The sequence below is a fragment of the Sinohyriopsis cumingii genome, chromosome 6 (assembly GCF_028554795.1).
Source record: "Sinohyriopsis cumingii isolate HCF-2022 chromosome 6, ASM2855479v2, whole genome shotgun sequence".
Classification (NCBI taxonomy): Eukaryota; Metazoa; Mollusca; class Bivalvia; order Unionida; family Unionidae; genus Sinohyriopsis; species Sinohyriopsis cumingii.
Genome location: NC_142966.1, coordinates 93,800,686 through 94,089,043, shown reverse-complemented (window position 1 = coordinate 94,089,043; position 288,358 = coordinate 93,800,686). Strand labels below are relative to the sequence as shown.

General features: G+C 35.4%; 1 protein-coding gene across 2 annotated transcripts; it reads right to left on the bottom strand.

Annotated features, from left to right (window-relative positions):
* Positions 1-46,677: 46,677 nt before the first annotated feature.
* LOC149797465 (DNA repair protein RAD50.L-like) lies at positions 46,678-287,370 on the bottom strand. Of its 2 annotated transcripts, XM_089962273.1 has the most exons (41): positions 287,238-287,370; positions 283,536-283,694; positions 279,159-279,245; positions 268,959-269,060; positions 263,625-263,729; positions 260,058-260,131; positions 257,045-257,150; positions 249,350-249,418; positions 248,186-248,275; positions 245,553-245,613; positions 237,847-237,924; positions 236,534-236,610; positions 224,765-224,866; positions 220,035-220,104; positions 213,292-213,392; positions 206,027-206,131; positions 201,736-201,837; positions 188,111-188,223; positions 186,831-186,929; positions 184,209-184,295; positions 179,746-179,838; positions 172,063-172,097; positions 165,099-165,189; positions 152,740-152,875; positions 144,748-144,849; positions 140,677-140,772; positions 134,883-135,024; positions 130,936-130,993; positions 127,978-128,176; positions 100,937-100,966; positions 99,538-99,618; positions 98,838-98,896; positions 90,702-90,849; positions 81,811-81,984; positions 75,416-75,541; positions 72,926-72,978; positions 70,662-70,747; positions 64,969-65,123; positions 56,698-56,831; positions 50,970-51,098; positions 46,678-50,716 (listed from the first exon to the last, which is right to left on the bottom strand). In XM_089962273.1, exons 2-41 carry the CDS (start codon positions 283,662-283,664, stop codon positions 50,332-50,334), a joined length of 4,269 nt encoding a protein of 1,422 aa, XP_089818399.1. In that variant the 5' UTR covers positions 283,665-283,694; positions 287,238-287,370; the 3' UTR covers positions 46,678-50,331. The 2 variants fall into 2 exon arrangements, 1 of the variants encoding a protein (XP_089818399.1); XR_016421828.1 differs by lacking the exons at positions 46,678-50,716; positions 64,969-65,123.
* Between the last annotated feature and the right edge of the window lie 988 nt (positions 287,371-288,358).

The window sequence follows — 288,358 nt, the reverse complement described above, 5'->3', positions numbered from 1 at the left end:
TTTGAAAAAAGGAGTGGTGGTTGCAGGACACACGGTACTGATTGTATGGAAAAATGGGAACCAGCTTGGTAATGGGTGATAGAGTATATATTGGTTTAGCTGGTTATGATATGCTGATAATGAAAGATAGAATTTAGTAAAAAGAATCTTTTGAGAGCTTATCCTAGTTGTAACTGAACAAAACAGAGATGTTGTTTTATTGATGGAATGTAAGTCCTTTAACAGTCTTGGGTTTGGAACACTAATTGCTGAAATTAGCCCTGGGCTCTTTGGTGCGAAATTGAAAGCACATATTTCAAACACGTAAGTCCAGAAAATGCCAAGGCTCATAGCTTATTCTCTAAACAGAAGCCGTCATCCGTGACGCATCTATACTGACAGATGTATATATTTGACTATGAGTACTCAGAAATTTAAAGTTATTTAATTTTTAATATCATGGGTGTTTTCATAAGTTTAATATGGGAACTGAATTAGTACAGCGAGTCCTCCAAGTATTTGAAAAGCCCACTATATAAAGGGAAATAACTGTAACATTAGTAAAGCGCAAGGCCTTTAAGATTTGTTCATCTTGATCGTATCTATGTTTTAATCAATTTCCGCTGGTTCGGAGTGAAATATTTCAACCCAATACTCGATACCGAAAGTGTTGCTGCTGGAAGAATATAAGAGGAAATAAGATTGGATCAAGCACGGGGATTTTATGTACCTGTGATTTACATTAAGTAAAGGGAAATAATCTCGACACTTGAAATGAGCTTAAGCCTAGTCCATCTGTGTAATAACGGATGATATTGCAATTTAGGTGGGAGTTCCGTAAATAGATCACAAAATACCACATAGCCAGAGTCGGACTACTGCAGGGGGTGGGGAGGAGGAAGGGGAGGGGAGGGGCTATTAAAATATTGATCTACATATAAACTGTCCTTTGTGTATCGTTATTATAACTATATTCTGCTAAGCTTATGACGGTTGAGACCTTTCCATCTATCTATCTTATGTTACTTGTTTAGGCTCGAATAAACAGTAACAAAAAAGAGTGAAAACAATAAGCTTTGTAAAATTTAACAAAACTCACTTTTGGATAAATTAATTGTCAAACTCGTAGGGATACACACCTTTTTTCGTCAGCAGGTCAGTATTGTTTGGACAGTATGGAGGAATAATTGCAATGGCAGTAGCTGGTACAGGAAAGTAACATTTCCATTGGTTAGAATGTTACCACATGATCAAAATGAGCAGCAGAGGGGCTGTACAGACCGAAACTTTTTGCACAATAAACCCCTCCAGGAAACTATTCCTCGATAGAGGGCTTATTTCGACGAAATAAACCCTTCTATTCAGAATACAGGACAAAAAAAAATGTCCCCCGAAAACTCGAAGAGTTTCCAGGGACAAACTCGTTGAGTTTGCACTGACAACTTGGGTTACTTCAATAAATCTGAAACAGTTTCCGTGGCGGGGTCGTTATTGAAAAATCCATGGGTCGGGTCCATCCCCTCTGCTGCTCTGGGAAATGAGTTTCCAAGGAAAAACATTTTTATGTTGCAAATAGTGTATCAAGTCCAATACGGTATCTTGTTCTGGGATCGTGTAAATTTATTGTCACAAATCCGTGAGGTTTTCTTTGAGCATGACTGAAGAAATTTTTAAATTTATTTAAATCCATATCGCCACCACACCAGGTTTGATGAATATTTCTCAGTGTATGTGTATCAACTCCATTGAATATCGCAAGAAGATTACAATTATCCCTGATTACTTTAGGAATTTGTGTATAACGCTGAGTAACATAAATCACATCAGTGTTTTTGTGACGTCCCCGGGAAAATATTCTTGCGGGATTTTTTTGCTTGTCCAACATAACATCATCATACACTACTAGGTTGTTAATTGATTCATCAAGATCCTCGACGCTGGGGGCTTCTTCGATATCAGTGATAAATTCAACAACATCCTCACCGTCTTTACTCAGCGCGCTTGCACTCTCATTAAAATCTTTTATAACGTTATAGCATCGTTGATCATCTACAGATGGAGCTATCAAATACAGTTTATCCCATTTCATCCACTTCATTATCAAGTTCAGCAACAGCTGTGTTTTACCTGAACCGGATGGCCCAATTATAATCGCGCGGATAGAGTTTGGTAGCACTGAATTATGCTTAACTGGCTCTTTCTTTTTTGTCGCAGAAAAATCTGTAATTTCCATTTGTATATAAAGAATAATAATTATGGATCTATATTGTGTGAAGTGTAAGGCACGAACCCCTACGAATGATCTAACAACCATTACAACAAAAAATAACAGACAAGCACTTTCTGGTAAGTGTACGCGATGTGGCACAAAAAAATTTAGATTTCAAAAAAAAAGCGAGAATTTAGCGGAGGTGACATTGCAGCCAAACTTGGAAAGCTCCCCGGAACTCCCTGGGCAAAGTATCCCGGAGAAAAACATCTCCCAGGATACAATTACTGCGGTCCAGGGACCCGACTAGATATCAGACTTGATGAACAATCTAAACCAAAACCGGGAGAGTATCCGATAAACGCTATCGACGCAGCGTGTCACATACATGATGTTGCTTATCGAAGTAAAGATCTACAAGACAGGCATATCGCGGATGTGAAATTAATTCATGCACTAAGCGCCATAAAAAATAAATCATTTAAGGAGTCACTCGCTAATTGGTTAGTAAGATCAGCGATGAAATCTAAATTAGTATTAGGCGCTGGATAATTAAATAAAAATGCAAGCGATTTATTATTCCCCAATCGGATACTGGAGAGGTAACTCAGCAATTAATAAACTCGCCAACGCGGCATCAGTAACACGCGAGGTTGCCAAAAATTGGCTATCAAAACAAGCAATATGGCAAATCTACTTACCACCACCTCGACAAATCAACTTTGCACATTTTGATGTTAGTGTGCCCAATGAAGTTCATCAGGCTGACATACTATTCCTGCCTCATGATACTGTCCGTAGAAAAATATACAAATACGCGCTAACAGTAGTTGATGTTGCCAGTAGATACAAAGAAGCAGAACCGTTAGCGACTAAAACAGCGTCCGAAGTCGCCTCTGCGTTTAAACGAATTTATCAACGAGGACCTCTAAACTGGCCACGATTATTACAAGTTGATCCTGGCAAGGAATTTCAGGGCGCGGTGTCATCACTGACAAAGCAGCATAACGTTACCATACGACGAGGACATACTGAAATTCATCGGGATCAGGCAATTGTTGAGCGATTTAATAGAACACTCGCTGAGAGATTATTCGGATACCAGTACACGAGGGAATTCATTTACGATACGAGATCTCGTGAATGGGTTGCAAGACTGCCAAACGTGATAGCCGCACTGAATAATGAAATTACCAGAACAACAAACATGAGACCTGTAAATGCAATCACAAAAAAATATATACCCCGCGTCAGTGAACGCGGACAACAGCAACAAAATGTTTCAACGCAGCCAGGGACGCTAGCGTCCCCACTGCTGGGTAATGTCACCGTTAGGTATTTATACGAACCAGGCGAACTAGAAGGAGGAAAAAAAAGAGCAACCGATCCCACATGGAGTGTTACTACACATAAGATATCCAGCATAACCAGATCAACTGGGAGAAACGCAATCTACAGATTAGATTCGACTGCTCCTCAACGCGGATTTAAACGCGAGCAACTTCATGTGATTCCCGAGGATACACAATTACCACCCCGATCACTAAAGTGATCCGCACTGAAGTGATTCAATCATTTAAATAACTGCAGCAACACCTCTGCGTCGGTTACACTCAAGACAGGTCAACATCACATTTTCACGTGTATGACCGCGACTGCTATCTATTCTATCTACGGTGAATTGCCTTGGGTCGTTTTTCGAATACTGCCACAGCAATAAACAATTACAACTCGCACAGTGATTATTCTGCTGTTGTTGTAATTGTATTACAAATTCAACATCCAAACTTTGTTTGGGATCAAACTCTCTACCATTTTTTTTGTCGCTCTGTTTGTAACCGGCTAATTTCTTTCTTATTGTGTCATCAGCGATTGAGCTGTCGTTGACAACATCATCTAATACAATTCTTCGTAACTGACCTATCCTTCTTACTCTTGACACGGCTAAATAAACTAAATTTGACCACTCGATGCGATCATCAACAATCCAAACTGTTGTATCTGAAATAGTTAGTCCCTGCGAACTGTGGATGGTCATAGCGTATCCTAGCGTCCACGGGGATTTGCTCATTTTCAGTGCCTGTTCAACAGCATCAACATCAACTGTGACAATATCATTTAATACTAAATTCTGTTTCTCCGGACCCGACGCAGTCAGGCGCCCTGGAATATCAACATCAATATTCTGCAATCGCGTATCAGCTGGTCTATAACACAACGGCACTGGCAACATGGGAAATTTCTTCTGATGTAACTGAAATAACCGCTGCTGAAGTGTGTCCCTGACTATCTTTCTACTTGCCACAATTAAATCACCTGGTTTCCACGTTTCCCAAAAGTCGCTCAGCGAAGTCTCTGGAATTATTTCACGCATTATCTCACACTGGACTTTATTGGTTTGTAGCCTGATCAGTGCCTTAAACTCTTTCAGCGTTTCATCGAGTGCTCTAACATCGTTAGTTATTTCCTCATAATAATCTACAAAAGTTTTCAGCCACTCGTGTGGAGATTCACCTGTAAATGGGGGTGGTTGACCATGATCGCCGCACATCACCACTGCGGTATTTTTCTTTAGCAGCCAATCCAGAAACTGTTTTAATGTATCCAACGGCACAGTGTCTATCTCATCCCAGATGATTTTCTCGGGAATATATTTCGTTCCCATTCGTTCAGGTGTCCACGTGCCGCCGCTGTATTTGAAAAAACTGTGATACGTGCACGCGTTAACATCCCGTTGTCTCATCTCCCTGGCAAGTCTGTGTGTGGGTGTTAGCACAATCATGTCAGAGTTTCTAAATAATTCAATCGCTCGAGTTGTTTTACCAGAACCACCAGGACCGTTCAGATAAACTGTTTTGTGTCTTGTAACAGGATCGTGCACCGGCGGCAACAACGAAGTTGCCCCCGACGAAACCATCGAAGATATTTCTGCGCTGCGATACTCATCCTCGATTTCAACATCAGCCGATTTACAATATCCGTGTAACATTTCATTCTTTATTCTCCACGAGCCCCACGATGGATCATCCGATATAACATTATCCAACAGCGCTGAGTGTTTTTTATCAATATAAAATGAATCCGTTGCAACTCTCACTGCGGCAACAGGGAATCTATTGATCATCGACAACAAATTTATGGATACATAAGCCAGCATCGAAGATCTCAAATGTATGTACTGAGATGATTCTCCGTCAATATAACTAAAAACAGTCCCTAGTTTTTCCCCGTTTGACAGAAACACATCTTTGCGGTTACAGAACATGTTGTTCGTGGCTGCATCAGCGACAATAAGATCCAATTCAGTCTTGTCCATGATTAATCGACTGTGATGTTGTTTATGATCATACGCTCCACCTTGAGTGAATTTCCCTATTATTCTTCGTCCTAGATCTTTTGCTGTGCTTTCATCATTTCTGAGTTTGCTTTTAAGTACTTCAGGAGCTTTCTTGATGATAGCGTCGATAGAAGTTTCTGGATATTCTCGTGACCAATCTTCGATGACTTCTTCTAACGTAACCGGCGTTGGAGTTGGCAACCAAACTTCGGTTTGACGACAATAACATATAATCGCTTCGCTGACCGTCAGCGACAACAGTATTCGACTGTCAAGCATGTATCGCAATAACACTATCGGTGCCCATCGCTTCTCAACGAAATGTCTGCCAAACCAAACATAACACACAGGATGTAAATCCTTAGCGAATTTAAACGACGACACACAAGCAAATCCGGTCAAGTCAAAATCGGGTAAAACACCGTTGACAGCTACTCTTGTCATGGTATTGCCAGCGTGGCCAAACCGTTTAAAATATTCGCTGCATTCTCCACGCCCAAGGAAACTTCCTGGATAACACGCCGTCATGTCCACGGATATCATACCGCGGTGATCATACTGAGTATTCCACAAACCGCCGTGTCCGTATTCGACACAGCTCTGCTGGATATCAGCAAGAAAACTTTTCGGAGTTGGTCTCCATGAATTTCGTTCCCGGGCTACATGCGCGACAACACCCGGGACAGTAAAACAGTGTGTCAGTAACGTATCAGTGTTGCCAGCATGATATTTTTCTGCGAGTTTTTTCATTTCCTGCTGTAACGCCATTGTTCTGTATATTTCCCCGTTGGGTCTCACAAACTGATCATATTCTCCATCTTCGCTACTTCTGAATAACCACACAGACACTGGATCGGTTTTACTTATCTGATAAATAAAATCAAACATGCTCCCAGAATTGCTTTGCAATTCCGGATAATACTTCACAACACGGTCTTGCGGAAATATCCTAACCGAGTCAGTCCAGGCGTGACTGTTATGATCGATAATAGTTATTGGTGTTCCACGGGAATTGTATTTACACTCATACAATACCTCACCGGTTAACGATGAAACCGTTATAGGAAATTTTAGTAATCGCTCTAGCTCAGCAACATCATTTATTGACGCTCCTTTATCCGCTACTCGTGTCGCCCACGCTGTTATTTTAGTTTGTCTTAGCGGTGTTAGGCCGTTTCCTCGCATTGCATTTTTAAAATGTTCCATTACTCGCTCAGCTACACAATTCAACACCGACACCTTCATCGGTTTGAGTTTATCAACGCGTGGTTTCTTCATCGGATAAATTCCATAAACAACTGCGGTCACAGGATACGCTCTGGCATAATATGGTATATCAATCCCAACAAGTACTCCCGGTTTTGAGTCTTTACTTAACAGAACGGTTTTTCCACGAACGCCTCTGGCATCAAGAACAGGGTCTAGTTTGTCTCTGATAATCCACGTTCCCTCGCCGACTCCAACAATAAATTTTATCTGTACGAAATATCTTCTATCGTCGAGATACCCAATTATGTTACGCGCGATTGTATCGTTCATGGTAGCATCAATGATACGGTCACGAGAAATGCTTTGCATTTCCCGAGAAACGCTCGCGTTTCCGAGGATAATTTTATACGAAGACCACGTGTGTGCGGCACCATCACGACGAAACTCTTCTTTGGCATTCTTGATAACACCAGTTACCTCTGCTAACTCTCTTCGTCGTGGATCAGCGGTTAACCGGTCAAGATCGAATCTAGAACCTGATATGGGTTTTATTCTGGATAGTCTTTCAAAACCCATTATTATAATTAAGACAAATATTTAAATAGACAAATATATTATATGATGAACCAATGCAAGTGGATCAAACTAAATTCATCAGCGCCGTGTAGCAAACCCTGCAGAGGCGAATACTGTGGACAAGATGCTCAACAGGTCCGCGGTGGGAGTCTAGGACCGATACCGTGTATCAGATGCGGCATTGGAGTACGAGGAAAAACGCAATTATGTTCAGCGTGTGGTGGAAAACGCTATCGAGAACTAAAACGGTATTATGATAAAAAAAATCCAGACTGTGATAACGCTCTCAAATGCGAGCGTGATTACATAAATAAGTTTTCAGACAAATTATGAATTAGACAATGATTTGCTTATAGTATAATGAATCAAGAATTCGTCCGACATCCAACTATTCCAAATTATGAGGCAAACCGAGATGGCATAGTGAGAAACTACAGGCTGAGGAAACAAGTTGGTACAGTTGATAATGCTGGTTATTTTAGATTTACTGTTAGGAAAGGGAGGTATTTATGTCATCGTTTCGTCTATGAGGTTTTTAACGGAGAGATCCCTAAAGGCCTTGTCATTGATCATATTAACGGGAACAGACTTGATAACAGTATTGAAAACCTTCAAGCGATCACTCAGAGCAAGAATACCATACGAGGAAGAGTTAAATGTAAAACAGCTATAAGAAGAGCAGTGAAATCTGTGAATGTTGAGACTCGTGAAGAAATAATATTTCAATCAATGAGCGCAGCCGGTAGGTATTTCGGTATTTGTCCACCTTCTGTACAGCATGTCGCAGATGGGATCTACAAAACAGCATTTTCAAAGAAGCTCAAACAGAAGATTTCATTCTGTTATATAACTCTTATCGTTGACACAAACGACGATAACTCCTCCGAGAGTGTGTAACGCTTTGCAGAGTTGTCGTTGCTGGTCAGAGGATTTGCTCCCCCTAAGAAAGCCACCTTGATAAAATATTTTATCGAGTTCATAACATGTAATCATTTATTTACCGTAGAATATATATTTTTTTACAAACAATATCCTCGTTTTACTGAATATATCCGACTGTTTTGCTCTTCTGTGCTTGTTATATGACCGCGCTTAAGAAAACATACAATTAAAATATTTTAAACAAGTCCCGCCCACTGCTAGAGCGAATTTCCAACTCGCAAGTAACAGTTGGGTTATATACGAAATCGCTCCCTAAGACCTTTGGGTCGATCGAAAGTCAGCACGCGCAAGCAAAACCATAAATTTAATCCGCCAATGGCGGGTGTCTTTTGTGCACCATCCAATGGTCGATTCAATGGATGGTTTTGCTCTGCTGCTGACCGTAGAAAATGACCCACCTGTGTATGTTTGTGTCGTCATAGGATAAGGTCTTAGGATAAGTTAGGATAAGATTACATGTTCATTGTGCCTTTACTTGCTGTCATACTCGAATCAGAGGTTAAAGGTTGTCTGTTCTGTACCGTCTCTTAGGATAAGATTACATGTTCATTGTACCTTTGCTTGCTGTGATACTCGAATCAGAGGTAAAGGTTGTCTGTTCTGTACCGTCTCTTAGGATAAGATTACATGTTCATTGTACCTTTGCTTGCTGTGATACTCGAATCAGAGGTAAAGGTTGTTTGTGTTGTCAAATAAATGTTTGCCGGGCCTGCTAGAGAACTCGATCCTAGAAGCCAGGGCTGTCTCGTCTTGTAAATAAATGTGCCTCTGAGTCACTTGGCAGTCAGAGGGGTCCGTCCTTAGGATAAGTTACGTGTTATATGTTTGTCCTTGTCAATTCACTAAACACGTCTTCTTGAGCCTATAGAACGTTATTTGACGATCTAGAGGCTCTTGCAGGGGATAAAGTGTTTCGTGTTACATGTTGTATTGTCATGTCGGAAGCAGTCCTCGTGGGGTTCTAGAACGTTATTTGACGATCTAGGCCCTTGCAGGGGATAAATGTTTCCGACTGTCTCGTTTTGTTTTGGAAAGCTAGCGTTTCTCATGCAAAGTGTTTCTATTAAAAATATAAAAATATATAATAATATGAATCACGAAAATATAAATACCATACTTGTTGAAATTAAAGAATTACAACAGCGAGGTTTTAATATTTTACTAGACACTGAAACAATTATGTCAGATTTTGAATCCTTGAATGAGCTATCACGCTTGGGGAAGAACAATCTCCCTGCTCGTTATAGGTTCATTAAGGGTTTGCAAGATCGTGTTTACAGATCACTTGCCGGGATAACTGAAAATCAGGTATCTGAATTTATTCCACTGTGCCGTGCAGTTGAGAAGATTCGTCTTGGATTGTCACAAGAGTATGAGACTCGAAAATTAATTAGCACCAGGGTGAGACGGTTAAAAGGTTATATAAAGAATCTAGACACGGAAATGCCTTGCATTTCTGACAAAAATACTAGTGTTTCTGACTACGAGGCCGACAAGGAAGTATAAACCGCATAGCGTGTGACTCACAGCACAAAGTGAAAGTAGAACCTGAGAACGCTAGCGCCCCCCCCCCGCTTGGAGTGTAAAGCACATTTCCACGGGTAAAAAAAAAAGTGTATTATTTTTTTTGCCCTTGGAAACTCAAAGAGTTTCTCAAGTGAAGGGCGCTTTCAGATTTTCAGGATTTGCTTAAGCGTTTCAACATCAATACAGGAATGAGAATAGTTCATAATCTGTTCTCGTTGACACCAAACTATGATCATATGATTTTGCTGTAGCTCTGTTAATTGTGACGGAGTTAACAAGAAGTCTTCGTCACCATACACGTCAATAACTATTTTAACGGGGAAATACTGTTCTGGGAATGTCTGTATTTGAAATGCGGTTTTTATTGCCTCGTAAAGAATTTGCTTATCATGAATATGAACTCGTGCATGAATGTACTCGGGTTGATACATTATACACAACCGTTTTTTTTTAAATGCGTGCTAGCACTTTCAACGATAACTTATGCTGGTTTTGATAGGGTATTTGCACGATAAAATGACGAAAATGGATCAGTGCAGAAAAAAAAACTATTATAAATATTATGGATCCCTTGACTTAGGACTTCACCAGTAAGTTTATACTAACAGTCTCGTCACGCAGGTCCAACAAATTCCCCCTCTGGTCGGTGAGTTTGAAATTTATCGTTGACAACCACGGGTTATGACACCGTAGATAGACCGGATTGATTGGTTCTTGCACAATCAGAAAACCAGGGGGGTCTCTTGGTGTGAACGTATACAGGATAAACCCCTGTTGTGCCGTCGTAGTATCTGATGCGCTGTAACTGCCATCGATGACGTCACATACAAGATTGACCGCAATAACATCTGTGATATTTACGATCCCGGGTGAGATGTGTCTGCCATCGGATGCTGTACTGTTGTCGTGCTTGAGAATAACAGGTTGTGGTTTTATTCGTTCGTACGCGGCAAGAATATCTTCGAAAGATTGATCGATGAGATCAGAGACTGATTTTCTCAGCTCGGGCACGTTATATCCAGGAAATTTAAAATCTGAAATATCATTCACTTGAATAGCATATTTAATTGCAAAATCTGCTCTGGCTATCTGTCTATAATTATCATCGATATAGTCTTTAAGATCCAGTAAAGCCTGAATTATTCTTAGATTTATAGTTTCCATGGCCGATGCGAGTTTGTTTAGTTTTTCTATGGTTGTGATAATATTATCACGCGGACTTGTTAAATCAGAAATATAATCTTGGAAATATACTCGCAGGAGTTGTAGCTGTTGTTTATGTACTAGATTGATCGGAATAAATAATTCAGATTCTATATCATCTAGACGGTAAACACGGAGCTCCTGCCCCCCCTTAACACGTGGAGCTTCTATACTCCAAGTATCGGGCATTAAAGTACTTTTTCTTGCTAGTAATTGATCTGCAAGGAGTAAATAATAATTGTACTCGAGGTCGTGTAGTGCTTCTTTATAGGTCATAAAATCCGATTTTTCAGGTTTTGGTGGACGAGGTTTAACCTCGGGGGCCTTTGGCCATCCTAATAATGTTCGGATTGAGCTGTTATAAATATCCACGGCGTATCCTGGCGTTGAGATTTCAATGACCGCAGACAGCGTTGGTTCATGAGCTGTTATAGATATTTTGGCTTCCTTGCCGGTGATTCGTTTTATTTGGCGTTGTATCTCATTATTGATTTCTTCGATCTGATAACTCCCAGTGGGAAGTGTAATTGTATTCCAGTCAAGTTCACCCTGTTCGCCGGAGTCGGCTTTGCTTTTCCCGAACACGAATGAATTATTTGGCTGCAGACCACCAAATGATGCCGACCTAACATTGGGCCAGCTGTGATACACACTGAGCTTTGCTAACGCGATTTCACTCACTGGAATTGGAGTTCGAAAATTAATACCGAATTCTGGTGTCGTCGAGGACACTGAGATCATTGTGGTCCTTACCGGTGTTGTGTTTGTGACTATTTGTTGAAGCAGTTCTATTGACATTATTTATTTGTTTAGTTTTCAAATAGTCATTGTACGCATCTGACATTAGTTTGAATTCAGAATCTGATATCGTAGCGTCGCTACTTTGCACGTCTAACGATGATGATATCAGCGATGATAATTTCTGATATGCGGTCGTGGCTGTATTTAATTTTGTCGTGTAATCGTGTAATTTTGTGTTAGCACATGATGATATTTTTTTTGCTATGATGCCGAAAACTCCAGCTGTTGTTGTGGCCGCGGAAACACAGATCGTGGCGGCGACTGCTGCAGTTACCGGAGTGACCGCTGATAGTATTGCTCCGGCAGATGCAACAACGGCAGATACTGAATAAACCATAATATCCAGCACTGTTATGCGGCGCTTGTATTTTTTTACTTTTTGACTAGTTACTTCGATGACAGTTTTTAACTCAGATTGCCACTCACGGACTTGATTGTATCGATATTGTTGAGCATCTGGCGTCGTTGACATTATTCAATTACGCGGTAACCAATTGAGGCGTTGCAGCGACGAATTCCAAACAAAACCAGTAAGATGTTGCTGTTAAACTATCGTCCTCGGCTTCAAGCATAAATGTTTCCTCGGTTCCGCTGTTTAGTATTACAGTGCAAACCCCGGAATACTTATCGGTGGAATGTCTCCAAGGATATGTTGTGAAGATTTCAAATTTAGCGGCTGAAAACACAGACAACCTGTAAACACCGGTGGCTGTTGCTGTATATTTGATAGTGTTATTTTGTCGTGACCATGTTGCGAATCCCGATGATACCGTGAATACGATGTTGGTGATATGCCCCGGAGTAACTCCAGTGGGAACTTTAATCAAACTGGTTTTGTTAACGATATCAGGAATACCCGATACGATATCCTGCTGTGTTTGTTTGATCGTGTTAATGTCGGTCTTTACATCAGCGAGTTTTACATCGACGACTGGAGGAGTCCCAAAGAACTTATCCACGACCTCATCAGTTTTTACGAAGTTTCTTCGAAATCTTGTAAACGCGCCCACGTGAACATCATGCTCTGCACGCAGCGTATTTAGTTTACCGTTGACGATGTCCACGTATTGTTTGTTTGACGCATCCTGGTCGGATTCGGGATTCGCTAACGCGGTTATTTTGTTGCCGCTCATGCTGAGTTCGCCTGTCATCGTGTCACCGGCTTTTTTCACACATTTATCAACACCTTTATCAATACTGTCTTTGATGCTTGCGATTGATATATTCGAGTCCTTGATCCGGCCGCCATCACTAAATGCAACGAAGTTATCCTTGGTAGCTCCAAGAACTCTGCGAATTATATCATTCCACTTAATGTTGCTCGTTCTTAGTTTTCCTTGCCTGTCTTGGAAAATAGCAACTTCATCTGGGTCAACTCCAGCTATATTCAAAAGATTATCGACTTCATCTTTGGTCGCATATTTTGAGAGATCAGCATCTGTGCTTGGTTTACCTCCTCGTGTGAAAGGTCTTCCGTAAATATCCACCATTATTCTTATTGCTGTTTTTCAAATGCTAGCATTTCTCGATGCGGTATATTCATACACTACTTTATGAGGAGGAGTTGCTGGATTTCTTGAGATTGCATCAAGAACATTTAAAACCTCCCTCCCACAAATGGGCGGATCAATTAATGTTTGTGTTGGTAACGTCGACTGCCACACTGGAACATTAGAAAATCTGCTGACATACTTGAGAAACTCAACTGGCGGTGCTAAACCGTACGAATCAAAATAGATAATTCCACGTGGATCGATCGCGTAAGCAACCCAGTGAGTTCCCGGACCATCTTTGTTGTCGAGATTGATAATGCCAGTTTCTGGATTATTCGGTCGTTGCGGTAATTGATCTCGCATAAATACGCCTCTGAAATGTTTTACACGCAATTTTTTAACAGCATCGAGTAAATCAAAATTGCTCAACGGCGTTAGAATTTTTTTGGATACCATGATGGTGGAGTTCCTGGTAGTCTTAGACCGCGTCCCTTTTTTTTCTTGTATCCTTTTCCCGTTGCCTTTTTTAGTGCCATTCCAGCTGCAGTTCCAACTGCACCGAGTGCTGCGGCTTTTGCTACGGCTGGTGCTGCCGCGGCAATCAACGCCGGTATTGCTGCGAGAAGAGGAAATATTCCACCGGTTTTAGTCATGTCCTTGATAGCTGCAGCAGAGAAATCAAGTCGGACACCGGTTTTTGCTGTTAGTGCCTTATTAAAATGTTTAAGCTGAGTATTAGTCAACGACAATTTGTTTGGACCACCAGTAATCTGATCTCGTTTTAGTGTTATTGATGTCCCGCACGTGCTTGCGTTCTTTGATTGCAATTTCTTCGTTTGACCGGAAGTCAAGGTGACATTAACATGACTGTATGACATTATATCCTAAGTTTGATTTTAATTGCGTTACATATTCTCGATTGGAGCGTCGATGACCCTCATTCGTCCGCCAACACCTTCAAGCAGCATTGCTTTATCGGAGAGTATGACAGCAATCGCTCTGTAACCACCAGCAGGAACACCTACACGAGCTCGGAAATGTAGGTCGACAACAGATTGTTTAACCAGATCAAGATGTTCCAGCGAAAAGTAATAAATCGGATATAAACTCATAAAGTCTCGCTGTGATATTTGCAGGCCAGTGTCTACATTAAGGTCGCGCCCCATAAATGACATCAGACGATGATACGCGCGTGCGACACGATGATGTTCGAAATCTATTAATATATCCTCAGATGGCTCCTGATGCCCATTTATTCTCAACGAAACTTCAGAAACTCCAAGTGTATCAAATACCATTGGATTTCTTTCCTGGCTATCTGTTCTAGCACGGTATTGAAATGCAATGAAAATATGTCGTGGTGCTGATACTCCTTGTTGCGATGATATATGCCATGTAAACAACCCACCATTATCACCCTGAATAACGTCTGTGGTTGTTGTTTTCCAGGATAGCAGTGATTTACCGCCCGTGTCCATGAAAGACAACAGTCGTTGTTCTTCGGTGATTGACGGAGACAACACTGGCATCCACAACCACAGTTTAGTTAGTATTACCTGACCAGGGGCAACAGCAGCATCTCGCCAGATAGCGTCATTATCATCAGGTTTTCGCACAAGTACAACTGTGTGTTTGGCACCGAATATGACCTTGTGGACATCTCTGCAGAATCCAAAGATGTGAGACAATGGAATCACACCTGAGAACTCTTCATCTCCACTTAACATCGATCTACGTGTTGCAAAACCCAAATTAAAATTTTCGTTCATCGATGCAACTGCGTCACCGGCATTATTCATTGTTACATTCCTGTTCTCGGGGCTGTCGGTTATATCCTTTGCAAACATCATTGATGGTCCGGCTGATCTGGTGTAATCATCCGAGTATCTCGCCAACCCGAGAATTGTTGTGGCAACGTCGACGTTATCATGAATTGTTTCAATTTCTTTTCCATCTATCATGTAAATAGCGGATTTAAATAACGCCATGATGCCGTTGTTAACAAATCCAACTCGGTCGCCGATTCCGTAGTTAGTGTTATCATTCTTTAAAAGCCTACCTTCAACTTCGATGAAGGCCTCAGCGGGCAAGAAGTATCTACTTGTATCCTGGACCTGTAGTTCAATTCTTCCGCGTTGGTTAGGATCACGTGCTTCATAAGAATAATATTGAAAATCACGTACAGAATCATCTTTAAGTACTGGTTTGGACATATCAAACGCGTCATTGGATTTTCGTGCAAACATTATTATTATTTGTGATGATCTAATTAAAATGTTATCGTCACCGGAAACCACTACCAGCTATCAAATTAGCAGTTACACTATCTTGCAACGCTTTGGAGGTAATTCCTGCTGTTGCGATCTCAGCTAATTTCTGATTTACGGCCTTATTTACTACGCTACTAACATTTGCCGGCATAGCTTCAGTGGATGGTAGTTTTACTGGCACCAACCTCTCGACTGGGCTTTTTTTTCGTATCAGCTGTGCTAGTCGATCCTTGATTGATTGAAATGCTTTCCCGGCAAGACTACCAACAGTGCCAATGGCTTTATCCTTGACAACATCAGCGGCTTTCATCGCGAATTGTTTTGCTAACGGTCCAGCTTTCGGAGCGATTCTTGTGACTAAATCCCTAACAACATCACCGACTCCATCTCCGTAAACAACCTCGTATACTGGTAATCGTGAGTTTACTACTCTGACACTTCTTGGTCTGCGAAAAGAATCGTGTAGTATCATTTTATTTAATTATTGTTTATCTAACTGAATTTGCTAGCAAATTTAATTATTAGTCGCTGTGGTAACCGTCTGCGAGTTCATCAATGAGCCCCCGGTAGATGCTGATATCCATGATGCCACGCTGAAATAGTCTCTGACAGATATCTGCGGCTTCATTTATAATTTCCGGAGAATTGTTTCCGGCACGTCTTCCTCCGATGAGAACTTCCAACCGTGATACATCATCGATGATATTATTAGGGCAGGCAATAAAACCGGATCCTAAACCCTCCCCTGTTGATGGTACAATTCTTGGGGATAAAATGTCTTGAGGCAAACTTTCAGAAGATGTTGTTAAGCAAATTATCGGCGACCTAGTTTGTTTGAATTTTTGGCCCCGCGGACTTCCTTCAGATGCAGCCTCGTATTCACTTAACGGAGTTAGGTCAGGATCTATTGCTCTTCGCCGTGAAGGATATTGTTGTCGTTCTGTGTGTTGCAACGGTGATTTTTCTTCTTGAGGTTGCGATGGTGGAATTTCAAGTTTACGTATAGCATCTACAAGTCTATCGTATTTTGTATTGTCCCTGCTGATTTGTTTTTTATTTTCACGTATACGATACGAATATTTGATAAAATTATCATCTGTCATAGAACCGTGTTCTGGGTTTAAAGACACATCTCTTCTAATCAATCCTAACAGTATTGTCTCAGGTAATTTCTCTTCTGGTACATTTTTAAGAAGTTCAATATAATCCGGCGTAAATCTTTTGGCGGGGTCAGTAATTCTCCCTGTTACTCGCTTACCAGCAGGTACTGACACAACAACTTCATCGGGTGGAGGCGGGGGTTTAAGTCCAGCTGAAATATCCTGTAAAATTTTCCTTTGCTCTATTAAAGCCTCTTTGGTAACAGCTGCGGATTTTTCAGTAGCTTTGGTCACGGGTTTAAATAATTCCTCCGTAGTCTCTGCAAAGCCTTCCCGTGCTTGCTGTCTTAGTTGTAATTTTTGTCTGACACTATCACGGACAGGAAGAAATTTCTGAATTGCTTCGAGACGTTCTCGAGCTAATCTAGTCGTATGTGCTTCTCCAATATTTGCCATTATTTATTTGTCAATGATTTAATTCCGCTAACATAAAAATGTTTTTCCTTGGAAACTCATTTCCCAGAGCAGCAGAGGGGATGGACCCGACCCATGGATTTTTCAATAACGACCCCGCCACGGAAACTGTTTCAGATTTATTGAAGTAACCCAAGTTGTCAGTGCAAACTCAACGAGTTTGTCCCTGGAAACTCTTCGAGTTTTCGGGGGACATTTTTTTTTGTCCTGTATTCTGAATAGAAGGGTTTATTTCGTCGAAATAAGCCCTCTATCGAGGAATAGTTTCCTGGAGGGGTTTATTGTGCAAAAAGTTTCGGTCTGTACAGCCCCTCTGCTGCTAAATGAATTGCGTTCATTTCTGTATGAACTGTAAGGAGAACTAGGTTTCCACTTCTATAAATAGAGTCACGTGTACAGCTTAAGATGAACACTGCCAGTGAAGGCAGACAATGAAGTAAGCATTAAAGGAAAACAACATTCTTACATTTTTTAATTAAAATAATTGAATAAATTTGGCTTCCATTGGTTGAAGGACTGGTATTATGATGACCTTATTACGATCAAGCAGGACAATCTCAAGTGCTATATATAGCTACGTAACAGAAAAAACCCAAACATGTATTACTACGCTCAATTAAGATTTCTATTTCTTTTAATGATGCAGACAAAATAACATAACGAATGTATGAAATTTCAATTATAAGAGTTTAACGTTGTTTTTTTCTGAGTTTATCGTGGTATAAACTGTCAGTTGCTGACTCACACAGCTTACATAACGCCCTTCGGGCGTTATTTGCTGTGTGAATCGGCAACTGCCAGTTTATACCACGATAAACTCAAAAAAAAAAAAAAAACAACGTTAAAGTCTTACGTGATTTTGAAGTTCTCCGCCGTTCGAATGTTTGCTAACTTGTCCAAGGAAGAATTCATAATCTTTATCGTACCGATAACCGTTAAACTGCAATTGTCCTAGCCTGAACATCATGCATTTTTCCATATTGTTGGGAATCACGTTAACTGGTGGGTCTGATGCCATGGCCACTGCTTGCATTATTAAGTGGCTGTCATACCGACCTAAGTTATGAAGCACCACATGGAGTTTTGTTTTGTTGGGGGTAAATTCCTTGTGTGTGGCCTATCTGTCAATGATGTGAAAGTGATCACGAACTTTTGAAACAGGCTTTCAGTTTCATCGGTGGATAAACGTTTTGTCACCAGACGGGTTTTGCTCTTTGTCAGTGAAAGCTTTTTTTCACAAATCTAGCAGTGACTGGCTGAGGAAAACTCAGGAATGTTATCATCCGTCATAATTATACCTGCTGGTGAGTAGAGCTTGCTGAATCAGTTTTGTTGTAACAGATGTAGTCATCAACGAGAGCTATGTTTACGTCATTGCTTTGTTACAGACGCTAATTCAAATAAATGAACATTACAAGAGTGTATTAGATCAGGCAAGACAAATCTTTACTACACTCAGATTATAAGATCAGGACAAGACATGTATTTACTACACTCAGATTATAAGACCAGGACAAGACAAATCTTTACTAAACTCAGATTATAAAATCAGGGCAAGACAAGTGTTTACTACACTGAAGTTATAAGATCAGGACAAGACAAATATTTACTACACTCAGATTATAAGTTCAGGACAAGACAGATCTTTACTAAACTCAGATTATGAGACCAGGACAAGACAAGTATTTACTACACTCAGATTATAAGATCAGAACAAGACAAGTATTTACTACACTCAGATTATAAGATCAGGACAGGACAAGTATTTACTACACTCAGATTATAAGATCAGGCAAGACAAATGTTTACTACAATCAGATTATAAGACCAGGACAAGACAAGTCTTTACTATACTCAGATTATAAGACCAGGACAAGACAAGTCTTTACTACACTCCGATTATAAGACCAGGACAAGACAAGTCTTTACTACACTCAGATTATAAGACCAGGACAAGACAAATCTTTATTAAACTCAGATTATAAGATCAGGGCAAGACAAGTATTTACTACAATCAGATTTTAAGATCAGGACAAGACAAGTAGTTACTACACTGAAGTTATAAGATCAGGACATGACAGGTATTTACTATACTGAAGTTATACAATCAGGACAAGACAAATGTTTACTACACTCAGATCATGAGACCAGGACAAGACAAGTCTTTACTATACTCAGATTATAAGATCAGGACAAGACAAATCCTTACTATGCTCAGATTATAAGATTATGACAAGACAAGTATTTACTACACTCAGATTATAAGATCAGGGCAAGACAAGTATTTACTACACTCAGATTATAAGACCAGGACAAGACAAGTCTTTACTACACTCAGATTATAAGATCAAGGCAAGACAAGTATTTACTACACTCATAATATAAGATCAGGACAGGACAATTATTTACTACACTCAGATTATAAGAGATCAGGCAAGACAAATTTTTACTACACTCAGATTATAAGATCAGGCAAGACAAAGTTTTACTACACTCAGATTATAAGATCAGGGCAAGACATGTATTTACTACACTCAGATTATAAGACCAGGACAAGACAAATTTTTACTTCACTCAGATTATAAGATCAGGACAAGACAAGTCTTTACTACACTTAGATTATAAGATCAGGACAAGACAAGTCTTTACTAAACTCAAATTATATCATAAGGACAAGAAAAGACTTTACTTCATTCTCATTATAAAATCAAATGGAAAATGTCCTCCTTCTATTCACAGACGTATAGTTCATTTCATAATGACATGAATGAATGGATGTTACTTTTGAATGGGGGTTTCATTCAGTTTTCATATTGGACAAACCAATAAAACGGTTGTCTTCTTAGCGGGGGAGATTACTCGAGCACGGTTAGATAACTTGCACATGGGTCAGATAACTCAAAAACAATAAAGTAAGTCCTTATTTTATTGAATCCACTCAGTCTGGTGTTGGTTTGTTATCGTGAGTTTTTTTTTGAACACATTGATATGCATAGAAAAACATAATTAAAAGTTGATTTTTTAACAATTTTCAAGTGATTTAATAACAGTCCATTTCAAGATCTTTTCGGTAAATCAATTCTTTTGTCACCAGCTTAGGATCAACATTTGTTATACTTTTTTAAAGTAATAACTATTGATTTTTAAAAAGAAAGTTTAAGACGTTGCAGAGTGTGATTTTTCTTTACTAATTACTCGATGGACCGACGGAGTAGTTTTATAAGTTTGATCATTCGAGTGAAACCTCGGAAATTTCTGGGGTTAATTCCGTTACTAGCCTTTAGGGAAACCGCCAAGAAATAATTATTCTCACTCCTTCATGATGATTTTTTTTCTTCTTGACCGCAATACCCACTTTTCCTAATTTATTAATATGCGCCCATGATATAATTGTCAAGCCACTCTTTCACATGTACGTTTATGACTATGTTGAAATGTGTATGTTTATGACTATGCTGAAATGTGTATGTTTATGACTATGTTGAAATATGTATGTTTATGACTATGTTGAAATGTGTATGTTTATGACTATGCTGAAATGTGTATGTTTATGACTATGCTGAAATGTGTATGTTTATGACTATGCTGAAATGTGTATGTTTATGACTATGCTGAAATGTATATGTTTATGACTATGTTGAAATGTATATGTTTATGACTATATAGAAGTGTGTGTGTTCATGACCATGTTGAAATGTGTGCTTTTATGACTGTTGAAATGTATATATTTATGACTGTGTTTAAATGTGTGTCATTATGAATGTGTTGAAATGTGTATGTTTATGGCTGTGTTGAAATGTGTATGTTTATGACTGACCTTTTCGAGTATTAACACAGACACATTTAATATATTCAAGCGACCAATGCCAGATCATTCCTGTATGCAGTTCTAATACTGAATGTAAGTTTAGTTTTAAAAACTATCTGAAATATATCTTCATTTTAACTGAATTAAACTTCAAGCCGCCTTTTTCAGGATCCAAGCCATAACACATTATTACAAGAAGAACAGGGAAAGTGATAACCGGCACTAAAAATGAGTTCCTGCTCTATTATGTACCTGAAAAACGACGTTCTGAAGCCACTTCAGACCATGGTGGAAGGAGGCATCAATGAGTCAGAGATACAGTGGATTATCACAGTACCCGTCATATTGGACGACAAGGCCAAACAGTTCATGAGAGAGGCTGGAATACTTGCAAGCTATTGTTAATGTCGATTGGAAAAATATGTATCAAATTTTATTGTTAAGTGAGAGAAACTGGAGCTTACTTAAATCAGACGAAGTTCTGAAATATATATATATATATATATATATATATATATATATATATATATATATATATATATATATCGTCCGAGACGAAATCGTTCTGAAGCTCAATCCAAAAACAATTATGTCGAAGAAAAACTTTAATCTATCTCCCGACATGCGTAATCTATTGGCTTTAACTTCCATCAAATAAAGAAGATTTATTTTGTTATCAATCACATTTGGGGCGAGATTACAAAAGATCTTGACAAAGCCAACATATCATAATCTGATATGTATATTACGTCCAAATCCAAGGGTGACCGGGGTAAAATTAAAACTGTATCTAGTTTATCAGAGTCTGAGTCGAATCCAAGCCGGGAGGACCCGACTCTGATCCCTATACCACTTGACCGTCCTAATAACACAGACACTCAAATTGTTAAAGGTACGTTAAAATCACACACACACACACACACACACACACCTGATAATCAAGCCGTAATGAACACTGCTCTCAACAATAAACTGAGAATCCCTAAAGATGGAGAGAGCAGAATGAAGCTACTGGGTTCCAGCTTTAATTCCTGCCAAGACCAACACAGGTTTGCTGCAGAGGTGTATCTCGAGTCAATATATTTAACTTCCATAACCTCTGTACAAAATAATCTTTCGTGCGTTCATCTTCTGTTAAACTCCCACCAGTCATATCACAGAGGGCTGGTACATGCTAAATGTTGACGACAAAATCCACATCCTAAAGGAAACAATGCATATCAAGTGACAAAAGTTTTTCAAATTGCTCTTATGATCCATTCTGACCAAATTGAAGTTACAGGTCCCTAAACGTAAGAATTGTGCGCATTTTACTTGCCCCAACAAAGTTACGCTCCCCTACAATTTGTCGGTACGTAGAGATTAGATATACGAATTTTAAGACACTTTCCTTCATTGATCTGAATACAGTGATTGATGCAAAGGTAAATTTCTACTTATCATTCACTCGAATCAACTCTTAAAATATTGTTCCTTGGAAAATATAACATATGTGTTGGCTAACTTCGGAGTGAAGAGCGCTTTTTTGTTGTTGTTGCGTGTTGCACACATAACTCAGGGCCCGACATTTATTACTTACATTTTTATAGCAATTAAATAAAACCAAATTAGGTCGACTCATTATTTACTTTATTTTTTAAAACTCGAAATAGTATGTATTACCATCATTTTATATTATCTAGTAACTTTCCCATATCACTGTACGGAACTTTGTCGGGGCAGGTACAATTTGCACAAATATTACTGCTCAGGCACTGTTACTATAACGCAGAAATATCAATGAAGGTTTTATGAGTAGACAAATATATCGGGAGTAAAATGGACCACACATTATGGCTAAGTGACTTCTTGTATATAGCAGTCTAAGATCGAGGATCAGGTGTCAGAACGGATCATATGAGTAATCTGAGGAACTTTTGTCACTTGATATAATATTTTCCCCTCAGGTTATTGCTTTCTTTCAACATTTATCTCGTGTCAGCCGCATGTGATTCAAATCAATGGACGACAAAACTCCAAACAACGCTTCACCATTCCAATCTACTACTTGCCAGCGCATCATGAAAACTACAGCTTTTTCCATCACAGGTTCACGCGAAAAGATGATTTTCATATCAAGAATTTATTGCCTTAAGTAGCGAAGAGCTATGGAATAGGATCGCAAATTTTCTCAGTATATCCAGGGTTCTCTCCCTTACATGTATTACTTCATAGACATAAGTGTACTAAATATTCACAGTCCTAATATTTATATGCAAAACAGAAAACGTGATTCGTCTCATCACGCGCGGCTAGTCTGCGTCCTCCTCCCCTGTCAATAAACATGCCTGGGAGATATAAAGTTTAATAAAAGAATTAAACTATACAGACCCAACTGGATGCACCACAACAATTGGAAAGAAGCTCTGTGCATGAACATTTCTTATTCCCTTCTTACACTTTGAGTGACACGAGTTTGACTTGAACCATCAACTGTCACAAGAATACACCGAGCGAGGTTTAGATGAGGGAAGATACGAAGGCCAGTTATGAAACGACATTTACAATGTATATATGTATGTTGAATGATTGTGGTTTTGTAATGAGAGACGAAAAGACCTGTTTCTACAAACACGTGTTTTATCCATAGCATACAGATTACAACTGACTTGACTTGCTTGCCTGATCTACATCTAGCACCCTATCTTTCAGCCTTATCTCAAATCTCTAACAATACTGATTCCGCAGTGGGGAAGTCTATATTACCATATAGTACTGCTTCTAGAACACTATATTATGGTAAATGAAATCGGTCCCATTCCAGCTTATGCATTAATGACATCACTGAATTGAGACATTATTCCACACCTAGCTCAGTTCACTATACACATTTGTTTGTACATGTTACAAACAAAGATTACAATATTCGTTTAACATAAGGGCTGTAAAATTGTTCTGTTCACTAAAATGTAAGTCTATGTTGACGTCATCGAAGAATGAAGTTATGATATTCACAAGACAAATCTTGAATGTTTAGTGTTCACAAAACATGAAAATATGACTACAGAAAATATCACTTTTATCAAAGGATATGTAACATCACATCATTCCTATAACGAACATGACTACAACGTTCTGCAATGGATATGAAGAGTCCCTATTTGACCATAATACGGTATATACAAGGGATGGTCCCATACATTTTATTCCTTTCCGGTCTGTCGAACGACCCGTAGGGAACTTTACGTTCGCCCAGACAAAGGTTGAATCCTAAACTGTGGCCCCTCAGACGTACAGCCGGGACAACACCACAAACTACTATAACCAGAGTCATCTCAACAGACACACGAGTGAACAGAGTAATACATGAACCATAAATTATATTGTGTTTTTGTAACAAATACCACGATACATGCTATGTATCCTGGTTTAATATTAATACTGGTCTCCATTAAGAACGATTGTATGTAACTGGATATAAAGTTCCTACATAAAGCAATCTGCAACAAGAATAATCATACAGGATTATAAAAGCGAGAACTCTAATGATTGTTTACTAGATACAACACACATTATTCAACCCAACTTGGCAGTTCAGATAAAATTACTAATCTTTCCGGAAACAAGCTATATAAAATCTGATAGCATTGTATGACACTGTTGAAAAACTCAGAAAAAATATTTGCTTTATGTATCAAATACAGATGATTACAAAAATAAAACAAGAACGTACATAATTAGTATATACCTCTACAGCTGAAAGATTGAAAAAGTGAACAAGACAGCTTCCAAAAAGAATATCTATGCAATGTAAGTACACAAAAATATTCACACTCTCTCTACATGTACCATTCGGAAGCCACAGACTGAAAACATGAAAAAAGCGAGTTTCTGCAGCCGGCACTTTGCAGATATGGCAGTAATTCCGTAACCAAATGAGTGCGGTAAAACTATGTCGCACTCCTTTGTCAGCACTAAAACATACAGCATGGGTAATATGGTACAAGACCAAAACTATATTTACCTTAAAGGACACACGGCACTAATTATACGGAAGAACTGTGAACCAGTCTAGAAATGCATGAAGAAATAATAGAGTATTGACGACTTTGGTGGACAACGTCTTTGAACACTTTCAAAAAGAGAATACAGACGACTTTCTATCTTTTATGCGAACTTTCGAGGTAAAGAAACGAAAGGTCAGTCCGAAAAGGAACACGGATGCTATCATTCGTCTACCAGCTTCACTGACTGAGACATACGAAAAAGAGACTGATAAAAATTGAATGGTCTAAGCTATGCAGGCAGCATAACTCTTTATAATTGGTATGGTGAACTTGACGTCGACTTTCATTTAATTGTAGATACAGAAGACTCGAACTGCAAATCACTCGAGGAGCTGAATATCCCAGAGCATTTTGAACTTGATTTATTGTTTCATTGGTTGAAGAGGAAGTATTCGATCGCTTTAAAAATGAGAATACAATGAACTTAGTATATTTTCTAGTTTCGATTCACAGAAAAAGCGTCTGTATCCCGAGGATACAATGGAGATCACCATCAGCCCGACACAATCGTGTGATGAAACTTTTCAAACCATAACTGGAAAAAGTCTTCTATCCGAGCTGACATCTTCAAGAAAAAAAGGAAACATTTTGTTGAATAAAGACAGGCTAAGGGTTTCCTCAGGGGTTCTGAGAAGTTTATTCAAAGATTCAACTCAGAATGTGGTTGAATATGTCAAAAATGTGATTGAAAAGTTGGGCATTTTAGGTGTGGATACTTTGCTGATGGTCGGTGATTACTCTGAGAGTGAGATGTTGCAACATGCGATTAGAGAAAGATTTTCTTATTTAAAGGTTACGATTCCAGAAGAGGCGGGACGTGCTGTGGTGAAAGGTGCTGTCATATTCGGTCACAATATGTCCATCATCACCCAAAGAATAAGCAGGTACACTTACGGCATCGAAATATACTCCCGTTTCATCGAGGGTGTTTATCCAATTTTAAAAAGAACTATGACTGATGGGGTTGATTATTGTGAACACCTATTTGACAGTCATGTTCGAGTTGGGGAGGTTATTTCCTTAAACAAAAAGAGGACTGAAAGAGAGTATGTCGTGAGTAGGGTAGACGAGGACAAATTAACTCTTACTGTACACATTTCGACAGAGAATTCGCCTGTGTACATCACGGACAAGGCATTTCGACCGCTCAGGGAGCTAATAGTACCCATCTCAGATACAAACGATTTGTTGTTGGATTAGTATTCGGTGGAACAGAGCTGCAGGTGCATGCAAAGGAAAAGTGAACGGGAAATATGGTACATGCAAATTTAATTTTCTCGAATAACATTTCGCATTGTTAATAAAAACTCCATGGCTATTTTCTCCAAAATAAGTAATCCATTACAACTTCTGATTTCGCACATCATTTGAAACGTCGTCTTTAATGAGAAGGGTGCTGTAGCAGAAAGGGTAAACAGACCACTTGCAGGAAGGTCCATTTTTGAAAAATAAAGCTGTCTAGGAAAAATGAAGACCCCCCCCTCCCCGGTAAATAACGTCAAACCGAAGCCTCTAACAAAAACCGAAAGTTTCTCTAATTGGGTTAGTTTATTTTCTTACTCTATCTTTGTCGTTGGTGTTTTTCAAAATTTATGTTTTGTTTAAGCACCGTGACACTTATTTGTGGTCGCACCCTCTCTGCTGGTGTATTGTGAGTAATTAAATCATCATTATATCAGTCTCTCAACCAAATAGTTTATCAAGACCTCGAGGATCATGTAAATGCATTGTTATAAATCCGTGTGGAGTAGATTGTGCTTTTGACAACAATTTCTAAATCGAATCATGTCAATATCCCTTGAACACCACGTGTGACAAATATTTCAGAGTATGTGTATCGACTCCATTAAACACAACTAAAATATTGCAGTTATCTCTGATCACTTTAGGCATTTGTGTATATCGCTGAGTAATATAAATCACGTCTGTGTTTGTTATGCCTGCCTCGAGAAAATATCCGAGCTGGATTTGATTGTATGTCCAGCATTACATCATTGTGTACTACGAGATTATTAATAAATCCATCGAGGTCATCTACAGATTGGGCTTCATCGATATCGGTGATAAAATTAACAGTATCAGTAGCATCCTCGTCCAACAATTTTGCATTTTCATTAAAATCTTTAAGCAACTCTTAGCATCTCTGATCATCAACTGAAGGAGTTACTAAACACAACTTATCCCATTTGAGCCATCTCATTATCAGATTAAGTAATAATTATGTCTTACCAGACCCAGATGGCTCTATGATAATTGCTCTGATCGAATTTGGTAGTGCTGGGTGATGCTTGACTGGCTCTTGCTTTCGTGTCGCTGAGAAATCAATGACATCCATGTTATACACATATAATAAATAATATGGATTTATATTGTGCTCGGTGTAGAGTATCCATCCCCACAAGTGGATTAACAACAATAATAACAAAAAATAAAAAGTATGCTCTTACAGGCAAGTGTGTGAAATATGTTACAAATAAATATAAATTTATTTCGTCTCGTATGAAGATAGGTGGTGATATCGCTGCTTCATTACGAAAATTACCAGGAGCTTCATGAGCTAGATATCCAGGAGAAAAACACCTTCCAGGATATAATTATTGTGGTCCTAGAACCAGGCTTGATATCCGACTTGACGAGAGAGATCAACCAAGACCTGGAGAGTATCCAATAAATGATATTGATCAAGCATGTCACGTTCATGATGTAGCTTATAAAAGTAAAGATTTACAACGACATATAGCAGATGTGAAGTTGATTCACTCGTTAAATTCCATAAAAAAATCTTTCAGAGAATCATTAGCTAATTGTTTGATAAGATCTGCGATGAAAGGTAAATTAGTATTAGATGCCGGTAATTAATCAACCGATTATTAAAATGATGGAATCTATTTATTATAGCCCGAGAGGATATTGGAGGGGTAGATCAGCGATTAGTAAACTTGCTGATGCAGCAAATGTTGCACGTTCTGTTGCTACAGAATGGTTAGCGCGACAGGAAATATGGCAAATAAACTACCACAACCTAAACAAATTCAGTATGCACATTTTGGTGTCAGCGCTCCCAATGAAGTTCATCAAGCAGATATTTTGTTTCTATCACACGCTACTATTAAAATTGGTAGAACCACTATTAACTCAAACTGCAGCTGAAGTTGTATCTGCTTTAGAACGAATTTATCAACGAGGACCCTTGCGATGGCCACAAGTCCTACAGGTTGATCCTGGCAAAGAATTTCTTGGTGCAGTATCATTTCTGATGAAAAAACATAATGTCAAAATTAGATGATGACATACCGCAATTCATCGCGATCAGGCAATTGTTGAACGATTTAATCGAACACTTGGTGAGCGTTATTTGGATATCAGTATGCGAAGGAAATAATTCAGAAAGATATGAGATCTCGCGAATGGGTTGCAAGATTACCAAGTGTGATATCTGCGTTAAATACTGAAATTACTCATGCAATTTCTATGAAACCCATCAATGCAATTACAGAAAGAAAAAAAAACCAAACATACTAATACAACGACATGACATTTCAAAACAACCATTATTAGGTAACGTGACTGTAAGATATCTATAGGAACCCGGTGAACTTGAAGGTGGTAAAAAAACAGCCACTGATCCTTTTTGGAGTATTACTACACATACAATTTCCAGCGTGGTAAGATCTACGGGTAGACCCGCAATCTACAGATTAGATTCAACTTTTCCTCAACGTGGATTTGTACATGAACAATTATAAGTAATTCCTGAAGACACACAATTACCACCTCATTCACTTTTGTAAACTACGACGTCTATTACATTCAAGACAGGTCAGCATCACATTTTCGCGTGTATGACCAAAATTACTATTAATTCTGTCAACTGTAAACTGTCTTGGATTATTATTTGAATACTGCCGCAACATTACAGTGTTACAGATTGCACAATGCTTATGTTGCTATTGTTTCAGCGTCATGATAAATTCAACGTCGAGATTAAAATCACGTTTATTTGTTTTGTAACACTGTTTATAATTAAAAAAATTTCTTACTAACTCATTATCAATAGCTTCGTTATTGCCGTCTTCCTGAGGTGTACAATTTATGACAACCCTCTGCAAACTGAGATATTCTTCTGACTCGTGACACTGCGAGATAATCTAAGTTTAACAATTCGATACGATCATCGATGATCCAGATATTTGTATCAGATATGGTTAATCCTTTTGAAGAATGAATTGTCATTGCGTATCCTACCGTCTATATTTAACGCGCTCGCAACAACACTGACAGGAACTAAAACAATGTAATTTAATACAAGATTTTGTTTCTCTGACGATTCTGGTATATCAACTTCAATATTTTATCGTCGCGTATCTGCTGGTAGATAACACAATGGTACAGGTAGATTTGAATTTTTTCTTTATGTAATATCAATAGTTGCTGTTGAAGTGTGTCACGAACTTACTACTTGCAACTATCAAATCAGCTGGTCTCCATAAATTCCAGAAATTGTTTATAGGAGTTTCTGAAATTAGCTCACGCATTATTTCACGCTGAACTTCATTCAGTTGTAGTCTGATTAATTTCTTAAACTCTCTTAAATCTGGATCAAGTGCTCTATGATCATCAGCTATTTCTTCACAATAATCCACAAGTTTTTTCAGACATTTATGTGGAGACAATCCAACAAAAGGTGGTTGTTGACCATGATCGCCACACATCACAGCAGTAATTTTTGTCAATATCCAAACAAGAAATATTTTTAATATTTCTAATGAAAAGGTGCATATTTCATTCCAAACATTACGTTGACTTAGAAATGTATTTATTTTCGTTGTATCAGCAATTATTAAATCGAGTTCAGCATCGTCTATAAATAATATTGTACAATGTCGTTTATGATCATATGATTCTCCTTGGGTGAATTTTCCGATTATTTTTCTGGCAAGATCTTTTGCGATTTTATTCTCAAAATCAGTCATATCAGGATTTTCATCATCAGAATATTTTTTTTGCTGTGGTAACCAAACTTGTTTCTGCGAACTAACTATATGATATAATTGCTTCACTTTCAATCACCGATATTAATATTTTTACATCAAGCATATATGATAATAATACTGTTGGCGCCCACATTTTTTCTGAAAAGTGTTTACCAAGCCAGGCATAACAAATCTAATGAAGATCTTCTGCAAACTGAAATGACTCGATACAAGCGAATCCAGTCAGATCAAAATCTGGTAAGAGTCCATTTATCGATAATCTGGTCATCTCGTGTGTTGGATGTCCAAATCTTTAAAACATTTCGAAGAATCTCCCATTCCAAGTAAACTTCCGGGATAACATGCATCCATATCAACCGAGATGATATCCTTATAATCGTATCTTGTATTCCATAATCCACCGTGTCCATATTTGATACAACTGGATATTAGCAAAATGAGACGCGACTGTTGGAATCGTAAAACAATTACTGAGCAACTTTTTTCATGCATGACATCGACATGGGTGTATTTGACGCAATATCTTTCATTTCTTCGCGGTGAGTTTCTGTGCGATAAATATCTCCATTAGGTCGTACACACTGATCATAGGTTCCATAATCAGAACTCTGAGATAATCATACTGATACAGGATCGTTCTTACCTATTTCGTTAATAAAATCAAATATATCTCCTTGGTAAAATTTAACAATTCGATTTCGTGGAAATATTGTTATAGCATTAGTCCACTCATGCGTATCATGATCAATAATTTCAATCGATTTATATTTCGATTCGTATAAAATCTATCATGTTATTGTTCTTACTATTATTAGGAATTTTATTTTCTTTCCTAATTCAGCAACACCATTTATTGTAGCGTCTTTATCGTTGAGTGATTCAGCCCTTTTGTTTCTTTGTTCCACGTCGTAGAAATATTAATTTATTTCCACGCATCGCGTTTGTAAAATGTCCCAGTATTCGTGCGGCTACATAATTCATTTGCGAAAATTTCACCGGGTTTAGATCATGGACGCTGGGTTTATCATTCAACGGATATATTGCATAAATAACAGCGATCACAGGATACAATCTCTCATAATACGGTTTGTTAATACCAGTCAACATTCCTGGTTTGGAATTTTTACTGAATACGGCGATTTTTTCATTTTGAAGGACAGGGTCACGTTTGTCACTGATATTCCAAGTATCGTATACTTCCTAAATAAACTTTACTCTGAAAAAATATCTTTGTCGAGATAATTAATAATCGTCGCCGTTCGTTTGTCGTTCATTGTAGCATCGATGACTTCGTTATTGCGTATGATTCTAACTGTTGACCACACATGAGATGCCCCATTGTCGCAAATTCTTTCTTGACGTCACGAATGCTTTCAATCAGAATTTCCGTTGGATCAACCAGAGCTCGTCTTCGTGGTTCAGGGGTTCTTCTATCAATATCGAGTCTATATTCAGAAGGTTTAATCTTAATCGTGGTTAATATCTCACTCATCCACATTATAATTAAGACAAATATATATTTAAATTGAAATATTATATATTTAATGATTCAAACAAAGAATAAATGCTAATGGCTTATGATAGGTTCGACAACTCCCTGTAACAAAGCAAGCGTAAATGAATTATGTAGACTTCACTTAAAAAGTGTACGTAGAGGGAGTTTAGGACTCATCCGTGTTTGAAATGTGGTGTTGGGGTTAACAGAAAAATGCAGTTGTGTGTGCAATGTGGTGGTAAAAAATACAGAGAGCTGAAAAGATATTATTATAAGAAAACAACATAATGACAAGGTCATTAAAAGCGCAGAAGATTATCTCGCCAGGTTTTCAAAATGATCATTCAGACAAATAATATTGTTATATGTAATGGAGCAAAAAGAATTTGCAAAACATCCTATCATCAAGAATTATGAGACAACTCGTGATGGTGTAATCAGGAACTGTTGACTAAAACATACAGTTGGTAATGTCATTAATACTGGTTATCTCATGTTCAATACTAATGAGAATAAACATTATTTCAGTCATAAATTTATTTACGAGTGTTTTACCGAATTAATCGAGAAGGGTTTTGTGATCGTTCATATTAATGTCCAAAAAAACTCGATAATTCCTTGGGTAATTTACGACCCATTACACAAAGTCAGAATAGAAAATTTGGAAAAACTGGTAAACATTCAATAATTGCAGTTATTATTAAGTCTGTAAATACAGAAACTGGCGAAGAAATATTTCAACCAATAAATGAACCTGGAAAATATTTTGATATTAACTAACGTTCGGTATAATATGTCGGAGGTAATATTACCAGATCGGCTTTTTCGAAGAAATATAAACAAAAAATAACTTTTCAGTATTGTTGAATGGAGATAGTTATGTCAAGCTAAGCTCTCTCTGGTAGAGTAATTAAGTAGTTATCTCGTTTGTTACTGCCTAAATGATCACATTATTTTTGTCATCGTAAATAATTATATGTAAATATGCAATAATTTAACCATCTGTGTGATAATCAGCATCAGTGAAGTAATACAATTTTGGAATAGTTCAAATTAGGAAAGGATATTTACATCAACTAATTTCGTCTCTTTTGACGAAATCAATTGCCCGCTTTGTAATACAGTAGTTAATTTAGATCTCTCTGTTATAGAGAAATACATGTATTTTAAACCTGACTTAGTCAGAGGCAATATATGATTATTTTACATGATGTTCTCTGGAAAATAAATGCACGCTGTAGTTATTATAATGATGACATGTAGGAATCCAGTATAAGTAACTTCATAATAATTTCTAAAACCTATATGTAAAGTTGGAATGTAGCGCAGTGCTAGCGTGTTGGTTTTTCATACTCGAGGTCCGGCGTTCCAATCCCGTGATTGAGAACTGTCGACGGTGGCAATATTTCTCAAGTTTTCATTAAAAAGTGGGGGTCTACCCCAAGCTTGAATTTTAACAGAAAAAATACACCCTCCCTACCATGTTACCACGTGGTGGGTGCTCTTTTGCAGTCTCCCAGGGTTGATTATTGGGTGTGTGTGCAGAAATCTGTTGAACGTCGAGAGATGCCTCTGTATATGAATTGTGCTGTCCTTAGAATCAAGTTAATTATGTTAATGTCGTAATGTCCTTAGAAGTTAGATTGTATATAGTGCTGTAAATAGCTTAATACAATGATGTAAATATGCTACTATATGTATTGTGCTGTCCTTAGAATTAAGACTGTATTTACGCTGTAAATAGCTTAATACAATGATGTAAATAAGCTACTATATGTATTGTGCCATCCTTAGAATTAAGATTGTATATATGCTGTAAATAGCTTAACAGAAGCATGTAAATAAGCTACTACATGTATTGTGCCATCCTTAGAATTCAGATGGTATATATGCTGTAAATAGCTTAATACAATACATATGTAAATATTTTTTTTAAAATATAGATTGTATTATATAACGAACTTTGACAATATTAATGTTATTATTTCTGCAATTAATAAATTAAAACATGACAGTATAGAAATTCAACATGTAGCTGAAAAAATTGTTAGCGATTTTGAATCATAACAATCAGGAAAATTCGAGGATAGATATACAGTACCAGCAGAATATAGATTCATTAAGCTCATCCAGCAGTCTATGTTCCAATCTGGTCAAAGATACAGAAGTTACAAATTTCATATCTCTCTCATGCGTGATTGAAAAAAAGTAGATCAGAATTAGTTCATGAATACGAAAGAAAAAAAGATTATTAACACACACGTGAGGCAGTTGAGAAAGATTATATCTGATTGTGAAAGTGAAAGTGCTGTCATTATTGTAGTATTGTATGATATTATTTAATGGCACTTCAGATTACTGTACACAATCCAATGCCATGCTCAGTCAGTTTACTGGCATTAAATATAATTGCAGCTCTGTTTGTTTACTAGTACAAAATCCAATGACAGCTCATTTTACTGGTACAAAATCCAATGACGGTTCAGTTTACTGGCACAAAATCCAATGGCATCAATATATTCGTTTTGGTTTGGTAGAGTCCATCTTCTTATTTGTGTGAATTGCTAATGATTTCATTTTCAAAAGAGTCAGTCTCTTCATAAACGTTTGGTCTAAGATGAAAAAATGTTTCAGTTTTATTTGTTAAGAAGTTATTTAAGTCCTTTTGATCTATTCATCCCTTGTCCCTGACAGGTTTCTTTACAAGTGTAACTCATCAGAGGGAATAGTTCAGGTTGATTCATTTGTTTAATTTATCACATTGTTAGGTTAGTGAGAGGATTATGTACCCCTTTGTTGCTGGTTTCGCTGATGACATAAAATATTTCTATTTGTATCCAAAACCTGGCTACAAGACAATGGTTTGTTTCAGAACCTGGATGCTAACACTATAAGTCGCAACAACAATTGTCATATGACCTTACCAGTAGCATTATCTGCATCAGCAGTGACACTGGCGACAATAGTTAAAGAATAGTAATGAAAGTGGTCACGGACAGGGGGTGACTAAACCAGCCCATCAGATGGGAAGGAACCACATCCATATTCAATCAGTCATGTTCTCTTTACCAGATATATAATTTATAAGACACCATCTAAACTATACCAGACATGCAGGTTATATGATACCTTCTAAACTATACCAGACATGCAGTTTATATGATACCTTCTACACTGTACCAGACATGCAGTTTATGATACCTTCTACACTGTACCAGACATGCAGTTCATATGATACCTTCTACACTGTACCAGACATGCAGTTTATGATACCTTCTACACTGTACCAGACATGCAGTTTATATGATACCTTCTACACTATACCAGACATGCAGTTTATGATACCTTCTACACTGTACCCAACATGCAGTTTATATGATACCTTCTACACTGTACCCAACATGCAGTTTATATGATACCTTCTACACTATACCAGACATGCAGTTTATATGATACCTTCTACACTATACCAGACATACAATTTACAATACGGTATGTCTTATTTAGTTTATGATGTTTACAATGTATCTAATTTTGAAAGTAAAGATAAATTTAAACGTGATGAGAAATGTTAACAAATAAGATATGTCATATTCATAATGGATGTCAGATTCACACCATTTCCATTAAGGTCCCACTAGATGTCATAGGAAGTCTTCTGGTGAAGCACAATGTCAATATGGGTAGCCATGATGGTGACATAGTGATCAGATTTTCAAGATTGTCAATGTGGTAGCCATAATGGAGGTCAGATTGGCATCATTTTCCTCTTGGACCAATAAGACATCATAAGAAGTCTTTCAGTGAAAACCCCATGCTGATATGACCAGTAGTTTAGAAGAAGTAGTGATCACAAGATAGCACTCTGGTGGTCATACTGGATGTCTAAGTAGCATTATTTTCATTTAGAAGTAGCAAGACATCATAAAGAGTCTTACATTAAAAACTCAATCTTGATACCACCTTCCATTCAGGAGGAGTAGCAATAACAAGATTCTCAAGATGGCCACTGTAGCAGCCATACTGGATGTGAGCAGCACCAGTTTTATTTGAGACCAGCTGGACATTATTAGAAGTCTTCGGGTGAAAACCCCAAGTCAATATAGCTTTTTGTTCATAAAGAGTAGCAATAAAACGTACATGCCAAGTTTTCTGGGACCAAATCAGGGAGATCAGTGTTCACAATCAGGGAGGTTGGGTCTAAATCAGGGAGAATAGCATAATGACCATTTCTGTCATCAAGTAAAGTGTGAAAGTGCACATCATACCAAAACTAAGTAACTTAACTGCAATGAATAATAGTTACTCAACTTTATTAATTTTCGTATACGTTATTTTCATTATGCTTCACATTACTCAAAATTTATATATTGATGAGTCAATCAACTTAGATGTGTAAATAAATGCAGCAGCAAATGTTGCATGCCATGACTTGATTGGTTGTTGGGTCACTGACAACTTCATTTATGGATTTTGATAGTTGTAAGCAGTTTACTTAATGTTGTTTTAGCTTAAAATACTTATGCTTAGCAAATGTTGTTTTAGCTGGAAATACCATTGCTTGGCAGATGTTTTAGCTGGAAATACCCATGTTCAGGAGATCTGTAATTTCCAGAAGATTTTGTTGGCAAATTGGTAGATAAAAGATTGGGGCTGAAATCAAAAGACTAGAGGATAATCCAGGAGACTTGGCAAGTAAGGTAATGATTTCAAGATTACTACAATAGCCATATTGGACCTAAGATTGAGACCATTTTCATTTAGGACCAAACAGACAACAAGAGAATCTTTTAATAAGAATACCTTGTTAATATGACCATCCATTAAGAAGGAGTAGTGATAAGATTTTCAAGATGGCAACATTGCTGGCCATATTAGACATCTAATTAGCACCAATTTCATTTAGGACTAGATTTCGAAAGAAGTCTTCTGGTGAAAACTCCATGTTGATATGATTTTCTGTTCAGGAAATGAAACAACAACAAAATTATCAAGATGGCCATTATAGCTGCCATAATGGACATCACATGGGTACCATTTTCATTTATGACCAACTCAGACATCATAAAAATTATAGCAAAAACCCCATGTTGAAATGACCATACATGAAGAGTATCTAAAACAAAATTTTCAAGATGGTGACTGTGTTGGCCATACTGGATGTCTGAGCAGCACCATTCTCATTTAGGACCAACTAGACCATGGAAAGAATAACACTCCTATAAGCTCTTCTAGTTTATAACCAGTAGAGCTAAAAGGCATTCCAAACTCTCAATGCCATTAGTCTATTTGTTATGTCTAAGTAAAGTCGGGTAAGAAATATCAGGTTGTAAGAAGTTCAGTTAATCATATGCAAGCTCACCTCATGTGTTGATTTTGTCAATAATAAAATACATTCTATATTCTGATGATATAAACCTATTTACCAAGATTTAAAAAAAAATATGATTAGGAACAAAGCTGACAAAGTGTTGACAAACTCAGCCAATAGGATTTAAAATCATCTTATAAATATCATCTTGCTCATAAATGTAACTCATCCAAGACCTTCAAGCCTATCTACAAAGTTTGATCAAAACTGAATCAGAACATTCTGCAGATTATCGATAAGCTCAATCAGATACAAGACTGCCTCATTAGTAAGCAAGGATCTCACCCTTTATTTAAATTGTCCAACATCTTGATGATATAAGCAGATATTCTGATCTCATTATTATGTGTCAATCTCACTTTAATTTATCTGAGATCTTAATGATACAAGCAAATATTATAAGTTTGGTACAGACTGGATCAGAAATATGAACTCCATAATGGTAACAAGCAACTGCTGGCAGATCATGGTGAATGGATAATGCATGATGAATGCAGGGCTATACCATTTCCTCACTTGGTCTTATGACGAGGTGAGCTATCTGTAATTATTCAAAAACTGCCAAGCAGTATGAAAGTTAAAAACCATTTTAGGGATACAAGATGCAGAATGGGTAAATATCTTTTAAAACATTTAGTCACCAACGGCAAAAAGTAAGAAACTTTTCAGTAAAAACTTTTATACAGGATGCTCCTCAATAGCAAATGTTAAAAAACGAGAGGAGTAGAAAGTCAGTTATGTCATCTGGAAGATGATTCTCTGATACACTATCTCTGGGAATAGTACATATTTTGACAATTTGGAATTAAATTATTACTCACATATACATTAAGCTGATACCAAGATTATTTTCTCCAAATCTCAATAGTTTTAGAACAGGTCGATTTACCTGGTTATTCTTATAATTTGTCATTTATTGTTAATGAAAAAAATACTATCTACATTTGTTGCAAATGGACACAAAACTAATCTCACATGCCATACTTTAAATTAATGTTAAAAGCAAGATGGAGCATCAAAAAACCTTCAAGAAGACAAATTAAACATATATGATATAATAATGTTGTCACTAAAGCAACTGTTATAATTAACTATTGAAAAAGTTAATTATACACACCAATAATAAAGTCAACCTGTCTTGATTAACCAATGGAATAAAATAACTGCACAAAGCAAACTGCTGACAACCAGCTATGGTAACCTTGCTGATTCACCTTAACTGATCAAAAGTGCATATCTGACTCGACTAGATGAACTAATATTATTTTGTTGGCCAATTTTCTAGAGGAACTAATAATATTTTGTTGACCAATTTTCTAGAGGAACTAATATTATTGTTGTTGGCCAATTTTCTAGAGGAACTAATATTATTTTGTTGGCCAATTTTCTAGAGGACCAAATATTATTTTGTTGCCCAATTATCTAGAGGAACTAATATTATTTTGTTGCCCAATTTTCTAGAGGAACTAATATTTTGTTAGCCAATTTTCTAGAGGAACTAATATTTTGTTGGTCAATTTTCTAGAGGAACTAATATGTTGTTGACCAATTTTCTAGAGCAACTAATATTTTGTTGGCTAATTTTCTATAGGAACTATTATTATTTTGTTGACCAGTTTTCTAGAGGAAATAATATTTTGTTGGCCAATTTTCTAGTGGAACTAATATTATTTTGCTGTCCAATTTTCTAGAGGAACTAATATTATTTTGTTGGCCAATTTTCTAGAGGAACTAATATTTTGTTGGCCAATTTTCTAGGGGAACTAATATTATTTTATTGGCCAATTTTCTAGAGGAACTAATATTATTTTGTTGACCAATTTTCTAGAGGAACTAATATTATTGTTGTTGGCCAATTTTCTAGAGGAACTAATATTATTTTGTTGGCCAATTTTCTAGAGGAAATAATATTATTTTGTCGGCCAATTTTCTAGAGGAACTAATATTTTGTTGGCCAATTTTCTGGAGGAACTAATATTATTGTTGTTGACCAATTTTCTAGAGGAACTAATATTTTGTTGGTCAATTTTCTAGAGGAACTAATATGCTGTTGACCAATTTTCTAGAACAACTAATATTTTGTTCGCCAATTTTCTATAGGAACTAATATTATTTTGTTGACCAATTTTCTAGAGGAAATAATATTTTGTTGGCCAATTTTCTAGTGGAACTAATATTATTTTGTTGGCCAATTTTCTAGAGGAACTAATATTATTTTGTTGGCCAATTATCTAGAGGAACTAATATTATTTTGTTGGCCAATTTTCTAGAGGAACTAATATTTTGTTGGCCAATTTTCTATAGGAACTAATATTATTTTGTTGACCAATTTTCTATTGGAACTAATATTTTGTTGGTCAATTTTCTAGAGGAACTAATATGTTGTTGACCAATTTTCTAGAACAACTAATATTTTGTTGGTCAATTTTCTATAGGAACTAATATTATTTTGCTGACCAATTTTCTAGAGGAAATAATATTTTGTTGGCCAATTTTCTAGTGGAACTAATATTATTTTGTTGGCCAATTTTCTAGAGGAACTAATATTATTTTGTTGGCCAATTTTCTAGAGGAACTAATATTTTGTTGGCCAATTTTCTAAAGGAACTAATATTATTTTGTTGACCAATTTTCATGAGGAACTAATATTGTTTTGTTGGCCAGTCTGAGTACCACAATGATGATGGTGACAAATATGATGATGACAAAAACATCAATAACAATACAATGACTAAACAAAATATTGGGTAAAAAATGACTTGGTTGTATTGAATGAAATATAGATACATGTATTATTTCTGGTTAAAAATGGGCTAAGGGTGCTAGTGTGTGTGAGAGCTTATTTAAAAAAAACCCATAAACTATTAGGTTCATGTCTCCAATTATTTTTAGGTTATGATCCATTTTCAACAAACAATGGGTTGTTTTATCTTACTATTTGTTGAATCTAAATATTCTTAAAAGATAACAAAGAAACTTACACTTTAGAACAGGGGTATCAAGCATGTGGCCCATGGACAACATGCAGCCTGCCAAGCTGTATCCTGTGGCCCACAAATTAATTGGCATCACAAGGTGTCATGAGAGATAGCAAAGGTGGTGTGGCCCTTGGGCCATCGACAATGGCCTCATGCGGCCCTAAGGGTGGTTTGAGTTTGAGATCCCTGCTTTAGAAACAATATTTGTCCTTGTAAAACCAAATTTTTCTAGTAAATACTTTAGGAGAACTACAATTACCTTGCAAATTCAGCACTCCCTGATTAAAACTTTTTAGCTGAAAAGCTAAATGTTATCTGCCCACCAAGGTGGCAATTACATAGAATAATCTTCACTTGATACTGAGATTGGCACCAAATCCTGTAAATTCTTTAATATTCTACTGGAGTGGAAGGCATGCTCCCTATATGGATGTAACTGCAGGGAGGCTGCACGAGTATTAGTGCTGCACAGTATTACCGGCACAGCTGATTACCATGGTATTTTTTCCAGGTGGTAGATATCATAGTGCTTTTTCAACAAACTACACTTTGGTAGTTTCCATCAGCAAGGAATTTAAAGAAATTCCCGATTAATCTTGGTACAACTTTAATGGTATTCATGACAAAATCGTTTAAGAAATGAATCTTTTTCTTTTGTTACAAAACAGTTGTATATGTCACACATTAATGGTAAGAAAATTCTATTCATGATCTTTTTTTTATCTTTGTGACCTTTCATGTATACTGAGATGGTACAGTAATACATATTTGGGAGAAATCCAACTTTCAGAAAAAAAATTGGATTAAGAAACAAAAAAAAAATTATGATAAAAAACACAACAAAGGACAAGAAACACGTCTTTTTTTAGTATATATGAATGTGTTAAGTAAATGTATTCCTTTGTAAGACTGCAAATCATTCTTTGATTACCATGAATGCACTTGTTTTCTAAATGTAATTTCTCAAGTCCACTACATTTTATTTTTCTTGTTCATTGAGTATGCATGTTTGATGTGGAGGAAAGTACATGCTCTTACCCTGGAGAGACCAATATACAAGGTATCAATGATAAGTTAAGTGTATTTATTTTTATCATCTAAGGTCAATAATGTCCATATTCTGAGCTTAACAGAAACAAGGTTAAATGAAAATCATGCAAATGACTTGTTGTTAATTGATGGTTATGGTACACCAATCAGATGTGATAGAGGTTCAGGGGGTGGAGTTTATCGGTTGAAAGGAGAAATGATCTGGAATCAGATGAACTGAAGGAATATGGATGCAAGTAAATCAATCAAATACAAAGCCATTCCATGTGGGCTTTGTTTATAGGTCCCCTTCAGCAAAGGTTGAAGGAAATGAGCATTTTGAAAAGCAACTAGATAAAGTGTTTGATGACCAAACTTAAGTACCAGAATAGATTTTCGGTGACTTCAACTGAGATGTTAGGAATAATCAGATTAACAAACTGATTTTTGTTTAATAGAAACTTTTGACCAAACCCAATTAGTGGACAAACTAACATGAGACACTGACTACTAAAAAACTTGAATAGATCACATCTATCCAAATAAAGAAGTGTGACAAAAATACGTATTCCAAGTATAGGTCACAGAAATTACTTCTCCATTTTCCTAACCAGAAAATGATGCTTAAAAGCAGTTGCAAAATCCCAAACTCAGAAAACCATACCATATAGATCATTTAAGCATATGGTGAAGGCTAATTTTTTGGAAGATCTCTGTAATGTTCCTTGAAGTATAGTATGTGTGTGTGGGTAACTGTGTACATGTACTAAGAATGTAAATATGCATTTAATAGAGGGCCACAAGGAGGATTATTTCCATGCAACTAATTGTGTCACCCTCTTTAAAAAAAGTCATTATTATTATTATTGTTGTTACTATCTCTGGTCCCCTAAGGTGTGTGAGACAGCTTCTAGATAACCCGATTGGAAAATAGACTCCATACTGTCAGGGAGCAAATTCAAAAGTGAAAACATTTTTCTCCTGCAACTTCAGCAGAAGTCGTGAAGCTTTGTCCTTATGAAGCTGTTGAACAACCCAGGAAGGTGACCTTTTGCACCATGGCTACAGGCCCACCATATAAAGTTGAGTCCGTTAGGATGAAAAGTCTCTGAGACAAAAGCTGGAGAAGTGCACTTGGACCTCCATTCCACAGCACTGATAATAACAGAAGTTTCACTCATATGCAATGTTTGTGGTGACTGTCCTAATTTCATTAGCCAAGATGTAAAGCAAATTTACTAGTGTGAGGTTTTTCCAATATGTGGAACAAATAAGCCACTTTTAATATCCAGGATGACAGTGTGTTGGTTATTTGTTCTTCTGTGAGGAATAAGAAGAGAGGTGATCTCCCTCAACACAATGGCTTGCTCTTCATTAAGGACCATTTCAGACCTCACACTGAGTCCTGTAGATGACCTTCAGATAAAATTTCCAGATTAGTCTGGAATTTATTACCAAAGTCTGATTACCTGTGAACCTAGCCTGTTCTTCACAAAGAGGGTCATCAAGAGTTATACTGACCAATCTTGTGAGAGCTGCATATAGATAGCTCTACTAACAGAACATGTAATCACTGATTCTGACTGCTGTTTGCCAATACAGTGAAGAGGCAGGTCTTATATGAGAGGTGAACCAATGAAGCTCTTGCGAGCAGTTCAAATGGTGTCTTGTTCAGCCAGGTTGGTATCCATGATTGACTACTCTTGAGGAATGCAGCTGGATGTGTGCCATCAAAAATAGAAGACTGGATAAGTCTTGATTTGTTCAATATTCTCTCTTCAATGATAACAAAGTTTGCCAGTGATCTTGGAATGGTAGGTTTTAATTGTGATTGGTGCAAATGGTTTCTTGTTGAAGAGTCATAGGAAGTTAGCTATTGAAGTATAGATGCCGGCAGTAGTATAGTGTTCTTATTTACACCACTGAGAATATATTCCACTGCCTTCATATACCTTTAAGATGAATGTGCCATTTCACTCGAGAGATTCTCAACCATTTATTGTGAGAAATGTTTGTTCCCGTGGTATAAAGTGTTCTTGTGTGCAAAAATGCGAGAATATATTCCATTGTCTTCGTACGCTTTTATGGTGGAGGGCCATCTTGCTTGAGTGATTTCTCCACTACTGGTTGCAAAAACCGTTTGTTCCAGGGGGGTGTATTTTAATAGGATCCAGATATGCAGGTTCAGGAACTCTGGGCTGGGATGAAATGCCTGTCATTGTGGTCACATGAGGGAATATCACAATTCCTGGCAATTATAATACAAGACTGATGAGGTCATTGATCCAAGATTTTCCACTTGAGTGATTATGAGACACTCTGATTATTTTGTTTCCTGTATCACCTTTGGAACCTGAGGTGTTGGAAGGGAAGTGTATACATCTGGCTGTTCCAATCAATAGATCGAATACCAACTGACCAGGCCTCTGGATCCAGGACTGGTGAGACAAAAGTTGGAATTTTGGCATTCCACCATGCTGTCAATAGGTCAACCATAGGTCAATCCCATTGGGCACCAAATGAGTGAAAACTGATGGATGAAGAGATCATTCCATTTATATTAGATGATTCTTGTGGGACAACTAGTCCGTCAATACATTAACCAGCCTAGGATATGTTGAACTTGGATGTGAATATTTGTTGAAGACACCACTTTAGAAAATTCCAAATAAGAAAAGAAAGGTCTGTGGACTTGGTTCCTCCTTGCTCTTTGAGATAAGTCACCAGAGTGAGAGAATGAGAACTCCATACATTCCAATCTAGATTCTTCAGCTACCAATGAAAAGCATTCAGAACAGTTTTTATCTTGAGAATTTTGATATGTAAACAATGATCCTGAGGGGGGCCGCACCCCAGTGGTATTCCATAATAAAAGGAGACTTGTCCCACCCTCGTCCTCTGTGTTCACACCCATACAGATCATGATTGCCAGAGGTTGTACTTGCAGAAGTATCCTCAAATCGAGTCCAGTGCAGTTTCCCCACCTTCAAGATAGAAACCTCATATTGTTTTGATTAAAAAGTTGGTCCCATGTTCAAAGGTTTCGCTTCCATTTGAACCACAGAATCATTGTGATGGGAGCCGAAGTATGTGATCTATGACTAAGACATCCACCGAAGCATTGAGTGAATCCAGCAGGCAAAGGAATTCTATATCAGGTGGATTTTTCCATATATGCAAGGAATCCAACAATGTACTAATTCCAGGAGACATAATCTGTTTACATGAATGTTGAGTTCCAGGCCAAGGATACCAAGCTCTCCAAATGGTACGAGGTTGGAGAGTCATTGCTGACAAGAAGACTGTGAATGAGAAGGAGAGCAACAAGTGATGTCTCGCTTGCCTGCCACTTTGCAGACTGTAGCTCTTGTAGGCAAATCACAGGAATTTCCTGGAAGCCATGTGATTGGGTATGTGAAGTCATGCCTCTTACAAGTCCACAAAGATTACATAGTCTCCATAATGGATAGTATTGTTCCATTCCATTGTGAACAAAAGATTATAAAAGAGCTGACTGAATGTACTTTGGTTGACAACCAAGTGAAGAATGTCCTGTTTGTAGCTGACGGAGACTTGGGCAAAGAGGTGTGCTGAATGTGATACTGACTCCCCTGTAAACCATTTGTCAGGTCCATATGTTGTCATGGTAAATCATCCCCATTCAGCAGTGGAAGATTGGAGACCTCCCCCTACCAGGATCTGTAACAAGAGGGGCATGAAGGTGATGCCAACTGAGATAGAGAGGGTCTTGTGGAGATAAATGCTGGCAAAAATGACTGCCCTCCCTTTGCCTCTTGTCCACTTTAGTTCAGGAGAACTTTAAATTTGGGAATTACTTCTCAACAGCCTGTGCTCCAGGTATGTCCCTGTGATCTTGTGTTGACTCTCATGCAAATTCCTCCTTTGAATCAACTTCTGGGTATCCAGATGGATGCCTGGTGTGTGGGGACTGTAAAACTGAAGACCACAACTTGAGGGAAGGCATCTACATGAAAAAGCATCCATAGATGTTTTGGATTTTATAATGAACAATGCAAGCAGCCCAAAATGTCAGTAACTCTGTCATATTCTGGAAGCAATTGAAAGTAGATTCTTTAATAGTCAATGATCAGCTGATATTGGAATTGTGGACCAGCAAGGTGTTGAAGAGGAATGAGTAGGACAGATGGGGCAGAGAACTTCTGCAGTCCAGGCCTATAAAGCTGAGTCTTCAAGCATCATAATAAGATCTAATAATGCCAAGGGAACTTAAGGGCCAGTTTTTGTCATCCTTGGATAAAAGTAGTGAAGCCGATGTCTCTTGTGCTACCTGCGAAGTAGTTGGAGAAGAATGCTGAGGATGGCAGCTGACTATACTTGCAGCATGTCATGAGTTATATCCCATTACTTCCATGCTGTTGCTAAGTATGGGTAGCAAATGCTTGAGGACAAGTAAAGAGACATCTCTTAGAAAATGAGACACCAAGATGAACATCATATGCCAGAAGTGTCTAGTGGCAATATGGGAGTTAGACTGATCCACGAGAGTGCCTGTATAAACTGGATATAATCCATAGGAAGTGTCTAGAGGAGCTATGTGGTTTAGAGTGAATCATTAAAATGTCTGTAAAAAACTTAAGTAGTCCATAGGAAGTTTCAAGAGGCACTATGCTGGTTACTCATCCACTACAGTGACCGTATAAATTAGATGTCATCCGCAGGAAGTGCCAAGCAGCACTATGCAGGTTAGACTGGTCCATCAGAGTGCCTTATAAACTGGACATTGCCTGCAGGAAGTGCTTAGTAGCACTATGTGGGTTAAACAGGTTTATAACTGGGTTCATGAGCTGGGTTCTACAGAGGCACTAAAGTGGGCACTGCACGAAGGAAATACCTAGCAGCACTATGTGAATCATGGAACTTGACAAAGTTCATTCTTCTAGTGGCTGATACTGTATGATTGATTGTGGTCACAGACCATTGTAATCAGAGGTATGTAGTCTGGTCAAGATGGAATAGGGCCATCTTGGGTAACCCATGTATAGAAAACTTACCTGTAGGTATCTGACCTTGGCAGTAATATAAGAAAGTTTTCTATAGTACACATCATATCTGTACATAACAAATTGCAGTGAAGTGTCATACTGGCACATGCTAAGTGCATGCTACAATATCCATTGTAAGACAATGTTACCAGCAGGAAAGGCCCAAAGACATTCCATACAGGTAAAATCATTAAAGCATTATGTCTATAACTATGGCATCGATGCTAAGACTAGATAATGTACAGAACTTACCTTTATGTATCCAGATATAGTGGAAATTATACAGCAATATTAAACTAGTTTTCCATATCACACACCGGACGTCTGCTTATTAATACACTTATACCAATGTGATGGGATGCCATCGCGACAAGTGCAGCTATGTACCAAGGGCAACTAAGTGTGTGAAGACAGCAAAGTGATAATAGTGAAAGTCAGAAACTTTGTTGCAAATAAAACAAAGAACTGAAAAAAGTTAGAAATTTATAGATAGAGTATACTTCCCTTATCTAGGAGGGCAGGATTTTTTTGAGGGAGTAGTATTCTCTCCTAAGGTATTATGATTGGGTAATGTTTTTGAAGAAGAAACATGCATGCCAGCCACTAAAGAAAGTTATCAAAATAACTATATGGCAATGTAATCTCATCAAATTAGGTACATACAGTCTATCCAGCAATACTTGTGAAAAAGGAGGGATAAAATGGGGCTAAATGTTTTCAAAAAAGAGGCAAAAATGAGGGGAAATGGGTAAAACAGGGATATTTCATGAAATTTTTATTACTGAAAAAATTAAACTTTTACCTGACTTACCTTCACAAACATGAACAAAGGCATTAGTTATACAAAAAATAAAGTTTTAAAAAGCTATCACTTACACAGGCACTGTGTATATGCATATATAGATATTACCACTAATCCCAAATGAACATCAAAATTCTACTTGCATAGTCAGCTATCAGTCTTCCATTCTCCTCATCAATTTCATTTTTTTGCTATCTGCACAACGCTTCTACTCATTTCTGCAGGTTTGATTTTGCTCCACAAGACCACTGGCAACAGTGATTTCCTGTTCATGTTCTTTACAGCAGAATTTAATCTTTCACTGCAAACAAATGGGAAGCCTTCTTCTTGAAAGGTTCCTTCCCTTTTTTCATTTCTTTTTCTGATAGCTTTTTGTTCTTTTCTAGTTCTTTTTCATGGCCATTCTCAAGCTGCTATATTTGATTGTGTTTCTTCAGGAGTTCTGACTCAACATTTTCCTTCTCTACATGACTTATGTACTGTGTAATTTCCTTCTCAGCACTACGTAAGCTCTGAGTCAATGGAAGATGGTAATGTCTTCCATGTACATCATCTCTGGTAAGTCTTAGTCTATTTATAGACTCTTCTACAAAGAGTGTTTGTCTTCTGTCTATATCTTTCTATTTGTTGACAAACTGCTTTCAATTTCTGTATTTCCATGAACCAAATTGCAGCTGATTTGGCAACTTTCTCAAGATGAGAATAATTCAGCATTCCTGTCAAACTTCTGATCAACAACACATTCTGATAACAGTCAACTCTCTTAAGCTCTCCATTATCATCTTGTATCCATTTTTCTGGGATCTTTTCACCGATTACAAGAGACACATAATATTTGCTGGTAATTGGAAAGCTTTCTGCCTCTCCATGCATTTAGATCACATCTCGTGACATAAGCAATGTCCCATGTGAACAATGGATTTATCAATAAGTAAGCACAGACCAAGGTATAATGGGTCCTCATGTAGGAACTTCTTCATTTCTTATACTAATACTTTTGGACATGAAGATTCCAGTGTTAATAATGCTTTGTGACACTATACACTAACCTCTATAGCTTTTAGATCCAAACTATTTTCTGGCTTAAGGGCATTCACAATCAGAAGCTCTTTCCCATCCAAATTACCAATGACAGCAATCTTGATGAACTAAAGCCTAAAATTCTTCAGCATCTTGCATACATCCTCATAAAGCACATAAATCAAAGATTCTGGTTATTGAAAGAAAGCCAAAATTTTCACAAAGTGTGGCCCCACCCTGGTCAGAAGTACATATGCACATGATTTCCAGATTTTTCAAACTTTCACATATTCTTTTGTACCTTTTATTCTTCATCTATAGGTTTTCACATTTGTCTTCCCTTGCACTTGCCAGTAAATCTTTAAGAAATCTATATCAGAACTGGATAAAGAACATGGTTTATCATCTTCAAAATTCAATCTCAGAGTATTCATGAAATCTACCTCCAAAATGCCTCAACCTCCAAATTCAATCTCAGAGTATTCATGAAATCTACCTCCAAAATGCCTCACTATTTAAATCCAATCTCAGAGTAGTCATGAAATCTACCTCCAAAATGCCTCACCCTCCAAATTCAATTTCAGATTATTCATGAAATCTACCTCTAAAATGCCTCACCTACCAAATTCAATCTCAGTCAGAGTATTCGTGAGATCTACCTCCAAAATGCCTCAATCTCCAAATCCAATCTCAGATTAGTCATGAAATCTACCTCCAAAATGCCTAACCCTCCAATTTCAATCTCAGAGTATTCATGAAATCTACCTCCAAAATGCCTCCCTCTCCAAATCCAATCTTAGAGTATTCACAAACTTTTCACTATAACTAGTGTGTAACTTGCACTAGTGAAAAAGATTTAAAGCTAACTGTTCTGCTTATTCTCCAAAAGTGCTAAGACCTTATCAGAATACAATGTGAACAACATGCAGTGTACAACAGACTGTACCAAGACCTTATCAGAATGCAATGTGAACAACATGCAGTGTACAAGGAATAAACTGTACCAACCCTGGAAAACTCAGATCTTTTAAATGGGTTATAACAAAGACACAAACTGTCTTTTTAACATCAGTGCTCTCACTTCCAAATTAAATACACTGTGATGGAGGTAGTTGGTATTCCTCTAATGTCATGCATCCAGTGTATGTCCTACATCACCTTTATTTGCATCACCAAATATCACAGAAATGATTTGCAATTTCCCCCATTTTATTTGAACAGATTCATATCAGAGTATCATACTGCTTCTTCCTGCACATTTGCTGTTTGAACAAACTTTCCATTGTAAACATTCTTCAATAACACAGATGTCTTCTTTATTTTACTTTCTCATTTAGCTTACACATATTTTTGTATCTAAGGGCAACAGAGTCTGCATTAGTAGCCTTTATAAACATTTATCACATATTTTCGTATCTAAGGGCAACAGAGTCTGCATTAGTAGCCTTTATAAACATTTATCACATATTTTCGTATCTAAGGGCAACAGAGTCTGCATTAGTAGCCTTTATAAACATTTATCACATATTTTCGTATCTAAGGGCAACAGAGTCTGCATTAGTAGCCTTTATAAACATTTATTGATTCCAGTTTCTTGAGGATATGACTACCTGATGGTGATAATCATTTACAGCAAGACTGTTTTGAATTATTTTCTTTCAATTTAAAGACAACTACCATTACCAGAATCTGTGGAAATCCTGACAGCCGAACATGCAGACAAATGTTTATGTAATGGAAGAGAACTTACAGTCAACTGGATTAGATCTGTCAGCATCTTAATTTCTCTTTTTAAATATATCAAAATATTCTATATCACACTGGATGGAATGCCATAGTGAATATCAACACTTCCTGACCCTGCATACCATATGTAAAGAATTTTTTTCACATGATTTAGTAAGGCATTTTAGTAATACTGGTTATTTAATGTCTCACTTGTTTATATACTTTGGGTTAATCAACATAAAAAATGTATCATTATGTAAATGAATGTTTAAATTTAAATATTTCATGGACAACCTGTAACAATATCCTTGCTGGTATATACTGGAACATAAGGGAACATCTCAAAATAATTTACTCTCTGACTGTGACACAAATATACTTATGAATGAGCTTTTCACTGATGCTTGCCTGGAAGTTGCCAAAAAGCCACAGCCAAATGCAAGGGAAACTTAAAAAAGAAACACAAACCATTCTTGTTAGTGAAACACCTGTAATCATGTATGAAAGACATATGAAAAAATGTTAAAAGAGATCTTGAGTGTACATTGTTTTGTGAAAAAGTGCCTAGATCCAAGAAAGCACCATATATACTTGCTCATAAGTCGAGTCTAATTGCAGAGACCCATATCTGCTGTCACTTAATGCACAGGCAGATCTGGTTTTATGCAGTGTGTTAGTAGTAATCAGTAAAACATACAATATTGACCCAGATCAGGCAGGGGATTATGCAAAAGCAAATCAGGGTCTCTGTTGTTTGCAAAATTAAAACCATTTATACATAGTAATCAAAGCAGATAACTCATTAAAACAAAAAAAGAATTTTGTGTATACTTGAGTCAAATTTACAAGTATTGTACACAATGCATAAGTACCATTTTCTTGTCTTTGAACGACATATTTTAATTTGTATATTTCATTAATCTATCACTATGACATCATCTGTCATCTGAGTGCCTCTTGTCTGTGAGTCTGTCATTCTCTGTGTGCCTCTCATCTGTGTATCTGACATTCTTTGTGTGCCTTGCATCTGTGTTGTGTCTGACAGTCTCTGTATGCCTTGCATCTGTGTTGTGACTGTCATCCTCTGTGTGCCTCTCATCGGTGTATCTGACATTCTTTGTATGCCTTGCATCTCTGTTGTGTCTGACATTCTCTGTGTGCCTTGCATCTGTGTTCTGTCTGACATTCTTTGTGTGACTCTCACCTGTGTGTCTGTCGTTCTCTGTGTGCCTCTCATTTGTGTATCTGTCATGCTCTGTGATTCCTCACACACTTTGGATCTTATTAGCTGGGAATAACCACTGAAAAAAATACAAATGCTTATAAATGTATATCTACTTTCTTCATAAAAGTATGGAAGCTCTTGATGTGGAGACATTAACAGATTATAGGTTGTCACTTTCAAATTGCATGATCTTAAAATTCAACCAACACAAAACTTCAACATTTGCCCTCCTTCACTTTATGAAGAACCAATTTTCTAAAAAAATTTAAGTTAAGATGGCTTCAAATAAGTAAGCAGTTGAAAGAAATTGCCAATAGCAAAATACTTACTCTTGGTTTTTGCTAACTTTGTAGACTTCATCTACAAAATCTGACCTTCCTAACATGTCCACAAAGTCTTCATTATGGCTGATGACCAGAAGCTGGAAGTTTCTTTGATGAGACCGATTCCTTATGATGCTGTAATAGAACAAACACAAGAAAAATAATCCCCTTAATTGTTTCTCTCTCTCTCTCATATATATGCATACACATAGAATATATAGTATAAAGAGAAGGTCAAAGCTAAATTATATATACTAACTGCAGTACAACACTGAAAATGGCCATATTTAAAACTTTAATGCAACCATCAAGGTGGCAAAGAATCCAATCCATCAATGCCATACCTTTGTCCCACCTGTCCTTCACAAGTGAGAAAACTGAGTGCAAGATTGAGGTTAAATGTTTCTAGCAATACAGGTGAATATTCTTTCGATGAATATGTACAGTAATAAGAGCATCACACTCTCTCTCTCTCCCTCAAACTTTAAATGTTATGTCTAACATACTTAATACCTATTCAAAATCAAAACAATGAAGTCAAAGTTGGAGATACAGCATTTAACTGTAATATCCAACATACTTAGTACCTGTTCAAAACAATGAAGTCATAGTTGGTGATACAGCATTTAACTGTAAAATCCAACATACTTAGTACCTGTTCATAGTTGGTGATATGGCATGCCAAAAGAAAGGAAAGAAACAGACTGTTAACTTTCAGAACTATTGAAACAAGCAGTAAAATCCTTTTAAAGAAGTTACTGATCCACTCTGAAAGTAGCTGTGTCAGGCCACTGGGCAGGGAGCAATCTAAAATGCTGAATATGACCCTGGGGAAAAGCAGCATTCTTCATCCCTACCCAGTTCGAAGAATATCAAAAACATATGTACTACCAATATACTGTGAAATTGCCAAGTTTTGCAAATGAACATAAAATGTGCACTTGCACACATTTTTTAAATCACATTTTATGGCAGGTGATTCTCTACATTTTATCTTGTTATATTTTACATGACTGAACACGTTTGTAAAAATTTATCAATTATTTAAGTTTAGTTTCTAACCTGTATGGGGATATTATGTGGACTGAAAGTATCTTAAATATTAAAAAAGCAACAAGAGTCCTGGTTGAAAAGAATTTTCAGGACTTTCAGGAATTCAGAAGCCATTTTTTCCTTTTAACTGCTGAGTGTTGAATCCATCCCATATTCTTCAGTGATAACAAGATTTTCAAATTTGCTGCTGTTGTGAATACATTGGACTTCAGACTGGCATCATTTTCATTTAGGACCAAGTAGACAACTTTAAAAGTCTTTTGGTGTCAATATGACTATTTAGAGGGAGCAGTGGCAGAAAGATTTTCAAGACAACAACCATGGCCACTATATTGGATTTATGATTGGCACAATTCAGGAGAAACAAGGCATCATAAGAAGTCTATTGGTGAAAGTTATGTTGACAGAATTATTCTTCTAGGAGGAGTAGAGATAAACACTATTGTCAAAATGGCCACAATGATGTCATATTGAGAGTCAGTTTGCATCATTTTCATTTAGGACTAACTAGACACCATAAGAACTCATCTTATTAAACCCCATATCACAATGACTTTCATTTTAAGATCTGAAGTGAATACAAGAAATTTAAGAGGACCACCATTTTGGCCATATTGGCTGTCAGATCAGCAACATTTTAATTTAGGACCAAGATGACATGATAACAACTCTTCAGGTAAAAATCCCCATGCTGATATGACTTTCCATTTTGTGGAGTAACAATATCAAAAATTTCATCATGGCTGTCATGGTGGCCATAATTGATTATCAGATTATCAAATTTTTTCCATTTAGGACCAACTAGATATAATAGGAAGCATTTTGTTGAAAGCACAATGTCTATATGACCAATCATGGAGAAGTAGCAATAAGGGTTTCAAGATGGATTCTGTCAGCCATGCATATTGGAACCATTTTAATCTAAGGCCAACTAGACATTATAAGAAGCTTTTTAAGTGAAAACCCCTTTCTGATATAACCATCCACTCAGGAGGAGTAACAAGATTTTCAAGCTAGTCGCTGTAGCGGCCAGATCAGCACCATTTTCATTCAGGACCAACAAGACATCACAAGAAGTCTTTCAGTGAAACCTCATTTTGATAAGGCCATCCACTCAGGAGGAGTAACAAGATTTTCAAGATGACCACGTGGGTGGCCATATTTGATGACCAAGTGGCACCATTTCCATTTAGGACAATTAGACCAAGTTGATCAGGAAGAGTAGGAATAATAAATTTGTGCTAATGAACAGATGAACAACAGATAACAGACCATCTGGTCTATGAACAGTAGATCCTACACACACCCCACCAAGATGATCCTTTCTGAGAATTTAACCAAATCCATTAGTGTGGCAGACAGACTTTCTTAATGTACAGTATATCCAATAATAGTGCTCCTGAATATTTACCATCACTATTCCAGTACAGGCTACCTGGTAATACTCCCCACCTGTGTTCAATGTCTACCAAACAGTATAAAATTCCCAAACCAAATAAGTAATTATTCAAAAAAAGTTTCTAAAACTCTGGAACTTTGCCCTGGAATAATATTCCTGTCAAGATTAGAAATGTCCACTATATTTCCTTCTTCCAAACCCAATATATCCTGTGGCTTCAGAGATGCAGTTAAAATAAATAAATTCCTTTTGTATGTGGGCCTCAAGATAGATTAGTTCTTCAGCTAATTGTGTAACCCTCTTTAAATAAAGTCATTATTATTATTATTATTATTTCAGCTACCAACTAATGGTACATAGTTTCCAAAGTTGCACATCTGTATTTGTTTACACTCTCTAGTCTGATGATGACAGATTACTTTTCAACCATCTGTTTTCTTTACTGATTGTAATTTTCCCCATCTTTTTTAGTTTTATAATTTTCATTTGAAAAATGAAGTATACTTATTTCCTATGCTGCTGACACAATGTATATTTGATTGTGGATTTGCAGATGGTCCTTTTCTAGTGTACTCCATGGTCCTATAACAGACCCAAAATACAGGCCCAACTTTTGTTCAAGTTAACTAAATACAATCTTCTTAAATGTACCTTGGCACTGATCTTACTCTATTGGTAATATTTTTATTTCAGTATGGATGCACATGTGTGTATGTGTATGTGTGAAGAAATATACATCAGCAAACACACTGTGAGCACCCCATTTACCTGTCAAGTCTTAAAATTGAATTGAACAGAATATGTTATATCCTTTTGTTATGCTTTATTTGTAAACAACATCTAATGATCTTCCTACATCATCCTTTCTGTGACAAAATGATAATGTTTAGCATACCTAAACAACAAAATGCTAATTAATATAGATGCCTCTCATGTTTCCTTTTTTCCCAAACCTACAGGTGCCTCTGCAAAAACACTGAGCGTGCATACAAGGAAAGTTATAACTTAAAAAGCATAAAATAAGAAAGATTGGAATGAATAATGTTGTTTAAAGCACTAAATTGCTGTTTCTTTCTGAGTTTGAGTACAATGGGTAGGAAAATGGATGCAACAGAAAATGCACTATTTCTTTATGTACTGTGGAGACTTAGGTAGAGACAGTGCAACATCACCAAAATGCCAGTGTTACATAGCCAGAAAACCTTGTGAAATTTTTAATATTTACATACCAGTGCAACTTTGTTCCATGATCACATTTGGAACACAAGTTTGTTCATAAAAGATACACATTCTATTAAAAATTTTCATGGAGCAATCCTCTATTCATTATTAATCACTAGTCTGAAGTGGCCTAATGTAGCATTTATTCCGCAATTCCCAGCACCAACCCAAGGTTCTTTTTTGTAGGAAACTGAAATCTATAAATATAAGGGCATCTTATATAATACACTGAAAGAACGAGTCACGAAATTTAACAATATTTATTTTCTTATAAACTTGGGGGCAGCAAATGCCCTTATTCAATACAGTATTTGTATTCTCACACTCCTTAATAAGAGGGACAATTTTGTTTCAAAATGTGGAATATTCATGCCATACTTGTATCCTACCTCCTTCAACTGTTACAAATCAAATGAAAATGTGTAACAGTATATAAATTATTTCATTGCTGATCTCACTGTTTTTATAATGTTGACTCGATACATACTCTAATCACGATTTTCTGCTGTTTTCTATCAATTTTATTTGTACAATTTGTGCTTTGATCCTAAAGGTTCTAGTTTGTTGCTGTAAATCTTAAATGTAAACTGCTGACCTTGATTCAAAAAGAACTCCTACATTCTCTACAGTGATTGAATTGTGTTGCTTGTTTCAAAATGGACTCTTTCCATCTTTAATGTGACTGAATTGTGTTGTTTCAAAAAGCACTCTTCCAGTCTCTACAGTAATTCAATTGTTTTGCTTGTTTCAAAAAGCACTCTTACATTCTCTACAGTGACTCAATTGTGTTGCTTGTTCCAAAACTGCACCCTTTTCATTTTTAATGTGACTGAATTGTGTCGTTTCAAAATGCACTCCTCCCGACTTTATGGTGACTGAATTGTGTTGCTGGTTTTAAAATGCACTCTTCCAGTCTTGATGTGACTGAATTGTGTTATTTCAAATGCACTCTTCCATTCTTGATGGTGACTGAATTGTGTTGGTTGTTTCAAGATGCACTCTTCCAGTCGTTATGGTGTGGTGGCTTTTTTCAAAATGCAATCATTACCTTTACAGTGACTGAATTGTGTTGCTTGTTTCAAAATGCACACTTCCCATCTTTAATGTGACTGAATAGTGTAGTTTCAAAATGTACTCTTCTCGACTTGAAGTGACTGAACTGCATTGCTTGCTTCAAAATGCACTCTTCCAGTCTTATGGTGATTAAATTGTTTTGCTTGTTTCAAAATGCACTCTTCCAAGTGTTACAACTCTAGGTCTTAAAATATGTAACAGAAAGGAAGTGAAACCAACAATTATAAAAGACACTAACAGTATTGTGAATTAACTTCCAGATAATCCTAAATGTCCTATCACAAGTCCAAAAGTACAGAATGTTCCAAATGAATTCCAACAGTCTTCATTGTCCTGATGTACCAATAAATTACCTTTGAATAAATTCATAATAATTCCAAAGTAAGGTGATAATTCCAAGTCAATAATCACAATGTAATTCCAATGAATGATTTAAATATATAATTCTTCTAGAATTGTATCTGAACACAACTGTTAATTCTGATCAAAAAGGATTTACTGACCAAAGACAGGAAAGAGTTATTTGTTTGTCAAGTCCCCCTATATATACAAATTTTATTTGACCTAGATGTGAGTCATTTCTAATTGAATATCCTATTGAATTGTAAACAAGTTTAGCCCTTGAACTCAAATTTTTGTAAACAATCACAGATGAAAATTAAACACACAACACAGATATACTAAGCGCAGTCTTTACAGTGAGTGAATTGTGTTGCCTGCTGCAAAATGCACTTTTCTGGTCTTTATGGTAACTGAATTACATTTATGTTGCTTGCTTCAAGAGTTAGAGCATTTATATAGTATGGGGTATAAATCAAACAGAATTTAAATACTGCAGACACAACTAAAACTCACATCTTCTTTAAACTTTGTCAACACACTTCATAAAAACATTAAAATAATTATAATTACATGCTTATCACACAGATGTTCACCTTGTGTGAGAAGGACACAACCCGCACGATTTAAACAGATTAAAGAACTTACTCAACCAAGGCAGATGCTAAGCTTTCAGTGTTCTCGTGATCCAGATTTGCTGTGGGTTCATCTAGAGCCAGGATGCCACAATTCAGACAAAATGTTTCCGCCAGGGCCAGTCGGATTATCAAAGATGCCAACACCTGAAACAGTGCATGTAACAAGTCATCAAAAAATAAAAGTTTACGTTCTTTTTTATTATACTGATTTTGTATTTGTTCAGACATTGTTCTTAAAATCTACTTCAGATTGTCCACCCCAAGAAGCCCAAGTTTACTGGCTTTGAAGAATCTTGAACTCACAGCCAATATAAGAAGCCTGATTTTACTGGCTTTGAAGAATCTTGAACTCACAGCCAAAATAAGAAGCCCAATTTTATGGGCTTCGAAGAATTTTGAACTCACAGCCAAAATAAGAAGCCCAATTTTACGGGCTTTGAAGAATCTTGAACTCACAGCCAATATAAGAAGCCCGATTTTACTGGCTTTGAAGAATCTTGAACTCACAGCCAATATAAGAAGCCTGATTTTACTGGCTTTGAAGAATTTTGAACTCACAGCCAAAATAAGAAGCCCAATTTTACTGGCTTTGAAGAATCTTAAACTCACAGCCAAAATAAGAAGCCCAATTTTACGGGCTTTGAAGAATTTTGAACTCACAGCCAATATAAGAAGCACAGTTTACATATCTGTAACTTCCTAAGCTACTATTTACCCAACACACACAAACCATTTACAGATTAATTTAAATATATTAAAATCATATACAAAAACTTCAATAAAATTTATCATAGGGTAGCTCAGTATCACACAAGTTATGAGCAACAACATACATTATGGACTGTCAGTACTGACTTAGCTCAAGGAAGTATGGGGGCATAACTCTAGAATACCCTTGCTGTAACTGGCCCAAGTGTGGAGTCAATCCCCAAAACAATATAGGATCCCATGTAAGGATATTGCAGAATGCCCCTCAAAAGACAATTTGAGAATAAATACATGCAACAAAGCTCTATGCACTTGGTCGATTGAAAAAGGAGAATGCATCATTATATGATAAAGACCAGAATCACATGTACATGAAGAAGATGAAACAAGTTAGCTCAGCAATAACATATGGGTCTATAAGTAACTATACCTTGCCACATATAAAAAAGAAAAAACATTGTCATCAGTGCATACAAGAATATGAACTAACCACTAAATTCCTCTGGCCACTGCATTTTATGTAAGTTGTATAGTCTCCAATAAAAATACTTGTCCATCTTTCCTGAATGCTATGTCACAGAACCGAATCAAGTGTCTGTTGTGTCCCATGAACATGAATTATCCAAAGCTAAGGAATGCAAAATATCCTAGGGTGCAAGCCACTCTCATTAAACTGTACAACCCAAACTTTCCATTCTGAAGAGTAACATGTATTGTTTCAAGAATGTAGGTCATGGTGACCTTTTTTGTTGCAAGAGTGTGGTAATAACACAGATATGTATACTTATCTAATTTGATAATTCTAGCAGTACTTGAAAAACAAACTTAAAATCCAAGTTAGAGAAGGCTCAAATTAGTCACAGTGATCTAATTTTGAGATCAGGGTGTAGTACTCATCAAGATTCATCCCCACACCATGTTTCGTCTATGTAAAATAGTATGCATACAATATGCAAAAAACCTGTATGATCATGAGCTAAATGCAAAAACACAATCTAAACCAGTAAAATGTGAAATGTAGGTCACAGTGACCTTCTGTTCTTCTAAGGGTGTGGTACTATTCCATACAGTGTTGAAAAAGCCTGAGCTAAACACAAAACCATAACCAAGAATTATGTACAATTAACTTCTGAAACCCTCTCCAAACTGTTGCCTAGGAACAAGGAAGAAAAAATGGTTCAGATGCAGTCTCGCTGTACATAATGTACATGCTGAGATGCAGTGTGGCTGGACATAATGTATATGCTGAGATGCAGTCTGGCTATACATAATGTATATGCTGAGATGCAGTGTGGCTGTACATAATGTACATGCTGAGATGCAGTGTGGCTGTACATAATGTATATGCTGAGATGCAGTGTGGCTGTACATAATAATGTATATGCTGAGATGCAGTCTGGCTATACATAATGTATATGCTGAGATGCAGTGTGGCTGTACATAATGTACATGCTGAGATGCAGTGTGGCTGTACATAATGTATATGCTGCGATGCAGTGTGGCTGTACATAATAATGTATATGCTGAGATGCAGTCTGGCTGTACATAATGTATATGCTGAGATGCAGTGTGGCTGTACATAATGTACATGCTGAGATGCAGTGTGGCTGTAGATAATAATGTATATGCTGAGATGCATTTAGGCTGTACATAATGTATATGCTGAGATGCAGTGTGGCTGTACATAATGTACATGCTGAGATGCAGTGTGGCTGTACATAATGTACATGCTGAGATGCAGTGTGGCTGTAGATAATGTATATGCTGAGATGCAGTGGCTGTACATGTATATGCTGAGATGCAATGGCTGTACATGATGTATTTGCTGAGATGCAGTGTGGCTGTACATAATGTATATGCTGAGATGCAATCTGGCTGTAGATAATGTATATGCTGAGATGCAGTGTGGCTGTACATAATGTACATGCTGAGATGCAATCTGGCTGTAGATAATGTATATGCTGAGATGCAGTTTGGCTGTACATAATGTATATGCTGAGATGCAGTGTGGCTGTACATAATGTATATGCTGAGATGCAGTCTGGCTGTACATAATGTACATGCTGAGATGCAGTCTGGCTGTACATAATGTATATATTGAGATGCAGTGTGGCTGTACATAATGTATATATTGAGATGCAGTGTGACTGTACATAATGTATATATTGAGATGCAGTGTGGCTGTACATAATGTATATATTGAGATGCAGTGTGGCTGTACATAATGTATATATTGAGATGCAGTTTGGCTGTACATAATGTATATATTGAGATGCAGTGTGGCTGTACATAATGTATATGCTGAGATGCAGTGTGGCTGTACATAATGTACATGCTGAGATGCAATCTGGCTGTAGATAATGTATATGCTGAGATGCAGTTTGGCTGTACATAATGTATATGCTGAGATGCAGTGTGGCTGTACATAATGTACATGCTGAGATGCAGTCTGGCTGTACATAATGTATATGCTGAGATGCAGTCTGGCTGTACATAATGTACATGCTGAGATGCAGTGTGACTGTACATAATGTATATATTGAGATGCAGTGTGACTGTACATAATGTACATGCTGAGATGCAGTGTGGCTGTACATAATGTATATATTGAGATGCAGTGTGACTGTACATAATGTATATATTGAGATGCAGTGTGACTGTACATAATGTACATGCTGAGATGCAGTCTGGCTGTACATAATGTATATATTGAGATGCAGTGTGACTGTACATAATGTATATATTGAGATGCAGTGTGACTGTACATAATGTATATATTGAGATGCAGTGTGACTGTACATAATGTATATGCTGAGATGCAGTGTGGCTGTACATAATGTATATATTGAGATGCAGTGTGACTGTACATAATGTACATGCTGAGATGCAGTGTGACTGTACATAATGTACATGCTGATGCTGTGATTATTACAATAGGTTTCCTCTACTTTGCAGGTGTACTAAAGAATAAATGTGTGACAGAATCACCAAGGGCCTGCTTAAATGCTAAAAGTTATCAAACATAAGGAATCTAAAGGGTTACACACAAGCCAAATCTAATAATGTAGCTGCATTTGAAAGAAGAGACTGGATATGACCTTACTGGAACTGGCAGAATCAATCCTATTTACAATGCCATCCTATGCCAAAGCCTTGAGACTGAACTCAATAAACATTTTATTTTGTGTTTAGGTTTTAATATTACTTTCTACTGAACACAGAGGATATCTATGTTGTCTTAGCAGATTAAAGGAAATATTTTACGAGTTGAATTAGAAATATTGTACATGTATTGTCATGAATGCCAAAGCCACAAGTTGTTGTTGTGATGAGTTTAGTGCTATTTTTAGCACATGATGGGTTATACTTGACTGCCAGTATATTTGGTGGAGAAAGAATCTGAGGAAAGCCAAGGAAGAATCAACAACCCACTGGAAGCTACTGGTGAGTTTTTTCACATATCCACATTGGTCAAGCCAGAGACTCAAACCCATGTGGACAAAGGTGAGATGTAAATGATCTGTAAAGATGACAGCCTTAGCCACTCAGGATGCCATGAGTAACAAAATGTTTCCACTTCACAAGTGAAATATTTTCTTTTATTATATGCTTATTTTTTCTCCATTAACTTTACATTGTCAGAATCCTGCAGCATTTTTCCATACAACATGGCTTCATACTGCACAACGCGTGTCTAAAAATAGTATGTATTAGGAATTACTTTGCAAACAAACAATGTACACTCATATAGTACATATTTAGCTTTTAATTTATTAGATTTGCTTGTGGATGAACTTAACAAGGTGTTTCATCCAGTTAAAGTAGATATGATAAATGTAACAATGCAGAGGAGTTCACTGAGTCACAAATGAATCTTTCAAACAAGCAAATGAATGAACATAATATTCGCAATGTCAACAACAAACATGAGAGATGCAGTAATTGAAATTACCATTCTGACCATTTAAACTGTTATTTAGGAGAAATATTCATAACTTTTTGCAAATAGAATGGTTCAGACTTTAACCAGTGCTCTCTAGGGTCTATAACAATAACACAGAAATGCATACTGAGGCCAAAGGCAACTGCATATCTATCAGAGACATACCATTTTACAAGCATGTCAAAATGCTAATTCGATAAAATAATGCAGATGAAGGTGTTGGTATGAAAAAAGGATCATCAGAGCCATTAAAAGCCAAGATGATGATAAAGTAATATTTCCACTGGCTAAATGGATTGTTACACAACAAAATTCCCCATTGAACAATTTTGATACAATGTTAGGCTAGCAATGGAAGTGTTATGAGTCTTTTCTCTTAAAATAAGTAACAGAAAAGAATATGAAAATTAAACTCATGCAAGAACTAATCAATATAAAACTTTGCACAAAATTTAAATTTGGTTGAAATCCACTAATTCTAGGTAAAGTTATGCTGAGTAAAACAAAATGTAAAAGACTGAAAAAATCAGGGACCATAACTCTTCCAAGTCATGATGCAGAAAGCTTGAAATTGAACTCATCTAAGGTCTACATATTAAGTTGCATAACAAATTTAATCGAAATTCAATAATCCTTGTCAAAGCTATACTGTGGACATTAAAGTTTATCCAGACAAGGAATTAATGATCATAACTTCTCTAAATGATGCCATGAAATGCAGGAAATCAAATCTGTTCAAGGTCAATAAAGCCACATACCAAAAGTAGCTAAAATCCAACAATGATTGGCATGTTGTGGAGAACAGTCAAAGAAGAATGGTCAATACAGGGCCATATATCAAAATGATGACCTGGAAAACCTGAAATAAAACTACTTTAAGGGTTCATAAATTTAGCTATAATCCAACGATCCATAGTAAAAAGTTATTCTGCTGAAACTAAAGTGAGGCCAAGGTAAATTATCTAAATAATATTGTGGATATTGGACATCAAACTCAATCAAGATCTCGTGCAAAAGAAAGCTCCCAGCCAAATCTGACTGAAATCCAGCAATCATTTTCAAAGTTAGGCTGTGGATTCAGGAGGACAGGCAATCAGAGGCCATAACTCCTCTAACTGATCACAAAGTCAAAATTTACTGAGGTTTGACAATATAATGCTACAGACCAAATATTGTTAAAAATTCATCTATTTCTGGAAATTTTGCAGAAACACCACCTTGTTGGGTAAATGAACTGATAGACAACTTAATTACACTTTGGATCAACATTTTCAGTTGCATATTTTCTTCTTCGATTCTTCAGTTTCTATTGATACGAGATTATGTCTCAATAGGGGATGAACAATTGTAAAAAATCTGACCAAGTAATCTGTAATAACCTTTTGGCTAAAGCTTCTAATTTTCTTGACCTCTGATCTGATGAGGTCATTCTAGAATACATGAACCTGCAACACTGAATTTGAGTAATGGTCACTGTAAAAAGGTGTGGACAACATGCATATTTAATACAACCTTCCAATTCTAAACCACATATTGTTTACATTCTGTAGGTGATTTTCTAAGTACTTTTTCCTTTTCATATATTTTGTGAAATTTAATACAAAAATATTTCAAAGAAGATAAATTGTGACAAAAATATTATGAAATTTACCAAAAATGTGTCACTTTCAGTTCGGGATTTGCTGCTGCTTTAGAGTCAGTAATTATTTTTCCATGATTAACTGACTTCCTCTCAAACTAAATATTTATAAAAATAATTTTTTCTTTTAAAAAACTATACTACAGAATTTCACCCAACAACAATTCTACTCCATTGGTTTTAGAACTAAATATTAATTGACATCAATATAACATACTATCTCAAAAATATATAAAACCTAATTAACATGCATTTCTGTTAAAGTCATATGGTGATGTTTTAATTGATCAGGTCCCCAAATATGTCTTGGAGGATGAAAATAAAAGGTTAGTTCTTGTTGCAAGTATATTTTTTTCCTAATGAAGGCCTAGATTTCAAATACTGTATATTTCCTAATTAACATCCCCACTGACTGTATATTCCCTAATTAACACATCCACTCTAATTCATGCCCCCTACCCTTTTTTAAGAACAGAAAATTTAATATTTACCAAACATTGTTGCCTTCTGTAATACACAAGTGCAACAGAAGAATTATGTAGTCTACAGTGATAATTTTAACATAGTCTCATTTTCATGTAACTTTTGCAATTTTCACATAGTACAACTGCAGGACATTACTGATGCCTGTTAGAAACCTTACACAGTAGTACTTTGTATATTCGATGTAAATTTTAATTTTAAAAAATGCAGTGTAAGATCTATGCTTTTCAATATGCAGATTCTTGATTACAACAAAATTGTGTAGCAGTTTTATAAGTCAATCATTCTGTTACAACGTATATATCAATTTATAAAGTACTATTCACAAACAAACATTGTAGTTTTAAACATGATGTAATAGCTGTGAGGCAAGTTCTATCGTACCTGAACCAGTTGCTGCATGGAAAAATGCGATGATTGATTGATCATTTTAATGGCAGAAAGACCCCCAATTGTAGGTGTGGTAATTATAAGAATACATCAAAAGAACAACTTTAGCTTTCTTTATTGTGCTCTATGCAATTGCTGGATGGCAAGTTTAAAGACTTATGAGTCCTACTTCAACTACCTGCTGAGTGGAAAAATATGTTGATCAATTGATCTTTTTAACTGTGCTGATATTTACAATGACTGAATTCAGTGGCAGAAAGACCCTCAAATGTACATGTCGTTATTATAAGAGTACATCAAAAGAACAACTTTAGCTTTCATTATTGTACTATAATAAATGCCCCCTAGATGAAAAATGTAACACCCTCAGATTAAGGAATATAGAGTATCTTGTTCCCAAATTCATGTGCTGACATACCAAGATAAAAACTGTATGGTGTGATGGACTGATGTGATGTCTGTAGTATAGACCCTTGGGCAATCCTTTCCTTACAGGGTTTTGATAAGTTCAGTAGATAAATGTTCACACCTTCTTCTCTTGTGTTTTGTGGCAATAAAGTGTTTATACAGTGGAAAAACAAAATGATTGTTTATTGAAGATAAAATATGAAAACTAGACCTGGTCGACTTGAATTGTACTTTATTAAGGAGTTTATCTGGCACTTTAATAGATAAACAAATCAAAGACAATTATAATGATAACTGAGAGCTCCTAAGACCAATGTCCAGTTTCTCAGAGTAAGTGCCAATGAAAACCTTTGGCATATTGGACATATATGACAAATACAGGGATTTCAGGATATCTGATGTGAGTGTGTGTGTGTGTGTGTGTGTGAAAAGTATGGAGATAAGCTACTTCTGAAAAAAATCTGGTTTGAGTTTTTGAAGTCAATGGAAATCATAAAAAATAATACAGATCTTTTGAAACTTGGAAATTAAAAAAGAATCAGACAGGCAGAATTGTATCCATATACAGGCTGATAAATCTGCCTAGGAATTTCAACATATTGAGGAGAAACACTGTTAAAGAGTGACTTGTATAGCTTATTGTGTGCTGAAAAATGGCGTTAAACCCCACAACAACAACAACAACAAAGAGTGACAATATCTGTACTGACCTTCTGTCCAGCACTGCATCTTCCCCTCATGTCCAGTTTGGTATCTCTTTTCACCATCACCACCCTGTATTTGTATGTTTTACGAGGATTCGCAGAAGTATTCAACCTATTATCCTCATTATCCACATCGGAACAAATTTCAATTGTTTCAATATCTAGAAAGAATGATTTATAACGCAGATGAAATTATGCAACAGAACGAAAAAAGTCTTAACTACTGGGCAACCAGATCTAGTATTTCATATCAATCAACTGGCAACCATTAATGGACAACCAGATCTAGTATTTCATGTCAATCAACTGGCAACCATTAATGGGCAACCAGATCTAGTATTTCATATCAATCAACTGGCAAACATTAATGGGCAACCAGATCTAGTATTTCATGTCAATCAACTGGCAACCATTATTGGGCAACCATATGTAGTATTTCATGTCAATCAACTGGCAAACATTAATGGGCAACCAGATCTAGTATTTCATGTCAATCAACTGGCAACCATTAATGGGCAACCATATCTAGTATTTCATGTCAATCAACTGGCAAACATTAATGGGCAAACCGACCTAGTATTTCATATCAATCAACTGGCAAACATTAATGGGCAACCAGATCTAGTATTTCATATCAATGAACTTGCAAACATTAATGGGCAACCAGATCTAGTATTTCATGTCAATCAACTGGCAAACAATAATGAGCAACCATATCTAGTATTTCATATCAATCAGCTGGCAAACATTAATGGGCAACCAGATCTAGTATTTCATGTCAATCAACTGGCAAACATTAATGGGCAACCAGATCTAGCATTTCATGTCAATCAACTGGCAAACATTAATGGGCAACCAGATCTAGCATTTCATGTCAATCAACTGGCAAACATTAATGGGCAACCAGATCTAGTATTTCATATCAACTGGCAAATTTTAATGGGCAACCAGATCTAGTATTTCATATCAATCAACTGACAACCATTAACAGACAACCAGATCTAGTATTTCATATCAATCAACTGGCAAACAATAATGAGCAACCTGATCTAGCTAGAGAGAGAGAAGGAAAAGACATATGGAAACATCAAATGATTACCAGCAATGATTAGGAAAGTTGTTGTTGTTGTGGGGTTTAACGCCATTTTTCAGCACACGATAGGCTACACATGGCGGCCAGTATTAGTGGTGGAGGAAGAACCTGGAAAATCCAGGAAAGAACACCGACCCACGAGAAGCTACTGGCAAGCTTTCTCACAGACAGAGGTGAGATGGCAGTGATCCGTAACGGAGAGCTGATTAGGAAAGACTGGAAGCACCAGATAATGCTGTCATGCAAGCAATCCAAGTTCGATCAGTCACTCAGTCATACGATGAAATTTGTTCTATCAGTAACAGAATAGCTAAATGTGTTTTCATCTGTATATCAGTTAAATCCTAATGACCATGCATGTATTTTTGTCTGCGTATCTCAGTCAAAACTAATAATGACCATGCATGTGCTTTGATCTTTATATCTGAAGTCAAAACCTAACGACCATGCCTTGCATGTGATTTTGCTGTATATCTGTCAGAACCAATTGACTATGCATGGGTTTTTGTCTGTATATCTCTGTCAAAACTTAATGACCATGCATGTGCTTTGATCTTTATATCTGAAGTCAAAACCTAACGACCATGCCTTGCATGTGATTTTGCTGTATATCTCTGTCAGAACCAATTGACTATGCATGGGTTTTTGTCTGTATATCTCAGTCAAAACTTAATGACCATGCATGTGCTTCGATCTTTATATCTGAAGTCAAAACCTAATGACCATGCCTTGCATGTGATTTTGCTGTATATCTGTCAGAACCAATTGACTATGCATGGGTTTTTGCATGTATATCTCAGTCAAAAGCTAATGAACATGTATGAACTTACATGTGTAGATCTCATCAAAACCACATGACCATGCCTGTGTTTTTGTCTGCATACCGTATTTACCGTATATGTTGGGACAACATAAATTAATTTTAAAAGTAATTTTTTTTGTACTGTATGTTCTGGGACACATCGTTTTTTTTTTTTTAGTTGTAAGTTGTGGGACACCTTTAAAATGATTCAAAAATTACATGTCGGAATATGCACTCCAACTGAAATTTTATTTATAAAAAAAAACTGTGTACTGGAGATAAAACTCTTTAATCCACTGCAGCAGCATCTCATCAACACAACCCTTCTCCTGCACATGTACAATCTATTCTTTTGGTACATGAATATTTTTTTTAACTTTCTCATACCATGAAAAATTGTTAGAAGCAATACGCCACCTGAAGCGGAAACTGCAAGGACAAAAGTCAGATTTTTTTCAAATCTGCACTAGTCTTGCTAATTCTCACACTTTTGATGCCTATCTTATCGTCAGTTCATCCAGGAATGCAATCAAAGTACACTGGAGTTTCATCCATGTTAATGATCATATTGTCAGCAAAATGATCTGTTCCTCTTCTGGCCTTCATGAATTCATCACGTGATTTTATCTTCTCCAAATCTAATGGATGATGCTGGGTCATCAATATTCGTGCACGAAGCACTATATTGTGTAACTTTAAAAACTATTCAATTATTTCACTTGATTTTCAAAATTTTTGTAAATACTGGTGAAAAGGAACCGAAGTTAGCTTCCATATCTCGGCCATCTTTGTATATTCAAAGTTTAAAAAAAAAAAAATTGGCACACTTAAAAGAATTCTTAGTTGGCTTCCAAGGTCAGCTTGCTTTGCAATAAAATAACCTTTGTATTGATATCCTGTAAAAAATTTCCGCTTCCATGTCCAAAGTCGACTTCTGAGGTTGGCTTGCTTTGTAATAAAAATAACCTTTGTCTTTGATGTCCTGTCGGTAAGTTCAAAGAAGAAGTTTACTACTGGCTGCCAGTTGTGTTTATTTACCACCTGGGCTTTTATGTGCTTGGCATCTGTAGTAATAATTAATACAAAGGTGTACTGATGTCTGCAGGTAAATAGTAATGATATTTTTGTAAATTGTGCTGGCGAAAAGCTTGTCACTTGCATTCAAATGAATGTGTTTTCAAATGGTGATTTTTATTTGCAAGATACTGTCATACAGTGGACCTGGATATAAATTAATCTTGGCTATTTTGCACTTAACACCGTGTCATGCATGAATGGCAGATGTCTTTAATATATTGGTTGATTATTTCCCTCTTGTTTGCAAAATCGTTTGCTTTCGTTTCTGGCCTTCACGAATTCATCACATGATTTTATTTTCTCCAAATATTCTGGGTGACGCTGGGTCATCGACATCTGCACAAAGCACTCTATTGTGTCACTTTAAAATTTGTTCCATTTTTCAATTTATTTTCAAAATTCCCGTGAATACGGTTGAAAAAGAACCCAAGTTTGCTTGCATATCTTGGCCGTCTTGGTATATTCAAAAAAAAAAAGGTGGCTCAATTCACAGAATCCTTAGTCAGCTTCTGATGTCTGCTTGCTTTGCAATAAATTAACCTTTGTATTGATATCCTTTACAAAAAAAAGTAACCAAAGTTGGCTTCTGAGATCGGCTTGCTTTGTGATAAAAAATAACCTTTTGTCTTTGATGTCCTGTCGGTAGGTTCAAAGAAGGAGTTAACTGTTTGCCATCAGTCATGTTTATTCACCACCAGGGCTTCTTTGTGCTTGGCATCTGTGGTTACAATTAATACAAAGTATCATTGATGTCTGCGGGTAAATAGTAAGGATAATTTTGTAACCCAAGCTGGTGAAAAGATTGTCACTTGTACTCAAGTGAATGTGTTTTCAAATGATGATTTTTATTTGCGAGATACTGTCATACAGTAGACCCGGATATAATTCAATCTTGGTTATTTTGCACCCAACACTGTGTCATGCATGAAAAGCGTCTTCAAGATACTGGTTGACTATTTCCCTCTTGTTTGTGATTTTGTTGGCTCCAGTTTTCAGCTCCTTTGAGCACAACCACACACAACTGTTTCTCAATGTTCATGTCAATGAACAACGTGGTGTTTGGTATCGGACACAATTGATACACGCTACATTATGGAAGCCTATGCTACTTATATGGATTTCATGGATATATTTTATTCTTTAATGCTCATGTTGAAAAAAGGAATAAATGATAACAACGCAAGGTTAGTTTCTTTCTTTTTATTATCAATTAAGTGTTTCATTTATCTATTTTATTGCAACGTGCAGTGGGTGGGGAAGCACAAAAGCAATACAAATTTATTTCATTTCTTAAGTCTTGGGACATATGACTAAAGTGAGAAAAAAATGTTTCACCATAAGTTCTGGGACAGGAAAAAAAATAATTATTTTATCATATCCCAGCATATATGGTAAATACGGTATCTCCAGTGAAAACCTAATGACCATACCCTGCATATGTTTTTGTGGTAAGCTGCAGTCTCAGTAATTAGTACGTATTCGGAAGACTAATAAAACAAAAAATACATAAGCTGTAGATTAATAAAAGAAAAGACAACAACAAAAAACAGGACCATTTAAAAACTTTGAAGAAAAATAGAATCTCTCAGAAAATGATTCCACTCACAAATATTACTTTGCCAGACCTCTAAGATCAATGATCTTAATTTGTTAACAAATGCTCATGCCATGCTTGGCCTCTGCAGGGCAACTGGCAAAAGTTTCACTTTAATTTGCCATGCTTGGCCTCTGCAGGGCAACTGGAAAAAGTTTCACTTTAATTTGCCATGCTTGGCCTCTGCAGGGTAACTGGCAAAAGTTTCACTTTAATTCTCAAAATTTTTCCACTAACTGAGATTTTACATGATCTTGCTTAAGATACTTCTGACAATACCAATATTTTTATCAAAGATATAGATAATGGAAATGTTGTTGCTGTGGATTTAATGCCATTTCAACACATTAAAGACTATATGTGGAGAAGAACCCAGGAAAACCCCCAGTAATAAGCAATGACCTACAGGTAGCTACTGGCAGCATTTTCACAAACCAACACTGGCCAAGCCCAAGAAAGATACAAAATCATTTTATAGTTTTAATAGGAGGAGTTGTGGTGGAAGGGGAGGAAAAAGAGTTGTGGATGAATTAAACAAGCAATAAGAGAGATATTGAAAAAATCATAATCTGAGAAAGAAATTTTTAGAATTTTAGCAAAACTGGGTCTTGGTAAAAGTTCTTCTGTGATGCAGTTAGACTTGGGTGTCCTTGCTGTTGTTACCATACACATATATAATCATTTGAAAGTCCAACTGCAAACAAAAACATAGACCCTGTCACTGCATAATGTGGCACCAGATTAGGGTCTATATTATTTGTTCATATGATTACTCCTAACATTAAGCATAGATTTATATCAGCCAGTGCAAAATATGTTGATAGATCTGGGTCTGTGCAGTCTGCAATTGGACTTGACTTGTGACTACCTTCTTTACTCATGCTATTTTCATGGGCAGCAACTTTCATGTTTTTTTACATTAAACAAAAATCACATTTCATGGGTGAATAAATCTATGTATTAGAGAATTCAGAAATTCAAGAGCAGTATTTTTTCAAGATAATTTTTCATTGGTTCTCTCAATCTATGATTGTGACAAAAAAAAACATTCTTGGAAACTGATGTCCCTGTGAATTAATAATGAATTCAAAATTTGACATCCATACTACATAACCATGATGACAAATACATACCATTTCCTCTGTATGTATTTCTCCAAAGGTCTCTGATAATATTATTAATTTCCTCCATTTTCAACTTGTGGTATTTCATTATTGCACTAAAAAGAGAAGATTAACAAATAAATTTTAAATAAAATCTCCATTTAAATGGACTTTCAAATGGAATATTATGTCTGTGAGGAAACAGTAAGATTTTGTTCATTTTTATGGCTGTGATATTAATTTTTTCACTGGCTAAGGGTTATGTAAGATTTATGTCAGTTGACTGAAGGCTTTGTGAGACCCACAGTGGATGGTCGGCAATGTATTTATTCAGTAATTAGATGGCTGAGTCAGCTAGTTGCTTCAAAGGGATTAAACCCTTTGTGTCACTATGATGGCCATGTGAAAAGCGGTTCGTGTGGCAAGCTGTAAACATCAAACTTGGTGTACCAGCCACCCGGAATCAGAGAAATTAAAAAAATCTATCAGTAGGAGGAGCTAATGTCTCAGACAGACAAGGGGCAATGAAACATCTAGCCAGTACCTGGGTGAAATTAATCAGTGGTTCCTGAACTTTACAAAGGAGAGGAGGATATAAAAATTATAAAAAGAATTCTAAGGGAAAAGACCACTCCAAGCAAGAGACTCAAAAAAAGGGAAAGAGGAATTGAACTGGGAAAGAAATAGGAAGCTTCTACAGGAAGCTCCCAGGGTACATGTAGAGACGGCATTAAACTCTTAAGGAGGAAGTAGGAGAATAGTACAAGGAGTAGCGGAATACATGGGGTAGTACAGGAAGAGGCAGGAAGGAAGTAGAAGGGAGAAAGGGGAATGGATACAGATGAGTACAAGAGACTACTCACTGAAAGGAGACTCTCTCACAATAAGACATTAATTTTCATATGATGCAATAAGAAGGCATTTGTTAATGATCAAATTAATGTATTTATGAGTGCAGCATAATTGAAATATTTACATCCGGAAATTGCTTGTATAGTTTATTTATTATTAATATTGATTAAATTGTCATATATTTCACTTTGAGTTTTTCATGTATTTAGGTTGTCGGCATTGCAGACTTGGGGCTCGTGAGCCAATTAAAATTTAGTTGTCTACCTTTCTACTGTATTAGTCCTAATACTGTAGAGGGGTTGTGACAATGATGATCCTGTAAGATTCTTAATACAGTGTAGTACAGGAGGATCACTTGATGAATTTGGTATGATATCACAGACCGCACATTTCTACTATGTTAGGTAATGAAATTACTTCACTATTTATTGTATAAAGGCCCCTATGTGTTCTTTCCACAACAAAGTCAATACACATAATAGCAATTAGCTGAATAAAAATTTATCTAAAGCTTATATTAGTTTTAATGGAGGAAGATTCTATTAGATTTCTCAATTGCCGGCATTCATGGCAGACCGGATAGAAATGTTAGATGGACCAGATCTGGCCCATTGGCTGTATTTTGCCTACCCCTAAACAGAAATGTTAGATGGATCAGATCTGGCCCATTGGCTGTATTGTGCCTACCCCTGGGGAGAAATGTTAGATGGACCAGATCTGGCCCATTGGCTGTATTGTACCTACCCCTGGGGAGAAATGTTAGATGGACCAGATCTGGCCCATTGGCTGTATTTTGCCTACCCTGAATAGAAATGTTAGATGGACCAGATCTGGCCCATTGGCTGTATTTTGCCTACCCCTAAACAGAAATGTTAGATGGACCAGATCTGGCCCATTGGTTGTATTGTGCCTACCCCTGGGGAGAAATGTTAGATGGACCAGATCTGCCCCATTGGCTGTATTTTGCCTACCCTGAATAGAAATGTTAGATGGACCAGATCTGGCCCATTGGCTGTATTTTGCCTACCCCTGGGGAGAAATGTTAGATGGACCAGATCTGGCCCATTGGCTGTATTTTGCCTACCCCTGGATAGAAATGTTAGATGGACCAGATCTGGTCCATTGGCTGTATTGTGCTTACCCCTGGGGAGAAATGTTAGATGGACCAGATCTGGCCCATTGGCTGCATTTTGCCTACCTTAGGTGATGATCCAAGTATTTTCCTCAATGTGAAATAATATGCAAGAATTTTTAATTAATTTATCACCTCAATCTCCACATTAATGTTCTTGTGAACAATGCTTTTATTTTCACCTACTAAACCTCACTCACATCATTTAAAATCATTTTAAAATTTTAAATATCAAACAATTTTTAAGTATCATGCCTTCTTGCTTTTGTGAAATTCAAATATTTACATCACACAGAATGAGATAACTTACATATCAAGGGCATCAAAATACTTCTTTAAGTCCTTGCTGACCATCTCTGTTGTCTGGGAAAATAGATGAAAACTCTGACACAAGATTTAAGGATATCAAATTACTGGATTTGTTCAAGGCTAAGAAATACTGTATATTAGGGTAATTTTCTAATTGTTTATTGAGCAACATTTGTAGCTGGATCAAAGAATGGAAAAAAAATCAACCTGGCTACAATTTTGAAATTTAATGTTTTTGATGACTGCTGTGAATAAGCCATCCAAACATAATTGCAAAATATAAAAAAAATATCAAGACTAGCAATATGTCTATCTGGTGTTTAATAGTCCTCTATTTCTGGTGTTTAATAGTCCTCTATGTCTGGTGTTTATCAGTCCTCAAAGTATTATATTTAATAGTCCTCTGTGTTTGGTGTGTAATACTCCTTTGTATCTAGTGTTTAATAGTCCTCTTCGGTGCATAATAGTCCACTATGTATGGTACTTAACAGTCCTCTTTGGTGTTTAATAGTCCTTGATGTCAGGTGTTTATTAGTCCTTTGTCTGGTGTTGAATAGTCATATTTGGTGATTAATAGTTCTCTTTGTGTGGTCTTAAATAGTCCTCTACATCTGGTGTCTAATACTCCTCTATGCAGGCACTTAACACACTTAACCTAATGTGAAGAAACCATTCATTTCTTATTAACATGACCATGACCTTTAGACCCCTGAATCTGAAGGTTTCTTTGTGACCCTAAGTGCAAGCAATCCACAAAGTTTCAAGGAACTTACTCTAAAACATAGTTATTCTGCAAAACCCATTTTTCCTATAATGGCCATGACTTATGATTTAAAGTCAATATGTCCTTTCCATACCTCAGTTGCCCTCCACAAACTATGGCCAAAGTCATAAGCTCCTCCTTACAGAAATATATAAAAGTTACAGTGAAATTGTCAGATAATTGGAAAATTACAAATGAAAGAAATGTTCCTGCATATAGTATGTACCATCATTCATCGAGAAATGTTCCTGTGTATAGCATGTACCATCATTCATTGAGAAACGTTCCTACATATAGCATGTACCATCATTCATCGAGAAATGTTCCTGCATATAGTATGTACCATCATTCATCGAGAAATGTTCCTGCATATAGTATGTACCATTATTTATTGAGAAATGTTCCTGCGTATAGCATGTACCATCATTGATTGAGAAATGTTCCTGCATATAGTATGTACCATCATTCATTGAGAAATGTTCCTGCATATAGCATGTACCATCATTCATTCAGAAATGTCCCCACATATAATATGTACCATCATTCATTGAAAAATGTTCCCACATAAAGTATGTACCATCATTCATTGAGAAATGTTCCTACATATAATATGTACCATCACTGAGAAATGTTCCTGCATATAGGATGTACCATCATTCATTGAGAAATGTTCCTGCATAAAGCATGTACCATCATTCATTGAGAAATGTTCCTGCATATAGTATGTACCAACATTCACTGAGAAATGTTCCTGCACATAGTATGTACCAACATTCACTGAGAAATGTTCCTGCATATAGCATGTACCATCATTCATCGAGAAATGTTCCTGCATATAGCATATACCAACATTCACTGAGAAATGTTCCTGCACATAGTATGTACCAACATTCACTGAGAAATGTTCCTGCATATAGCATGTACCATCATTCATCGAGAAATATTCCTGCATATAGCATGTACCATCATTCATCGAGAAATGTTCCTGCATATAGCATGTACCATCATTCATCGAGAAATGTTCCTGCACATAGTATGTACCAACATTCACTGAGAAATGTTCCTGCATATAGTATGTACCATCATTCATTGAGAAATGTCCCTGCATATAGCATGTACCATCATTCATCGAGAAATGTCCCTGCATATAGCATGCACCATCATTCATCGAGAAATGTTCCTGCATATAGTATGTACCATCATTCACTGAGAAATGTTCCTGCATATAGTATGTACCATCATTCATTGAGAAGTGTTCCTGCATATAGTATGTACCATCATTGAGAAAAGTCCCCACGTATAGTATGTACCATCATTCATTGAGAAATGTTCCTACATATAGTATGTACCATCATTCATCGAGAAATGTTCCTGCATATAGTATGTACCATCACTGATTGAGAAATGTTCCTGCATAGAGCATGTACCATTATTCATCGAGAAATGTTCCTGCACAAATTATGTATCAACATTCACTGAGAAATGTTCCTGCATATATAAGTATGTACCATCATTAATTGAGAAATGTTCCTGAATATAGTATGTACCATCATTTATTGATCTAAGGCCTCATGGTTTATGGCAGTGACAGTCTACAGAGTATTTTTTTAAAAACTCACACTTGTTCATGTAAAACTTTAACACTGAGTGTTTCATTCATTTATTGTTAATGTTGTTAAAAAAAAAGAGACCATGTGGAAATGGAAATCTGCAAGTCATCAAACTCACCCTTAAATCTATCATCATGTCCCTATAATTCTCTTCAGCATTAGCATACATGTCTAATTGAAGATCCTTCTTCAATTTACAAATTTCATCTGTAAAGCCCATCTGTCGACCCTTGGCCACATTCATCTACAACAAATTTTTTTTTATGAATCACAGTGCAACTTTATCCTGCTTAATTCTTTATATAAACATCAATGACTACCCTACTGATGCAGTTGTCTGTTAATTTTTTGGCATATGCAAGAAAGTGTCCATAGTTTGTGTAAATACACTATCTATCCATAAAAATCATAATAAAATTATGTGCTTTATATGTTCATACAAAAAATTATAATACTTTAACCTATTATCATTTAAAGATTTTTAAAAAGAATGACCAAATGTTACAGAGATACAGTACACATAGAGTTTTTATCACATATATGCTGAAGCAGCTAAATAGATTGCATGAATAATCAGCATCTTCATTAACTGACCCTCTATGGCCATTTGAGTGCAGACCGTCTTAGTTACAAATAAAGGTCTGCATATATTGTTGACCTTTGATGAACTCATTGCCAATGTGGGTATGTGAGAAAGCTTGCCAGTAGCTTCTCGAGGGTCGGTGGTTCTTTCCGGGGATTTCCCGGGTTCTTCCTCCACCATTAATACTGGCCGCATGTATAGCCTATCGTGTGCTGAAAAATGATGTTAAACCCTATAACAACAACAACAACAACCTCATTGCCAGGGCTGTTTCATTTCGATTGTTACACATTACTGAACAGTGCAGTTGTGGAAACAAAAGACATAGTCATTCCCATCAATGCAAGCCACTGGTACTAACTTGATACACTCCTTTTATCATCTGTGGATGCCTGTGTAGAGATTTCACTTACCATGAATATACATAAACCTGAATAACTAATGACTGCAAGCACAAATAGACGTTTTTTGCCACTGTAGCCCATCATGACCTTTCACACTGTCTGAATGTGCCAATCAGTGTTTCTCTCCCAAGCACTGTCAATGAGATCTATAAAGTCAGATGATTTCATTGATGTATAGAAGCCCCATACGTAATGCTGTTGTCAATGTATTTGTGTTCATGTGTACTCATGGAAAATGAGGAAATCTTGACACAGGCTGCCACAGGTGATAAAAAGCATAGCAGATTATTGCCCATGGCTAGTGACAATGAATCATTTATAGAAATTTTGACAATTCCCCAAACCCAACTATAGATAATTCACCTTGTAACCTTGACCTTGGATCATTTGATCCATAATTGCCAAAGATGCCCAACAAATACTGGCAGAGCTAATGAATGAAGGTATGGGGGGGTTTCATGGTGATGAATGAAGGTATAGGGTTTCATGGTATTTCAGTATAATAATGAACGTATAGGGTTTCATGGTCTTTCAGTATAATAATGAACGTATAGGGTTTCATGGTATTTCAGTATAATAATGAAGGTATAGGGTTTCGTGGTATTTCAGTATAATAATGAACATATAGGGTTTCATGTATTTCATTATAATAATGAACGTATAGGGTTTCATGGTATTTCAGTATAATAATGAAGGTATAGGGTTTCATGGTATTTCAGTATAATAATAAACATATTGGATTTCATGGTATTTCAGTATAATAATGAAGGTATAGGGTTTAATGGTCTTTCAGTATAATAATGAAGGTACATTTAATAATGACTTTATTTAAAGAGGGTGAACTAATTAGTTGCATGGAAGTAATCCTCCTTGTGGCCCACTATTATATGCATACATATTTACATAAAGAGTAAATGAACACACACACACACACACACACACACACACACACACACACACACAGAAAAAATGATAATAAGCTACATTTATATATGGACACAATAAACTGAAAATTTGAATGATCTAAGTACATTATGTATATACAGTACAAATGTACTAAGACAAGAAAGTGGAAGGTTAATGAATTTATACTTTAAGTTGTAATGTCTTGTTGCTAGTTTTGTGGTATTTCTTCATTAATTTTAACTAAATAACAAAATAACAGTGTATTCTATAAGTACTTTGCTACTTGCCTTTGTGAGATTATATTAGGTATAGTAGAGCCAGAAAAATACCATTTTCAGACTTGTATTTTTTTATTGGCATGATTGGTACATAAATTAGTGGCAGTCTTCCTACCATCAGCATGGCTTAAGGTGACATGGACCACTGCTTGGATATCTTTTCACAAGGACAACATATAGCTCTTTGTTTACTGCTTGGCCTTACCTATATGTACAGTCTGAATGGCTCTTTGTTTACTGCTTGGCCTTACCCATATGTACAGTGTGAATAGCTCTTTCTTTACTGCTTGGCCTTACCCATATGCACAGTGTGAATAGCTCTTTCTTTACTGCTTAGCCTTACCCATATGTCCAGTGTGAATAGATCCTTCTTTACTGCTTGGCCTTACCCATATGTAAAGTGTGAATAGCTCTTTGTTTACTGCCTGGCCTTACCCATATGTACAGTGTGAATAGCTCTTTCTTTACTGCTTGGCCTTACCCATATGCACAGTGTGAATAGCTCTTTCTTCACTGCTTAGCCTTACCCATATGTCCAGTGTGAATAGCTCTTTGTTTACTGATTGGCCTTACCTTTATGTACAGTGTGAATAGCTCAATGTTTACTGATTGGCCTTACCATTATTATATAGTGTGAATAGCTCATTGTTTATTGCTTGGCCTTACCCATATGTACAGTGTGAATAGCTCTTTGTTTACTGCCTGGCTTTACCCATATGTTGAGTGTAAATAGCTCTTTGTTTATTTCTTGGCCTTATCCATATGTACAGTGTAAATAGCTCTTTGTTTATTTCTTGGCCTCACCCATATGTCCAGTGTGAATAGCTCTTTGTTTACCACTTGGCCTTACCCATATGTACAGTGTGAATAGCTCAATGTTTACTGCTTGGCCTTACCTTTATGTACAGTGTGAATAGCTTGTTGTTTATTGCTTGGCCTTACCCATATGTACAGTGTGAATAGCTCTTTGTTTACTGTTTGGTCTTACCCATATGTAGAGTGTAAATAGCTCTTTGTTTATTTCTTGGCCTTACCCATATGTCCAGTGTGAATAGCTCTTTGTTTATTGCTTGTCCTTACCCATATGTACAGTGTGAATAGCTCTTTGTTTACTGTTTGGCCTTACCCATATATAGAGTGTAAATAGCTCTTTGTTTATTTCTTGGCCTTACCCATATATCCAGTGTGAATAACTCTTTGTTTATTTCTTGGCCTTACCCATATGTACAGTGTGAATAGCTCTTTGTTTACTGCTTGGCCTTACCTTTATGTATAGTGTGAATAGCTCGATGTTTACTGTTTGGCCTTACCCATATGTACAGTATAAATAGCCCTTTGTTTATTTCTTGGCCTTACTCATATGTACGGGGTGAATAGCTCTTTGTTTATTGTTTGGCCTTACCCATACATACAGTGTAAATAGCTCTTTGTTTATTTCTTGGCCTTACCCAGTGTGAATAGTTCTTATGGCAGTAATGGTTTTGATAATATAATTCCCAATGTAAAGCATCTGACAGACATTTTGATATTACCTTTAATTTTAATTACCCACTCAACATAGCATATATACATTTGCATTAGGAAGGGATTACAATCTGAATACTAATGAGTACATAAGTGAGCCAACCAACAGTCTTACTGAATACATGACCCAACATGGATATAAAAAGACAGGAATATTGGTTTTCCAACCTTTTTATGCATCTTTTTTTTCCTTTATATTATATTATGTCAGTAAATTAACGTTTAGGAATGAAATGTATTTGTTTCAAAATATGAACACTTTTTAATGACTAATGCATGTTCTGAAGTGTTTTCCCAGTATGTTTTGGAGCCAACCTCTAATTTAAGCACTTTTCAAGGTAACCATCAAAATACAAGCACTTTTAAAGATAGTGTGAACCCTGGGAAAAAAACTCTTTATTATGCTGCTGTATTTTTATATCATTTGTCTTTATCTGAAGATGTTTTGAAATGGCAAAAGTTTAAAGTGCATCTTTTAAGATATTTTATTGCCATCAAAACTACATGTATAATCATTGCAATAAAACATAAATAACAAAATACTGATGATAGGAATATAGAAATAAATATGACAAATTTTGCAGCTTATTCCATACAATACCAAAACAGAGATTTTTTCATTCCTATTTCAAATATTCCTTGAAGAATTTCATACTTAACATAGTCTTCCATTACATTATTTAGGATGCATATGATATCACATTTTTTTTATATCTTTGACTTTGCATACTCAGAACTCCATCATGTGCGTTACCTATTATTGAAATACAAACCATTCCAGCATATGAACCAGCATTAGATAAATTTGATATTTTCATGATCTTTTCTGTGATTTATACTGAAGTTCTTGTTTAAATCTCAATTTTTTGGGATATTAATTAATGAACATTTGCTACAACTGTCAAAAGCAGTGGTGAGCCAGTTGATGATATTCTAACAAGCATGTGAGGTGGCAAGAAATATGGCACATGAATCAACATAAATGAAGTTAGGATGGTAAATAATAATGTTTTGACCAGTAACCATTTCATGTGGCTAAGAATAAAATTTACTTGGGTATTTTTTACACATACAGTATTTTTAAAGGACAAGTAATCTGAAATTCTGCTGCTAAATAAAGCTGTAATCCAGCTACCAAAGGAGGAATTACTTGTCTTTTTTAATCAATGCTAAATTCCAGATGGAATCCTGCTACCAAAGGTGGAATTACTTGTTTTTTTAATCAATGCTAAATTCCAGATGGAACCCTGCTACCAAAGGTGGAATTACTTTTTTTTTAATCAATGCTAAATTCCAACTGGAATCCTGCTACCAAAGGTGGAATTACTTGGTTTTTTTTTAATCAATGCTACATTCCAGCTGGAATCCTGCTAACATTGTTGAATTACTGGTTTTTATAAATACTAAACTCCATGGTGGAATTACTGATCTATTACAATGCTAAATTCCAACTGGATATCAATGACAGATTGTGCCTATTCTATCTCTTCTGACCTGCAGGGGGACTGAGATCTCATGCAGTCTGATTACTTTGTAGACACTTGTTTTTATCACCTTGACTACTGTGACTTTGACCTTCAACCTCCTGACCTGCAAATCCCATACCTGCCTTATTCTTAGACAATGCTGAGGGTTTTTTGAGGTCACAAAGGGGGGGGGGGTGCACATGACCCCAAAAAGTGACATCATCCAATGGAGAAAAAAATATCTTTTCATATAATCCCATAGAAAATGATTGGAGCTTCAAGTGTGAATAAAAGAAAATAACTTGTCTGTTTTCTTTAAAGCATTTAAAACACTTTTCATGGGAGAAGGGGGAGGGGCCATAATATTTTCAAGTTTAACTGGAGCTTTACAGGTAACAAAGCAGTAATAAACACCTCTATCCAGTAAGGGTGTTAATGCTTTATCAACACAAATCAACTGTGCAAACACAAATGCATGCTTATTATTGATTTTCAATCAATCTATTTGGTGGCTATAACCATTTTTAAATGCATGGCTCAATTAACCTTTGTTCTTTTTAAGATAAATTGGGTTGTTCAACTTTGTGAACATCAGCTATACAAATTAGCACAATGGGATCACTCACATCATCCATCAAAGAATTTAACACATCACCCTAGCTATTGTCAACTAATTAAGTAATACATGAAATGGTGACCATTTATACCTGACCTCTTTTCTTTTTAATTGCCTATATGACAATTAGCTTTATAAACAGCCAAACAGATGGTTTCACATGAGGTCTAAAGAGGGCTGTTTACCATTTATACATGCTACATATACTGATGAGGTGTCTTCTTTTTGTCCCCCCCCACCAACCCGACCCAAAATTACTGAAAATCATGTTTTTTTTAAGCATGACTGTGTCAGAGGGTATGGGAATAAAAACTGTGTTATAAGTGTGACACATCATGTTATGGCAGACATGAAATCTTTATGGATACCAAAATACAATCATCATTCAAACAATTTAACTGTTGCCTTTCTCTTCCAAACTATTGCCCACCGTGATCCTGACTTTTTAACTTTTCCTACTTTCAGTCTCTGGGGATGTTCCTTCCCCTCTGTTGCCACTTATCCAAGAAAGCATCTGGGATATAAAACTGCTCTATGAAACAAAACAAAACAAACATTTGAAACTTTTACCACAAGTTGACACCATAATGGTGGATGAGCAGGCAGACTTGTGACTGCCATGTTTCAACTGATAAAATTTATTGCAGGTGCAAGATAAAAATTACCTTAGCAAAATCATTGTTATGTTTTTGTCACCTAAGGTCATATTTCAACATTTTAAGCTTCTTTGACTTACCTTTTCATGCAAGTCTGATGTCTGTTTCACAAGTCTGCCTCGTTCCATTTCCAGCCTGGGTTTGTCAAGATCAGAAGATTTTTCATTTAGTTTCTTGATCTGGTCATTCACGACCTTTATCTCATGGTTTTTTCTATGCAGACTGAAGTTTCTCTGAAGATCCTGCTCTCTCGCCTGACAAATATCACAAATTTTACCTTAGTCAAGTCATTATGCTTTAACCACACACTAACTGCAAAATAATTGCTATCCAAAATCAGAAGTGTAAAAAATGTGTCAGTGATATTTCTATACCCTCCATCTGTATGACAATGACCACATCTCCTCCAATTCCCCAGGCTGGAATTTCACTTCACTGTGTAGTTATGTTGCCACTGTGGCAATCATCTGCAAGTTGTGTGTCATTTTTGCATCCTTCCCCTAAGGTCATTTCAAAGGAATCCAAGGTCAATAATAATTATAATGCCATTTTGAATATTTTCTTAAAAAAATTTATTATCATTGCACATACATCTGATGAAGTTGCATTATGACCCCTAGTTCATGGTCAGTGGTGTAGCTGAGAACTCCTGGACCGTGTGTTATTGCAGACAGAATAATGTCATAAATCATGTACATCTTTTCCACATCTGTAGCAAATTATATATATATATATATATATATATATATATATATATATATATATATATATATATATATATATATATATATATATATATATATATATATATATGGACATGTCAGACAGTGAGACTTTAGTTATTCTAGCAGTGCTAATTCAACATTGTTTAAATACAGTTACATGCTTTGTGCTACTGCTTTTCAATCCAGTATATAGTTTCAAAACAGTATGTTTGCATACAGAAGAGATGTATAAATATTTTTTATTAAACTCAGAAACCAACACTTGTATTTGCTATGGATGTTAAAGAATTCTGACTACATTACATGATAATCTTCTTGTACCACTAATTTTTACTCAAGAAGTCATCAAAACAATAGTTAAATTTCTAGTTTAGTGTCAACTATTTGCTGAATATAACATACAAATTAAACAGCCATATTCTGTGGACTCAGAGGCCAGCATTCCAATATACTGAAATTAAACAACCATATTCTGTAGACTCAGAGACCTCCATTCCAATACACTGAAATTAAACAACCATATACGCTTTGTGGATCTCATTGAAAGAGCACATACAATTCTCTGAAAACTCCATCCAGATCATCAGGAACGGCATTTGGGGGTGGCAAGTGGGGCAACTGCCCCAGGCCCCGCTCTTGAAGGGGCCCTGTGCTTCAGGCCTAAGGTCGTCCTTATGAGTTTGTCAAGCTATATTCTCCGGTAAATTGGAAACGCTGATACAGGCCGCACGTATTGCACGCAAAGTTATGAAGTCAACTTTGTCAACTTTGTAATGCAATTAACAGGTGGCAGCACAGATGCAGACAGATGCAGCCATTTTCTCAACACCACTAGTGGGCAACGGCTGTCCAATAACTTGGATCTCAGTTTTTCACTCTGGCCTCGCGCAGTCATGGTCAGCCCTAAGCCTCGTGTATTCTTAACGCCGGCTCTGCAGATCATCGCTGTAAGATTCTGTAAGATTCTCAGGCACATTATTCCTGTATTGATTATTCACTCTTTCCATATTATGAGTTCTAAATTCTCTAAGTTCTTTCTAAAATGACAGAGTCTTTCCATTTATATTTTTCGCTTGTCCTTGACTTCCTTCCAGTTTATGTGTTTGACTGTCTTTGTCAACTTTTATCTAGAAATGTCAGCACTTTTTCACACAGTATTCACGTTTATAAAGGAAGACATCAGAATTCTTGGAACAACTGTATTCCATAATTTCTCATTCATCTTAACGTCAGAGCCAAGTTCTCAAGGTGACTATGAAGACAAGTTTCCTGGCTTTCTGGACTTCAACATCAGCAGTATTTTAATGTAAGATCACAAAACATTAAAAGAATCTTTTGATTGAAAACCCCATGCTGATATGCTTTTCATTGATATAACCAGCCATCTAGGACAAGTATCCATAATAACATATTCAAGATGGCAATGGTGATGGTCATAATGACATCATTTTCATTTATTACCAGCCAGACATCATAATAAGACTCTTAGTTAAAGTCCCAAATAAGACCATCCATTGAGGAGTAGTGACAAGATCTTCAAGATGGCCACAGTGGTGTCCATATTGGATAAGTAAGTGGTATCATTTTAATTTATGACCAACTAGACATGATACTAATATTCAGTGAAAACCCCATGTTAGTATGGCTTTTTGCTCAGGTGGAATAATAATAAGATTCTCAGCATGGCTTCTGTAGTGGCCATACTGGATGTCAGATTTGAACCATTTTTATTTAGAACCAACCAGACATCATAAGAAGTCTTCTGATGAAAACCTCATGTCAAGATAATTTTCCTTTCAGGAGTAGCAATAATAATATTTTCAAGATGGCCACAATAGCAGCCATACTGGTTGTCCACACTGCACCATTTTCCTTTTGGGACCAACTAGGCCAAGGGATGAATGTGTGCATCATTTCATGGCAACCCTTTATGACAAAAGCATGGATAAAGTTGTGGAAAATATTGATATTTTATACTGAAAAGTAATATAAAATTTATGTAAAAAAACTGAAGAACTAACACCTTTACTTTACTTAATTATGTACACTTGAACAATAACATGCTCAAACATACTAACCATCTCTTCAGTCACGTTGCCTCTATCTTCTCAAACACCTACTTCCACACCAGAGAGATAACTGAACTCATTCTCTTATGGCCACTAATGCCAATGTGTAATTGATTTTCAATGTTAAATATAAAAGAGAAGTACAGGTGGTAGGAGGAATTTGGAAAAAGTAGTGAGAAATAGGGAGTCTGACAGAAACATAAGAAAACGTTGGAAAAGTATGGAAAACCAGGGTCACTGGAAAGACATCATTATAACTAAAGTAATGAATACCAGGGACACTGGAAAGACATCATTATAACTAAAGTAATGAATACCAGGGACACTGGAAAGACATCATTATATTTAAAGTAATGAATACCTCTTGGCCATCTTGGCATCCGTCCGTCTACGGGAGACGATGGCGTAGCTCCAAAGTAAGCTTTTGTCTATCCTTCTTTCTAGCTCTCTTTTCAGCTTGTTTTACTCTTCTCTCTTCCTCTGCATTTTGAACTCCCTGCCTGACAGCTAGGCGCCAGCTGGAATGGTTGTTTGCACAGCTCTCCCAGTCATTGACATTGATGTTTGCCATCTTCATATCCTTCTTGCAAACATCTTTGTAGCGCAGATGTGGTCGTCCAGTTGGTCGTGCACCTTCTGCTAACTCCCCATATAATAGGTCCTTGGGAATGCGACCTGGGTCCATTCTTTTGACATGGCCAAGCCAGCGAAGGCGCCTCTCGCTGAGAATGAAGAACATGCTGTTCATGTTGGCGCATTCTAGAACCTCTGTGTTGGGTACTTTGTCCTGCCACTGGATGTGCAGCATGCGCCGCAGACATCTCAGGTGGAAGCTGCTGAGTTTCCTCTCGTGTCTTGCATAGGTGGTCCATGTTTCGCTGCTGTAGAGAAGTGAGCTGAGCACACAGGCTTGGTAGACACGCAGTTTGGTCTTCTCTGTTAGGTTGGGGTTGTTCCAGACTCTCTGGTTAAGTCTGGCCATCACTGCTGCTGCCTTGGCAATCCTGCCGTTCACCTCAGAATCAATGGAGAGTGAGCTGGAGATGTTAGACCTGAGGTATGTGAAGTTCTCAACAACTTCCAAGTTGTACCCATCGATGGTGACAGAGGGAAGGGAATCTGCGTTCTGCGCCATCATGTTCATTTTCTTCAAACTGATGGTCAGTCCAAATTCCTTACAAGCATGGGAGAGGCGGCATACCAGCTGCTGAAGTCCATCTTCCGTGTGTGATGTCAAGGCTGCATCATCAGCGAAGAGCAATTCACGGATGAGTACCTCTGTGACTTTAGTCTTAGCACGGAGACGGGCGATGTTGAACAGCTTGCCGTCAGCTCTGGTATGGATGTACACTTCCTCGCTGCAGTCCTTGAATGCGTACTGGAGAAGCATGGAGAAGAAGATGGCAAAGAGCGTCGGCGCAAGGACACATCCTTGTTTGACTCCACTGATGACTGGGAATGCTTCAGATTTGCGCCATTGAAGCACACTGTGCTGTGCATGTTCTCGTGGAACGACATGATGACAGCAAGCAGACGTGGGGGGCAGCCAATCTTCTGCAGGAGTCTGAAGAGTCCACTCCGACTAACCAGGTCAAACGCCTTCGTCAGGTCTATGAAGGCAATGTAGAGGGGCATCTGCTACTCGCGACATGTCTCCTGCAGCTGACGTAGTGAGAAGATCATGTCTACAGTTGACCTGCCGGCTCGAAATCCACACTGGGACTCTGGGTAGACGCGGAAGGCTAGGATCTGCAAGCGCGCCAAGGCAACATGGGCGAAAGCCTTTCCAATGATGCTGAGGAGGGAGATGCCCTGATAATTTTTGCAGTCGCTACAGTCTCCTTTGTTTTTGTACAAAGTGACGATGTTGGCGTCACGCATCATCAGGTACTGAGAGAATCCTTGCCCTCCAGCTGTCAACATCCTTAGGCCCGGTCAACATCTTCAGCATGTACGCCCCAACCCTCTGCTCCAACTACGAGGAGAAAGACAGGTTTTATGAGGCTCTGGATCAGGCAATATCCAGTATCCCCAACAATGAAAGCCTTTACTTACTAGGAGACTTCAATGCTAGAGTGGGAGCTGACCATGAGGCCTGGTCCACCTGTCTTGGGGCAAGATCAACGAGAATGGTCAGCGACTGCTGGAGATGTGCTGCTCCCACAGCCTATGTGTGACCAACACTTTCTTCAAATGCAAGGAGATCCACCAGGTGTCGTGGAGACACCCACGTTCAAGCCACTGGCACCAGCTAGACCTCGTCATCACCAGGCGTGCAGAAGTGGCCAGTGTCCTCCTCACTAGCAGCTACCACAGTGCCGATTGTGACACGGACCATTCCCTTGTGGCCAGCAAGGTGCGAATATTACCCAAGAAGCTGCACCACGCCAAGAAGAAGGGTCACCCACGCATCAACACCTGCTGTGCAAGCAACCCAGAGAAAACACAGCAGTTCATCAGCAAACTGAAGGAAGCCCTCACCAAAGTGACACGTGATGACACCATTGACTCCAAGTGGTCCCATATCCGTGACTCTGTGTACAATTCAGCCATCACAGCTTACGGGAAGAGGGAGCGAAAGAATGTCGACTGGTATGAGGCAAACTGGGAGGAGATGGAGCCCGTGACTGAAGCAAAGAGGAAAGCCCTCCTGGCATACAAGGCTGCACCTAGCCGCAGAACACTACAAGCCCTCAGGATTGCAAGGAACAATGCCCAGAAGACTGCCCACCGCTGTGCCAACACCTACTGGCTGAACCTTTGCAACAGTATACAGACAGCTGCTGACACCGTGGATACAAGAGGAATGTATGAGGGTATCAAAAAGGCGACAGGCCCCCCCAGCTACAAGACCGCCCTCCTCAAGTCCAAGATGGGCGAAGTCATCACAGACCAGGGGAAACAACTACAGCGATGGGTTGAGCACTATCTCGAGCTATATGCAACCCAAAACAATGTCACTGGAACTGCCCTGGATGCCATTCCAGACCTGCCTGTCATGGAGGAGCTAGACACACAGCCCACCCTGGAAGAGCTCGGGAAAGCCATCGATTGCCTTGCCTGTGGGAAGGCTCCTGGAAGCGACGGCATCCCGCCTGAAGTTCTCAAGAGCGGAAAACCAGCACTGCTCCAGCCCCTACACACACTCCTCTGCCTTTGCTGGGAACAGGGATACATCCCACAATGAATACCAGGGACACTGGAAAGACATCATTATAATTAAAGTAATGAATACCAGGGACACTGGAAAGACATCATTATAACTAAAGTAATGAATACCAGGGACACTGGAAAGACATCATTATAACTAAAGTAATGAATACCAGGGACACTGGAAAGACATCATTATAACTAAAGTAATGAATACCAGGGACACTGGAAAGACATCATTATAACTAATGTAATGAATACCAGGGACACTGGAAAGACATCATTATAACTAAAGTAATGAATACCAGGGACACTGGAAAGACATCATTATAACTAAAGTAATGAATACCAGGGACACTGGAAAGACATCATTATAACTAAAGTAATGAATACCAGGGACACTGGAAAGACATCATTATAAATAAAGTAATGAATACCAAGGACACTGGAAAGACATCATTATAACTAAAGTAATGAATACCAGTACCTCTATCTTGAACAACTTGTGTGCAACATGCTGAAATTTGTATCCATTTCACTGGAATGGCTGAGTTATATAATGCTTTTAATGTTAATGCACAGTTCAGCCACAAATTATTGATGTCTCTTAAGGACTTGATAATACTTAGGCTTAACTCAGCCTTCTTCTTGACATGATTGTCGGCATGGTGATGAAAACTCATCCTTTGGTTACTTTTCTTGAAAATTACTGTAAACTAAAAATTCAATAAAAGAAAGAAGTTGAAAATATGATAATAAAAATACGTTAATAAAAAAAAATAAAATCTTTAAATTTATTTTCCAATAAAGCTAATCTGATACAATTTAAATCCAAAATGCAAACTAAAGAAAAACCCAAAAATGAAAGCACCAGTTGTAAATAATTATAAACAACTACAACTGTAACTAATAGGTGAATACAAAAATTTTGCAATAATTTCAAACTTTAGTCCAGGGGTATCAAACATGCAGCCCCGAGTTATTTCCTTCAGCCTGCAACACCACCCAGACTTTTTATAACATAATTAATAATGCAAAATGTTTCTTCACTGTCAGCCAGTTTTATAAAAACTTGATTTGTTACATCATTTGCTTCTTGTTCCCTACATTTCAACTGGCTACCTTTCATATGAGCTTATTTCATTGCATAAAAAGGTTTCAGTAATGCGGCCCATGGGCAAATGCACTAGTCCTCATGTGGCCATCGTGATGATTTGAGTTTGAGACCCCGCTTTAGTGCATGCTTCACTGAAATATTCAGCAGTTTTGGAAAATAGATACTGAAATCTATAAAAATGGCATAAAATTAATAGATCTAAAATTTTCATGGTATTTTTCCAAAATTCATTCCACAGCATTGGAATATTTTCAGTTATCAAAGTTTTGGGAATAAATATCATCTTAAAATACGACATTTCAGAATGAATAGTATATTTAGCAATTTAATATCAGTTATGAAGAAAAAAGTACACTCGTGGAGTAACAATCGGTATGTCCCAAAACAATTATGTAAAATGAAGATGAATTCATATATGTAGTTAGCTTGCAACAGACAAAAAGATCTGAGTTAATACAATACTTTTTTCTGTAGAAATTTCTTCCTATGCTGTTGATCTAATGTATTATACAACAACTATTTCAAGATCTCTTTATGATTTGTATCTTCATGCAGGCCTCATGGCATGTCAGCATAATTGGTCCAATACTGAAAGGCCTTAAATGCCAGGATGCCTTTTGTCAAAGTTGGTTACTTCAGTTAAGCAGATTTAATGGAGATGTCATGGAAAGGTTTTTGACTGTACAAAAAGTATAAGAGATTTCTGCCTGAATGCCATCTGTCAGATTTGATCAAATTCTGTCAAGCAGTTTTTGATAATGAAGTTGATTTTTTGGAGAAAAAAATTGGAAACGGTAGTTATATTTCATGCTGGATTACCATCATTTGTACAATGTTTAACACAATTATTGCCTGGAAATTTTCTGTCAAATTTGTGCAAATTCAATTGCATCACTTTTTATCCATAAACCAGATGTCAAAATGCTCTTGGCTATCACTATGAAATATTTTACTGGAATTCTGTGTTTGCAAGAAACATATTTCTGTGCTTCCACATCATGACCTTCACTGAAAATTCTGAATATCCTGGGTAGGTCCCTGAGGGTAAGGACTGCTTCAGTGGCAAATGTGAATTGTCTTTTCACGCTTAGGAAGTATGTACATGGCATGATTACACAGGGAGGAGTGGATCTTCATAGATTTCCAGCTACGACCCAGGGCTACTTATTCTGAGGAGTAAGAATGGACGACATGGCCAAGGTCATGTTGCATTTATATACTTGTCCTTTCATGTCCAGTGTAATAAATACAAGTTAGGAATATTAATAATCTTAAGTTATGTCGATGAAGTCAATCCCATTTGCATGTATAAAATTCTCTCTTCATGCCCAGTATTTATGTATGTATGTACTTATTCTGAGGAGTAAGAATGGACAACAGGGCCAAGGTCATGTTGCATTTATATACTTGTCCTTTCATGTCCAGTGTAATAAATACAAGATAGGAATATTAATAATCTTAAGTTATGTCGATGAAGTCAATCCCATCTGCATGTATAAAATTCTCCCTTCATGCCCAGTATATATGGTAATAAGGTGGGAATCTCAACAGTTTCTATGTTATGACCTAGGGCCTAAGTGTTTGCAGGTAGGGAAAGATATCAAGACATTTGCCAGGCATTCAGGTTTGACACTTGTTGACACTTGAGTGTCTGATCACAGACATGGAAGACATACATCTTAGGAGTTATTTGAACTTTATGTAAAATTACCTCTATCACCTTAGTCCACCCCCAGGAATGGGATCACATTTCCAGAGGGGGGATAAATATATTATCATTGCATTCTGTGTAAAATATCAACTTTTGTGATGTGTCTTTGGTCAAGGAACATTACTCTTGTGCTTCAGCACGATATAACATTCATGCGCTGCAGTGTCGTAAAACATGAAACAAAACCTAACTTTCTTACCTGTCGTGATGTTAAATCCTTGCGTAGCTTATCAAGACCTGTTGCAGTGTCTTTCCTTTCCTCACTAGTTCTCAGCAACTTTTCCTGAATCTCTTCTACACTTGCACATCTCTGCTTAAGCATGCCTGCCTTCCCAGACTGGCTGTAGCTGTTATCATAAAGTTTCTACATAAGTCTGCATCAGAATGAAAACAAAATCTGTCTGCAAATCCCCATCCACCCAAACAGTAGCAGACAGCAGAGGGGAAGAACTCTGGAAGGAACTGATACAGTTATATGCATGTGTTCATACTACATGTATGAACATTTTTCTATGTATAGACTTTAAATAAAGGGAAGTGGATAAAATCATGTTACTGTATGTACATAGAAGGTAAATAGTACGTCTTCTGCTTCCAATATTTACAATGCTGAATCAAGCAAAGGAGAAGAATGACAACTACAGATTTGCTTGTCTTGTAGATTTAACAAGTAGTGTGATTTCTAGGATCATGTGTGCAAAGGGATATAACTCTAAACTCTCAACATTAAGGTAACACTGGTCAACAGTGAAATCATTACTGACTTGAAAAGGCCCTAATCTGTAGTATTTTGGTGTGCCGAACACGAATATAACTGTGAAAAATTTGTATTGGCTCTCGTTTTGAAGATATTCATATACCTCATTTTCTATGTTTCACTGTGTAAATTTCTCCAGTAGGACTGCAGCAACATCCGGAATAATGATGTAACATTGCATAATACCATCATGCTCACATCATCCACAGTTGATTGCATCATTTTCTGATGCAATGCAATACTAATGCCATGCGGCTGCTGAAGTAAGTTGACGTCAGCAGTGTACTATACATGTGTAGGCCTATTATACTAATGCCAGGCGGCTGCTGAAGCTGACGTAAGCAGTGTACTATATAAAGCCCAATCAGATAGGTTCAGCATTTAAAATATTTTAGACGTTGTGCGAGACAGTTCAAGCTACTGTTACATAAAACTTATTATTTTATCCATTTACGTACAATAAAGAACAGTAATGCCTCGAAAGTGTGTTAATACCGCGGACAATTTTTGCTATATTTGTGGGGAAGTGACATTTGCCAACCAGAAGAAAAGTATCAATTCTCAAGTGAAGAAGGCATATCATCTTTACTTCGGATGCAAGGTTGGTGACCAAGACAAGCCTTGGGCTCCGCATATATGCTGTGCTACATGTACAACACAGCTTTCACAGTGGTTGAATTGCAAAAGGTCATCAATGCCGTTTGCAGTCCCAATGGTGTGGAGAGAGTCAAGCAACCACCTAAATGACTGTTACTTCTGCTTGGTTCCTCCTCTTTCCGGCGGAATAACGAAGCGAAAGAAGTCGAGAATAGTCTACCCAAACATTCCGTCTGCATTGAGACCAGTTCCACATGGTGAGGGACTTCCTATTCCAGAACCTCCAGCAGAATATTCTCTTGATTCATCTGACGAAGACAAAGGTGAGTCGACCTGTTCTTCTCCTGGTCCATCAGCATGCAGTGATCCAGATTTTCACTGTGGTGCATCATCAACCCCACACAGAATAACACAGGAAGAACTAAATGACCTGATTCGTGATTTGGACTTATCAAAGAACAAGGCAGAATTGCTAGGATCAAGACTCCAACAATGGAATCTTCTAGAAGAAGATGTCACAATTACTGCATATCGAAAGCGCCACCAGCAATTGGAGCCTTTCTTCAGAAAGGAAAGTAATCTGATATTCTGTTCCGATATTGAGGGCCTCATGAATGCTTTAAAAATCACTCATGACCCACAAGAATGGAGACTATTTGTGGACTCTTCGAAACTGAGTCTCAAGGCTGTGCTTTTGCACAATGGAAACATTCTTCCATCTATTCCAGTAGCGTATGCTGTCCACATGAAAGAGACATACGATAACTTAAGGCAGCTACTGAATTCCATTGAGTATAACAAGTACAGCTGGCACCTCTGTGGTGATTTGAAGGTAGTTGCCCTTTTAATGGGACTGCAGCAAGGATATACAAAATACATGTGTTTCTTATGCGAGTGGGATAGCCGAGCAAGGGAAATGCACTACATGAGGAAGGAATTGACTCACAGGCAGAATGTAGCCATTGGAGAGAAGAATATCCAACACCCAGCTCTGGTTGAGGCTCAGAAAATCTTGCTACCACCCCTTCGCATCAAACTAGGTTTGATGAAGAACTTCGTGAAAGCCATTGACCGGACTTTGCCAGCATTCCGATACCTGCATGAAAAATTCCCTCGACTCAGCGAAGCAAAGATTAAAGAGGGAGTTTTTGTGGGTCCTCAGATTCGAGAGCTTTTCAAAGATGACCGGTTCAACAACTTGCTGGAAGGTGACGCGAAACAAGCATGGAATGCTTTTCGCCTAGTTTCTACAAACTTCCTCGGAAATGTTAGGGCAGAAAACTATAAGGAACTAGTAGAAGACATGTTGATGAAGTATAAGAAACTTGGCTGCAATATGTCTCTAAAGATTCACTTCCTTCATTCCCATTTGGATTTCTTTCCTAGCAACTGTGGTATTGTTAGTGATGAACACGGCGAACGTTTTCATCAAGATATCGCAACAATGGAACAAAGATACCAGGGAAAATGGTCCACTACAATGCTGGCTGACTACTGCTGGACACTCCTCAGAGATGCTCCCGAACAGCTGTACAAGAGACAGGCGAAGAAATCTAAGATGTAGTCAATGACTTGATTTTTTATAGGTAGGCTATTACAGTTGACCTTTTACTATTGGAATGCATTTCGTTATGTAAACATTAATTTCTTGCAGATTACAAAAAAACTAGAGCCAATTTTGCAATTTGACTGTCATATTCGTGTTCAGCACATAAAAATTGATAAGAATTGACTAATTTTATTTCAGTAACATGACTTTTGTAAAAATTTGTTGTCCAGTGTAATTGATGGAATTATCCAGCAGTTATCAAATAGGATGAACTATGTCAGTCTGTTCTGAGGAAAATGGAGTCACCCATAGTGTTCGCAACATGGCGCCACGTTAGTATGGAAAGTCCATTAAGCATGAAAGGCACAGAGGATGCCAGTGTAGGGGCCACTCTTGTCACAGTTAGGTTAGAAATGATAAATCAATAAATGAATTAACTAAGTTCTGTTCACTTTTTATCTCATGAAAGATTTCCATTATTGAAATCGGTACCAGGGTACAAACAAATGGGGAGATATATTCAGACTATAACTGGCAGAAGGATGGACAGACAATCATAACATAATACCTATAATGAAAGTCTTGCTGGCCTATATGAGCAATCGTACCATCTGACATTCACTGTAGATTATTATGACTGACTGACAATGCATGTCCTCGTATAAAATTTATTCAGGATGGAATAGGATCCAACTATGATTAATTGTGATCTCTATGATATCAAGAAATCAAGTCAGGATATCAACTTTCCAACAGAATTCTGACCAAGCAGTCTCCAGGTAGTTCTTTTTATCCCCAATGATGTGGGTTTTTTTGCTTTTGGCTAATCTGTGGATTGTTCTTTAACAGTTATAATGATAGTTAAAATAACAATCAAATTCCAGCAAAAAAGCAAATTTTGTAGCCATTTTTCTTTGTTTGCCTATAAATTTGCCATGTTCCAAATGTTTGACTCTGGTGGTTAATGTGTAATTTTTTCCCCAACTGTAAACCAAAATTTGAATCTCCTTCACTGTTTTGTACCTTTGCCTTTGTGGTGGTCAATATTTATGGATCCCATCACTCATAAGTTAGAGGTGTATTCAGATCTGTGTGAATTTCATTGGACAAGTTTCAGAAAGATGCTGAATTTGAATTTTTCATATGCATGCTGAACTTATTCGAGAAATTCAGACGGACTAATGATAGTATTTAGATTTAATAGGACAGACACATCCATTATTACTGAATAAATGAAAACTTATTAGCTGAAAATCTTTATGAACGCCAATTTTACACAAAAGTGAAATTAAATCTTAAAATTTGTTTAAGGTTTTTTCAAGGTGTTAAAACAATTTTGATGTTCAAGACATAAAGCAGTTACAAGATTAGCTTGAACTCTTTAGTAAACCGAACATTATGAATTAACAGCTGTAATCTTTTCAAAATTACTTCTGCTCACACATAGTAAAATTCACCTCAACAAACTTCAAACGATGAAACCAGCTGCCCCTGCTGACAGAATCAAAGGGTAAAATTAGCAACTACATTGGACGTCTTTAATTTGTGTAATTCACATATACATGTGTTTTCTCCACAAGGCTAGCCTAATGAAAAACAATACAGTATGCAAAAAACCACTGTGGGGTCAGGGAGCACTGTTCATCATATTTTTGGATTTTTAGATTAAACAAAATTAGATTTCCTTCAGTTTCTTAAGGCTATTTGAGGTTTCTAAGGTCAAAATGAAGGTCTGAGTTTTTCAAGGTTTTTGAAGTCCACTTCTATCCCTGATTACAGGTAAACTTGGTGTAGAAGAAAATTATTAATTTTGAGTAAATTTGCAATACCTATTTTTTTATATTAATCATGAAAAAAATAGACATTTCATTTATAAATGCAAAGAAAATACATGCATGATCTATTATGATTAGGATTACTGACATCGCACACCAACATAAATATCCATATATCTAAAACAGGGTGGGAAAGGTCAGAGAAAAAATCTGGACTAACAACAACAGAGGTCTATGAAGCTAAATTAAGGCCTGGGGCAAGTTTCAGTTGGGCAAATGGGTCATCAACTTGGCCAACAAATCTGAGTGGTCTTTATTATGAGCACTGTGTTAGTGTCTATGTTATCTCAGCATATGAAAAATGGTAGACATATAAGCTGTGATGATGACAGAAGTCAACTTTTTCACCTCTGTGAGCAAAGTCAGAAAGTTGTATATCTCTGGGATGGATATTTTAGGATAGATGCTGTTCTTTACATATTCACACATTTCACTTGCCTTCACCAAACTAGGGGTGCACAGTTTCAATGGTAAATTGCTATACTGTGGTACATATCCTGTTGTTATATGCACTTGGGTAAATTGCCAGTGAAGCAGGTATTGCAGTAGCATTTTCATAAATACTATACAATTTTTAAAACAAATTCAACCTTCATTTGCTTTGTTTCAATGTTTTTATTTTATTTCTTTCAATGTTTCTTTGTCTGAAGCACCACCACCCCATTTTCTAAAAATGTGTCTGTCAAGGAAATGGCAGAATAGCATGTTATATTCCACCTGTTGCATAGCAGTGACATAAAATGGTTAATTTAAAACCTGAAATTTTGCTTGAGCAACATTTTAACACAATCACTCATCTAGCAACATTTTTAACACAATCACTCATCTAGCAACATTTTTAAAACAATCACTCTTCTAGCAACATTTTTAATACAATCACTCATCTGGCAACATTTTTAACACAATCACTCATCTACCAACATCTAGCAACATTTTTAACACAATCACTCTTCTAGCAACATTTTTAAAACATCACTCATTTAGCAACATTTTTAACACAATCACTCATCTGGCAACATTTATAACACAATCACTCATCTAGCAACATTTTTAAAACAATCACTCATTTAGCAACATTTTTAACACAATCACTCATCTAGCAACATTTGTAACACAATCACTCATCTGGCAACATTTTTAACACAATCTCTCATCTACCAACATTTTTAAAACAATCACTCATTTAGCAACATTTTTAAAACAATCACTCATTTAGCAACATTTTTAACACAATCACTCATTTGGCAACATTTTTAACACAATCACTCATCTAGCAACATTTTTAAAACAATCACTCATTTAGAAACATTTTTAAAACAATCACTCATTTAGCAACATTTTTAAAACAATCACTCATTTAGCAACATTTTTAACACAATCACTCATCTACCAACATCTAGCAACATTTTTAACACAATCACTCTTCTAGCAACATTTTTAACACAACCACTCATCTGGCAACATTTTTAACACAATCACTCATCTAGCAACATTTTTAACACAATCACTCATCTAGCAATATTTTTAACACAATCACTCATCTAGCAACATTTTTAACACAATCACTCACCAAACATTTTTAACACAATCACTCATCTAGCAACATTTTTAACACAATCACTCATCTAGCAATATTTTTAACACAACCACTCATCTGGCAACATTTTTAACACAATCAACTCATCTAGCAGCATTTTTAACACAATCACTCATCTAGTAATATTTTTAACACAATCACTGATCTAGCAATATTTTTAACACAATCACTCATCTAGCAATTTGTAACACAATCACTCATCTAGCAGCACTTTTAACTGAAATTCTGTAAGAATGACAAAAATTAATTAATAATCTTGCCATTTTAACATAACACAGAGTTCATGAGTTGGATGATGAACTGACTGCTCACATTTGCAAATATCATCCCATCTAGCCGCTAATGTGGCCAGAGTTGAGAAAATGAAAATTAAATGGAGTCTGTCTCATATGGCTTGGACTGACTACATGTAAGGATCTTTCACAATATTTTTCTACTAAAGAGATTTAAAAGAAATTAAATTTATATTATACTTGGAATTCCTGTTCACTCTTTCATATCATTTTGTATTTATAAAAATTTCCCAATATATTGCAGTGCATATTACATTACACTGTCTTAAATATACACTGCAACTCAAAACTTGGTCCAGTGTCACCGAGTCTGTACTTGGTCATTTTTTTCAGTTTCAAGTTTTTGTGATTATATTATTTTACGACAGAACTTAATTTGATGAAAATCTGCAGGAGGCATAGGTGGGAACTTCCTCTATTGTTTTCACGACTTTTTCCAGCCAACACTGTACATTATACTTTATTGATTTTTTTGTTTTCGACTGATGTGCCAATTGCAGAATTTTGCACAATGGCAGAATCAGGAAAAAGGAATCTTGTCAGTAAAGGCTGTTATGTTTCAGGCTCTTTAAAACAGTAACAAGAAAAGAGTGAAGACAACAAGCTTTGTCAAATTTAACAAATAATTTATTTCCTTAGAAAAACAAGGTAAAAATGAGAAAAAGAACTTATGGTTCAACAAAATAAAATCCCAAAAAATAATCCAAGAATTAAAAAATAGTGATCCTAGTAATAAGAAGTCCTATTGAAAATGAGTTAGAATCCTGATGAAATCCAAAATGGAAGGCGATGACGTATGCTGTGGTCAGTGTCATACTGATGTGTCAACAGGTCTTTGTTGAATCGCAGAAGATAATATTCCATTGTTTTAATTCTTTGTAAATTTTGATAACTGTCCTTGTCCAAGAATTAATTTAGAGCACAAGCATTTCCAGGGAAAAATAATCTCTTGGAATCCAAATAATTTGAAGAAAACAAAATAAATATCCCAAAAAACTGGTCACAACATAAAACACTTTGACTTCTCAGGTGTTATGGGAAGAATGACTATTTTTTCTCAATACATCAATAATAAATCTAGCTTCGGTGCAAAACAGATGCCCAGATGTGGGTCAGTCCACTGGAAAAACGAGTTTGAAACAATTGCTACATGTTAGTTGTCATGTACTTCAAGTATGGCCTCAATTTCACTTTATGAATTTTACTGGGAGAAAGAATAATAAAGAAATAAAAAAAGTTGTTTACTTCAACTCTTACTGATTTCTGAATCAAGGTCAGCATTAGTCACAAAGTTTCTATTATTAGCATTTACGAAAAACAGTCAGGTCAAACTGAACTGAATTTCTGGAAAATGAATTTCTGGAAAGTGTCAAATCCAGTAAATAAAGTTACATTACAAAAGTATGTAATGGAATAAAACAAAATGTAAAACTAACAAACATTCAAATTAGATCAAATATAAATTAAATCAAATATACATAACAGGGTAATAGATTATTCCAAGAAACATTGCAAAATAGAGCCAAGCAGCATTTAGCTGATACGGCCAAAGATTTCTTCATCACAGCTGAAACGGAATGCAATGATTCCCAACAGGGTACAAGAGTGCAAAATGAGAGCACTGTTGTGGCATCAAAATCTAGGAGAAAACCTGAGTCTATGGATTCATTTTGGCAAAACAGGGAGGATCTCTAGAGATAGTCCTACCTTTTGATGTCTCGGTTTATTTCTTCTACTTTGATGGCTTCGGTTTTTATGTTGTCAATCTGTAAGAAAAAGCCAGTAATGACTGCAATGGGATTTATGGATATTGCAAATATAATTAAGAAATTAATATCTTGTAACATGATATATTTGATAAAGTAACCTTCCCATCATTTCTTTATATATGCATAACAAAAAAATACAATTACAGATTTTAAAAATCTTTAGGAATAAGGAGAAGAGTTGTACTGAATGACAGTCTTTGCTGAAGACATCTTTTCTTAATCCTTTTTGTGGTTTTGGGAATTTTGTGATTCATACTTGACTAAGATCACGAATAGGTTGAATTAATTTTGGAAGTAAACTATGCTTAATATGTCGTAAGGTTAGCCCAACAATATAGCATTATGGAATATAATATAGCATTATGGAATATCATATAGCATTATGGAATATAATATAGCATTATGGAATATCATATAGCATTATGGAATATAATATAGCAATATGGAATATAACAGAACATTATGGAATATAATAGAGCATTATGGAATATAATATAATCTGGCAATTTAGGAAGAAAAACAATAACTTAAATGTTCCAATAAAGGAAGTAGACAAACTGTACTATTAATGATATTGCTTGTCTCATCTAAAAGCTAGTGACCCTAGAAAAGAAAAATATCTTTGGATATATACGTACCCCTGCTTTTGCCTCTTCACATTGTTCCTCCTTTCTTTTAGTAAGAATCTCTTTCTCATGCCTCAAACTGTCAATCTTTTCCTATGAAATAAACATAAAACCCTCTCTAAATGCCAGCTTAGTAATAATAATATAAGTTCCTCAAAGAGATTGGTACTTTACTGGCCAAAAAGATATTTAAGGAATCCAACAGAAGCCAATTTCTTATCTCCATTAATTTCTTTCAATTGCATAGTACTGAAAGCACCCAAGACAGCAATTCCAACATAACAAGCTAGGTATAAAAATGTATCTTCTTGAATGCTTGAGTTGACATGTTTGAGGGATAAAAGCAGAAAAAAAATCTTAGTCATGACCTTTGACCTTAGTCTGGTGTCATGGATAGAAGATCACAAAATGTGTCTAAATTTCTGTCACGATATATCCATATGATAAATTCAGTTAAAATTCATAATAACTATTGGTCCAAATTATCATATTTACAAGCTGAAAATAAAAAACATCAATTTATGATTATTTAATTGTTGCTGTTATAAAAAGTATTAAGAAACAGTGATACAAAGAGCCAGGAAAAAACAAACATTCTAACTTCCTAAAATATAAGGCAAAAAATAGAATGGAATGAATATCCATCATCCTAACATTCGAACACGATAGTCCTTAAGTAGGTCACATCATCCAAAACACTGGCAACCACTGAATTGTGTGGATTGCTAAAAGTGATAGTTGTAACTCTCCATAGAATTCAATATTTAAGTAACATGCTAGTTTGGGTAAAGTTAAAGCAACTCTTTAATCTGACAACAATTGGGAAATCAAAACCTTATGGGAACAAAATTTAAAAGATGTTCCAACACATAAAAGACACAACAGACTATAATATGCAACACAGAAATTGTGATCTACCCAATTACATACAAGGTAAACAGCATTCAGCTTAAATCAGGAATAATTAAATCACAGATAACATGAAATTTCCAAGTAACCAAAGTCACATATTCCTGTCATTAATTTGCTTTCTCAAACCCATCTCAACTTCCATTCTCCTGTGAAAAAAATTCAAAATGTAAAAACAAAACTCTACCACACAATCTTAACAGCTCCACGGTCAGTGAGAAAAACTCTGTCTTTGTCATACTGGAAACTTGAGAACCAACAGATATCACAAACCTTGGATGGGCAGTCATTTTGCTCTTGCACATACTAGAAATGAGTATAAACCAAGACTGCTGACATGCAAAGCAAGTAAGTTACCCTTTCAATATCCAAAAGTACCTCAAAGAGAACTGAAGAGAGAGACATTAAGAAGTTACTGTCTTCTATCTTGAAGTAACTTAATGCCATTTCAAGGCTAAATTTCCATATGGATTATAAAACGTATCAAATATAAAAGATTTACCTGAAGAGGTTTTAGTGCTGATGCAGCCTCCTGTAAAATGAAAAAATATTAATAACATTAATCCCTACAAAAAGTAGGTGCTATTTATTTTATGCCCTGAAATTATTCTTCAAAGAGAAGATTATCTTGAATGAACTCATGCAATATGGGCCAAAAAGAATTCACATGAACCCAAGGTAAGTCTAAATCTTTTGTCCTATATTCTTTTAAACTGCTGAGTATAGAAACCATCTCTGATATTATTTAGAAATTTAAACATACCAATTTGGTTTTAAAATTATTTGTTTTTACCTGAGTTCACAAGATACAGGTATGTTCAGTAGAAAATTCTGTCATGGCTTTTGACCTTTCAGCTGATGCCATGGATAGAAACTCACTGAATTTGTCTTAGTGTCAAAATATACCACCATGCTAACAGTTTGGTTAAATCTATAATATTTAGAAACAAAGAGTTATTTAAATTGCATCATTCAAATTATTCAACAGACAAATCCACAAACTGGGTTTGATAAACACCATTCATGTTTGTTTGTATTATCAAGCTCATGAACCACTGAAAATTAAAATTAAGAGTAACGACCTTGGACCTCACTACCAATGTCATCATAGGATCTTATTATCAATGTCATAGAACCTTATTATCAATGTCATCATAGAACCTTATTATCAATGTCATCATAGGACCTTATTATCAATGTCATCATAGGACCATATTATCAATGTCATCATTAGGACCTTATTATCAATGTCACCATAGGACCATAATATCAATGTCATCATTAGGACCTTATTATCAATGTCATCATAGGACCATATTATCAATATCATCATAGGACCATATTATCAATGTCATAATTAGGACCTTATTATCAATGTCATCATTGGACATTACCATCAATGTCATCATTAGGACCTAATTATCAATGTCATCATTAGGACCTAATTATCAATGTCATCATTAGGACCTAATTATCAATGTCATCATAGGACCTTATTATAAATGTCATCATAGGACCTTATTATCAATGTCATCATAGGACCTTATTATCAATGTCATCATAGGACCATATTATCAATGTCATCATTAGGACCTTATTATCAATGTCACCATAGGACCATAATATCAATGTCATCATAGAACCTTATTATCAATGTCATCATAGGACCATATTATCAATGTCATCATAGGACCATATTATCAATGTCATCATTAGGACCTTATTATCAATGTCACCATAGGACCATAATATCAATGTCATCATTAGGACCTTATTATCAATGTCATCATAGGACCATATTATCAATATCATCATAGGACCATATTATCAATGTCATAATTAGGACCTTATTATCAATGTCATCATTGGACCTTACCATCAATGTCATCATTAGGACCTAATTATCAATGTCATCATTAGGACCTAATTATCAATGTCATCATAGGACCTTATTATCAATGTCATCATAGGACCTTATTATCAATGTCATCATAGGACCTTATTATCAATAATATAGGACCTTATTATCAATGTCATCATAGGACCTTATTATAAATGTCATCATAGGACCTTATTATCAATAATATAGGACCTTATTATCAATGTTATAGGATGTTATTATCAATGTCATCATATCACCTTATTATAAATTTTATAGGACTTATTTATCAATGTTATAGGACCTTAATACAAATATCATAGGACCTTATTATCAATAGTAAAGGACCTTATTATCAATGTTATAGGACCTCATTATCAATGTCATCATAGAACCTTATTATGAATGTTATATGACCTTATTATCAATGTCATCAAAGGACCTTGTTATTAATGTCATAAGACTGTATCATCAATGTTATAGGATCTTGTTATCAATGTCATCAAAGGACCTTATTATCAATATCATAGGACCTTTTTATTAATATCATAGGACCTTAATATCAATGTCATCATATGACCTTATTATCAATGTCATCATAGGACATTAATATCAATGTCTTCATATGACCTTATTATCAATGTCATTATAGGACCTTATTATCAATGTCATCATAGGACCTTATTATCAATGTCATCATAGGATCTTATTATCAATGGCATCACAGGACCATATTATCAATGTCATCATTAGGACCTTATTATCAATGTCATCATAGGACCATATTATCAATGTCATCATTAGGACCTTATTATCAATGTCATCATTAGGACCTTATTATCAATGTCATCATAGGACCTTATTATCAATGTCTTCATATGACCTTATTATCAATGTCATTAAAGGACCTTATTATCAATGTCATCATAGGACCTTATCATCAATGTCATCTTAGCACCTTATTATAAATGTTATAGGACCTTATTATCAATGTCATCATAGGACCTTATTATCAATGTCATCATAGGACCTTATTATCAATGTCATCATAGGACCTTATTATCAATGTCATCATAGGATCTTATTATCAATGGCATCACAGGACCATATTATCAATGTCATCATTAGGACCTTATTATCAATGTCATCATAGGACCATATTATCAATGTCATCATTAGGACCTTATTATCAATGTCATCATTAGGACCTTATTATCAATGTCATCATAGGACCTTATTATCAATGTCTTCATATGACCTTATTATCAATGTCATTAAAGGACCTTATTATCAATGTCATCATAGGACCTTATCATCAATGTCATCTTAGCACCTTATTATAAATGTTATAGGACCTTATTATCAATGTCATCATAGCACCTTATTATAAATGTTATAGGACCTTATTATCAATGTCATCATAGGACCGTATGATAATGTTATAGGACCTTATTATCATAGTCATCATATGACCTTATTATCAATGTCATCATAGGACCTTATTATCATTGTCATAGGACCTTATTATCAATGTCATCACAGGACCTTAGTATCAATGTCATCATAGCACCTTATTATAAATGTTATAGGACTTATTTATCAATGTTATAGGACCTTATTATAAATATATTAGGACCTTATTATGAACGTCATAGGACCTTATTATCAATGTCATCATATGACCTTATCAATAATATAGGACCTTATTTGGGGCCCCGAGTGGCCGAGTGGTCTAAAGCGCTGTCTATTACGGATCACTGCCATCTCACCTCTGTCTGCGTGGGTTCGAGTCTCGGATTCAGCCAATGTCAGTATGTGAGAAAGCTTGCCAGTAGCTTCTCGTGGGTTGGTGGTTCTTTCCGGGGTTTTCCTGGGTTCTTCCTCCACCATTAATACTGGCCGCCCTGTATAGCCTATCGTGTGCTGAAAAATGGTGTTAAACCCTACAACAACAACAACAAGGACCTTATTATCAATGTTATCATAGCAAATTATTATAAATTTTATAGGACTTATTTATCAGTGTTATAGGACCTTAATACAAATATCATAGGACCTTATAATCAATAGTATAGGACCTTATTATCAATGTTATAGGACCTCATTATCAATGTCATCATAGAACCTTATTATGAATGTTATATAACCTTATTATCAATGTCATCAAAGGACCTTATTATTAATGTCATAAGACTGTATCATCAATGTTATAGGATCTTGTTATCAATGTCATCAAAGGACCTTATTATCAATATCATAGGACCTTTTTATTAATATCATAGGACCTTAATATCAATGTCATCATAGGACCTTAATATCAATGTCATCATATGACCTTATTATCAATGTCATCATAGGACATTAATATCAATGTCTTCATATGACCTTATTATCAATGTCATTATAGGACCTTATTATCAATGTCATCATAGGACCTTATTATCAATGTCATCATAGGACCTTATTATCAATGACATCATAGGACCTTATTATCAATGTCATCATAGGACCATATTATCAATGTCATCATTAGGACCTTATTATCAATGACATCATTAGGACCTTATTATCAATGTCATCATAGGACCATATTATCAATGTCATCATAGGACCATATTATCAATATCATCATAGCACCCTATTATAACTGTTATAGGACCTTATTATCAATGTCATCATAAGACCTTATTATAAATAACATAGAACCTATTATCAATGTCATCACAGGACCATATTTTTAATGTCATCATTAGGACCTTATTATCAATGTCATCATAGGACCTTATTATCAATGTTATCATGTGACCTTATTATCAATGTCATCATGTGACCTTATTCTCAATGTAATCATTAGGACTTATTATCAATGTCATCATGTGACCTTATTATCACTGTTATCATATGACCTTATTATTAATGCATCATTAGGACCTTATTATCAATGTCATCATGTGACCTCATTATCAATGTCATCAATGTTATAGAACCTTATTATTATTATCATAGGACCTTATTATTAATGTCATCATAGGACAATATTATGAATGTCATCAGTGGACCTAATTATCAATGTCATCATTGGACCTTATTATCAATGTCATCATTGGACCTTATTATCAATAATATAGGACTTTATTAGCAGTGTAATAGGAACTTATTATCAATGTCATCAGAGCACCTTATTATAAATGTTATAGGACTTATTTATCAGTGTTATAGGACCATATTATAAATATTATAGGACCTTATTATGAATGTCATAGGACCTTATTATCAATATTATAGGACCTCATTATCAATGTCATCATAGGACCTTATTACCAATGTTATGTGATCTTATTATATCAATGTTATAGGACTTTATTATCAATATCACAGGACCTTATTATCAATGTCATCATAGGACATTATTAATGTCATAGGACTTTATTATCATTGTTATCTTCTTGGCATCTGTCGGTCTATGGGAAACGATGGTGTAGCTCCAAAGTAAGCTTTTGTTTATCCTTCTTTCTAGCTCTCTTTTCAGCTTGTTTTATTTTTCTCTCTTCCTCTGTGTTTTGAACTCCCTGCCTGACAGCTAGATGCCAGCTGGAATGGTTGTTTGCACAGCTCTACCAGTCATTGACGTTGATGTCTGCTGTCTTCATATCCTTCTTGCAAACATCTTTGTAGCGCAGATGTGGTCATCCAGTTGGTTGTGCACCTTCTGCTAACTCCCCATATAACAGGTCCTTGGGAATGCGCCCTGGGTCCATTCTCTTGACATGGCCAAGCCAGCGAAGGCGCCTCTTGCTGAGAATGGTTAACATGCTGTTCATGTTGGTGCATTCTAGAACGTCTGTGTTGGGTACTTTGTCCTGCCACTGGATGTGCAGAATGCACCGCAGACATCTCAGGTGGAAGCTGTTGAGTTTCCTCTCGTGTCTTGCATAGGTGGTCCATGTTTCGCTGCTGTAGAGAAGTGAGCTGAGCATGCAGGCTTGGTAGACACGCAGTTTGGTCTTCTTGGTGACGTTGGGGTTGTTCCAGACTCTCCGGTTAAGTCTGGCCATCACAGCTGATGCCTTGGCAATCCTGCCGTTCACCTCAGAATCAAAGGAGAGTGAGCTGAAGATGTTAAACCCGAGGTATGTGAAGTTCTCGACAACTTCCAAGTTGTACCCATCGATGGTGACAGAGGGAGGGGAGTCTGCATCCTGCGCCATGACGTTCATTTTCTTCAAACTGATGGTCAGTCCAAATTCCTTACAAGCATGGGAAAGGCGGCATACCAGCTGCTGAAGTCCATCTTCCGTGTGTGATGTCAAGGCTGCATTGTTGGCGAAGAGCAATTCACAGATGAGTACCTCTGTGACTTTAGTCTTAGCACGGAGACGGGCGATGTTGAACAGCTTGCCGTCAGCCCTGGTATGGATGTACACAGCTTGCCGTCAGCCCTGGTATGGATGTACACTCCCTCACTGCAGTCCTTGAATGCGTACTGGAGAAGCATGAAGAAGAAGATGGCAAAGAGCGTTGGCGCAAGGCCTTGTTTGACTCCGCTGATGACTGGGAATGCTTCAGATGTTGCGCCATTGAAGCACACTGTGCTGTGCATGTTCTCGTGGAACGACATGATGACAGCAAGCAGATGTGGGGGGCAGCCAATCTTCTGCAGGAGTCTGAAGAGTCCATTCCGACTAACCAGGTCAAATGCCTTCATCAGGTCTATGACCTGCCAGCTCGAAATCCACAATGGGACTCTGGGTAGATGTGGGAAGCTAGGATCTGCAAGCGCGCCAAGGCAACATGGCCGAAAGCCTTTTCGACGACGCAGAGGAGGGAGATGCCCCGGTAGTTGCTGCAGTTGCTATGGTCTCCTTTGTTTTTGTACAAAGTGATGACGTTGGCGTCACGCATGGCCTGTGGAATGTATCCCTGTTCCCAGCAAAGGCAGAGGAGTACGTGTAGGGGCTGGAGCAGTGCTGGTTTTCTGCTCTTGAGGACTTCAGGCGGAATACCATCGCTTCCAGGAGCCTTCCCACAGGCAAGGCAATCGATGGCTTTTCCGAGCTCTTCCAGGGTGGGCTGTGTGTCTAGCTCCTCCATGACAGGCAGGTCTGGAATGGCATCCAGGGCAGTTCCGGTGACATTGTTTTGGGTTGCATATAGCTCGAGATAGTGCTCAACCCATCGCTACAGTTGTTTCCCCTGGTCTGTGATGACTTCGCCCATCTTGGACTTGAGGGGGGCGGTCTTGTAGCTGGGGGGGCCTGTCGCCTTTTTGATACCCTCGTACATTTCTCTTGCATTCCCGGTGTCGGCAGCTGTCTGTATACTGTTGCAAAGGTTCAGCCAGTAGGTGTTGGCACAGCAGCGGGTGGTCTTCTGGGCATTGTTCTTTGCAATCCTGAGGGCTTGTAGTGTTCTGGGGCTAGGTGCAGCCTTGTATGCCAGGAGGGCTTTCATCTTTGCCTCAGTCACAGGCTCCATCTCCTCCCAGCTTTCCTAATACCAGTTGACATTCTTTCGCTCCCTCTTCCCGTAAGCTGTGATGGCTGAATTGTACACAGTCACAGATATGGGACCACTTGGAGACAATGGTGTCATCACGTGTCACTTTGGTGAGGGCTTCCTTCAGTTTGCTGATGAACTGCTGTTTTCTCTGGGTTGCTTGCACAGCAGGTGTTGATGCGTGGGTGACCCTTCTTCTTGGCATGGTGCAGCTTCTTGGGTAATATTCGCACCTTGCTGGCCACGAGGGAATGGTCCGTGTCGCAATCGGCACTGTGGTAGCTCTGGGTGAGGAGGACACTGGCCAGTTCTGCATGCCTGGTGATGACAAGGTCTAGCTGGTGCCAGTGGCGTGAACGTGGGTGTCTCCACGACACCTGGTGGATCTCCTTGCATTTGAAGAAAGTGTTGGTCACACACAGGCTGTGGGAGCAGCACATCTCCAGCAGTCGCTGACCATTCTTGTTGATCTTGCCCTTTCCGTAAAAGCCGAGACAGGTGGACCAGGCCTCGTGGTCAGCTCCGACTCTAGCATTGAAGTCTCCTAGTAAGTAAAGGCTTGTTGGGGATACTGGATATTGCCTGATCCAGAGCCTCATAAAACTTGTCTTTCTCCTTGTGCGTGGAGCAGAGGGTTGGGGCGTACACGCTGAAGATGTTGACTGGACCTAAGGATGTTGACAGCCGGAGGGCAAGGATTTTCTCAGTACCTGATGATGGAGGTTCAATGAAGGGGATTAGTGTGTTCTTTATGGCAAAGCCTACACCATACTACCTAGGTTCATCCAAGGGCTTCCCCTGCCAAAAGAACGTGTAATTGGCTTCCCTGATGGTGCCGCTGTCAGCCAGTTGGGTCTACTGGAGGCAGGCAATGTCAATGTTCAGTCGGGAGAGTTCTCTGTCAATGACGGCAGTCTTTCGTGCATCGTCGATCTGCTGTTGGTCAGCAGTCAATCCAGGACACATGGTCCTGATTTTCCAGGTTGCACAACAAAGAGTTGGAGTCTTCTTATTTCTTTTTTTAGTCTTTCCTGGTGCGGAGTTTTGTGGCCCACTTGTTGAGATGGTTCTCTAAGCTCCACGCACCCAGTGAAGCAGGCAGGACGTGGCAGGCAGCACCTTACTGACTGGGGGCTGCCCAGCTTGAGGCAGGCGGTAGCTGTCCAGTGAGACCTGGTGATCTCTACCACCGTCAGAAGTAACCCCTGGTGCCAAGCTCTACGCCAATCGAGCTTTGACTTAGAACTGGTAAACTGCTACTTCTCGTGTTGTGCCGACACCGGATGATGCTGGAGTGTCCTCTCCAGTGGAGCTATGAAGCCTGGGCAGGGCGGTGTGGAGAATCAGCTGTTGTCCATGCAGCAGATCCCCCTTCTCCATGCAGCTGGTGGGCCCAAGGGAACGATGAATGCCGATACAGCTTGGCACCAATGGTGTTGCAGGAGTTGCCGGAATAACATTGAAGTCAATGTCAGACCGCCTTAGGGACTCCGTTTCTGGATTTTCTGTCGGCGTTTACTCCCTTAGCCTTTCCCATGAGTGGGTATAGCCACAAGGCAGCAGAGGTTTGGAATTGGAGTTTTCATTCTCCTAGATGAGCTACCATCCAAGGTTTACGAGTCCCATCTACCTGAAGCAACTGGTTTTGAGGCGCCAGCCCGCCTTCACCCCTTCTCCTGTTAGTGGAAAACATGGTCTGCCAGACTTCAAATCTAAGCCACTCGTGAAGACCAGGAGCTGGATTTTAGTTGACAGAGGCAATCAGAGACGCAAGCCGTATGGGGCATTTTTGGAGGATTGGGGTGCTTGTCTCCCACTCCCACCCCTGGCAATGTCAACCTTAGACCACATCATTGTTATAGTAAGGTCCTATGATATTGATACTTAGGCCATTTGATGACATTGATAACAAGATTCTATTCTATCATTGTTATAGAATCTTGTTATCAATGTCATCAAAGGACCTTATTATCAATTTCATAGGACCTTACTATCAATATCACAGGACCTTCTTATCAATGTTATAGGACCTTATTATCATTGTCTTAGGACCTTACTATCAATGTCATCACAGGAACATATTATCAATGTCATCAAAGGAACATATTATCAATGTCATCATTGTCATAGGACCTTATTATCAATGTCATCATTAGGACCTTATTATCAATGTCATCATTAATACCTTATTATCAATGTCATCATTAGGACCTTATTATCAATGTCATCATTAGGACCTTATTATCAATGTCATCATTAGGACCTTATTATCAATGTCATCATTAGGACCTTATTATCAATGTCATCATTAGGACCTTATTAAGTCATAATTGGACCTTATTATCAATAATATAGGACCTTATTATCAATTTAATAGGAACTTATTATCAGTGTCATCATAGGATCTTATTATAAATGTTATATGACTTATATATCAATGTTTTAGGACCTTATTATCAATGTCATAAGACCTTATTATCAATGTAATAGGACCTTATTATCAATGTCATCATATGACCTTATTATCAATGTCATCATAGGAGCAGCAGAGGGGGCGAATCCGACAACTTTTTAGACAAAATTTGATTGAGGCTTTAAAACGACAAATAGAGCCTTCCTTCGAAATCTCACTTTTCGAACAAAAAAAAATAAAGTCTCCGTTTGGCAAATGGAGCCTTAGCGTTTTTTACTCGAAAACGCTATATTTCGCCACAACATCTCGTTGGTGTTTTCCCGTGGTAATCATCGGGCGTCCCGCGTCGATGTCATCGCCCCCTCTGCTGCTAAGTGGTTATTTACAATGAAAATTATTTACAACTAACCGAATATTTGGTCAAGTCCGATACGATATCGTGTCCGAGGATCATGTAAATTTATCGTTACGAATCCATGTGGGGTCGACTGAGCATGACTAAAAAAGTTTCGAAAAACATTAAAGTCCATGTCACCGCCGCACCATGTCTGCCAAATATTTCGTAGCGTGTGTGTATCAACGCCGTTGAACACAGCAAGAATATTACAGTTGTCTCTAATTACTTTTGGAATCTGAGTGTATCGTTGAGTGACATATATCACGTCAGTGTTTTTATGCCTGCCTCTGGAAAATATCCTAGCTGGGTTTTTTTGATTGTCTAACATAACATCATCGTACACGACTAGATTGTTAACGTCGCCATCAATATCATCAATACCCGGTGCATCATTGATATCTGTAATAAACTCGATGACATTTTTTTTAGCGATCGCTGATGCATTCTCGTTGAAATCTTTCAACACCTCGTAGCATCGTTGATCATCTACGCTAGGAGCAACCAAATACAACTTATCCCACTTCATCCATCTCATTATTAAATTGAGTAACAATTGCGTCTTGCCGGATCCAGATGGTCCGATGATAATCATCCGGATCGAGTTTGGTAACGCTGCAACATGCTTAACTGGTTCTCTTGTTTTAGTCGCCGAAAAATCAATTATATTCATATTTCTATACATAAATTATGGATCTATATTGTGTGAAGTGTAGAGTGCGTACTGGCACAAATGATATGACAACCGCTACAACAAGAAATAACAGATCGGCGCTTACTGGTAAGTGTGTACAATGCGGTACAAAGAAATTTAGATTTATTTCTATTAGACCCGGAGATGTTTTAAAAAAAAGCGAGGAGGTGACATCGCAGCCAAATTGGCAAAACTCCCCGGAACACCGTGGGCAAAGTATCCAGGAGAAAAGCACCTCCCAGGATATAACTACTGTGGCCCCGGAACACGATTAGATATTAGACTCGATGATCAAAATCAGCCCAAACCCGGTGAGTATCCAATAAACGCTATCGATAAGGCGTGTCATGCTCATGATGTTGCTTACTACAAAAGTAGCGATCTGCAACAGCGTCATATCGCGGATGTAAAATTAATTCACGCGCTAAATGCTATTCCTGATAAATCCTTCAAAGAAAAATTGGCCTCATGGTTGGTAAAATCGGCTATGAAAGGTAAATTAATGATTGGAAGCGGAGCTTCTCGCGCTGGTAATTGAAAACGATAGCGTTTATAATAACAACATGGATTCCATCTATTATTCTCCGAGAGGATACTGGAAGGGGAAGGCCGCAATTGGTAAGCTTGCAAGCGCTGCAAAGGTAACAAAGACCACTGCGGCTAATTGGTTATCCAAACAGGCTATATGGCAAATCTATCTACCACCGCCTAAACAAATCAACTTCTCGCGCTTTGATGTCAGCGTACCTAATGAAGTTCATCAGGCTGATATACTATTTCTGCCGCATGACAACGGTTACAAATACGCGCTAACCGTAGTTGATGTTGCGAGTCGATACAAACAAGCGGAGCCGTTAAAAACAAAGTCGGCAACTGAAGTAGCCGCTGCGTTTGAAAGAATTTATCGAAGAGGCCCTCTGCGCTGGCCAAATCTATTACAAGTTGATCCCGGTAGTGAATTTCGCGGCGCTGTTTTATCAACGCTGAAACATCATAGCGTCGCGATACGACGAGGTCATACTGCGCTACATCGTGATCAGGCAATTGTTGAACGATTCAATCGGACTCTTGCTGAACGGTTATTTGGATATCAATACGCGAAGGAATTCATCCAAGAAAAACGATCTCGTGAATGGGTTAAAAGGTTGCCAGGTGTAATTGCCGCGTTAAATAATGAGATTACCCGAGCAATCAACATGAAGCCCAGCGACGCGATTAAAGAAAAGTATATACCCGGAAGATCAAAAATAGATAGCGTTTCCAAGCCGATTCTCGGCGATGTCACTGTTAGATATCTGTATGAACCAGGAGAGCTTGAAGGCGGTAAAAAAAGAGCTACTGATCCTATCTGGAGTGTTACCACACATAACATATCAACGATAACACGATCAACTGGTAGACCACCGATCTATAGACTGGATTCAACTGCTCCTCAGCGTGGATTTACACGCGAGCAACTACAAGTGATACCTGACGATACTCAATTACCCCCGCGTGGTCTTAACTAGCGCCGTTGCGTCTATTGCACTCAAGACAGGTCAACCTCACATTGTTTTTGACATGACCGAGACTGTTATCGATCCTATCCACGGTAAATTGGCGAGTGTCTTTATCCGAATAACGCCAACTCATTATACAATTGCAACTCGCGCAGTGATTATTCTGTTGTTGTCGTAGCGAGATTATTAATTCGGCATCAATATCAAAACGCCGCTGTTTTTTTTTATCCTGTTGGCGGTAACCCGAGAGTTTTCTATCAATGACGCTTGCATCGATGGTGACTTTGTCGCCGGCTTCGTCACTGACTCCGTCAATAACAATTCTTCGAAGCTGATTTATCCTCCGTACTCGGGACACTGCAAGATAGACTAGATTCGACCATTCGATGCGATTATCAACCATCCAAACAATTGTGTCCGTGATGGTTAGTCCCTGCGAGGAATGTATTGTCGTTGCGTATCCTAGCGTCCACGGGGATTTATCAGCACGTAGCGCGTCCTCGACGACGCTGATATCAACGAGCACAATATCATTCAGCACGAGAATTTGTTTTTCTGTCCGGCCCGGGATTTCAACTTCAATGTTCTGCCGCCGTGTGTCCGCGGGTCTATAACATAACGGCACTGGACGCGTTGGAAACTTTTCCTTATGCAACGTAAACAACTTCCGCTGAAGTGTGTCCCTGACTATCTTTCTACTCGCTACAATCAAATCGTTTGGTCTCCATGTTTCCCAGAATTCATTTAACGGCGTTTCCGGAATCACCTCGCGGATTATTTCACACTGAATTCTATCCGGCTGTAATCTGATTAATTTTTTAACCCCGCGCAGTTGTTCATCAAGTGCTCGGTAATCAGTATCGGTTTCTTCATAATAGTCCACAAAACCCCTTAACCAATCATGTGGACCCTCGCCGACAAATGGTGGTGGTTGGCCATGATCTCCACACATGATTACCGCTGTATTCGCGCGCAGCAACCACTCAAGAAACATTTGTAAAGTATCTAACAAAACAGTACATATCTCATCCCAGATGATAATGTCGGGAATAAATTTTTCACCCATTCGATCAGGAGTCCACTCACCGCCGCTGTATCGAAAAAAGCTATGATAAGTAACGGCGTCAACATTTCGTTGTTTTATCTCTCGCGCTAGTCTATGGGTCGGTGTAAGCACGATTATACTTGCCCGCGTTCGAAATAATTCAATTGCCCGAGTCGTCTTTCCTGACCCGCCACAGCCGCTTAAATAAACTGTTTTGTGTCTACAAATTGGATCAGAACACGGTGGTGCATTAGACCATTCTGATAATTTATCACAGCGTAAGTAATTGTTTTCAACGGTGACATCTGCTGACGGGGAATAATCGCGTCGTATTTCATTTTTAATTCTCCATGTACCCCAACTCTCGTCCGGACTAGTAAACTCGGCTACGTTTTCCTTATACTTCGCGTCTATATAAAATGAATCAACGGCTACTCTAACCGCGGTGTCGGGAAATTTATTTATCATTGAGAATAAATTGATAGCGGCGTAACCCAGCATAGACGCCCTCAAATGCGGGTATGCTGGGCTGTCTCCATCGCCGTAGGTGACAACTGTACCCAACCTCGTTCCATTGGACAAGAAAGCTGTTTTGCAGTTCACGTATCTATTTTTTGCCACTGCGTCCTTGATTACGAAATCATATTCTGCGTCATCTATAATCAGCCGTGAGCAATATCGTTTGTAGTTGTGGTTTTTTCCACCTTGTGTGAACTTACCAATTATTCTTCTACCGAGATCTTTTGCCTCGCGGTTTCGTTGGTTAAATATCCTCCTGGACCATTCGATGATATATTCCTCGTCGGCATCAATGTTTTTTCTGGACTCGTCAATTATGCTATCTAGACGCTCCGGTTCTGGTAACCAGACTTCAGTCTGTGCCCGGTATGATATAATCGCGTCACTGACAATCAACGAAACTAGCATGCTACAATCAATCATATACCGTAGCAGCGCTATTGGCAGCCACTTCTTTTCAGCCATGTGTCTACCGATCCAAATATAACAACAGCGATGGAGTCCTGCCGCGAATTCAAATGATACTATGCGAGCGAATCCGGTTAAATCAAAATCAGGCAGTGGTCCATTAATAGCAACACGAGTCATTTCATGACTGGGGTGTCCAAATCGTTTGAAATACTCAGCGGCGGATCCATACCCGAGAAAACTCGCTGGATAACAGGCAACCATATCAACCGAGATCATAGCGTCGCGGTTGTATTCAGTGTTCCATAGTCCACCGTGATAGTATTCCAAACAACTGGATTGTACATCCGGCAGAAATTCCTTGCGCGTTGGTCTCCACGCATTTTTCCTTGCTGCAACATGAGCTACAACCGATGGAATCGTAAAACAATTTGTTAGCAGTTGTTCATCATGCTCTTCAAATTCCATGGCGGTTTTTTTCATCCTGTTGTGAAATGCTTCAGTGCGATATAATTCGCCGTTTGGTCTTACAAACTGATCAAAGGTATCCGCATCGTTTTCAGCGCTGCGAAGTAACCACACTGATACAGGGTCGTTTTTACACAAGTAGGCAATAGCATCAAATAGTTTCCTCTCCGCGAGAAAACCGTCCTTGGAAAATTGTTCTCCCAGGAATTCTTCGGGTATATACCTTACTGTTCTATCCCGTGGAAACACTGTGATCGCGGGCGTCCATGCGTGTTCGTTATGATCAATAATTTTGATTGGGGCCCCATTTGATTTGTACTTTGATTCGTATAATACTTCACCGGTTATTGTTGTAACGGTTATTGGAAATCTCAACGACGTTTCTAATCTCGCTATGTCGCTGATGGTTGCTCCACGCTCTTTTACGGTTAGTTCCCACTGGTTGATTTTGCTACGTCGTAAATCAGTCAATTTGTTTCCTCGACATGCATTTGTAAAATGCTCTATTATTCGTTCTGCTACACAATTTATCCCAGTTGACTGTTTCATCGGTTTCAGTTTTCCGATATCAGGTTTCTTATTTAACGGGTATATTCCATAAACAACTGCTGTTTCAGGATACGCTCGTTCATAGTATGGTCTGTCAATTCCGGTTAACAACCCCGGCTTGGAGTCGCGGCTGACAGTGACTGTTTTCTTGTCGCTGAGAACTGGTTCAAATTTATCACGCATGATCCAATCGCCTGATTCCACCCGGACAATGAATTTTACTCTGAAGAAATACCTTTTACCGTCAAGTTGTGATATTATCGTTGCTGCGCGGTTGTCGTTCATGGTAGCATCAACAACACCATCAATTCGAAATGTTGACCAACTATGAGATGCACCATCACGCTTGAATTCATTGATACAATCGCGTATTTTATTCAACAGGGTTCTATCGTTTATTAACGCTTTTGGTGTGTCCTTGAGGACTCTATCGAGATTGAACTTAATATTTTTCCAGGGCTTAATTGCTGCTAATCTCTCGAACTCATCCATATAATTAAAACAAGTATTTAAATGAAAGAATATAGTATAATGAATCACTGCAAATGGTTGATGATTGGGTCGACAACCCCGTGCAATAAATCATGTAGAGGTGAATTCTGCGGATATCATTTACAAAGCGTTCGTAATGGTTCTCTTGGCCCCCTCCCGTGCTTGGTTTGCCACGTCGGTGTAAGAGGAAAATCGCAGTTGTGTATCAATTGTGGCGGAAAGCGATACAGGGAACTAAAACGCTATTATGACAAGCGAATTAAAAACGCCGTCATTGACCCCACCGCAGACTCCGTCAAGGACAAAATCATCAAAACTCCTCAGGACTACATTGAAAGGTTTATAATTAAACCAAATAATAAATTAGACAAGTAGTATTATTATACAAATGGACCAAGAATTTCAGCCGCATCCTGTGCTCGTCAATTACGAGGCATCTCGCGACGGCATTGTTAGAAACCGCAAACTGAAGAAGCCGGTTGGTACCGTAAGTAATCAGGGGTATCTGATGTTTGGTGCCGGAAAGAAGAAGTACCATGTTCACAGGGTGGTATTTGAAGCATTTAACGGATTAATCGAAAATGGACTTGTGATTGATCATATTAATAATAATAAGACTGATAATTCTCTTATAAACTTGCAAGCCATCTCTCAGAGTCAAAATACCAAAAAAGGCCAAACCGGTAAATACCCAAAGAAAGCAAAATCCGTAAAGTCATTTGATACAACAACTCACGAGGAAAAAATATTTCAGTCGATGAATGAAGCCAGTAGATACTTTGACATTTGTATCGCCTCAATACGAAAAGTAGCAGAACGAGTATATCAAACAGCAATCTCAAAAAAGACCGGGCATATAATTCGATTTTCATATGTAGATACGAAGTCACCGGCGCCTATGGCGCTGACGAAGTCGCCGGCGCCCATGGCGCTGACAATAAATTGTCCATTCCGGAAGAAAACGAATTATTAAACACCTTCGGAATTGATACGCGGGTTTTTCATTTTTTTTTATTTAAAAACAAGATGTTTTATAAGAATAATGAATATCGAAGACATCAATAATATATTAGCCGAGATTTCAAAATTAAAAAATCAAGGAATTGAATTATCTGATGGTCTCGACAGTGAAAAAATATTATCCGATTATGAGATTATTAACGAACAATCGAAACGGGGGCGTTTTACCCTGGCCCGCGAGTATTTTTTTGTAAAACGATTACAACATACGATTAATGAAAACTTGTACCACAATGACGCAAATGCATTCATTGGACTATTTACTGCCGTTGAAATAATACGAAAAAAACTCGGACGTGTTTATGAACGACGCCGGGAGATTTCTAGTAAGATCAAAAACATTAGAAGGATTATAGACGAAAACTCCGTGGAGCTCCCGATGGTACACTCGGCGGAAAATTAGAAAATTGCGGATCAATTTACAATAATGGTAGGCGAATCACTTACTACTCGGCTAGCCAGAGAGCGGCTAGCAGCGCTTAAAAAGTTCATACCGTTACGAGACAGGGTGAGAGAGAAACTTCAAACGCGGCAGCAACTACAAACCGATTTTACTGTTGGAAGCGAACAACTCTTTGCCCCGGTAACTAAAGCGACTAAGGATGTTACAGCGGCAACAGAACGAGCAATATATGGGGATATTCCTAAGGAAGGCGAACGGAAAGAGGTGCCTCTTCTTCCTGTACTTGAAAAGATAGCAGCAGAGACAGAACAAACACAGCAACGGATAAAACAACTTTCCAGTGATATAAAAACCCAACGAGAGTATGAACGATTAGCTGATATTGATGATTCTGAACAGGGTGATGTTGGTGAACTTCAAAAAATTTCCACTCAAAAAGGGGTCTCCTTTATAGATAAACTCACTGAAGATGCTATAGCACAAATAAAACGACCTCAATTACTGAAATTAGACAATTATAGGGTTTTTGGTAATTTTGCCGCTCAAAGCTATTATTCAAGAAATGACTTTTTAAAAGACGAGTATAAAAACAGTAATATAAAACGAGATGACTGGGTTAATTGGTTGTATAAAACAAATAAAGGGGTTGATCGCTTGCATACAAAAGAATTGGGATATAAAGAATTTAGAAGGGGGGTTGATGATTATGATATACAACAACAACAAGAAATACTACAACAGAAAAAAGAAGAAGTCCGAGAAAAACATCAAAAAAAAGCTGGTTCTAAAAAAACAAGCGGAGAGGGGTATCCAAGTGGTAGTGGTCTAGTTGAAAACGCTAGTGTTACCTGTCCTGGTAGTGTTCTCAGTGATATATCACGGCTAGAGGTACTAATCGGAGGAAAACGAGCCGGAAATAACTCTACGGAAATAATCAATGAGGCCGCTGATATTTGCAAGCGGTTATTTGCAGGTGGTATCATAGACATTAATTCATATCGAACGCTCATAGACGAACTCGTGGATGATTAATTGGAAAACTGGTGTTTTTAATAAGGATGATCATACACTACAACCATGATAAACCAGTACTCGTCTACGTGGTAAACTCGCGATTGCCTGTTTACCGCGCGTACTATGGAGATGGTCTCGGTAGCACCATTGCGGGGTTATTTACAAGAATGGCTCCAAAAGTAGCGCCGTTAGCCAAACAATTAGGAATGAAGGCTATTGATGTTATTCGTGATAAGGGTATTAGTGCCATTGGAGATGTTGCCGGAAAGGCGCTTTCTGCAGCAAAGGACAAACTAATGTCGTTGGTGAAATCCAGGAGAAAAAAACAGAAACCACCGGTGATGCCATCAACGACGGTGATGCCTGCAAATGTCAGTAAAGTAATAAATAACGCCGTGGAAGAAAAACTAGAGTCGTTGGCGGCTCAGTCATCCACCAACGCGCCCATGAACACAATAGCGGGGGAGTGGTCTTAAACAGAATTCAAAGAAAATCGCAATTGAAAACATCAACATGATAAATAATAGAATGTTTGCGCGAACCGCTGATCCCGCGTTTGATATGGATGCCCCAGTGCGCAGGGATGATTCTGTCCGTGATTATCAATATTATTCTTATTATGCAGCGCAACCCGACCTACGATCGCGAATTGAACTTCAAGTCCAAGATACCAGTAGATACTTTCTGCCATGTGAAGCGTTTATCGAAATTGAGGGAGAACTCGTGACAAATACCGCCGATAATGCACCATACGCAGATGACCATCGTGTTCGAGTTGGCTTCGTTAACAACGGTATCATGGCGTTATTTGAGAGCGCCAGATATCTTATTGACGGGCGAGAAATTGAATCAATAGAACGCGAGGTTGATGTTGCAACGACGATAATTGGGTTGGCGAGATACTCGGACGATTATACGAGATCGACGGGCCCATCTATGATGTTTGCGAAGGACACCACCGATAACGCTGATCATCTTCAATACGTTAACGTGCTGGTGGAAAGAGATACCGCAGTTAACCCACAGGCTGAAGCAAATAACCCAGACCGCAGAGCAGGACCAGACGCTAATTTCACTGTTATAAAAAGTCTTAACGATAATTACAATATGGGATTCGCAGCACGAGTAACAATGTTGCAAAGACCACGCCGACAGTTTTCATGCGCGATTCCACTCCATCACATATTTGGATTCTGCAGAAATGTCAGGAGGGTTATCTATGGGGCTAAGCATACAATCGCGCTGACGCGAAGGGGTGATGATAACAATGCAATATGGCATGCTGCTGGCGTCGCTGCCGGTAAAGTCATTTTAACTAAAATGGCATTGTGGATGCCGGTGCTGACTCCATCAGTTACCACGGAAGCACGATTGTTAGCATTTATGGAACAGGGAGGAAAATCGTTGTTGAGTTGGCTAGCGGTAACAACTGATGCTAAAGAGGATAACGTCGCCGATACGTTTACATGGCACCTGGCATCAAAACAGGGTGTTTCAGCCCCGCGTCATATTTTTATAGCGCTACAGAATAGGGAACGATTGGGCAGTCAAGAACGCAGCCATATGATATTTGATAAATTAGGAGTCAGGGATGTTTCGCTGAGAATAAACGGACAACAGGAACCATCCGAGGATATACAGCTTAATTACGGCGACAACCATGTCGCACGTGTGTATCATCGATTGCTGTCATACATGGGTCGTGATCAAAACGTCGACACTGGTTTGCAAATATCGCAACTTGATTTTAAAAACCTGTATCCGATTTATTACTTTTCGTTGGAACATCTTGATTTAACGAGACAGTCCGTCGTTGATATACACTTCCGAGCTCGTATAGCCCCGGGTGGTGTTAATTACAGAGCGGTTGCTGTCATCCTCAGCGATAAATCAATGCTGCTAGAAGGTGTTGGTGGACGAATGAGAATCATTGATGCGCCAGTGGAAAACATGTAATTGAAAGCACAAACGCGTTTACAATAAAATGTCGTATAGTGTCGTCAGTGTAGAGTTGACTGATGGTCAAGTCAAGAAATTACGATCAAAGTCGGCTAAACAATGCGGGACCACAATAACGCTGAAGCCGTCACAGATGGCAGGTGGTAATCATAAGATATCGTTGACGGCGCGTCAAATAAAACATTTCAATGATGCGATGAAGAATAAAAAGGGTGTTCAAATAGATTTTTCGGCCGCAGCGATCAAAAACATGGAAAAGACCGGTGGGATATTTCCGCTGTTAGCCGCGATTCCAGCGTTGATTGCCGCGGCCGCACCAGCAGTGGCTAAGGCGGCGGCGTTAGGAGCCGTTGGTACCGCGGCGGGAATGGCATTGAAAAAGGCAACCGGGAAAGGCTATAAAAAAAAACGACCCGTAGCCGGAAAGGGTCTAAGACTACCGGGAACCCCGTATTCATGGTACTCGGGAAAGGGTCTAAGACTACCGGGAACCGTTTATTAATGCAAGAGTCTATGACTCCAATGTCTAATTTTGATTTAATAGACGCCGCAAACGCGCTAGCGATAAAAAACTTCAGAGGTGTTTTTATGAGGGATCAATTACCGGCGGCACCAAGGAATACTGAAACAGGCATAATTAACCTCGTTGGGTCCTCCGGAGCGGGAACTCATTGGGTTGCATACGCGATTGATCCGCGTGCGATCGTCTATTTTGATTCATACGGGTTAGCTCCGCCGAAAGAGTTCATGCGGTATATCCGGGCGTGTTCAGCCCGGGCGTTTTATTCCACGTTGCCAACACAGCGATTAAGTGACCCACCGATATGTGGCCGTGAGGTATTAAACGTACTTGCGGCGATTTCATCATCGCGAAAACCACCTCATGTAGTTGTAAACGAATACACTAGTGGGGTCGTAGAGGCCCGGCGGGTTAATTAGAAACGCCGTTTTTTTTTACAATAACGATGATTGATATTTGGGGACGACCGGTTTCGGCGCTGAAGGAATCCACGGAAACGCTCGCCACCGATGACATAAAAAAACTAATCGAGGATGAAATCGCCGATACGTTGAATTTAACCAGTGTTGACCCAGGTGAAATAGTCGTATTTCAAGACCGCCAGGGTAAATTGAAATCCAGTAATGTGTCGCTGGATGATGTTTTAACACGACAGCGTGATGCCGCCGAGGACACTATCGCGTTGTATACCGGCGACGGACGACTCAAACCGGGTGAACATATTTCGGCGGTAACATTAGTCAAAGACGGTTTTATAAGGTTGGATAGATCGGTGACCGAACTCGACGCGCAGGTGAAAAAATCTGCCACCGAGGTGAAAAAATCTATCACCGATATACAGCTCACTACCGCTAGTTTTTTCGGGACCCCGACGGTAACCAAACCGAATCTTGCAACAATAAAAAATACTATTTCGGAGTTTACAACGCTGTCGGGCCAATTTTACACGTTACGAAAAAATGTTAACAGGATCGATGACAACTTTGATAAATTCTTTGGTAAAAAAAATACCAAGCTGGATGAAATCACAACAACTATAAATGATATCACTGCGTATGGACGGGAAATAAAAACAATCAAAACTGATGTTGCAGCGAACAAAGGGAGTGTAGACGTGCATGAACGGGAAATAGAAATAATCGGCGCTAATGTTGCAACGATCATAAATAATGTAGACTCACATGGACGGAAAATAGAAACAATCAAAACTGATATTGTAGCGAACAAAAGGAATATAGACGCGCATACACAGGAAATAGGAACAATCAAAACTGATGTTGCAACGAGCAAAAGAAATATAGACGTGTATGGACAGGAAATAAAAACAATCAAAACTGATGTTGCATCGAACAAAAGGAATATAGACGCGCATACAGGGGAAATAGAAACAATCGAACTTGATGTTGCAGCGAACAAAAGAAATATAGACGCGCATACAGGGGAAATAGAAACGATCAAAACTGATATTGTAGCGAATAAAAAAAGTATAGACGTGCATGAACAGAGAATAGGAACGATCAAAACTGATATTGTGGCGAACAAGAATAATATAGACGCGCATGAATGGAGAATAGAAACAGTCAAAACTGATGTTGCAGCGAACAAAAAAGATGTGGACGCGCATACACGGGAAATAGATACACTCATTACTAAGGTTGCAGCGAACAAAAAAGATGTGGACGCGCATACACGGGAAATAGATACACTCATTACTAAGGTTGCAGCGAACAAAAAAGATGTGGACGCGCATACACGGGAAATAGATACACTCATTACTAAGGTTGCAGCGAACAAAAAAAATGTGGACGCGCATATACAGGAAATAGATATACTCATTACTAGGGTTGCAGCGAACAAGAATAATATAGACGCGAATTTGCGGAGAATAGAAATAATCGGAACTGATGTTGAAGCGATTAAAGACGGACTACCGAGAGTAGCAGAGCAATTCGAAAAAATAAAAATTCCTCATGAGAACATCATCAACACAGTATACACAATTCGGCATGGATCATTCGATTGGACTCCTACACAGAATACAGTAAATACTACCGCAACTGTTAAGGGCATTTATCGATTGACACTGGTTTCAATGATGCAGTTTAATATATTATCGTCGAGTTCATCTGGGTTTAACAATACAATATCAACAATTATAGACAAGAACGCAACTGAACAGTTTACAATTTATGCCGTTGATGGAAATTTAGCCCGGGCAAACATCACATGGTATGTGGAATTTGTAGCGAATCTAAGTAATTAAAAACACTAGCTCTTTTAGAATAAAATGACCACCAAGGTAATTGAATCAGAGGTATCACCGACGTCACATCAATATCGATTCGATACCGCAAAAGAATTCTCCGCGAACTTAAAAACACTTTCCGAACAATACCGTGCAAAAATAAAAAAATACCGTCGTAAAATAACCGCCATCGACGCGGTCGTGTACTCGGTGTCGGGTATAGTAGCTGGCACCGGTGTTATTTTATCCACGGTGACCACGATAGCCCCGATTGCTGTTCCAATCGCTGTCTCCGCGATGACAACAGTTGCTGGAGTCGCCAACGCAATCACTAGAAAGATATCATCGTGTTTTCAGAAAAAACTCAACGAGTATACAGTAAAACATCAAATAGTATCCGACGCATACTCGAAATTATCCGGGTTGATCTCATTATCGATTGATAATTTGTTCGTATCCGATGTTGAATTCTCCACGATGGTCCAGTTGTATAGCTCCGCGATGTCAAAAATCGAGGATTTTTAACTGGAAGCCGGAACCACCTGGTTGCTGAAATTAGACACTAAAGACAATGAATAATAATAATGTCGCTGAACCCCGAAGGGTTTCAGTTGCTTCAACGGATCGCGGAGAACACCACTCCGGTACAAACAAGTATGATATCAGTGACATCAACGAAACCCGAATTCAGTGTGAACTTTCCATCACCGGTTCCAGTGAAGGAAATAGCGCTGGCAAAATTGCGAATATATCACAGTTGGCCTAATATCCGAGCGGACGCATTTAACGGACAACAACCTAATAACTCGCTGGTTTTTGCACGGACAAATAAACCCGATGGGACCCCAAACTGGGAGGAGGTTACAATACCAACTGGGTCATACCAAATAGAGCAAATCAATAAAGAATTTCAACGCAGGATAAAATCGATCACAGGAAAAGAATCAAAAATCGCTATTACGGTTCATGAACCGACGTTATCGTCGACGATTGAAATAAGCACACCGGGGTATATGGTTGATATTTATAACAGTTCAATAAGAACCATACTAGGATGGCCTAAGAATCCACCCGCGGACGCCCCCCCATCAACTATCCTCAGATACGATAACGGAGATGGTGGTAGGCATATTGCTCCATACAACGTAAATATTGCATCGGTGATAGCGATTAATCTAGTGTGTGATGCTATCGAAGGAAGTTACCAGGTAGATACCAAGCAATCAAATCAGGCTCAACAGGGATATATCCTTTATTCGTTTTCACCAACAGCCCCTCCGGGATTTTTGATCATTGAGAGTCCGATTAATCCGGTCTATATGCGATGCCATGATCGGTTTTTAACGAGAATTAATTTTAGAATCACCGATCAGTCAAATAACCTAATTGACCTACAAGAGGAGGAGTTAGTGATCACTCTGTTTGTAAGATCATAGCAGCAGAGGGGGCGATGACATCGACGCGGGACGCCCGATGATTACCACGGGAAAACACCAACGAGATGTTGTGGCGAAATATAGCGTTTTCGAGTAAAAAACGCTAAGGCTCCATTTGCCAAACGGAGACTTTATTTTTTTTTTGTTCGAAAAGTGAGATTTCGAAGGAAGGCTCTATTTGTCGTTTTAAAGCCTCAATCAAATTTTGTCTAAAAAGTTGTCGGATTCGCCCCCTCTGCTGCTATAGGACCTTATTATCAATGTCATAGGATCTTATTATCAATGTTATAGGACCTTATTATCAATGTAATAGGACCTTCTTATCAATGTCATCATAGGACCTTATTATCAATGTCATAGGACCTCATTATCAATGTCATCTTAAAACCTTATTATCAATGTCATATGACCTTATTATCAATGTCATCATAGGACCTTATTTTCAATGTCATTTAGGACCTTATTATCAATGTCATATGACCATAATATCAATGTCATCATAGGACCTTATTATCAATGTCATAGGACCTTATTATCAATGTCATCATAGGACCTTATTATCAGTGTTATAGGACCTTAGTATCAATGTCATAGGACCTTATTATCAATGTCATAGACCTTATTATCAATGTCATAGGACCTTATTATCAATGTTATAGGACCTTATTATCAATGTTATAGGACCTTATTATCAATGTCATAGGACCTTATCATCAATGCCATAGGACCTTATTATCAATGTCATCATAGGACCTTATTATCAGTGTTATAGGACCTTAGTATCAATGTCATAGGACCTTATTATCAATGTTACAGGACCTTATTATCAATTTAATAGGAACTTATTATCAGTGTCATCATAGGATCTTATTATAAATGTTATATGACTTATATATCAATGTTTTAGGACCTTATTATCAATGTCATAAGACCTTATTATCAATGTTATAGGACCTTATTATCAATAACATAGGACCTTATAAACAATGTCATAGGACCTTGTTATCATTGTTAACATAGGACCTTATAATCAATGTCATCATAGGACCTTATTATTAATGTCATCATAGGACCTTATTATAAATGTTATAGAACCTAATTATCAATGTCATCTTATGACCTTATTATCTTTTATCAATGTCATCAAAGAACCTTATTATCAATATCATGGGACCTTATTTTCAATATCATAAGACCTTATTATCAATGTCATCATATAACCTTATTATCAATGTCATAGGACCTTATTATCAATGTCAAATGACCTTAAAATCAATGTCATCATAGGACCATAATATCAATGGCATAAAACATTATTATCATTGTCATCATAGGACTGTATTATCAATGTCATCATAGGACCTTATTATCAATATCATCATAAGACCTATTATCAATATCATATGACCTTATTATCAATGTTATAGGACCTTATTATAAATGTCATAGGACCTTATTTTCAATGTTATAGGACCTGATTATCAATGTCATAGGACCTTATTATCAATGTAATAGGACCTTATTATCAATGTCATCATATGACCTTATTATCAATGTCATCATAGGACCTTATTATCAATGTCATACGATCTTATTATCAATGTCATAGGACCTTCTTATCAATGTCATCATAGGACCTTATTATCAATGTCACAGGACCTCATTATCAATGTCATCTTAAAACCTTATTATCAATGTCATATGACCTTATTATCAATGTCATCATAGGACCTTATTATCAATGTCATATGACCATAATATCAATGTCATCATAGGACCATAATATCAATGTCATCATAGGACCATAATATCAATGTCATCATAGGACCAAAATATCAGTGTCATCATAGGACCTTATTATCAGTGTCATAGCAATGACTGTTTGCATTATGAGGACATGCTCACAAGCCAGTACATCTAAAATCATGAGTCAGGATCCTGGACCTTATTATCAATGTCATCATAGGACCTTATTATCAATGTCATCATAGGACCTTATTATCAATGTTATAAAACCTTATTATCAATGTCATAGGACCTTATTATCAATGTTATAGGACCTTATTATCAATGTCATAAGACCTTATCATCAATGCCATAGGACCTTATTATCAATGTCATCATAGCACCTTATTATCAGTGTTATAGGACTTTAGTATCAATGTCATAGGACCTTATTATCAATGTCATAGGACCTTATTATCAATGTCATATGACCATAATATCAATGTCATATGGCCATAATATCAATGTCATCATAGGACCATAATATCAATGTCATCATAGGACCATAATATCAATGTCATCATAGGACCAAAATATCAGTGTCATCATAGGACCTTATTATCAGTGTTATAGGACCTTAGTATCAATGTCATAGGACCTTATTATCAACGTCATAGGACCAAAATATCAATGTCCTCATAGGACCATAATATCAATGACATCATAGGACCAAAATATCAGTGTCATCATAGGACCATAATATCAATGTCACAGCAATGGCTGTTTGTATTATGAGGACATGCTCACAAGCCAGTACATCTAAAATCATGAGTCAGGATCCTGGACCTTATTATCAATGTCGGAGTGCTGACTATCAAATGGTTTATTGGAATATGACTAAATTCAAAGTTTAGTCAAAAGTTACTTTTATATGTACAAGTAACTGTGTTCATTAGCTCAATGAAGTATAAAATATAGGTAATGGCCCTTACACTTGAGCCCAAAATCAATTAGGTCTGGTTTTCAAAACACCTTAAAAAAGTGCAGATAAATTGGTGGTCAAATCTGTACCATTTTTCAACCTGAACCAATTAAATACTGCAAGAAGTGCTTTAGTGAAAATCTGGTAAATGCCACCATTCATAAAAAAGGAATAGTGATAGCAAGTGTTTGAAGATGGCTACTGTGGAACCATATTGGATTACAGATAAACATAATTTTACCCAGAACCAGTTACACACTGCTATTATAAGAGTGTTTGAAAACATAACCATAATATTTTATCAATAAATTGTGTCCTTGATTTCGTGGCTTAAGGAAATGTTATATTTTTATTAGAACTTAAGACTTCTGTAATATGATCACCTCAATTTCCTGATTGTGGACCTCGTTGTCATGGAGAAGGGTGGTTTTGTCCTTCTCCAGTTTGATTTGCTGTGATTCAATCTCAACATCCAGTATCTTCTCCCTAATACAGTTGATTCTTGTACTCAGATTCTGGACCTCGTCCATGTGGTCACTCAGATTTTGCCACTTTAAGCTAAGTTGATGGGTCAGAGATTCTCTGATAGTTGAAACAAAGTTGTTAACATTGTCTTTTTAATAATAATAACAATAATAATAATAGTAACTTTCTTTCAGACTTAATCCAAGGACAAAACAGCAAGTAATTTCACACAAGATACCCCAATTTAAAATATTAATACAACGATTTGCTCCAATAATCAATTATTGATGAATTACAATAGCATGCAAAGTGAAACACTTCATTCAAGATTTTGTTATTGCCACTAGCTATTGTATTTCTAAATGAGTACACACTCTAACTTAGGAAAACACAAATGCTATTGACATTGTTCTTGAAACATTTCCGACACACTATAGTGCCAATTATTCTCCATTAAAATTCTATATCTATTGTTGTAATAGACATTTTTGTCCTTGGACTTAAGTCTGCATCATTGTAGAACATAAAAAATGTGTCCACAAAGGAGCACAATACAAATTCATCCCGTACAGAAATTTCTCATGGATTCCATATGGAATACTTCAGGAATCTGTATGGATGAGATATGGACTGAAAAACTTATGGAATCAGACAATTTATTCCATATCAATTCCATAAGTACTTCACAGCAAGTGAAAATTCCATATGGAATAAAGTTGCAACTTTAATCCATAAGCACTTTTTTCCATATGGAAAGCAGGCTCATGTATTATAGCATCATGGAAAATACTCTCTGAAGAATTAATAACCTAAACTACCTGATTCAAATAGAAATATTGGTGGGAGTTACAGTACATGTATATGTCAGTGTAGCTGATATGGAAGGATGAATATATACTCATAAAAATTTGAAGAAACACATGTATGTCAGTTTTCTTTATTTCCACAGATGTTTAAAAACAGACAAAGACATGACCAAAAAAGTAGAAAAAATGTAAACATGATCAGAAAATTAATATCTGGTAGTACAAGCATGGATGAATCTTTGGGCTTAGAAAATTTGGTGCAAGGTGGATTTTGGGCTTTATCTGATGTTTATTCTGGAAAGTAATTTTTTTGGCTTCCTATTAAAATATGCTCTACAAAAATCACACCCTAGTGAAAATGTGACTGAAATTTCAGCAAAATCACTGAACATTTCTTGACATTCACTCAAATGTCCTTTTTAACTAAAATTATGGTATTTTGGAGATTTTACCAAAATTTCTTAAAATATCTGAAATTTTGTGATTGAAATTTCACCGACTCTGTCAACATTTCTGAAAATATCAGTGGGAATTTGTGATTGAAATTTCACTGAGAGTTTGTCAAAAATTCTAAAAATATAGTGATATTTTGTGATTGTAATATCACTGACATTTTAGTAAAAAATATCAATAAGATAAAATAAAATTTATTTTTTGTTTCTTGTACAATTTGAATGATTTTCAGCAGCATTTATATTTCCTGTTTCTGATAGCTGTAATTGTATTGTTTATTTTGGCACAATAACTTCTTTCCACATCTTTCCTTCTTATATTTTTTTAAATCAAATTTTGTTGTTGTTCTTGTTGTATTTTTGTTAAACTTAAACTGGATTTAACTGCCCTCAAACAAGTTTTCGGGTTTTCAGTTTTAAATCAGAATTTCGATTTTCTCCTGACCTGTATCTGATTTTCCTCGAGACGGACCCTTTTTTTAATATCATCTCCGAAACTTTTTTTTAAAATAATGCTTTATCCGGTCCCATTCCGTAACGAGCTTTCTAATAAGTATTTGTTCCATTTATTATTTAAAGGATACTCACTGTAAAGTGCTTTCTGATTGGATAAATCCATGTGGAAAATTTTGTATGGGATGCAATATAATTTGAAAAACAGTATATTACATCTATATTGACATCTACAGTACATTTACATGTTTTAACTCTATAACTACTAATGCTGCAGTAGTGGATCACTCTGCCTGGCTGCAGGGATCACTTTACTAATGCTGCAGTAGTGGATCACAATTCTGTCTGGCTGCAGGGATCACTTTATTAATGCTGCAGTAGTGGATCACAACTCTGTCTTGCTGCAGGGATCACTTTACTAATGCTGCAGTAGTGGATCACAACTCTGCCTGGCTGCAGGGATCACTTTACTAATGCTGCAGTAGTGGATCACAATTCTGCCTGGCTGCAGGGATCACTTTACTAATGCTGCAGTAGTGGATCACAACTCTGCCTGGCTGCAGGGATCACTCTACTAATGCAGCAGTAGTGGAATGACTACCAGCGTCTGATGCTGCTGTAGCCAAATGATAACATTTTAGCTCATGATTGTATGGGCCGATTGTTTTTAGTCATTTGCCCTAATTTAACTCACTGATTTATAGACTAAAACCATTCATATATAAAAGCTGTATCTACCTTATGTCTGTGTGGTTCTTTTATTTCACAGACTTCCACACGACTGATAAAAGTCAGTAGCACAATAATTTGTCTGTCACTATATTTTATGCAAAGTTATATTAACTGTCACCATGAAAACTGTCTGAAAGCGTTAAACTAAGATAGCTCTGTATACTTATGGTTTAAGATCAAATAAAAATTTTAATTAATGCAATGGCATTAGCTTTACATTTGCATTTTGTTTTTCACAGTTCAATTATCACTGCATGCAGGGAATAAAGAGTTCTTAATAGGTACAATATTTTCATTGACATGCATGATGAACAAAAGCAGGAAATTATTCAGCATTATTATATTCATTGTAAAGTCTCTATTTCTGGCTCAGAATTCATCTTTACATGTCAAACTTCCACAATTTCTACTGTGATTTCATGACCAAACTTACACTTTTGTCTGAAGAGTCTCTTTTTCACTGATAACATCCTGGAGGAGTCTTCCTGAATCTGAAAAGTTATTATGAGATTAGTAAGGTACAGTTGGGCCACTGTCCTGTTTATATAGTCTTGTCCCCCAGGATATGGAACAACAAAAGCAAAAGTTCTCTTTGTTGACATCTTGCATGTTTGATCATGTCTCCCTCACTGAAGGGTGTTTTATTTCATGCACTTCTGAAAATCTGGTCACATTATAATGGATACAATGAATTGTTTCTAAATGCAAACTGACTCTAAATAAATATGCTTATGTCTATTTTTATAGAACTGGGAAACAGTCAAGATAGAAAAAAAAAGCTTTTAAGAAACTATTATCAAATGAAATTGTTTCCCAAGCAGGGATAACTACACTATGCAATAGCTGACAATTTTCACTTTTGATAAAAAGAAGATAAGTGTTATACTGACACATTCAATGGTCTTAAACTAAGTGATAAAAAAAGAGTTAAAGCAAACAAGTTTTGTAAAATTCAACAAATAATTTATTTCATTTGAATACAAAGTGTAAATTTAAAAAAGAACTTACAGTTCTATGAATTAAATTCCAAATAGTCCACAAAGTTCTATCACCAATCCTAATGTATAAAGATCTAATTAAATTCCAGTGGTGTTCAAAATAAGATCCAGCACTGAAGGCATTGATGTGCCTGTAGTCTTGAATGTACTAATGTACAAGTAACTGGAATCTTGAATGTACTAATGTAGAAGTAACCTAAGTGTGATGATGTACTAATATTCCTCCAATTAATCATGATAATATAATCCAAGATGTCTTTGTTTGAATTTCACTCTAATTCCAAATTAATGCTTCTGTCCAAGAATATTATTTAAGAGCACTTTGTATTTCCAATGAATACTAATTTGAATAAATAATTTCACAATAATCAAATCTGAAAACAACAATAAGATTAATTCAGCCTAAACATGCTGAAGCAAGAATGAATAATTTCTCAAGCAATAAGATTACATAAAAACTAAGACACAAAAGAAGAGCCAAGATGTAGAACAAAGTTCATTTTGTGAACAATTTAAGTTATAATTAGACAAGCTCTGTTACTAAAATCATAATGAAGAACATAAACATTATATCCTTGACTCAGACTAAGATAATGATCCTAATATTTAAGCCCAAAGAAATATTAACTATGTATTATTTGTTTACTAAATAAAAACATCGGTGTCTCCAGTCAGGAACAAGTCCAAAATACAATTAACAATAGTATATATTATATAATGAATTAAGAAAACCTAACAAACAATGCAAAATTAAATATATGTAACACTAAGATATACCATGGTATCAATTTTCTGCAAACAAAGAGTCACCAGCATGGGGGATATAAAAAGCTTGATGCTGCTAATGACAATTTACAACATCACTGGTTTAGCAAGAAATTCTTATTCAATTTCCAATTAAATTTTAATAAAAGGCCCAAGTAGGCCTGATCTTGTTCATGTTCACGTAGCTTAACAAAATATATACATATAGGATTGTGGCATGGCTCCCCAAATTTCATATGCATGTATTTTTTCTTGTTAAAAGTATGAAAAATAACGTAAAAGTTTGCTATCATTCTGGGGAAGAGATCAAGTATGAATTCTAATATAAGACGATCATGTCATGGCTCCAGAAATTTCAAATACATGTATTCTTTCATAATTAACAATATTTCTTTCTTCTAAACAGTACAAAAAATAACGTAAAAAGTTTATTCAGGGATCGCACTGAGCTTTGCAAATGTCAAAAAATGCAACTTTTTTCCCTTATTGGTAACAAAATATACCATCTGGTGATTATTTTTTGCAACATTATTGTTGGTTGTTTAAACTTACATATATAATCATGGGTATGGAGTGGGCAAATTCAAATGTACCATCAAAGGAAGCTGCAAACTTAGATATAAAATGCATTGGAATCTATCCATTGTTCCTATTATCAAAACAGCGCATTGTTACATCATAATCCTCTTATGCTGACATCTGGCCTGCTGTATACTCTGTGTGTGTGTGTGTGATTTGGATTTTTAACGTAGCTTTAACAATTTTTCAGTCATATTGCTACGATGTCTGCAGTGTGACAGTTTATAGTGATGTCTAGCACTAGGGCATCATGATGTCCCACCCAGTCACATTATCCTGACACCAGCCCGACCAGTCCTAACACTATGACTCGGCCGGAAATTGAACCCACGACCTACCGCTTCCGAGGCAGATGCTCTAACCACTAGGCCACCGGAGTGGTTGCTGTATACTGTGACACACTCAGATAGTCAATGCTACTGGCCTAGCTACAACTGTCCAACCTTTTTTAATGTACCCAGAAAAAATAATTTTGTTGAAGCTTCAAAGGAAACTGATTACCTTTGAAGCAACAATTATTCTGTATAAATACTAAGCAAAAAATCAGTCTCAATCAGTGTTCTACATTATATGATGTTGCTGCCAGAATAACACACAGGCATTTGCTTGGTCTTCCAAAGTTGTTCTTTAGCGACAATTTCGATAACACATGCACCCTTCATCAAAGCAAGCCAACTACATCCTTCAATAAAAAAAATAAAGCAGCTTTCATCAAAGGAAGTCAGCACAAAACTTAAGTAAATGCAATGAAATCTGATGGATTGTTGCATTTTCCAAAGTGACCAGAAGAAGTTTATTGTGCCATTAAAGTTTCCTCGTGGCAGGAAAAACATTTATGCTTACGATCGTTACAAACAGGGGCATAAAATGCAAATTAAATTTCCAATCTTTCGAAACCATAGAAATCTGGCCATCAAGTTACTTTTTAATTTGTGCATTTGTTTTTCATTTCCCCATGAATAGCCTCATCCCCTGGATAGCCTTAGCAAGATGATAGCTGCCTCCAGCTGACCAAAATCAAGGCAGGTTTAAGTACATGTAGATGTAGCATGTAAACAACTATAGCCACGAGCTAATGGCAACCATATCATTATGAATTGTTTACTGACAATGGGATATAGATCAAATGAGGACTACCATTTTTTATATATGTTACTTTTATTTTCTTTAATGGGATGCAACTGATACATGAATTTGATAACGTGATCTACAATCAAATTATGGTTTTTTCATACACATCTACAGTTCTTAATGCATTAAGGACTGTAGTACACAAATGTTAGTTGTCAATATGCAAGTGTGTTTCAAACTAGTTTTGCCTTCATTTAATCAAAAGTATGTATTTTTGCACCCACTTTTATTACTCCCACTTCCTGGCCATCTTTTCTCGGTACTTGCATCATTTCATACACCTAACTGACTTTGTTAGTTATAACATGATTCAATCTATAACAACCATGTTATATCGGAGTCACAACGTATGTTTGTGTATGTGTCTGTATATATATATATATATATATATATATATATATATATATATATATATATATATATATATATATATATATATATATATACCCACCCTCTACACTCCCCCAGGTATATATGCATAACCGTAGCTCACAACTTAAAAAGGTGATATAGTTGCTACACTGCTAACAAGCTGAGCAGATAAGAAGCAAGATCATCTCATTAATATGCATGAATCTTGCTCCTTATCAAACTTTTCTAAGATCAATAATATATAAGAATACATAAGCCAATATTGCACACATGAACAATACTGGACACAAAATATGTCCTCCAGAGTTCTAATAAGTTCATCCAATTAGATGCAAGTAAACTTCATTAATATGCATTGATCTTACTTATTATCAAAGCAGTCTGGAATCCAAATTTGACCAAATTTGATCAAACACATGGTCTCAGGAGGTCAATTGAAAATCCAAGAAATGAATAGAATAAAATTTTACCACAAGTATGTTCCTTCATTCTCTGATTTACATAAATGATTTGAAACCAAATTTACAGAACTCACCACCACCAGCCAGTTTGGACGACTTGATTTGTGCATCGAACTCTTGGAATTCTTCATAATAAAACCCCATCATGCTAATGTCATGCTGAATCGACTTTGCTGCAGCAACTTTGTTCTCCTCTACTTTCAACTTATCCTCAAGCTGTATGACAGATAGAAGAAAAGAACAATAAAATACAAAATGATCCTTAAATTGATGTGATTTACTTACTCCCTATTTATGAAAGCCAGCAATATAAAATCTCATTAAATTGACAATTTTTCACATTTTCCTTACTGCTATGTATTTAATATAAAAAAATATTCATATATGCGGCCTTCTATTGGCTTATCTACATTGCTTTCCAGGTAAAAAAATAAATTACAAGAAACTGGTCATGATCTGTAAGTCAATTCCACCCCTGATCTTCAATGAGAACATTCATTTAGCTGGATTACAGACAAATCCATACTGAAAGTAATATTCCCAATCTGAAGAGGGTGGAATAAAATCCACTGAAAGGAAAGGAAATATAAAACTTTGACATCAAAGTTAATGTATTTTATTTTTTTTTGGATTGGACATGCATACAGACACCAAAGAGATTGCTGTGTCAAGGTTCTAACAAGGTGAGCTAAAAAGAATTTATGTTTGTTATACATATATGCTTCAAAATATTTGAAAACTCTGCAAGTCAGCAGTTCTTTCTGGTAGTATGATCCATATGTGTTTGGACAAATGTAATTAAAACCGAACAAGAGAATATTATCCAAAGTCTACACTATAGCTGATTTTATATTGATGGTCAAGATAGACGCACTGGTTTGTACAGGCTCCAGGGGTTGTTTTTCAAGGACTCTTAAGAAGCACATTTTCTTACGGAAACAACATCCTCCATATGTTATTTTGCCCATCACTGCATAAAAAGGTACAAAAACGAAGAAAACAACATATAACTAATTAGTGCACCACTACAGCAAAGGGATGCTACTCCATCTGACAACTGCCTGTATCATGTGGCATTTGATCCACCCTGGAGTTTTGTTCCATTTATTTACTTGTTAATTATTTTTTTAGGAAACTAAAAAACGAAAATTCTTAATTCTTAATTTAAAAAGTGATATACTTTATTCAGTTTTAACTCTTTGTAATCCCTCATATGAATTCAAGGAGTCTGGGAAAAATTTCCAAAAAGTCCGTCAACAAATTGATGATAAAACCAATGTTTGAAAATTCAAGGTGTCTTCAAGGCAACCCCTCAAATTTATAGATTTTTCAAGGTTGTGTCAGATGTTTTAAATATGTTTTCATCCTAACTGACAACATCTAAAGTTATTATTACAGCATTCTCTTACAATAATGCACTTCATAATAACATGGTTCCTGTTATAAGGCATGAATGGTCATGGATTCATTAAGTGACCACAAGGGTGTGGGTTTGATTCCTAGTCGTGGATCAGCCCATTGTATAATGTTGAACATGAGGGAAAGTAATAATAATAATAATAATAATAATGATATTATTATTATTATTATTATTATTATTATTATTATTATTATTATTATTATTATAGCGGGTGAGTCCTTTAGTTAATGATTATTCTCCCTTGCGGCCCTCGTTCAAAAATAAGAATAGCAACCTACATCATAAGGTGTTGAATAAGGCAAAAAGAATCCTGAATATACTCTGGTGCTGCTCCATGTATATACAAGAACTGCCTTCTGAAAATCAATTCTTTCATACACAGTGCAAACCATCTTAGTTCTGTAAACAATCCTGTTTAAGTGAATAATCAAAAGATGCATGTAAAATAACACATGCTGTCAGTTTCTGAAGTTTATAAATCCTGTCAAGCTGAGATCTGGCAGTTACCCCATGCAGATGAACAGTAATCCATTGATGCTAATATATAAATTATGGTATGGAATGTGAGCTTATGTTGGTAAATATTTATTTATTCTGCCTAGCAGGGCAATTTTGAATGACAGTGCTTTACAAAACTTGTCAATATGGCCATTCCACTGTAACTTACTATATACAGACACGTACAATATTTGACATTTTCTAACTTATGATATTTTATTGCAACCAAAAAAATTCTGGATTCCCTAACTTAAGCAGTTTTTATAATGTCCCCAAAATCATGTATTTTGTTTTTTCTTCATTAATTACCATCTTATTGTGTTGTGCCCAACTCTGAACCCTAATAAGGTCAGAGTCCAATCTTGTTTTGGATAGTGCCAGTATCAGAACCAGATGTATACAAGGCTGCACCATCTGCAAACAAATCTGAACTTGTGGGATTTATTATTTTGTATTGGAAGATCATTTACATAAATAAGAGTCTTGAGGGGCCCTAAATGATTAGTGTGTGTTTTGTGAGATAATATTGCCAGTGGTTACTTTTTGAGACCTGTGGCTTATGATCTAAACCAGTTCACAGAAGAATTATTAAAACTTTATTAGAAATAGTGATATTGCATAATTGGGAATAATGACTGTCCATGGAACCTAATACAAAAGGCTTACCACTTTATAAAATGGTTTTAAACTTTCCCAATGTAGTGTTCCTAACACACTACCATTTTTTTCTGACTGCCAGTATAAACATTACAACTTCCCCATTTTATTTTGTCATTACTGATATTAAATGTGTATTTTAACATGTATCTTTGTGGACATGTGAAACTTCCCATATATTTGTGATTTTTTGGGGACTAGACAGTGCCAACTGAGACTTGTCTAAGTGGCCTATTCAGTAATTGTGATCAACTCTGGGAATTTTAACTCAGCTATTTAAATTAGCTTTCAGTTAATGATTTTTTTTAACTCATTTTTTTTCTGCAGTTGATCTATCTTACGTGGATGCTGAAAATTCCTGGTTTATCACAGACTTTGACCAATTTATGTAAAAATACAGTGCCTTTCCTAGTCAGGAAAAAACAATTTTTTTTCCAGACCATTTCCAATTTTCCCACTGGAGTAGAAACCATGCAATATACAGACTGGTATGGAGGACTGATGCCAAGGCACTGAATTAAATGATTTACAGAAAGATATGGCAATGCAGTTAACCAAGGCTGGTCTGGACAGATTCAAACTTGTTAAACACTGATTGTAAGTCTAACCTAAGAAATAGGCCACCATGTGGAGGAAAGAAAAAGATATATTACTGCAACATATCTCTCATTAACATGCATCAACATAAAATGTTTTATGGAGTTGCATCAAAAAATTTGATCAGCCTAAATCTAATAGGGTTATAGATACTGGGATATAACAAATCAATGGCTGATAATACAAAATGTCACTCAAGCATTACATTTAGGTCAAAGTAACCTGCTTTGGTATGGATGAGTCTTCATTCTTGTGATGCTTCTAGAGCAACAAGAACTATTGTAAGTGAAATAGCATACAAAATATTGAGGGTGTAAGGAATGAATAACTGAAAATATAAAAGTCACTCAAGTATAAAAATTAAATCACAGTGACCTATTTTCTGTATGACTGATTTCCTCTACATGTGATCCATCACCATAAGATTTTTCAGAAGTGCAGGTTTAATTAGGTACAAGATATTGTTGGTATAACCAAACAGATGAAAATATTAAAGTTAATCAAGTATGAAAATTAGGCAAGTGATCTACTTTTTGGTATGACTGAATTACTTTATTTGAAATGCATCAATATACCACTTTTTATGAGTCTAGCTGAAATAAGGTCCAAGATATTGAGGGTGTATAGAACAAATAGCCAAAAATATAAAGTCACCTAAGTGTAAACATTGGGTAAGAATGAGCTACTTTTGGTATTGTTAAATTATTCTATTCTGTTTATGCACTCACACAGATATTTTCATGAGTACAGGTCAAAGATATTTGGGTGTAATGAACAAATAGCTGAAAATACAAAAGTTACTGAACTGTGTTACAGTGACCTACTTTTTGTTATGGTTGTCAGCATCCACATTATTAAATATGATCAATCTATACACCATCTGAGAAACAACTTCCCAAATGAAGCTGCCCAAGTACCAGAAAAAGAAAATGGCATGTTATCTGAGCAAGAACATGCTGATGAAATTATCAGTCCATTCATCCATACAACAGTTTTCACATGCAGGTGAAACAGTATCTAAGATACTGAGATTATACAAAAACAGATGAATGAACAAACAAGCAACAAATGAATAAACAAATGACCAAAATGTTGTATCTTTATCTTCACCTAACCTTGATAGTGAGGGGATAATGAATGCATAACTTTGTAAAATATAGTCAAAAGTCTTTTTTATTCATTGAACTAATCAAAGGTCTTCTTAAAGTGTAACTACACGGTGAATATGCCTGAAATTAAACCAAAGGTGTGGATGCTAAAGTTCTCTCAAGAAAAATGCGTATTCGATGGAGATTAAGGGCCATAACATTTGTAAAACAGTCAAAAGGAGCTGATTGCCATACTTTTAAAATGAAGCTAAACAGCATACATGAAATGAAACAAAAGTTGTTTGTAGAACTTTGGGAAGATTAAAGGCATGTCTCTGACCAAGAGTTAAATTTGAAGAATCCTCCTTAAATTATTAATCCCACAACATCTGACTGATGGGTACTAATATATGCCTTACATCTAGGGTTGAGTATTGCCAGGAAAATATGTATTGCAATATATTGCAATATGGCATGTCTGTATTGCAATACGTATCAATACGTATTGGTCATTGATAGCATTTATGACTGGAATGTTGATATTGTATATTTCGTACTGAAATAATGAGCAATTTCCTTGCATTTAATAAAATATGAAGAAGAAAATGAAACCATCTTGCTTTTAATTCAACCAAAACACCCAGTAACTGTAATAATCACATCACTTGTTTAGAAAATAAAAATTATATCAACATGTGAAAACTTCTACAAGCAAGAAACAAAATACTGGAAAAAAGTTGTAGAATTATTTTGCCTGATTAGAAAGTCTTCAAATCAAAATGATCTAACGATTCATTTCTTGTAGTACAAAACATGACAAGGGATAAACACAAGAAAAACAACACATAATCACAAATTATCACATTGATAAATATCCTACTTTGATTAGAAAAATGAATAATATAGTAAATTAATAATATCAGTGATTCCCAACCTTTCTTGGTTGGAACCTGAGAGACTAATTACTTAACACCAATGCCATGTTTAAAAATCCTTTGTTTGATACAACACTGTATGGCCGCAAATCGTGAACGATGAAGCTAGCAATGGCACGAGTGATAGCTGTGGACCTTGGTGATGAAGATTTGTATTTAGTCTGTGCACCTAGCATAACAGCAATCTTTGGTTGTCGATCTGAAACAATATGTACGCTTTTAATGGAACCTTCGACTGTTGCGTTAGAGGTTGTGTCACTCTGTTGCACAGTACTTATGGAAAGTAATGATCAATGGTGATGCTGTAAATGAGTTGAGAGTTTCGTCGTACCGCCTGCGTGCTTGATTTCAGTTTTGCACATATTACACACAGCGACAGTTTTGTCAATTGTATTAGTGCCAAACTCCCATTTTAGTGAAAAATTATTCCAAACAGAACTCTTTGCTCTTGGGTTCTTCACTAGCTCATACACAGAAGCCGCCATTTTGGTAACTATGTTAAGACTAATAAAAGACATTGGTGTGCTCAAAGCTAGTTATGGACTGGCTAATGTTGGTGAAGAAAATAAAACTGGTATACCGGTATTACTAAACTCGTATCGCGATATACCGTTTCAGGCATTCTGTATCGCAATTTACCGGTAAATCGGTATATCGTTACACCCTTACTTACATCTAGAATTTTGTTCTTCAGTCGGACTATTTCCTCACTGGTTTTCTTCATATTGGTCTGTAACTGTGGAATCTCCTTGGTTTTTAGGATCTGCATCTGAAACAATATGAGTATCAACTACTAACTAAAGAGTTTCCAGCAATGAGCCACAAAAGAACCCCATAAATTAACTAAAGTATTAAAAAGAACTCCAAAATATCCTACCTTAATCAATTATCTTTGAGTTCACAAGTTTTGAAGCTATTTAAAAAATGTCTGATCTTCATGACAAATCTATATGACATATAGCATCATAACATGAAATCAACTAACAAACCTTGTGATTGAGAAAGTCCACTAGTAACCTCTGACTTACAATATTTAACCAACCACTGCACAAGGTGCTCAGAAAATAAATTTGACATACATTTTTCAGGCAAAGAAGCTTTGTTACTGGTGTGACATTCCCATTCCACCCTCCCTTGAAATTAAGCAGTTTGCTGATGTTACAGCACTCACAAATATTTATTAGTGGTCAAAAAAGGCAACAAACAAAAATAATGTATATCACATTGTAATAAAATTTACATGTTTCAAATGAAAAGTTTAAAGCTATCCACAGATGTTTCTATCATCTTTTTTTAAATAACCAAACTAAACACTTTTAAGTCAACGAAGATGCTTCAGGTGGCATCTTGTCCAAGTAACTGGTTTTGACCTTTTGACCCTGCTGTGCATTTTTTGCCATGCAATTATGCATTAAATATATTGAATTGCTTTGAATGAACCGAAATTGGCAGAGATTATATGTTTATAAAAATAGAAATACAATTCAAAACAATTTAATAAAGGCAAACTTTATTACTATAGAGATTACTTTATTACTATAGAGATTACTTTATTACTATAGACATTACATTATTACTATAGAGATTACTTTTTTACTATAGAGATTACTTTATTACTAGAGATTACTTTATTACTATAAAGATTACTTTATTACTATAGAGATTATTTTATTACTATAAAGAGCACTTTATTACTATAAAGATTACTTTATTACTGTAGAGATTACTTTATTACTATAGAGATTACTTTATTACCATAGACTATTACTAAAGAGATTACTTTATTACTACAAAGATTACTTTATTACTATAGAGATTACTTTATTACTACAAAGATTACTTTATTACTATAAAGATTACTTTATTACTATAGAGATTATTTTATTACTATAAAGATTACTTTATTACTATAGAGATTATTTTATTACTATAAAGAGCACTTTATTACTATAAAGATTACTTTATTACTATAGACATTACATTATTACTATAGAGATTACTTTTTTACTATAGAGATTACTTTATTACTAGAGATTACTTTATTACTATAAAGATTACTTTATTACTATAGAGATTATTTTATTACTATAAAGAGCACTTTATTACTATAGAGATTACTTTATTACTATAGAGATTACTTTATTACCATAGACTACTTTATTACTACAGAGATTACTTTATTACTATAGAGATTACTTTATTACTATAGAGATCACTTTATTACTATGCTACACTTACTAACCTTTTATAAAGACAGATCCACTGACAAGGATTAAAATTGTCCAGATAAATTAGATTGGTCAAACTATAAGTACACTGGACATGACTGAACATTCACAATTTATTTACATCTCTGCTATATATAATCTGGAATAATTACATTATAACAGCCTACAATAGTTGATTGATGCTAATTTAATCTGAGACCGAACTGATTATTTAAAATTAATAATATCGGTAGTAAACTGACTTGTGTTTTTTTTCAAAATTACAACAGAATCTTTCAATACTAAACACCAAAAGTCATTTCACAAAAAGACTACTAATACTTCAGGGATAAAGCATCTGTCTTTTAGAAAAAGCAGTGGTAATAAAGTTCAAGGACTAAAAGGGTCTCAGGTCAAAGATGATGAGATTATCCAGAATTTTTTTTGAATTACAGACTAACATCCTACCATAACTATCATTTTTGAAAACTCAAGAGATAACCTGACCACAGTAATGAAGACTAGCATTGGGTCATCAGTAGGTTATGATAGAGAATGTGTCATCAGAAGGTTATGATAGAGAAGTGGGTCATCAGTAGGTTATTATAGAGAAGTGGGTCATCAGTAGGTTATAATAGCAAAGTGGGTCATCAGTAGGTTATGATAGAGAAGTGGGTCATCAGTAAGTTATGATAGAGAAGTGGGTCATCAGTAGGTTATGATAGAAAAGTGGGTCATCAGTAGGTTATGATAGAAAAGTGGGTCATCAGTAGGTTATGATAGAAAAGTGGGTCATCAGTAGGTTATGATAGAAAAGTGGGTCATCAGTAGGTTATGATAGAAAAGTGGGTCATCAGTAGGTTATGTAAGCAGAAGCTGACTCAAATGTAAAGCCATCCTGTTTTGTGACTATTATGTTTAAGAAAAGGAAAATCTGGGATAAATGGCTACAAAATCACATTCAAGTCTTTTACTAGGAAGACACAACTTGATAGATCTAACCAGATTTATCCTGCATTATATCACCAGATAAATGACACAGATCCTACAAATCCCATGATGAAACTATAAACAGTTAAAAAGAATTGTATATTAACATTATCATATGATTACAAGATAACCTATGAGACTCTCTTTACACATCACAGGGTAAAATACCATTTTAAACCTAAGATCATAGTTGACATGAAATAATGATATTTTTAATGTCTAAAACATTGAGGCAAAGAGAATAATTCTCAAGAAAACTGTCTGAAAACAAAGGGTTCAGGTGGGTATGGCCAGGTTCAACCTCTTTTGTTTGTTTTTGGAATCAGCCAATTAATGATTGTAGTTTCAGTAAAGTTACAACAAAATTTAAATCTATGTAGTCTATATATCAATTGATCTTGAATATCTGATATAAATGCTGTTTATAAAACACATAAAGGAGTTGGCCACCGAGACATTAGACAGCATTTGCATTTCTTACATTGGCGCTATAACTTTGACAGGATTTACATTTCTAATATAAGGGCTTGACATTAAAGAGCATTTACATTTGTCAAATAGAGACTTGACATTAAATAGCATTTACATTTGTAAAATAGGGACTTGACATTAAATAGCATTTACATTTGTCACACAGGAGCTTGACATAAATAGCATTTACATTTGTCACACAGGAGCTTGACATTAAATAGCATTTACATTTGTCACACAGGAGCTTGACATAAATAGCATTTACATTTGTCACATGGGGGCTTGACATAAATAGCATTTACATTTGTCACACAGGAGCTTGACATAAATAGCATTTACATTTGTCACACAGGAGCTTGACATAAATAGCATTTACATTTGTCACATGGGGGCTTGACATAAATAGCATTTACATTTGTCACACAGGAACTTGACATAAATAGCATTTACATTTGTCACATAGAAGTTTGACATTAAATAGCATTTACATTTTTCTGGATTGTACTCTTTATATAATAAAGACAAGGATGGATGGTTGCCATCTTTGCTTTTCTTTGAGAGTTATATCAGCAGGTAAATCTCCCTTGCAGAGTGTAGCTTTAACATTTTTCCGGTTTAAATCCAATAATTCTGCTAAATTTAGATAGTTCCTGCTATGTACTAAACAAATTAACTGAAATTTATTGCTAAATGCCACAATGTAAATGATGTATTATCTCTGACAGGAGAACAGAATAATGAAAGTTTACATGTTCATGTGATTCCCATCCTCTGATTGGTCCATTCCTTTAAGTAACTGAAGGTAAACTTTTTGGCCAAAAGTATTATGTATGTATGTTGTATGTGTGGATATATATATATATATATGTATATATATATATATATATATATATATATATATATATATATATATATATATATATATATATATATATATATATATATATATATATATATATATATATATATATATATCTATATCTCCATACACACACATATATTTGTCTGACTGCCAATATGAAAGGGAGTTACCAAAACAAAATAACAACAATAATACTAAAATTAATAAAACTTACAGGTTTAAGCTGCATCATGTCATCATACTTATTTTGGAATTCATCAAGGTGTCTCTCTGCCTCCTGTAACTTGGCAGATATCATGTCTGATTTGTTTCCAAGCTGTAAAATTAGAGAACATAAATGAACAATGAAAATGTTCATGGCCTGATGTCACAAAATAATTTGAATCAAATAGAAACAAATAAAATAAATTAATAAAAGTAAAAACACTATCAATGATAGTACACTATGTAGAAATATGTCTTTTTGTTTCAAAATGATGCTAATAGTTACAATAAGTACAGCTGATTACCTTTGACATTTTTTGTTTTCATTGAAAAGTTATGTTTATGTTTATGTTTAAGACTGACCATAACTACCATAAATAAACACACAAAACCTGTGCAGCAACAATAGCCATATGTTGCTATATAATTAAGAATCTAAACCAAATGTTCAGAACATCAATGATCAAAACAGTTTTGTGTATGTATTGGTGTATTACAAATTCAATAAAATTATTTCATAAATTGATCAAAAATCACAATATTAGATACTTTTATATGATTTTTATGAGACAGAGAGAGATAGAGTACATTAGCTGTTCAGTATTTGACACAATTGTGTTTCTGTGTAGTATGGTATTGTTACTTGACTGATTGAGCACACTTGTATCAATTTTAGTATATTCATTGTGAAGATGATGAGTTTATAAGCACTACTTTCTATCTTGGTCAAGTGCTTGAAGCCATTTAACAGTTAGGGAGACCAAGGCAGTCTCGCATGAATGTTTCTGTCTAAAGCATGATTGGTTAGGGTGTAACATCAAGTGTTTGGTTAAATATGACATGAATGAGTCATGGACATGAATGTTTCTGTCTAAAGCATGATTGGTTAGGGTGTAACAGCAAGTGTTTGGTTAAATATGACATGAATGAGTCATGGACATGAATGTTTCTGTCTAAAGCATGATTGGTTAGGGTGTAACAGCAAGTGTTTGGTTAAATATGACATGAATGGGTCATGGACATGAATGTTTCTGTCTAAAGCATGATTGGTTAGGGTGTAACAGCAAGTGTTTGGTTAAATATGACATGAATGAATCATGGACATGAATATTTCTGTCTAAAGCATGATTGGTTAGGTGTAACAGCAAGTGTTTGGTTAAATATGACATGAATGGGTCATGGACATGTTTACCAAACAATTTTGACAAGTTTGGTAGCATTGAGATTGGCCAGTAGTTATCAGCATCATCCTTAGAACCAGATTTGTGAATAAGAGTTACTTTTGCAGTTTTCCATATTTTGGGGATAGATGAGGTTGCAGTACTTAAATTGATTATGAATGTTATGCTATCTAAAATAGCAGAGGCAAAAGACTTAATGAGTCCTGGACGAATCTGATCAAGTCCTGTAACTTTCTTGGTATCAAGTTCATTGAGACATTTTTTAACAAAGTTTTTTGAAAATGGTGGGATAGAGAAACATATCATCTTAGAGATTTTGCTGCTTCAGAACATTTTCAGTTCATTAAAGTTGTTTTCTATCACTGGTTCTTTTAACTTTGTGGTACTGTTGGTGAAAAAAATCATTGAAAATATCTGCAATGTCATTGTCATCAGTGACTATGGTGTCATTTACCAGGAGTGAGTGTATTTTATTTGTCTGATCTTTGTGTCTTCCTCTAGTGAGTTCATTGAAGGTTTTCCAAATGGAGTTCATGTTGCTCTTTTTGATTTCAAGCAATGACTGATAATAAGTGTTTTAATCTTTTTTAATCATACTTGTTATTTTCTTTCTCCATAATTTTATTGTGCATGGTTTCCCATAGCCTTGAATTGGTCTTGTGTTTTCATAGTATCTAGGATTTCAGTAGTAAGCCAATTAGGTTGAATTTCAGTCTTTACTCGATGTACTTTTAGTGGTGCATGCTTAGAGACTACATCCATAAAATAATTCAGTCCACACCCTCAGAGCTTCATATATGTCATTCAAATTTTGGATCATATTCCATGGATCTTTATATAGGTCATTGAGAAATTGTTCTTCATTAAAAAATTTTAATGATCTGTAAGTGATCGTTTTGTGTGTATTTTGCTTATTTCTCTTGCGCTTAACCTTTATTGTCAAAAAAGTCAGATAGTGGTCACTAAGACCAACATTCGGTACATTAACACAAGCCACATTGTCTGGAAGGCTGGTATAAATGTGATCAATAAGAGTGCTTGACATTTTTGTTACCCTTGTGGGCCCATTTACCAGCTGGACTAGGCCTAATGATTCAATAAATTCCATCCAGTTGTTCCTTATTTGAGTATTGCGAATGTCCTTATTTATATTGCCGAGTATATATTTGTTTCTTTCTCTTGTGCAAGAACATTTTCCATTTGTTTTGAAAAGTTACCATTCCAAATTGCTTTGGAGGAAGGTGGCTTATAAATGAAATTCCATCCTGGAATTTTTTGACAACATTAATGTGTAAGAAAAAATATACAGTAACAAATGAAAAGTAAGATAGAAATAAACAAAGGGTGTAAACAGACTTTGAATTAATTACAGAAACCAAAATAAACAGAACATTGTTTATCTTTAAAAGAAAAGAAGAAAAAAAGGCTATGGTTGGGTTCAAACAGCTATTGTCCAATATATCAGGATTAAAAAAGAAAGCATTCTACCTTTTATGCCATCAGTCTGCCAAAAATAAAGTGTTGACAATTTACATAACTATGTGGATTGGTTAAGTTATTGCTGTAAACACTCCTCAATGCACCTCTTCTATATTCATAATAATAATAATAATAATAATAATAATAATAATAATAATAATGACCTTATTTAAAGAGGGTAACACAATTAGCTAAAAACTAATCTACCTTGAAGCCCTCATACAAAGGAATTCATTTCTTTAAGCTGCATCTCTGAAGCCACTGGATATATTGGGTTTGGAAGAAGGAAATAGAGTGGGCATTTCTAATCTCAACTGGAATACTATTCCATAATGCTCTCTTCCAAATATTCCAACTATGATCTGTGCTAAAGAATGCCTCAAAATGCAACCAGAAACAGAATGAGAAGAAAATACAATTGCCCATATGAACAGCAATTAACATTTGAATGTCAGTTTTGTTTAAAGAAACGTAAAATGGCATTTTGTATTACTGTGAGGTGGTCTAAAGTTATATGGTGATGGAAATGGCAGGTGGTCTAAGTTATGTATTTTGACTTTATTTTTCTGCTCTGAGCACAAACAAAAAACATGCATACGATTTCAACATGTTTTAGATGGTTACAAAAAGTATCTTCTTTCAAAATATCAAACATGTTTTTGAATGCTCTGTTAGTTTTTGATGACTTAAAAGAGGCAGAAATAAAGCAAATTTAGTATTTGATAGAATATAGGAGCAAAATTAGCTGTTAATTTCACACGGTTTCATTACACAGTAAAACCTGTCTTGAGAGACTGCCCCTTCTACCAACAATAAATAGATTTTCAAGACAGGTGTTCTCTAATAACCAGTTTGTACAAAAAGACCAATTTCTAATGTCAAATTTCAGAACTATTTCAGAAACAAAATGATCACAATCACTGTACATATATTTAATTATTATTAAAATATTACATGCATTATCTGAAAACAAAATTATATAGCATTAAAGATGTACATCTATCATTAAACATGAATCACATTTGTATCTAAAATCACAAGTACAGGTATTAGCATATGGAATTGTTTATAATTTACTCCTTATCCTGTGTAACACCTGAATTCCTTTTACCAACATTTAAACTGCATTTCTACAAGTGATCACATCTTTTTCTGTACTTTCAATTACATTAATTCTTTCCTCCAGTGTTAGAATTTTTCTTTTTAGTTGGAGGGTCTACCATTGTTATTAAGAGGCTAGGTGTTAACATTATCAGAACTCAGTTGTAATAGAAACTATAATGATGGTTTTCATCTGGATTGGGGGAAATATGGAATATATACATACATATGTGCATTGTGTATGTGCCAATGAATATAATGACATAATTAATTCATCCAGAAACAGATTCATTTATTCAGAGACAAAGTCAATGTCTTAATTCACAGCTGACGTAAAGTGATTATCTCTATAAACAAAGGGTGTAACCAGCTGCCTGAACAGATGACGGCTTGGTGTGTGGGATGTAATTCCTGCAACATTTAAAAAAAGCAACAACAACACAACCCTTGAACAATATCAGTCAAATCCAGAAAACGATTCTCACTTGCTGGTTTAATAGACAAAAGACCTGATTCACTCCCAAGCATTATGGATTAACTTCAATGACAAACAATGTATGCAACCACTACCTTGACTTTGGCACTACAATGGCAGTTCACTACATGTACTTAAGCCTGGTTTACAATCAATTACAAATGACATTAAAAGCTTGACCTGCCAAATTTGCAAGCCAGAAGTCAGACTCCTTTTCCAATTTTATTTCTTCATTCTTTGTTTTAGATCAGAACAGCCTACTGTTTTCAAGTGGTAACAAATGGTGAAATAAAAGTCAGTGATACTTGTATGTGTTCTCACGATATGGTCATTCATAGTGCTGGAACAATCTGCCTGTACTTTAGTCTGGTTTACATTCTATAATATGAGATACTAAATGCATGACATAAAATTTCATTATCGGTAGCCAGCCTTTTTTTAAAAACAGTCTTCCCTAAGCAGTCATATTTAATAAACAACAGTAATGTTTATCTCTGTTTTTGCAATGTGGTCATTCATTGCAGTGTAAAAATGAACGTTTTGCCAAGATATCATGTTCAGTGGTCACATTCTGGAGGTGATCACTCATGACAGTGCATTTATATAATAAAATTGATCCATGCATTACGATTGTGGCCATAAATGACAGATGGTTGCTCATAGCACCTGTCACCCATATCCAGCTTTGTTGTATCATGTATACTAATGTCACGCTATAAGTACGGAACAATAGCCAGATTGTAACATGTATATGCTAGACCCTGAGGCTAATTAATCGCTTCATAAATGTTGTGAGTGTGCATGGCATAAAAAATACGGGAAGAATCCAGTTGTTTATAACATGACCATAAGAACTTGTTACTGGCGCCTTATTCTGCTGAAGGCGAAGTCACAGGTAAGTGGCATAAATTGCCAGTTTGGGCTCAAAAGAACATCAAGTGAGGGTCCTAAATCCACTCTTGACAGACTACCGGGGAGGGGGCAATGTCTGCTAATTATGTAGACCATGGGTGAATCGACATTCACTCGGAACTGAGCAAGGCGTGGCCACCATTGGAATTGCATGTTTAAATCTAGTGTCTTGAAACTAAACGTCAGTAGTCGCTAAACCATTTTGCGGGAATTACATAACGAAGTTCTAAGCTACTCTGACATCATTTGAAATTGGCAGGAAACATTGTTATTCTGGGAATTACAAAGGAGCTTTGGAAAGGTCAGTGACTTATTTGCTCGATTGTTGCAATCTATTACAGCAAAGTAATTGTACTTTAATTATGTGCAGTATGTATACCTTATTACTAGAATCGTTAGTACATATAATTACCATTTGTAGGGTTTGATTCATTTGTAGTGTTTGAACTACAGAAATATTTTGAGATATGAACAATGTTTATGTAAAGAATTAATATTGTAATTCACTATTTGGTTAATTCATAGTAACCTCGTGCATTTATTCATGTGATATTCTAGATTTGCAAATGTTGAATTAAATTATAACTTTGTATAATGGTTGCAGTGTGCAACATTAGTTACTATGAGTATTTGACTATTTGTGTATACTTTGTAGGAGTATAATGTGTAAGGATGTATCAACGCATGGATATGTGGATAAATGTGTCTGATTACGTGATAGTGTTCTGTATAATAAGATTGAGAATCTATATATACCGATGTGGTAAAATCTATTGATATATGCGTGATAAGCAGTTGATACCGTGTATACCATACCAGAAAGTATGGGTATTTCGATGTGCACGAATGCGTGACCAAAGAAGGTAATGGCTTATCTGATGATAGATTGTTGCTTAGTGTGAGGCTAGATAGCTAGAGGAAAATACTAATGTCTTTGTGTGTGTTCGGACAGGAAGCTTTTAGGGACCGGAGGAACTGTAGGAGACAGAGAAGGGAAATACCCTGGTACAGTTGGTCCCGAGACTCTGGGAGACAAGAAAAGGAGAGAACGGAAGTGGAGGAAGTGAAAGGTGAAGGATGTGGTTATTGGACTGAAGGGGTACTGGATACCAGTCAAGAAATACTACAGATCAAGAGATGAGTAGAAACACAGGACAGGAGGAAAATCTATCATACTAAGTCATATGATGAAATAGGCCATCACTTGGTCGAGTGAAAGACGAGTGATAGGGTTTTGAATATTGAATTTCATTTGAGGAAGGATTATCTGTAATTGAATGGCATTAAATTTGTTGCTTATTTGAATTTCACCTTTTGTGTATTCAGTAATTTACTGTCGGCATCGCTGACTGGGGGCTCGGAGCTTTGCATCTCTATCACTACTTCAATTTCTAACAAAAACGAGCCAGGGTGGGTCGTCTGTAATATTTAAAGATAATACTGGGAGCACCCCACCCCAACCTAAGGTAGTCAACGAGAGCCCCTTTACAGTGGGGCCCAATTACAACTAAAATTGCATTAATTATATAATAATGGATTACCGTAACAAATACTCTTACAAACACTTGACTATATCACTAACTTGGTGGCCAAATGAACTTTGTCCTTTGAGTGAACAAAGTTTTGTTTGAAAAAAGTGAAAGCATAATTATTTTCATACAGAATTCTACTGGTGTACACCAGGAACTGGAGAAAATATTGCTGTTAATGAAATCAAATCAAAATTTGAGTAGACAGGATCACAAACAATACAAAAAGTTAGTAAATATAAAGCATTTATATATATATTTTCAATTAAAGTAAAGCAGTTTCAACTGGGTCCTTCTAAATACTGCTAAACCTGACAAGCTACACAAAGCTCAACAATGCCACACAAAACCTGACAATCCACACAAAACTCAACAAAGCCACACAAAGCCTGACAATGCCACACAAAGCCTGACAATGCCACACAAAGCCTGACAAAGCCACACAAAGCCTGACAATGCCACACAAAACCTGACAATGCCACACAAAGCCAGAGTCAAGCAAAGTCAAATTTGAAAAGTGTATTATATGGTAAATGATGAATAAATTAACCAAACCAAAAGATTAGTTTTCAACATTGCAAATGGGCAACATAATTCAAATTCAAACTATGATAAAATAATAACAAAGTCTGACAAAATCATATTTAAATTTTTTTAAATTTATCAACTGTTAATTCAATTGTTGAAAGAAAATGCAATTTTTCAACATGTGTCCTATTGATTCATCAATTTATTGTTGACAACTCTAGATAATATGATCTTTCAATAATTCATCTTATGACAAGTCAAATATAGATGGATCATATCATCAAAAGGTGTTGACAAAATATTGAGAACTTATTAGGACATGTATAAAAACATTGCATTTTATTTTGATAATCAGTTAATTAACAGTTTAAAAAACAATAAAACATTTCAAATATGATTTTGTCAGACTGTTCATTACTTTATCAGTATTTGTATTTGAACATTGTCGCCCAATTTTTGGTCATTTAATTTGGCATAATTATGTTGAAAATCTTGTCTTTCAGTTTGGTTAATTTATTTGTCGTTTACAATATAAACAAACTTTTCCATTATCATTTTGCATGACTCTGTCAGGCTTTGTGTGGTTTTGTTTTTTGGCTTTGTCAGGATTAGCAGTGTTTAGTAGGACTGGTTTCAACATTTTTTCAATATGATAGCAAAAAAAAGGTTCTGCTGGGCATGTGGAATTTGAGTCTAGGCCAGTAAAATTTTTAAAGCCACTTGCCCTGGGAATATATCTTAAAAAAATTGTTTGAACACTGCTTTCTGAAAGAAAAAAAGTAAACTAGTTTACTTACCTCTAAAATAAGTTTCTTGTTATAATCTTCTTTATCAAACTTTTGATGACACAGGGGGCAACATGGATCATTCTTATTCAAATCTCTTACACAGTTCTTGAAAAAAATGTCCTCCCCAAGAAGGCAGCTTTTCTGACTGAAAAGAGAAACAAACCTGTACTCTACTTGTAATAAATTTCAGCTACAGATCCTAAAATGGTTAATTTTACCAAATCATTTGCATTTTGTCTTTTGTTTGCTTTCCAACTGCATTCTTTTCATACTATTTTCAGTCTATTCACAGTTATGTTTCAGTTATCATTTGATTTTTGTTTATGACATCTGGATGTCAGTGGGTTTTTTTTGGTGGTTTTTTTTGTTTTTGTTTCTGAGAGTGTTACAGGGAGAGAACTAAAGATTTTGCCTCTTAATTTATTAATTGTGTGAAATAGCAAATGCAAAAAATGCAAAAGACTGAATTTATGATAAGTTAAAATATAACCAGAACTGTAATGAGTGTAAAAATAAATTTATAGAGTAATTGTCAGAAAAAATTTCTTATTCAAAAAATGTTTATTTAGATACCAATGCCAATGATGACATCAACACAACGTTTTCTGTTTTCTTTTTTCATGTCTCTCTTAACAAGAATAATGCCATGGCTTATAAGGGATGAAAATATGTCTGTCGATGTAATAAATCTGACCATGGATTATTATGAAGAAAGACTTCTGACTGGAAGTTTAGTGACAGCTTGAAAATACTCAAGTTTCAAAACCTTTCATGAAATGCATTCACATTTCATTTATTCATCATTTCCCTGTGTTTTGCATGCTGTTTTCTTCATCATTTTGTTGCATTCATTCTGCATTTCATTTGTGTTCAATCTGCATTCCAGTATTATTTCACTTGTATATTTACCTTTATCAGTCTGTAAATTGGAAACACACATTTTACCTGTATCAAATACTTTAGAGTAACAATTTAAATAGTTTAATTTGTGGCTGCTACAAACCATGATTGAGAGACCCTATGAACAATGATATTTCTGTGGAAACAAACAGGACCCCTTTCCAAATCAACAAATATAAGTACCAATGAAAGGCCTTTATACAAAGAAATCTTCCAGTGATGACAACATACCAGTACCTCCAAATGTTTTCAGGTTCAATTATGACATTGTTATTACCCCTTATCCATTGATTGAATGTTTTCAGGTTCAATTATGACATTGCTATTACCCCTTATCCACAGTTTGAATGTTTTCAGGTTCAATTATGACATTGTTATTACCCCTTATCCATAGTTTGAATGTTTTCAGGTTCAATTATGACATTGTTATTACCACTTATCCACAGTTTGAATGTTTTCAGGTTCAATTATGACATTGTTATTACCCCTTATCCAGTTTGAATGTTTTCAGGTTCAATTATGACATTGTTATTACCACTTATCCACAGTTTGAATGTTTTCAGGTTCAATTATGACATTGTTATTACCCCTTATCCAGTTTGAATGTTTTCAGGTTCAATTATGACATTGCTATTACCCCTTGTCCACAGTTTGAATGTTTTCAGGTTCAATTATGACACTGTTATTACCCCTTATCCACAGTTTGAATGTTTTCAGGTTCAATTATGACATTGCTATTACCCCTTGTCCACAGTTTGAATGTTTTCAGGTTCAATTATGACACTGTTATTACCCCTTATCCACTGATTGAATGTTTTCAGGTTCAATTATGGCATTGTTATTACCACTTATCCATAGTTTGAATATTTTCAGGTTCAATTATGACATTGTTATTACCCCTTATCCATAGTTTGAATGTTTTCAGGTTCAATTATGACATTGTTATTACCCCTTATCCATAGTTTGAATGTTTTCAGATTCAATTATGACATTGTTATTACCCCTTATCCACAGTTTGAATGTTTTCAGGTTCCATTATGACATTGTTATTACCAATTATCCACAGTTTGAATGTTTTCAGGTTCAATTATGACATTGTTATTACCACTTATCCATAGTTTGAATGTTTTCAGGTTTAATTATGACATTGTTATTACCCCTTATCCATAGTTTGAATGTTTTCAGGTTCAATTATGACATTGTTATTACCCCTTATCCATAGTTTGAATGTTTTCAGGTTCAATTATGACATTGTTATTACCCCTTATCCATAGTTTGAATGTTTTCAGGTTTAATTATGACATTGTTATTACCCCTTATCCACAGTTTGAATGTTTTCAGGTTCAATTATGACATTGTTATTACCACTTATCCATAGTTTGAATGTTTTCAGGTTTAATTATGACATTGTTATTACCACTTATCCATAGTTTGAATGTTTTCAGGTTCAATTATGACATTGTTATTACCACTTATCCATAGTTTGAATGTTTTCAGGTTCAATTATGACATTGTTATTACCCCTTATCCATAGTTTGAATGTTTTCAGATTCAATTATGACATTGTTATTACCCCCTATCCACAGTTTGAATGTTTTCAGGTTCAATTATGACATTGTTATTACCCCTTATCCATAGTTTGAATGTTTTCAGGTTCAATTATGACATTGTTATTACCCCTTATCCACAGTTTGAATGTTTTCAGGTTCAATTATGACATTGTTATTACCACTTATCCACAGTTTGAATGTTTTCAGGTTCAATTATGACACTGTTATTACCCCTTATCCACAGTTTGAATGTTTTCAGGTTCAATTATGACATTGCTATTACCCCTTGTCCACAGTTTGAATGTTTTCAGGTTCAATTATGACACTGTTATTACCCCTTATCCACTGATTGAATGTTTTCAGGTTCAATTATGGCATTGTTATTACCACTTATCCATAGTTTGAATATTTTCAGGTTCAATTATGACATTGTTATTACCCCTTATCCATAGTTTGAATGTTTTCAGGTTCAATTATGACATTGTTATTACCCCTTATCCATAGTTTGAATGTTTTCAGATTCAATTATGACATTGTTATTACCCCTTATCCACAGTTTGAATGTTTTCAGGTTCCATTATGACATTGTTATTACCAATTATCCACAGTTTGAATGTTTTCAGGTTCAATTATGACATTGTTATTACCACTTATCCATAGTTTGAATGTTTTCAGGTTTAATTATGACATTGTTATTACCCCTTATCCATAGTTTGAATGTTTTCAGGTTCAATTATGACATTGTTATTACCCCTTATCCATAGTTTGAATGTTTTCAGGTTCAATTATGACATTGTTATTACCCCTTATCCATAGTTTGAATGTTTTCAGGTTTAATTATGACATTGTTATTACCCCTTATCCATAGTTTGAATGTTTTCAGGTTCAATTATGACATTGTTATTACCCCTTATCCACAGTTTGAATGTTTTCAGGTTCAATTATGACATTGTTATTACCACTTATCCATAGTTTGAATGTTTTCAGGTTCAATTATGACATTGTTATTACCCCTTATCCATAGTTTGAATGTTTTCAGGTTCAATTATGACATTGTTATTACCACTTATCCATAGTTTGAATGTTTTCAGGTTCAATTATGACATTGTTATTACCCCTTATCCATAGTTTGAATGTTTTCAGATTCAATTATGACATTGTTATTACCCCCTATCCACAGTTTGAATGTTTTCAGGTTCAATTATGACATTGTTATTACCACTTATCCACAGTTTGAATGTTTTCAGGTTCAATTATGACATTGTTATTTCCACAGTTTGAATGTTTTCAGGTTCAATTATGACATTGTTATTACCCCTTATCCATAGTTTGAATGTTTTCAGGTTCAATTATGACATTGTTATTACCCCTTATCCATAGTTTGAATGTTTTCAGGTTCAATTATGACATTGCTATTACCCCTTGTCCATAGTTTGAATGTTTTCAGGTTCAATTATGACATTGTTATTACCCCTTATCCACAGTTTGAATGTTTTCAGGTTCAATTATGACATTGTTATTACCCCTTATCCATAGTTTGAATGTTTTCAGGTTCAATTATGACATTGTTATTACCCCTTATCCACAGTTTGAATGTTTTCAGGTTCAATTATGACATTGTTATTACCACTTATCCATAGTTTGAATGTTTTCAGGTTCAATTATGACACTGTTATTACCCCTTATCCACAGTTTGAATGTTTTCAGGTTCAATTATGACATTGCTATTACCATTTGTCCACAGTTTGAATGTTTTCGGGTTCAATTATGACATTGCTATTACCCCTTGTCCATAGTTTGAATGTTTTCAGGTTCAATTATGACATTGTTATTACCACTTATCCACAGTTTGAATGTTTTCAGGTTCAATTATGACATTGTTATTACCCCTTATCCATTGATTGAATGTTTTCAGGTTCAATTATGACATTGCTATTACCCCTTGTCCATAGTTTGAATGTTTTCAGGTTCAATTATGACATTGTTATTACCCCTTATCCACAGTTTGAATGTTTTCAGGTTCAATTATGACATTGTTATTACCCCTTATCCATTGATTGAATGTTTTCAGATTCAATTATGACATTGCTATTACCCCTTGTCCATAGTTTGAATGTTTTCAGGTTCAATTATGACATTGTTATTACCCCTTATCCACAGTTTGAATGTTTTCAGGTTCAATTATGACATTGTTATTACCCCTTATCCATTGATTGAATGTTTTCAGGTTCAATTATGACACTGTTATTACCCCTTATCCATAGTTTGAATGTTTTCAGGTTCAATTATGACACTGTTATTACCCCTTATCCATAGTTTGAATGTTTTCAGGTTCAATTATGACACTGTTATTACCCCTTATCCATAGTTTGAATGTTTTCAGGTTCAATTATGACACTGTTATTACCCCTTATCCATAGTTTGAATGTTTTCAGGTTCAATTATGACACTGTTATTACCCCTTATCCATAGTTTGAATGTTTTCAGGTTCAATTATGACATTGTTATTACCCCTTATCCATAGTTTGAATGTTTTCAGGTTCAATTATGACATTGTTATTACCCCTTATCCATTGATTGAATGTTTTCAGGTTCAATTATGACACTGTTATTACCCCTTATCCATAGTTTGAATGTTTTCAGGTTCAATTATGACACTGTTATTACCCCTTATCCATAGTTTGAATGTTTTCAGGTTCAATTATGACACTGTTATTACCCCTTATCCATAGTTTGAATGTTTTCAGGTTCAATTATGACATTGTTATTACCCCTTATCCATAGTTTGAATGTTTTCAGGTTCAATTATGACACTGTTATTACCCCTTATCCATAGTTTGAATGTTTTCAGGTTCAATTATGACACTGTTATTACCCCTTATCCATAGTTTGAATGTTTTCAGGTTCAATTATGACACTGTTATTACCCCTTATCCATAGTTTGAATGTTTTCAGGTTCAATTATGACACTGTTATTACCCCTTATCCACAGTTTGAATGTTTTCAGGTTCAATTATGACACTGTTATTACCCCTTATCCACAGTTTGAATGTTTTCAGGTTCAATTATGACATTGTTATTACCCCTTATCCATAGTTTGAATGTTTTCAGGTTCAATTATGACACTGTTATTACCCCTTATCCATAGTTTGAATGTTTTCAGGTTCAATTATGACACTGTTATTACCCCTTATCCACAGTTTGAATGTTTTCAGGTTCAATTATGACATTGTTATTACCCCTTATCCATAGTTTGAATGTTTTCAGGTTCAATTATGACACTGTTATTACCCCTTATCCACAGTTTGAATGTTTTCAGGTTCAATTATGACACTGTTATTACCCCTTATCCACAGTTTGAATGTTTTCAGGTTCAATTATGACACTGTTATTACCCCTTATCCACAGTTTGAATGTTTTCAGGTTCAATTATGACATTGTTATTACCCCTTGTCCACAGTTTGAATGTTTTCAGGTTCAATTATGACACTGTTATTACCACTTATCCATTGATTGAACGTTTTCAGGTTCAATTATGACATTGTTATTACCCCTTATCCATTGATTGAATGTTTTCAGGTTTAATTATGACATTGTTATTACCCCTTATCCACAGTTTGAATGTTTTCAGGTTCAATTATGACATTGCTATTACCCCTTATCCATAGTTTGAATGTTTTCAGGTTCAATTATGACATTGTTATTACCCCCTATCCACAGTTTGAATGTTTTCAGGTTCAATTATGACACTGTTATTACCCCTTATCCATAGTTTGAATGTTTTCAGGTTCAATTATGACATTGTTATTACCCCTTATCCACAGTTTGAATGTTTTCAGGTTCAATTATGACATTGCTATTACCCCTTGTCCACAGTTTGAATGTTTTCAGGTTCCATTATGACATTGTTATTACCCCTTATCCACAGTTTGAATGTTTTCAGGTTCAATTATGACATTGTTATTACCACTTATCCATAGTTTGAATGTTTTCAGGTTCAATTATGACACTGTTATTACCACTTATCCATAGATCGAATGTTTTCAGGTTTAATTATGACACTGTTATTACCCCTTATCCATAGTTTGAATGTTTTCAGGTTCAATTATGACATTGTTATTACCCCCTATCCACAGTTTGAATGTTTTCAGGTTCAATTATGACATTGCTATTACCCCTTGTCCACAGTTTGAATGTTTTCAGGTTTAATTATGACACTGTTATTACCCCTTATCCATAGTTTGAATGTTTTCAGGTTCAATTATGACATTGTTATTACCCCCTATCCACAGTTTGAATGTTTTCAGGTTCAATTATGACATTGCTATTACCCCTTGTCCACAGTTTGAATGTTTTCAGGTTCAATTATGACACTGTTATTACCCCTTATCCACAGTTTGAATGTTTTCAGGTTCAATTATGACACTGTTATTACCCCTTATCCATAGTTTGAATGTTTTCAGGTTCAATTATGACACTGTTATTACCACTTATCCATAGATTGAATGTTTTCAGGTTTAATTATGACACTGTTATTACCCCTTATCCATAGTTTGAATGTTTTCAGGTTTAATTATGACATTGTTATTACCCCTTATCCACAGTTTGAATGTTTTCAGGTTCAATTATGACATTGCTATTACCCCTTGTCCACAGTTTGAATGTTTTCAGGTTCAATTATGACACTGTTATTACCACTTATCCATAGATTGAATGTTTTCAGGTTCAATTATGACATTGTTATTACCCCTTATCCATAGTTTGAATGTTTTCAGGTTCAATTATGACATTGTTATTACCCCTTATCCATAGTTTGAATGTTTTCAGGTTCAATTATGACATTGTTATTACCCCTTATCCATAGTTTGAATGTTTTCAGGTTCAATTATGACACTGTTTTTACCACTTATCCATAGATTGAAATCACTACAACACATACTTGTAAGCAACATACCTCAGGAGCCAGTATTCATATTCTAATGCAATTTGGTATGTACATTGACTCATTGTGCTATATGTACATCGACTCATTGATCTATATGTTTATTTTATGGGTTTTGTCCTGTCATCATAATTATTGCTAGAATTATAACCATTGATAATTATCATATGGATGTTGATTATAACTGGCATAGCTCAAGAACTATTTAACATTTTCTTACGCAGTCTTGCAAGTACCTTATGGGTTTAGTTTCCATTACTCCATTTTGGGCAGACTACTGGCCATTATCAAGCAACTTGTTGTCACCACATTTAAATTTGGAATGTTGTTGTAGTTATCATAGCTCAAGAATCATTCAGCATATTCTGACTGAATGTGGTAAGAATATTATCTCTTGGACCTAGACGTGCATTTTTTTATGGGTTTTGTCTCAATAACATTGTGGATGGAGTTATGGCCCTTGTCAGTCAACTAAAAAAAATTGCATGGGATTTTGCTTGTAGGAAGAGTTTTTCTATTTCTGGAGCCTAACAATGGAATTCCATACTGCCCTGTATGGAGTCAGCTGACTAATGTGAAACTTTTATAAAGATTCTGAGTCAACATCTACAGATACAATTATTTGTATGATTTTGTTTAATTCTGTACTAGTCTTTAAAACATTGTTATATCATGTACTTACCCATAATGTTTTACATATGTTATATCATGTACTCACCCATAATGTTTACATATGTTATATCATGTACTCACCCATAATGTTTTACATATGTTATATCATGTACTCACCCATAATGTTTTACATATGTTATATCATGTACTCACCCATAATGTTTTACATATGTTATATCATGTACTCACCCATAATGTTTTACATATGTTATATCATGTACTCACCCATAATGTTTTACATATGTTATATCATGTACTCACCCATAATGTTTTACATATGTTATATCATGTACTCACCCATAATGTTTTACATATGTTATATCATGTACTCACCCATAATGTTTTACATATGTTATATCATGTACTCACCCATAATGTTTACATATGTTATATCATGTACTCACCCATAATGTTTTACATATGTTATATCATGTACTCACCCATAATGTTTTACATATGTTATATCATGTACTCACCCATAATGTTTTACATATGTTCGCTACTACTCTTTGCCTAAATCCTGCATGTGTTCATCCTTAAAGTCATCTGCATATTTTATTGTAGCAGTAGATTATCTAGTTTTTAATAGCATTTGTTGTCTAAAGATAAAACCATCTTGTAAAAATTGAAAGTTTATTTAAAAAAGGAACTTTTTATTGTCTGCCTTTAAAGTAGATTTGTAACCAAGACAAGCTTTAATGGCTAATTTGATACATGCTGAGCTTTTCCAACAGGATCTTGACAAGGTCAAAGCCCTTGTAAGGTCAAGGTTATTTTGATCTATTGATGTTATTCAATCATCCACCATTCTTAGTTAGTGCAGTCTGGCACGAATGTCCCTCAACAAAAGCCTGGTTGTCATGAACGTAGTAAATGAAAAGATTCCAGGTAGTTTCTATTTCACCACAGACAAGTATTTCTAATATCTTTGAAAGTGACAATAAAACTGATAAAGGTCTATGGTTATTCATATCAGAAAGATCTCCCTTCTTAACTATTGGAGTTACTTTTGCCTGTTTTAGCCTGTTTGGAAAAATATCTGTGGAAATATGTAGATCATTGAAGATAAATATAACTGAACATGCAGACACTTGAGATGAGAGTTTTAGGATTAAAACACATATGACCTAGACCTGTAGCTGTTCTGACATCATGTTTGTCTTGGGGGTGGGGTGGGGATCATCAGCAGATAAAACACCATGCTTTGTATCTCACTACATTTGCTGATCTCAGATACACACTTTGAGATGACACACAGTTGTCTACCAAACAGTAAAAAATTCCGAAACCAAATAAGGAATTATTTCAATAAGTTTCCAATACCTGGAACTTTGCTCTGGAATAGTATTCCATTTGAGATTAGAGGCTTAAGTCCCTAAGTGGCTTAATTAATGCCAAGTTTGTAGGTATACATGATGCAGGGTCTATTGAGGTCCCTAAGTGGCTTAATTAATACCAAGTTTGTAGGTATACATGATGCAGGGTCTATTGGAGTCCCTAAGTGGCTTGATTAATGCCAAGTTTGTAGGTATACATGATGCAGGGTCTATTGGAGTCCCTAAGTGGCTTAATTATTGCTAAGTTTGTAGGTATACATGATGCAGGGTCTATTGGGGTCCCTAAGTGGCTTAATTAATGCTAAGTTTGTAGGTATACATGATGCAGGGTCTATTGGAGTCCCTAAGTGGCTTAATTATTGCTAAGTTTGTAGGTATACATGATGCAGGGTCTATTGGGGTCCCTAAGTTGCTTAATTAATACATAGTTTGTAGGTATACATGATGCAGGGTCTATTGGAGTCCCTAAGTGGCTTAATTATTGCTAAGTTTGTAGGCATACAAGATGCAGGGTCTACTGGGGTCCCTAAGTTGCTTAATTAATACATAGTTTGTAGGTATACATGATGCAGGGTCTATTGGAGTCCCTAAGTGGCTTAATTATTGCTAAGTTTGTAGGTATACATGATGCAGGGTCTATTGGGGTCCCTAAGTTGCTTAATTAATACATAGTTTGTAGGTATACATGATGCAGGGTCTACTGGGGTCCCTAAGTGGCTTAATTAATGCTAAGTTTGTAGGTATACATGATGCAGGGTCTATTGGGGTCCCTAAGTTGCTTAATTAATACATAGTTTGTAGGCATACATGATGCAGGGTCTATTGGGGTCCCTAAGTGGCTTAATTATTGCTAAGTTTGTAGGTATACATGATGCAGGGTCTATTGGAGTCCCTAAGTGGCTTAATTATTGCTAAGTTTGTAGATATACATGATGCAGGGTCTATTGGGGTCCCTAAGTGGCTTAACATTTTCTGTTCACCTTATTTCCAAAAATTATGAATAATTTTCATTAGTACATACAATTTCTGAAACACCTAGTATGTTTTCAAAGATAATAAAAAAGATAATAAAAAATAAAATTGGAAATGTAAACTAAGGAATACTTTACCTGAACATAAAAACACATGATTAAATAAATAACCATCAAAACTTTTATCACCCATATTATTGTGTGGATCAGCTTAAGATGTTGTCATCTGGCAGCAATAAACACAGCTACCACAATGCCTGATCATGCAGCGTGATATACCTGAGATCTTGATGCAGACAATGCACATTCTCAATAAAGTGCAAAAAACTTGTTAATAATTTATGTTGGTTATTATATTTGCTTTACTTTCTCTAGTAACTTAAAATGGGTTGACATTTATTTGTCAGCAGTCAACATTTCTGACGTGATTTTCATAAGTTCTTGTTGTTTCAGTTTCATTCAATGGCATATTTCCACTTGATAACTTCATACTGGATAATAGTCTCCATACCTATAGCATCATTACAAATAATGGTATTTTGTCATTAAATTCCTGAACCAGTCTAAATAATTTGGCCAACAGCGTAAGTTAGATAATTAATAGATAAATGTCCATAAAAAAGTAACTAGATTTATTGATGAAATGAATAATAATGTGGGAAAATTGTCATGATTCCAAGATTAATCTCTCTATCTCTTTCATTTCAGGATTTGGGGGGGGGTCCTCAAGATCGTAAATTGTCTATGATTTCCAGGGTGTGGTATGGGCTAGACCACAAATCTGACACTGAACTGTATCAGTTGCTTTAGTTGCTTGTCTTCAGAAATTTTGTATATAAGTCTCTCTCAAAGTGACATGAATATTTGATAAATTGTATTTTTAGTTGACTTTCAGCTTCTAGTAAATTTAAGTTTTTATTTCCTATTTTCATGATGTTGCAACTATGCACACCTTCTAATTTTTCCCCTTCTATATTATTTCTCTTTTGCTATTTGTTCCATCCTTCTTTCTGTTATTTTTGCAGTTTAATTTTACATCTTTTCCTAAATGTGGTTAATTTTTAAAAAAAGTATTAGTGATAATTCAGTATCTATTAGTGCATTTTTCAGTGACCATATATATATATATATATCCATGTTGTAACAAATCAGCATAAGGTTTATTTTTTTATAGCTAATTATCTGTATTGATATGTGAGTACCTAAGAAAATCTCCAATAATGGAATTTTAATATTGATGAATTTGTTTCAGACAGACATGGTTATGACGAAAACCATGTTTAATGAAGAGGATTTGCATGCATTTTTTAAAACATTTACCACATATGAAACCTCTTTATCCAATATATGGTATTTTTGATAAAGTTTTGGGGGTAAAAACTGCATGTATTATGAAAATGTGTATGGATTTGCATGTCTTCAGCAGTCATTAGAACAGTTTTACATCATATCTTTTGCAAAAGAGTTTAATGGCTTTATACACTTCATTTTTATTGGATGTTTTACTGATAATGAAATTGCTATTTCATGATATTCTATTTTTCATGTTGTTAAGATAGCAAGGACATACTAGAACTGCTACATCTAACATCCACCGACATACACCTCCTTCTTCCGATGAATAGCAATTGTGATTTGCAGTGGAGGCTTTGTCCTGTGACATCTCATGGACTGTGACTCATGGAAACAGGTGAAGTTGTGCACTGCCTAGTGCGAATATTTATATTATTATCCATTTAAACTTAAAGATCTTGCTAACCATTAATCACATAAAATAAAAATTTTGAAATATTGTATAAATCATATTGAATAATTTAGAGGTTAGTGTTATGGTGATCACAGATCTACTTTAAGTACGAGAATGAAAATTTTATGCCAAATCAAGAAAACTGGTATTTCCCCCCCACCCCAACAAATAAATTCATCTGACTGCATATTATACACTCATACAAATGTGCAAGGAAATTAAATTACAAGTCTTCTACTTTGAACTTACTCTTGTGACTGGGACAACTGTTGTTGAATTTTCTGCAGTCCTTCATCAAAGTTGTGACTACCAGAGATACTGAGTATCCTCTCCTCCAGAACTTCAAGTAAAAACATAATCAGTTACCATATTGTATGTTTAGATTTGCATACAAAATTCTAATTGGAATGCAAGATTAATTTACTAATTATGCCTACTATGGGCTGAAGAGTAATTCTGATATTAACATATATACTTTCCTGTACCTGTCCATTTAACTATGTGTTCTTGTATACACGTTACCTATGATACTTACAGGTGCCAAAAATCAGAGTAAAAGTTAAACAACAATTTACACACAAAAAGTAAGTTAGATAATTAAAATATGAATCAGTTTCATGTCTATATACAAGACATCAGGAAAAAAGTACAAAATTTACCTAGATAATTCCACTCTCATATAATGAGTGCACCCCCTTTTAAACCCCTAAAATCTTTGAAAAAATCTTGTACATGTACCTATATACATTTGCTGCTTTAGAAACCATCAAGCTGTGAAAATTGTCAGTGCAAAGTGCAAATATTGATGACATCTTCCTTCATGAAAGACAAGTTGATAGTTCACATAACTGCTTCCCTGTGGTGTCATAATATGTTTGAGAATAATTACAGGAGTTATTATGTCAATACTGTTTTGATGACAAGTGTCCCAAGGGAATTAAGATTGCACACCCAGGCTAAGAAATCTGGGTTAGAAGGATGATTTCTGTTGAAATTTCTTTAATGCTGCTAATTCCATTCTAGAAATTATCATTTAGTGAGGAAATCATACCCAGGATACCCTACCCACAATCCACAATTAAAAAAAGGGGAGAATTTAGTAAAAGGAAAATGAGGGATTTAATGAAGGTACAAAGGCAGGGCTTGAAAAGATAACATTATAGAGATTTAGCCACGAATGCAAGCAATGGTGAAGCTGGATCCCAAGTACTCAAAGGTCCCTAAGCTGTCTCCAGTTCGCTAGAAGCAGGAACTGTAGTGGGTACAAGTCAAGTCTCAGTCCAAGTTCCCAGAAGAGTGATGTATAGGTGAGCCAACAGTGAGGTTTTGACCAGAAGACCTGTTATAGAAGACAGGATATGGTCAAATCTGTATTTACGAAACACAAACCTTTCCTAGGGTGGTGAGGAAATACATCCCCAAATATAAGAAGTCCTGAGAAGGGATGATATCCAACTTTTATCTGTTTGGGGTAAGATCAACCAACTATAAAGAATCTCTAAGAATGCTTTGCATCAACCAGTCATCAAAATACTGGAGGATGGAGTCTCTAAAGATCTCAAGTAAAGAGCAAATACCCCCATCTCCCAGGTGAAAACTCTATGGGTGGAGGCAAGGCTAAATGGAAGATCTCAAAATTTAAATACCACTTGGTTGAGAAAAAACCCAAGCTTTTCCTGTGTGACTGGAAGATTGGGATGTGAAGGTACATATCCTGAAGATGGATGGAGGCTGCCCAGTCAAAGGGCCTTATGGCATTCCTTACTATGGCCGCAGTTTCCATCTTAAAGCATTTTTCTTTAAGAAATTTATTTATGGCACAAAGGTCAATTATAAGCCAAAACTTTCCACCTTTTTGATACCAGAGAGATCTGGGAATAGAAAGCTGGAGTCTGGTCATTTTCAACCCTGGACTCAACTTTGCCATTTGCACAAGGGTGTGAACCTCTTCCTATAACTGCGCAGGTTTGGACTGGTGAAAAAAGATGGGGGATTGTTGTTGTTGTTGTTGTTGTTGGGTTTAACGCCATTTTTCAGTACAAGATAGGCCATACATGGCGGCCAGCATTAACAGTGGAGGAAGAACCCAGGAAAACCCCTGAAAGAACCACCGACCCACGAGAAGCTACTGGCAAGCTTTCTCACATACCCACATTGGCTGAATCTTAGACTCGAACCGCCGCAGACAGAAGTGAGATGGCAGTGATCCGTAACGAAGAGCGCTTTAGACCACTCGGCCACTCGGGGCCCCCGATGGGGGATTGTGACTGGGGAGAATGATTCTTGAAACATAACTGGTAGGCATCCATTAAGGGTGAATAGACTCACACTGTCTGTAATGGTCTACCAAGCCACTTAAAAAAGGACTAGAGAAACACATACCTGGATGCTGGGAAGAGGAAGATGCTGCAAGAGAGGGTGCAGCTTACAGCTTGAGAAGGATAGGAGGGTGGGGTGAAGACCACCCTTTCTGCTGCCTTGTGAACTCTTGGAACTGGAAAATCTTTTGTGTAAGCTCTTGGGCAAGCATAGAGTGCAGGAGATCTGGATGAGAAGAGGCCCCAGGAAGCTTCTCCAGACTGGAAAGAATCTTTTTGTCCTTTGTGCCAGATGAATTAGGACACAAGTCTGGGGGAAAGATGTGGTTAACTTTATTCACTGCATTATCAAATATTCAAACTCTAGCATGATAGGTGGGAAGGAGCATTGGACCCTTACCTCAGTTTCATCTAAGAACTAATCTGAGTTTATCATGACTGTCCTTCCCAGAACTTCTCTCTAGAGAGGAACATGTTGAAATGGTTGTTGTCATCCTGATAGTGGGTAATGTGACTAACTATACTAGCTGTCCTCCTAGGTGAATGGGGTTGTTGATCCCTTCTAGACCATTTAAGGAGGTTAGTGGCACCAAATCCATGGCTTGTCACATCTGCCCTACCTAAGGAAGGCACATCCATGTTTACATTGGGTGGTGGGTGGTGGTGACTGTTCCAGGAAAAGGGTATGGGAATCCCCACATAACCTAATGATTAAACATGAACATATGAAAGGGATGGGGGTTGACCTGATAACCTTCCCTAGCTGGGTGAGTACAACCCAACTCCCTATCCTCATAGGGATTAAATGGCAACATAAGAACTGGGGGGGGCGGGGGAACATATCAACCCAATTCCTGTCCCCATGAAAGATACCAATGGGTGTCCAGGTACTCACCCACTGATAATAACTTGGGTAATACAATGAGCCAGAGCTTGTAAAGGAAGCACTCACTTTGTTTACAAGCTGACATGTTTGATTGAGCTGTAAATACATGTACTTTTTCAGTGCAGAGATTTGCTTCTTCCAGTAAATAATTTCCCTTAATCCCATAGCCTGATTTCCCACATGACAACTCTTTGAGTGAGCCGTGAGTGTGGCACAGTGGCAAGTAACAGAGGGTGGTTATTTGATCTTGTCGCACAACAGACATGGATTCAGTTGCAACCTTGAGTAGATTTCACCAATTATATGACCAACGTGTTACCTACAAAGTTCAAGCTCAGTTGCTAAATAGGCATCTCCATATGACAAAGGAAAGAGAAGACAATATTTTTGATGACTAGACCACAACAATTTACTAGATGATGATGGAGAATGAATAATTGGACTTTGTACCAGATGGCATTAGGTAATGATATTTATAGGATACTGTGAATTTAAAAAAATGCTGACTTAACTTCAGGTTTGTACACATTTAATAATTTCTCATTAGGATCGAAGGGTACCTGGTAGAAATTTTCTAATAGCTTGACAGCTTTAGTCCCCATATTAATAGTCAAAACTGGGTGTTCAAAGCCCTGTGACCAGCGGATTACCGGTAATCAATGCCTGGTGACCAGTCCAGCAATGAAAATCTGATGTACAAGCCTACATCAGATTTATCCAATCCAGATTACTGCTCTTCCCTCTCAGGAAAGGTTGATTTGCTTATCTATATTGCCAGGATACCAAACTTGACAGTGTGCTGCTGGTACCTAAGCAGAAGGTGCAATGCATTCTTAGGTGTTTTCCCTCCCTTGGGAGTGCACAAAAAATTGATATCCTGCCACCAATGATATCATTGCAACAAGTATTAAGGATCCATGACCTTAAGTCAATCTCCAAACCACATTACAGGTTGCAGTATGTTCTTGCTCCACAGATGGATTTGTCTTTTCAAACATGGACAGAGATCCAGTCCCCTCCTGGGAATGACGGGGGATTTTTCAGTAATGATGATGAAAAAAGGGGGGCATTTCTTTCTCTCTCTGCTTCTGCAGCAGCTTCCTGCAAAGTCTCACACTTGGTCAATTCATAGACAACAAACTGGACATTTATCCCTGCATGTACACCCAGTGGACGATAAGCAGATAGGATGCCTTCCTATGCCCCCACTTGCCCAAACTCAACCCAAAAGACATGGGATACAAATTACTGAAGTACCACTTGATGAGCAAGGTGCTAAAGCCCTTCAAAATTAACAAAAGGAACATAGATTATAAATGCTCACACAGAGATTTGATTAAGGAGATAAACACTCAAAGGTATGAGAGGCAAAAAAGACTTTAAAAGATGAAAATAAAGATAATTTCAATGAACAATATAGCAGACATGTACTGTATACATTGTCCAAGGAAAAAAGAGGAAGGTTTTCCTGTATGTTAGCTGTGACTAAGGTATCAGACTGGGATCTTGTTTTTCATAATTCTGGTCCTCCAATCACTAATTGGTAGAGGGAATAATTAACTTGGACTGCAGACTAAAAGTCCTGGAAAAGGACAGCAATGCAACAATAACAGGTAATGTAGTACTTCTTTTAAAATCATATTTTGCATCTCTTAATCTCAAACATATTTTAAATTAGAGCAGAAAAGAAAGTGTAATGGAAAACTTAATACCCCGACCCATACTCATGACCTTGACCTTACAATCCCTAATGTGGTACATACAACATTTTCTAACGACAATGTACAAGTATACCATGTTTCACCCTAAAGCTAGGGGCCATGGTGGCTCAGTGGTTAGTGTGCTGGACTCATAACCAAAAAGTCATATGTTTAACTCCTACCATCAGACCCACCTGGGTCAGCCACCACGGTGTTTTTCTTGGGAATGGCACTTTACTCCAATTGCCTCAGCACTAAATAACCTACTTGTGTTGCTGTGCTGTGAAGCTGCAAACCGAACCAAATCCTTAAAGCTGAAAGGGCTCAAAAGTTAACAAGTGAAAACTGAAATGCAAAATATTGACCTGTGACTTAGCCTTGATGATAGACCCACCAATCTAGTACACCACACACATACTAATAAATATATATCAGACTGTACCATTCCTTAAACTCTAACAGGTCTAATGTTATACTGCAGAATGGAAAGTGTGATGGAAATATGAAAGTGAATAAACCATGACCTAGACAGTAGACAACACACTTTAACTAAGTTTCATCCCTAAATCTCAAACAGCTCTAATGTTACATAGTGGAATGGGTCATTGTATTTAAAATATTATGCCATGACCTAAATCTTGTAACAATTTCTAATGATGATATAAATGTAGCTTAATTCCTGTATGTATATGTTCATTTTATGCATTTATTTCTGCCAAATATGTTGTGAAAAATTGGTAATGCATATATGCCAAATGGTCAGTTAATCTTTTAATTATGAATCCATTTGTATGTAATAATGTAAGTGGAGAAATTACCAGGTGTATAATGAGGATGTCATTTTCCAATGTTAGTCGTGATTGCCAGCTCATGTTGCCATTTCTAGGAAATGAGCATGTTGCTGTCACTACTGTTCATGTTGCCATTTCTAGGAAATTAGCTTGTTGATGTCACAACTGTTCATGCCATTTCTAGGAAATCAGCTTGTTGATGTCACAACTGTTCATGTTGCCATTTCTAGGAAATCAGCTTATTGCTGTCACAACTGTTCATTTTGCCATTTCTAGGAGATAAGCATGCTGCTGTCACAACTGTTCATGTTGCCATTTCTAGGAGATCAGCCTGTTGCTTTCAAGACTGTTCATGTTGCTATTTCTAGGAGATCAGCCTGTTGCTGTCACAACTGTTCATTTGCAGTGTACTGGTTATCTGTCTGGTCCATAAGGGACCATGTTGGTGTCAAATGACTTTTGTGACATCACTCAAAACAAAGAGGGAGAAACCAGCTCTGTTAATTAAAATGATTGCTTCGCAGCCCCATGACATGAACTCCAATAACATACCCAATCTTGGAGTCACAAACAATACAAGACTCTAGATATAGTTGCAACAAAGAGGGCAAAACTAGCACTGCTAATCGAAATGACTGCTCTGCAGCCACATGATACAAGCTCTAATAAGATGCTCAATCTAACCATCACGAACCATATCAACACTGTATATACATGTAGTTGCAGTGTTTCCTACAAGAACAAAAACCTTCTGTGCATGGCTGTCTATAATTTCTTGCAAAAATTCCATTTGCAACAGGAATAGGTTTTTAAATGTGCAGACACAGAACATCATCCAATAATGGAATCATAGTAACAGCACTGCACGAAAAACTTTCTGGAATCGCTGTGCACTCAAATGAAAATAAAGGAAACAGTGTTCATCCAAGTCTGACTGTCTTTTACAGAAGTCTTGATACTTCAGGGAACACCCTGAACTAATAGAATAACTACAAAAACTTCATTAGTAGCAAAAGCCATGAAATGATCATCACTTTGGATATGCATACTGACCAATCACATGACCTATGCACCATCTTGTGGGGTCCCTTGGGGTAAAAGGGTTCAATGAAATGATGATGTAAATGAGTATACCAAATTTCATCCCTAAATCTCAAACAATGTCACTGCTAAAGAGCAGAGAAAAGGTCTGATGGATTATGGGAAGAGGAGATGGAAATTTTGATACGATGTCCCACACTTCTGTTTAGAGGTGGCGTTAGACAAGCTAAATTTTGATTTTTTGTATATTTAAATCAAAGTAATGACTTAACAAGAGTTCTCACTACCCATTTTCATTGGTGCAGTTTCTGACATAATTCCCATGAATTTATACTCCCTGGGTTTACACACAATTTGCAACACTTAAAAAAGGTGTTTAGCAATTGAATTTGCATGCTATACCACCTTCAACTCGATTTCAATGTCAGTGCAGTAGTGGGGCATAATGTTGACGAAATAAAGCTTTTATGTTTTTACCTTTTAATTCTGCTTCCTCTTTATTCAACTGTTTCCTGAAAATACATTATAAAAAATTACAAAGGGTTTTACCAAATACAGTATGGCCTGTCTTAAAAGGCCACTACTCTGAGAGACTACCTGTTTTGAGAAACCATATTCACAATGCACAGATTTATTAATATACATAGTGTTATGACTTGCCATGACAGACCAGATTCACAATAAATGGATTGACAATATAGTGTTTACATCCTGTCATGACAGACCATCTGTCTTAAGAGACCCAATTCTCAATGCATAGATTTATTGATTCTGTAGTGCTAAGACCTGTCATGAGAGACTGTTGTGACTTTTTGACAGAAGGGGTGGTCTTTAATGCTAGGTTCTACAGTAATTAAAACAATAATTAAAACCTACTTCACTGAAACAAGGCTTCTGATTGGGAAATAATTTTCAGATTCAGAAATAAAGACTCTTATCTTGCAAAGTAAATCATATTCTTGTTAACAACAACAAAAAATCCCTAACGGATTAGTGAAAAATTCACATAAATTTAACCCCCACCTCTTTTGCATCTGACAACAATACCCATGATGAAAAGAAGTCTATAACACTGTTTCCACTAAATACAGCATCAAACAAGTTGCATCCAGTTGTAAGCCAAAAAGAAGATTTTACAAAAATCATATAAGTATGACAGTGACTGGTCAATTTAGGATCTTCAGAGGATGATGACAATGAGCAACAAAATTTTAAAAACTCCATGATGATAAAAGTATAATGCTGCAGTCCATATACTTGGAATGTCTGTCTAATTTGCTGGCAGAAAAATCTCTTTTACAAGTATCTTTCAATTTTCACAAATATTTCTTGATGATGATGCAGAGTTGCTAAGATATGTATTCTTGAAATTATGATATTGTATAAATAATAAAATAACAAATTCATTAGATTTTGCTATTGGAAGCTAAGTTAAAGCTAAATTAAACCAGAGTTATTGTCCAGATCCACAGTGATCTGTCCAAACAGTTAATTAGGTTGACCCCACCCCATATTTACTTTTTGTGGAGAATATCTGCCAAAGTTTAATGAAGAGTGAACTGATGGGGCTCAAATATCCAGTTTTGCAAACCAAAATGAGTTTCTAACAAAATTCAACTGCAGTATAACTGATAGTGATTTTGGAGAACAAAGGTGGTCATGAAAGCCTATTATGTTTAGTAACAGGAGTTGTAATGATAAATAAAGTTACATTCTACATGCCATCCTAGTAAATGAAGGATTAAACTGAAATCTTTTGTTATAGGACATAACATTTCAAAGATATAATCTGGCAATTTGAGTAATGATTTATTAGACAATGAAAAGGGCAAATCCCAAGTTTTGGAGTGGAAGGGCAAATCCCAAGTTTTAGACTGGAAGGGCAAATCCCAAGTTTTGGAGGGGAAGGGCAAATCAAAAGTTTTGGGGTGGATGAGCAAATACCAAGTTTCAGAGTGGAAGGGCAAATCCCAAGTTTCAGAGTGGAAGGGCAAATCCCAAGTTTTAGAGTGGAAGGGCAAATCCCAAGTTTTGTAGTGGAAGGGCAAATCCAAAGTTATGGGGTGGAAGGGCAAATCCCAATTTTTGAGGTGCTTCTATTGACTGAATTGTCAATCACAGAATCATTCTTTACTGAGCACAGTGATTTGGTTATTTTGAGACCAACAATTATTTCCCTTCTTTCAAGAGAAGAGTGTTGTATATTAAAGCTGTGAAATCCTGGTACTCTTCATTGTACTTCCACAAAGATAGAGTTGTTAGACAAATAGGTACTGCTTAAAGGTGTAAGTAGAGCTTTTGCCTTTTTTGTCCCCTTTGGGCCCTTGCCACCTATCCTTGCCTCTACCCCCCCATGATATACTTAGCCCATAAGCAACCCATGCATGTTGATCACTTTTAATTTTGTCCATGGGTGTACAAACACATACGTGATGTGAGCCAGCAATGGGGGTGGTGAGAGTTTTGGATGGATGTTAGTACCTCAAAGGGCTTCCAAAAAGGGATAAACCCCAGCCTTTGATGTTTGTGTTGTGATTGTGGAAACAAAATTTTGCAGAGTGTACCTATTCAGGCAAGCCTATGGTAGTGGTCAATGCACACACTGAGAGCTAAAGTATATGTGATTGATAACCAGTTCTCTGCATGAAGATTTGTATTTATCTGACTTTCTCTGTCTGTATATCTGATCTGTTTCTTATTTGTGCTTGCAACTGTCTGTGATTTTCACAATCTCAAACTCAGCTGCACTGATTATTTTATCTTCAATTTCTACCGAGTAGAATTTACTGATCATATTGAGACTGCTAAGGTGCATATTCAAGAAAGCAGTCACAGAAGTTAATTTGCTAGCACTATTAGAGACCTCTGTTACTTCTGATATAGTTCTGACAATAATATCAACTGGTGCACCTACAATTGGTGATGTTATCATGATTCCAGTCACACCAAGACCAACAGTTGCTGCCACATGATGAAGACTGCAAATAACATCTACAACCAAACGAGCACATTTGTATTTCAAGATCATCACATTTCTCTTGGCAATTTCATTTCACAGCTGTTGTTCTGATTTGATTATTTTTCACACTGGTAAGACTGAGGGTCTGTCATAGTTCTTCTACTAATAATACAATCACATATTTTAATTGCACAACAGGAAGACCTGGTCTGGTTTCATTTTCACTAAATTACAGCATGTATGAAAGAGATACATTCTGGCTACTAACTTTGTTCTGCAGCCGGTCATAATTCTTGTCACAAAGTAAAAATCCATATGGATCATAACCTATATACAAACACTAAATATACTTTAAATTTTTTATAATCAGCACTCACTGGAATTAGTCTACATGTGTAACTTTGCTAACTGATCATGAAATGGAATTCATCAATGAGCATGATCATGTGATCAGAGCACTGCATTACATTACTATCATATTCTTCTTTTAAAATTTATAAAGCAGTGTTGATTTTTCCTTTTTTTGATCTGACATGTTTTGAAGTTTGAAAAGAATCATCTGCTCTAACATTTACCATCCACAACTCACACTGTGAAGCGTTTTACTTAAAATCAGGCACCATTTCCTTTAAAATAATAGACTGGTTTGCCAACTAACAAGCTTATCAATATGATGAATCTATGAGGCAAAGTTCATATTTAAAGAAACCCATCTGTTTTCTTGGAAATGGGTCATATATAGTTGCTATAAATAATAAATAATGTTTTCTTATGCTATTCTTATGCAGCAGTTATCTCTTTAAGAACATTCTCAAAGTTCACTGATTGCTGCCCATCAATTGGTTTTTCTGCTTCTTTGGTTAATATTCTTGTAATTTCAATCTCAAAAGTTACTACACATGATCCTGGCATGATAGCAATATGTTGTTTTGTTTTAGTAATTTGTTCATCCACGTATTGTTTTGTTGTAACCACAGTCTTTGATAAACACAACTGACATGCATCTGTCTTTGATTCCACTGTTTTCAGTGACCTCAGCCAGGTTCTTTGCGACAGCACCTCTGAGCTTGACAATAATACCTTGAATGTTTCTTTTTGAAGTTTTCAGTTTACCAGTGTGATCATCTGGGTCAACACCAGCTACCTTGCTGGTAAACTCAGACAAATCCACTTTGGTGGCAAATCTGTTTCCACATCAGCACTGTGTCATCAAGCTGCGTAATGTCTGTAAATGTTAATAAACACTGTTGCATAATATCAAATGTACTTTAATGTGAAATCAAAAAGTGTTTGCAGGATTGGTGAACACTCAGTGCAAGTAATGATTCAATGACAAGATAACCACATATGGGACCATCCAATGGAATTTCTTGTGGTAAATTTGAATAATTTTTGTCCACTGTGTAGGGCACTAGTGCCCCGGGATAAATAATTAACAACTTCAACTGGTGGTGCAAGTCCACACGAGTCAAAATATAAACTATGTCGAGGTGTTACCACGTATGTGACCCAGTGAGTGCCAGGTCCTGTTGATGAATCCAGATTGACGATGCCAGTTTCACGTGTGCATGGCAACAATGATACAATTTCCTTTCACATAAAATACCATGAAGATGTTTGATTGATTTTGCTATCGCAAGTAAATCAACACTAGTCAATGGATGGGTCAATGGCCTGATATTCTGTGACCCTTTTAATCGATGACCATTGCCTGAGGGTATTCAACAATTTTTGACTGGTAAACTAAGATCTCTTCCATATTTTATATGGCCACATGAGGTTCTGCCTCTGACCACCTTTTTCAAAGTCATTCATGATGCAGTTCTAATGCTCCAGCTTTTGCAACCACTGGAGCCACTGCTGCCAGATTGCTGGAATCATTGCAAGGAATGTAAAATATTCCACTAGTCTTTTGCATTTGTGTCAACTCTGACTTAGATAATTTTAACATTACTGAGGTGTTTGGCCACATTAAGCTGAGCATTGCCAACCTGTGCGACATTGCCAGTTAATTTTGCCTGAGAAAATTTCGGAATGACTTCAAGGAAGGAAAACACTAGATGTGTCTTGTATTTGCAATTCCATTCTTAATTGATTGGGGTCTCTGACTGGATATGAGTAATAGTGAAAATCTCTCTTGCTTCGATCCACTAATACAGGTGCTCCCATGTCAAATACATCTCTGAATTGCCAGTGTTGCAATCACTGAATCTGACAATTGCTGTTGAATGGCATCATTAATTAATTTACTAACTACAGGCAGCATTTATTCTGTCAATGGAAATGTAACTGGAACCATCTTTGTTGCTCGTGTTACTGTCTCACTTGATCTCAAAGCAACTGAGCTTCCTGTGAGCCTAGTTGTTTTAATCAATCCACAGTAGCACTTTTATTGCTATCCAACTCGCATTGCAACTTGATTAGCAATGAGTGCAGCATGTGATGATAGGGCTGTGAGTGCTTTTGGTGCACTCGCAAATATTCCACAAACAACATTACCGAGCCCAGTTCCGCAATATATCATGTACACAGGTTTTCTTGCATTAACTACATGAATAGGTTTCTCATGTTCATGCACGACTGTCATTGCTATTATTATTAAATGTCAGGTCAATATCTAATGTACAGTTGAATCATCAATGTTTCACTCTGCAGATTAACAATGTGCCAATCTTGATCTACAACGGAAAAACAAATCTGCATCAGCCAATTGTTATGTCATGGCAGATTCACAGGTGCTGCAGGCGTAATCAATATAAAATCACAGGCTTTCATGGCAGGTGACAACCTGAACAGAATATAACTCTGAACAACTACACCTGTTGTTTTAGACCTGCTTTCACAGCTACCAATTATGGCATCACAGGTTAAATTAACCTGAATCATTGAAGTTTATTCTCACATTGTCAGGCATGATATGATATCCCAAGCATAAAAATCATTTGGTCAGGCTAACTTAACACTATTCTTATGGACGACTATATTATCAACCGTGTACATTTAAGATATGATGGCAATGATATAACTGAGTGTGGGCTCATGAGCATCTATAGACATTTTAGAGGCTTTGCCAGTAAACACCGAAATTTCTTCATCAAATTACTTCATTGGTTGATTCTATGTCATATGCACCCGATAAAATCTCAATAATATTCCAGTTCATGCCAGTGTCTGCTGAAAACACAAATGCATTGTTCATAGGCAGACCACCAAATGGTTGGGATTGGATATTAGGCCAAATGTAAAACACTTGCAGCGATGCTAGTGCGATCTCATGTGTGCGTGAATCACCAGTGGTAACAGGTGCAGAAAAAGTCACACTGAAGTCGGGATGAGATGGTGATTATTGAGGCCATACTCTGGGTGGTATTTACAACCACCTGTTGCATCACAGAATACATTTAACAAAAAGCACAAAGTTTCACCACAGAGCATCTCAATCATTTCAAAACTCCTCATTGGTGAATGGATGTATGCATCAGTTCATGCATCAGTGCACTGTATGTATTTCTATGCATAAGATCATTGGCGAGCAACCACTGACAAACCAATGCAACTTAATTGATAACTTCAGGTGCATTTTTGCCTGCATGAACTGATCCCACAAATATTTCCAATCAATCCACAAGATCATTAGGGTCACAGAGTCCACCAAGGAACTTTCCTTTCCTTTTTATGCCAGATAGTCTTCATACTTTTTAACTTGTTTGATTAGATATTTGGAATGTTTTTTCATTCTTTGTTCCACTGGCCTGGATAATCTCTCAAAATCTATTGGCTGAACTAATCACTCTTGAAGATTTCTTGCTTCTCATTGGTGTCACATCCATTTACATTTGGTTAGGCTGTTTCCCTTTTTTGGTGGAGGAACAGGTGCAGCATGTTTTTGGTAGAACCTTTTTATCTGTTCATTTAGCCACTGTGACTCTTCTTTCTTGGAGTGAAATTTGGGTCTTAGTTGTTTAGCCACTTGCTAAATTGTTCTCTCATTTATAGAATTTTATTCTTTCTCTTGCATACATTGTTCCTCTTGCTCCCCTGTAGCACATTCAGGATTGCAGTCTCTAGGAGGCTGAAGTAGTTATGGCTGCATCACTGGTTGTGATGTGTACAGTGCTATATATTCTCTCCATAAAATTTCACCTTCAGTTCTTCTGTCTTTGAATACATTAAGCATATTTACAAAAAAAGTACAACAATCACTAGTTATTGTGTTTATCAGGAAAGCTGGTAATGGTGATATTGTGGCTGTATTAACGAAGTTACTAGGGATACAATCACTGTGAACATGGTACTTGATTCTAACAACCAAACAAAACTAGGTGAAGCACCTATCAATTGCACTGATGTTGTCTGTTACCATCATGATCTTGCTTATAAAGCATCCAATAATATCTGTGGATGTCAATGCACAGACATGGATCTCATTCATGTGATTAATCCAACACTGGGAGAATGAATCACATGATGGGTCATCAAAGAAGGTATGAAAGCCAAGACTGCATTGCGAGTCAAAGTCACTCATTAAAAATAAAAATTATACCAATATAAACAAATAAAAAATGGACACAAAAACCGCACATTATCTAAAATATACTACAGCCCATGTGGGTACTGAAGAGGTGAAGCTGCCATGGAACAGATAGCCAGAGCAACCATTATGTGACTCATTGGATGGCTCGAATGTGGATGACCAAACAAATTTATTTACAAGTACCAATAAAGATTTCACATAGTTGTTTCAATGCTGAAACACCAAATGATTTGTTATTTCTTTGACATGATTGTGTCTATGATCAACAAGACTAATTGTGCATATACAACATTGCGCTAATTATTGTCACAGTGGCCAACAGATATAAAGAAGCGGAGTCATTGACAATATCCAGTCATAACTGTACTGTACTTCATTGTCTTGCACAGATTTGTACAAAGGGTGAATCGGGACAAAGGTATCCTGTCAATATGGGGCATGGATTGCTGCAAGAAATATTGCAAAACAGAGCTAAGTAGTGTTTGATAGTCTTGTGTGTCCAACTATTTAAGAAAGAATTACTGACCAAAACTTGTTCAAATACTTAGGCTGCATTAAGACTTTGTTTAGAGAAAACAAATATGGGAACTTGGGGTAAAGATGGTACTATTTGTTTGGAGTGAAAGTACATATGGAATGAAACAAAATCAATGGTAAATAAACCTACATAATTATTTCCCTTTCTGCCTCCTCCTTGGATAAAACGATTTTAATTTCATGCAGACCTGCATCTAAACTTCTGATTTCCGCACTCTGTTTTCTGTAAAGCACAGAGAAAAAGATATTAGTTTAAATCATGACAATTTACATCTTTTGTCCATTCTTTGTATGCAATGTTATTACTAATAAAAATCTTTGTGCACTATGTTATTACTAATGTAGATCTTTGTATGCAATGCAATTACTAATGTAGATCTTTGTATGCAATGTTATTACCAATGTAGATCTTTGTATGCAATGTTAATAATAATGTAGATCGAATGTACACTATGCTATTTTACCAATGTAGATCTTTGTACACTACGGTATTGTATTAATGTAGATCTAAGAATGCAATGTGATTACTAATGTAGATCTTGTACACTATGCTATTTTACCAATGTAGATCTTTGTACACTACAGTATTGTATTAATATATATCTTTGTATGCTATGTTATTAATAATGTAGATCTTTGGACACTATGTTAATTTAATACACTATGTTATTTTACCAATGTACATCTTTCTATTCTGTGTTATTTTACTATGATATGGGCCTTAAAAACATACTGAAATAAGGGGAATGGATGCATTTCCCAAATTTCATAATTTTAGATAGGACAGTATACAAATATCATTAAAAAAAACATATAAATATAGGATAGTATATAAATATCATACAAAAGAAACCATGTGATCATGAGTTATATGCAAAAACTTAAGCCAATAAAATGAGAAATGTAGGTCATGTTGACCTTATTCTGTTAAAATGTTGTGGTACTAGCTGAGATGCATACAATCATTCAATCTAATGCTGCTGGCATGAATAGTTTTTGACAGTGAACCCCCATTAGTTAAGCACATGAAATATGGGTCACAGTGACCTATTTTTAAGGCAAGGTTTAGTTCTCACCAAGATGTATCTGTTCACCAAGTTTCATGATTCTAGGCATAACAGTGTGTGTAAATCTGTGCAAAAACTATCAAGTCATGAGCTAACCATAAAATCTTCAACCTAGCAAGTAAAATATGAAATATAGGTCACAACAGTCTTCTTTTGTTGTAAATGTATGGCATTAATAGAGATGCATACAATCATCCTGTGTCATGAATTAGGCATGAACAGTTTGAGAAATAGACACAAAACAATTTTTTTTATTAAAGTTGGTGAAACACAAAATATGTCATAGTGACTCGATTACTGTTGTAATGAGGGTGTAGAAGTTGTCAATATGTATCATTACACCAAGTTATCAGGGGCCCGGAGTGGCTGAGTCTTCTAAAACGCTCTCCGTTACAGATCACTGCCATCTCACCTCTGTCTGCATGGGTTCAAGTCTCGGATTCAGCTAATGTGGGTATGTGAGAAAGCTTGCCAGAAGCTTCTCGTGGGTCGGTGGTTCTTTCCGGGGTTTTCCCAGGTTCTTCCTCCACCATTAATACTGGCTGCCATGTATAGCCTATTGTGTGCTGAAAAATGGCGTTAAACCCTACAACAACAACAACAACAACACCAAGTTGTCAAGATGTATCATTACACCAACTTGTCAAGATGTATCATTACACCAAGTTTCACGATTCCAGATATAAAGTTATACAGTGTGCAAAACACCAGAGCTATTTAATGCAAAATCTTCACCAAGAATGGACAACCAATCTACATAATTTATATGTATGATATACAATGTCCAATCTACATAATTTATATGTATGATATACAATGTAGTCATCTCAGGCATAACCACCCACACACACACACAGATTTAGGTGATATGAAATCCACTCCAAATTGTTGCCTAGAACTTGGGAAGAAGTGTGCTGTGTGAATGCTTTTATCTGTGAAGATGGCACTTTTCATTTAATATGCATATAGTCATAGTTCAATATCTATTAAAATTTAGTCATATTTTATATTTTTGAAGTGACTTTTTGACCCAATGTTACAAGTGTAGTATACTGAAACTGGTTTTGGATGTTTACATCAATTTTTATTCTTAGTAAAACAAGTCACTATAATTAAGCTTAATTTTCTCTCTTTGTTTAAAGCAGCAGTGAATTACTAAATATGTATGAGATGGATTACAGGCCAGTAAAATGCAAGGCTATCCAATTTGGAATCTAGTATATAATAAAAAGAAATGTTTCTTTACCTGAAGTATATTTTCATTCTATGGTAGTAAAATTCCATGCAGGACATCAACAATAAGTTTCTTTTTTGAACTTCATACTATTGATCAAGCCTAAACTCAGGCCAACATAATACAGTGGAACCTGTCTTGAGAGACCACCCCTTCTGACAAAACATAATGGTCTCTCATGATAGGTGGTCTCAAATAACGGGTTATAACACTATATAATCTCTAAATCTGTACATAGAGAACCTGGTCTCTCAAGACATGTGGTCTCTCAGAGAGGTTTTACTGTATTCACACCCATTCCAAAGGCCACAGTAAAATAACAGAAAGCTAACACACTGGCCTTCAATCTGTTAATAACTGGCTTTTTAACATTACTTTTATAGTCGAGTGATGTGACAAAAATTATGAAAGTAAAATTATTCTGTTACTAACAAACACATTCCCTAAATGAGCCTAGATATATCTGGTCAAAAGTTTAAAATGAACACATTTTTAGAAATACAGTGATAACTTGCTGAATCGATGAATCTGTATCCCTATAGTCTGTACATGACAAATCTGTATCCATTTAATTGGTACATAAACAATAAATCTGTATTATCAGTACATAACCAATAAATCTTTAGCCCTATAATCGGTACATAAGCAATAATCTGTAGCCCTGTAATCAGTACATAACCAATAAATCTTTAGCCATATAATCGGTACATTATCAATAATTCTGTAGCCGTATAATTAGTACATAACCAAGAAATCTGTAGCCCTATAATTGATACATAACCAATAAATCTGTATACCTATAATCAGTACATAACCAATAATCTGTAACTGTTACATAAACCAATAAATCTGTAGCCCTATAATTGGTACAAAACTAATAAATATGTAGCCCTATAATTGGTACATTACCAATAATTCTGTAGCCCTATAATCAGTACATAGCCAATAAATCTATAGCCCTATAATTGTTAAATAACCAATAAATCTGTAGCCCTATAATTGTTATATAACCAATAAATCTGTAGCCCTATAAGCGGTACATAACCAATAAATCTGAAGCCCTATAATTGGTACATAACCTCTAAATCTGTAGCCCTATAATCGGTACATAACCAATAAATCTGTACCCTTATAATCAATACATAACCAATAAATTTGTAGCCCTATAATTGGTACATTACCAATAAATCTGTAGCCCTATAATCATTGCATAACCAATAAATCTGCATTAATAAATCTGTAGCCCTATAATTGACACATAAACAATAAATCTGTATCACTATAATTGGTACATAAACAATAAATGTGTAGCCATATGATCAGTACATAACCAATAAATTTGTAGTCCTATAATCATTGCATAACCAATAAATCTGTAGCCCTATAATCGGTACAAAACCAATAAATCTGTAGCCCTATAATCAGTACATAACCAATAATCTGTAACCCTATAAATGGTACATAACCAATAAATCTGTAGCCCTATAATCGGTACATAACCAATGAATCTGTGGCCCTATAATCTGTACATAACCAAGAAATCTGTAGCCCTATAATTGGTACATAATCAATAAATATGTAGCCCTATAATCGGTACATAACCAATAAATCTGTAGCCCTATAATCAGTACATAACCAATCAATCTGTAGCCCTATAATCTGTACATAACCAATAATTCTGTATCCCTATAATCTGTACATAACCAATGAATCTGTAGCCATATAATCTGTACATAATAGATCTGTAACCCTATACTGGTACATAACTAATAAATCTGTAGCCCTATAATCTGTACATAACCAATAAATCTGTAGCCCTATAATCTGTACATAACCAATAAATCTGTAGCCATATAATCTGTACATAATCAATAGATCTGTAACCCTATACTGGTACATAACTAATAAATCTGTAGCCCTATAATCTGTACATAACCAATAGATCTGTAGCCCTATACTCGGTACATTATTAATAAATCTGTAGCCCTATAATCTGTACATAACCAATAAATCTGTAGCCCTATAATCTGTACATAACCAATAGATCTGTAGCCCTATACTTGGTACATAATTAAAAAATCTGTACCCCTATAATCTGTACATAACCAATAAATCTGTATCCCTATACTTGGAACATAACCAATAAATCTCTAACCCTATACTTGGTACATAACCAATAAATATGTAGCCCTATACTCAGTACATAACCAATAAATATGTAGCCCTATACTCCATACATAACCAATAAATCTGGAGCCTTATAATCTGTACATAACCAATAAATCTGCTTACCTGATATATTTATCAAACTCCTCTGTCATGTTTCCACCTAGCCTTTCAGGAAGAAGACTGGAAATAAAGTCCTTGTGTTTTGCTTGCCTGAAAAGCATAAAATATACTTATCAAGATAGTCTCCTTGAAAGGAAAAGGATCTGTGTACATGTATGTACTGGGTCTAACAGCACATCAGCGTAATAATGGCTATATGATGCAGATAAATGTATAGTTCTAAAAATATAAAAGGCACAAAACACTCTGAATTATTGTATTTTCATGGGGATTAATTTTTGTTGGTTTGCAAAAAAGGATATTTTTATTGGTGCTTAATTTCATAGAGTAGGGAAGGGGTCCTTATTCTAACTACAAAAGGAAATGTTTTTGTTGGATCGTTTAGTTTGTGGGTTGAACCAACCATGAAATTCACAAAAATTGGTATCCCACATAGAATAATGAGTACACAGTCGTCAAACTTCAATCCAGCTGAGCATTTCTATGACTCTGAAGTTGACCAAGAGACTGCTTATCCAGCACTCATATTTGCTTTCCTAAATGGAGCGAAAGTACATGAACAAAAATGTCTGCTCAAAATGGTGCAATATAGGAACAGATAATAAATTTTGCTTGGAACTGCCATGACAGGATGATGCCATCTAAACTTTCTGAAATATATCTTGGTCAACATAAAAGACCTTTTTGTGACAGTTTCAGAGTTAAACATAGGATACATCCATAACACTTCATCTGAGTTATGATGCCGATAAAATTAATTTGTTCAAGATTAATAAGATGCTATAAAACCTATGCAAATAAACAAGTCTTAGTACAGCGTAACCTATGCAAATAAACAAGTCTTAGTACAGCGTAACAATTTCCACTCAGGAGTTCAAATCACACTGATTTGTCAGTCATACCACAAAGTAGTGGCAATAATATACCAAATAACAACTCAATTTATCCTAATAATTGTGCATGAAAATTTTATTCTCTGACTAAAACTTTACTTGCCAGCCTGGCTTTTGTTCAGAATTAGAGCTGTTAGGGATGGGTCCATCATGAAGGGCTTGTTACAGTTTTGTTCTGTGGCTATACTATGTTGAATCTTGCCCTAATCATTGATTACAAAAAGTAATCCAACAGTGATCATTAAACCTTGCCCTAATCATTGATTATAAATAGTAATCCAAGTGATTGCTGAACCTTTCCCTAATCATTGTTACAGTTTTGTTCTGTGGCTATACTATGCTGAACCTTGCCCTAATCATTGATTACAAATAGTAATCCAACAGTGATCATTAAACCTTGCCCTAATCATTGATTATAAAGGTAGACAGATGTAGGTCTACAATTATACCAAAATAATCTGGAATTTCTAGTTGCACTACAAAATACTGAGGAAAAAACCTCATTTTCTGGACCCAATTTTTTTCTACCCAAAATTTGCCCATGGTCGGAATTCGATTTTTTGTCTGGATATTAGTCTTTTTGGTCTCAGATCTAATGCAGACTGGTATGAACTGCAAACAGACAGATGAACCTTTGCAAAAAAGTAGGATAAGATGGGCATTTAGAATAAAGAGTGGTCTCGATATAAAAATGATGGGTCCATTAAGCAACAAAAAAAAAGAACTCCAACTTTTACCATTCTGCTCAGGCAGTATTTTATTGGAAGATCACCTGGAAGATGGTGTTTTTGGATGTATTCAGAAATAGCTTTCAAAATGTGGTTCCTACTTGAATTTCAGACGAAAATGACAAAACCTCCTGGGGTTGATATGTTAATGGGTGCACTTTGATGACGTCACCAAATTTGAATATTCCTCGTGTATTTAATCACTTGTGCATCGATATTTCACATAAGTTACAAATTTAGCAATTCCTTGACGATTTTTAAAAAAATTCAAAAATCCTTGTTGACACATTAACCCCTGGTGATGAGTTTGAGTGGCAGGAGGTAGTTGCCTACTGCCGTGCTCTGTAGCGTCAAGGTCATGTACGATAAACTAAAGTGGGTGGTATTATAGAAAGGTAGACAGATGTAGCTCTACAACGATACCAAATAATCTGGAATTTCTAGTTGCATTACAAAATACTGAGGGAAAAACCTCATTTTTTGGACCCATTTTTTTCCTACCCAAACTTTTCCTGTGGTCAGAATCCGATTTTGTGTGTGGATTTTAGACTTTTTGGTCTCAGATCTAAGGCAAACTGGTATGAACTGCAAACAGACAGATGAACCTTTGCCAAAAGTAGGATAAGATGGGCATTTGGAATAATGAGTGGTCTCAATATGAAAATAATGGGTCCGTTAAGCAAAAAAAAAACTCCAACTTTTACCCTTCTGCTCATGCACGAGCCAAATAGCCAATGAAAAATGATGTTTCTAACACAACTAGGCAATATTTTATTGGAAGATCACCTGGAAGATGGTGTTTCCAGATGCATTCAGAAATAGCTTTCAAAATGTGTTTCCTACTCGAATTTGAGACGAAAACAACAAAAACCTCCAGGGGTTAATGTGTTACTGAGAGATCACTTTTTGCATTTGGCTGGCAGAAGGGATACTCTCATAAAGTAGCTTTAACTCTGTATGATCCATCCATCCATCTATCCATCCATCTATCTATTTGAACTTACAATGTGTAGAACTTTCCTTCTCTAGTGGATTTTTCTTTTTCCAGAAAATGCAGATGGGCCTGTTCACTGGATTGATGGTGGAAATTGTTCATCTCAAGGCTGAAACATATGCATACATGCATGCACATTCTTCAACTATTCAAAATATGTACATCTCTCATAAAGAGTCAAATTAGAGAACACAACAACAAAAATTACTAATGTAGGCAAGGTTTCACTAAAATATGTGTAAAAGAGTTCATAAAAATCTACATCTAAAAAATGGTCCTTGGTTTTTAAGAAGTGACTATTAAGTTTGAATTAAGAAAAGATTTCAGTTATGATTTTGCATATCCATACTAATGGTACATGCATGTAGGTAAAACAGAATGGTTGTGCAATAGAATGATACATGTCAATTTATTCTTATAATTTAAAATTTATGCTCATTAGGTTTTATGAAATCTAAAAGAAAACATGGTATAAATCAAGTCTCATCTAATGAAACTCAAACACTTTTCATCAAAACAATTGTTTTCCCCTGAACTTTGTTAATAGTAAAAGTATGTTACCTATTCTGTAAATAAATGTTTCCTGCTTTTTGTAGGTTAATGTGGGCAAATTAAAACTCTGCTTCTCTTAAAATTATCTCCCACCAAATTCCCCAAAATTACTGCTAAACTCAACTAAGACCTAGATTAACTTAAGTGCAGTGACTTTCCAAATACCTTCAAATGTGGAAAGGTTACAACTATTTTTACAAAAGGCCAAAAATGATAATCCTGGAATTGAAAGACCAAGACATATCCTCAACATTATCCCGATTATTTAAAAAAGCAAGTACAGTACTCAATGTGGGAACTGTTCCAAATCTCAGCTTGACTGGATTTACATACTTCATAAAAGGAAAGCAGTGATATAAAAAATTTCTTACATTGCTAATACTTCTCCATGTTGTCTAAAATAAGTCACTTCTCCCTAAAATTCAAGTCTATCTTGACCCTTGCAATAAGTGGTCAAATCAATTCATCGTGTAATCTATGAAAAGATGTAAATATCAGTACTTATCCTTAATACATCATATTATGATAATTTGCTATTTCATGCTTTTGATATGATGGCTAATTTTCCGACCCATTCTATTATCCCCATCCTCCATAGTGAGGATATCACAAATAACAGTCAGAAGTAGTTTTTGCAAAATCATTAGGATGACTCATCGTTTTTTAATTAATATTTTTCACTTTTATATTAAAACTGTGTTCTCTACAAAACTATACTGTATCTGCAGATGAATTTACCTTAACTGGCTAATTTTAGATTCCAGCTTCAATTTTTCTTCCGTCAAATTTGAGATCTCTCTCTTTATGGCCTCAACATTAACTGTCTTCTCAACAGTTCGCAGGCCTTCTTCCTAGAACAGAATATGACAAGATGCATGTTTTGCCAACTAAATATGGGTCTTTTTAATGTGGATTTCATTCACTTCCAATTTATCCAGTTTGAACTTTTCTACTGTGTGTATTCATTTACTCCCAAGATGTTTGTCTCAGTTTGTCTACTCCTATTCACCAACTTCACTTTGATAATGATGGACAAAGAATAATGAGGTGTGGGCTACCAAATTTGATAATGATGGACCAAGAACAATGTTTGAGGTGTGGGCTACCAAATTTGATAATGATGGACCAAGAACAATGTTTGAGGTGTGGGCTACCAAATTTGATGATGATGGACAAAGAACAATGTTTGAGGTGTGGGCTACCAAATTTGATAATGATGGACCAAGAACAATGTCTGAGGTGTGGGCTACCAAATATGGATAGTGTATTTGGTTTGGTGTTTACACAGCATATGAACACATTTAGGACATTTAGTGACATGGCAACTGGTGTAAACTGTCTTCCTGTAGGACACACCAAGGTAGCAACTTTTAGTTGCTTAGTCTAGCATTGCTAACCACTCAGCTATCATAACTCCATTAGAGAGAGAGAGAGAGAGAGAGAGAGAGAGAGAAACAGAGAGGAGAGGGAGAGAGGCATAGCTAATCCAACTGGATATTTTTATTTTAAAGCTTTTAATTTGTAGACTAAGATGCATTAACATTTTGATGTTTTAATACCTGTTTTTCTTAAAAGATACTGGTTTTAAATAAATGTATTAATTAAATATGGAACAGGAAAATCAGGCTTGTAAATATAAACAAAAAGAATGTTTTAAGATCATAAAAATAAATTAAATGGAGTAGTTATCATTTAGGAAAGAAAAACAGTATACCACCTGGGAGCAGACTGACACAGTAAACAAGTTGGAAATGTAGCAGTGAAGTTAGGTGAAGATGTAAAACTACAGAACTATTAGCAATGAGTACATTGTAGAGGGCCCAGTTAACAACAATTTGCTTTGAAGGACCTAACAGAAAAACTTAAATTGAAAAACATAAAGAGAATGGACATTCAGGGTCCATAACTCATACACATGAGGACATCAAATGCAGGAATCCAACTCATTCAAGAAATCATTAACATAAATCTGAATGAAATCTAATAAATCTTTGGTAGAGTAATGCTAAAGAGCCAAAATCAGGAGGACAGGAAATCAGGGCCAATAACTCTTGTAAAAAATAATATGGAATGTTTGAAATTATGTTCATTCAAGGTCCCATCAAAATAAAGCAGACTGACAAATTTCGTTGAAATCCAACAGTTCTTGGTAAAGTAATCCATAGAAACCAAAATCAGGAGAATAAAAATAATAATAATAATAATAATAATAATAATAATAATAATATTAATAATAATAATAATTTATTTATAGAGGCTGACACTAAAAATGAAGGAGCAGTATCTCCAGTATATAATGTTGTGGAAAGATAGGGCCATAATTCCTGTGTCTGTTATTGCAGAATAAGAGAAATAAAATTACATCAAGGATTTGTGAGCATAAATGTGCATGTTAATTTAGGGTTAAATCATTTGACCTAATCACTCACAAAGTGAAAAAAGTCTGAAGAACTTTATCTTAACTTTGTGAGTGATTAGATAACAACTTACACACTGATAAATATCCAACCTCATTTAATTTTTATAATTCCAATTTACTTCCTTTCTGTCATCATATAAGCAGATTTCATCAAAAAAGCATTCATTTTTGGGTAGCTCAAAGTTTTATTTCATTAGCCTTTCACTGCAACAGCATACATAGCCCCTTCTTCACTAGCCAAGAGTTGTCAATTTTGTATAATATAGGGTAGAGTGAGAGTGGGTCTTGACAGTGATCTAAGGAGCTTGTTATGGTAATTTTTTCATTTTAAAAATGTTTGATGCTGTTTACGCCAGGCTATTCCTTTATTAACATTAAGTATATGGCATGTGTTCTTACAGAATTAATTGTTCTTGCTTTTAATGCATTTTGATCTTTCAGAAGCAAAATCATGTCATATTTAGTCAGATCACTTGCTCGTTATATGACTATGACCTTTAATAACATCTGGTGGAACATATTGTCAGAGCAAAATGCCATAATTTCTGAAGATTGGTTTGCAAAGCCAGCCATATGCTTTTTTGGTAAAAAGGGTTAGTGTTAGAGTGCACTAATGACTGTGCAATTACATTGTTTTAACTTGTGATGTGCGAGTGTAATCAGGGGGTTGCAAATTTGGGTTGGAAATCACTGAGGTAGGTGGGGCTTGTTATTTTATTAGTACAGTATAAGGTGTTGTTATTAGATAAAGCTTCATATGTAACTACCTGGAAACTTGGAACCAAAAGCAGACTGCAGGATTTAGCAATGTACAAAAAATTACTGATCAGTAACACGTGACTTAGGTTGAAATCCAAATCTTGGTCAGGTTAAGGTGTAGCAGCTAGGATGATCAATCAGTGGGCATAATTCCTGTAAATGATGGAATGGAATGCTGGAATCTTAACTCATACAAGGTCTTTTGCATATAAAGCTGTATATCATATCTTGCCTGATATCCATCCATCCTGTTATGCTGCAGGAATAAAAGTTAGAAGGATGCCAGAACTCCTTTAAATGATGATGAAGTAGCTGATAAAACCTGATGAAAATACTTGAGCATTTGTCTTAGTCTGAGTTTCCTCTAACCCTTCCCACCTCATTTTAGATATATGCACATTGACCTAGTCTGAGTTTCCTCTGACCCTTCCCACACCATTTTAGATATTTGCACATTTATGTAGGGGTGTTGGGTTAAAACACAATGCCTATAGAATATTTGGAATTCGCCAATACTGTGCAGTGTCAGCTAGGGTATATGCTTACTAGCTGGCCCAGCAAACTTAAATGGCCTCACATTTTTTCTCAGAAATTGTCAGTCTTGCATTCATTATGATTTTAATCTGCTGACAGACAAGATGAAATAACAGCATTGATGAAATTTGACCTGGTACTCCTCATTTGCATTGCTAGTTATGTGATTACCTAACACTCGCAACCTGTCCATGATTGAGGTTTGACAGTCACATGATACCAGCAAAGCCTTGTTTCCAATGCTGTTATATAAAGAATGAAAAAATATTGAGTTGAAGTTACTTAATATTTACAAAGAAACATATGGACAAATAATTTTTAACATAAATTTTGCCAAGAATGGCCAGAAACCTGTCAATATCACAGCACCCTTGTGAAGCCAGATTCAGCATGCAGGTAGCATATGTCCATGATTGTCTTAGTCACTTGATACCAACAAAATTATTCTTGATATGTGCCCTGATTGATGAGTCCGGCCTTCTCCAGGTTGCTGTGACATCGACAGGTTTCTGTTAGTTTTTTTAAAAATAAACATGTAGAAAATTACGTTTCCTTATGATTTTTTTTATAAACATTATGTGACTTTCATTTAATACTTTCATTTTTTTGTGCAACAACATTGGAAAGGAGGCTTTTGTTTGTACTGTATCACATAATTATTGATGTCATGGACTATTCACAAGTTCAAGTTTAATCGTATGGATCATACCTCCAATGTGTGTCAATTTGGACTACCTTGGCTATTTAGAAAACAAGGATTAACCAAGATGTTGTGAATTATCTATACTTTTCAACATTCATAACCTCCTGGTTAATTGTACAGCCAATCCAATCACAAAAATAGTTGAAGTAATACAAAAAGATTGGGTTTATTTTTTGTTGAGAAATTTCCAGCAAACAAAATGGATGATTTTACTGTAAATTACTGTGCCAACATACATCCAAGACATAATACTGCCTCACAGAAATAGTTAAGGTAGCTCCAAATGGTTACAGACATGTAGATTGCAAGGTTTGGTCAGTCACGTGACTAGCAATGCAAATGGTGAGAACTACTTCATCAATTTCATCAGTGCTGCATTTTCATTTTGTCTGTCTGCAGATTAAGCAGCTAATGAATGCTATACTAGCAATTACTGAGAAAAGAAATCCTCCTCCCATCAATATGATGAAGGTATAGCTTGATGTAAGTACAGTGTGACCCTGCTATAACACGGTAGTTGGGAGCCATAGAACCCGACCGCGCTATAGACCGAACCGTGTTATAAGCAACCAGGTCAGTTAGCTGAAGAAAATTATGCATGTACCCAAAAAAAATTGCGGGAGAGGGTGTAGGTAATAAATGCGGGCAGTAAAATACGTGCTTCATCGGCACAGTCACCATCTTAAATTGATGCTTATTAAATGAGAAATACACCTGTAGTGAAAACGAGGGAAGACATATATAATAGTTTACTTTTATTTAGAGAACCATGAATTGGTACATATAATAATAATAATAATAATGAGGACTTTCTATAGCGTCTAATCTTTAGAAGCTCTAAGCGCTTTACAACATTAGACAACACCTGTAAGATAAAAAACATATATAATGATATGATTACAAACACAAACACCATGAAATTAGAAAACAGAGAAAAAAACATGCTGAGAATATTTAAGGTAGGAAACATTATTAGGTCTTTAAGTTTGTTCTTGCAGTCGAAATAAGTGAGTTTTGAGAGCCCTCTTGAATGGGATCACTGTGTCTTTGTGTCTAAGTTCAGTGGGCAATTCATTCCACGTTTCTGGGCCCTGGTATGCAAAAGAACGCCATCCATATGACTTTGTTTTCATAGTGGGAATAACGAGTATACGATTGTCAGAAGAGGAGCGCAAGTATCTTGCTGGTGTGTACACATGGGTGAGGTCGGATAGGTATGTTGGACTAGAGTACGTCAGTGAAATGTAGCAATGAGAACAAATTTTGTGTTTGATTCTGGATCAAATGGATAGCCAGTGTAGGGTACAGAGCAGCGGGGAGGTGTGCTCTGATTGTGGTACTCTTAAGTATGATCCGAGTAGACGTGTTTTGAACTTTTTGAAGTTTCTGGAGCAGATATTGAGATGAACCAGACAGAATTGAGTTACAATAGTTCAGTCTTGAAAGTACTAATGAACACACAAGTGTTTTAGTGGCATCAACTGTAAGATATTTGCAAATGGAGCTGATGCGTCTCAGCTCAAGATATGCATCCTTCCATATGTTCATGACATGTTGGTGCAATGTGAGAGTACTGTCCAGAGTAACACCTAGGTTTTGTATTGATTGTGTAAATTTAATATTGGTGTTGCTGATATTTAATGTTTGAAGTAAAGGATGTGAATGAGAAAGTCTTTGTGTTGTGATCAGAATGGCCTCAGTTTTATCATCATTCATCTGCAGCTTGTTACATGTCATCCATGATTTCACATCAGAAATGTACCTCTCTACACCTTGGATGGATGCATCAACTTCAGTTGGGTGGCTAGATTTGTATATTTGGGTGTCATCAGCGTACAACTGGTGAGACACTGGATGATGATCTATGACACTTGAGAGCGAGTGAGTGTATAGAATGAAGAGAACAGGTCCAAGAACAGACCCCTGTGGAACACCACAACATAGATCAACTGGGCTGGAGTGTATTCCATTTGCAGATACAATTTGTGTCCTGTTGACCAAGTAGGACTTGAACCACAGTAAGGCTGTATCATGAATGCCAAATACATGCTGGAGACGGTGAAGTAATATATCATGGTCTATTGTGTCTAATGCTGCAGACAAATCAAGGAGGGTGAGGACTGTAATCTTTCCACTATCCAACGCATAGAGAATGTCATTAACTACTTTTAGAAGAGCAGTTTCAGTACTGTGGCAAGGGCGATACGCAGATTGTACATTGCTAAAAAGACTGTTTGAATTTAGATGAGATACAAGCTGGGATAGAAAAACCTTTTCTAAGATTTTTGATATGAATGGGAGATTAGAAACTGGGCGGTAGTTCTTTAAATTGTTATGGTCTAGTGTTGGTTTCTTCATCACGGGCTTTACAATGGCAGTTTTGAAAAATGATGGGAATTCCCCGGATGAGAGTGAGGTATTAATAACATCAGTTAGTGAAGTCAATACTGGATCTAAGCACTCAAGCAGCAGTGATGTTGGAATTGGATCAAGTTCACATGACTTTGGTGCACTCTTCATCACAACTGCACGTACGAAATCCATAGAGACAGGTTCAAATGCTGCTAATGGTTGCCACTCAAATTCTGTATCCCAACTGTATGGTGACGACGAGTCAACTGAAATTGTGGTGTCAAGCTTATCTCTAATGGTTTGTACTTTGTCACGGAAGAAATCTGCAAACATGTCTGGAAGGTTGACTGGAGAGAAGGTTGTTGGAAGTGGTGTAGATTTGTTCCTTGACATTAGCTTGCTAGCAATCTCGAAGAGCTCTTTGCAGCTGAAACTTTCCATGATCTTAGTAGTGTAGTGGGCTGATTTTGCTGCATGGACTATATTTGTGACATTCTTCTTAGCAGCTTCATTGATTTGCTTATGAATAGTGAGTCTGGTGGAAAGCCAAAGCTTCTCAGCTTTACGGTAATCTGTTTTAGCAGTACGAAGTTGGTCCCTAACACTGCTATGCCATGGAGAACACTTCTGGTAGCAGGCAGTTATCGAGTTGTTCTGCTGTAGGAGGTAAGCAAGTTGTTAGGTTTGCTTGGATGTCATGCATTAGTTTGGTTCTATTTATCATACGGAGGTTTCTCTTAGTAGCAGATAAAGGTGGAGGGTTAGGGACTAATACGTCAAGATGACATATAATGCAGAGGTGATCTGACGCAAGGTCATGGGATACCAGGGAGGGATACCAGGGAGGACCATTGAATGTTATCATCAGGTCTATGAAGAATCCAGTCTAAAATGTGACCATGTTTATGGGTGGGTTGGTTAACTGACTGTTTGAGGTTGAAAACATTAATAGAATCTATGAGTTTTGATGTGTTCAGGTTTCTGGGACAGTCAAAGTGAAAGTTGAAATCTCCAAAAATAATCAGGTTGCCACCTATCGAATTTCCATACTCCAGGAGATTTGGAAACTGCTCCAAAAAGAGAGTTTCAGTCAGCTTTTTTTTTCTACTAGGAGGATGGCGGTATAGGCAGAAAAAATGGACTGACCTTTGCTCCAGTGTGAGTGTAGTTTGGACTAGTTCAAACGATGTGTGGTCGAAATTGAATCTTGTGGTGTGGTTAAGACGTTTGATCATGGAGTTCTTTGTGATGACAGCAATTCCACCTCCACGAGAGTTACGGGGGAACGACTTGATGGAGTAACCAGTGGGTGTTAGATCTGCACACTTGGGCTCATCGCCTGATGTTTTTAGCCATGTTTCTGACAGGAAAAAGATGTCAATATTCTGGTCGTTGATAAAATTAACTATTTCTGTGCGCTTTTCCGGTGGTCCTACTGATTGGGCATTGAATAATGCAATAGGCAGAGGTATCTCTTGGATAGTTGACACGAAGGTTGATGAATTAATAGGGATTTGAATTAGATTATCTAAATTAATGGTCAAATTTTTTTTAAATTGTCGAGCCGAATTAAGGAAGATAACTGGAATTCTTCTTCTTGTTCTACGCTGGCCAGTTTTGAAACAACATTTCTTTTTTCACTTCTGTTTACATTTAGGTAATGATGAATGTAGTCCCAGTTCGTTTAGTCTAGAGCACAATGTAGTGTGGAGAGCCAAGGAGTGATCATTTAAAGCAATTAATGAGGGTCCATCATAGCATAAACGAGTTGACTGGCGAGTATCAAATGACGGCGGTTTATTTAAAAACAGTGGAGCAAGACAGCTGAGAAAAAGTCTAATTGTTCTCATTTCCAAAACAAGGAGATGAAGAAACACATACGAATTGAACAGCCAATACATAATGAACACAATAGCGTAGATGAAGACAGGCAACAAGCACAAATATCATGAAAACGGCACTAAAAAATGGAACAGCTGCTTCAAGCCGGTTAAGTGACAGCGGCCATCTTGTAATCAATACGTGAATACTGTTTATATATACATGTCTAATGTATAGCATGAATAGTTACAACACCTTGTACTCACCCGCGAACATCATCATATACATTGAATCCACAATACAAGAGATTCCATTGAAAATATGCACACACACAGCTTTAAAATATTCAATAATTTTGTCACAGGTCATATTGGTCTGAGTTCAGTGGAAAAATATAGCACAATCACGTAACGAATGACGTAGCACTTTTACTTTTCAGTACGTCCCAAGTCGGTAAAAGTTAGTTTGCGTTTTAAGCCGCCGTTGGTAGCATTCGTAAGCATAAACATTTTCCCTACAAAAAGAAAACTTTCATGGCACAGTTAAAGTGTTCCAGTCATGTTGGAAAATGCAAAAATCCATCAGATTCCATTACTTTCATTTAAGTTTGGTACTGACTTCCTTTGATGAAAAGTTCTTTGTTTTTATTAAAAGATTGTAGTTGGCTTTCTTTGATGAAGGGTGCATGCATTATTGAAGTCACTGCTAAAGGACAGCTTTGGAGAACCAAACAAATGCCCAGTTCTTACTGCGGCGGCAACATCAAATAATTGTATTGCATGATTGAGACCAATTTTTTTTCTTCCATTTGCTGAGTACATTTTCATAACAATCGGTTCTTCAAAGGTAATCTGTTTCCTTTGAAATTTCAGCAAACTATTTTATCTGGGTACATTTTTAAAAAGGAATTGGCCATCATTTTGACTATTCTAGTTACTGTCTCTCTGTGCCTATTGAATAAACCAGTACATAAGATGTAGTTTTTATTTTTTATTTTTTTTATTTTTTTTTACATTTGTGGTAGCAGCATGATGCTGCCTTCCACGCATGCATCTGAAAATTAACAAAGGGTCAACAGATGATAGAGACGCAGGTGTTCTGGTTTGATGACAGGGATTATTAGAAAATCTGAGTGTTTTGAAGGATTTAATTCTGAGTGAAAAGAAAAGGAATTTTACTTACCATCCACATACAAATGTCAGTCTTTGTAAATATATTAATTACTAGTGAGAGGCTGAAAATCAGATGAAAGACAGATTACGAGATAATACCTTGTCCGGTTGATCTCCGTTACCAGAAATGTCAACAACAAAAAGGCAGATATTTCACAACATACAGTACTCATGCTAGATATCATGATTAGTGGATTATAATATAACAATGCACTGTTTCGATGGTTTATCAATATGGACAAAGGCTTTGTTTATGTAACAACAGATAAATTTCAGTGCATTTTATATCCAGTTTGCGGCTTTCTTTCATGGGGTTTCTAAATTTCTGCACTCCAAACCAATGGTTGTATATAAAAGTTTAAACAGCCATCAACGTCACCAATAAATAAAAATTGCCACATGGTATGATTTGCCGCCAATAAGGAAAAACAATCCAAATTTGCGACATTGGCAAGACCTACGTGATCCCAGAATAAACTTTTTATCTGTTATTGTTTGTACTTTTAAGAAGAAAAATTACTTTTTCGTGTATGAGAAAAAAAAATACAAAATTTCAGGAGCCATGCCACAATCATCTTGTGTTATTCACATGCGATCTCTTCCCCAAAATGATAATAAAGTTTTTACGTTTTTTTCGTACTTTTAAGAAAGAATTTTTTTGTGTACAAGAAAAATACATGTATATGAAATTTTGGGAGACACACCACAACCGTGTTATATCCGAATTTGTGTCATAACGGAGCGTGCTATAGCGGGGTCACACTGTATGTTTAAATTATCTAGGTTGAATGTAAGCAGCCACCCTATGCCAATTCACCAAGCAGTGTCCAAGAATTCAAACTTATCAATAGGCAACGTGTTTTGACCCCATACCCCAACATAAATGTCCAAACATCTAAAATGGGGTGGGCAAGATCAAAGAAAACTTGAACTATGGGGGCTCAAACAAATTTGCTGTTTCAGAAGAGTTAATAAACACTACATATGGCACCCTTGATCCTGAAAATTTCATGAAAACTAGACAAATTAAGGATTGTCTTTTATCTTAACATACCTTCATGCTAGGTTGAATTTCTACAAATAAATTTCAAGCACCGCGAGGCTTGAAGAAAAATATATTTTATCTAAGGTGGGGTGGGGGTGAAGGCCTTTACTCTACATAACAGATACACAAACTCTGTATGAAAAATTATTGTTGAACTTAATTATAAGCATCACATATGTGCAAACAATAACAAATTACTTTCACATTTCATGCATTTTTGTTTTGTTTTTAATAAAATAGTTCAAATATGTGTAAGAATTCCTGTACTCTTTAGTGACTCGAACATTTATAAGTGTATCTGTTACAACTTTTTACCATTTTGAAAATCACTTGTGTAAAATAAGTTACAGTTAATGAACATCCAGTAAGTACACCCCTTGAAGTTTGTGATAAATGTTCACACAATCATAATTGTACCTGCCATATTCCCGGACAGAGTTCGGGTGCTTTTGAGACTCAAAATGTGTTCCAAGATCTCAAGGGGGATCAGTGCATGTGACCAAAAAATGAGACATGGTCCAATTCAGAATAAACTATCTTTTCATATTATAAGTCTATAGAAAAGATTGGAAATTCAGATTTGTTTTCTTCAAAGCACTTAAATACACAAAGAAATACAATAATTGGAATACTTTGCTTTGACAAATATCATCCCATTACACATATACATATGTGCAAATACTCACATAATCACAACCAAACACATTAAATAAAAACGTAGATGAAGTTTCTGTCATTAAAATCCACTGGATGGCAAAATATATGTGTAATTAGATGCAGTCTTTACTGCTCTCATTAGTTCAATAGATGATCGAAGGTAACGCAAGTGTCACTAGTGTTCATCTTTGTACTCACTACAGACTGGATGATTCAATCTTAGCATTGTCTAAATTGTATATGATGCAATCTGATTACGAGATATACCTCTCCCTTTAGAAAAATGAACATGACATATAGGGCTGACCATTTCATACTGGAGAAAGGGGGAGGGACATAATATTTTCACATTTAAAGGGTGATATGTATTTTTAATTTGCATTGTGCATTTGACCTTAACTGAGGAGTTTGGGCCAACCTGACTAATGTCATCTTTTGTAAACAACATAATACATAATTAATTGATGTCTATGATTGTAGATCATATTATAACATTATCATTACCTGTAATTAAACATGTTTACTTTGGGTTTGGATTCAGTACATTGGTGTTTACCTTGCAAAGCACTGTTGACTTCCCCTCTCCCAGTAGACTGCTAACATTTAAGTAAACAGACCTGACCTTACTTATGAATTTGATGGAAAATTCTATTACGATGGAATTTTTCAAAAATGATTATTGTGACATAAATCAGGTGGAGAGGTACATAAAATGGTTTATCTCAGAATTACTCATTCCAATTTTAACATCCTTTTAGCTGTGTTGTAATCTGAGAGAATTCAATTTATTTATTTAAATTATTCATTGGAATTATAAAGTGCTCATTGATACTTTAGGACTAAATCACTATTTTTGAATTATTGTGAATTCATTCAAGGACATTTTGGATTATATCACTGTGATATATATCAAGACACACATCGGCACATTTAAGACCATTGGCACATCAGCACATTCAAGACTGGATTTTATTTGGAACATTGGTGGAACTCATTCAGAATGCTCTATACTTTTGGACCTGCAATAAACTGTTGGAGCTATTTGGGATTTAATTCACAATACTGTAAGTTCCCTTTAAATTTTCCCTTTGTATTTTAGGGAAATAAATTATTTGTTGAATTTTACAAAGCTTGTTTCATGGGTTGGTGGTTCTTTCTGGGGTTTTCCCGGCTTCTTCCTCCACCATTAATACTGGCTGCCATCTATAGCTTATCTTGTGCTGAAAATTGGTGTTAAACCCTACAACAACAACAAAACCTGTTGGTTTTCACTCTTTTTTGTTACTTAGTTTAAGGACCATATAGTCATAACAAATTGGGGTTTACAGGTAATGAAGCAGTAATAAACACCTCTGTCCAGTATGAGTGTTAACAGTTTATCAACACAAATAAACTGTGCACACTGATTATTATTATTTTTCAGTCAATCTATTTTATGGCTAAAATCATCCTGAAATTAATAGTTCATATTTTAACAAGATTAAGATAATGAATAATAATAAAGACAACAAATCTGAATGTTCAATTCATCATATCAAATATGTTACAGATGGTGATCCTATTTCAATGGACAGTGTATAATCTAGAATGACATATGTTGATATTCTGTTTGCAGTATGTACACAGAATGAAATGATTCTCCTTGCTGTTGTGCTTCGCAAAGTAAAACTTTCTCAACCAGTAGTTTTAAAATTTATTTTTGCTCGGACTTGCTGATAGTTTATTGCAGCCTGAATCACCTTACAAAATGAATAACTGAAATAATCATATCTTGCATTTTATATATCGAGTAAAAATCCAATTTCAAAGAAACATTGACAATGTTCACAAACTTGCCAAAACATTATCATTCTAGGCAATGATGTGTAATAACCTTTGTTGTTCAACATGCATCTTGCATCTCTTTGATTTACCTATAACTTAAAAAAAACTGGGCTGTTCCACTTTCTGGACTTTACTTATGCAAATTAGCATAGTTGGCTCCCCAACAGCAGCCTTCAAAAAGCATGTAATACATCACCTTAGCTATTGTCAGCCAATTAAGCAATATGTGAAATGGTGATTGTCAATACCTGACCACTTGCTTTTCAACTGTCTCTATGACAATCTGCTATATAAACTGCCCCAGTGACAGTTTTATAGTAGCTCTAAGCATGACTGATAACCATTTATGTTTACTTACATGTCATGGGCATATATTAAAGTGGTGTTATCTTGTTTTACAGTAATTTTTTTCTTTTTTCAAAGATTACTGATTATCTTGCTTTTCAAACACATCTTTGTTAGGGGGTGGGAGTTCAAATCATGTTTTTAGCAAGACATGTCATGTTATGGCAGGTATGGACAACTTTGCAGTTTTTTAAAATTTATTCTACTACATGTCCGTTATCTGATGTCCACTAATAAGCATACAAAGATAGTCACTTGGCAAGTTCATTGCCAGTTCAGGGTGTTATTTTCTTAGAATATTATGAAAAATATCCCAGCTCATTTATCTGACTGAAGTATAGGGTTGATAACACATACTTAACTGCTCAGTAAAAAATCATAATAGTTGATTTGCTTTTTGGCTCCAAACATCAGCAATATTACGAGTCCTGTATATATAAGCAGTGTTATGAAGAGTATTGAGTATGCATGTGTGCATGTATATCAAGCTACATGTACTTTTGCCCCCTGTGAGTGTGAAGAACATTTCTACAGTTGCTCTCATATGAACAAAAATTAGTCATTTAAGAAAATCCAATCAATTACTAATACTTGTCAAATCAGTCAGAACTACAGCTTATATACCAAGTTTATTTCAAATCTGTACAGAAATGTGGATTCTAGAGCATTAACGAGCTGCATATTAGTGATAATATTAAATGTACATGGCATTTAGCCAACAGTGCTGCCTACCTCTTTTCTCAGTTCCTGTTTCAGTTGATCCAGTTTTTGAGCTGAAGTGTCAACTTCAAAGCGTTTCTGGTCAATCTGGAAAATTTTGACCTTGTTTGCTTCCTAAACAAAATATATTTAGAAAAAAAGATGTTTATTTGGTCTTGTGAAACATTAATATTTTGTGACATTTTTTGAAATTATTACTCTAAATGTTAGCATGTTTCCATAATAAAAAGATTTCCAAAAAATAAATTGCTTTAGACAATACATTTATATGTAAAGCAAATCATTTTGAAGCTGTACCCTAAACAATCTGAAACAGTGGCACAAGAGTGCCCATAGTTGTGACAATCATCTTTTGGGATTTAACTCAGGTGTCATTAGAGAAAGGTATGGAAGAGAGCATTGGTAATACCCTCTGTAACTTACTAACCATCACTGTAATTATAACTGTTTCTGAAAAAAAAGGAGTATGTACTACTTCTATAAATATTCATGGACAATATCATTTCCATGCAACATACTAAGAATTACTCCTACTGGCAAAATTGTGTTGAATTGACAAATTAGTAAACCTTAGCCAAAATAACTTATCAAAAAGTTTAGAAGTTAGGCCTGCATATGATCATTTTTAAAATAATACTGTACCAATAAAATGCCATTTTTTCCTTTACAAAAGAACAACAATTAATACCATCAAAAGACAAATTCAAAGTAATATGATCCATGTCAGGCTATGACAACCCCCAGATTCATGGAAGTCTCCTGCAATTTCAGTCTCCTTCCTACTGTCTTAAGTGGGAGATGAGTTCTCTCATTTACAAAAAAGAATAAAAACATCTTGTAACTGAACTGATGGATGGAACAAAAAATGCAATGAGTAGGATTATGTTAAAAATGTGAATTTATTGCATTTTGCACACAAAGTGGCAAGCCCAAGATAGTATAGCATGCAAATGAAGACAAAATATCTGAATTTGGATTATTATAATCTGATCAAGAAGTTATCTTACTGAAGGTTGATAAATACTTCTTGAAGATCACTTAGAAACACTTCAATTATTGCAAAACTAAATACCAGCATTTTGTAACTTATGGATGTTTGCAAGAAACTATGGCCAACATTACATGGTTACAGTTGAATAAATGGGTATCATTCTTGTAGGAAACCCACTGCAATTATATTCAGTGCTGATATGGTTCATGACGCCAAGATTAAGCCTGCTGTTGAAATTCATAGGGCGGAAAAGCAGCCATTTTGATCAGCAGGGCTAGTATCAGCCTCTTCACACTTAGCCACGTCATCAGAGATGAGCTACAGGTTTCATTCTTACAGGAAATTATATCTAGTATGGATATGGTTTGGGACCTTGACACTGAGTATGTTGCTGGAACTCATGAGACCGGAGAAGTTTTTTTGATTGACTTGAGCAAGAGTCACATGACACATAGTTGCTTATGGACCAGATAATGAACAAATGAACAGCTGTGACAGCAAGAAGCTGATCTCCTACAAAAGTTCTATAGTAATGTGGCATCAAAGTCAAATATTAGCTGTGGTATCTTCTAAAAAGCTCAGACACAAGCAGGTGTTAAAAACATCCCAAGTTGATGACAGTGACAATAAACCCCACACTCCAACAATTATGCTGATGATGGATGGACTCGCTTGGAAATACTGGGAGATGAATTGGAAGGCCTTTTTATGGACTTGCTGAAGGCTCTTCAGTGGATTTTATAGCAGAGTTCTCAAAGTTCTATCATCTCTGGGATTGTACAGGGCCTGCAGTTTCAAATTGGCTACAAATTGGCTACAGATTGGCTACAAAATGGCTACTGTTATGAACTTTGCCATGTTCACTCAAAGAGTCTGCAGAAGTATTTATCATTGTGTTTAGATTTAATTTGAGAGGAATCATTTATTTAAATTATTTATTGAATTACACAGTGCTCTCATGACTAAATACTATTTTGGGATTATTGTGAATTCATTCAATGACATTCTGGACAATGCCATAGTGATACATCAAGTCTATTGGCATTTCAGCACAGTCAAGACTATTAGTACATCAGCACATTCAAGACCTGGGAGTCATTCAGAACACTATTTTTTGGGACTTGTGATAAAACATTTTGAATTATTTTGAATTTAATTCATATGCTGTAAGTTCCTCTTAACTTTTAACTGGTTGGAACAGAGACTATGTTCCTGAAACATTATCAGAAACCTATCACATCTGACTTGACATTCGCTGAAAACCTGTTTGAATAAGATCCAATCCACTGCTGGTAAATTCATGGCATTCATTTGCCATTTTCAGATGAATTTGAAAAATAAATTCTCATTATTTACAATGTGTAATGATTTGCCTTTTAACCCAACTTTGCTTCTGTCAACAGGATACTCTCTAAACATCTCAAGAGGTCCCTTTAGGTATGGAAGGTTGAATGCAATTGGAAAATTAAATGATACTTACCAAATTGAAGTTAAATGATAATTTTAAAGAACCTGTATCACCCTTTGCAATCACATACCCACCCTCCATGTGTCTCATCGTGTATCCTGTGACCACTCTAAAGACTGACCAGTTATGTGACCTGTGCATCATCTATAGGTTCAATAAAATTATTATTAAACTTGAACTTAGTATGTATCGTTTAATTTTCTAATTAAATACCTCTCTCATGCTAAAAATTCCTCTACGATGGATCTGGAAGGGCACGACTGACTGTACATTATTGACAAATGGGTCTCAACGTATACAGTCTTGAACTAAGCCTACTGTGCAGAAACCATTAATTTTTTATCACACTGATTTTGTGTATTATTATTTATTAGCATTTACAGCATGTCAGCACAATAATGGTTATGTTGGCCTGATAAAAGTAAAGTTCTATGAAAATAATATAAAGAACTGCACAAAAAATCTTCAGGAAGATAAATCCTTCCATAACAAAAGGTAAAGATGTTAAAAGTCTTTAAAAGTGATAGGACATAGACATAAAAAAGTATCAAAATTAAGGGCAATTTTTATATTATATACATTGCATTATCTCTGTAAGTCCAAGATTTTTCTGGTGATACATCATCATAAGGTTCCTTAACTGTGTTTACATAAAAGAAATTATGTGTCACCTCCTGGAAGTCAATAAATTTGAAATAAAGTTTGCCTTTTGTCACTGGCAGGGTATGCAATCTGGTTGAGGTTCATTTGACAGTAAGTATGCATATGTTAGTTAAATGTGACACAATACCACCTCATCTCTGCACTCATAGTCACAGATACAATTCACAACTCCCATTCATCACCCATGCCTGTCTGCAATGTTTCTCATATATATGCATAAACCAATCACTGTGGGCATGGGTAACATTTTCTCACCATTGCGACCCAACATGAACTTTCATGGTGTCTCAGTGTTTTATCTTCCAAACATAGTCATTCCTATATATTTCATATATTGTTATACTGTACTGTTGTTGACGTCTTTCTGTTTATACATACTCAAGCAAAAAAGCTAAGGAAATCTCAGTGCATGCAGCAATGGTTGATAACGAGCATATTGGATTATCATATGTGGCTTGCAACAGTTCTCTGCAATTTATTCTATATAAAGGATACCTGTCTTACCATGATTGTGATCTCTGATCTTTAGATTTCTTTATTAACCTATGTGTAAGTTTAATATCTATAAAGTTTGGTCAAGGAACACACAACAGAATCAAAGTTATTCTGCAAAATTAATTTTTCCTTGGGCTAAAATGACCATGACCCTATGACCTCTAAATCTTTTTCCATACCTTAATAGTAGCCCTGCAAACACTCTGTCAAAGGTACATATCTGACTGATTTTTAGTCTTTATCTGTGATAGAACATCAATGTCATTGTGCAGTAACTACTAAAAAAAATTTCTTCTGTGAACATGACCTTGATCTTTGACCTTTCAGCCACAAAAATGATATGATTCCTATTTACATCAAGTGTAAGCAATTCACAAAGTTTGTTTCTGGAATTTTATGTATAATTCATGTTATTGTGTAGAAACCATTTTTCTTCATTCAGACAGTGGCCATGACCTTTCACCTTTCTTTTTTCCCGAAACTGAGAGGCTTCTTTCTTTTCCAAAGTCAAGGTATTCACCAAATGTGGCAAAGGTACATGCTGTAAAAGTGAAGATGTCATGTGGAAAAGGAAAAGTTAATAGATGGATGGACAGATAGGGTCATAACAAGAGGTAATCATATAAAAAAGGAAACAAAATCAAACATTTACTGCACCTTTTATACTTAAAATGTACCAAACATACCACAATGTCTCTTTTCATTTTCTCACTCTGCTCCAGTTTGGTTTTTGTATCTCGTAGCTCATCTATCTGTTTCTGCTGGCCCTCTTCTTTCTTCTCATATCCTGCCTTTGTGAAATTGAAGAAAGTTAATTAGTTATGGTTTGATTTAAAATTAGATAAATATACAGTTAAGACATGTTTCAACATTGATCAACCAAACTCAGGTGCTTGAGTGTGTTTATCAACGGGTATTTGATAAGTTTTGAATATTTTCTTGTAGCTTTATATAATTCTTTGCTTCTCTGAACCTGTCAGTAAATTTAACACCAACCTAAAGGCAAAACAACATTCTTTGAAATGATCTACAGCTGCACGTGCAGCATATGGACAGATGTGTGTAATGCAAGTAAATGACATTGAAGTAAAAATGTCTGAGATGGAGAACAATTCTGCTACTGAACAAAAAGTATGTAAAATTCAGGCACTTTTTGGGTTCTCTATGATTGGCATTAAGGTAAACTTGGATAAAGTTTACAGATTCCATTTTGTCATATCCTAGAATGACCAACATTAAGGTAAACTTGGATAAAGTTTATAGATTCCATTTTGTCATATCCTAGTATAACCGACATTAAGGTAAACTTGGATAAAGTTTACAGATTCCATTTTGTCATATCCTAGTATGACCGACATTAAGGTAAACTTGGATAAAGTTTATAGATTCCATTTTGTCATATCCTAGTATAACCGACACTAAGGTAAACTTGGATAAAGTTTACAGATTCCATTTTGTCATATCCTAGAATGAAGATATTCAATATGTAGTGGATTTTATTTCATTAGGCATCAAATTCATCAGCTGATTTTAAATTATTGAAAAATCATTTGAAGTTCAGAAAGGTTTTTTATGCCAGATGGTTCCAGCATTTATTGATAGCTTATCCAAGATGAAATAGCTAAACAGCTGCTACCCTGATATGAACAGATTGAACAGAAATGTTTTAACAAGATTATCACTGGTGATGAAATATAGATTTACTTTTCTGAACCTGACTCAAGAGAAAATTCTAAATTTAGATTGGAGAAATCAAACAGAGGCCACAAATCACTTGAAGTAGCTGGATTGTTCAGAGTTATATTTGCATTAGTTTTTAATGTCTGTACCTGATGCTCATGCCAATGGGCATTTTTATGCCTTTCAAGTGTTGCCAAAGGTTGTGGAACAGTACCCAAGGTATCCAATTACTACATGACTGCATAAATTCACTATTCTGAACAACATCCAAACTTTGCTACATCCTCCAAAAAGCACTGATTTCATTCCAAGTGAGTTTTGTCTAAATCCTGGTATCAACAATTCACTGATGAGCAGAGAATTTGAAATCCATCATGCAGTTGGAAGTGCAGTTTTCCAGCATATAAACAATATACAAAATTGACATTTAACAATGGGATAATCTGACTGAGAATGTATGCATGGGAAGTACTGCACTGATGTACTACTCATCAATAAAGAATTTTATTGTACTCCATACTAATATTCTGAATATTTTAAATGCACTTTGTATAGTTACAACAGATTATGGTATATGTTCTTGATTCCAATACAACAAATCTGCAGAATGCTATCTCTTGCTTGCTTGGTCAAGGCATGTTCTTAATGCCCAGTGAAGACACCAGAATGGGAAAAGTAGGTCACAGTGACCTTTTGCTTGTGTGAGCAGTGAATAAAGGATCTTGATTCCACATCTAACAGTGTTGAAAAAAACAAGCTGAATGCAAAAACTTAATAATAATGCCTATGTCAACTGCAACAGCAACAATAACAACATCACATTAAAGAATTGTAGGGGAGATAACTGGTTTCCAGTGTAAACGGTGGAAGAAGAACTCGGAGGAACCCCAGCAAGAAGCACTCATCTATGTGAAGCTACTGGCAAGCTTTCTCACATAACCACATTGGCTGAGCCCAATACTCAGACCCCCAAAGAAAGGTGAGATGGCAGTGATCAGAAAACGTGAGAGCCTTACTTTAATGACATAATAAATCTATGAATTAAAGGAAAAGGTTTACAAATTGGACACATTAAATATACAAGGTGTGAAAAATAAATGAGACCAACTCAATTTAATAAGGTCAATAACGTCCATACTATGGATTTAACAGAAAGAAAGCTAAATAACATTATCGATGTTCAACGGGTTGAGGTGTTGTTTTTATTATGTTAGAAATAGTTGAAAGGAGAATGTTTTTTTTTAAAGTTTGTTAACAGTGGCAACATTAATTTGAAGTCAGATTTTACTTCATATATAAAATGCAAAGCATGACTATTTCAATCAAAGGAATAGTGTACACGTTTGATTAATTTCCGAAGGCAAAATGTAAAACACATGTCCTGTGATTCAGGAAGCAATAATCTATTAGTGAAGCAAGCAATGTCCCTTAAAACTAAATTTCAGTACTCTTTGCTGATGGAGTTTTACTTTGTGGAGCACAACTACAATGAGGAACATATAATTCTTTGCACATGCTGCAAATAATGACGTCTGTTGAAACAGCAGCGCCACCTGTAAGATTTGGACAAACCAGAAGAAATTTGACATGCACATTCAGATGAGTCCTTGTTATTATTTGTTGTCATAAAAATACCAACTATTAACCGACCTTTCTTTTCAGGATGATTTTAGCCATGAAATAGATTCATTGAAAAACAATAATAAGCAAATGCTTATGTTTAGACAGATTATTTGTCTTGATAAAGTGATAACACCCAACCTGAACAGAGGCAATCATTACTGCTGTATTACCTGTAAGCTCCCCTTGATGAAAATTGAAATTATTATGTACTACTTTCCCCACTGTGAATTAGTCAGTCCCAAATGTGATGTATATTCTTTGTTCTACAGAGACAAGTATATCTCTTGGTCAATCTGCATCAGATACAGTTCTGACAATGCTAACATTACGTTCATCAAGAACAACTCTGTTCTGACCTGGATTCGCTCTGAGAATCCAGCAGGAAGTTTGAACAACAGTAGCATCCAGTCTCAAATGAGTGTAAAGATGAACATAAATAACACTTGCATTGCCTAATGACCTATGGACAGCAGCCAAGATTGCATCTGATTAAACCTATATCTTGCCTTTAACAAAAATTATCAACAGGGCAAAGAAAATTACTACCAATCAGTTTTAGAAAACAATTCCAATAAGAATTTGATGTGGAAAGTTTATAACAAATTAACTGCAGGTAAACATTGCACAAGGTAATCCAAAATCCAACAATTTTAGCCAGAAAGGCCAGAGTATTATGAGGGTATTGAAACAGCAAACAAAATTAATGAATTTTTTTGTTAGCACTGCTTCCAAAATTAAGGAAATCATTCTAAACCCCAATCATGTTGAATTAAGAAACTCCTGTTCAGAAAAAATTGCAGCCAACAAGATATTTTTATTCAAATGAAAAAGTTCTAAACTTCTTATGAACAACTAGAACAATGAAAGCAACATGCCTAGATAATAATGCATGTCTCCCAAGGATATCTGGTAGCATAGCTTACATATGTAAACTAAGTATATTCATGTCAGTATTTTTGAAGACAATGAGATTGGCAAAAGTAATCCCCATTCATAAGTTGGGCAGGAAAGAATATGTCAGCAATAGATCCATATCTATCTAATACAAACTCTATCCAAACCTTTTGAAAAACATGTTCATGACAGTCTTTTTTGATACCCATAACTTAATTCAACAAAACCAGTCAGGGTTCAGAGAAAATCACTCGTGTGAAACAGCCTTAGACTCCATTATAGATAGATAACTGCCTTAGATGAAGGGAAATTAGTTCTGTCCATACTTGCTATCTTAGTTCTGTCCATACTTGTTATCATAGTTCTGTCCATACTTGCTATCATAGTTCTGTCTATACTTGCTACCATAGTTCTGTCCATACTTGCTATCATAGTTCTGTCCCTTTCCTATCATAGTTCTGTACATACTTGCTATCTTAGTTCTGTCTATACTTGCTACCATAGTTCTGTCCCTTTGCTATCTTAGTTCTGCCTATACTTGCTATCATAGTTCTGTCCATACTTGCTATCATATTCTGTCCATACTTGCTATCATAGTTCTGTCTATACTTGCTATCTTAGTTCTGTCTATACTTGCTATCATAGTTCTGTCCCTTTGCTATCTTAGTTCTGTCCATACTTGCTATCTTAGTTCTGTCTATACTTGCTATCATAATTCTGTCCCTATGCTATCTTAGTTCTGTCCATACCTGCTATCATAGTTCTGTCCATACTTGCTATCATAGTTCTGTCCATACTTGCTATCTTAGTTGTCTATACTTGCTACCATAGTTCTGTCCATGCTTGCTATCACAGTTCTGTCTATACTTGCTATCACAGTTCTGTCCCTTTGCTATCTTAGTTCTGTCTATACTTGCTATCATACTTCTGTCCATACTTGCTACCATAGTTCTGTCCATACTTGCTACCATAGTTCTGTCTATACTTGCTACCATAGTTCTATCTATACTTGCTATCATAGTTCTGTTCATACCTGCTATCATAGTTCTGTCTATACTTGCTATCATAGTTCTGTTCATACTTGCTATCATAGTTCTGTTCATACCTGCTATCATAGTTCTGTCTATACTTGCTATTATAGTTCTGTTCATACTTGCTATCATAGTTCTGTCCATACTTGCTACCATAGTTCTGTCCATACTTGCTACCATAGTTCTGTCCATACTTGCTACCATAGTTCTGTCCATACTTGCTATCATAGTTATGTCCATACATGCTATCATAGTTCTGTCCATACTTGCTATCTTAGAAAAGCTTTTGACCTTGTTCATAACACTATTCTTATAAAAAAGCTGAATATTATCAAAGCAATGATTCCACAACTGATTCGCTTACATTCTATCTAACAATGAGAAAATAATGTGTCAAAATAAATAGTAGATTTTCTAAAGAAGAATCAGTTACAGGTGGATTATGACAGGGATCAATCCCCTTTCTTACTAATTTCATAAATGATCTGTCTTTGAAAAAGGGAAATGTGCTTCATCTACCAATCTATATACAGATGATACAAATCAATCAGATGTCAAACAGTTAAAACCAGACCTAAAGGTGTCCTCTCATACAGCCTTAGATTAGATTCCTGGTGTAAGGAAAATGGCATTGGATAAAAAACCAATCTCAATCTTAAGTTGGATGAAAAGTCTGAGTTATTCATCTGTACAAACTTATTTGGGAAGACAAGCATCAACATCAGTGGAGGTCCTTGGTTCAGTGGCTTCAGAGGCAAGTCACACACAGGGATAACTGAAACTAAAACAGAGTTAACAAACTTCATTAAAGTTCTAAGCAGGAAGTCTGACAATGAAGAAAACAAACTACAAGCATCCTATTCACAAGGCTGACACTGATACTGACCAATATCTGGCCCTTGCCTTTGATGCTCAGCTGAAACAAGGATGAAATCCAAAATATTCCTGTTACGGCAGCATTAACTAGACATGGTTCAGATTGCTCTCTGCTACATAAAAGTAGATAGAGACAGATGTGTTCTGGGAAATGCATATATCAGCTATGAAATAATCCCATTCTTTTTGGCCTGGGACCAGATGAACCACTGGATGCACACTTTGCTGAGATGCAATTTGTCAAAAACAGCTCCTTCTAAGAATTTCTTGATGGACACCATCATACAATGATATCTAAGAAAAATAATCTATCAAGTATGAACAGAAATATATCAGAACATAGTACAAATATAGAAAGTAAGACCAATGGAGATTAAGCAGGTTTTAGTTAGAAATGAACATCTTTGAACAGGTACTTCCTGACAACCATGAAAATGCATCAATAAGGGCTGCAACCAAGTCGCAAAGTCGGTGTTTAATGGTCTAATGTCCATAAAGAAGCCAGTTTAAAGACACAACAAGATGAAGATGAGTTTCAGAAAATCATCCAAATGATCGTAGATAGCAAAAGGAATATCAACACTTATCTAATATGTGAAGCAAACTTCAGAAAGATCTTGAATGGTTTTGGAGATTTACCCCAGAAAACAAAAGTGTGGATTATGAATGGATGGACAGTCAAATGGATATATTGGAACAAGAAAACTGTCAATAGCAAAAGGCATATCTATAGCACACATCTAATTTGCCAAATGTTTAAAAGATATCTTAGATAGTTCTGGATGATTGCTCTGAAAATGAAAATGTGATAAAGTGTGGATAATGGCTATATGGATGAACTGACCAAACAGAAAAGAACTTTTTTGGATGGAGGATAACAAGTACCTTTCTTAACCCCTATATAAAGCCATCCATAAAATTTGGTCCATGTGTATGCAGTAGAAATACATTTATTGTGCAAAAACCATTGTTTCTTGTCTGACTTGACATACCCTTGAAGCTAGACCTATGAACCCCAACATGTACAGGTGTCTTTCTTACTCCAAAATACAAGTCATCCACAAAGTTTGGTCATGAAATTTAGTCTACAATAAAGTTATATCCAGGCACCACTACCCTTCAAAAAATCTTGGTGACCTTGACTTTTGTTCTTTAGAAGCCAAAAATCAACTTCTTTCTTTCTTTATCTCAAGTGCAAGCCAACCATTCAGCTTGGTGACCTAGAACTAATACTACAGTACAGAACACATTTTCCTTCAGTTACAACAACACTGACCTTTTCAGATTTTTATCACCTAATCCAGTTACTTACTCCAAGTGCAATCTACAAAATTTGTTCAAGGTATATGATCTAGAATTAAATTATTGTGTAATAACCATTTCTCTTCTTTTAATCACAGAAATGATGACCTTTGATCCTTTAACCCTAAATTCAATAGGTTTCTTCTTTAGTTGTGTGCAAGCCATCCATCAAGTTTGGTCATGATCTAGAACTGAAGGCATACAGTGGAAACCAAACTGAAGGCATTCAGTGGAAACCAAACTGAAGGCACACAGTGGAAACCACACTGAAGGCATACAATGGAAACCAAACTGAAGGCGCACAGTGGAAACCGAACTGAAGGCATACAGTGGAAACCGAACTGAAGGCATACAGTGGAAACTGAACTGAAGGCACACAGTTGAAACCAAACTGAAGGCACACAGTGGAAACCAAACTGAAGAGTTGATGGCTGTATGATGGAAAACCTGATAATGTTCTGACCTGTGGCAGGTGAATGTTTTGAAGTTCTGCTGTACTTTTACTGGAGGAGAAGGAAAGAAAATCAAAGATCAACCAGACCTACCTTCAAAGTCTCTCTATCACTGTTCAAAGTTTTCAATTTATTGTTGATTGTGTCAATAAATCTTTTGTATTTCTCTTCAGTGATGTCATCACTCCCAAATCCTGAAGAAAAAAAACTTTATCTCATAATCTTGAATAAAGCTATGAAGCTAATACTTATTTATATTCATTGTTAAAAGTAAATAAGCTTATTATTTCATACAAATTTAAATTACTCAAGTTTTAATTAAGAACCAAATAGTGTGAAGCATATAATGCAAACAGTTAGCAAGTCACTACTTCACCTACTGGAAATTCACTACTATGAATTTACTGACAAATTATGTGGAAACAGTACGGCTCCATACAGAATCCATGACTTTAGGTATTCACAAAAATGCAATTTTGCACAAAACCGTAAAATTTGATACCCATGAAAAAATAAAAGAATTCGCATTTAAGCTTCAAAATATCCCTACTAAAAATGTGGCTAAAATTTCACTGAAATTTTGACAAAATTTCTGAAAATATCAGTGAGATTTTGTGATTGAAATTTCACTGAAAAAATATAAATGAGAAGCAGTACATCACCGTTATAAAAATGAAGTATTTTTAGTTTCTTGTACATTCTGAACCATTTTCAACAAAATTTATATTTCCCATTTTGGGAACAATGCCTTCTTTCTTTCTTTTATTCTTATTTTTCCCTCTTTGAAAACTTAACTGGATTTAACTGCCCTGTTTTCTGTTTTAAAGCAGAACTGCAGTTTTCTCCTGACCCGAGTCTGATCTTCCTTAATATGACCATTTGTTTATATTGTCTCAAATCCAGTTTTCAAAATAATGGTCTGTTTGGCCCCATTCTGCAATGATCCTATAAATAGTATTATTCTGTATATTATTTATATATATAAATGAGAATGGCTTGAATGCAAAGTTGTTGGGAACATAATTGGTCAATCTGTAAGAAAACTGAATGCCAGGACTCGCATTTTGTGATTTTTGCCATAAAGAGTTGAACTATTACCAACTCTACTGTAGCATATAACATGTTAAATAGAAGGAATTAGACCAGGATGATTTGGAAGTTATATTATTCCAGACTGATTCCCTTCCAAAATTTAAGGCAGGACAACTTATAGATCACTGGTCTGGAAGTGATGATACCATTGCCAGATACCCATGTCTATCAAAGACGGTCATATCTTTGCAGAATTGTTTTCATGGCCCACAAGTAGAATCAACCTTTAATCCCTAGTGATAATGCGATTAAAATTTCAGTAAAATCTGAAATTTCACTGAAATGTCCTTATTTCACCACCAAAATAATGGTAATTTGCCAAATTTTGCCAAAAATTCTGAAAATATCAGTGAGATTTTATGATTGAGATTTCACTGAAATTTCATTGAATAAATATCAGTGAGCAACAGTATTTCACTGGCATAAAAAACTAAGCTATTTTTCGTTTTAAATGTAATTTATTGTTTGCGTCTTGTACATTTTAAACCATTTTCAGCTGAATTTTTATCTCCCATTTATGATAGCTCTAATTTTATTGTTCATTTTTTAAACTGTACAATCTTTCCACATTTTTTCTTATGTTTCCATTTTTTCCAACTTGAAATGGGTTTTAACTGCCCTCTGACAAGATTGTTTTCCATTTTAACTGCCCTCTGACAACGATCATTTTCCATTTTAAAGCAGAATTCTGATTTTCTCCTGACCTGAATCTGATTTTCCTCAGAACGGACCTTTTATTTTATCTGTCTCCAATCCAGATTTCAAATAATTGTCTGTTCGGTTCCATTCCACAATGATCCTTATAATAGTATTTGTATTTTTATTTAATTGATGATCGCTATAAAGAGCTTTGTGACTGGTCAAAAGTTTGTACTTCCCCAATGAATCTTCACTTAATGGAAACTGATGGGAATGAGCATGTTTGACAATCATGGCATTTGGAATTTTCCAGCAAGATATTGACACAAAATGTTTGAATAACAGTTTTAAAAATGTGAGTAAATGAGAATGGCTTGAATGCAGTTGGTCAATTTGTAAGAAAACCAAATGCCAGCGACTTGCATTTTGAGATATTTGCCATCAAAATTTGAACTAATAAATGCTACAGTAATATCTAGCATGTTAAATGAGAAGGAATTGGACCAGATTTGTAAGTTACACAATTACAAACTGATTCCCTGCCAGAATTTAAGAAGGGACAAGGTATAGATCACTGGTGGGGAAGTGATGATATTGCTGTCAAATACCCATGTCTATCAAAGATGGTCATATCTTTGTGGAGTTGTTTTCATCATGATCCACAAAAAGAATCATCCTTCAATGACATGAGTGGTATAAACTATTAGTGTTTCTTTTTGCTAAACATTCTAGTTTGTGTTAGATTTTTGAGGAAAATCACTGTAATTATATCATAATAAAGGTTTGTCATGGCTGCTTATGGATTGTGGGCTCAGCCAATTTCAAGCGATTACAACAGCATCACAGACTGTACAATCAAAAGTTGAGTCTACAGTACAACTTCTGTATCTAATGTATGTCATAAAAGCTGTATATTTTAGTTTCATTTATACTGAAATTTTACTGTGGTTAATAAAGTGTTATATAATTGGTACCCATTATTCCTTTTGAAACCTTCTGAAATGTCTGTGAAAAACTACTGAAATTTCAATAACAGATCTTTAGTAACTCTGAAATTTCTCTATTTCAGTGACATTTCACTGGTAATTCAATGAAATTTCAGTAGAAGTTTTGGCAAACATTGTAGTGAAATGTCACCAAAATTTGAGTGAAATCTTGTCAAAATTTCAGTGAAAGTTTTGGTCAATTTTTTTTTAAAAATCTTCCCAAAATTTAAGTTATATGTTAGTAAAATATCATCCAAAATTTCAGTGAAATCTCATAAATATTTTGACCAAAACTTTGACGAAAATTTGGCAGAAATACTAGTGAAATTTCACTTAAATTTCAGTCACATTTTCACTAGGGATGTATGAGTGATATTATTATTTACATTAGCAAAATATTTCATTTGTGCTTGAATTCTGAATAAAATCAGTGTAATTATATCATGATAAACTTTTGTAACATCTGTTTATGAACTGAGGACTCATTCAAATGATCACAACAGCATCATGTTTGTACATTCAAAAGTCTCGTCTGCAGTACAAGTCCCATATCTTGTTTATGTCACATAACAGCTGTAAAAGTTTGTTTCATTAATATTGAAATATTACAGTGGTTAAAAAAAGTGATGAACAATTCTTATCCATTATTTCATTTGAAACCTTTTGAAATGTCAGTGAAAAATTACTGAAATTTAAGTGAAAAATTTCACTGGTATTTCAGTGAAATTCCACTGGTAATTCAAAGAAATTTCAATGAAAGTGTTGGTCAACATTTTAGTGAAATTTCACTAGAGATATCAGCATAAAGTATCAGAATCCCTTGAATAGATGACAATTCCAAACGTTTTGGAGTTGCATCCCCTATCTGACTCTCTGTTAGCTCTGGTTACAAATCAGTCATCTGCAATGTACATTAGGATTGCTATGCATGTCAATTCAACAGTGACCATGTTGTTAGCTAGATTTGAGGCTCATGTGTACACAGGAAATAAGTCCTTTTCTATTTTCTATACAAGTGACAGGCATCAGGGCCATCTTAACAACATTGTAGGCTCTGGGCAAAGCAATGCACTGGGGCCCCCTACCGGCCCTACCCACCCACAGGAATTCCGCTAGATGTCACTATTTTTTAAAATTGGGAAACGTGCTTCCCACTGCACTTTTAAAGCAAATTAACTGGCCATTAGGTTAGGGAAGCACAGCACTAATAACACCACTAAACATAATTGTAAAAGAAAAAAATAATTTATTGCTATAATAATCAGGAGTCCATATGCCTGTCAGTGCCGTCTTAAGGCATGGGCACACTGGGCAGTTGCCCAGGGCATCACGCTTCTAGGGGCATCATGCTGCCCATATTGTTAATGAATATTGAAAGATCTTTTGGCAATTTAAGTACACATGCATTACACTGTTTGCCAGAGCTTATCAAAGAGCATGTTAAGAAAAGGTGCTTACGTTAAATTGATTGTTTACTCAATACATTTTAGAAAGGCGTTTTATCTATTTATTTTTTGATTAGGGATGGGCTCCAAATCCTTTCCACCACAACCTGCTTTTTGATCTTTGATCAAGTAACCCAAACTGTGTAAGAGCAACCATTAAAAAAATATGTTACTCACGAACACATTTAAAAATGTGGTAAGAAACATTAGCAGCAAAAATATAAATATAAATTACAAAGTACACTGATAAATTATTACTCTGATTTAACTGATCGTACCCTAGATTGGCATCCGTAATTCCACTACTATATTGCTAGTGTTACTTAAAACTGCTGATATTGCTCAATAAACGTCTCAGCAGTGCTGAGTGAAGTGATATAATTAATTAAGAAATTGTCTATTCTGATGAACATGACTGCAAATTATCAATTCTTTAAAATTTCATATTACATTTTATATGGATGTTAGATATTTCATATCTCATGATATATGGATGTTATCGATATTTCATTTAACATTTTTTATGGGTGTTATAGATATTTTATATAACATTTTATGTGGATGTTACAGACATTTTATATCACATTATATATGGATGTTATAGATATTTCATATCTAATGATCTATGGATGTTACATATATGTCATATTACATTTTATATGGATGTTATAGATATTTCATATCTCATGATACATGAATGTTATCGATATTTCATATTACAGTTTATATGGATGTTCAGTTTATATTTCCATATGACAATCCCAAAATTTGTGCATTATTCACTCTGGCTTCAAGTACAGTAGTCCCCCTTTTATAAGGCCACCCCTAATGCAGCAGGGAAGTGGCCTTATAATGCAGGTGGCCTTTCTAGAGGGGGATGACAAATGCGAATAGTAAATACATATGAAGAAAGTCACAAGTACATTTAGTTTTAAATATTTAATATTTTAATTAAAAAATCACATGCATGATGTGAAATAAATGTAAAACAAACTGTGTCATCATTTTCAAAAGAATGCTATGAATAACCATTAATATAGTTTTAAAACTGTCTATATAATTATGTTACAGTTCACATCATCTGTCACTTTGTTGGTAACAGTCTAAAAAACAAACCAGTCTCATCACATTAAAAATATCCTTGCTGTCATATCTCCTGCATATATCGTTTAGTCTTTTGTTCCAATCTTCGACAACTTCATTATTAACATCAGCTGATTCTCCACTAAGGACAGAACACTTGATATTGTGTCGCACTTGAAATATGTGCAACCATCCGTTACTTGCGGTAAAGTTGTCATATCCCAATTCAACTGACAAAATTGTTGCTTTTTCTTGTCATTCAAATCAGGATACAAATGTCTCCTGGCTCAAACAATCTTCCTTTCTCTGTCCGTTTCACCTTCCCACTTCTGCAGAATTGTTTCATTATCTTTCACGATATTGTTTATCTGAGTCTTCCCGACATTAGTTTTCTGCAAGGATCATCGATGACACCCCCCCGTCAGTTGAATTACTTTCACGTTCTCCTCTAAACTGAGAATTTTTATTTTCCTCGATGACATGTTTATCTTTTTGCAGTAAGTTATTCATGTTGCCAACTACAATTTTGTATGCATCTAAACAAATTGCCGTGTGTTTTTAAAGGAAGTGATCTTGTCACGTGATTCATTAGTCACAGTCTGGTACCCTATTGTTTTTATGCATTTCTTTACACCAGGTGAGAGAAGCCAAAATGGCTTCGATATGTACCATTAACATCACGCAGATTTGACCTCGCGGCCATTAGGATTTGTAATTTTGACAATTATTGTCAGTAGTAATAGCCACTGATTATCAAAGCGAACAAGCTCAACATCTTACTAAGGGAAGCCATAAAGGCTATCAAACCATTTTCCTGCTGACTTGTGTATTGTACATCGATACTGCCACTTCTCAGCTGTTACTACTGTCCAATAATTGTAATTTTAACAATTATCAGTGATTAAACCGGACATCTTATAACACAGCAGTAAGGCTAATTGGATTACATGTACGTACCCTATTGTATGGATTAAAAGTTGAGTCTTTCTCAGTTTTTATGGAATAAATTTGGCTTCTCGTGAGGTGTAAATGATATAATATTAACCTTAGTGGTAAATGTACTTTACTCAACACTTCTTTCAGTAACGAAAACCTGACATCGGGGAAACAGAAATCGGATTACTGAACACACATTATGAATAAAATACTGGTTCTGGATACATATTCAAATAAAATGCAGCCGCTTGTGAGAGGTAAATTTTATATTATTGCACTAATATGCTGGCCGCTGGTCGCGTTAGCCAGGTGGCCTTTTGCGAGGGGTACTTTGAACACAAACTCATCGGTGCCAACGGATTCTGGTCGTAAGGAGCGGGTGGCCATTGGTCAGGGGGGCCATTCAAGAGGGGGACTACTGTATATACATGTACCATATACTTACATATTCTGAGCATTTCACAATACAGGTATACCTGCTGAAATGTCTACAATAAATGGTGTGATTGCACAATTCATTTGCTGTACACTACTTGAATGTAAAACTTACCAATTTTTCTTTACATGTAACACTTTATAAAAGAATTAAGTAAAAGAGATATTTAAATTTTCATTGATTTGTTTATTTAATGAAAAAAAGAGGATAAAAACAAACCGTTGAATTTATATTTGTCAGCACACTGTCTGATGAGTGTATCCCTCTTTCGTATATTCTCTGTGTTACCCTGAAATGTATTGCCAAAAATTAGATCAATAGTCACAGACAGATAACCTCAGTTAACTATCATATGTACTCATCAGGATAAACCAATTTTGTGGAGATAAAAAAAAAAGGTTGTCTGGATAACATATATACATGTACTGTATATAAAATAAATTGTGTATCCTCATACAATCAAAGGTCCATATTTGGATGGTATACTTTCTGCATAATATCCACTTAAATTCTTATAATAAATCAAAATGTCCAATCACAAGCTAATGCAGCAGCCAAGTATCATATTATGTAATACTCTTTTCATATGTTAAAAAAGGACAAGAGACCCAAGTTGGCCTGAGATCATTCACATTGCTGACAACTTCCTAAAAGTCAACTACGAGGGTTGTTGACTAAGCAGCTTGTAAGAAATCTGGGTAAGTGTCATGCTTTCTGGCATTCAAAGGTTTTTATTTTTTAATAACTGCGGTTATATTGGATGCTGGATCAGCATCACTTATAGAAACTTTAAAGGCATTATGCTTTCTGTGAAAAATTTGATCATCTTCTGCAGGATTGTTAGATTCATGCCGCTTTCTAACATGAGTCTCTCAAAGGGACTGACACTTTTCTGTCCAAAAAGAATTTCCAGGAATCCAAGATAAGACCATTTATTTTCTTTTTAACAGCTGAGTGTTGATAACATCTCTATTCTTAAGTGATAAAAAGAGTTTCAAATTGGCTGCTGTGGTAGCCATACTGGATGTTAGATTGGCACCATTATCTTTAGGACCAACTTGATATTATTAGTCTTCTAGTGAAAACCAACTGTCAGTATGACCATCCATTCAGATGTAGTGATAAGAAAGGTTTCATGACAGCAAATGTGGCAGCCATATTAGATATAATATTGGTAGCATTTTTCATTGAGAGCCAACCAGATATTATAAGAAGTCTTCTTATAAAAACACTTTGCCCATGGCCATCCATTTAGAAGAAATACTAAAAACAAGAATTTTCAAGATGGCAGCCACATTGGATAACAGAGAGGCATCATTTCATTAAAGACCAACTAGATACCACAAGAAATCATCAGGTGAAAAACCCATCTTGATATAACGTTCAGTTTAGAAGGAGTATTGATAATATGATTTTCAAGATGGCTACCATAGCGATCATGCTAGATCAGCACTATTTTCATTAAGGACTAACAAATATGTCTTTTCGTGACAATCCCATGTCAATATGTGCATCCATGAAAGAGGAGTAGTGATGATGAAATTTTCAAAATGGCTGCCATATTTCAGGTCTGATCAGCACCATTATCAGTTAGGATCAACCAGACATCACAAGAAGTCTTCTGTTGCAAACATCATTTCAACAGTACTTTCTGTTTAGGATTAATAGTGATTACAACTTTTTAAAGGTGGCAGCTATGGTGGCCATATTGGACATCACATCAACACCATTATCATTTAGGACCAACTAGATATCATAAGAAGTGTTTTGGTGGAAACTTCATGTTGACTTGACCATTCATCTAAGATGCGTAATGATAAGATTGTTATATAGGAATTCACATGAGCACGATTTTCACTGAAGATCCCCAGACATTATCAGAAGTCTTTTTGATTAAAAACCCATTTTGATATGACTTTCATGCAGGAGCAGTAATAACAAGTTTTTCTAGATGGCTGCCATGGTTGCCCTATTGTATGCCAGAGAAGCACCAATCTCGCTTGGGCCCAACTAGACATCATAAGAAGTCATCTGTTTTCATCTATTTTTATGTTGATAAATTCATCCACTCATGAGAAGAGATAATAAAACCTTTCAAGATGGTCTTTGCGGTGGCCATACTGGATGCCTATGTGGCACAATTTTTTTCTAGTACCAGCTATTGGTTGTGATGAATGTCTGTCCTAAAACCATTAGTCCTTCAACTGAGATATCCTGGGAACCATTTCATATGACATGAAATATAATATCCCAGAGTCACAAGGACAGCTGGAGTATCCAATGGACCAGTTTCACAATACATGAAAATAACGCTCTCTGGTTATGTTGCATAATCTTGCAATTCCAAAATGAGGCTCTCACTGCTGGGAGAATTACAAATAGTCAAAATGTCAGAATGTGAGAAGTATACTGATTATAGCCAAGAGGATTTAAATTCTTTAGCCATCAAACAATTTTTTTTTAAAAAGTCAGCGAGCCAACGGCTATGCTGGTGTCAGGCACTTACACCCTAATTTGCAGGAACATGTACACCATGCAGTTAAAAAACAGAATATTGTTATTTTAATTAAAATAATAAATCAATAGAATAATGTTATTTTAAATTACAATACCAAAACTTATGGAATAATATTATTTTAAATTACTATACCAAAAATTATGGAATAATATTATTTTAAACTACAATACCAAAATTATAGAATAATGTTATTTTAAATTACAATACCAAAACTAAAGAATAATGTTATTTTCAATTACAATACCAAAACTATAGAATAATGTTATTTTAAATTACAATACCAAAAATTACAGAATAATGTTATTTTAATTAAACTACCAAAGTAATAGAACAGTGTTATTTTAAATTAAAACTGTTTAGACAAATGTCAGACTTAGATCCAAGGTTCTGAAAATCAGTCTATAAAGTCATTTTCAGGGTTTGGAACTAACATTAATCTGTTAGAGACTAGTAGATTTCACTACAGACTAAAATTGGTATTAGTCTAATTGGACCAAGGGAAATTTTATTTTAAATTTAAAGTTCAATAGAAAGGGTGGGTGGGGTGGGGGATTACTGCCTGTGGGGTGGGGTGGGGGGCTGCTGCCTTCTGAATCTGAAAGGATAGTGATTGTTTTTTCACTGATTTTAGTTAGTTCATTTAAACTACATATCTCCAACCATGCTCTTATAGCTAAACTGTATAGACCTCTAAACAAGAGCTGACAAATATTATTAAAACTTAAAAAGAACTTGCTTAAATTGGTTTGGTGCAAAAGAAGATAAAATACGTTCTAAAACAACTTTTTTGTATAAAACCAATTTCTATAAGATATTTTTCATATGCTTGGCTGTGTGTGTTATTTATTTTTTGTAGACATATTTGGGAATATGTTTATTTCTATTATTAATATTATTATTATTATCATAGATCTAATATATACTGAATGCTCATATTTGTTTATCAACACTCTAAGTACATATATCTGATATAATGATATTATTCAGACTTTCCAATGCCGATCTCTACTTCCAAGACTTTATAAATAACATTCACCCAGCAGTGATAGCCTCATTTTGATTTTTAGCGATTGATATCAGGAATGGCAACTTGTCCAAAACACATAATGTGAAAGGGGTACATTAATAAAACTGATTAATATTGCCTCCATTGTTCCAGTCCAAAAGCTTCTCAGCCCAGAATAACATCAAAGCCTCCCAAAGGACTAGTTATATAGATACAAATATAACACTTTATTTACTTTGAGTAACACAGTATACACTAATAAATACTTTATTTACTTTGAGTAACACAGTATACACTAATAAATACTTTATTTACTTTGAGTAACACAGTATACACTAATAAATACTTTATTTACTTTGAGTAACACAGTATACACTAATAAATACTTTATTTACTTTGAGTAACACAGTATACACTAATCTTCCATGAAGACCTCATCAATTTTAAAACAACACAGAATGTTTTTGTTTTTTTAAAGTATGATCAAGACAAATACAAAAGAATTATTATCAGATTATATATTCAAGACAAATATTTTGTTCAATTAAGAGGAAAGATAATCAATTAATTAGTTTAATCTGGCAAAAGCTTACTGTTAGTCTTTCTTATATACCAAATACACAAACAAGCATATTCGTTAATGAATCCATACAAATCCTATGAGGCTTAGAGAACTGTAACATAAACAACATTTTAATGTATAAAAATAAAACAGATACAGACATGACCAATATATAGAATCTATTTGTAAAGTGGTCAAAATTGTATGAGTTGTACAATTAATTTAATATCATGACAATTAATGAAGTACATGTAATTACATTATAATCATACACCAAACATGTCTAGGTTTAAAAATAATTACACAGAATGAGTTACAGATCGTAAATGGCAACTGATTTCATTGAATTACAGATAAGTAAAACTTATTTTTTGTATATCTCTGTTTTGAACTTTACAACTTAGAAAAGCTCAGAATGCTGATGACAATTGCAACTGAGGTTCCAAAACTGAAAGACTCTGAGCCTTACAAAACTTTCCAGGAACTTAAATCATGGTACAACAAGCAGGTCTCTCAGAAATTAAAATGTGACAAACTATGAATCTGGCACCCCATGAAAAACAATGAATGAACACTACTTCACAATCTTGAATTTTATACATAGCTGCAATTTTATTGCGAAAATGCAACATCTACAGAGTAACGCAGTCAAATGTGCCTAAATCTCACCTCTATTTATTTTTGCAACCACCTATTTTATAACACGCTTTTTATATCTTCATGTTTACAGAAATGAACCTCTACTAAGCGATGTCTTGTCTTTTTGGAGGTCACCTTCTCATTTCAACATGGTTTTCATTGTTTAATACAGGTTGGGCTGCATGTCTATAAAAACCTCAAAAACTGATATTATCAAGACAAACCTCAGCCTCTTGCTCTAGTTTTCCCACTTCTAATTTGAGATTGGACTCCTCTTTGCTTAACTTCTCCAGGTCATGAGATAATTGCCGCTCCTTGTTTTCATCCTAAACAAGAAAGACATTTAAAAAAATTACATTGCAAAATGTTTACATATAAAATACAAGATTCTGACAAAAAAAGGAATTCATCAGAGATGAATTTATATCTTATAATTTGCTTTATATCTTTTTCATAAAAGAATATTCAACCAAACTATCTGTGACTTTTATCCAATGATTTTTCAAAGAATTCCACAGAAGACTGAGTCTTGCCTGCTTCATCAAAGCTGAAGAAAAAGAATCTTTAGTCATTAGAGCACGAAACAGAGTTAAGGTTGCAATGCTTATGTATGTAATTGGCTCAGTTTAGTTTCTTGCCTGCAATGTTGATGCATGTAATTGGCTCAGTTTAGTTTACTGCCTGTAATGTTCAAGCATGTAATTGGCTCAGTTTAGTTTACTGCCTGCAATGTTTATGCATGTAACTGGCTCAGTTTAGTTTACTGCCTGCAATGTTTATGCATGTAATTGGCTCAGTTTAGTTTACTGCCTGCAATGTTTATGCATGTAATTGGCTCAGTTTAGTTTCTTGCCTGCAATGTTTATGCATGTAATTGGCTCAGTTTAGTTTACTGCCTGCAATGTTTATGCATGTAATTGGCTCAGTTTAGTTTACTGCCTGCAATGTTGATGCATGTAATTGGCTCAGTTTAGTTTCTTGCCTGCAATGTTTATGCATGTAATTGGCTCAGTTTTGTTTACTGCCTGCAATGGTTATGCAAGTAATTGGCTCAGTTTAGTTTACTGCCTGCAATGTTGATGCATGTAATTGGCTCAGTTTAGTTTACTGCCTGCAATGTTTATGTATGTAATTGGCTCAGTTTAGTTTCTTGCCTGCAATGTTCAAGCATGTAATTGGCTCAGTTTAGTTTACTGCCTGCAATGTTTATGCATGTAATTGGCTCAGTTTAGTTTACTGCCTGCAATGTTTATGCATGTAATTGGCTCAGTTTAGTTTACTGCCTGCAATGTTTATGCAATTGGCTCAGTTTAGTTTACTGCCTGCAATGTTGATGCATGTAATTGGCTCAGTTTAGTTTACTGCCTGCAATGTTTATGCATGTAATTGGCTCAGTTTAGTTTACTGCCTGCAATGTTTATGCAATTGGCTCAGTTTAGTTTACTGCCTGCAATGTTGATGCATGTATTTGGCTCAGTTTAGTTTACTGCTGCAATGTTTATGCATGTAATTGGCTCAGTTTAGTTTACTGCCTGCAATGTTTATGCATGTAATTGGCTCAGTTTAGTTTACTGCCTGCAATGTTTATGCATGTAATTGGCTCAGTTTAGTTTACTGCCTGCAATGTTGATGCATGTAATTGGCTCAGTTTAGTTTACTGCCTGCAATGTTCAAGCATGTAATTCTTCAGTTTAGTTTACTGCCTGCAATGTTGATGCATGTAATTGGCTCAGTTTAGTTTACTGCCTGCAATGTTCAAACATGTAATTTTTCAGTTTAGTTTACTGCCTGCAATGTTGATGCATGTAATTGGCTCAGTTTAGTTTACTGCCTGCAATGTTTATGCATGTAATTGGCTCAGTTTAGTTTACTGCCTGCAATGTTGATGCATGTAATTGGCTCAGTTTAGTTTACTGCCTGTAATGTTCAAGCATGTAATTCTTCAGTTTAGTTTACTGCCTGCAATGTTGATGCATGTAATTGGCTCAGTTTAGTTTACTGCCTGCAATGTTCAAGCATGTAATTTTTCAGTTTAGTTTACTGCCTGCAATGTTGATGCATGTAATTGGCTCAGTTTAGTTTACTGCCTGCAATGTTTATGCATGTAATTGGCTCAGTTTAGTTTACTGCCTGTAATGTTCAAGCATGTAATTGGCTCAGTTTAGTTTACTGCCTGCAATGTTGATGCATGTAATTGGCTCAGTTTAGTTTACTGCCTGCAATGTTCAAGCATGTAATTGGCTCAGTTTAGTTTACTGCCTGCAATGTTTATGCATGTAATTGGCTCAGTTTAGTTTACTGCCTGCAGTGTTCAAGCATGTAATTGGCTCAGTTTAGTTTACTGCCTGCAATGTTTATGCATGTAATTGGCTCAGTTTAGTTTCTTGCCTGCAATGTTTATGCAAGTAATTGGCTCAGTTTAGTTTACTGCCTGCAATGTTTATGCATGTAATTGGCTCAGTTTAGTTTCTTGCCTGCAATGTTGATGCATGTAATTGGCTCAGTTTAGTTTACTGCCTGCAATGTTTATGCATGTAATTGGCTCAGTTTAGTTTACTGCCTGCAATGTTTATGTATGTAATTGGCTCAGTTTAGTTTCTTGCCTGCAATGTTTATGCATGTAATTGGCTCAGTTTAGTTTACTGCCTGCAATATTTATGCATGTAACTGGCTCAGTTTAGTTTACTGCCTGCAATGTTGATGCATGTAATTGGCTCAGTTTAGTTTACTGCCTGCAATGTTTATGCAAGTAATTGGCTCAGTTTAGTTTACTGCCTGCAATGTTTATGCATGTAATTGGCTCAGTTTAGTTTACTGCCTGCAATGTTGATGCATGTAATTGGCTCAGTTTAGTTTACTGTCTGCAATGTTTATGCATGTAATTGGCTCAGTTTATTTTACTGCCTGCAATGTTTATGCAAGTAATTGGCTCAGTTTAGTTTACTGACAAAACTGGTAACCTGATCAATGCATGTAGTTATCAGCGATAGAGGAACTACCAATTCTGGTTAAATGATGCATTTCCACATCTGGTTTGTAAGCCTTTTGTTAAATCAGTTGTTAACGTGTGGATCATTTTCACATTGAGTATGGTATTACTAAAAAAAGGAGCAGAAGTTGATAACAATAGATTGTACCACATATTACACATGAAACTGATCCCTGATATTGCTGAAAATATTTACCTGTCAAAAACAAGTTTGTTAACAGAACCTTAGCTGAGTAAAATTTAATTCTTGTTAAAAAACAATTTCAAAATGGCTGCTGTGATTTCTAGATTGTAGATCCTAAAAAAGCATCCTCATGCACATGTCCAGGCAATATGTCTTGTATTGACTTCTTCATCATGTACATGTCAAGGCAGCATGTCTTGTATTGACTTTTTCATCATGTACATGTCAAGGCAGCATGTCTTGTATTGACTTTTTCATCATGTACATGTCAATGCAGCATGTCTTGTACTGACTTTTTCATCATGTACATGTCAAGGCAGCATGTCTTGTATTGACTTTTTCATCATGTATATGTCAAGGCAGCATGTCTTGTATTGACTTTTTCATCATGTACATGGTTGCAGCAGTACGAAACCATATAATAACAATCATAATGATGTTTTATCTAAATTGTCAGATATATTCAAGAAAGACATGTCTTAAAAACTTAATCCTATTATAATAAGAGATAAAAGATATGCAGTAAATGAAACCATGATGACCTGAGCCAGGTCTGGTATGTACAGTTCAAATAGGCATCAGCTGTAAGTCTGTAGTGTGGATGCATGGGAGGAAAGGTCGAGTTTTAAATTGCTTTGATTATATGACATACTGTATTCTATTTACATATTTATAAATATTGATAAAACCTTGTATACAGTAGAAATAGGAAGACACATTGAAACACAACAAGCTTTGCAACTGCAAGCCACTGAAGTTGCTCTAGTATTTCTTTGTTTCAAAGAATTCTGCAAACACAGTAACAAACAACCAGACATTTGGCAAGTTTGGGGCAACTTCATGTCCTTTTAAGGTTTTCTGCCCTACTGTGTGACTTACCACTATACAGATATATAAGTGTTCAGCCAAACATATTGTCTTGCATCTAAGAACAAAGTCTATGGTGGCACTCATAGTGTTGTAACATAGCTAGTAAGAGTAACATCAAAGGGAGTAATGATGGATATACGCAGTCAATTTAGAGGTTTGTATTTTTTCTTTATCTTTATGAAAACTCACAAAACGCCGGTAGTCCTTATGTCCCAGTGAGAAATCGTTTGAAAGGGCTTCAGTATAGGTTTGAGTACATCGTTTGTCTTTCCAGTTAATCTATAATGCCTGGAGGGTGAATGAGCTCATTGTCTTTAATACTAGTAAGTAAGAATCATTTCCGGATTTTTTTAAAATTATTTTTTATTTCTTTTGTTAGTGTTTCACCAAGCCACAATCTGTTTACCTGGGTGCAGATGGTCGGAACATTTGTTTATCGAGCTATAACGCTGTTGATTTAAACTTTTTCTCAGAATAAATGTATTGTTTCTTGATGAGTTAATTATGTCTTTTGGTTTCATTCATTGGTACATAATATGTATTTATTCCACATTTCCCCAAAACCTGATCAAAACCGATAGTCTTTATAACGTCAACACTAATAACAATGACAGAATCTCCGCTGAAAAAAAGAAAAATTTTTAACACTGGAAGAAAGGATTAATGTCATTGAAAGAAATGAAAAAGGTGAGACCACTCGCAAAATAGCAGTCAGCTTAAGCATCGGTAAAACGCAAGTTCAAACTGTAATCAAAGACAAGGAGTCCATTAGAAACGAATGGCAGAAAGGTGCACAAGCACAGAGGAAATATGCCACGGCACGACGGACAGTTTACGGAGATCTGAACGAAAAAGAAAAATGTCTTTATATATATATATATATATTCTTGTTACTTATTTTATTATGATGTCTGTGTTATGGTGTCAAAGTTCTCCTTCACTAAAACACCCCTTAATTTAACAAGATTCTGGATATAACACAGAACTACTATGGATCCTGTGACCAATATTAAACCATTGCTTTTGCATTGGTCTGTCAAATATATTACAATATGGGTTAAAAACAAAACAGCATAAAAATTAGTATTATGTTTATTTTCCCTATAAACAAATCTTTTACAAAATTAATTGCAGAAATACCATGAAGTGGAAAAAATTATTTAATTTACATCAACTATAATCATGAGTATACTTTTGAATGGTGTTTTGTGTATTTTCCCCAGACACACATATGTAGTCTCCTGCCCTAGCCCCAATCAACACACCTACATCAAATTTTTAATCATTCCCACTTTATCACAAATCAATACATAATCTGAATATATATATATATATATATATATATATATATATATATATATATATATATATATATATATATATATATATATATAAAAGTATGCTATATCAGTGATGATTGCATAGCTCTAGGCAGGTTCAGTTAACATGGGTATGTGAGAAAGCCTACCAGTAGCTTCTCGTGGGTCGGTGGTTCTTCCCAGGGTCTTCCAGGGTTCTTCCTCCACCATTTATACTGGCCGCCATGTATAGCCTATCTTGAGCTGAAAAATGGCATTAAACCCTACAACAACAACAACATAGCTCTAGGGACTTTAAATACTTTGTAATGAGCGCTCAACACAAAACTTAAACAAACCAAACAAAATTTATCATGTATTGGGATGTTATACAGTTATTCCTGTAATGCTTACTTTTGCAGATGAAAAAAACAAAACAGAGCTGCCACAACACCTACTGAAAACATTTATAAAATCCTAAACAATCAAAGCACTGGAGTTTACATTGACGTTATATACTGTGACATCCTATCAATGAATCATATGAGCATTTCTAAGAACTTCTGTCATGCATCACATACGAATGACTCGCATGTCAACACATCACATATGAATGACTCGCATGTCAACACATCACATACGAATGACTCGCATGTCAACATATACACAAGAAGTTAACATAGCCATCAAGTTTAAAAGCGATATATGGACTCCATTCATAGTAAAACAATGATAATTTAGATTTCCCATACATATGCACATTTAAGTACACTGTAAGTGATGATATTCCATTCATACTATATTATGATCTTTTTGAACATTTCTTTCATAAAATCATACAAAACACAATGTAAATAAATCTTCTGCTTCACACTTTAAGCAATACAAGCAGAATTTGTCACATGACTTAAGCTCATTCATAAACTTTTTATTTAATTTGTGGGGTCCAATAACCAGTGTATTGTCAATTCACGAGTTTCATTTCAGTGTGGGTGCTTAAATCAGTAGTTTAAAGGCAAATTAATAAACCCTTGTAATGGCAAATTAATTAACCCTTTTAAAGGCAAATTAATAAACCCTTGTAATGGCAAAAATAATGAACTATTGTAATGGTATATTAATGAACCCTTTTAAAGGCAAATTAATGAACCCTTGTAATGGCAAATTAATGAACCCTTTTAAAGGCAAATTAATGAACCTTGTCATCACTTGAAATTCATTAAAGGTGTTTTCAAGGTATGAGGCATACAATTTAAGTTTATATGGGTTGGAGTTAAATACAAATATATCAATCAACATAACTTAAGAATATCATAAATCATAATTATTTAATGGATTTACTACAACTTGGGCAATACAAGATCTTATTCATGGCAATAGGAGCGCTCAGCACAATGCAGACCCATTAATCAGAAATGAAAATCATTTACAGTCACTGATCTCTCACATAATCATTTTCAATGCACTAGGATAACATGAACAATATACTGAAACTATTTTGGTATGTTATCTATGTATTGATGTGGTAATAGGCCCTACTGGCCTAGTAAAAAGCATCAACATCTTATAGCAAAATGATTTTCTTTTATTTGAGCAAGGCCTAATGTAATTTACAATATATGTCAATGATAAAGAGTGCCTGTTATTAAGAGGACATAACTGAGGAGATAAATTTTGAGCAAGGCCTAATGTAATTTACAAATCTGTCAATGATGAAGAGTGCCTGTTATTAAGAGGATATATCTGAGGAGATGATTTCTGAGCATGGCCTAATGTAATTTACAAATCTGTCAATGATGAAGAGTGCCTGTTATTAAGAGGACATATCTGAGGAGATGAATTTTGAGCAAGGCCTAATGTAATTTACAAATCTGTCAATGATGAAGAGTGCCTGTTATTAAGAGGATATATCTGAGGAGATGAATTTTGAGCAAGGCCTAATGTAATTTACAATATCTGTCAATGATGAAGAGTGCCTGTTATTAAGAGGATATATCTGAGGAGATGAATTTTGAGCAAGGCCTGATGTAATTTACAATATCTGTCAATGATGAAGAGTGCCTGTTATTAAGAGGACATATCTGAGGAGATGAATTTTGAGCAAGGCCTAATGTAATTTACAATATCTGTCAATGATGAAGGGTGCCTGTTATAAAGAGGATATATCTGAGGAGATGAATAGACCAGCATATATATATATACTTGATCATATGTCATTTGGGGAAACTAGGGCAAATGTTCTATTCTTGCACAAAAGGGAGTATTAGGACTTAGAGAAGCTCATGTCATCAACATACTGTAAGGCCTACTGACACGTATGGATTTTTTCACAATAAATGGATCTTTCAGAGTTAGACATGTGGATGGATGATTGAGAAGTACAGATCTTTATCATGTTCTTCAGGGAAGCCAAAAAAGTGAATGTGTAGTGAGAGAGGCCACCTCAAACTAAAGAATGTCCAGTTATGAAGTATTCACAATTATGCATAAAACCTCATAAACAGAATATGTAATGATCTAAGTCAAGATGTACATGATTCTCAATAGTTAAGACATAAACTGCAGTGAAATAAACCAGTTTGCAATTTAAAAATAGAATTTTATTATGTACAATGTAAAAGGGGAAGTGGTATGTTAAGTGGCATTAAAGTGAGGGATCTATTTACCATGTCTCTTTAATTCCTGCATCTGCTTGTTATACTCAATTCAATAATATCCAGTATATTTGAGAACAAAGTCTATTACATTATTTCCACTTCCAACCATCAAGTGCTGATGAAACTGGAGTTTTTGCTTATGGAGTTAATCTCCTGTAATTGAATCATATTGTTGGCTACAATATTTTCTTTTACAGTGAGGAAATAAGATCAGGAACTAAAACTTCAATCTCAATTAGGTATACATACCCCTGAACCCCACTTCTTAAAGTATTAATATATCTGGTCTCCAAAAGCTTTAATTTAAGTAATATTTTCTGGAGACATAAAAGCATGTATACCAGCTACATTAATTAGGAAATATCATTAATTATTGTGTTTGATGGTAAATTCATTGCAAAATGTATGAAAGCTCTAATGTGTTAAATAACAAAAACCAAATACATGTGTATGTGATTAAAGGTAAGATTTTTGTTGTAGTTTGGTACCACAATATTGATCTGTAATTAATTATACATACATTTGATTCCTTTGTTCCTAATCTTATTCTTTTCCTCTTTACCATACAATTTCATACATAGTTTGATGGAAGTGAAACACAACTAGACCAATACACTGGGTACTCATAAACACTTCAGTCTGCCTGTACATGGATGGTAGTAACACACAACTAGACCAATACACTGGGTACTCATAAACACTTCAGTCTGTCTGGACATGGATGGTAGTAACACACAACTAGACCAATACACTGGGTACTCATAAACACTTCAGTCTGCCTGTACATGGATGGTAGTAACACACAACTAGACCAATACACTGGGTACTCATAAACACTTCAGTCTGCCTGTACATGGATGGTAGTAACACACAACTAGACCAATACACTGGGTACTCATAAACACTTCAGTCTGCCTGTACATGGATGGTAGTAACACACAACTAGACCAATACACTGGGTACTCATAAACACTTCAGTCTGCCTGTACATGATGGTAGCAACACACAACTAGACCAATACACTGGGTACTCATAAACACTTCAGTCTGCCTGTACATGGATGGTAGTAACACACAACTAGACCAATATACTGGGTACTCATAAACACTTCAGTCTGCCTGTACATGGATGGTAGTTAAAATACACATTTAATGGATGGTAGTTAAAATACACATTTAATGGATGGTAGTTAAAATGCACGTTTAATGGATGGTAGTTAAAATGCACATTTAATGGATGGTAGTTAAAATGCACATTTAATGGATGGTAGTTAAAATACACATTTAATGAATGGTAGTTAAAATGCACATTTAATGGATGGTAGTTAAAATACACATTTAATGGATGGTAGTTAAAATGCACATTTAATGGATGGTAGTTAAAATGCACATTTAATGAATGGTAGTTAAAATGCACATTTAATGGATGGTAGTTAAAAAATACACATTTAATGGATGGTAGTTAAAATGCACATTTAATGGATGGTAGTTAAAATACACATTTACTGGATGGTAGTTAAAATACACATTTAATGGATGGTAGTTAAAATATGCATTTAATGAATGATAGTTAAAATACACATTTAATGAATGGTAGTTAAAATACACATTTACTGGATGGTAGTTAAAATACACATTTAATGGATGGTAGTTAAAATATGCATTTAATGAATGATAGTTAAAATACACATTTAATGAATGGTAGTTAAAATACACATTTAATGGATGGTAGTTAAAATGCACATTTAATGGATGGTAGTTAAAATGCACATTTAATGAATGGTAGTTAAAATGCACATTTAATGGATGGTAGTTAAAATACACATTTAATGGATGGTAGTTAAAATACACATTTAATGGATGGTAGTTAAAATACACATTTAATGAATGATAGTTAAAATACACATTTAATGGATGGTAGTTAAAATACACATTTAATGGATGGTAGTTAAAATACACATTTACTGGATGGTAGTTAAAATACACATTTACTGGATGGTAGTTAAAATACACATTTAATGGATGGTAGTTAAAATATGCATTTAATGAATGATAGTTAAAATACACATTTAATGAATGGTAGTTAAAATACACATTTAATGGATGGTAGTTAAAATGCACATTTAATGGATGGTAGTTAAAATACACATTTAATGGATGGTAGTTAAAATGCACATTTAATGGATGGTAGTTAAAATGCACATTTAATGGATGGTAGTTAAAATACACATTTAATGGATGGTAGTTAAAATACACATTTAATGGATGGTAGTTAAAATACACATTTAATGGATGGTAGTTAAAATACACATTTAATGGATGGTAGTTAAAATACACATTTAATGGATGGTAGTTAAAATGCACATTTAATGGATGGTAGTTAAAATACACATTTAATGGATGGTAGTTAAAATACACATTTAATGGATGGTAGTTAAAATACACATTTAATGGATGGTAGTTAAAATACACATTTAATGGATGGTAGTTAAAATACACATTTAATGGATGGTAGTTAAAATGCACATTTAATGGATGGTAGTTAAAATACACATTTAATGAATGGTAGTTAAAATACATATTTAATGGATGGTAGTTAAAATACTCATATACTGCTGGATTAAAAATTACAATCAGGATCTTCAGTTTCTTAGAGTTGAAAAGTATAATAGGAATTCTAAAAGTTAATAGTATTTATTCTGTACGCCTCTCAGATTTATACACTTAAATTATAAGACTACCAGATACTATTGAGGCAAACTTAATTTTCTTTCAAAATGACATTTGTAATTGAAAATAGGACAAGCTGATATATAAACTATGAGAAAAGACAATGGATAAAATATTATCCATATTGATGTGCCTTTTTTCAATTGTCTTCCTTATTATACAATAATATAAATGCATATTATCTTTAATTTTTTGGCACAAAACTGAAATTTTGGGCAAAATCAGTCATTACCCTGGAAGACTCATCCATATGGTTGATATATTTTAAATTTTAAATGAGAAATACTGACAAATTATTTAATGAAAATATTATTTTTTCATATTATTATGACTCATTGGTCTTAACATAAGTAATCAAAAAAAGTGAAAACCATCAAGTTTTGTAAAACTCAGCAAATAATTTATTTCCCTAGAATGTAAAGTGAAAATATCAAAATAACTTATGGTATTGTGAATTAAATCCCAAATAATGCTAGACTTTCTAATACAATGAATATAGTTCTGAATAAACTTTAGTGGTATTTCAAATAATTTCCAATGCCAACGGTGTTGATGTGCCTGTAGTGGCCTGCTGTCTCTAATGAACTAATGTACCAATGGCCTGAATTGTAATGATGTGCCAACAGTCTTTGATGAAACACAATAATACATTTTAAGAAGTCCTTGTCTGAATTCACTATAATTCCAAGTTAATGTCTCTGTCCAAGAATAGTATTGCAGATGAGCACTATGTATTTCCAAAGAATAAATAATTTGAATAAATACATTCCAGCCCAAAATAAAATTACTCAACACAATAAATGATTCTACTTCAAGATCTTACAGCAAGAATAAATCATTTTTCCAGTAAACAATATTATACAAACAACTAAGACACAAAAGAATAACCCAAATGAGGGCCAAAAGTTCATTTCAAGAACATTCTAAGTTATAATTAGAAGGTCTGTTACTAAAATTATACTAACAAACATGATAAACATAATGTCTTTGTCTCAGACTAGACAATAATATTTAACCTACTCTCACTGAGAAATATAAATTGTATATTAGTTGTTTACAGAATTTAAACAAAATCAATGATTCTGGTCAGGTAGACAATGAATTTGATTTTGGACAAGGTCACCTGCAAGATACAATTTTAAATAACCCACAGTATATAATGAATACAAGAAAACTAACAAACAAAGCAAATTAAATATACATAACAATATGTGCAGAAGAACAAATTTAAAACTGTTGTTGTCAGTAGATGCATACTGTTGGTACCTTTTCAATGGTTTCTGTCATTTTTCTAATTTGATCTTCAAGCTCAGCAAGCTCTCTCTTCAAATCTTTATTTAAACCTAATTAACAGAAACATATGTGAACATTCATTCTTCAATAAATGTAATATAAATTAAAATATCTTTAATAGTTTAAATAATACAGCTAAAGTTGTCTAAAGAACTCTGTGTTTAATATACTACCAGTACCATAACATATAGACCCATAATTTTATTATTACTCTGCATCAACAGAAGGCCTTGCATACATTATTTTCTATATTTTTTCTACTTTATAATTCTGATTAAATCATCAATCAATAAATGCAATGAAATATAAAGTGCATCTATGATAACTGTAACCTAGTGCCCCCTCAGCAAAAATTGTGTTCATGTGTTTATTGGGGTATGTTGAACCCTTTACCTCAGAGAGTGTATGGCTTTTTAGCCCTTCAATATACATGTAGCAAAGTTACCTAGTGCAGTGCACTATACATAGAACAACTGTTACTTATTTGACTCCATACACATAGTCTGCCTGTCAAATGTTAAGAAGTGTACATTTAACATCAATTTTAACCATTTTACATTTTTGGTACACATATAATATCTATGGAAAGATTTAGGAGTAAAATCCAATCATTATAGCTGTATAATTATTTTTCTTGGAAGAAATTTTTATGTGCTTTAAAATCTTTAGAGACTTGTTCACCGTCAAGTCAGTGAAGCCGCATGACAAACTGTAGCTGCCATTTCTCATACTTGAAATTTACAAGTTCTTTGTGTCTACATCACTAAATCATCTGAATTTGATAATTTATAAAAAATAATTGCTGCCTACATCAATATCAGAGCCTTTTCTTAAGTTATTGAAGCTTTCATAGTTGTGATGCTAATCATGAAAACTCAAATAAGTACTGAACAAAATCTGCAGCCTACATTTTGGAGAGTGGAGAATACGACCCAGTTACTTTAAATAGCAGATTTCAACCAGATCTTATACAGTCACCACGTGATCTGATTTAATTGTCATTCACACCAATGAATGTAGTATCTAATAGGGGGTTTTCCCCGAAGGTGGCGCTACAAAAATCCGCTCAAAATGGCTGATGTTTACAGCAGGCATCAAAAGGCGCTTCCATGAGAATGGTGTAGAGGCATCCAAAGGTGCTTGCATGAGGTAAAAGGTTAAGCATGACTAGAGTCATAAAGAATGCGTGCATTATAAAGGACCCTACTCACTACAATCTGCTCTGTAGGGCCATAAAACGACAAACTTATCTTGGGAAACAAAAGTTAGAATGGAAAAATACCAACCTTTAAATCTTTTCTTTATGGATTTTTTAGTCTCCTTCACACTAATCTCCTTCTCCTCGAGAATACTTTGAAGTTTGACTGAAAAAAAAATTATAGGAATGTTGACGGATTATGACAGTGGTCACCAGATAGCTCTTTAAACATGATCATAAAATCTTTAGACACTCAAAAGTTAAATTAGTAATGTAGAATGTAAAACACAATATTTGGAAAAATATAATCTTGATCTATGTCTGTAAAGAATGTTCTGATAAAGGTTAAAAACGGAAACCACACATTCTTGTAAGAATGAACTAAATATTTGTGTTTTGTAAAACATGTGTGCCCCCCACCTTCCCAGCATAAAAATAATCTCTAAGCCCATAAAATCTGAAAACATGCAAACATGACAGAGCTGAATTAAATCACTTGCATGGCAAAAATAAAATAAAACCAGTAACAACAAAAACAAGAAACTGTACCTGAAGACATGACAGGATGCTGATAGTAGGTTCATCAGTTATGAAGGGTATCAGACTAAAGATGCCTCCACATTCGTATAAGATTAATTATATTGCTGATAAAATCATGTGCATAGACCTTTCATCATACAAGACACACATTGTGGAGACAAAATTAAGAAAGATTATGGTAACCTGGTTTTTGTGGTGCATTCACAAAGCAACCTAACATGTATAACGGTATTGAGGATGCTCACACATGATGCAAAAGAAATATGTGAACAATATGTTAAATGATTTTTGTGAACTCAAAAAATTATTTCACAATATGTGCTACAGTACTCATCTCTTTCTTTATAAGTGGCTAAACACTGTATAACTGAAACAAAATTCATCCAAGGAGGACAGGAATTGTTCAGTTACTAAGAAACATTAAAAATGACTTCAGGAATTATCATAAATTTCTTCATATCAAAAGTGTTTTACTGTGAAAATCAAAAACATACAGATGAGTACTGTTTTTACTGTGGAAAGCCAGAACATACAGATGAGTACTGTTTTTACTGTAGAAATCCAGAATGTACAGTTGAGTACTGTTTTTCTGTAGAAAGCCAGAACATACAGTTGAGTACTGTTTTTACTGTAGAAAGCCAGAACATACAGTTGTGTACTGTTTTAACTGTAGAAAGCCAGAACACACAGTTAAGTACTGTTTTAACTGTAGAAAGCCAGAACATACAGATGAGTACTGTTTTCACTTTAGAAAGCCTGTAAAATTGGAATGAATTATTTTAATGTCAACAATGTTATATAAAAAGCTGACACAATAGGATGACCAGGATGTGGGTCATTTTCCCATCAAAATCACAGATAAGTTCTCTTCAAAAGGCATGCGAAAATTATTAGAAATATTATCCTGAGTTCAATTCACAATCATGGACAAAAGTTAGCTATGTATTAAGTTGTTTACAAATGTTCATTACAATCTATAATCAATGACAAAAGTTAAACACACAATATAGATATACATAAATTGCTGACCTCAAGGTAAGGCACATCTTGTCTAAACCTTATAATATCACACTCCAGTTTAGTCTAACAAGACCTGTACACATTCTTGGTCTGCAAGATATTTTTAGATTGTAACATTAATTATAGCTTCCTTGATGTTAATCTGTGCTATTAGTTTGAAAGAACGAGTAGAACTGATAAACAAGGAATGAGATTTTTCTTTATATTGCAGACTCCATTAAATAAATACGTATACCACATACATAAGAAATAACAACTTTTGAAGCGTTAAAGAAATTTGATATACCAATACTACTGGCATCTCAAACTGTGATCGGCCCATGGCACATTAATACAAATATACAAATACTGTTTGTACATTAGGTTATATTTCAATAGTAGGCCATTACTTCTATATTCTCCAACTATGAGATGAATTTCCACTGATTAATCATTAGCAATGATTTCTTTCTATTTTATAAGACCTATTAACAAGGGTCTGAAAACAGATTATTTAATATTAAAATGTCAGAAAGATGCTCTACCCTTCCTCCCAGTCTTTCTCTCCCACTGAGCTAGTTAGTAAAGCAGTAGACTATTTGACCAATAAAGAAACATTGGGATGGACTATGAATACATGTTTTCATGGTAAGTCTCCCCAACCCCCTCCATCACATTACATCTCTCTCTCTCTCTCTCTCTCTTTTTCCAACACAGAAAGATACCTGCAAAAATCTGTGAAAAACAAGTGTGGCACATGGTCGGTAGTAATGTTAATTAAATCACAATAAAGACTTAGATCAACTGTTAAATATTGTAATTTTTTAATTACCTCTTCCTGGTTCCTCATTTTGCTTAGATAGATTTCCTGTTCATTTCAATATAGTGTGCATTCAGTATTCAAGTACTTAACTATGATGTGCTTGTAGTGTTCTAGTTTCTTCATTTAAACCATCCATCATGTTTAAATCATAAGTGTGTCTTATATTTACTCAATCAATATGAATGAAAATAAAAGTTCAGAAAGTAAACGCAGCAACTTGTCAGTCTGAAAATGACTGATTACTTGCGTAAGGTAAAGAACTTTATTTTGTAAAGTACAGACAGCAAGCCTTGTTTCCTTTAAATGAAATTTTTTATACATCTCATATTATACCAATGATACAGTGTGTGTGTGTGTGTGTGCGTGCATGTGTGTGTGTGTGTGTGTGTGTAAGTGATCTCTATCCTGAATGTATCACTTGACATCTGCTCAAATTCACCATTAACTAATATCATGATATAAAGTATACGGATTTTTGCAGCTTCAATGAAGAAAATTTCCTTTACATTTATATTTCAATTAATAATATTGCCTTGGACACATGATACAAACTTCTTCTTCATGTATTAGACAACCATGCTCCTAATCGATCCAGATGTGTTAACATAAGCTTCAGCCTAAACGGGAACTAAAGTAATAAAAGGTACAAAGGTGATATATCCCATAACATTAAGAACTGGAAGAACTGGAAGAACTAAAAAAATTGAAACACTGCTGCAGGTTTCATATATAAGAAAACAAAGACATTCATAAATTGTGCCTAATGTGATCGCAATAGGTGACCCACTCACTACCATTCCCGCAAACAATAGTCCACATTAATGTACATCAGCTATATTAATACACTGCTTGCCAACCAATCAAAACATTTCATCTGTTTCATATGCCCCAACAAATGCCATGAATTGGATATGACCCAGGCTGATGGAATTGCCAGTGCCATGAACTGGATATGTATCAGGCTGATAGATATGCCAGTGCCATGAATTGGATATGAATCAGGCTGATAACATTGCCCATGATATGAATTGGACATGTATCAGGTTGATAACATTGCCATTGTCATGAACAAGATATGTATCAGGCAGAAAACATTGCCAGTGCCATGAATTGGATTTGTGTCAGACTGATAACACTGCCCATACCATGAATTGGATAAGTATCAGGCTGATAGAATTGCCAGTGCCTAAGGTGACATTCCTTATGATTAATTTAATGTTCAGGCAGGCAGCTACTGCCCTGTACAACTACAAAATCAACATGTATTGGGCACCAGGTGTCTCTTCAGCTATTGACTGGAGGCTAAGAAACAACCACATGTGACATCTGCAACTCTGTTACCCTGTCAAGTTTAGCCCATAAAAACTGTGCACTGACTCACCTCACCCACTGGGAAGATCGGCAAATGAAAACATGCGGATATTGATAAGTATGGCAGTCCTAGACAGATGGTAGATGGAAAAGAAATGTGCAATAATTTTAATACCAAGCAAGGTCATAGGAGAACTACTTGCTTTTTCATAGCTGCAAAAAGTGCAGTGCCAAAACATATGGGACAGCTGCCTGTCCATTCTGCAATACTTCCAGCAAAGTACTCAAAATGTCAATACCACTTATAAGTTATCACCGGAGAAGACTCAACAAATCTGACAATTTCTTACACATGCTTCTATCCGCACCCCCATTGATATTTTCTAGATTGCAGCTTGAACTCGTTAATCATCTTCATTTTATCTTTGTTTGTTCATTATTTATCTACAGGTCTGAAACATGGTTTTGACATACTGTATAAGTGAATATAAATCTGCTGCCACCAAAAATATGCTCTCTGCTGTTAAACAGCTGACCACTGTGTATCTGTTATTGGCAAAAGATTATGACAAAGGCTTCATGACTAGCCCTTTCCACTCTCCATCATATCAAAACTAGAGAGTTAGTCACTGACCTTCAACTCCCCATGGTGATCATGCACATGAAAGTATAAATTGCATTCATTTTTATGCCAAATATATTGCAGGAATTACCAACAATGCAGATGATGCTTTATCCGATTTTAAATCTAAAACGTTTCATGTGCAGATCTACAACCCTGAAAATGACCCCCAACATCAAAAGTCTTATAGACTTGGACAAAGAAGGAGACATTTTATAGAACCTGGTGGCTTCAAGACTTTCTACACATACTGCCCACAACACTGAATTCAATGTTTTCAGGACCTCGTTGACGTGTGACTTGCAATCAAATAAGCAGTTTTTGTCATCTATTACTGAGGTTTCTTAATTTACTTTGTGATACATTGCAATAGAGTTGTGACACATTGCAATAGAGTCCTCAACTTGAAGCACTCTACAATAAAACTGTATCCCTGTGGCATTAGGTTCAAATATATGCAGGATGGTTTCTTGGGGGACTACATCTGCTATGCTTCAGTTCTCTTTGGGCATTTACTTCATTCCATTTTCTTTATTCACTCAAGAATCTAATGTCAGTGCTATGCTGTGTATTCAAACTAAACCCATTAAGTAAAGTCCACACAGTTCCTGTTGTTATCCCAATTGCTGGACAGCACAATCTTTGCTGGACTCCTTCAGTTTCTGCTTAAGAAACTTTCCTCAATGGTTATGGATAATGATCTGTCCAAGAGTTTCACAGCCCAGTTATGACCTTTGCACAAACCTGTTGCACATATATCTTGCTGAATCACTCATTGACAAAATGAACCGAAATCCATCAGAAGCAACAGGCAGCCACACCAGGCAAACATATTCAATTATAAATAAAAAGTTAACTGGATCATTTTGTTGTGTATAAACAAGCATTTGGGTACACTATAGATCCTGGTTTGTTAAAGCAATATCTCAAAGAATTTAGTCCTCCCATAAATGTCATGTGCCTACTCGCCTAAACCACAATGAAAACTCAGCCAACTCAACCAGAACTAGTTGATATCTTTACTTTACTATCATAACCTATAGTTATATCTGGCATAACATCCAGCCCAACAACGTTGTAAATATCATTAGTTTTGTGAATGGAAAAGTTTGAACAGACACTTCTGCTTATACTTATAAAATAAACTTAGAAAAATGCAAACCATTGTCCTCTGCAGAAAGAATGGAATACAATATATGCATAAGCTTAAATGGAAACACCTAATTGGGCCTGAAGTTGTAAGAATTTAAATTACTTCAAATAATTCATCCCTTATTCTTGGTAACAAATTTAAATAAGGAACTAATCTAACAGTATTTCTACGGACAAGGATATGCATATATATTTTTTTTAAAATAGCTACAAAATCTCACAGCAATAAATACATGTTTGGATTACAAATGTCATTGCTATAATACAACACAATGCATTTTGGTAATAAAACACAGAGCATTGTTGTAACACAACATAACACTACACAAAGCATCACTGTAATACAACACAAAGCATCACGTTAATACAACACAAAGCATCACTGTAATACAACACAAAGCATCACTGTAATACAACACAAAGCATCACTATAATACAACACAAAGCATCACTGTAATACAACACAAAACATCACTATAATACAACACAAAGCATCACTATAATATAACATAAAGCATCACTGTAATATAACACAAAGCATCACTGTAATACAACACAAAGCATCACTGTAATACAACACAAAGGATCACTTTAATACAACACAAAGCATCACTGTAATACAACACAAAGCATCACTATAATACAACACAAAGTATCACTTTAACACAACACAAATCATCACTGTAATACAACACAAAGCATCACTATAATACAACACAAATCATCACTGTAATACAACACAAAGCATCACTGTAATACAACACAAAGCATCACTGTATAAACACAAAGCATCACTGTAATACAACACAAAGCATCACTGTAAAACAACACAAAGCATCACTGTAACACAACACAAATCATCACTGTAATACAACACAGATCATCACTGTAATAAAACAGAGCATCACTGTAATACAACACAAAGCATCACTGTAATACAACACAAATCATCACTGTAATATTACACAAATCATCAATGTAATAAAACAGTATCACTGTAATACAACATAAAGCATCACTGTAATACAACACAAAGAATCACTGTAATATTAATATAACATAAAGCATCACTATAATACAATACAATGCATCACTGTAATACAACACAAAGCATCACTGTAATACAACACAAATCATTACTTTGAAAAAATATGAATACCCTCAATTTTGTAATAAACAGGTTTCATTCTGAACAACATTCAACTTATTACTGTTCGATTCATAAAGTCATATTAAAGCAATACATCTATAAATGGAAACCAGATATAATATTAAGAATGTAACTTTGCCTTTAGATTAGAAGTTACAAGTACTTTACAGTTAACAAGAGACATTTTTCTTTCATAGTAAATAGTTTAATAAACAAATGCAGAATAAACTTAAGGACAATAGTAACATCACTGTAACTCTCAAGGATACAATGATACTTGTAAATAAAATCACACTGTCCCTTATACATCGGTATTTCATACTTGTAAATAAAATCACACTGTCTCCTTATACATCGGTATTTCATACTTGTAAATAAAATCACACTGTCTCCTTATACATCGGTATTTCATACTTGTAAATAAAATCACACTGTCTCCTTATACATCGGTATTTCATACTTGTAAATAAAATCACACTGTCTCCTTATACATCAGTATTTCATACTTGTAAATAAAATCACACTGTCTCCTTATACATCGGTATTTCATACTTGTAAATAAAATCACACTGTCCCCTTATACATCGGTATTTCATACTGTAAACTCACAGTCCCCTTATACATTGGTATTTCATACTGCAAATAAACTCACACTGTCCCCTTATACACAGGTATTTCGTACTGTAAATGAGATCAAACTGTCCCTTTATACACAAGTATTTCATACTGTAAATGAGATCACACTATCCCTTATAAACAGGTATTTCATACTGTAAATAAAATTACTGTCCCCTTATACACAGGTATTTCATACTGTAAATAAAATCGCTGTCCCCTTATACATGGGTATTTCATACTGTAAATGAAATCACTGTCCCCTTTTACATGGGTATTTCATACTGTAAATGAAATCACTGACCCCTTATACATGGGTATTTCATACTGTAAATAAAATCACTGCCCCCTTATACATGGGTATTTCATACTGTAAATAAAATCACTGCCCCCTTATACATGGGTATTTCATACTGTAAATAAAATCACTGCCCCCTTATACACAGGTATTTCATACTGTAAATAAAATCACTGTCCCCTTATACATGGGTATTTCATACTGTAAATAAAATCACTGTCCTCTTATACATGGGTATTTCATACAATAAATAATATGCATTCTATATAAAAGCCCATACTTACAAATTTTTGTTTGTATTTTGTTGATCTCACTTAATACTGTGGCTATCTCACCAAGTCTCGTCTATTAAAATAAAAAGAGAAATATGATCTTTAAACCAAAACACCCTTCAGTACCTTACCTTTTTCTCATGAAATAATTGATTTTATGATGCTGTAATAGACATTAGTGGCACAACTTATGTTACAGTGGATAAGAGCTCCTTAACAAGATTAAAACTCAATAGATCAAAATATATCTGTAGGTATCCATAACAAGTGTTTGTTTTCTTCCTCATATTTTCCCAATGACAATCAAAATCATAAGTATATTCTAAGAAAACCCAACAAATCAAGTTTAAATAAAAACTGCAAGCACACACTGAAGTTAACATCACCACAAGTAAAATAGTACAGCAATCTAAATCATGACCTTTGAGTTTGAACCCATGTCCTTGACAGGAGACCACTGAATGCATCTCAGAAATTGGCAAGACATATCCCTAAGTGATGCTTGGTTCCAAATCAAATTAAATACTATTTGTTTAAATTACTAAATTCACAAGTCAATTTGTTCAAAAACCAAGCAATGGCTTTTGCATTACCTTTCAAGGCATTTTTTAAAAGATATTATTAAAAAATCAAACTCATTCCATATGTGGTGGAAATCCAAAGGGCCACGTTTGATCAAATCCATTTGTATCTCTTAGTTATTGTATTTACAAGAATGTAGTAAAGGAAAAACACTGGACAAATGACACAGAAGGGACAACAGACCATCACATCAACTCAACTGGCCTTAGGAAACATTTCAGAGTTAATATGTGACATACTGCATATCTCTTGATGTGATGTGTGATGTGACTTTGATTTTTAACGTAGCTTTAACAATTTTTCAGTCATATCACTACGATGTCTGCATTGTGGCAGTTTATAGTGATGTCGAGCACTGGGGCATCATGCCACAGACATGTAGCATGATGTCCCACCCAGTCACATTATCTTGACACCAGGCTGACCAGTCCTAACACTAACCTCTTTAGTGCTGAACGCCAAGAAAGGCAGCTGTTAGTACCATTTTTGTAAGTCTCTGGTATGACTCGGCCGAGGATCGAACCCACAACCTCTCGCATCCGAGGTGGACGCTCTAACCACTAGGCCACCGGAGCAGTCGTATTTCTTGAGTGTCAATTGATAATTTTTATGAAAGTAAGTATATTCCTTCTAGATTATTTGGAACTGTTATGCATATGTGACTACTGTAAATTAAAGAATAAAAATGGTCCATGTAAAAAAAACCCACAAAAACTGCTCCATTCTTTGGATAAAGCAGAGGAATCATGACCCATTCTTTAACACCTGGACACTGTGTAATTTTTTATAATGCAGAAACACATTAAACACACAAAGTCACAAACACATGAACAAACAAAAACACATTACAGAAAGATTTATTTTATTATTATATGCTCATTTTTTCTCCATTACCTTTACATTATCAGAATCATTCAGTATTTTATGATACTGAACTCGCATGCAATTGATACTGAACTTACGTGAATAAAAGAACTACTTTCTACTGTAAATAAACAATGGATGCAGACGCCAACAGTTTTGATTTATTTTATTTGTCTGTGGATGAAGTAAACCAACTGAATTAACTAAAGCAGATGTTTTGTGGACTGCCACATATGAGCTGCTTTGGCATATTCTGCATTAACTTTTTTGATACACTGTTTCGGATTTAGGCTAGCTATAGACGCCAGACAGGGTCCTTACAAATAACATCCACGTGATAAGGCATAAACTGTCTTCTTTAGCTGGTAATAAAAATGGCAAAAATATACTTACACTTTTACATCCTGAATTTTCTCAAAATGTACTTTCTTAGTTCTGTAAATCCAAACTACATGAGCCATGTTATGGGTTCTCAAGCATGATTACGCATTTCAAAATTGTACTGAAATTTCAACTATATTCCAACTGCAATTACATCCTCCTTATTGCACTCAAAATGAAATAAACATTATATTCCATAGCATCTTTTTGATCATTGCAATTGAAAGTCTTCATATTTTTCCCACATTATGATGTCAAACAGTCAATGGCAGAAGAGAAAAACACTTGCAGATGTCAACAGTATGCTGCTCCGTTGCCGCTGAAATACAATGTACCTCATGTAGAATTGGCAAATAAATCAATCCCATAATCATGAAATTTCGTAGAAACGACACAAAATGCCAAAATCTGTTCATTCCAGATCAAATGGAAAAGTTGTTGCAATGTGCATTCATTCACAATATGACTCCAAAGTTCAATTTTAAGTGGACCAAAACACTATTTTCTTTTGAAAGTTATGTTTAGTGCGCGAACAAGTTCAAATTTATATGGACGGAGTTATGTGTGCAATAACACTGATGTTGTGTAATGATGAATCTGCGCTTGTGTATTTTTATTTACATAATTAAGCCTTAGGTAGAATAAAAAAAGGAGCATATAATAAAAAGGTTACTGCATTTGTATGGGAAAATATGAACTCGTTTTGTCGGATGGATATACTGTACTCCCAAGGTTGTGCAGTATTTCCATCCGAAAAACTCATTCATATTTTTCCATACAAATGCAGTAACCGATAAATACTGAAGAAATTCACTGACCTCAAGTGGGACCAGCTGCTTCTTAATTTCCTCATCAGTCTGTTTGGAGGCAGCAAGACTTTCCTCCCGGGCAGACATTTCGTCCTTCAGCTTCAAGTAGATATAAAATATCCCTTTTACTGTGTCATTTTTTCATCACAACTGGTGACAATATGACAATTTCACAAGTATCTGATATTATATGCACAAGCATATCACATATTGTTACGACTCTATAGTCTTAAACTAAGTAACAGAAAGAAGTTAAACCAATAAGTTTAAATTAGTAAAATCAACAAATAACTGAATTCTACAAGTTACAAAGTGAAAATTTAAGAAGAAATTACAGCATTGCAAATGAAATCCAAAATAATCCTAAATATACTATCGCAAGTCCAAGAGTAAAGAATGTTTCAAATGAATTTCAATAACATTGAATGTGCGGATGTACTAATAATCTTGAGTATTTTGATGTTCCAACAGTCATGATGTATCATAATGATATAATTCATAATAATCCTAAAATAGCATTTTAGTCCAAACAGTCATTGAGCAATTTGTAATTCCAATGAATAAAGTAAAATAAATGATTCATCTCAAATTTTATCTGAACACAACTAATAATGAATCTAATGACTGAACTTAAAGTAGGAATGAAGACTTTGTTTAGTAAACCTTCTTTATATACATCCCCTCTTGAATTATGTTTCAATAGCATTTTCTAAAGAAAAAAAATGCAATCATCTTAATGGAATATTACAGCAAACTGTATACAAGTTTCTTCCAGAACCTTCTAAGGTCATAATCAAGGCTCAGTCTTAAACTCAAATTCAAGGAAACAACCTTTTTTAAATTCAAAACAAGACAAAAAACTGGCACAAACTAAAACTCTATCCTCAGTAATGGACAAGCATGCAATACAAATTAAATATACATAACAATATGCGCAAGTATCTGACATTATATGCATATGGTTAACTTTTACAAGGAATTATGAAAGCTTTGCTTTTACAGATACTGAAGCCAAATATAAATGAATAACTTTGTCAACTCTTAGTATACTATAGTTTCCTTTATCATGTGAGAAAGAATGGTACTAACATTTTGACTTTGTAATCTTTATGTTTCAACAGAATATGATTCTACAAAATGAGAGAAAAAGAATAAGAAGAAAGAATTTCCTACTTGTGCAACTCTCTCCTTGTTTGTTTGTAATACTGTTAATGTCACCTTATTCTCCCTTACTTTCATATCCTGAAAGAGAATCATGACTAGTAATGTACAAAATAGTTAGCCATGGTCATAAACATAATTAGTGATGTACAAAACAATTAGCTATGGTCATAAACATGATTAATAATGTATATAACAGTTAGCTATGGTCATAAACATGATTAGTAATGTACAAAACAGTTAGCTATGGTCATTAACATGATTAGTGATGTACAAAACAATTAGCTATGGTCATAAACATGATTAGTAATGTACAAAACAATTAGCTATGGTCATAAACATGATTAGTGATGTACAAAACAGTTAGCTATGGTCATAAACATGATTGGTAATGTACAAAACAGTTAGCTATGGTCATAAACATGATTAGTAATGTATAAAACAGTTAGCAATGGTCATAAACATGATTAGTAATGTATAAAACAGCTAGCTATCGTCATAAACATGATTAGTAATGTACAAAACAGCTAGCTATGGTCATAAACATGATTAGTAATGTACAAAACAGTTAGCTATCATCATAAACATTAGTAATGTACAAAACAGTTAGTTATTGTCATAAACATGATTAGTAATGTACAAAACAGTTAGCTATGGTCATAAACATGATTAGTAATGTACAAAATAGTTAGCTATGGTCATAAACATAATTAATAATGTACAAAACCGTTAGCTATGGTCATAAACATGATTAGTAATGTACAAAACAGTTAGCTATGGTCATAAACATGATTAGTAATGTACAAAACAGTTAGCTATGGTCATTAACATGATTAGTAATGTACAAAATAGTTAGCTATGGTCATTAACGTGACCATCTTACAACACATTCTTCCACTGGGGTTCTGTGACATGGAATACAAGCATTTCAGGATACTGTGTACACAGTTCGGCAGTCTTGTGGGTGCACAGACCGATAGAGCCGTCCATATCATATGGCACCTCACTTCATATGGGTTCATTGAAGAGCACTTCATATGGGTTCATTGAAGATGTGACTATCTTAAAACACTTCAATCTCCCACTGGCATTCTGTGACATGCAATGCAAACAGTTCTGGATATTGTGTGCCCCCTGACTTCAGAATTCATACTTTTTTGACACAACATGCACCGGAATTTGTTGAGGTTTTTCTGTGTCTGATAACTATGTCAGTGTACAGGACTGGCTTCAAGTGTTTGTTGAATTTTTGGCAATGTTGTTACTCATTCATACTTTTTACATGAACTCTCAGATGTTTTGATTTATTTCATCACATAAGGTCACATCCTGCTGCAACAGTTACTGTAATACTCCACAATTAAGCTGTACCTTGCAGGAATTGGATTCCATTACCTACAGGCTGGTCATAGTAACCCTTTTCAGGAATCCGAGAGGTTACAGAGTATACTTCATGGAATAAAAAGGAACAACATATCATAGTAAGCCCAGATTCCCTATTACATACAGGATGGTGGTGCAGTTGTCACCTATGTTGCAAGAGGGAGTTCAACGGCTGTGGACTTGTTGCTGCAGTACATGTGTCTGGTGGCATTTCTTGGATTCTTGCAATGTGGTGAATTCACAGTTCGATCATTGCAGAGAAATTCCAAATGCAACTGCCTGAGGATTCGATTTGAGATGTGACATATTCAATGGATAAATTTATTACTCGCCTTGCCAGTATTTGAGTCTGCGGTAGCAAAGTGCTTTGTCTGGAGGTCATGCTGCAGTTGGTATGGAGGACCAATTAATTAATACTTTATGAGAATAATTAATTAAGACTTTAGGAGAATAATTAATTAAGACTTTAGGAGAATAGTCTTTGTCATGTTATATGCACTAGATCAGAATTCTCCCTAGCCATCTTCCTAAGGAACATTTGTGTAAATGCATTTAGTGTCATGTGCTCTGGACACCATTTTGTTATGTTGGACATGATATTTCATATGGATAAATGCCTATTTGTTCTGTGTTGTAGCTGGTATGGAGGACCAATTAATTAAGACTTTAGGAGAATAGTCTTTGTCATGTTATATGCACTAGATCAGAATTCTCCCTAGCCATCTTCCTAAGGAACATTTGTGTAAATGCATTTAGTGTCATGTGCTCTGGACACCATTTTGTTATGTTGGACATGATATTTCATATGGATAAATGCCTATTTGTTCTGTGTTGTAGCTGGTATGGAGGACCAATTAATTAAGACTTTAGGAGAATAGTCTTTGTCATGTTATATGCACTAGATCAGAATTCTCCCTAGCCATCTTCCTAAGGAACATTTGTGTAAATGCATTTAGTGTCATGTGCTCTGGACACCATTTTGTTATGTTGGACATGATATTTCATATGGATAAATGCCTATTTGTTCTGTGTTGTAGAGCATCCAATGATGACATTTTCCGTCAAGGTGTGGATATGATATTAATGATATGAACTTGGATGTCCTCGTTTGTTCTTTCCATGTGAAGAGGAAATTCCATCGTTTTTGGATATTAGCTGGAGCTCAGCTTTGTGATCCACTGTTTCTCACGGACAATGCTTGCGCCTTAAATATAACTATCATTATCACTACCATTGAGGCTGTTTTGCTCAGGTTAGGTTATGATTCACATCACTATAATGTACATACCTGCCACACTGCGGCAGATACCAGTGCTGCTAAGGCTGGAATTCCGTACCATCTGATCCAGCCTTTGGTCGATGGTCCTTTAATGTATCTTGCAGATATATTCAGGTGCACTCTCACAGAATAGAGTTTGCTTTGTGTAGAGGCATATATCATAGCGTGTGCCTCACTTGTCAGTGCACACTTGTGTCGATCAATGCAATATTCCGCTTCTTTACTTAGAGATACCATCATACAAATTTGGAACACTTCAGAGACGTTGTATCTGTTCATGCCAGTCATTCATTTTCCCATCCTTTGCTACATTGTCATTTCAGCTGTATCTTCTATTAATGGACATGTAAATTCCTAACTGGTTATAATACATATATCTAATATTGATCCCTTTAGGCACAACAGGATTATCATGCAGCTCGAAACCTGGTTCATGCATTTTCCACATTATTTCATTCTCAATCATTTTTATTTTTATTTATCTTTATATTTCCTTAAATTGGGGGCCTTCATTACAGTCACACTGTTCCACAGTCACAGGGCTCCCTTCACTTCGTTTGGGCCATTGCCAAGTTTCATGTATTCACAACTTTGCTTTTGAACCCCAATTTGTGTCAGTACTTAAATGTACTCAACTATTATGCCCAAATACTTCATACCTGCTTCCTACAGTGCATGTATGGAGTATCGGCTGATGTTTGTTATCATAGCAATCCTGAGACTTATCGAGTTTCGGTTATCAGTGTCCCTATATATCTTGTATCAGCCCCTTGTGGCTCCACATACAGGTATCAGACACTCTTCACATTCCTACAAACTCCCCCAAGTCTCTCTTCCTGAGGTATTCCTATAGAAACAATTCAGATCTTGGCTGGTTGAGAGTGCTGTGACAGGATATGCCCCCATTGTGCCACAGATTATTTACATTTACAATAAAGTTTATACTGAACCATGTATTGTGTGTTATTTAAATATCAATTAATTTATATGCAAAATTAAGTAATTGCTAATCACCAACTTAAGACTGTTGCAATTAATGGGCACTGTTTATAAATCCCACCACCCACCAAAAAATAGCAGCCATCATTCACATGTGTTAGGCAATAACCATGCAATTGATCAGCCAGCTAAAGTCCATTCCAGAAAAAATGGTTCCATTTGTTCTGTAGCCATTTTTTCATACCGCAGTTGAAGAAATTAGTTACAATATTCTGATTCATTTGAAATCTAGCCAAGAAACGTACAGTGGTTTGAAAATGTATAGACATCACTTAATGACCTCGACACATACATGTGTATATATGAACCATAACATATAACCATATGCACTGAATCAGATACATCATGAAATGAAATCTGTGCTTCTTTGATGGAATTATTATGGATTCACTATTATGGATTCGATGACAGATGGTGAGTACATGTATTGATGCTATTAATCCAACATATTGTATTTACTGTATATACTGGGACATGATAAACAAATCATTTTTTTCCAGTCCCAGAACTTATGGTGAAACTTTTTTCACCTAGGTCATATGTCCCAAGACTTAAGAAACAAAATAAATTTGTGTTGAATTTGCACCAACCCTGCATGATGCAATAAAATAGATAAAACAAAATGCTTATTTGATAATAAAATATGAAAAAAGCTTGTATGGTTATTATTTATTCCTCTTTTTTCATTATAAGCATTAAAGAATAAAATACATCCATGAACTCTGTTCATGTAGCATAGGCACCCATATTGTAGCATGTATTGTTTATGTCTGATATCACACAACACATTGTTCACTGACATGAACATTAAGTAACAAATTGTGCTTGTTTGTACTCAAAGGTTTGAATATGTTATCCGACTAAAAACTGGATCCAAAAATATTGCAAATGAGAGTTAAATAATCAAGCAATTGCTTGAAGACACCTGCCTGACACCATATTAGGTGCAAAATAAACAAGATTGAATTATATCCAGGTCAACAATATGACAGTATCTCACAAATAAAAATCATTATTTGAAGATACATTCATTTGAGTGCAAGTGACAATCTTTTCGCTTACATGGGTTACAGAAAGTATTAGTAAAGCAAGTTATTGCTGTGTATACTATATATCTGCAAACATCAATGCCCTTTTCTATTAATTATAACTACAGATGCCAAGCAAATAGAAGCCCGGGTGGTGGATAAACACAACTGGCAGTGAGCAGTAAACTCACTGTTTGAACTTACCAACAGGACATCAATGAAAATGGTTATTTTTATTATAAAGCAAGTCAACCTCTGAAGCCGACTTTGGATACTTTAAAGCCAAATTTTTTTAAAGGATATAAATACAAAGGTTAATTTATTACAAATCAAGCTGACCTCAGAAGCCGACTTTGGATTCTTTTAAGTGTGCTGATTTTTTTTTTCATTTTTATTCTTTTTGGTTGAGATCTACTTAAAGGTGTGAACCAGTACCATTCACATTGAATACTGTGCTCAGTGATGTCACAATGGATGTTATATATGTTGATGAACAAATTCATAGTACCCTATATTGTGACAATTAGACCCTGGCATACTCTTTTCTTGACCCGGTTAATTACCTGACCACCACTGAAAAAGTCCATAGCGATCAAATTTTCATCTGTGAGATTCTTGATGACAATTATGGTGCAGAAAATTCAATAATCATGACTGAATAGACATTGGTGAAACTATATTTAGATATTAAATTTTAGAACAACAATTAATATTTAATTCAAGAGGAGTTAATGTGCCTCCATGACCAATTCGACATGCACTATAGTGACGTACATACCAGTTACCTATGGTCATAAACATGATTAATAATGAACACAACAGTTATCTGGTTAGTAAAATAAAGACATTTAAAGAGACACTTATGGTACTATGAGTAGGTAAACATAAAGTTTTTAATGAATACTACATAATGTGACATTTAACTGAACAACTGAATTCAGCTGCAGTAATACCAAGTTTGACATATACAATCTAAATGTGTATACAGAATGTTGGTTTAAGAAGATGGCTTGGTCGCACTTCAAGTTGTAGCAAAGCCTTGCTGTCAGATTATTCATGTTTTACAGATTGCTAATGACTAGAAGTTAAAAGCCTTTACTGATTCATTATTTCCAAAAAGATTCCTAGCAGTGAAATTTCTACCTTTGAGTTAAATTTATCTGGGATTACTGAGTCCTTTCTTCTTTTGATTTATCAACAACAAAGATACAACAGAACTACAAACCAGTTTCAAATTAACCCACCATGAAGATGGAACAGCACTACAAACCAGTTTTGAATTTGAATATATAATTCAACTTTCAGTTCAGTGGCTAATAAAACTTATTAAACATATGAATACAGCAGAATGTTGATTATCTGGACCCATCAGGGGACATCAATTTTTTTCTCGATAACTGGTCATTCAGATGACACAATTTTGGTCAAAAAAGTAGAACTGTGAATGGAAGTATCTGAATTTGAATGGAAGGATCTGGATTTGAATGGAAGTATCTGGATTTGGATTTCAATGGAAGTATCTGGATTTGAATGAAAAATATCTGGATGTGAATGAAGTAACTGATGTGAATGGAAGTATCTGGATTTTTAAATGGAAGTATCTAGATGTGAATGAAGTATGTGGATGTGAATGGAGTATCTGGATTTGAATGGAAGTATCTAGATGTGAATGAAGTATGTGGATGTGAATGGAGTATCTGGATTTGAATGGAAGTATCTGGATTTGAATGGAAGTATCTAGATTAAAGGCATCTGATAATCATATACTGACAGTCTGTGTATCAGTTTTAAACAGGCCTAAATATAAAAGTCTTGTGGAGACCTGACATGTTTAAAGAGCAGGAGAGATAGAAACAATGAAAAATATTATGATACTGTATCTAAATGCTTCACACCTATTGGAGATATAATCACAAAATTCATGTTGGAATTATAAAATGGGTGCAATGGATCATCATTAAATGTGTGGTCTTTTGAACATTATGTGTCTAAGGGCTTTGATCTTTTAATGATGGATTCTTACTTAACCTGTGCTAGTAGGCGATTAGCTTTTATCTCCCATTAAGTCACCACTGACTGATCATTAATTACATCATCTTGGACTACAGAATGACTTTGATCAGACTATTAGGAGTCTTTTGTCGTGCTTGATTAACTTAGTATTTCTTTATGACAAATTACATATTATCAAGCAGCACTCACAGTGTCACTTGGGTGAAAGAATACAATTTTGCTATCGCACTCTCATCCTGTTCTACTAGTAACATTTTTCTTCTACCTTTGAAATATAACTTAATTATTGATAATACCATTGTAATTATAACTATGATATATTCAGTTGTTTCTCACGTGTTTTTCTATTTTATGCTATCATCATGATCTTCAAACATGTACAGTGCAATAAGTAAAAAGTTTATGGGACATGGTAATAGTTCTTACAAGCAAATAATCCAGACATTCAGCATTCAGAGAACTGATGCTTTACCGTAGCTGGTACCAATTAGCCAACAGGTAATTAGCCTCCAGAGTTTATACAACACCAGAGAGTTGATTCTCAAAGAGTTTTCAAGGACTTCCAAACGTTCAAGGAGTATTTTACTTACAGAAACTGAACTATCTCAATAAGCTACTTTGTTTATCTCTTCATAAATAGGTACAAAAGTTGGAGGAAATGCACCAAACTAATTGGCAAAACTAAAGTAAATGGGCTGCTTCATCTTGTAACTACCCATGTTCTGTATCATTTTGTCCACCCAGTTTCATCCCATTTTATACATTTATTATTTTTAGAAATATTTAAACAAATAAAAAATTCTGAATTTACACAAAGATAAATTGAAGGAGTTTGGGGAAAATTCAAGGATTTTGGGAAAAATTCAAGGATTTCCATAAGAAGTTCAAAGATTTTCAAGAATAAAACTAACATTTTCAAAAGTCAAGGCAAAATTTTAAGGCAACCTCCCAAAGCCAAGGCTTTATGAACCATAGTCTTATATAATGAATTAGTTTACAGCCTACCTGTTCTTGTTTTAACTTTCTGATAACGTCCAAGGCTTTTGCATACCGTGTAGAAGCAAATATAGCATCAAACCTTTCCTTCAGCATCTTTCCTTCACTTAGAGGCCTGAAATGTGTATGAAGTGAATCAAGAGGTATTTCTGGGAGGCAATTAATGCCTGCAGGAGTTGAAAATTTCATGAAATTACTTGCCTAGCAGAGCATATGATCAGTCAAAATGGTCAAATAAGCACGTGTATATGATGCCCAAAGATGACTTGTTACATGATTGCTTCTATCAATCAGAGAATATGGACTACTTCATTTCATTCCCAACATGTTGACTGATATGTTGACATTGTTAACAGGAGGACCCAGTGGCTTGGTATCACCCACCTGGTAACAGGTACTTCTCAAAAAGCCATACTATGATTTGCTCAGCTGGACCTTTAACAGGGGAACTTGTGCTGTGAAACAAAGTCAAAAGAATGGGTTTTCAAGTGCAGTAACGGCTCTGAATGAAAATGTGAAATGCTTGAAATGCAAACCATTTGAAGGAATTCAAATTCATTTCAAGGTCCCATTAAAATAAAGTTACATGCCTCTGTTAAAAAATACAATTTTATAGATAGACTTTTCTCTGTCATAAAATGTTACAATACCAATAAGAGTTCAAAGTGGTACTCTATGATGTCATAGACATGTGCTGATGTCACAATGTCATCTAATGGAATGGTAGTGGAATGCAGAACAAAATAACGTTCAGGTCCAAAAAATGATAACATTTTGGTTGATATTTAACAAACCGTGCACATGCATCATAAATGGCAATATTTTGTCAAGTGATCAGAAAGGCTGGATGTGACATAATGTAAAAGAACTAATCTGGGCCACAAATATACACACTATTAAAAATAAAGATCTTCATTGCTCTTCAAAAGGATCACAAGAACAATAGGAATTTCTAACAGAATCTATTTAATCAAAATTAGGTTAAAAAATAATAATAACATATGTATACATGTTTTATGCTATTTCACTCATATCCTACATCAGTGGAGATTTATAGAGTTTGAATAAAATTTTCTTGAGTAATTTTCATTAATTTATGTGAAAAGATCCATTCTGATAAATAAGTAAGTAAAGAAATAAATATTCAGGTTTAGGTATTTCTGTTCCCTCCTGGAAATGTGGATTTTAGCAAGGAAATTGATCTGATAACCTTTATCATCTGCGACTGAATTTATAGAATACTTGATAACTGTCACTTGTGGTAAAATTGAGAGATATACATGTAAGTACTCATTGCAAACAATTTCCTTTTATCAATATATGATTTTATTGAGTTGTCATTTTGTTGAAAATAAATTGTAACATTCCTGTACAGAATTTAAAGTCCATGAAATTGAAATGAAATGAGTGCAGCAGAGAGCTATCCATCTAGAGAAAAGATTGATACCTGCTTACATGAAATACATTAACTACATGACACAACTGCATAAACCTGTCATAAACAACTCTGATCTATGATCCAAACTGAAACCAAATTTATAGAAAGACATGCTGCTGAAGAAAAATAGAGACTTTTTGTTTGTAGGTCTCAGTTCACTGTTTATGACTTACAATATTCTTTGATCAAACAGAAAATCTATTAAATATATAATACCCCAAGACAAAATACCCCATGACAAAATACTCCATTATAAAATACTCCACAACAAAATACCCCAAGAGAAAATACCCCACGACAAAGGACCCTAATCTTGATTTCTTGTACTTTTCGACATATATGGGAGATATGACCAACACACACAACTAGGTTACTTCAGCAATACTTTACCATGGATTGCTGGATTTCAACAAAAGGTCTCGGTTCACTTTTAAAGCACCAGTCATAGCTCAGCAATAAACAGTGGAAGCTGACAGGTGACTGATAATGTTCCATAAAACTGAATGAAATTTATTGCTGAAATGAATAATAATGCAGGAATATTGTCATGTTCCAAGACTAATCTCTCTCTCCCTCTCTTAGTCCAGGGTCTGGATATCTACCATGGGGTCTAGACTGTAAATGAATTTGTTTCTGCAGTCATTTATTATTTTGGAAATTCTTCTTACATCTCTCTCTCTCTCTCTCTCTCTCTCACTGCTGATATACAGCATTTTCATCAGACAATCAGCTGATAATGAAATTGCTAGTTCCCGATATCATATTTTTCAGATGTTAAGATAACAAGGACATACTTGTACTGCTACATCCACCAACAACACACCTCATCCCCTTTCTGAATAATGCACACAATCAGGCAACACACCTCATCCCCCTTCTGCACCATGCACACAATCAGAAAACAACACACCTCATCCCCCTTCTGCATAATGCATACAATCAGACAACAACACACCTCATCCGCCTTCTGAATAATGCACACAATCAGACAACAACACACTTCATCCACCTTCTGAATAATGCACACAATCAGATAACAACACACCTCATCCCCCCTTCTGCATAATGCATACAATCAGACAACAACACACCTCATCGCCCTTCTGAATAATGCATACAATCAGACACCTCATCCTCCGTCTGCATAATGCACACAATCAGACAACAATACACCTCATCCCCCTTCTGAATAATGCACACAATCAGACAACAATCCAGAGAATCATTGCACTCAACAATGATAGAAAGAAGGTGATGTGAAATACAGGGTTCTCCAAAGATGTCACACTGACTGAAGTCTTGTAAACTGCCTAAGCTGTACATGGCCAAGAGGAAATAGTTTGACATGTACATTTAAACTTAAAAATCTCACTAACTGTTGATGACAGTGTGTTGAATTTTTCAAATGATGCAAAATCTTTGTACAGCACAATTTAGAGGCAAGTTATATGAGGACTCTCAGATCTATGTTTTGATTGAAAGCTCGAAACATTAGTTCAATCCATGAAGTCCTTCAAATGTTACTGAGCAGAAAAGAAGTTGAAAGCAAAGCCATATGTCAATATGCTGACGTATCTTTCTAACCAGTTTGAATCCTCTTGATGACAAAATATTACATTGTCCAGGACTGGTTTGGAGACACCAAGTAATGTTGTCATCTGAAATGCAGAAAAATGAAGATATCAAACACAAGCTGAAGCATCTTCAGACAACTGTGACTGGAAACATGTTTGACATATATATGGTCATAGTAAAGTTATATTGGGCCATCCAAGGTTTAACTGGGCTGTACACTTGTAAAAAGACAGGACTGACATGTACTTGAGCACAAAACTTTCTAAAAATGTAGGGAACATAAGAAGAATGGTCTCAGTCCCTGAACGCTTTCTGTCAAATTTGGTAAAATTCTAGTTGTTTAAGTGAGAACAGCAGTCTGTAAAAAAAAATAATTGTGGCCTCTTGACCAGTGTATTCAGAGGAAATGGATGAAGTTTATATAAATGTAGGGATGATCTCCAATTTAAGGTCCAGAGTGGGAGATACATTACTTATATGACCATCAACACAATTCATGTGAAAAATGTTCTGGATGAAACTGTACTGAACAATTGTTACAAAATATAAGTAAATATTTTGTTTCATATAATTTCTTTTTCATCAAATCAGTATCATTTCATTTAGGATCAATTAGATATCATAATAAGCCTTTTAGGACCAATTAGATATTATAATAAGCATTTTAGGACCAATCATAATAAGCCTTTTTAGGACCAATCATAATAAGCCTTTCAGTAACTAAATTCATCCATAATCTGGAGAAGTAACTATAACAAGATTTTCAACATGGCCACCAACATGGCCTCATGCCTCAGAATCACCATTTTGCATTTAGACCAAACTTCAGTGCACAACCTATTTTTTTTAGCTCTGTTGGTCATAGACAGTACAAACTTCAAAGCCTGATAAACATCAACTCTGTAAGGTGAATATTGATTCAGCAATTGGACACACAAGTGTAAGGTCATACAGGACAGGAGAGTGTTTGTACAGACTATTTCAGCTAAGGGTATTATTTTTTGAGAATTTAATTACTTTAAATGGTGATTATTAATTTATTTCACTTCTCCTCTTAAGCTGCTGGGAGAGTTGCCATGAAACCTAACACAGACATGCTTCCCAAGGTCTAGCTGATCCTAAACAAAAACAGTGCTCATAGCAGCCATCTTGAAAATCATACTGCTTATTAGTCCTCAAGTGACTGTCAAACTGAGTCACAGAGACACTTCCTATGACATCTAGTTTGTTATAAATAAAAATGGTGCCAATCTGACATACTGAACAAATGGTCACATTGACATGAATTTTTCACATTAAGATTTCCAATGTCAGTTCTATCATACGTAAATGTGTATCAGCTGAATAGTTTATGAAATAATAAAAGCCTGGAAAAAGGGAGGTTAGTTTATCCATGGGACAAAGTCTAAACTTGAAAATTTTTAAAAGTTTTCTTCTTACCTACTGATAAATATTATTAATGTTTACTGCCAAAGAGCAGACCACATACTTAACCTGAACCCCCATAACCTGCTCAGGGATCCTTCCGCAAATAAAAAGAAAACTCTGCTCTTTTCCAGGCCAAACAATAACAATTTTCAGACCTAACACTAACTGTAACTCCAAAAGAGGTACAAATCTGCATACTAAAATTAATCCCAAAAGAGCAGTTATGTTACTGGTTTCCAACTAAAATGGCTGTAATTGAAGAAAAAAAAGATTTTTTTCAAATCTTTTTAGTCATTTTTTTAATTTTTCCAATCAATAACAAGATTATTCAATATGGCTGTACAGATGGGTCAGCTTAGGCATGGGTCATGCACTTTTTTAAGTTTTACCTATTCAGTTTGAGGGGTTGGCTTATTGTAAATGGGCTTATACACATGTATACATGGTAGATGAAAAAACTACCAATGTGTTATCCAGTATGACCATTACAGTGGTGGTCATCTTGAAAATTGTCATGATTAGATAGTCATATGAGCATGTTTATTTTTTTTATAAAAAGACTTATAATGTTTGTATTATGACTCTTTTATCTTAAACTAAGTAACATAAAATGGAAAACCAACTAGAAAAATTCAACAAAGAATGTAACTAAGTTAAAATATGATAATTTAAGAGGAATTTATAGTAATGTGAATAAAATCCAAAATATCCCAAATGTTCTCTCACAAGTGCAAAAGTACAGAGTGTTCCAAATGAAATTCATGTCTTGAATTTGTTATTTTAAATTTGATCACATTCTGCTGTGCAGTTTGTATGAAGAAGATCAGTTAATTTTGTTTTCTAAATTTAGCAATGCAGCCAAATTAGATGGCAAACAGGCATCATTTGTACGAGCTACAAGGCCTATTTACCAGTATTCCAATTTGTCAAATTTGGTCAAACTCTGTTCAGCAGTTTTTGAGATTAAGTTGTTCAAATGATTTTTTTTCTGTCTGTAGTAACAGTGGCCATATCCGATGTCAGATCTGCATTATTTGTATCAAGTTAAAAAAGCCTTTATGCCAGAGTCCTTTCTCCCAAATTCGGAAAATTTAGAAAAATAGTTTTCAAGAAGCTGTTTTAAGGTTTTCCTGTTTTTACTAATAGTGGTCAACAGCAGACTGGTATTATTTTTTTATAAAACTGCTTTCCATCAAATTTCATGACATTCTATTCAGCTGATTTTTGAGAAAAAAATCATTTAAAGTGAGTTATTTAAAGATTTTTTGTATCAGCATCTATTTATGATGATGGATCAGCATCAATGGTATAACTTTAAAATGTCTTCATGCCAGGATGCTTTTCATCAGAATCAATTCAGCATTTTTGGAGAAGGACTCATTTAAAGATTTTCTAACTTTTTCTAGCACTGACTGTCATATTTTAATGTTGGATAAGCATTACTGGTACAAAGTTAACAAAGATCTTTATGCCAGGTTGCTGTTAAGTTTGGATGAAATCTGCTTAGCAGTTTTGGAAAAGATATTTAACAGCTTTTACTATTTTTAGTAACAGTAGCCATATTTGATGGACAATCAACATCATTATTTTTACCAAGACTGAAAACCAGCTGCTGTATTTTTATTGTGTTCTACTATGTGTTGTGTACTACTATCTGATGTGTACTACTATTTGTTGTGTAATACTATTTTTGTTTACTACTATTTATTGCTTTGTACTACTATTTATTGTGTACTACTGTTTGTTGTGTACAACTATTTGTTGTTGTGTACTATTATTTATTGTTGTGTACTATTTATTGTGTACTACTGTTTGTTGTGTACAACTATTTGTTGTTGTGTACTATTTGTTGTGTACTACTATTTATTGTTGTGTACTATTTATTGAGGACTACTGTTTGTTGTGTACAACTATTTGTTGTGTACTATTTGTTTACATTTGTTTTGAAAGGGTTTATCTTTATTCAAGTTTTGTAATTTTTACATTGGTAGTGCTTATAATCAGTACTATATAGCCAGTATTATGGTGATGTACAGTTAAACCCTATACAACATACATTACTGTTCATAATGAATAATATCATGGAATATATTCCATCCCAAGAGGTGAACATATATAATTTACAAAGAATTGTTTTAAAACATTTACCTCTTTGTATAGATTTGCACATTTTGATGTCATACCCTGCTGCTCTCCAGCTGAATTTTTCCTGGTTATAGCACAATCCTGTGTCTTAGTCGTAATCGTGTTCCCCTGTAGTGATCAGAGATGATTGAAGAATACAGTTAGGTTGATGACTAAATTATCTGCAGTAAATCTTTGTACATAAAATACGTACATGCATACGATTTAATGCATTATGACATCAAGAACTATGATGTTGAACTTATTTCTAGAAAAAAGATTCAAATACTATGCATTCACTATTATTTATGGGGTTATCTTACTATTTTCATGAGGTTACTGTACAATTTTTCATGGGATTCATGTACCAATTTTCATGTGATTACTGTACCAATACTGATTGGGTTATAATGCCAATTTTGTTGGGGCTACTGTACCAACTGCCATGGGCTACCATACAAATTTTTATGGGGTTACTGTACCAATTTTTGTGGATTTCCTGGTGCTACAAACCCCAAATTTAACAACCCACAAACGTATTATCTTTCTGTGGCAATAACAGAAACCCATCACCAATCCTCCTTGAATCTAAGAACTTAAAAAAGTATCAGATTTTGCCAACTAATGAAAATTCATATGAGTGAAAATAAACAAATTCACAGAATGTGTGTCTCTTTCAAGGAAGAAAGTAGAATTTTCTTTCTCCAGAACAAAAAACCCTTCTCAATGAACAGACATTTTGGTTAATAAAGCAGGGTTACTGTGAATATTTATTTTCCTAAGTACATATTTTGAGCTTTTGAAACAAATCACATTGTTGATGATAAATTAATTTCTTGAATGGAGAAGGTGTCACACATTGCAAGTCATGGGCAACAATTCGCTATGCTCCTTTATCACCCATGTCTGCCTGTGCTGAGATTTCCATGTTTTTCATGTGTACACATAAACAGAAATACATTATCAAATCTCCTTTACATCAATAAATAAGCCCACTGCATCAATAATAAGTGACTGCACTTGGAAAAGAAACATGGACTGGCTCATTTAAACAACATAAAAGGTCACCTCGGGTCATGGTCATCTTATGTCATGTTAATTTTCTTATACAGCTTGTGGAGGGGGTCCAATGAGTTTAATATATACTGCTTTCTTCTGGTCAAGAACAGATACCTCTGTTTTCAAAAATATACCTTCAAACAAATATAAATATTTATTTAATAGAACTTAAAATGATATTCTCACATCAGTTCTGGTTTTATCTGAAAGGAGACAATGCATGATTGTTGCATCATATAATGTATAACATGGTAGAAATGGTTTGACAAACGACTGTACTCTTTGGACCAGGCAGGGTTGCATGCTAAAGCTAATATTATTTAGTTTGTATATAAATGATTTGATCGCAGAGTTAAGAAGCAAATGTAGCAAAGGAGTACATAATCACTCCAGACATTGATGAACTAGTTACTTTAATAAACACAGATGACAAGGCAAACTGCTGATATGGTTAGATTACTGCAACAGCCAATAGATGTTATAGGAAACATTGGTTGTAGAACTGGCAAACCTCAACAAGACAAAAACAGTGGTATTTAGGAATGGGGGATATGTGAAGAGAATGGAAACAGCGCTTAGTGACACTGTATTTCAAAGCTGGTCAAAGCCTATTACTAATTCCTCAAAATATTAATACTATAGTATAAATCCCAACTACAATGTTATTACTATAGTCAGTATAAATCCCAACTACAATGTTATTACTATAGTCAGTATAAATCACTACTACAATGTTATTACTATTATAGTCAGTATAAATCCCTACTACAATGTTATTACTATAGTCAGTATAAATCCCTACTACAATATTATTACTATAGTCAGTATAAATCACTACTACAATGTTATTACTATAGTCAGTATAAATCACTACTACAATGTTATTACTATAGTCAGTATAAATCCCTACAACAATATTATTACTAAAGTCAGTATAAATCACTACTACAATATTATTAATATAGTCAGCATAAATCCCTACTACAATGTGATTACTATAGTCAGTATAAATCACTACTACAATGTTATTACTATAGTCAGTATAAATCACTACTACAATATTATTACTATAGTCAGTATAAATCCCTACTACAATGTGATTACTATAGTCAGTATAAATCACTACTACAATGTTATTACTATAGTCAGTATAAATCCCTACTACAATGTGATTACTATAGTCAGTATAAATCACTACTACAATGTTATTACTATAGTCAGTATAAATCACTACTACAATGTTATTACTATAGTCAGTATAAATCACTACTACAATGTTATTACTAGTCAGTATAAATCCGTACTACAATGTTATTACTATAGTCAGTATAAATCCCTACTACAATATTATTACTATAGTCAGTATAAATCACTACTACAATGTTATTACTATAGTCAGTATAAATCCCTACTACAATGTTATTACTATAGTCAGTATAAATCCCTACAACAATATTATTACTATAGTCAGTATAAATCACTACTAAAATGTTATTACTATAGTCATTATAAATCCCTACTACAATATTATTACTATAGTCAGTATAAATCACTACTACAATGTTATTAGTATAGTCAGTATAAATCCCTACTACAATGTTATTACTATAGTCAGTATAAATCCCTACTACAATGTTATTACTATAGTCAGTATAAATCACTACTACAATGTTATTACTATAGTCAGTATAAATCCCTACTACAATGTTATTACTGTAGTCAGTATAAATCCCTACTACGATGTTATTACTATAGTCAGTATAAATCACAACTACAATGTTATTACTATAGACAGCATAAATCCCTACTGCAATGCTATTACTATAGTCAGTATAAATTCCTAATACAGTGTTATTACTATAGTCAGTATAAATGCTTACTACAATGTTATTACTATAGTCAGTATAAATCCCTACTGCAATGTATTACTATAGTCAGTATAAATCCCTACTACAATGTTATTACTATAGTCAAAATAAATCCCTACTACAATGTTATTACTAGTCAGTATAAATCCCTACTACAATGTTATTACTATAGTCAATATAAATCCCTACTACAATGTTATTACTAGTCAGTATAAATCCCTACTACAATGTTATTACTATAGTCAATATAAATCCCTACTACAATGTTATTACTAGTCAGTATAAATCCCTACTACAGTGTTATTACTATAGTCAGTATAAATCCCTACAACATTACTACTATAGTCAGTATAAATCAATACTACAACATTATTACTATAGTCAGTATAAATCCCTACTACTATGTTATTACTAGTCAGTATAAATCCCTACTACAGTGTTATTACTATAGTCAGCATAAATCCCTACTACAATGTTATTACTATAGTCAGTATAAATCCCTACCACAATGTTATTACTATAGTAAGTATAAATCCCAACTACAATGTTATTATTATAGTCAGCATAAATCCCTACTACAATGTTATTACTATTATAGTCAGTACAAATCCCTACTACAATGTTATTACTATAGTCAGTATAAATCCCAACTACAATGTTATTACTATAGTCAGTATAAATCCCTACTACAATGTTATTACTATAGTCAGCATAAATCCCTACTACAATGTCAGAAATACCTCTCATGTAATATACCTTTTAAGTTATGAAAAGATTTAGCGCAAATAAGGTGTTCAAGCCAGAAACTAATGAATGAAACAGGAAAAAGGGAAAAAATTGAAAGAGCACTCAGATTTTGTGAACTGTGCAGGAGAAGAAATATTTATATGATAGCAGACAAATTTCATTTTTTTTGCCCAGAATATGATATTATTAGGAGACAATATCTAAAAAATATACATTGTATTACATCCAAGCAACAAGACATTTGTCTTGCTTATGTCTAGCAGTGATGTAGTGATGCTGTTGAATTTATCACACAACCTGTATTAGATCATTTGCTAGGAGAGAGGTTCTGATATCTCCATTCTAATAAAATCATGTGAAAATGTTACTATTCAGAAATAAGTGTATAAGTAAATCCAGAATTTAAATTCCACCTATATTAAAGAAAATGCAGCATTCCAATTGTGTACATCATAAAATAGAATTTTGTATTATGGGCCAGAGGTGTATAATATTGAAATGGAAGTGGGTCGGTGGTTCTTCCTGGGGGTTTTCCCCGGGTTCTTCCTCCACCATTGATACTGGCCGCCATATATAGCCTATCGAGTGCTGAAAAATAGCGTTAAACCCTGCAACAACAACAACAACAACTAAGTCTGTATAATGACAATGATGAATGCACAACATGGGATGCATAGAAAAGTTTTAAGTTCTTTATATCGCCATAGGAATATATAATGAATCTATTACATAGCCTGGTTAGCATAATGGTAGAATGCTTGCTTTCCACTTCTTTGTGTCTAGGATTTAATGCCTGGTTCCAGCATATACAAAGGTATGTGATCACCCATACAAGGTTTTTCTGTAAAGACCATGTTATGCCAACATCTAAGTCACTGAAAGCTTCTGCAGCTGGTGTAAAATAAATAAAGTTTAAACTTCAAACTATACAATTTAATGAAACCAGCCTTATTAGGAACCACATTTGTCTACTGATGATTAAATCTACCTGAAGAGTGACCTCTGTACTCATAATTAAATCTGCCTTAATGGTGACCTTTGGTAACGAACACCTGTCTTTAACAACCACTTACTCCATACATCCTAAACAAAGTTACCGTATAAATGATGCACTATTAAGTGATTATATCATTGGAGTCCATTTACATATGAATGCTTAGAGACAGTTTTGTCTGTCATGATGATAATCCAAAAATCCTGTTAAGAAAATTGTCGAGGCATGCATATTCAAAACATTTCAGAAAATCCTTCAGTGAATAGATCACCATAAAGTTGAACAAAGGTCCAATGATCAGAAGTATAAACCATTGCTCAGAACCCATGAATCAGGTGCTGATTACTGATATCTTTCATGAGAAAGGAATTTTTAAAAAAAATGAAGAACTCAGCATCTTGTTTACAAATGTTCATCTCAAATTCTGAAATTTGGAAAAGTGATTTTTACTGAATAAAAGATAACACAGAAAAGTTTGTTTTAAGTTATTTAGTTTACATAAAAAAACAGACAATGCTATTTAATAATCAACAGAAAGCAGATTCCTCTGAGAGGTAGGAAAGTTAAAAATGCTGATTCTTTTCTCTTGAAAAAACTATTCTATTCACTAAGAATGTTGAGTGGAATGATGTAAAGCTATCTTGTAAATCAGACAGACTGGAATGCATATTCATTGTTCTGATTCAATACCTTTGGAATTGCTACAGTGGTTCTTTCCACAGTACATTGTTCACCTGACACATCCAGCAGCTCCAACCTCACTTGTCCACCTACTTCTTTCTTCTGCATAATCTGAAAATGAAAAAGAAATGAAAATTAATTTTTTTTAAATTCAACAAAAGACCAGGGCCTGCAAGTTGAACTCAAAATGGAAAAATTGCCTGAAAACATATGACCTTGCATCCAAGGTCAAAAGGTTGAGCAAGCATGTCATAGAGTGGACTGTATCAGCATATGAATGATTTTGCCAATGTATGAACAAAGTCTATCATGGAATTCCAAATATATAAGCAAATGAAAAAGAAATTGACAAAAATCATAAAGCAAATATTCTGTAATTCTATAATTATGACCTTCACCCAGAGATCAAAAGGGTATGAGTACGTGTTGCTGAATGAATTGTCTAAGCTCATAATAATTCATTCTATGTATGAAGAAAATGCATCAAGAGTTAATGAAATATAAGCAAACATAAAGATTGTGATCTTGACCCCAAGGTCAAAGGGTCAAGCAAGTATGTTGCTGAACGAATTGTCTTAGATTCATAATGACTCATCCCAAGTATGATGAAGCTCCATCAAGGTGTATAGGAAATATAAGCAGATGAAAAAAACTTTAACCAAAACTTGAATGCAAATTTTTATTGCAGTGACCTTGGGCCTAAAGTCAATGGGGCAAGCAAGCAAGTCTTTAAATGAGTTTTTATAGTTTCATAAAGATTAATTCCAAGTTTTGAGGAAAATCTATCAAGTGATTAAGGTGTTATGAGCCTATGCTTTTAAAATAAGTAATAGAAATGAGTGAAGACAACAAGCTTTGTAAAATTTAAAAAATAATTTATTTCCCTAGACTACAAAGTAACAAATATAAGAAAAAAGAACTTACAGTATTGCGAATTATATCCAAATTGTAATCCAAGAATTAAAACACAAGTCCTGTCAATGAAAATTCTAAGTGAATCACAGTTAAAATACTGATGAAAAACCAAGATGGAAGGTGATGATGTCTGCAACAGTCAGTGTTGTACTGATGTGTCAACAGTCTCTTGTTGAATCACAGAAAATATTATTCCAGTTTTTGAATTCCGTATAAATTCCAGTAAATATCTTTGTCCAAGAATTAGAGAACTTTATTATTTCCAGTGAAAATAATCACTTGAAATTCAATAAGAAAATAAAAATTCAGCCCCAAACTGGACACAACATAAAACAACTTGATGTCTCAAGTGTTAAGGCATGACTGATAGAATTCTTATCATAACATCAGTTATAAGACTAACTAAAATGCAAAACAGATTCCCAGATGGGGGGGTCAAGAGTTCATCCTTCTTGAAAAAATAGAAGTCTGTTACATGATAATTATCACGTAGTCCAGGTACGAGCTTGACTCAACTTAATGATTCTTACTCTGAGACCGATAATAAAAAATAAAAAGAAATTGTTTACCAAAACTGTCACTACTTTTGGAACAAGGTCAGCAACAGAAACAATGTTTCATTTATTAGCTGTTTACATCAATGAAATAAAAAAAATAATAAAAAAATCAATTCTGGACAATGTTAAATCCAGTAAACAATGTTACATTACAACAGCATGTAATAGAATAAAAAATTAAAACTAACAAACAATTAAATTAAATATACATAAGACTTCCCCCATAAAAGAAAAAGAAAGATTTATATAATAAAGCTACCTTTTTATCATAGGTCAATTATACATATGGTTTATAATTTAAAAAAACATAAGAAGAAATCTTATGAATGATACAAAGTAAGCATGAAATAATATATTTCTATACACAGGAAAGTGCATCTGCTTTAAATTTTCTTTTCCCTTGATGTGCCTGATGTCAATATTATATTCCTGTAACAACAAACTCTACCTTAACAATCTCTGATTTTTTTCTTCATCTTGCCGATGAAAGTAAGGGGCTGTGATCACTAAACACAATAATCAGAGAAGTGTTGTAATGCCAATATCAAAGCCAAACATTCCTTCTCAATTGTAGAATAATTTCTTTGGTGCTTATTTGATTTCTTAGAAAAAACAGCACACTGTATGATCAACACCATTTTTATCTTCTTGAATCAATACTGCTCCAACCCCAACACCACTTGCATCACCAGACAGTTTAAATGATTGACTGAAATTTGGAGCTGTAAGAACTGGTGCACTCTTAAGTATGGCTTTTAATTTATCGAAAGCCTCCTGACATTTTTCAGTCCAATGAAACTTCTCGCTCAATAAATTTGTCAGGGGTTCAGCAATTCTGGAAAAACTGGAACAAAATTTCCAATAGTATCCAGCCATACCCAAAAATCGCATCACTTGCATTTTACTGATAGGCACAGGGAATTCAGAGATAGCCTTGACCTTAGCATCTATAGGTTTAACTTGCCCATGTCCCACTATATGTCCTAGAAATGTTACACAAGCACGGCAAAACTCACATTTGAATAAATGATTGTCAAACTTGCATCAGTGAATCTCTCAAATCAATGTAAGCATCACAATTACCTAGACCAAATGTAATCATGTTCATTAAACATTGAAAAGTACTTGGTGAATACTTCATCCCAAATGGCATCATTTTATATTGATAAAGTCCATCTGGAGTCACAAATGCCGAATTTTCCCTTGCCCTTTCCTTCAGTGGAATTTGCCAAAATCCTTCAAAAGGTCAAATTTGGTGACATACTTTGCATTTCCAATCCTATCAATGCAGTCATTGATTCTTGGTAATGGAAATTAATCTGTTTTAGTCACACTGTTCACCTTTCTATAATCAGTGCACATGCATAAGGTTTTTATCTGGTTTTGGAACAAGTACACATGGTGAACCCCGAACACTTCTACTGGACTCTATGAAATCATTTTCCAGCAAATTGTGAATTTCTTTTTCAAGTATTTATGTTTGAGAGGGTTCATCCTATATGGGTGTTGTTTCACAGGTATGGATTTACAAGTTCAACATCATGGAAGATTTTGTTTTTCCTTGTAGGAACACCTGGAAATAAGTGCTCATATTCAAGTAATAACTGTTTAAGTTCGTTCCTTTCTTGTTGTTGCAAATGTGAAAGTTTCTGGTCCATATTATTCATAATTTCTGAATTCCAAAGATTTGTTTTTCCAAATTCAAAAGAATCTGATGTGCACTCCTTCGCTTAAATCCTCACTGAGTGCGACAAGTACAACTAAAGTAATTGCATGATTAACTTGGCTATCTCTCTCGATATAATGGAACTTCTATAATTTATTTAGATCCCAGGAGTATTATTATTATAATTTAACTCATTCATTTTCTTCTTAACTTTGTAAGGGCTATAATACCTAATCTGAAGAAACTTTTGATGACTGAGCAAGAGAGAAAAAACTCTATTGCCAGACTCAAAAGTTCTCTCTACTTTAGTTCTGTTGAACCATATTTTCACTTCTGACTTGAATTTCTGAATGCCAAATTCAAGCATAACTAGCTGGAAAATTCCAGACCTAAAATTTGACCCTTGATCAGACTGGACAGATCTGGGAAGGCCAAATTGAGTAAAAGCCTTTATCAAAGCTTTTGCTATAGTTTTAGTTTTAATAATCCAAAAAGGAATTGCCTCTGTGAATTTCAATGATGCACACATTATGGTCAACAAGTATTGGTTACCTGGCTTGGTCTTAGGTAAGGGACCAACACAATCTACCATTATTCTGGTTTGTCAAATGCAGGAATAGGTTGCAGATGAGCCTTAGGCATCTTCTGATTGGGTTTTCCTACCATTTGATTTTTGTTGTTGTGGGGTTTAACGCCATTTTTCTGCACACGATAGGCTATGCATGGCGGCCAGTATTAATGGTGGAGGAAGAACCCGGGAAAACCCCAGGAAGAACCACCGACCCACGAGAAGCTACTGGCAAGCTTTCTCACATACCCACATTGGCCGAATCTTCCTACCATTTAACAAGCATGACAAGATCTGCAGTATTTACAAACATCACTTTTAGTTTTTGTTATAAGTCTTATTAATCCCTAAATGACCAGCCATACAAATTTCATGGGCCAGACTAAGACTTTCCTGTCAGTATGATTTTGGAACTACAATTAGATATTTCACTGACCACTTGTCACCAGCAGGTATCTTGGGAGGTCTCCATTTTCTCATAAGAATCCCATTTTTAATGAAATAACAGACAGGTACTTCTGTGGCTTCAGTTTCACTAATGGCCCTTTGAAACAAACAGGAGATCTCAGGATCTTGTTCCTGTTCAACAAGAAGTGATTGTCATTTGTCACCCTGATTAGAATAAAGATTAATTAAAAGAGGATCACTGTGATCAATACCTTTTGACTGATCCAAACAAGGAGTGAAAGTGACCACAACAAAAACCTGACCGATACATTTGTCAGCTAAAGGAATACTTTCCCGATCAACATCATTTTCAAGACTTTCTTTGCCATAGCTCTAGTAACTGCACAAGCTGGATATAAATCAGGGAATTCTTTTTCAATAGGATCATCTTTCTGATCCAAACAAGGATTGTCAGTTACAAGTGGATTAACCACAACCGTATCTGCAGCTAGGTTTTTGACTAGTAATAAATGAATGCCCTCAACGGGTAAAGAACACACTGTTCCGACTGTCACGGGTCCAGAGACTTAGTCCAATGACAAATTTACACAATGGAGAGGAACATTAACAAAGCCGCACTCTACTCCCTGAATAAGAACACTCTCATTAGAAGAAGACTTCTCAAAAAAAGGCAAAGTACCTGATAATAAAAGACTCTGAGAAGCTCATGTGTCCCTTAAAATTTGAACAGGAATGGGATTGGCCGAATCATCCATGAGTGATATAGAACCCTTCAACATAAATGGTTCATAAGTCTCCATAATAAAATCAGACTTGGGTTTATTAGGCCGAACAAATGTATTGCCTTCAATACATGACCATGACCTTGACCTCTTAGAAATAAGAGCATTTGGAATAGGTCTGTCTTAATTCTGTTGCTTATTTTTCAATTTTTAGCAATCAGAAATAACGTGTAGTTTCTGCTTACAATAGGTACATGTAGGAAGAGATAAGGATTTCTGATCATTCTTATCAGAAACTTGATTTCTAAAAGTTGTGCCAGATCGAAATTTAGAAGGGCTTGTATTAGGCTGAAATATTTTTCTACCAGAAGACTGCTGAGTGGAAGACTTGCTTAAAAAAGAAACTTTATGAGCTAAGGAATACTCGTCAGCAGCACGAACTGCATTTTCCAAAGTTTCGACCTTATGCGCATCAAGGTAAGTCTTAATGTCACTATGGACACTGTTCTTGAACTCTTCAAGTAATATGAGTTGTCTTAGATTTTCATATTCTTGATCAACTTTCTTGGCTAAGCACCACTGTTATGTGTTCAGGCTTGAATAAACAGTAACACAGAAAAACTGAAAACAACACGCTTTTTAAAATTTAACAATTTATTTTCCTGGAAAACTCTGTAAAAATGAAGGAAAAAAAGAAGAACTTACGGTTTCAAGAATCAAATCCAAAAATAATCTAAGAATAATCCACAAATTAAATTGCAAAGGTCCTAGTAATAAATGTTCTAATAATTTCAAGTTTGAATCCTTATGGAAAATCCAAGATGGATGATGATGACATATGCTGTAGTCAGTACTGTGCTTATCTACAGTTCCTTGTAGAAATACAAATAATGGCACTCTGGTGTTGGAAATCCAAATTAAATCTGTAAGCAATGTCTTTCCAAAATCTGTGTAAGCACTCTTCAAATATTTCCAGAGAATAAAGAATCAATCCTTTTGAAATCCAAATGGTCTGAAGAAAATTATAGCTCGAGATCTGGCTATAACAAATTAACTTGACATCGGTGTGAAAAGCCCAAAAACTGAGAAATCTCTCTCTACACATCTCTATTAAAACTAACAAATGCGCAGTTATGGAAAAACCAGAATTGCAAAATCAAAGGGAGGGATTATATGATCATGTTTATATCACGTACACAGAATATGGCCTTGATTAGACCAATAATTTTCTCTAAGAAATAAAAAAAGAAAAAAAGAAAGTTGTTTACATTTTAAATGTAATCCCATCATGACCTTGGAAACAACCGATCATTTTAAAATAAAATAAAACTTTGTTTACTAATTTTGAATCAAGGTCAGAATTTAGATCAACATCTGGTGTTTATAAACTAACAGTCAAGGTCAAACAATTTTCTGAAAAAGTATCATCTCTAGTGAATAAATTTACATTATAATAGAACAAAAAAAGTTAAAACTGACAAAAATTTAAAAACAAGAATTAAATCAGATATACATAACACCACCTATCAAAAATCTTCTTTTTCTCCTGCAAATTCAACATGAGTTTGTGCAGCTTCTTTTTATAGTTCCTGAATTTTTGCCAATAAGCCTTAGGGATTAACTCATACCCTGTAAGATACATTCCTGCACCAGATCATAGTCAGTACTCTGTTCTACTGATAGGGATGCATAGATGTCTTGGCCTTTGCCAAAAAGTGCAATCTGTGATAATAGAGTCCAATGGTCCCTTGGCCATTTCCAATTTTCAGCAATTTTTTCAAAAGGAGGAAAATATTTGTCTACTTCTATTTCTCTAAAAGGGGGCACTAACGTAATAATCTTAGTAACATCAAAACTTGAATTTGTATGTAAAGAGAGGATGTGCTTTTCACTTGCCAGCTTTACTTTTCTTATTCCAAACTGATATTCCCTCTCTTTCATCTCTTTTTGCATTTGCATCCATCTCTCTCTCCTCTTTCTCCAGTAGCATTTGTTTTTCTTCTTTCTGTAACTGCATTTGATCTTTCTGTAACTGCATTTGTTCTTTCTGTAATTGCATGTCTCTCCTTTCTCCTCTTGTAACTGCATTTGTTTTTCTTTTTTATGTCTATGAAGTTCCAGATTTCTTAAATATAATTCCATCTTGTATTTTAATTCCTTGACTTTTATGTCAAAGTCTGATACAATAGCATATAATGGAATTTTAAAAAATTAAAACTAACAAACAAACAGTTAAATTAAATATACATAACATTAGGAAACATGCAAATAAAAAACTTTAGCCAAAGCCATTGCATACATTTTCTATGACTGTGACCTTGTTTGCAAGGTAAATGAGATGAGTGGGTATGTACTAGAATAAACTGTCTTAGTTTCATACAGGCCATATATAATAGGAATTATCAAAAAAATGTTGCCACTGATCACAACATGGCCAATAATCTTTAATAAAGATGGTTTAAACATTCTCTTTCAAGGCAGTAGTGTGTAATAACTTTTAATCTTCAACATGAAACTCTCTCATTAACCCAACTTCAAATAAATTAGTTTATTCCACTTAGCGCCCTATAAGTGTAGAGATTATCCTAATGGACTTGCTCACAGCAGTGCTCAAAGGACTTACACCTAGCTATTAGCAGCTAGTTAAGTAATCTGTGAAATGGAGTTTGCTGGCTTGAATGCCTTATATTTAAATTGCCTATATCACAATCAAGTGTATGAAGTGCCCAAAGGATAGTTTTTATATAAGCACTAATCAGAACTGTTTAATTACAGGCTACATATTACTTTCATATATCAGTATATCAGAAAGGTCTCTATCTCTCTCCATTTCTTTAGTGTTTTTGTTTTGCTAAGATTATTACTGAAAATCATAATTTTTTTTTGGGGGGGGTGAGGATAGAAATAAAATAAAATAAAATAAAATCATGTTTTCACATGACATGTCATGTATGGAAAAACTGATATTAAATTTGAATTTGTATTTGTTTGTGGTATCTAAGGTAGCAGTGAAGCTGACAAACATGCATGCCTCAAAGTTTTAAAAAGTTTGATATATGATAGTGTGACAACTCTATCCACTAAAGTATGTAACAGAAAAGAGCTATTTCTGTAAAATTCAACAAATAATAAATAAAAAGTGAAAATTTAAAAAGGACTTACAGTCTTGTGAATTAAACCCAAATGGTCCAAAAAGTTATAAGTCCAAATATATTGCATTACAACTGATGTTCCAAATAAATTTTAATACGGAACGTATTGATGTGCAAGTAGTATCAAATGTGCTGATGTGCCAATGGCCTCAAATGTGGCAATGTGTTAACTGTCTTTTGATGTGTCCCAATAATATAATCCAAAATGCCCTTGTCTGAATTCACTATAATTCCCAATTAATGATTTAGTCCAAGAAATATTAATAAGTACTTTGTAATTCCACTGACTAATTAAATAAATAAATCCACTCAAACTAAAAACTGAACACAACAATAAAACGAATTTAACTTCGGATGTTAATGTAGGAAATAGTAATTTTTCAAGTAAACAACATTATATGTCCCTCCACTTCACACCAGTTGCAATTACCATTTTCTGGAAATACTCTGTCAACTTAATGGAAAATTTCTATTCTGGAACCATCTAAGGTCAGAATCAAGACTTTATCTTTAATTCAAGCTGAAGTAAACATGTTTACAATTAATAACAATCTGATTAATTAATCTATAATCAAAGAGAAATATTTGATACATATTACAATGTTTACAAAATATATGTCATTGTTCAGGCAAACCATTAACCTGATTTTGGACTAAGGTCCAAATATACAAATATACATAACATATAATCTTGGAAAAATGCCAACAAAAAATACAAATTAAATATATGTAACAATAATAACTTCAATTTGTGTATTTGTTGTTTATTTGGATTTACAGCATTTAAAATGAAAATGTTTTTAACTTGGTATCAATCAAGGTGGCAAATGTAAAACTTGATAAATGATAACACATATTTTCTCGTATGATCAGCTTGAATTAAAGTTTTGAACTTGAGAAACATGCATGACCTGAACTTCTAAAAAGTTACAAAAGTTAATAAATAATAATGCTGAATTTTTTAAGAACATATTTCACTGAATAAAGCCTCAAATAAAGTGCACATCAAGAGTTTTTGTATTTATCATGTTTGTAGATACATCCTGATTAGGCATCACAGATATACAAGTTAACTACTGTGCAATATACATTCCCAGTAGATGGCTCCAACATTCTCTAAACTAGATTTTTCTGAAAATAATGATCCAGTAATTACATGCTTTTAACCAGACCTGTGAAAATAATCCAGAATTGCATGCTCTAAACTAGACCTGTGAGAATAATGATCCAGTAATTGCATGCTCTAACCTAGACCTGTGAGAATAATAATCCAGTAATTACATGCTCTAAACTAGACCTGTGAGAATAATAATCCAGTAATTACATGCTCTAAACTAGACCTGTGAGAATAATGATCCAGTAATTACATGCTCTAACCTAGACCTGTGAGAATAATAATCCAGTAATTACATGCTCTAAACTAGACCTGTGAGAATAATAATCCAGTAATTACATGCTCTAACCTAGACCTGTGAGAATAATAATCCAGTAATTACATGCTCTAAACTAGACCTGTGAGAATAATGATCCAGTAATTACATGCTCTAACCTAGACCTGTGAGAATAACAATCCAGTAATTACATGCTCTAAACTAGACCTGTGAGAATAACAATCCAGTAATTACATGCTCTAAACCAGACCTGTGAGAATAATAATCCAGTAATTACATGCTCTAAACTAGACCTGTGAGAATAATAATCCAGTAATTACATGTTCTAAACTAGACCTGTGAGAATAATAATCCAGTAATTGCATGCTCTAAACTAGACCTGTGAGAATAATAATCCAGTAATTACATGTTCTAAACTAGACCTGTGAGAATAATAATCCAGTAATTACATGCTATAAACTAGACCTGTGAAATAATAATCAAGAAATTACATGCTCTAAACCAGACCTGTTAAAATAATAATTCAGCACAAATTAGCACAAACTCTTATTTGTAACAAAATTCAAAAGACTTTAATATAAAAGTCTTTTCTTCGTGTTCCCAAGTCTAAAACCTTATTACTGTGTGAACTTGTAACAATATGCTTCTAAAAGATTCAATTTTCTAAATGAAATGCATAATCAATATACCCTGACAGATTCAATTATCTAAATGAAATGCATAATCAATATACCCTGACAGATTCAAGAGACCAGCAAAATGGCTGGCAAATAAAGTCATCATTGTTGCAATAGTTAAGTGCTAAGTAGCATAAAAATGAAATACCTAACCTTTGGGTCATGAATAAATGCACGCCCTCGCTCACTGCCAGGTGGTAGTGTTCCAGTTGTAATGAACTTCAAACACTCAATAACTGTCTGCAAGAAAATGAATGATACTGTTAACAAAGGGAACAAAAAACCCCAAAAGAACCAAATATCCCTGGGAAAACAAACAATTTCAGAAACATTTCTTATTAATTTCACTTCCATAAGAAACATTATGTAACCATCTACCCTGGTGGGAAAAATATACTGTAATATCTTACATTCTAGATCCTTATTATTCAATATTTATTTAAATTTTATGTTTAAATTCCCTGACATGCATACAATGACTACCATTTAAGTAGAATTTTGAATTACACATTAGAGCTCTAGATCAGTAGAATATTTCATACATTACACATGCAATTTGAGTAAATAATGAAATTTTTCAATGCATTCCAATTTACACCCCAGAATTTTAATTGTAAGCCCTTACTCCAGTGATGTCAATGTATTGCTCTCACTGTAAGCACACTCCTTCTTGTATGATGGTATGTTTTATCAACATAAACAATTCTAATGTCTGATGGCACAAATTTAAAAATTTCCTGAAATACCATTGAATTTCCATGATACTATGTGTATTCCCTTTGTAAAATCCTTCATTTTTATTTATACAGAACTCACTGGGAACTGTTTTCAACCAGGAACTGTTTTCAACCATTAATCAGGTGGAAAAGTCTATGAAAGCAGGTAATTTGATGAAGATTTTCATGCCCATTCAAACAGAGCCATCATCTTAGATACTAAGCCATTCCATGCATTCAAAAAAGTATGAATAACATCTTGATATTATGATTTCGTCTCACTGTCTAAGCATTCTGTTTTTTTTGGTATTCACAAAATATCATAGAATTTCTAAACATTCAGTTAGTTACATGTGTGTCTTTTTTAATGTAGCTTTAACAATCTTAGTCATATCACTATGTTGTCTGTAGTGTGGCAGTTTATAGTGTTGTCTAGCTCTGGGGCATCATGCCACAGACATGTAGCATCATGTCCCACCCAGTCACATTATTGTGATATTGTGACACTAGACCAACCAATCCCAACACTAACCTCTTAATGCTGAGCACCAAGAGAGGCAGCTGCTAGTACAGTTTTTATAAGTCTTTGGTATGACTTGGCCAGGGTTTGAACCTGCAACCTCCCGCATTGAGGTGGATGCTTTAACCACTTAGGTCACATGACCAGTCAGTTTGTTATAAACGAAGGAATAAATTTCCAATTATCAAACTTCTTTGAGAGATCTCATGAGTTATAGTCATCCAATAACAATTTAAATAACAAAATATAATTATGTCATGCCAGATAAATATATATGTCTGTGTTTGTATGTATATCATTTAACAGCACATCATCACAAGACTGTTTATGGAATGTCTATTTAAAGCTTAGTTAAAAAAAATATAAGGATAAAGCAGGAAGAAAAACCATTGCAAATAAATGTAAATATGTAGTCCTTTAAAAAAAAGGCAATGATCTTAAAAAACACTCTAAAATAAACAAAGTTTGAAAATTGATCTAATTTTCAGGAAACCCTAACAAACAAAAGTATTTTCTTTAACAACACAAAAGGTATAAGGTAAAAGATGCCAAACTTGTTTTCAAAAGGTACAGAGGAACTGCAATAGTTGGCGTATATAAGCAATAACCATGCTATTTACCAAACTACAATATAGTGAGAATGATCTAAAATGCAACAATGGGAGGGAGATTACAAAAATGCCAAACATGCCAAGCTAATAGCTTACCGGTAGTTCTAGTTCATGAAGAAATTCATCCCAAAATCAATGATGTCCTGAGAAAGAATGAGTTCTGGCTTCTATAGATTGGCTAAAAGACCAGTTCAATTTGCCATGGACCAAAAACAAAACAGATCCTGATGGAGGGACTGAACCTGAATGTTGTCATCAGCCAGTCATCAAATTACTGGAGACTCGGGGTTCACAGTTTTTGGAGACTCAGGGTTCACAGTTTTTGGAGACTCGGGGTTCACAGTTTTTGGAGATAGGATGCTACTACTCTCATAACTGAAAACTCTGGGTGCAGAAGTGATTCCGAAGGCAGAACCTGGAATTAAAGACGTCCCGGTCAAAGCAAAACCACAAGTATTTCCATTGTAGGGGAAAATTGGGCTGTGCAAATAGGCATCCTGAAAGTCAATGGAGACCACCCAATCTGATGGATGCATCACATTCTGTATTGATGAAGTGGTCTCCATCTTAAAATGTTTCTCCAAAAGAATGGTTTGATGGGGAGAGATCGATAATGATACAAAATTTCCCACTTTTCTTGGTGACCAGGAAGATTCGAGAGTAGAATACAAGATTAGACTGATCATTCAGAACCCTCTCAACTGTCCCTTTCTGCAAATGGGTGTCCACCTCTTCCCTTGATTTCACCAGATTAGACTGGTGAAAAAACTGCGAGCGGGGTCATTGACAGAGGGGATTGTTCCTGAAACTGAATTTAGTAACCCTTACTCACAACAAAAAGGACCCACCCATTGTCCATCATGGCATCATGCTTGACCAAACCTCTGAAAAGAAACCTAAGAGTCAAGTACCTATGGGGGGATATGTGGGAGCGGAATGCACAGCAAAAGAGGGTGTGAGTTCCTAGGACCATCCCCCTCCTTCCTTAGGAAAGGAAGGTGGGTTGAAGAACTTCCTTTTAGAGGCTCTACGAGATGGCCAGTAACCAGTGACCAGTATGACATGACTAGACATCATACATGAACTGATCAGTGCCCTATAACTGGTATCTGGTGACCAGCACCTGATCACAAGACACTGCTTGGTAACCAATCAGGTGACAACAAAACCAAGTTCATCTTCATCATTCCTAAAAGTGCAGTGTTGCTCCTACCATTCAGGAGGGTGTGACATGCTACCCTGATACAAGTGGCACACTTCCATCCTCACAGAAAGCAGCATCACACTACTGTGATGAGTGTTTGACTCTTGAAGGGGGGAATGATCTACTCCTTGATCCTAGAGTGTTCTTTTGAGCCGAAAAACTTGTCTTCTGATAGTGTGTTCCTTCCTGAGAATCTTTAAGTGAAAACCCTGAAAATTCATTCAATGAGCCTCTATACACACATATGGAATCTGCTAGATTTGATTAGTCCATTTGATGTAAAGAGTACAATGATTCTTACGTGGACACTCTGAACATGTGAGGCAGTCTGGATGAGTGTCTCAAGGGCTCTTTTAATAATAATAATAATAATAATAATAATAATAATAATAATAATAACAATGATTTTATTTAAAGAAGCTCATTTGGTCAACTGACCAATCTTCCATGAGGCCTTCTACAATGACACACACTATATATATATATATATATAATGCAAAATTTGTACAAGATGAGGTGTCTTTAGACAACAAACACTGTCAAAACTAGAAAAGTGATCTACTGCTACAATAAAATATGTACAAGGCTTCAAGGACAAATACAAACAGGATTCATACAAATAGTAGTAGCAAACATTTGAAGAACATTACAGCTGAGGACATGAAAACGATGTTGTAAAAAGTAATAATACTCAATTAAACAAAATCATACAAATGATTGTTTCTGTAGATGTTGACTAAGAAGCTCTTCAAAAGCTTGGCATGAGTCAGCTGACTTTATATAAGGTGGTATGGAATTCTATAGTTTGGCTCCAGAAAAAGCTAAACTCTTCTTATAAAACTGTAAATTTGGTTTAGGTAAATATAACTTGTTGTTTGAGATGGATCTTAGTTTATACATATGTACATTTTTAACAAATTAAAAATTACATTTAAGATAATCAGGAGCCAAAACCATGTAAGGATTTATAGACGAGTAAACCCTTCTGAAATTTAGTTCTCTGCTGAAATGGAAGCCATTCATGGACTCAACAAGAAAACACAGTATTTCTCCCATAATAAGACCTGGGGGCCAGCATAATGATTCTGTCAATATGTGAGGGGTGGACAGTTATGAAACAAAATTATCCTAAGTGAATACATGTGTTTGCTAAAATTTTGTGAAAACAGGGGTGGGCTTGTTATAGAGAATGGTCTTATAACTGGATTAAAAATGTATCTAGAGTGTTGATATAACTTCATCAGTTCCAAAAGTCTTGCAAATAATAAACACAGAAAACCAGATACTGATATCAATAATAAACAAGAAAGCCACCAATGGGAAAATTGTAAACAATCAGCTAAATGCTAACCCTGACAGTATTGTTTAATCCAGACTAACTGATGGACAGACATACAAACATCATTAAACTAAAAGACCAAATTGCTTTATAATCTGGCCAGTTACGCATTTACGTGCATATATTAAACGTAAACTTACAGTTTTGCCAGAGCCATTTGGTCCCTGTATAACAGTTAGGGGCTGGAAGAAGTCGATAGTTTGTTTATCACTATCATCCGGACCAAAGCTGCGGATCCCCTGAATGCTCATCTTCTTGATGGTTGACATCTTGTCTGGTTAACTCCACAAGCGTTGAGACTTGCAATATCAAAGCAAAGATAAATTAAGAAGGAAAAAATACTACTGCTTACCCATTTCTTGATTGTGATGATGAAGTTTTAACTTTTCATTGGTTTCAGTCATAATATACTATTATAGCTATAGCCACCTATTATACCCATTTCCCATAAATAATAACTAATGTTAGTTACAAAGTTATTACAAGCTTACAGCACTTCCTGATTATCATCCGATTTTTTAATACAATTCCTGCTATGTGTAGGTGCTATTATGATCTCTAGAGCCTAGTTTACACCAAGAAATAATAACACTAAATGGTTTAGCAACAAATCGATAATGCTTTGGACTTGAATTTCTATTGATGCAGGTTTTTATGTCTGGCATCACTTCATACTTTGATAGTGATTTAAAAAATACGACCTATTATTTAAGAGCAATTATAAGGCCTAAATATTAAAAAGGAGACAAGAGCTTGTATAGAACATCGTCCTCTGAAAACATGGCTGCATTACAGTTTGTAAATATCCAGAAAGGAAAGGGTGTGTTTGTTTCTGATGGATATACATCTGTTCCTCAAAAGCTAGTGGAAGATAAAGGTATTTGGAAATGCATGTAATATTACAAGTTCAGATGCAGTTTTTGTTGTTATACTCCAAGGTGAACAAGTCTTCAATATTAACAACGTGCATAACCACATTCTGGATCCAGTGAAGATTGGTGTGCAGCAGGTTATGGAGCAGTTGAAAAAGAGAGAGCGTCTACAACACAGGAGTCAATTTATCAAACTGTTTCAACAAAGATGGCAAATGTGACTATTTCTGTTACCGGTCAACTTCCAGCCATTTGCAAGATGAAAGAACAATTCAGAAAATGCATCAGGTGGAACAAGCACTGTTGCTAAATCCAGCAAAGTTCCAGGAATTGAATTTTCCATTACAGTACACTAAGACAGTCTGATAGTGGTCCTGATGTCAATGAATTATGATAATTTTTTCAATGCTTCTAAACTTTTTTTCAAGAGGCATACATCGATCTTGACAGATTTTGAACATTCAGCTATTTTAATTTTCAAAATGGTATACCCTAGCATAAGACAACAAGGGTGACTCTTCCACTTCAGCCAGTGGACATAGAGGCAACTTAAGCAAACAGCAAGTCTTCAGACTAAATACAAAAAGAGAATCGGTAATTTGCCATAACAGTTCGAAAACTAATTGCACTTTCATTTGTTCGGACGGTGGACAAAAATCAAGCATTTGAACAACTACTGGAGTCTCCCTACTTTGAAGCCAATGCTGGCATTCATCAAGAACTGTTAGATTTCTTTGAAGACAACTAGATTAGGCGCAATAGAAGATGCCAGAGAGATACTAGACAGCAACCAATCTTCACTGTGAACATGTGGAATTGTTCTGAAGCGATGCTACTTGATCAACAAAAAAGCAGTAACTCAGTCAAATGTTAACATCATGGATTCAGTCAACTTTCAGGCACAAGGTAAGAGTAACGTGAGTAGTTCCTAGTAATATAGTCCTCGTTAGATGCTCTTGACATATTACTCTTGCCTTGGGGTGAGGCTGCCTTCCATGCACGTGTCAGCAATTTAAAATTTCAGGTCAATAATTGGGGGATACACAGTTGTTCTTTTCTCATGGGAATTTATACTTAAAAAAGGGTAACAGGCTGATTCAGACCATGGTTGATTTGGACCAGGCTTATTCGGTCCAAATTACAGGCTGATTCGGACCAGATTTCTGGCTGATTCGGACCAGATTTTTGGCTGATTTGGACCATGTGAAATATCAATAAGTTTCATCTGAGTTTTAAATGTGACACTTACATTTGTTTAAGACATGATATTTCTCATTATTTCCCAGGTACGTTGAGCAGTTCAAATATGCATTTAAGGAATCGATCATTAAATTGCATTTAAGGAATCGATCATTAAATTGTATGCAGATTGTTGGGGACAAAAATCGCTAAAACAGTGTCCATGCATCAACATTTATTCATACATATTGATCTGAGTTTACATTATTTGTGTCCACACATACAGGTCTGGGTATGTTTATGACTTTACTAGATTTATGTAGAATTTATTTATACTGTTTTGCTATATACTTATAGTACTACATAAAACTTATATCTTAAAGGAGAAAGTGAGGTGCTGTACAATTTTTGATTTAGTTCGATAAAATATTACACGTCAATATCATACGTTTACATTCTTCTAATTTTGTGGACCTCGTAAGGCGAATTATATTTTAATAATATTTGTTTTAAGCAACGTCTTTTAATGTTTTCTGAATTATAATCTGTAAAGTGTCGAATTTTGAAGAAGTATTGAACCTTAAAGTTAAATGCATCGAGCATTAAAATTTTATCACATTTATAAATTTACATAAAATAACAGATGTCGTAATGGCTCATCAATTTCTAGGTCAATAAAAATATTTTCCAGTGTCTGCAACAAGCTGAAATAAACTAGCTGAAACAATATAACTTCAAATGTTTAATTCCTGTAGAAACAGAAATGTAAAGTTTTGCAAACATAACCGTTTTTCTGTTTTATTTGTTTTTCTTGTCTATGTTTTGTATTTGCCTTTGAAAAAGACTAATTAAAAGTTGAAAGTGCTCAGGCAAGTTAGATACTAGTTTTGCACTGTTCGCTGTCAGTTTATTGCATATATATTCTTTATTTTGATTGAAATAATCTAAATGCTATAGTTAATATGGAGTTTGTTCTGATTTCGGTTAGAAATTTGCTAACAAATGTCTAACGTAAATTTAAAACCCGAATATCAACATTTTATATTCTCTTTGTACGTCTTCAAAAACAGTAATAACTACTAAACTAAATAATGTGTGTGTTACACTTTTTTTTTAATAATAGCCAGCATTCCTAAAAAAGTGAGTGTTCTGAAGGATTTCAACCCACGTGTCAAAAGAATAGGAGTTTTACTTACCATCCAACTGTATTAATTACTAGTGAATGCCCGATAGTCCGACACTATTTCGGCGGAAAGGCCATCAAACATACTGCCAAAAATCGTTGGTCTCCGCTACCATTATATTATTGTCACAAAAAAGCGAAGATCTATTTCTTGGTCTAGTATCCTGCCCTGATATTCTAAGATTAAACGAAATCTTCTGATCAAAATATACACACTTTAGTAAATCAAATGTTCGTGCTCAAAGCCTGTGCAAGTAAGCCCATGCACCTGTTGGTAGCTCAACTAGATAGATCCATACGGTGTAACATTAAACTGATTTCGATTCTCATTCGCTGAATCTCAACTGGATAAACCTACTTTCGTTATCAATTCGATCTTTATTTTTCAATCACTGCCACATGTATATGAAGAAGTCGCCCACTGGAGAAGTCGCCCTGGTAGAACTCGCCCCATTCAGAACTCGCCCTGGGATAACCCGCTCCAACGTATCTGGAGAAGTCGCCCCAAATGGTTGGAGAAGTCACCCCCAAAACTTGTCGTCCAGAAAAGCTATTTAATATTTATCTCTGAAATAAATTTTAAAAAATTAACAGACAGAAAGGTGTACCTTAGAACAATGCTGTTAGCAACAAAGATGTCGCCCCACGGTGGTTACCGCATTATTTGAATACACGAATGATGTATCTTATTATCTGGTATTGACTCTCCTGTACAAGGAAGCAAACTCCATACCTATGCAGCTCAAGATGGTTTCGGAAAGGAAACTGAAAAGAAGTCAGACCCGGAAAACAAAAGAAAAACAAGGAAGAATATTTCACTTGTGGGATATGTTCAGAAACATATGTCAGTGCATTGTTGAATAAATGTTCTAGATTATATGCTGCTCCTGTATCCTAATTCTATTTTATTATGTTTGTCATTCCAACGTAATGGTGCAAATGTCATCATGGCAAAGTCTATATTCCTTTTTGGTCATTTGGTAAATTTCACAGATATATGCAGTGATATCAAAATCATTGTCAAATTTGCTGAGATTCTAAAACAACAGGAACATTTGTTTAAAAATACAAAAAGCACAAGTCGCCATTGATTTTAACTCAGCTATAAACATTTTTGTTCTTGATCCATTTTGACAAAATCTATGTAAGTGCCGTGCGCAACTTATTTAAATTCATTAATGTTCAAATAAATGTAATTCATTTCGTCAAACGTACTATTAAGTAGTCACAGTCATTTTTGTAGAGGGTTCAGATTGTCAAATAGGTCGTTGAATATCTTTTCCTTGATTGAATATGGTCAGTGCGTATCCGAATACTTTAGTTTTTGCATTCTTACACGATCCTACGCTTGATAATGAATAATATGGGAAATATTGCCATTGTTTTCCATCAGTACTCATCTCTGACAACTATACGGCAAAACTGTTTCAATACTGGTAGCAAAAAGTATTCGTTTTGAAATCCTTACTTTATATCGTTGCAGACCTCTGATATTTACATTGTAAAATTATATTAACATGGGTACTGGAACAATCCTCAGTTTTTTTACTCTTATGTTTCTCCATCTTTGAAAAGTAGGAAATTATCTACCAAATAAAATAACATTAAAGTCATGTTTACGAGTAGTGAATGGGGTCACTTTAGCGACAATGGGAATTAGCATTAAAAACCACCCTGGGTCACTTTGGCGACAATGGAAATTTAACATTAACCACCCTGGGTCACTTTG

Coding starts and splice junctions, on each gene's coding strand:
- LOC149797465 (XM_089962273.1), bottom strand. CDS start 283,664: ATGTCAACCATCAAGAAGATGAGCATTCAGGGGATCCGCAGCTTTGGT. Junction 99,619..100,936: donor CAGCACTAAAACCTCTTCAG/GTAAATCTTTTA, acceptor TTTATTTCATAG/GAAAAGATTGACAGTTTGAG. Junction 90,850..98,837: donor ATAAACCGAGACATCAAAAG/GTAGGACTATCT, acceptor TTATGATAACAG/CTACAGCCAGTCTGGGAAGG.